The sequence below is a fragment of the Sebastes fasciatus genome, chromosome 13 (assembly GCF_043250625.1).
Source record: "Sebastes fasciatus isolate fSebFas1 chromosome 13, fSebFas1.pri, whole genome shotgun sequence".
NCBI classification, from domain to species: domain Eukaryota; kingdom Metazoa; phylum Chordata; class Actinopteri; order Perciformes; family Sebastidae; genus Sebastes; species Sebastes fasciatus.
This window is the reverse complement of record NC_133807.1, coordinates 11,035,589-11,266,796: the sequence shown is the minus strand read 5'-3', so window position 1 is coordinate 11,266,796 and position 231,208 is coordinate 11,035,589. Positions and strand designations below refer to the sequence as shown.

General features: G+C 38.5%; 7 protein-coding genes, 3 long non-coding RNA genes and 8 pseudogenes across 14 annotated transcripts in view; 17 read left to right on the top strand and 1 right to left on the bottom strand.

The window, feature by feature from the left end:
• LOC141780286 (interferon-induced very large GTPase 1-like) overlaps nt 1-12,740 on the top strand; it is a 16,410-nt gene extending 3,670 nt beyond the window's left edge. For 2 of the 4 annotated variants that reach the window (XM_074655442.1, XM_074655441.1), the window contains exons 2-6: nt 3,771-3,894; nt 7,204-7,238; nt 7,508-7,586; nt 7,737-7,774; nt 7,887-12,740. In XM_074655442.1, coding sequence (XP_074511543.1) covers nt 3,810-3,894; nt 7,204-7,238; nt 7,508-7,586; nt 7,737-7,774; nt 7,887-12,740 — 5,091 coding nt within the window. In that variant the 5' untranslated portion in view covers nt 3,771-3,809. Of the gene's footprint in view, nt 1-3,770; nt 3,919-7,203; nt 7,239-7,507; nt 7,612-7,736; nt 7,775-7,886 lie in introns of those variants that run through there. The other 2 variants (XM_074655443.1, XM_074655444.1) reach the window with 2 other exon arrangements.
• A 413-nt stretch (nt 12,741-13,153) lies between these two features.
• LOC141780288 (interferon-induced very large GTPase 1-like) lies at nt 13,154-15,113 on the top strand. The gene has a single exon (XM_074655445.1). The coding sequence runs from the start codon at nt 13,154-13,156 to the stop codon at nt 13,667-13,669; it is 516 nt and encodes a 171-aa protein (XP_074511546.1). The 3' UTR covers nt 13,670-15,113.
• A 2,765-nt stretch (nt 15,114-17,878) lies between these two features.
• On the top strand, nt 17,879-21,391 carry LOC141781526 (uncharacterized). Its single transcript, XM_074657349.1, has 2 exons — nt 17,879-17,975; nt 19,918-21,391. Exons 1-2 carry the CDS (start codon nt 17,879-17,881, stop codon nt 20,535-20,537), a joined length of 717 nt encoding a protein of 238 aa, XP_074513450.1. The 3' UTR covers nt 20,538-21,391.
• Nucleotides 21,392-33,077: 11,686 nt separating this feature from the next.
• On the top strand, nt 33,078-35,478 carry LOC141780285 (uncharacterized). The gene is made up of 4 exons (XR_012596606.1): nt 33,078-33,396; nt 33,569-33,606; nt 35,077-35,182; nt 35,438-35,478. It is a non-coding gene; the product is annotated as an uncharacterized LOC141780285 (long non-coding RNA).
• A 1,509-nt stretch (nt 35,479-36,987) lies between these two features.
• Nucleotides 36,988-43,400, top strand: LOC141780284 (interferon-induced very large GTPase 1-like). Its single transcript, XM_074655440.1, has one exon. It carries the CDS (start codon nt 37,047-37,049, stop codon nt 41,772-41,774), a length of 4,728 nt encoding a protein of 1,575 aa, XP_074511541.1. The 5' UTR covers nt 36,988-37,046; the 3' UTR covers nt 41,775-43,400.
• Nucleotides 43,401-48,862: 5,462 nt separating this feature from the next.
• Nucleotides 48,863-50,039, top strand: LOC141781525 (uncharacterized; annotated as a pseudogene).
• Nucleotides 50,040-55,369: 5,330 nt separating this feature from the next.
• LOC141781524 (interferon-induced very large GTPase 1-like) lies at nt 55,370-230,528 on the top strand. The gene is made up of 25 exons (XM_074657348.1): nt 55,370-58,010; nt 64,832-64,937; nt 65,209-65,249; nt 66,673-66,736; nt 93,219-93,250; nt 119,702-119,807; nt 120,079-120,119; nt 122,635-122,698; nt 122,873-122,910; nt 184,919-185,024; nt 185,297-185,331; nt 185,742-185,850; nt 185,978-186,109; nt 186,358-186,398; nt 186,752-186,863; nt 204,499-204,630; nt 204,878-204,918; nt 212,470-212,578; nt 212,706-212,837; nt 213,085-213,125; nt 222,108-222,216; nt 222,344-222,475; nt 222,723-222,757; nt 223,091-223,273; nt 224,225-230,528. The coding sequence occupies exons 1-25, from the start codon at nt 57,891-57,893 to the stop codon at nt 229,016-229,018; spliced, it is 6,855 nt and encodes a 2,284-aa protein (XP_074513449.1). The 5' UTR covers nt 55,370-57,890; the 3' UTR covers nt 229,019-230,528.
• On the top strand, nt 66,744-78,368 carry LOC141780277 (interferon-induced very large GTPase 1-like). 2 transcript variants are annotated; one of them, XM_074655436.1, is made up of 9 exons: nt 66,744-66,942; nt 68,450-68,555; nt 68,825-68,859; nt 69,270-69,378; nt 69,506-69,637; nt 69,886-69,926; nt 70,280-70,391; nt 70,566-70,603; nt 72,053-78,368. In XM_074655436.1, exons 5-9 carry the CDS (start codon nt 69,553-69,555, stop codon nt 76,925-76,927), a joined length of 5,151 nt encoding a protein of 1,716 aa, XP_074511537.1. In that variant the 5' UTR covers nt 66,744-66,942; nt 68,450-68,555; nt 68,825-68,859; nt 69,270-69,378; nt 69,506-69,552; the 3' UTR covers nt 76,928-78,368. The 2 variants fall into 2 exon arrangements, with proteins under 2 accessions (XP_074511537.1, XP_074511538.1); XM_074655437.1 differs by lacking the exons at nt 66,744-66,942; nt 68,450-68,555; nt 68,825-68,859 and having other exon boundaries at nt 68,985-69,378; nt 69,886-69,920.
• On the top strand, nt 90,356-92,570 carry LOC141780282 (uncharacterized). The gene is made up of 4 exons (XR_012596603.1): nt 90,356-90,463; nt 90,636-90,673; nt 92,141-92,246; nt 92,517-92,570. It is a non-coding gene; the product is annotated as an uncharacterized LOC141780282 (long non-coding RNA).
• Nucleotides 93,873-100,309, top strand: LOC141780280 (interferon-induced very large GTPase 1-like; annotated as a pseudogene).
• On the top strand, nt 113,577-119,403 carry LOC141781444 (interferon-induced very large GTPase 1-like; annotated as a pseudogene).
• On the top strand, nt 113,876-130,285 carry LOC141780281 (interferon-induced very large GTPase 1-like). The gene is made up of 5 exons (XM_074655439.1): nt 113,876-113,951; nt 114,102-114,139; nt 114,248-114,374; nt 115,975-116,240; nt 124,118-130,285. The coding sequence occupies exon 5, from the start codon at nt 124,153-124,155 to the stop codon at nt 128,593-128,595; it is 4,443 nt and encodes a 1,480-aa protein (XP_074511540.1). The 5' UTR covers nt 113,876-113,951; nt 114,102-114,139; nt 114,248-114,374; nt 115,975-116,240; nt 124,118-124,152; the 3' UTR covers nt 128,596-130,285.
• LOC141781441 (interferon-induced very large GTPase 1-like) lies at nt 132,654-183,594 on the top strand (annotated as a pseudogene).
• Nucleotides 133,543-140,837, top strand: LOC141781443 (interferon-induced very large GTPase 1-like; annotated as a pseudogene).
• On the top strand, nt 148,675-159,772 carry LOC141781442 (interferon-induced very large GTPase 1-like; annotated as a pseudogene).
• On the top strand, nt 182,652-184,923 carry LOC141781440 (interferon-induced very large GTPase 1-like; annotated as a pseudogene).
• On the top strand, nt 187,049-194,255 carry LOC141781439 (interferon-induced very large GTPase 1-like; annotated as a pseudogene).
• On the bottom strand, nt 211,585-212,113 carry LOC141780283 (uncharacterized). The gene is made up of 3 exons (XR_012596604.1): nt 211,953-212,113; nt 211,799-211,859; nt 211,585-211,709 (listed from the first exon to the last, which is right to left on the bottom strand). It is a non-coding gene; the product is annotated as an uncharacterized LOC141780283 (long non-coding RNA).
• Nucleotides 230,529-231,208: the final 680 nt, after the last annotated feature.

Genomic DNA, 231,208 nt, shown 5'->3' with positions numbered 1-231,208 from the left:
GTTAGGGGCGGGCCATGGGGGTCCAGGCCCGTCCAAAAAGGTCACTGTGCCCCCTCAGCTGAATTCTCCTGACAAAAAACTAAACTGAAATAACAGCTAAGCTATTAGTAAAATGAAGTCATTCAGTTTGGTAACGGAAGGACTTAACACTGCAATGCAAAATAAAACACAAAACAGTGATAGTTTTGCATTTAGGAAACAACTAGGACATGTACTTTGGCTTGATTACATTGTTTTCTATTGGAGTGTCCTAACTGGCTGCAAGCAACATGGTGCTGCACAGCGCGGCGTGACGTTTTGTCTGAACTTCTATGGGATACACGGTTCCTATTTTTTCAACCCATCTTTGAGGTGGTTACGTCTTCAGCTCCAGTCTGATCTGGAGCTCACAGCTGATATGTTCCTGGTTTGTTTACATGATGTAACAGAAGTGCAGTTTTAATGTATTCAGTGGACAGAGAGCGTCAGATGCTACGCGATGCAGCGCGATAGTCGGACGCTCGCATCCAGTTAGGACACGGTGTTAGTTTATAACCTGTTTTTGTGGACATAACAGCATGTCTATGCGTGCGTGCGCACCTGTGCGCTTAAGTGGCAGTATGTATACCAGGGGCGTGTCCAGACATTTTTGATAGGGGTGGCACCAGTGGGGCACTGACTTATGCAGTGGTGGCATGAAGTGTGAGCAGGAGCGCCTGCGCACAGACATATACACTCACGTATGCACGCACACACACACACACACACACACACACACACAAGAAAATACACACCCACACCCAGGTGTCGGCATAGCATTAATTTACCATTTTTGTCTCCACAACCCATATCTACTTCACTTACTAACACCGCAAGCAAGAATAGACCTACTAGTCACAACATTCAGGAAAAGGCAACATACAAATGTGATTGAAAACTACCATACTTTATTCTAACCTCAAAACAACCTTCCAAGGTATGATATACAGTACATACAAAAAAGACAATGCACTTTCTGTATAAAGTGCACTGTATAAAGTGCCAACAAAATTACAATAAATAAGCCTGTTTGGGCAAAACATTTACTTGACAAAACTTGACAAAACTTGTCACATGTGCCACAGTGTAGTAAGTTACTGTAGTATTCTCAGCAACAGAGAAACCTGAACTCCCAGGTATAAACAAAAGTCACATCCCTCCTCACATACCAGCAAATCTTGTTTTAACATTGTAAAGTGAACTGTTAAATAATGCCAAAATAATTAGTAAATTCCCAAAGTAGGTTACATACAAAAGAAAATCCTTATTCTAAAACAGTCACTTTATAAAGTGCCAACAAAATTAAAATAAATAAGACTCTTTGGGCAAAACTGTGCAAAACTTTACATGTGCAACAATGTAAATGGTTGGAGGTACAGACCGTGTAGAATATTTTATCAACAGATATAGCTGACCTTATCAGAGCTTATGTGTGCATAAAAAAAGCTTACATCACTTGTAACAAATCTTGTTTCAACACTGATTTGTTACAGTAATAATGCTACAAAATAACCTGTGACTCCAAAAGCCAACATAAGAAAACAATGCACATTCAAAAACACAGTCACTCTCCGCCTATAAAGTGCAAACATATTTAAAATACATACGCCTCTTTGAACAAATTATTTAACCAAACAAATTATAAACTTTACATGTGCTACAGTGTTGGTTACTCTAGTATTACCTAGTATTACCATTCAAGAGACCCAATCTGTTTTGACAGTTCCTTCCTTCCTTCCTCCCTTCTTCCTGTCCTTCTCTCTTTCTTTCCTACCTCTGTCCTTTCTCTGTTCTTCATTCCGTCCTTCCTCCCTCCCTTCTTCCTTCCTTGACCTGAGGAAAACAGGAGGGTTAAAACAGTGCAATTCGCCTGTTCTTGTGTTTGCTTGCAAACACTTTGATAAAATCATCCATGTTGAGTGCCCTCGCTCTTCTTGACTCAATACTTAGCAAACCTAAATGGCTTAGTCTGTTGTCTAGCATGGTTGTCCTCAAATGAGTTTTAATGAGCTTTAGAGCTGAAAAACTCCTCTGACTGACTGCTCTGCCTCTGCTCTGGCTCTATTTTGGATTTCTTTCTTTTGAAGAAATCCTTTATATTCTGATTTCTTTTCATACTGTAATAGTCCCATAATGCACGAAATTCTTATATGTTGTACAATAGATAATTGTGCATACACACGAATGAAAACGAAATGTAATTGATGTTACACGGGTCTAACATAACAATGTTACGTAGTACAGAATAGCTAAATGTTAGCTTTAGCATCGTTGACAGTCAAAACAGTGTTTGCTAATGAGATGAGATGATGACAGCCTTGTGCCAATTACAATAAAAAGAAATAAAACAAGACAGGGTAAATGTTTAGCTTATTACCGTTACAGCTTTTAACTACAGGCACAGTAAGTGTAGTAAAATGTAGGCTACTCACATCTTTCACGACGACGCTCCAGAGACGTGTTGCTTCGATAGACTGACTGTAGAAAAAAAGTTTGTTTCACCTGTAGGTTCACCTGCTCAAACTTCTTCTTCTTCGCGCCTTTTTTTTGCAGGCTACATACTACTTTAGCGCATCTCTGCCTCTCAGGTTTGAGAAGGAACTGCAACTTTAAACAAGAGTGCAGTTTACATTCAGTGCCGTGGCCCGCCTCTGACTGGGCATATAGCCAATCATATTTTAAGATATTGGGGTGGCACTTGGGGTGGCCAATCAGATTTCAGGGGTGGCCTGTGCCACCCAAGGCCACTCCCTGAACACGCCAGTGATGTATACACCTCTCTGTCAGTTTATTTATTTCATGAAACATGATAATGTTAAAGATACACTTAAAAAAAGGCAATATGAGGTGAAACAAATGCCCCCGCTGTCAAAGCTGATAGCCCGTCCGCCCCTAACACTCTGGCGCCGACCCTGATCATGACTGAGCTTTAGTTTAATTAACTTTATTTCCAAAATTAACACTTTTTTTTCTCGAAATGCATGACTTTATCCTAATTTTTACAACATTTTTCTCAAAATATTCTGACTTTATTGAAATTTCAAAGAACACAGATATGTGGGATATGATTTGAATGTGCAGAACGTTTTTGAACATGAGCAGAAATATTGCTTAAACACATATATGAACTGTTAAAGTCAAGGGGTTTATAAATTAATTAAAATTAATTTATCATTGATATGAATAGGCCACATGTAGGCTACATTTAAAGAGGTTACTTCCCAAAGAAGACATAAAAGAGGATGGAAGTGTAAATCATGCCTATGTGTTTGTGTTGACTCAAGTTGATCCACTGTACAGGAGAATAAATATTTTAAAGTAATACAGAATGCCTGAGAGCCTGACTGCATTATATTACATTATATTTTGAATTGTCACCTGGCGCCTGAATTTTGTGTTTTTACCGAAGTAAAGATAATTCCACAATTTATGGTAGAATGGGGTGTTGCAATGTTACTTGGTAAAGATATTATATTTCCCTCCATTAGTCATTTTCAAAAAAATACTTGTCATGTTTGCTCATCATGTAATTATATTTATGACAAAATATAAAGAAATTAATGCAGGAAAAAATGCAATATCTGCAACATTCCACCAGCAGCAAAATCATCAGGATGTTCCACAAAATGTTTTATGTGCAAGATTTAGTGCTTTTATTTATCCTCTCAAATAATTAGCTCAATCAGCGTGAATGGTAATGTGCCTTTGCAGTAATAGTGTATGTTGTATTTGTCTCAATAGTTTCGTCATAGGCCTACAGCACGACTCTGTAAAGATGAAGAGCAGATAAAATGGATGAAGACAACGATGACAACACAGCAGCAGGAGGAGGACTGTCTGTAACCAAGTCTGTACCATCTGCAGCCAATGACACAGGTAATATTTGAAACAAGAATTGATGTACAGTAACATTCATTTTATAGATTATGTTTCAGTTGAGTTTCAAACACTGAGGAAGTGTTAAAACATATCAAACTCATCATGTGAATGTGAGAATTAATTATATACTTTTATTTTGTCATTGAGTTTGTGTGAACTCCATATAACTTTGACAATGCTGCTTCATTGATTACTGCAGTGTTACATAGTGATGTCGTTCTCTGTTTATTTTGTTTCAGTGATACCTGAACTCACACTTGTGTTAATTGGTGACGCAAATTCTATTGAGATTGGATCAAAAAACATCTTAATTGACCATGACGAGCAAACAAATGTGGAACAGTTTTCAACCAAACTGTATGATTTGTGTGGTCGGCACATCTCTGTCATTAACATGCTTTGTCTACAAAACATTGATAAATTCCCATTGAATCAGGAAATCCATGCCTTTCTCTTACTGGTACCGCATGGTCTACATAGCAGCCATTACAGTTCAGGAGTGCAGTGGTTAGAAAAAGCTTTTGGGAAAGGATCACTTGCTTATGTAATGACAGTTGTGACTCATGAGTCAGATGAAACATGTGAAGGTGCATTGACCGACCTGAACGCCAACAGCAGTTTTGTTGAAAAAAGATATCACACATGTACGAAAAGTATGATGGATGAAAGAGAGATAATAGCTCTGCTGGAAAAAATAGACGTCATGGTCTCTGAAAATGGTCACCACGGCTACAGTGGAGTGATGTGTGGTGAAAATAGAGGGAAGAAAGAACACCTAGACCACAGATCCCCCAAAGAAGAGAGGATCAATACCTCAGTGTTTCAGCAAAATCAAACAAGTGAGGTTTTAATCTTTAATGTGTATTCACAGATTACACCTATGGAGGAACCTGACAAAATCTAGATTTAATAAATGACCGGATATTTAAATAATAATACAAAATAAATGTAGGCATTAATTAATTGATGAAATGTGACATAAATTGATATTTCTGTTATAATTTGCTTCTTTATTTATTTACCTTTGTATTAATCCCCCTATCTACTCTACTACTCTACTCTAAATTTTCCCTGTTATTTATTTATTTATTTTTAACTTTTAAATGTATTTATTTTTATCTTAACTTTATTTTTCAATGTATTTACTAATTATTAAATTGTATTTATTTATTGATTTGTGAATTATTTTCCCTTTGCATTTCCATCCCATTTATTTCCCCTGACTTATTTATTTATGTATTCTTTTCTTTCTACATTTCTTCATGCATTTCTTTTTTATTATGCAAATTAGGTGGCTGTCATTCAACGTGGGACATGGGGTCAACTTTTCACCTATTGGTTGATCGAGATGTCAGAGCATAAATTGACCATAGAGTGCTCCAGGGATGACGTATTTTTGTTGGCCAACCAGGAAGTTAGCATCGCCTTGGGTTCCCTTGACAAAAAGCCAATGGGATTTTCCCTTTGGGTTTTGGATTATTGCTGAAAATAAGCTGTGTGGCAAACACACATTTATAATACTTACATGTTTTGTTCTGTAAAATAATCTTCACAAATGAACACCACTTTTATGATTTTTGAAGTGTGAATGCAATCGCCAGGAGTAAAAAGCTAACGTTAGGCTATAAAGGAACTACAGCATGGTTGCATGAGCGCGAGTTTACACAACGAGGCTGTAAATCTGGACGAGTTGGCGTGATGACGTTTTGTAGTCTCATTTAGCCACTGCTGTTAGCAACCGCCTTTCCTAAGACACACAAAAAAACTGTACATTTTTAAAAAGAAAACCTTATTTCAGGCATCTTACTAAAAACCCATTAAAAAAAACCATTGACTTCCAGACGAGGGAACCAGAAGTGCTAAAATGCTAACTCATTTCCGGGTTTTAGGACTCATTCCTGTAGAACTCTATATGCTAGCTAGCTAACTAACGCTGTCTGCTCCAACTCCAGTCTTCATTCCTGCTGCTGCTCCGACTGCTATCCGTGTGCAAACGATAACTATCATATAATTGATCTATGCACTCTGACCCCATGACACATGTTGAATGAAAGCCCCCTCATTTGCATAATGAAGCAGAAATGCATATGAAATGTATAAAGAAAAGAAAAACAGAAATAAATAAGTTTGGAGGAATAAATATGAGGGAAAATGCAAAGGAAAAATCATGCAGAACTAAATAAATAAGTAAATACAAATATACATAAATGAATACATACAATTTAATAATGAATAAATACATCTAAAATAAAAGGATAAATGCAAAAATAAATAGATTTAAAAGTTGATAAAAATAAATAAATAATCAGGAAAATTAAATACAAGAGTAAATTAATACATTATTACAAAGTTAAATTAAAAAAGAAATATCAGTTTCTGTCACATTTGATCAATTAATGATTGTCTACATTTTTTTTTAAATATATTTTTGGTACATTTACTGGCATATTTATTTATTTATCGACTCATTTATTTACTTTTGATTTTGGCAGGTTCTAATGTGGACAGAACTTAAATTAGAAATACATCAAAGCTTTGATTTTGAATCTTTTAAAGCAAGCAGATATTTGAGCATGAGAGTATAGTAGTAATAATTGTTCTGAAACATAAAATACAATAGCTTTAGGTTAATAGGTTTTAATGCACACATCTTGATTCTCCAGTTGAATAAATAAAAATTAATCATTAATTTCCGGGGAAACAACTCTTTTTTTTTAAAGCCTATTTAGCGATCAATGTTGCTGAACAGGGTGGTTCCAAGGTTTGCTTACAGGATGTGAAAGATTGAATGAGACATCATTATGAAAACCAAGTCATCTTTTTTAACTTTACCTAAATGGTTTGGGGTGTCTTTATATTACCAACCGTGTCAGATTAATTCATTAGGTTATGAGGACCCTGTACAATTTATAGGCATCATCCTGCAACTGTCAAGTCTCTAATATCACAGTACAACCAAAATCACATCAAAATCAATCACATCACATAACTGACCAAAAATGTCTTTATAAAGTCATACAACCCAACGTGCAAAAAGACAAAAAAAATAAACACACACAATTTCTAGATTATTTTAATATTTTCTTTTTGCAGTAAAACTTCAATGTCTTTTTCTGACCTGAAGAGGGTGATATTATGTAAAATATTATGTTATTATGACAGATATTATGGAAAATCATTTGCAGAAATAAATGGAATTTAACACAGACACATTACAAATACAATGAAAGTAAGATGGTTAACTAATAGTGTTATTTCTAAACCTTGATCTTGTGCAATCTGCTTTTTTCTTGCATTAAGCTGCAGTAGAAGATATGGAGGTGGATGCAGCTGAAATCAAGGTAAGCTCAATAGGGATCATGGTTATAGAACAGCATGCGTTTTCTAAAACTACCCATATTTATTTGAAATTTGGAAATGAGCATATTGTTTTACCTTGCTTTTATATTTTTGTATTCCTTTATTGAATTGGTGCACCACTGTGTGTTACTGAGTGATGGTATATTTATCTTGTTGCTGTTTTTAGTTATTACTGAAATTATTCTTTATCTCAAATGCTCTAACCAGGTGAACTACTGTAAAGGTTATATAAAATCTCATATTTTCTTAGCAGGACTCAAAGAAGACTGGTGACAGCACGGGGAGAAAGTCTGAAATCAAGACTGTATCATCTGCAACCAAGAAGAAAGGTAACATTTTAAGGAATATTTTAATGTAAGATAACCCCAAACTGTCAAAAATAGAGCTAATTATAGCTTTTAACATTCAAAATAACTTGCAATGAACATTAGAAAAACATATTGGTTGATCTATCCCTCTGGTTCATTGCTGTCCTTCAGGTACCTTAGATATGGATACGAGTGGGAACATGGATAAGGTAAGAAACTCCAAATTTAATACACAAGATCTTAAAGACTATTTACTTTATATCCCATTGTGTGATATTATCATTTTCTACATACAGTACATATTTATTTACTTATTTACAGCAGTCAGCGGAGATTTCTGAAGAGATCAACAGGAAGAAACAATATCAAAGAGAAGCTGAAACACTGCTTGGCAGACTTCACCTTCAAGACAAACATCAACAGAAGTTGTCACCAGCAGATTTTCTTAAAGTAGGTCCACCTGTGAAACAGGACCATGACACATCTGAGAAAGATCTCGCTCTTACTTTTCTTCAGAGGTTGATGATGTTAGACTACACAGCCAGATATGTTTCTGTGAAACAAGACAGTCCTGAGGTGAGCAATTCAAATCCTGTTCCAGTGTTTGACACTGTTGACACAGACGACGATGACTTGGATGCTCTTTACAGCAACAGTGTAGACTTTGACAAATCAGAACAAACTTATGTCCATCCAATGGATGTTCAAATGGCAGTATTTCACTGCTCAGACAGCTTCTTTAAGCAGAACATGATTACAAAGCTATCACAATGTCAGTACGCCTTACCTTTGCTTGTTCCTGACCCTGTCACAATGGATATTGGCTGTCCTCTGTGGACATTCAGACAAATAAGAAAAACATGGAAGATAACTGAAATCAAAGACAATTCAAACATTGTCACCATGAAGAGTATGCCCATCTGCAAAGCTGAGACACCCATGGTGTCATTTTTCCGCCTGGGTTCACTATCTCTGTCTAAATCTCAGCTGATGAACTCTTTGATCAACGACCGTCACAACACCTTCTTCCACAGAAACTGCCCAGGTAGCACCAAGTCTCGACATCTGATGGATGGTGTGGCAGAGATTGCCTGGTACTGCCCTGCTGGAAAACCCAATGATGCCTTCAATGACTGCATTGCCTTCTGTAATCTTCATGGTGATGCTCTGTCGATTGAAAAACAGCGCCACATACTGACTGACAGATCTTCAGTCAATGTTGTTCTTGTACCAAGTCTGGAAAAAGATGATAAAAGTAATACAATTATCTCAGCCCTTTACAAGTCTCCAAAGCCTCTCATTATTCTCATTGCTGATAATGATTGTGGTGCTGTTCCGATCAAAGAGGGAAAATACAAAGTTGGTCTAAAGGACAGAAGCCATTCGGATGTTTCTGAAGAACTGAAAAAAATCATTGGAAACATTTTGTCTGGACCACATGCATCCTTCCAGCTTGAAACCATGGCTGAAGTCACTGGAATCAGAGTGGATGAAGAAGATGAAGCCTGTCAAAAAGGAAGATCTGCTGCTATGAAAGTAGTAAACTTGCTTCAGGGGATGGATGTTTCAAAGATCAAAGATACATTTCTCCCTTGTCAAGGCCAACTGTGGCATGAGTGGTGCAAAATAAACAAAGAACTGTATCACCTCAAAGGAAACATTGAGGAGGAGAAATGTGAAAAGCAACAAAAATTAAACCAAATACGACAAAAACAACACACTGCTTCCTGCAGTGAACCGATGAAGTTGTTCATTGAAAGCCTCTCATCTTTGCCATCAACAGACAAAGTCTATTTCTTGAAATGGACTCAGATCTTAATAGATGCCCTCTCCACAGACGATCTCTCTTCAATTCTCCGAAACTATGATGAAAAGTGGACTGAAGTCTTGGCTTTGAAGAAGAAGCATGACAAATCTGATCTGTTAAAGACAAAGCAAACTGAGCTTGATGAAATATCAACCAAACTACAGTCAGCAACTTTTGGCTTGGAGCACATCTTTAGAGAAATGGGACAGATCTATGAAGCCCATGAATCTCTGCAGAAACAAACAAAGATGGTACAGACTGACTGGTCTAAATACCCGGAGCTGGCTGCAGAGCTGATGATATCAGGACACCCAATGGAGCTGATGGATGGTGATGCAGGTCACGTACCTTTAACATGGATCTCTAGTCTTTTAGATGAAGTCATTAAGAAACTGGGCGACAAGAGGGTTTTTGTTTTGTCAGTTTTGGGTGTACAGAGCAGTGGAAAATCAACAATGCTGAATGCCATGTTTGGGTTACAGTTTGCAGTGAGTGCTGGCAGGTGCACCAAGGGGGCCTTCATGCAGCTAGTCAAAGTGTCAGAGGATATCAAGAAAGACTATCAGTTTGACTACATCCTAGTGGTGGACACAGAAGGACTGCGTGCTCTTGAGTTGGAAGGTAACGCCACTCTTCAGCACGACAATGAACTGGCAACATTTGTTGTTGGTCTGGGAAACATGACACTGATCAACATCTTTGGAGAGAATCCAGCTGAGATGCAAGATGTTCTGCAGATTGTTGTTCAGGCTGTCATGAGGATGAAGAAAATCAAACTTTCTCCAAGTTGTGTGTTCGTTCACCAGAATGTTACAGATATTGCAGCTGCAGAGAAAAACATGGATGGAAAGAGACGGCTGCAAGAAAAACTGGACCAGATGGCCTCACTAGCAGCCAAAGAGGAGGTTTGTGATGCTGAGTGTTTCAGTGACGTCATTGCATTTGATGTGCAGAAAGATGTGAAATACTTTGCCCAGCTATGGGAGGGAAGTCCACCTATGGCTCCTCCAAATCCAGGTTATAGTGAGAGCGTCCAAGAGCTGAAGACCATCATCCTCTCTAAAGCTTCCCGGTCTGCTGGGATTACTCTCTCACAGTTCAAAAGCAAAATCCAGGACCTGTGGAAAGCCCTGATGAACGAACAGTTTGTTTTCAGTTTCAAAAACACACTTGAAATTGCAGTATACAGAAAACTTGAGGTCCAGTATGGGAACTGGACCTGGGCCCTGAGGAGCAACATGTTGACCATTGAGAATGGGCTTCATACCCAAATTGAAAATGGAAAACTTGACAAAGTCGAGCCAAATTATCTTCATAAAGAAATGAACAAAACCTATGGAGAAATCGGAAAAAAAATGACAACATACTTTGATGATGACAGAGACAAAGAAATGTTGGTTCAGTGGCGAGGACAATTTGAAATCAAAATCAAGGAGTTTCATGATGAGCAAGTGAGAGCAGTTAAAAGAAAACTGGATGAAGTTATCCAGCAGAAGAACGCTTGTAAAAAGCTAGATGATAAGAAGACAGAGTTTGAAAACAAGCTGCTACAAAAGAGCAAAGAGCTCGCTCATCAGTTAAAGGACAAGGCAAAAGATGAAGAGGAACTTAAAAAGCACTTTGACTCTGTTTGGAGTGGCTTGGTTCGTGAACTAACTGCAGATACAAAACCAATTGAGGACATCAACTATGAAGAAGATCAGTCAACAATCCTTCAGGAGATTGGGTTTGAATGGCATCTCATAGCTGAATGTGAAAGCAGTGGCAGATTCAAAAAAATATCAGAGGTTGGAGATTACGCTCATTATGTATCTCTCAGCAAGCACCAAGATCTGAGTAACACAGAAGAAAAAGGTTTCCTTGACCTTGTTTCAGAAACCATGACAAAAGCAAAATATACCTTTAAGGGGTATTATCAGTCTGAAGAACAGCAACTGATCAGATCCTTCATTGATGGTGTTGAAAAACAGTCCCTTGATGCAATCAAGAGCAAACCTGTAGCTACAAGAGGCTACAAATCAACTTTCTTGCAGGAAGTGGCCAACCATGTGAAAGAAAAGGTGACTGAATTTGAATCAAAGAGGGAATATGCTCTGAAGAAGGAGTTTACAGTTGATCTCATACTGTATGTGTTTCACAGAGCAGGGAGATGGCTTTCAGAGTCCCACAAGAAATTCAAAGAGAACAACGATGCACTCGCTTATGTAGAAAGCAAGAACATGCAATATTACAACATTTTCAGCAGCTTCTGCAAAGGAAACTCGTCTGCTGTTGTGCTTGGAGAACTGATCTGTGAGAAACTGAAGAGTTCCTCTGTTGAGGCCGTCTGTAACAAGACTGCCATTGATCTCGCTGGAGAGATGAGGTGCAGTTTCCCAGCATTCAGTGGGAACAGGCTGAACTTGGAGAAACACATGTTGAAATTGCTCGCAGAGAAAGAGAACTTTGATGGTTTTATCACCTACATCCAACACCCAAGGAGACAAGCGGAGGAATTTATAAGAGATGAAGTACAGAAATATATCTACACAGACAACACAGATAAAGCCCAGAACATACTCCAGAAAAATGTTGAAGACATCAAAAATCTTGTGAGTCAAGCTTTATTTACTGCAACAGAGGAAGTCAAAAAGAAGAACAAGGAAGAAGGAAAAGAGGAAGGAATGCAGAAGGAAGAAGAAAAGAAAGAAGTAAAAAAAGGAGACCTGGACATGTGGATGGAGGAATTTTCCAGTTTGCTCAAAAATAAGCTAACATTCAACACCATCTGTTATGAAAACTTCAGTGACATAAACAGTTTTGACTTTCTCAAAGAAGAGATAGAGAAAGGTCTTGCATCCATCATAAAGGAGATGAGCAGCCTCTCATTGGATAAGATGAAGGAATTCAGGATGAAGCCTGATCAAATCCTCATTGATCAGCTGTGTAACTGCTGCTGGGTAGAGTGTCCATTCTGTGCAGCTGTTTGTACCAACACACTGGAAGATCACAGTCCTGATGACCACAGCGTACCTTTTCATCGATGTTATGCAGTCAAAGGTACATCCTGGAAAAATACAAAAGATCTGTGTGTTAATTTCTGCACAACATTAGTTACAAGTGATTACGTTTTTTACCTTGGTCATGAGTCAGAAAAGTCAATTCCCTTCAAACTGTACCGAACTGCTGGCCCACGTTATGCTAACTGGAGAATTACCCCTGATGAGTCCAAGCTGAAATATTGGACATGGTTTCTGTGTCGATTTAAGAAGCAACTGGAAGACCACTATGAGTCAAAATTCCAGGGCAGAGGAGAAATTCCCAGCGAGTGGAAAAAACACACTAAGGAAGAAGCTATTCAAAGTCTGGATAAAATGTACAATCTGTGAGTGAGCCAACACAACCACAACCCAGCTAATGGCTGATAGTTGTTTTCACGTGGTTATTCATTCATCAGATTCCTGTAAAACAACATTCACAGACTTTTGTTAATTTGATCATGGACAGGTGAATTTGTCTGAGTGATCCATGTGGACAGTCAATGAATCATTACAAACTACACGCGATTAGACAGGCACACAAAAATGTAACACTTCAAACAAGAGTGCACAAGAAAAATATCGACCTGGAGAATTTAGTCAGTCATAAAATCTTTAATATACTAATAATCATTTCAAGTGCATTGTTTAATGAGGATTTCTGTAAATGAAAATTGTTTCCATGAAGGTAAAGCAGAGAGAAAAACAGTTTTGACTTTCTTAAAGAAGAGATAGAGAAAGGTTTTGCATCCATCATAAAGAAGATGAGCAGCCTCACATTGGATAAGATGAAGGAATTCAGGATGAAGTCTGATCAAATCCTCATTGATCAGCTGTGTAACTGCTGCTGGGTAACATGTCCATTCTGTGTAGCTGTTTGTACCAACACACTGGAAGATCACAGTCCTGACAAACACAATGTCTCATTTCATCGACCTGCTGGGATCAATGGATGGCACACTAGAGGCACAGTGGAACTGGTCACCAATTTCTGCCCAACATCAGTTGCAAGTGATAGAAGTTTCTATCCGCGTCATGATTCACATGACACCATTCCTTATAAACTGTATCAAACTGCTGGAGAGGAGTATGCAACATGGGAGATTACTCCTGATGCATCTAAGCTGACATACTGGAAATGGTTTGTATGTCGATTTCAAAAGCAACTGGAAGACCATTATAAATTAAAATTCCATGGCGAAGGAGAAATTCCCAGTGAGTGGAGAGACCACAGTAAACAAGAAGCTATTGATAGTCTGGATGAAATGTACAACCTGTGAGTGAACCAGAAACAACCAAGCTCTACTCAAAGTGACAGAAGCCCAAAGTGTCTTTAACTGTTCAAAAGAAATCATTTTTGATTTGATTGAAGGAGTGCAACAATATCAATGATGAGGATGAATCCTTTCAAAAATGACTGAAACAGTACCTGTTTATAATTTAATCAATAGTATTTTAGTTATTTTATGTATAGAGAGATTGAGTTGCAGTAAAACATTAAGCAGTAATCATTCCTGAAAATGTCCTAAAGCAAAGGAGAACATGTGTAATTACAAATGACGTGTTAGTTAGCCATTAAAGGATGACTGTAAAAAGTACGAGACCGATCAGAATTCATCAAAGGTTTTTGTTTAATTAGAAATATTTGTATTGTTATTATTTTACAAGATGATTAAGATGCATGATTTTTTTTTTTTCTTAAATATTTAAAGGAACTTTTTTAAAAGAAGGAATGTAGAAGTTTCTAGGTTTTCAGATATTATGGAGACATTTTCATTCCTCTAAAAATGGGAAAGTTAGATATGATTTGACTTTTGTTTTTATGTTTTTACTTTTATGTGAAAATCTCATCAAACAGAAATGACATGAAACTGTAAGTTGTTTGCTTTTCTAAAAAAAAGTTGATCAAGGTGCAAAATGAGTTCTGAGAAGTATATTCTTCATTCATCCAAAGATGTGTATTTTTAATACAAGATGCATGAAATGTTCTTCTCACAGTTTAAAGAGCAAATAAAGATGTAGGATGTTAAGCTGAGGCATGTTGACAGACATGTACATAGTTTAATTCATTCAGAATAAGAAATGGCAGCCATAATTGGTTATAATTTTAATTTTCACTTTTCTTTTTCTATAATACAGATCTCATTAAAATGCATCATTACAGGCAACACAAGTTTTGTAGTTTTGATTAAAGTTGTGTATAAATATCTCTGTAATTGTATTTTTTGTAAACTATCTTTTGAAGGATTTTGAAATAATTTTTCAATAGATTAAGAATTAGTTATAAGGTGGTTGTCCTGTCATTGAATTAATGAAATGTTGATTATGAAAATGCATGAAACTTGTATTTGAGACTTGTTGAGTTACACGAGTAACTCCACTGTTGTGAACAATTGAAATTATGTAAAAAAGAAAGAATGAAAGAATTTTTTTTATTGTTAACCATTTAGATATTTGTTGTGCAACTCATCTGAAAAACATTTTTACACAAACATTTTCATCGTACTATTTTGTATGTTTTTTTTCTTCAATAATTTGATGAACAATGCTTTATCTTTATGAATTTCTTGGAGTATTCAGCAATTTTTATACTTATTACTTATATTATCTCTTTTTAAATGATCTTATTACAGTTACTTTTTACTACTGCCAATATTGGAATTGTTTTTGTTGTTTGATTTATTAGACTCTTGTCATTGCTACAGTATATTGATATTCATAATTACTAACAGAAATATCAGTCTTTATGGATATTTTCTTTTTCTGTAATAAATCAGTCAATGGAGTTCATGCCTCGTCTGTCATTAATGAGCATCATGAGAAGACCAGATTTTCTCTTGACCCAATCTCAAAATATGTCTAAGATCTGCCACATACTAAATCAAGTGCATTTTATTTATGTAACCCAAAATCACAAATAATGTTAATTTTGTCAAGTATTTTTAGATTTAGTCTTAGTCCTGTGATCAAAAGTTCATGTTAGTTTTATTCATAGTAAATTCATCCTTTTTTATTTTTAATTTCCTTTCACATTCACGTTCCAAATGTTGACCAATAGGAGCACAGAGGCTCCTCCATGCACGACTGTAAATATGGCTAAGCAAAAGAAGAATGATGCAGTTGGTGCTGCATGGGGGAACAATTGTTGTTTTCCTCCAAGTCACAAGGTTTAGGGGAAATAGAGCTCCTTTGTAAAACAAAGGAAGAAGATGGTAAGCTATGATTGGTCTGGAACCACTGGGGGTCAGGCCTATGTTCCCTCAGCACCTAGGAATTTTTTCCCATCCAAATTAGGCTCTATGTTCCCTCATCTCCATGTTCCCTCAGCATCATCCCTGGCCCATGTTAAAATCTGTCTATACCTTTTTGAGATATCGCGCTAACAATATCCGATAACAGACAGACAATCTCGCTAGTACTCGATGCCTTCAGTGGTTGGGTTGGTTAGGCTTAGGCATGAGGAGTGAGATCGGTAAGGGTTAGGGTAAGAATATCAGGGTAAGGGTAGGGGGTCTTTAGGGGGAGATAGAAGGTCAACAGTAGATGTCACATAGAAGTGGTTGTCATCATCTGAAAGCTAACTGAAGATTAATTTGAGATGCAGCTCAGCACTGTGTGTCAAGTTGTGCTAGTCATAAATCAGAAATAAACATGAATTAATTAATTGATTCAAATAAATTGTGAAAGTTTCTAAGGGCTTAGAACATTATGATAGAAGTATATGATGGCCTTTCCCATGCTCTGTTATGTCTCATAAATTGTTGCCACAATTTTGGGGATGCAAAAAAACTGAATGGGATTAGCATAATCATGGCATGTCTGTAAAGGGGAGACTCGTGGGTACCCATAGAATCAATTTTCCTTTCTTATGCAAAGCCCCCATTTTGTGATTCAGTAGTCATACGATTGAGAAGTGGATATACAGTGTAGGAAGATGATTATTCCAAATAATAGACATCAGCTGTAAATAGAAACAGAAGGAAGTTGATTTAGATCTTCAAATGATCTTAGACCAAGTATGCTCTGGTTCACCAAGTCCTCTGCATCTCCATTAATCTCAGACATTAATGTCAGTAATGGACTCACTCGTGACCCTCAAGAAATTAATCAGGCATTTTACATTTCACTTTATTCCTCTGAAGAAAGTCTTAACCCTGAAGATCTCCACGAGTTTTTAAAAAGTTTTCCTACACCTAAAGTCAGTGCTATTGATAAAGTGGAAATTTTTGACAGCCCAATTACATAAGAGGAGATCAACAAAGCAATCATAGGTATGCAGAGTGGATAAAGCCCCGGTAAGGACGGTTTTCCCATCAAATTCTATAAAAAGCTTTCTGTAAATGTAGAACGCCGTCTTTTAAGTTTGTATCATGAATCACTTGAGACTGGAATCCTTCCACAAACATTACGGGAAGCCCAGATCTTTTTATTACTTAAGAAAGAAAAAGATCCATATTGATGTAGTTCTTATCGACCAATTTCACTGTTAAGCGTGGATGTGAAGATTCTCGCCTCTTATTTAGAAACTGTACTGCCTGATATTATATCCTCTGACCAGAGTGGTATTATCAGAAATATATATATTTTTTTTAATGTAAGGTGCCTGTTCAAAATGATCAATCACCCTCCAGATTCTCCAGTTCCAGATGTACTCATTTCTATGGATGCGGAAAAAAGCCTTTGATAAGGTTCATGTATTTATTTCATATTCTTAAAAGATTTGGGTGTGGCAATACATTTATTTCTTGGATCAGGTTACTAAACACAGCGCCGGTTTCTTCAGTTTGTACTAATAGTACCTACTCTAAACAGTTTCATATACGTAGAGGGACAAGACAGGGTTGCCTGCTCTCTCCTCTTTTATTTGCAGTCACTATTGAGCCTTTCTCTCTAGCCCTTCAGTACAGTACACAGATGAGAGGCATTGTAAGAGAGGGACAAGAACAACATGAGTCGCTTTATGTGGCTTATTTACTTTTATATATATCTGATCCCTCTACCGCTCTACATCATGTTTTAGACATTCTGAATATATTTGACAAACTCTCTGGCTATAAACTAAATTTGCAGAAAAGCGAATTATTTCCGATCAATGAGGCAGCCCGTAAATATCCCTTTGCCTCACTTTCTCTAAAAATTACTCACCTACTTACTTACTAGACATTAATGTAACTGATACATGTTCTAATCTCTTTGCAGCTAACTGTCTTACTCTTATGGACCAGGTGAAGTGCAGTCTAAACCGCTGGAGGTCATTAGGCCTACCACTGTCAGTTGCAGGTCGTATTAATTACATACAGATGAATATCCTCCCGAAATGTATTAATCTATTCCATACTACTATTCCATTACATACTTATTATATCCCGATTTTCATCCTCAAATAATTTTAAAATAAATCAAAAAGAATTATTTCATCCTATAACTGGAACCATAAACTTCTTTGACTATCAATGAAAACACTCCAATATTAAAAAAAGGCAGGAGGGATGTCATCTCCAAACCTTTTGGTGTATTACTGGCTGCTAACAGAAGCCCAATTCTGCACCGGCTCTACGAGGACCCAGGAGCAGATACACTATCTTGGTAAACACTTGAGTCCCTTTCATGTATCAAAATCTGGTTACAGGTTAGACATCACTTTGGCTGGACTCTTTTCTCCTTAAAATCTCCAATTCATTCAAATCACTGATTTAAACCCTCTCTGCTGGACAACACCTTTGTTGACTGGCACAACATGGCCATTAAGTCATTTGCTGATCTCTATTCTGATGGAATGTTTTTTAATTTCGCGATCTCTGTGAAAAATTTAAATGATCTAAAAACAATTTCTTTCGCTACTTACAAATTTGAGAATTTGTGGACAAAATGCTCCTTCAGGTCCCTGCTGTACCCTCTGTGATTGTATTTTAGAGCACACTTCATCTTTTAAAGGCATAATTTCTACCATATGTAATAAGCCTATACAGAAGATACATTTCAGTCTTATGTCTTTTAAAGCTGACTGGGAAACATTTCAGATAGTCTTTAGCATTCTCCTTTATTCAGATTAGATCCTGATGGGCAGGTTGGCACCTTGCATGACTCAGCAAAATCACCTGTCTCGGTAGAACAGTTCCTTCATGCCCCCTGCTGGCTATTTTTGGTGTCTCGTCTCCTACACTTTCCCTCTCAAAGGCAGAGGCAGATTGTATTGCCTCCAGCTGTCCAGTGCTCCTCAAACTGACTAAACCACCCTTCTTTACTCCCCTTGTCTTACATCTCCTGTGGGATGTAAGAATCATTATTCAGACTACAGGAGAAGCTTGAAACTCCTGTAGTCTGAGCCCAGCTTAACCTTGTTATGAGTCTTTATTGAATACAATTTTAACTACCATTCCTTTATGTACACAAAGTTATTTTAAAACCATTTCCTTTCTTTTTGTTTTTGAAAAAACTATCATCAGGAGCAGGTTAAATTAAAACCGAAAGCTTGAGACTGAATCAATGTCTCTGTCCTTTTTTGGACTAACTTTGGTAAATACTTTATGCCTTTTTAAAAAAAAAAACATGAACTGTTGTTGCAGCTCTTGCTCTGCAAATAGCAAGTGTTCAGCGTTGACAGCAGTATGTGCTTGGCAGTGTTTGAGTAGAGTGACCTCTATTGGTCATTGTTGTTTTCCTCCAAGTCACAAGGTTTAGGGGAAATAGAGCTCTCTTGCTTTCACTTTCACACAAAGTAAGGCAGCTAAATCAGTAATCACAAAACTAATTATTACTGATGTAGCTGTCTTACTTTCACTTTTACTCTTGTCATCACTGATTGACAGTGGTGGAAGAAGTACTCCGATCTTTACCACAGCATAAAAATACTCAGTTACAAGTAAAAGTCCTGCATTCTAAATGTTACTTAAGTAAAAGTACAAAAGTATTAGCATCAAAATATACTTAAAGTACCGAAAGTAAAAGTCCTCATCATGCAGAATAATATATATTATATTATTGGATTGTATTTATTGATACTTTAATGTTGCAGCTGGTAAATGTGGAGCTACTTTATATACTTAATAATTACTCAATAATACATCAAAATGTATTAGTTGGTTTATTATTTGTATTGAGAATCTGAATCTTCATAGTATTTAATAAAATGTAATTGATACTGTCAAATAAGTGTAGTAGAGTAAAAAGTAAAATATTTGCTTCTGAGATGTAGTGGAGTAGAAGTATAAAGTAACATAAAATGGAAATACTCAAGTAAAGTACAAGTACTTCAAACTTGTACTTAAGTACACTACTTGAGTAAATGGCATTGACACCACTTCTGATTTCCATGTAATGTGCATGCAGAGTTTCTCAGCTCCATAGAGCAAATTCAATGACTTCACTCCAATATCCAACTATGCACTTAAACATTCTTTGTAACATACTTACATTGAGATTATTCTGGTTCAAGGTTAAGAATGTCTCTAGATGTTTTATTTATGTTGTTATTAGTTCAAATCATTTCAGTGACTTCAGTGTGTTTTCCTCTTCTGTCTGCTTGCAGGTCTGCAGTCAGGATTTGTCACTCTGCCCCGCCTCTCTCGCCTTGACAAACAGTTTCAGGATGGAGACGTCCGGAAAGGGTCTCTACCAGACAGCGGTGGCTTCATGCTGACACGTTCAGACTCCCTCACCTCGTTCACTGTAGACCTTGGCCCCTCCCTTATGACTGAGGTACTGAACTTGATTGACAACCCCAGCTGCCTCCAGATGTCCAATCACAGCCAGGCAGCAGGTGAGGAAGAAGAAGGAGAGGAAGAGGAAGAAGAGGACGACAGCTCACTAACAGAGACGACTTCACCCAACCCTTCCATGGGTAGTGGGTCATTCAGCAGGAACATGAACAACAGGGGGCGCTCTGGTAGCTCCAACTGGGCAGAGCAAGAGGAGGAGAGGAGGTCACTGAGGACGCCGGATGAGTGCACTGGGTCTCCTCTGAGAGCCGAGCCTGCGATTGAGGCAGAAAGGTTCCAGAGGGCAGCTGACGTGCTGTCTCGCCATTATGGTGGCGGGTCCTTTACACAGGGAAGGAGGATGAGCAACGACACCACCTCGCCTGCTTTTTCCCAAAGCCGCAAAACACCGTGTGCCTTTTCTGAAGAGGAGGAAGAGATCAAAGTCTAGATGCTGAAAGTCTTTCTGGAAAAAAAAGCAGTGACTTCATTGATCCAATAAAACCGCAGAAACCGTCCAGTGACCTGAGTTCTGGGTTCAAGCCAGAGAGGCTGAACAGTGTGATATTCTGTTGTTCCTCCACAGAAACATCCCTCCTCTTCTAACATGCAGCCACATGAGGGCGTCATTGACTAACTACCAGATCCCGTTCTGTATTCAGTTTCTGCAGGATGGATGCTTGATGCTGATCTTGACCCTGGATGATTTTATAGATTATTTAAACTACTCTAAAGATAGAAGTCATTGAGTGAGTTTAACACCACAAAATGGATTATTTTCAACACAAACTATTAATAATGACTTTTTAGTTTTAACAAAGATTTAAAAGTCAGTGAAATATATCCCACCTGCATTAATCATACTCACAACAGTTGACTGAATATACTGTATATACACTGTACATAATCACTCACTACATAATCATGATGTTCAACAGCAAAATACATTTTACATAAATACAGATGTTCAGGTTCAAAGGTCCGAGGCGTCAAGCTGAACCTGATATTTGATGAACAAAGATTTATAACCACCGTGATAATTGTGAATAAATGAACTGTAATCAGGAATAATGGTGTGATAAAACCAAGATAGTTGTACAATTACAGCTGATATTCCTCTGAAGTCTATGTGATCACTGCACCTGTAACATGTATATAGTACTGTTTATCAAGCTTTTATCAGTTTTTTTTTTTTTTTATTAAAAATGATATGGCTGATGTAATAAAGGCCTGCTCTGAAATGTCTGCTATTTTTTTTTTAAAGAAAAAAAAAGTTAAATCTACATTAAAGTCCCTCAAACAGCTGTTAAAGGGTAACTTTGGTGTTTTTCAACCTGGAACCTATTTTTCCATGTTTTTGTGTCAAAGTGACAAATGGGGACAATACATTTTTTCTTTCAAGTGCTGTAACTGACAGCCGCGAAACAAGTTATTAATGTAACGTTACGTCCACTAAAATTTATAAATTAAACTAACTAATTAATAAACTAAAGTGTCTGACAACATTATGGAAAGGACCCTGCAGAGAAATAAATCATTTTTCTCACCTTTCACTTGATCCGGTTTGTTTGTTATTGTGTTTCTAAGACCCACTCAAGGAGAAGACTCGTTGTGAAATTTGAATATCCGTATACTCTGGCTCAAATAAATACGGGCGGCAGCTTTTAGATAATACTAAGCTACGCTTTCTGCACTCCAACACAACAAACTCTGCCTGGCTGGCACTTGCGTTTCCACCATGGATGTATTCCACTATTTGTCACCTTGCCAGATGTCAGAACGAGACTTCTCCTTGACTCTTTCCATAATGTCAGACACTTATAATAACAATCAGAGCCTGTCATGGCAAAAACAAGCACTTTGAGTGGATGTAAATGACAATGCCAGCTTGCCCCAATAGAATCACATTGCAGCTTGTGAGCAGCTGCCATCTACAGCGCTCTTCCTCAATACTGGACCAATTTCAGAAATTTTTGTCCCTATAAGTCAGTTAGACACAAAAAACATGGGAAAACAGGGTTGAAAAATACCAAAGTTACTCTTTTAAATTGTGTAAATAGTCTACTTTGTTTTGGCATGAGACCATGTACAGTACCACTTGACTTGTGGGGGCACAGAAAGGTTAATTATCATTCAGGTGGTCATGAGGTAAGAAAGATTACTTTGTAACTAATAAGTAGAATGTATCATTTTAATTGGAGATGCAAAAAAAGATTAACTAAAGACAGTGAGCCAAGCAGTTTGTTGCGTATGGGGCTGCGTAGCCGCAGACTGGTCAGGGTGCCCATGCTGACCCGTGTCCACCGCCAAAAGCGCCTACAATGGGCACATGAGCATCAGAACTGGACCCCGGAGCAATTGAAGAAGGTGGCCTGGTCTGATGAATCACGTTTTCTTTTACATCACGTGGATGGATGGAGTTCGAGATTTTGACTTGGCCTCCAAATTCTCCAGATCTCAATCCAATCGAGCATCGTTGGGATGTGCTTGACAAACAAGTCCGATCCATAGAGGCCCCACCTCGCAACTTACAGGACTTAAAGGATCTACTACTGACGGCTGCCAGATACCACAGCATACCTTCAGAGGTCTAGTGAAGTCCATGCCTCCACGGGTCAGGGCTGTTTTGGCGGCAAAAGGGGGACCTACTCAATATTAGGCAGGTGGTCATAATGTTATAACTGATTGGTGTATATCTTAAAGGGACTATTTGTAACTTTGTACGCGCATAAATGTAGCGGGTCGTCACACATGCGCGCTCGCATATGCGCGTTCGCGTGTAGCCGCTGTACCCTCCTCCTTTGTCTGCTCGCCTTCACTCAGACAGCTCAGCTCGCTCCACCTCTAGACGTGAACGCGCGCTCACTCCACACTGCAGAAGAGTTAGTTTAGCTCTGAGAATATCTAGTGAATGTACAGGAGACGTTTGTGCAGAAATAACTGCTGCAGCTCCTCCAGACCAACAGAGGCTTTCAGTGTCTTGTGAAGTGACCGACCTGTGCAGAGAGTTACGTTGTCTTCTCGTTACCGACCGGGTGCCGGTGTCTCCTCTGCGGAGAGATCAGGGAGACATACTGCAGAGCCCCGCTGCTTCAGCCTGCTCTTAGGCAGGAAAAGCCAACACTAGGATCAGATCTAAATTATGTTCATGGAGAGACCTTCGTCTGGTCAGCTAACATTACTGCCAAGCAGCTGAAATATAGAGTGATATTGTGGTTTTAGCTGACGTGTGTCGCCTCACTGTTTTGAGTGATGCTCGTTCAGGTATATTTAGAGCGAGCAAGCGCGAGCCCGACGCTGACTTTCGTTGATTTCACGGCCACAGGTGTCGCTGTTAAGAAGCATTTCTGAAAGTTACAAATAGTCCCTTTAAAGGACAAATCATTTTCTACCTGGTATGAAAGAAAAAAAGGGGTTGTCAATTTTAACAATTATCCCTAATCGTTTTTCATATTTAGGTAGACTTATCCCTCTGCTAAACTATATCAAGTGAGACTCTTCCTTCAAACTGAATTTGATAATCTCTCTACAGTTATAGCTGAAGAGATGCTTTTGAAATCTAGACACGCTTGTTATGAGTATGGTGCCAAACCCAATATGCTCTGGTTCACCAAGTCCTCTGTATCTCCATTAATCTCAGAAATTAATGTCAGTAATGGACTCACTTGTGACCCTCAAGAAATAAATCAGGCATTTTACATTTCACTTTATTCCTCTGAAGAAAGTTTTAACCCTGAAGATCTCCATGGGTTTTTAAAAAAATGTTTCTGTACCTAAGGTCAGTGCTATTGATAAAGTGGAAATTTTGGACAGCCCAATACATAAGAGGAGATCAACAAAGCAATCATAGGTATGCAGAGTGGATAAAGCCTTGGTAAGGATGTTTTTCCCATCGAATTCTTTAAAAAGCTTTCTGTAAATGTAGAACGGCGTCTTTTAAGTTTGTACCATGAATCGCTTGAGACTGGAATCCTTCCACAAACATTGCGTGAAGCCCAGATCTCTTTATTACTTAAGAAAGAAAAAGATCCATATTGCTGTAGTTCTTATCGACCAATTTCACTCTTAAACGTGGATGTGAAGATTCTCGCCCTTCATTTAGAAGCTATACTGCCTAATATTATATATATAATATATTATATTATATTATATTATTGTCGAAGTGTCCTTGAGTGAGACACTAAACCCCAAGTTGCTCCCTGGGCGCTTTACAGCAGCTCACTGCTCCTAAATGCTTAGGATGGGTTAAATCCAGAGGTCAAATTTCATGTATGTAGCTGTATGTATATGACAAAATGTCATTAAGTTTAAGTTTAAAGTTTAAAGTATATCTTCTGACCAAACTGGTATTATCAAAAATATATTTTACAGTACAGTACTTGAGAAAATGACATGTACTTAGTTACATTCCATCACTGCTGATTTACATGTAATGTGCATGCAGAGTTTCTCAGCTCCATAGAGCTGTGAATAAACATACATTGTTAGAGAGGCTACTACATTTTGTTGTGTTCAGTGTTGACAGTTATTTCTGCTTTGACTGTTTCCACCATGAACCTATACACCACTTTCCCTGAAGTCACGTGGTTTCGGGTAAATCATGAGTTGAGGCAGTCTTACTTTCACTTTCACGTTTCTCATCACTGACTTACAAGTCATGTGCATGCGGAGCTCTCAGCTCCGTAACCCTATCACACCACATCAGATCTGTTAAGAGCAGGAGGGAGGGGTTTGTAAGAGGCAGACCCAGAATCAGGTCTCTATTGGGGACAGAATAACTTTCTGTCAAAGCAGCCTCATCCACACAGACCAGGCAGAGCTAAAGAGACACGGAACAAAAGGTGAGTTTAAACTATGTACTGTTTTGTGTCCATACTTAAAATCTGAGCATGTAGAGTTTTTATAACAACTTCAGTTTGATGTAGTGATATTTCTTGATAAGTCTTTGCTGCGTGTGGAAGACGTTTTTTTAAGAGTGCTTGCACACAAACACACACACACACACACACACACATACACCCCTAAAACCTTAAAACCTTAAAGGCAGGGTTGACGATATTATCCAGTATACACTATTTGTTATATTAGTTGAAATGGTCTTTACACCCTGACAACGATCCATTACTTATGAGCTCTGAAAAATGGACCGGAAAAGAGCTGTTTACCAATCACTGTCCTCTTGGAAAGAACCAATCAGATGCCTCCCTGCCTCCCTGCTCGTGCTCTACCCTTGGCGTGCACCAGCCTGAACTTAAAGCGCGTCGCCGCCACAAGTTGACTGGAGAATGGAAGAGAAAACTCATCCAAAAGCAGCACTGCCGCGGTTACTTGTCATGAGGTAGCGTTGTTGAGTTGAGGTCCTCTCTCCGCTCTGTGTCTGTGAAGCAGTTCCGATGCGGTGATGCTCGTGCATGTGTGTGTTGGGGCGTTGCCTTGGAAGGAGTCCCGAGGGGGGGGAGGAGGGGGGGGGGTTAGACGAGCTCCTGAGGCGATGCCACTTTCAAATGATGCTAGCTTTCCAACATCGTTGATCCTATCTTCAACTTTAAAACAAGTTTTAACCATCAAACTACTTCTTTGAAGTAGCCAGTGGGGACCGGGCAACATGTCCTCATAATATGAAAACCACTACACATAGACTTGTGTGTGTGTGTGTATATATATATTATTCATACATTTTACTGTATATAATATATATAATATATATAATATTATGACATAATTGTGTGTATGTATATTTATATATATATATATATATATATATATATATACATACACACATATACATACATATATAATATATATAAATATATGTGTATACTGTATATATATTATATATAAAAACATATAATATACTGTATATATTATATACATATATATATATATAATATGTGTGTATGTATGTATATATATATATACACACACACAATTAAGTCATAATATTACGAGAAAAAAAAGTTGTGATATTTCAAGAATAATAGAAAAGGTTGCTATAAATCATACGTGCATGTTTTATCATTTCCATAGGGTATTACAGTTACATAGACTTATTCAAAGTTTTGTTGTGTTCAGTGTTGACAGTTATTTCTGCTTTGACTGTTTCCACCATGAACCTATACACCACTTTCCCTGAAGTCACGTGGTTTCGGGTAAATCATGAGTTGAGGCAGTCTTACTTTCACTTTCACGTTTCTCATCACTGACTTACAAGTCATGTGCATGCGGAGCTCTCAGCTCCGTAACCCTATCACACCACATCAGATCTGTTAAGAGCAGGAGGGAGGGGTTTGTAAGAGGCAGACCCAGAATCAGGTCTCTATTGGGGACAGAATAACTTTCTGTCAAAGCAGCCTCATCCACACAGACCAGGCAGAGCTAAAGAGACACGGAACAAAAGGTGAGTTTAAACTATGTACTGTTTTGTGTCCATACTTAAAATCTGAGCATGTAGAGTTTTTATAACAACTTCAGTTTGATGTAGTGATATTTCTTGATAAGTCTTTGCTGCGTGTGGAAGACGTTTTTTTAAGAGTGCTTGCACACAAACACACACACACACACACACACACACACATACACCCCTAAAACCTTAAAACCTTAAAGGCAGGGTTGACGATATTATCCAGTATACACTATTTGTTATATTAGTTGAAATGGTCTTTACACCCTGACAACGATCCATTACTTATGAGCTCTGAAAAATGGACCGGAAAAGAGCTGTTTACCAATCACTGTCCTCTTGGAAAGAACCAATCAGATGCCTCCCTGCCTCCCTGCTCGTGCTCTACCCTTGGCGTGCACCAGCCTGAACTTAAAGCGCGTCGCCGCCACAAGTTGACTGGAGAATGGAAGAGAAAACTCATCCAAAAGCAGCACTGCCGCGGTTACTTGTCATGAGGTAGCGTTGTTGAGTTGAGGTCCTCTCTCCGCTCTGTGTCTGTGAAGCAGTTCCGATGCGGTGATGCTCGTGCATGTGTGTGTTGGGGCGTTGCCTTGGAAGGAGTCCCGAGGGGGGGGAGGAGGGGGGGGGGTTAGACGAGCTCCTGAGGCGATGCCACTTTCAAATGATGCTAGCTTTCCAACATCGTTGATCCTATCTTCAACTTTAAAACAAGTTTTAACCATCAAACTACTTCTTTGAAGTAGCCAGTGGGGACCGGGCAACATGTCCTCATAATATGAAAACCACTACACATAGACTTGTGTGTGTGTGTGTATATATATATTATTCATACATTTTACTGTATATAATATATATAATATATATAATATTATGACATAATTGTGTGTATGTATATTTATATATATATATATATATATATATATATATATATACATACACACATATACATACATATATAATATATATAAATATATGTGTATACTGTATATATATTATATATAAAAACATATAATATACTGTATATATTATATACATATATATATATATAATATGTGTGTATGTATGTATATATATATATACACACACACAATTAAGTCATAATATTACGAGAAAAAAAAGTTGTGATATTTCAAGAATAATAGAAAAGGTTGCTATAAATCATACGTGCATGTTTTATCATTTCCATAGGGTATTACAGTTACATAGACTTATTCAAAGTTTGGACTGCAGTGTGACGTCTTTCCTCTGACCTGCAGCTCTGTGTCGCTGTCTCTGCTTTCCCCTCCCTTATACACACACCTTTGCTCTGTTAGATTCTGGCGGCCTTTCACGTCATCATGACTGAGCTTTAGTTAAATTAACTTTATTTCTAAAATGATGACTTTTTTTTCTTGAAATTCATGACTTTATCCTCATTTTTACAACATTTTTCTCAAAATATTCTGACTTTATTCTCGAAATCTCAAAGAACACAGATATGTGGGATATAATTTGAATGTGCAGAACGTTTTTGAACATGAGCAGAAATATTGCTTAAACACATATATGAACTGATAAATTTCAGGGGGTTATAAATTAATTAAAATTAATTAATTAAAATTAATTTATCATTGATGTGAATAGGTGCCACATGTAGGCTACATTTAAAGAGGTTACTTCCCCCCAAAGAAGACATAAAAGAGGATGGAAGTGTAAATCATGCCTATGTGTGTGTGTTGACTCAAGTTGATCTTCTGTACAGGAGAATAAATATTTGAAAGTAATACAGAATGCCTGAGAGCCTGACTGCATTATATTACATTATATTTTGAATTGTCACCTGGCGCCTGAATTTTGTGTTTTTTGCCGAAGTAAAGATAATTCCACAATTTATGGTGGAATGGAGTGTTTCAGTGTAACTTGGTAAAGATAATACTATGATTTCCCTCCATTAGTCATTTTTAAAAAAATACTTGTCATGTTCGCTCATCATGTAATTATATTTATGACAAAATATAAAGAAATTAATGCAGGAAAAATTGCAATATCTGCAACATTCCACCAGCAGCAAAATCATCAGGATGTTCCACAAAATGTTTTATGTGCAAGATTTAGTGCTTTTATTTATCCTCTCAAATAATTAGCTCAATCAGCTTGAATGGTAATGTGCCTTTGCAGTAATAGTGTATGTTGTATTTGTCTTAATGGTTTCGTCATAGGCCTACAGCACGACTCTGTAAAGATGAAGAGCAGAAGACATTGATAAAGACAGCAATGGGAGGAGTACTGTCTGTAACCAAGTCTGTACCATCTGCAGCCAATGAGACAGGTAATATTTGAAACAAGAATTGATGTACAGTAATATTAATTTGATAGATTATGTTTCAGTTGAGTTTCAAACACTGAGGAAGTATTAAAACATATCAAACTCATCATGTGAATGTGAGAATTAATTATATACTTTTATTTTGTCATTGAGTTTGTGTGAACTCCGTATAACTTTGACAATGTTGCTTCATTGATTACTGCAGTGTTACATACTAATGTCGTTCTCTGTTTATTTTGTTTCAGTGATACCTGAACTCACACTTGTGTTAATTGGTGACGCAAATTCTATTGAGATTGGATCAAAAAACATCTTAATTGACCATGACGAGCAAACAAATGTGGAACAGTTTTCAACCAAACTGTATGATTTGTGTGGTCGGCACATTTCTGTCATTAACATGCTTGGTCTACAAAATATTGACAAATTCCCATTGAATCAGGAAATCCATGCCTTTCTCTTACTGGTACCGCATGGTCTACATAGCAGCCATTACAGTTCAGGAGTGCAGTGGTTAGAAAAAGCTTTTGGGAAAGAATTACTTGCTTATGTAATGACAGTTGTGACTCATGAGTCAGATGAAAAATGTGAAGGTGCATTGACAGACCTGAACGCCAACAGCAGTTTTGTTGAAAAAAGATATCACACATGTACAAAAAGTATGAAGGATGAAAGAGAGATAATGGCTCTGCTGGAAAAAATAGACGTCATGGTCTCTGAAAATGGTCACCACGGCTACAGTGGAGTGATGTGTGCTGAAAATAGAGGGAAGAAAGAACACCTGGACCACAAATCCCACAAAGAAGAGAGGATCGATACCTCAGTGTTTCAGCAAAATCAAACAAGTGAGGTTTTAATCTTTAATGTGTATTCACAGATTACAGCGATGGGGGGCGGAAATTGACAAAATCTAAATTAAGTAAATGACTGGATATTTAAATTAATAAATAAATATGTCATGAAATGTACCAAAAGTAACATCATTTAACTTAGTTTTAATCCCCCGATCTACTATTCTATTAATTTCTTCATACATTTCTTTATATATTTCTTTAAGCATTTCTGCTTCATTATGCAAATTAGGGGGTTTTCATTCAACGTGGGTCATGGGGTCAACTTTTCACCTATTGGTTGATCGAGATCACAGATCATAAATTGACCATAGAGTGCTCCAGGGATGACGTATTTGTGTTGGCCAACCAGGAAGTTAGCATCACCTTGGGTTCCCTTGACAAAAAGCCAATGGGATTTTTCCATTGGCTTTTGGATTATTGCAGAAAATAAGCTCTGCAGCAAACACACGTTTATAATACTTACACGTTTTATAAACGTTTGTAGTCTCATTTAGCCACTTTTTAGCAACCGCCTCAAATCCATGGGTGAGGTATTTATTGATGTATTTTATGTTGTAGAACAAAACGTTAAAATCTCTTGAGTTTGTGTAAACCACAGACCTTATTTCAGGCATCTTACTAAAAACCCATTAAAAGAAACCTTTTGACTTCCAGACGAGGGAACCAGAAGTGCTAAAATGCTGACTCATTTCCGGGTTTTAGGACTCATTCCTGTAGCACTCTATGTGCTAGCTAACTAACTAACTCTGTCTGCTCCAACTCCAGTCTTCATTCCTGCTGCTGCTCCGACCGCTACAGGTGTGCAAATCAAACAATAGCTAGCATATAATTGATCTATGCACTCTGACCCCATGACACACGTTGAATGACAGCCCCCTCATTTGCATAATGAAGTAGAAATATGCAAAATAAAGAAATGTATAAAGAAAAGAATACAGAAATATATAAGTTTGGAGGAATAAATATGGGGCAAAATGCAAAGGTAAAATCATGCAGAACTAAATAAAAAAATAAATACATAAATCAATACATACAATTTAATAATGAATAATTCACAGTTAAATTGATAAAGAAGCAAATTTAAACAAAAAAAAATTATTATGTCACATTTGATCAATTAATGAATTTCTACATTTATCTATTTATTTATGTTTTAGTACATTTAAAGGGACTGTTTGTAACTTTTTACAGGTATAAATCTACCGGGTCGGGTTCCCATGCGCGCTCTCGCATATGCGCGCTCGCGTGTGGCTACGCTTTTCAGACCGCTCCTCTGCCTGCACTGACACAACGAGCGCGTTCTCGTTCCACCTCACGTTCATGTGCGCACACTACACACTGCAGAAGAGTTAGTAGCTCTGAGAATATCTAGTGAATGTACAGTGGACGTTTGTGCAGAAATAAATGCTGCAGCTCCTCCAGACCAACAGAGGTTTTCCGTGTCTTGTGAAGTGACGGGGCTCTGCAGCAGGAAACATTATCGTCTCCGACTGGGTGCCGGTGTCTTCCCTGTTCCCTCCGGCCGCGGTCGGGAGGCTGAAGCAGGAAAAGCCAACACTAGGATCAGCACTGATTCATGGAAAGACCTTCGTCTGGTCAGCTAACATTACTGCCAAGCAGATGAAATATAGAGTGATATTGTGGTTTTAGTGGACGTGTGTCGCCTCACTGTTTTGAGCGATGCTCGTTCATGTCTATTTAGAGCGAGCAAGCGCGAGCCCGACGCTGAATTTCGTTGACTTAACGGCCACAGGTGTCGCTGTTAACAAGCATTTCTGAAAGTTACAAATAGTCCCTTTAATGGCATATTTATTTATTTATCGACTCATTTATTTACTTTTGATTTTGGCAGGTTCTGTCCTCCATATGCACCTATGCTGCTTCATAAAGATAATGTGGACAGAACTTAAATTAGAAATACATCAAAGCTTTGACTTTAATCTTTTAAAGCAGGCAGATATTTGAGCATGAGAGTATAGTAGTAATAATTGTTCTGAAACATAAAATACAATAGCTTTAGGTTAATAGGTTTTAATGCACAAATATTGATTCTCCAGTTGAATGAATTAAAATTAATCATTCATTTCTGGGGAAACAACTTTTTTTAATACCTATTTAGTGATCAATGTTGCTGAACAGGGTGGTTCCAAGGTTTGCTTACAGGTTGTGAAAGATTGAATGAGACATAATCTATTATGAAAACCAAGTGATCTTTTTTAACTTTACCTAAATGGTTTGGGGTGTCTTTATATTACCAATCATGTCAGATTAATTAATTAGGTTATGAGGACCCTGTACAATTTATAGGCATCATCCTGCAACTGTCAAATCTCTAATATCACAGTAGAACCAAAATCACATCACATAAGTTACACAACTAACCGTAAATGTATAGCCCAACGTGCAAAAAGAAAAAAAAACTAAACAAATAAAATTTCTAGATTATTTCAATATTTTCTTTTTACAGTAAAACTTCAATGTTTTTTTGCTGGCCTGAAGAGGGTGCTAGTGGGGTCAACTTTAGGGTGAAAGTAAGATGGTTAACTAATAGTGTTATTTCTAAACCTTGATCTTGTACAATCTGCTTTTTTCTTTCATTATGCTGCAGTAGAAGATATGGAGGTGGATGCAGCTGAAATCAAGGTATGCTCAATAGGGATCATGGTTATAGAACAGCATGCGTTTTCTAAAACTACCCATATTTATTTGAAATTTGGAAATGAGCATGTTGTTTCACCTTGTTTTTATATTGTTGTATTCCTTTATTGAATTGGTGCACCACTGTGTGTTACTGAGTGATGGTACGTTTATCTTGTTGCTGTTTTCAATTATTACTGAAAACATTCTTAATCTCAAATGCTCTAACCAGGTGAACTACTGTAACGGTTATATAAAATCTCATGTTTTCTTAGCAGGACTCACAGAAGACTGATGACAGCACAGGGGGACAGTCTGAAATCAAGTCTGTATCATCTGCAACCATGAAGAAAGGTAACATTTTAAGGAATATTTTAATGTAAGATAACCCCAAACTGTCAAAAATAGAGCTAATTATAGCTTTCAACATTCAAAAATGACTTGCAATGAACATTAGAAAAACATATTGGTTGATCTCTCCCTCTGGTTCTTTGCTGTCCTTCAGGTACCTTAGATATGGATACGAGTGGGAACATGGATAAGGTAAGAAACTCCAAATTCATAAGATCTTAAAGACTATTTACTTTATATCTCATTGTGTGACATTATCATTTTTTACATACAGTACATGTTTATTTACTTATTTACCGCAGTCAGTGGAGATTTCTGAAGAAATCAACAGGAATAAACAATATCAAAGAGAAGCTGAAACACTGCTTGGCAGACTTCACCTTCAAGACAAACAACAACAGAAGTTGTCACCAGCAGATTTTCTTATTCATTTAGGTCAAGTTTTGGCTGAAGATTGGAGCTGTTTGCATTGTCAGTTTAGACTTGAATAGAGTTTGACTCCATGAAACATCTGGTTGGACACATGGATGAGTTGAAATACTTGCAGATTGCTTTTATTTTGCCGTTGTTCTCTGAATTGGTCTACTATTGTGTGTTGTTGATCTTCTCTCATGGTTTGAACCTGATGTTAAATGAAATTATTTGTTTTCTTAGTGTGATCCAGTGAATGAACCTGATGATGTTGAACACTCAAAGAATGATGACAACAAAGGAGGAGAATCTGAAATCAAGCCTGTACAATCTGCAACCACTGAGAAAGGTAATGTTTTAATGAATACTACAATAACGGGAAAAAAATCAAAAATAGAGCTAATTCAGTTTATGACATTCAAAATTGCTTAAAGTTAACATTATTAATAGAAAAAAAATATTTTGGTTTACAAGTACATTGGTCTGACCCTCTTATAATAAAGTTCATTATTCTACTGCAGGTACCTTAGATATGGACACGAGTGGAAACAAGGATAAGGTAAGAAACTCCAAAGTTAATACGGGCATTACATTTTTATGACTAATTACTTTATATCCCATTGTGTGACATTATCATGTTCTACATACAATATGTTTATTTGAGGGCTGTCAAAGTTAACACAATAATAACACATTAACGCAACTTGTGATTTTTGGGTTGCAGCTAGAGTGAAAATACTGGCATCATATGAAACTAAAACCTAAGGAATCCATTGGTAGCAACCAATGTTGTAGTAGCTTGTCGTGAAGGAGGCTGAATAATGCTCCACCTTATGCTAAATTTTGATGAGGAGAAACTGGCATAGCCAGTATGTGAGAGATATGTGAATGAAAATGGGTTCTATGGGTACCCACAAGTCTCCCCTTTACAGACATGCCCACTTCATGATAATCAAATGCAGTTTGGGGCAAATCATAGTCAAGTCAGCACACTGACACACTGACAGCTGTTGTTGCCTGTTGGGCTTGATTTTGCCATGTTATGATTTGAGCACATTTTTTTATGCTAAATGCAGTACCTGTGAGGGCTTATGGACAATATTTGTCATTGTTTTGTGTAATTAATTGATTTTAAATAATATATATATATACTTACATTTGCATAAAGCAAAAGTCTTGTGAGTCAAGCTTTATTTTGCTGCAACAGAGAAAGTCGAAACCCAGAGAGGAGACCCAGACATGTGGGTAGAGGAATTTTCCAGTTTGTTAAAAGATAAGCTAACATTTGACACCATCTGTTGTCAAAACTTCAGTGACGTAAACAGTTTTGACCCTCTTAAAGAAGAGATAGAGAAAGGTCTTGAATGCGTCATAATGGAAGTAAGCAGACTCTCATTGGATAAAATGAAGGAATTCAGGATGAAGCCTGATCAAATCCTCATTGATCAGCTGTGCAACTGCTGCTGGGTAAAGTGTCCATTCTGTGCAGCTGTTTGTACCAACACACTGGAAGATCACAGTCCTGACAAACACAATGTCCCATTTCATCGACCTGCTGGGATCGATAGATGGCACACTAGAGACACAGTGGAACTGGTCACCAATTTCTGTACAACATTAGTTGCAAGTGATAGAAGTTTCTATCCGCATCATTATTCAGATAAGACCCTTCCTTATAAACTGTATCAAAGTGCGAGGGACAAGAATGCTTCATTGTTTCACCTTCATTAGTGATCACCATTAGAACAGCTTTTGTTTTTGACCTATGCCATCAAATTTGAAGTCTCACCTAAATAAAGAGTTCCAATCTTCAAAGCTGAAGTTGGGAACTCTGTATACTGTTTTACCTTGCTTTTATTTTTGCAGTACTCTGCTGTACTTGTACTCAATTGGTGCATCACTGTGTGACATTGATCTTGAGTGTTGTACGTTTATCTTGTTGCTGTTTTCTTGGCTTATACTACTGAAAACATTCTTAATCTCAAATGCTCTAACAAGGTGAACTTAATGAAATCCCCTGTTTTCTTAGTGTGATCCAGTGAGAGGACCTGGTGATGATGAACACTCAAAGAATGATGACAACACAGGAGGAGAGTCTGAAATCACGTCTGTATCATCTGCAAACAATGAGAAAGGTAACATTTTAATGAAAAAGAGCACATGTCCAACAACTCAGACTAGATCACTTTTTTGTTTGGAAGTCTGGATAACTTTGAATAAAAAGTTAAAATATTTTTGTAGACAAGATTCGTTTTGTGGAAAAGGGAACTTTGTGAATCTATACATCGTTTTTGCAGATAAATCCAGTTAATCTGAAATGCTAAACTGACCAAAACCAACATATTTTATGTTTGATCCTACAATCTGCTTGTTTTTACATTACCCTGCAGGAGACGAGCTGGAGGAGAGTGCAGCTGAAACAGAGGTAAAGGTGAGATATTTTGGTCCTCAGTAGTCATTGTCATACAGAAGCATTTCTTTTTTTATTGCTACCTATATTTTCTGAAGTTAAGTCAAATTTTAGCACTAACACCTGAACCTTCAGCTGAAGATTGGAGCTATTTGAATTGTTAGTTTAGACTTGAATAGAGTTTGACTCCATGAACCATCTGGTTGGACACATGGATGAGTTGAAAACAGTTGCAGCAGAGTTTAATTTCTTCTCACAAAAATATTACACTGCTTGCATTTAGTGCATACTGTTTACCATTGGTTTTATTTTGCCGTTGTTCTCTGAATTGGTTTACTATTGTGTGTTGTTGAATCTTCTCTCATGATTCAAACCTGATTAACTGATGTTAAATGAAATTATTTGTTTTCTTAGTGTGATCCAGTGAATGAACCTGGTGATTTTGAACACTCAAAGAATGATGACAACACAACAATAGGAGGAGAATCTGAAATCAAGCCTGTACAATCTGCAACCACTGAGAAAGGTAATGTTTTAATGAATACTACAATAACAGGAAAAAATCAAGAATAGAGCTAATTCAGTAGATGACATTCAAAATTGAACATTATTAATAGAAAGAAAAATATATTGGTTTACAAGTATATTGATCTCACCCTCTTATAATACAGTTCATTATTCTACTGCAGGTACCTTAGATACGAGTGGAAACATGGATAAGGTAAGAATCTCCAAATTTAATTCGGGCATGAGATTTTTATGACTAGTTAATTTATATCCCATTGTGTGACATTATCATGTTTTACATACAATATGTTTATTTTAGGGCTGTCAAAGTTAACGCAATAATAACGCATTAATGCAAATCCGTTTTAACGGCACTGAATTCATTAACGCAACTTGTGATTTTTGGGTTGCAGCTAGAGTGAAAATACTGGCATCATATGAAACTAGAACCTAAGGAATCCATTGGTACCAACCATGTTGTAGTAGCTTGTCGTGAAGGAGGCTGAATAATGCTCCAAACTTAGGCTAAATTTTGATGAGGAAAAACTGGCATAGCCAGTATGTGAGAGATATGTGAATGAAAATGGGTTCTATGGGTACCCACAAGTCTCCCCTTTACAGACATGCCCACTTTATGATAATCACATGCAGTTTGGGGCAAGTCATAGTCAAGACAGCACACTGACACACTGACAGCTGTTGTTACCTGTTGGGCTTGACTTTGCCATGTTATGATTTGAGCACATAATTCTATGCTAAATGCAGTACTTGTGAGGGTTTCTGGAAAATATTTGTCATTGTTTTGTGTTGTTAATTGATTCTAATAATAAATATATACATACATTTGCATAAAGCAAGCATATTTTCCCACTCCCATGTTAACAAGAGTATTAAATAATTGAAAAATCTCTCTTAACGTACATTTTGAACAGATAAATGTGCAATTAATTGCGATTAACTATGGAAAATCATGCAATTAATTGATTGACAGTCCTAAATGTTTATGTACTTATTTACAGCAGTCAGCGGAGATTTCTGAAGAGATCAACAGGGACAAACAATATCAAAGAGAAGCTGAAACAATGCTTGGCAGACTTCACCTTCAAGACAAACATCAACAGAAGTTGTCACCAGCAGATTTTCTTAAAGTAGGTCCACCTGTGAAACAGGACCATGACACATCTGAGAAAGATCTCGCTCTTACTTTTCTTCAGAGGTTGATGATGTTAGACTACAGAGCCAGATATATTCCTGTAAAACAAGACAGTCTTGAGGTGAGCCATTCAAATCCTGTTCCTGTGTTTGACACTGTTGACACAGACCACGATGACTTAGATGTTTTTTACAGCATCAGTGTAGGCTTTGACCAATCAGAACAAACTCATGTGCATCCAATGGATGTTCAAATGGCAATATTTCACTGCTCAGACAGCTTCTTTAAGCAGAACATGATTACAAAGCTATCACAATGTCAGTACGCCTTACCTTTGCTTGTTCCTGACCCAGTCACAATGGATATTGGCTGTCCTCTGTGGACATTCAGACAAATAAGAAAAACATGGAAGATAACTGAAATCAAAGACAATTCAAACATTGTCACCATGAAGAGTATGCCCATCTGCAAAGCTGAGACACCCATGGTGTCATTTCTCCGCCTGGGTTCACTATCTCTGTCTAAATCTCAGCTGATGAACTCTTTGATCAACGACCGTCACAACACCTTCTTCCACAGAAACTGCCCAGGTAGCACCAAGTCTCGACATCTGATGGATGGTGTGGCAGAGATTGCCTGGTACTGCCCTGCTGGAAAACCCACTGATGCCTTCACTGACTGCATTGCCTTCTGTAATCTTCATGGTGATGCTCTGTCGATTGAAAAACAGCGCAACATACTGACTGACAAATCTTCAGTCAATGTCGTTCTTGTTCCAACTCTGGAAAAAGGTGACAAAAGTACTGCAGTTATCTCAGCCCTTCTCAAGTCTTCTAAGCCTCTTATTTGTCTTATTGTTAATGACAATTGTGGTGCTGTTGAGATAAAAAGGGCAAAATACAAAATGGGTCTAAGGGACAGAAGCCAGTCAGATGTTTCGAAAGAACTGAAAAAAATCATTGGAAACATTTTATCCGGACCACATGCATCCTTCCAGCTTGAAACAATGGATGAGGTCTCTGGAATCAGAGTGGATGAAGATGATAAAGCCTGTCAAAAAGGAAAATCTGCTGCTATGAAAGTAGTGAACTTGCTTCAGGGGATGGATGTTTCAAAGATCAAAGATACATTTCTCCCTTGTCAAGGCCAACTGTGGCATGAGTGGTGCAAAATAAACAAAGAACAGTATCACCTGAAAGGAAACATTGAGAAGGAGAAATGTGAAAAGCAACAGAAATTAAACCAAATACGACAAAAACAACGCACTGCTTCCTGCAGTAAACCGATGAAGTTGTTCATTGAAAGCCTCTCATCTTTGCCATCAACAGACAAAGTCTATTTCCTGAAATGGACTCAGATCTTAATAGATGCCCTCTCCACAGACGATCTCTCTTCAATTCTCCAAAACTATGATGAAAAGTGGACTGAAGTCTTGGCTTTGAAGAAGAAGCATGACAAATCTGATCTCTTAAAGACAAAGCAAACTGAGCTTGATGAAATATCAACAAAACTACAGTCAGCAACTTTTGGCTTGGAGCACATCTTTAGAGAAATGGGACAGATCTATGAAGCCCATGCATCTCTGCAGAAACAAACAAAGAGGGTACAGACTGACTGGTCTAAATACCCGAAGCTGGCTGCAGAGCTGATGATATCAGGACACCCAATGGAGCTGATGGATGGTGATGCAGGTCACGTACCTTTAACATGGATCTCTAGTCTTTTAAATGAAGTCATTAAGAAACTGGGCAACAAGAGAGTTTTTGTTTTGTCAGTTTTGGGCGTACAGAGCAGTGGAAAATCAACAATGCTGAATGCCATGTTTGGGTTACAGTTTGCAGTGAGTGCTGGCAGGTGCACCAAGGGGGCCTTCATGCAGCTGGTCAAAGTGTCAAAGGAGATCAAGAAAGACTTTCAGTTTGACTACGTCCTAGTGGTGGACACGGAAGGACTGCGTGCTCTTGAGTTGGAAGGTAACACCACTCTTCACCACGACAATGAACTGGCAACATTTGTTGTTGGTCTGGGAAACATGACACTGATCAACATCTTTGGAGAGAATCCAGCTGAGATGCAAGATGTTCTGCAGATTGTTGTTCAGGCTTTCATGAGGATGAAGAAAATTAAACTTTCTCCAAGTTGTGTGTTCGTTCACCAGAATGTTACAGATATTGCAGCTGCAGAGAAAAACATGGATGGAAAGAGACGGCTGCAAGAAAAACTGGACAAGATGGCCTCACTAGCAGCCAAAGAGGAGGTTTGTGATGCTGAGTGTTTCAGTGACGTCATTGCATTTGATGTGCAGAAAGATGTGAAATACTTTGCCCAGCTATGGGAGGGAAGTCCACCTATGGCTCCTCCAAATCCAGGTTATAGTGAGAGTGTCCAAGAGCTGAAGACCATCATCCTCTCTAAAGCTTCACAGTCTGCTGGGATTACTCTCTCACAGTTCAAAAGCAAAATCCAGGACCTGTGGAAAGCCCTGATGAACGAACAGTTTGTTTTCAGCTTCAAAAACACACTTGAAATTGCAGTATACAGAAGACTTGAGGTCCAGTATGGGAACTGGATCTGGGCCCTGAGGAGCAACATGTTGACCATTGAGAATGGGCTTCATACCCAAATTGAAAATGGAAAACTTGACAAGGTCGAGCTCAATTATCTTCATAAAGAAATGAACAAAACCTATGGAGAAATCAGAAAAGCAATGACAACATACTTTGATGATGACAGAGACAAAGAAATGTTGGTTCAGTGGCGAGGACGATTTGAAAGCAAAATCAAGGAGTTTCATGATGAGCAAGTGAGAGCAGTTAAAAGAAGACTGGATGAAGTCATCCAGCAGAAGAACGCTTGTAAAAAGCTAGATGATAAGAAGACAGAGTTTGAGAACAAGCTGCTACAAAAGAGCAAAGAGCTCGCTCATCGGTTAAAGGACAAGGCAAAAGATGAAGAGGAACTTAAAAAGCACTTCAACTCTGTTTGGAGTGGCTTGGTTCGTGAACTAACTGCAGGTATAACACCTATTGAGGACATCAACTATGAAAAAGATCAGTCAATTATCCTTCAGGAGATTGGGTTTGAATGGTCTCTCATAGCTGAATGCGAAAGCAGTGGCAGATTCAAAAAAATATCAGAGGTTGGAGATTACGTTCATTATGTATCTCTCAGCAAGCACCAAGATCTGAGTAACACAGAAAAAGGTATCCTTGACCATTGTTCAGAAACCTGGACAAAAGCAAAATATACCTTCAAGGGGTATTTTCAGTATGAAGAACAGCAACTGATCAAATCCTTCATTGATGATGTTGAAAAACAGTCCCTTGATGCAATCAAGAGCAAACCTGTAGCTACAAGAGGCTACAAATCAACTTTCTTGCAGGAAGTGGCCAACCATGTGAAAGAAAAGGTGACAGAATTTGAATCAAAGAGGAAATATGCTCTGAAGAAGGAGTTTACAGTTGATCTCGTACTGTATGTGTTTCACAGAGCAGGGGGATGGCTTTCAGAGTCCCACAAGAAATTCAAAGAGAACAACGATGCACTCGCTTATGTAAAAAGCAAGAAAATGCAATATTACAACATTTTCAGAAGCTTCTGCAAAGGAAACTCGTCTGCTGTTGTGCTTGGAGAACTGATCTGTGAGAAACTGAAGAGTTCCACTGTTGAGGCCGTCTGTAACAAGACTGCCATTGATCTCGCTGGAGAGATGAGGTGCAGTTTCCCAGCATTCAGTGGGAACAGGCTGAACTTGGAGAAACACGTGTTGAAGTCGCTCGCAGAGAAAGAGGACTTTGATGGCTTTATCACCTACATTCGACACCCGAGGAGCCAAGTTGAGACTTTCATAAAGGAGGAAGTACAGAAATACATCTTCACAGACAGCACAGATAAAGCCCAGAACATACTCAAGAAAAATGTTGAAGACATCAAAAATCTTGTGAGTCAAGCTTTATTTACTGCAACAGAGAAAGTCAAAACTCAGAGAGGAGACCCAGACATGTGGATGGAGGAATTTTCCAGTTTGCTAAAAGATAAGCTAACATTCGACACCATCTGTTATGAAAACTTCAGTGACATAAACAATTTTGACTTTCTCAAAGAGGAGACAGAGAAAGGTCTTGAATCTATCATAAAGGAGATGAGCAGCCTCTCATCGGATAAGATGAAGGAATTCAGGATGAAGCCTGATCAAATCCTCATTGATCAGCTGTGTCTCTGCTGCTGGGTAACATGCCCATTCTGTGCAGCTGTTTGTACCAACACACTGGAAGATCACAGTCCTGACAAACACAATGTCCCATTTCATCGCCCTGCTGGGATCAAGGGATGGCACACTAGACGCACAGCGGAACTGGTCACTTCTTTCTGTACAACATCAGTTGCAAGTGATAGACGTTTCTATCCACATCATGATTCAGATGAGCGCATTCCTTATAAACTGTATCAAACTGCTGGAGAGAAGTATGCTACATGGGAGATTACTCCTGATGCATCTAAGCTGACATATTGGAAATGGTTTGTATGTCGATTTCAAAAGCAACTGGAAGACCATTATAAATTAAAATTCCAGGGCAGAGGAGAAATTCCCAGTGAGTGGAGAGACCACAAGAAAAAAGAAGCTATTGATAGTCTGGATGAAATGTGCAACCTGTGAGTGAACCAGAAACAACCAAGCTCTACTCAAAGTAACAGAAGCCCAAAGTGTCTTTAACTGTTCAAAAGAAATCATTTTTGATTTGATTGAAGGAGTGCAACAATATCAATGATGAGGATGAATCCTTTCAAAAATGACTGAAACAGTACCTGTTTATAATTTAATCAATAGTATTTTAATTATTTTATGTATAGAGAGATTGAGTTGCAGTAAAACATTAAGTAGTAATCATTCCTGAAAATGACCTAAAGCAAAGGAGAACATGTGTAATTACAAATTACGTGTTTGTTAGCCATTAAATGATGACTGTAAAAAGTATGAGACCGATCAGAATTCATCAACGGTTTTTGTTTAATTAGAAATATTTTTATTATGATTATTTTACAAGATGATTAAGATGCATGATTTTAGTTTTACGTGAATATTTAAAGGACATTCTTAAAAGAAGGAATGAAGCAGTCTCTAGGTTTTCAGATATTATGGAGACATTTTCATTCCTCTAAAAACGGGAATGTAAGATATGATTTGACTTTTGTTTTTACGTTTTTACTTTTATGTGAAAATCTCATCAAACAGAAATGACATGAAACTGTAAGTTGTTTGCTTTTCTAAAAAAAGTTGATCAAGGTGCAAAATGAGTTCTGAGAAGTATATTCTTCATTCATCCAAAGATGTGTATTTTTAATACAAGATGCATGAAATGTTCTTCTCACAGTTTAAAGAGCAAATAAAGATGTAGGATGTTAAGCTGAGGCATGTTGACAGATGTGTACATAGTTTAATTCATTCTAAATAAGAAATGGCAGCCATAATTGGTTGTAATTTAAATTTTCACTTTTTTTTTTATATAATACAGATCTCATTAAAATGCATCATAACAGGCAACACAAGTTTTGTAGTTTTGATTAAAGTTGTATATAAATATCTCTGTAATTGTATTTTTGTAAACTATCTTTTGAGGGGTTTTGAAAGAATTTTTCAATAGATTAAGAATTAGTTATAAGGTGGATGTCCTGACATTGAATTAATGAAGTGTTGATTATGAAAATGCATGAAACTTGTATTTGAGACGTGTTGAGTTACACGAAAAGGGAAAGAGTTGTGAGAAGTTGACATTATGTAAAAAAGAAAGAATGGACTTTTTTTTATTGTTAACCATTTAGCTATTTGTTGTGTAACTCATTTGAAAATCATTTTTACACAAACATTTTTATCGTACAATTTTGTATTTTTTTTTCTTCAATAATTTGATTAATGCTTTATCTTTCTGAATTTCTTGCCGTATTCAACAATTTTTATACTTATTACTTATATTATCTCTTTTTAAATGATCTTATTACAGTTACTTTTTACTACTGCCAATATTGGAATTGTTTTTGTTGTTTGATTTATTAGACTCTTGTCATTGCTACAGTATATTGATATTCATAATTACTAACAGGAATATCAGTCTTTATGGGAAAAAATGGGATATTTTCTTTTTCTGTAATAAATCAGTCAATGGAGTTTATGCCTCGTCTGTCATTAATGCGCATTATGAGAAGACCAGATTTTCTCTTGACCCAATCTCAAAATATGTCTAAGATCTGCCACATACTAAATCAAGTGCATTTTATTAACGTAACCCAAAATCACAAATAATGTTAATTTTGTCAAGTATTTTTAGATTTAGTCTTAGTCCTGTAATCAAAAGTTCATGTTAGTTTTATTCATAGTCAATTCATCCTTTTTTATTTTTAATATCCTTTCACATTCACGTTAATGTTGACCAATAGGAGCACAGAGGCTCCTCCATGCATGACTGTAAATATGGCTAAGCAAAAGAAGAATGATGCAGTTGGTGCTGCAAGGGGGAACATTTGTTGTTTTCCTCCAAGTCACAAGGTTTAGGGGAAATAGAGCTCCTTTGTAAAACAGAGGAAAGAAGATGGTAAGCTATGATTGGTCTGGAACCACTGGGGGTCAGGCCTATGTTCCCTCGTCACCTAGGAATTTTTTCCCATCCAAATTAGGCTCTAGATAGATTTAGATATCGCGCTAACAATATCTGATAACAGACAGACAATCTTGCTAGTACTCGATGCCTTCAGTGGTTGGGTTGGTTAGGCTTAGGCATGAGGAGTGAGATCGGTAAGGATTAGGGTAAGAATATCAGGGTAAGGGTAGGGGATCTTTAGGGGGAGATAGCAGGTCAACAGTAGATGTCACATAGAAGTGGTTGTCATCATCTGAAAGCTAACTGAAGATTAATTTGAGATGCAGCTCAGCACTGTGTGTCAAGTTGTGCTAGTCATAAATCAGAAATAAACATGAATTAATTAATTGATTCAAATAAATTATGAAAGTTTCTAAGGGCTTAGAACATTATGATAGAAGTATATGATGGCCTTTCCCATGCTCTGTTATGTCTCATAAGTTGTTGCCCCAATTTTTGGGGTTGCAAAAAAACTGAATGGGATTAGCATAATCATGGCATGTCTGTAAAGGGGAGACTCGTGGGTACCCATAGAATCCATTTTCCTTCAGATATCTAGAGGTCAGAGGTCAAGGGACCCCTTTGAAAATGGCCATGCCAGTTTTCCCTTGCCAAAATTTGAAGCTTTATTCAGCCTCCGTCCCGATAAGCTAGCATGACATGGTTGCACCAATGGATTCCTTATGTTTTTTTTATGTTTTCTTAAAAATTGTCTAAAATCACCACTGGTCACATCCATTGACGGGCACTGACATAGATTCTTGTAATTTCTTATGCAAAGCCCCCATATTGTGATTCAGTAATCATACGATTGAGAAGTGTATATACAATGTAGGAAGATGATTATTCCAAATAACAGACATCAGCTGTAAATAGAAACAGAAGGAAGTTGATTTAGATCTTCAAATGATCTTCGACCTTCCTTGTTAATAACATGAGAGAGTATGGATACGACCTTTTGACCAGGTGGGGAAAACCATGTATGTAAAAAAGGAACTGGATACAGCATTGGAGGTGGGGCCCTCACTCCTATGAAAGTTGCTCAGTGGCACATGAAAAATCTTATATCTTAAAGGACAAATCCTTTTCTATGCAGCTTATGAAAGAAAAAAAGGGGTTGTCAATTTTAACAATTATCACTAATCGTTTTTCATATTTAGGTAGACTTATCCCTCTGCTAAACCATATCAAGAGAGACTCTTCCTTCAAACTGAATATGATAATCTCTCTACAGTTAAAGCTGAAGAGATGCTTTTGAAATTTAGACATGCTTGTTATGAGTATGCTGACAAACCCAGTATGCTCTGGTTCACCAAGTCCTCTGCATCTCCATTAATCTCAGACATTAATGTCAGTAATGGACTCACTCGTGACCCTCAAGAAATAAATCAGGCATTTTACATTTCACTTTACTCCTCTGAAGAAAGTTTTAACCCTGAAGATCTCCACGAGTTTTTAAAAAGTGTTCCTACACCTAAAGTCAGTGCTATTGACAAAGTGGAAATTTTTGACAGCCCAATTACACGAGAGGAGATCAACAACGCAATCATAGGTATGCAGAGTGGATAAAGCCCCGGTAAAGACGGTTTTCCCATCAAATTCTATAAAAAGCTTTCTGTAAATGTAGAACGCCGTCTTTTAAGTTTGTATCATGAATCGCTTGAGACTGGAATCCTTCCACAAACATTACGGGAAGCCCAGATCTCTTTATTACTTAAGAAAGAAAAAGATCCATATTGATGTAGTTCTAATCGACCAATTTCACTGTTAAGCGTGGATGTGAAGATTCTTGCCTCTTATTTAGAAACTGTACTGCCTGATATTATATCCTCTGACCAGAGTGGTATTATCAGAAATATATATATATTTTTTTAATGTAAGGTGCCTGTTCAAAATGATCAATCACCCTCCAGATTCTCCAGTTCCAGATGTACTAATTTCTATGGATGCGGAAAAAAGCCTTTGATAAGGTTCATGTATTTATTTCATATTCTTAAAAGATTTGGGTTTGGCAATACATTTATTTCTTGGATCAGGTTACTAAACACAGCACCAGTTTCTTCAGTTTGTACTAATAGTACCTACTCTAAACAGTTTCATATACGTAGAGGGACAAGACAGGGTTGCCTGCTCTCTCCTCTTTTATTTCCAGTCACTATTGAGCCTTTCTCACTAGCCCTTCAGTACAGTACACAGATGAGAGGCATTGTAAGAGAGGGACAAGAACAACATGAGTCGCTTTATGTGGCTTATTTAGTTTTATATATATCTGACCCCTCTACTGCTCTACATCATGTTTTAGACATTCTGAATATATTTGACAAACTCTCTGGCTATAAACTAAATTTGCAGAAAAGTGAATTATTTCCGATCAATGAGGAAAATATCCCTTTGCCTCACTTTCTCTAAAAATTACTTACCTATTTACTTACTAGGCATTAATGTAACTAATACATGTTCTAATCTCTTTGCAGCTAACTGTCTTACTCTTATGGACCATGTGAAGTGCAGTCTAAACCGCTGGATGTCATTAGGCCTACCACTGTCAGTTGCAGGTCGTATTAATTCCATACAGATGAATATCCTCCTGAAATGTACTTATCTATTCCATACTACTATTCCATTACATACTTATTATATCCCGATTTTCATCCTCAAATAATTTTAAAATAAATCAAAAAGAATTATTTCATCCTTTAATTGGAACCATAAACTTCTTTGACTATCAATGAAAACACTCCAATATTAAAAAAAGGCAGGAGGGATGTCAGCTCCAAACCTTTTGGTGTATTACTGGCTGCTAACAGAAGCCCAATTCTGCCCCGGCTCTACGAGGACCCAGGAGCAGATACACTATCTTGGTACACACTTGAGTCCCTTTCATGTATCAAAATCTGGTTACAGGTTAGACATCACTTTGGCTGGACTCTTTTCTCCTTAAAATCTCCAATTCATTCAATTCACTGATTTAAACCCTCTCTGCTGGACAAAACCTTTGTTGACTGGCACAACATGGCCTTTAAGTCATTTGCTGATCTCCATTCCGATGGAATTTTTTTTAATTTCGCGATCTCTGTGAAAAATGTAAATGATCTAAAAACTATTTCTTTCGCTACTTACAAATTTGAGAATTTGTGCACAAAATGCTCCTTCAGGTCCCTGCTGTATCCTCTGTGATTGTATTTTAGAGCACACTTCATCTCTTAAAGGCATAATTTCTATCATATGTAATAAGCCTATACAGAAGATACATTTCAGTCTTATGTCTTTTAAAGCTGACTGGGAAACATTTCAGATAGTCTTTAGCATTCTCCTTTATTCAGATTAGATCCTGATGGGCAGGTTGGCACCTTGCATGTCAGCCTCTGCCATCAGTGTATGAATGTGTGTGTGTGAATGGGTGAATGCTGACATGTAGTGTAAAGCGCTTTGAGTGGTCGGAAGACTAGAAAGGAGCTTATAGGATACCATATTTTAGAAGGAGTCCACACTTATTCTATTTGCATCCAACAATGTTTTATGCAATATAAAATACTACACTGTAGTCACTGGGCAAATCAAAAACTGTCAAAAATGTTTCCTGAGGTGAGCTCTGCATGCAACCACTGCAAATCAACCCCAACCAGCCAGCCATGCTCACATGTTCTGGTGATGCAGCAAAATCTCCTGTCTCGGTAGAACAGTTCATTCATGCTGGCTATTTTTGGTGTCTCGTCTCCTACACTTTCCCTCTCAAAAGCAGAGGCAGATTGTATTGCCTCCAGCTGTCCAGTGCTCCTCAAACTGACTAAACCACCCTTCTTTACTCCCCTTGTCTTACATCTCCTGTGGGATGTAAGAATCATTATTCAGACTACAGGAGAAGCTTGAAACTCCTGTAGTCTGAGCCCAGCTTAACCTTGTTATTATGAGTCTTTATTGAATACAACTTTAACCACCATTTCTTTGTGTACACAAAGTTATTTTAAAACCATTTCCTTTCTTTTTGTTTATTTATATTTATTTGTTTATTTATTACAGTCATTATTTGTTGTTGTCTTTTTGTTTTTGAAAAAAACTATCATCAGGAGCAGGTTAAATTAAAACCGAAAACTTGAGACTGAATCAATGTCTCTGTCCTTTTTGGACTAACTTTGGTAAATACTTTATGCCTTTTTTAAAAAAAAAACATGAACTGTTGTTGCAGCTCTTGCTCTGCAAATAACAAGTGTTCAGTGTTGACAGCAGTATGTGCTTGGCAGTGTTTGAGTAGAGTGACCTCTAATGGTCATTGTTGTTTTCCTCCAAGTCACAAGGTTTAGGGAAAATAGAGCTCTCTTGCTTTCACTTTCACACAAAGTAAAGCAGCTAAATCAGTAATCACAAAACGAATTATACTGATGTAGCTGTCTTACTTTCACTTTTACTCTTGTCATCACTGATTGACAGTGGTGGAAGAAGTACTCCGATCTTTACCACAGCATAAAAATACTCAGTTACAGGTAAAAGTCCTGCATTCTAAATGTTACTTAAGTAAAAGTAAAAAAGTATTAGCATCAAAATATACTTAAAGTACCGAAAGTAAAAGTCCTCATCATGCAGAATAATATATATTATATTATTGGATTGTATTTATTGATACTTTAATGTTGCAGCTGGTAAATGTGGAGCTACTTTATATACTTAATAATTACTCAATAATACATCAAAAGGTATTAGTTGGTTTAATATTTGTATTGAGAATCTGAATCTTCATAGTATTTAATAAAATGTAATTAATACTGTCAAATAAGTGTAGTAGAGTAAAAAGTAAAATATTTGCTTCTGAGATGTAGTGGAGTAAAAGTATAGAGTTACATAAAATGGAAATACTCAAGTAAAGTACAAGTACTTCAAACTTGTACTTAAGTACACTACTTGAGTAAATGGCATTGACACCACTTCTGATTTCCATGTAATGTGCATGTAGAGTTTCTCAGCTCCATAGAGCAAATTCAGTGACTTCACTCCAATATCCAACTATGCACTTAAACATTCTTTGTAACATACTTACATTGAGATTATTCTGGTTCAAGGTCAAGAATGTCTCTAGATGTTTTATTTATGTTGTTATTAGTTCAGATCATTTCAGTGACTTCAGTGTGTTTTCCTCTTCTGTCTGTTTGCAGGTCTGCAGTCAGGATTTGTCACTCTGCCCCGCCTCTCTCGTCTTGACAGACAGTTTCAGGATGGAGACGTCCGGAAAGGGTCTCTACCAGACAGCGGTGGCTTCATGCTGACACGTTCAGACTCCCTCACCTCGTTCACTGTAGACCTTGGCCCCTCCCTTATACTGAGGTACTGAACTTGATTGACAACCCCAGCTGCCTCCAGATGTCCAATCACAGCCAGGCAGCAGGTGAGGAAGAAGAAGGAGAGGAAGAGGAAGAAGAGGACGACAGCTCACTAACAGAGACGCCTGTGCAGAGCCCTGGGGCGACTTCACCCAACCCTTCCATGGGTAGTGGGTCATTCAGCAGGAACATGAACAACAGGGGGCGCTCTGGTAGCTCCAACTGGGCAGAGCAAGAGGAGGAGAGGAGGTCACTGAGGACGCCGGATGAGTGCACTGGGTCTCCTCTGAGAGCCGAGCCTGCGATTGAGGCAGAAAGGTTCCAGAGGGCAGCTGACGTGCTGTCTCGCCATTACGGTGGCGGGTCCTTTACACAGGGAAGGAGGATGAGCAACGACACCACCTCGCCTGCTTTTTCCCAAAGCCGCAAAACACCGTGTGCCTTTTCTGAAGAGGAGGAAGAGATCAAAGTCTAGATGCTGAAAGTCTTTCAGAAAGAAAAGCAGTGACTTCATTGATCCAATAAAACCGCAGAAACCGTCCAGTGACCTGAGTTCTGGGTTCAAGCCAGAGAGGCTGAACAGTGTGATATTCTGTTGTTCCTCCACAGAAACATCCCTCCTCTTCTAACATGCAGCCACATGAGGGCGTCATTGACTAACTACCAGATCCCGTTCTGTATTCAGTTTCTGCAGGATGGATGCTTGATGCTGATCTTGACCCTGGATGATTTGATAGATTATTTAAACTTTTCTAAAGATAGAAGTCATTGAGTGAGTTTAACACCACAAAATGGATTATTTTCAACACAAACTATTAATAATGACTTTTTAGTTTTAACAAAGATTTAAAAGTCAGTGAAATATATCCCACCTGCATTAATCATACTCACAACAGTTGACTGAATATACTGTATATACACTGTACATAATCACTCACTACATAATCATGATGTTCAACAGCAAAATACATTTTACATAAATACAGATGTTCAGGTTCAAAGATCCGAGGCGTCAAGCTGAACCTGATATTTGATGAACAAAGATTTATAACCACCGTGATAATTATGAATAAATGAACTGTAATCAGGAATAATGGTGTGATAAAACCTAAGATAGTTGTACAATTACAGCTGATATTCCCCTGAAGGTTATGTGATCACTGCACCTGTAACATGTATATAGTACTGTTTATCAAGCTTTTATCAGTTTTTTTTTATCAAAAATGATATGGCTGATGTAATAAAGGCCTGCTCCGAAATGTCTGCTATTTTTTTTTTTTTAAAGTTAAATCTATATTAAAGTTCCTCAAACAACTGTTAAAGGGTAACTTTTGTGTTTTTCAACCTGGAACCTATTTTTCCATGTTTTTGTGTCAAAGTGACAAATGGGGACGAAAACTTTTTTTTTTTCAAACGCTGTAAAACTGTAGATGCTTTTGAAATCTAGACACGCTTGTTATGAGTATGGTGACAAACCCAGTATGCTCTGGTTCACCAAGTCCTCTGTATCTCCATTAATCTCAGACATTAATGTCAGTAATGGACTCACTCGTGACCCTCAAGAAATAAATCAGGCATTTTACGTTTCACTTTATTCCTCTGAAGAAAGTTTTAACCCTGAAGATCTCCATGGGTTTTTAAAAAATTGTTCCTGCACCTAAGGTCAGTGCTATTGATAAAGTGGAAATTTTGGACAGCCCAATACATAAGAGGAGATCAACAAAGCAATCATAGGTATGCAGAGTGGATAAAGCCTTGGTAAGGACGGTTTTCCCATCGAATTCTATAAAAAGCTTTCTGTAAATGTAGAACGGCGTCTTTTAAGTTTGTACCATGAATCGCTTGAGACTGGAATCCTTCCACAAACATTGCGTGAAGCCCAGATCTCTTTATTACTTAAGAAAGAAAAAGATCTATATTGCTGTATTCTTATCGACCAATTTCACTCTTAAACGTGGATGTGAAGATTCTCGCCCTTCATTTAGAAACTATACTGCCTGATATTATATATATATAATATATTATATTATATTATATTATATTATATTATTGTCGAAGTGTCCTTGAGTGAGACACTAAACCCCAAGTTGCTCCCTGGGTGCTTTACAGCAGCTCACTGCTCCTAAATGCTTAGGATGGGTTAAATCCAGAGGTCAAATTTCATGTATGTAGCTGTATGTACATGACCAAATGTCATAAAGTTTAAGTTTCAAGTTTAAAGTATATATAAATATAAATATATCTTCTGACCAAACTGGTATTATCAAAAATATATTTTACAGTACAGTACTTGAGAAAATGACATGTACTTAGTTACATTCCACCACTGCTGATTTACATGTAATGTGCATGCAGAGTTTCTCAGCTCCATAGAGCTGTGAATAAACATACATTGTTAGAGAGGCTACTACATTTTGTTGTGTTCAGTGTTGACAGTTATTTGTGCTTTGACTGTTTCCACCATGAACCTATACACCACTTTCCCTGAAGTCACGTGGTTTCGGGTAAATCATGAGTTGAGGCAGTCTTACTTTAACTTTCACGTTTGTCATCACTGATTTACAAGTCATGTGCATGCGGAGCTCTCAGCTCCGTAACCCTATCACACCACACCAGATGTTTTTAAGAGCAGGAAGGAGGGGTTTGTGAGGGGCAGACCCAGAATCAGTTCTCTGTTGGGGACAGGATAACTTTCTGTCAAAGCAGCCTCATCTACACAGACCAGGCAGAGCTAAAGAGACACGGAACAAAAGGTGAGTTTAAACTATGTACTGTTTTGTGTCCATACTTAAAATCTGAGCATGTAGAGTTTTTATAACAACTTCAGTTTGATATAGTGATATTTCTCAATAAGTCTTTGCTGCGTGTGGAAGACGTTTTTTTAAGAGTGCTTGCACACAAACACACACACACACACACACACACACACACACACACATACAAGCACCCCTAAAACCTTAAAACCTTAAAGTCAGTGTTGACGATGTTATCCAGTATACACTATTTGTTATATTAGTTGAAATGGTCTTTACACCCTGACAACGATCCATTACTTATGAGCTCTGAAAAATGGACCGGAAAAGAGCTGTTTACCAATCACTGTCCTCTTGGAAAGAACCAATCAGATGCCTCCCTGCTCGTACTTCAAGTTTACTGGAGATTGGGAGAGAAAACTCATCCAAAAGCAGCACTGCCGCGGTTACTTGTCATGAGGTAGCGTTGTTGAGTTGAGGTCCTCTCTCCGCTCTGTGTCTGTGAAGCAGTTCCGATGCGGTGATGCTCGTGCATGTGTGTGTGTTGGGGCGTTGCCTTGGAAGGAGCCCCGAGGGGAAGGGGGGGGGGGGGGGGTTAGACGGAGCTCCTGAGGCGATGCTACTTTCAAATGATGCTAGCTTTCCAACATCGTTGATCCTATCTTCAACTTTAAAACAAGTTTTAACCATCAAACTACTTCTTTGAAGTAGCCAGTGGGGACCGGGCAACATGTCCTCATAATATGAAAACCACTACACATAGACTTGTGTGTGTGTGTGTATATATATATTATTCATACATTTTACTGTATATATATATTTAATATATATAATATTATGACATAATTGTGTGTGTATATATATATACATACATACACACATATACATACATATATAATATATATAAATATATGTGTATACTGTATATATATATTATATATAAAAATATATATATAATATACTGTATATATTATATACATATATATATATAATATAAGTATGTATGTACATGTGTATGTATGTATATATATATACACACACACACAATTAAGTCATAATATTACGAGAAAAAAAAGTTGTGATATTTCAAGAATAATAGAAAAGGTTGCTATAAATCATACGTGCATGTTTTATCATTTCCATAGAGTATTACAGTTACATTGATTTGTACAAAGTTCACTGCAGTGTGACGTCTTTCCTCTGACCTGCAGCTCTGTGTCGCTGTCTCTGTTTCCCCCTCCCTTATACACACACCTTTGCTCTGTTAGATTCTGGCGGCCTTTCACGTCATCATGACTGAGCTTTAGTTAAATTAACTTTATTTCTAAAATGATGACTTTTTTTCTTTAAATTCATGACTTTATCCTCATTTTTACAACATTTTTCTCAAAATATTCTGACTTTATTCTCGAAATCTCAAAGAACACAGATATGTGGGATATAATTTGAATGTGCAGAACGTTTTTGAACATGAGCAGAAATATTGCTTAAACACATATATGAACTGTTAAAGTCCAGGGGTTTATAAATTAATTAAAATGAATTTATCATTGATGTGAATAGGTGCCACATGTAGGCTACATTTAAAGAGGTTACTTCCCCCAAAGAAGACATAAAAGAGGATGGAAGTGTAAATCATACCTATGTGTGTGTTGACTCAAGTTGATCTTCTGTACAGGAGAATAAATATTTGAAAGTAATACAGAATGCCTGAGAGCCTGACTGCATTATATTACATTATATTTTGAATTGTCACCTGCCGCCTGAATTTTGTGTTTTTTGCCGAAGTAAAGATAATTCCACAATTTATGGTGGAATGGGGTGTTTCAATGTTACTTGGTAAAGATAATACTATGATTTCCCTCCATTAGTCATTTTCAAAAAAATACTTGTCATGTTCGCTCATCATGTAATTATATTTATGACAAAATATAAAGAAATTAATGCAGGAAAAAATGCAATATCTGCAACATTCCACCAGCAGCAAAATCATCAGGATGTTCCACAAAATGTTTTATGTGCAAGATTTAGTGCTTTTATTTATCCTCTCAAATAATTAGCTCAATCAGCGTGAATGGTAATGTGCCTTTGCAGTAATAGTTTATGTTGTATTTGTCTCAATGGTTTCGTCATAGGCCTACAGCACGACTCTGTAAAGATGAAGAGCAGATAAAATGGATGAAGACAACGATGACAACACAGCAGCAGCAGGAGAACTGTCTGTAACCAAGTCTGTACCATCTGTAGCCAACGAGACAGGTAATATTTGAAACAAGAATTGATGTACAGTAACATTAATTTTATAGATTATGTTTCAGTTGAGTTTCAAACACTGAGGAAGTATTAAAACATATCAAACTCATCATGTGAATGTGAGAATTAATTATATACTTATATTTTGTCATTGAGTTTGTGTGAACTCCGTATAACTTTGACAATGCTGCTTCATTGATTACTGCAGTGTAACATACTAATGTCGTTCTCTGTTTATTTTGTTTCAGTGATACCTGAACTCACACTTGTGTTAATTGGTGATGCAAATTCTATTGAGATTGGATCAAAAAACATCTTAATTGACCATGACGAGCAAACAAATGTGGAACAGTTTTCAACCAAACTGTATGATTTGTGTGGTCGGCACATCTCTGTCATTAACATGCTTGGTCTACAAAATATCGACAAATTCCCATTGAATCAGGAAATCCATGCCTTTCTCTTACTGGTACCGCATGGTCTACATAGCAGCCATTACAGTTCAGGAGTGCAGTGGTTAGAAAAAGCTTTTGGGAAAGAATTACTTGCTTATGTAATGACAGTTGTGACTCATGAGTCAGATGAAACATGTGAAGGTGCATTGACAGACCTGTCAACCAACAGCAGTTTTGTTGAAAAAAGATATCACACATGTACAAAAAGTATGATGGATGAAAGAGAGATAATAGCTCTGCTGGAAAAAATAGACGTCATGGTCTCTGTAAATGGTCACCACGGCTACAGTGGAGTGATGTGTGGTAAAAATAGAGGGAAGAAAGAACACCTGGACCACAAATCCCACAAAGAAGAGAGGATCAATACCTCAGTGTTTCAGCAAAATCAAACAAGTGAGGTTTTAATCTTTAATGTGTATTCACAGATTACACCAATAGAGGGTGGAAATTGACAAAATCAAAATTAAGTAAATGACTGGATATGTAAATTGATAAATAAATATGTAATGAAATGTACCAAAAGTAACATCATTTAACTTAGTTTTAATCCCCCGATCTACTATTCTATTTAATTTTTCCCATTTATTTATTTATTTTTGATATATTTTTTTGTTTAACATCATTTCTTTATGTATTTACTAATTATTAAATTGTATTATTTATTTATTTATTTGTGCATGATTTTCCCTTTGCATTTCCCCCCATTTATACCCCCTGACTTATTTTTTGATGTATTCATTTCTTTATATATTTCTTTAAGCATTTCTGCTTCATTATGCAAATTAGGTGGTTTTCATTCAACGTGGGTCATGGGGTCAACTTTTCACCTATTGGTTGATCGAGAGCATAAATTGACTATAGAGTGCTCCAGGGATGACGTATTTTTGTTGGCCAACCAGGAAGTTAGCATCGCCTCGGGTTCCCTTGACAAAAAGCCAATGGGATTTTCCCATTGGCTTTTGGATTATTGCAGAAAATAAAGTCTGTGGCAAACACACATTTATAATACTTACACATTTTGTAACGTAAGATAATCTCCACAAATGAACACCACTTTTATGATTTTTGAAGAATGAATGCAATCGCCAGACGTAAAACGCTAACGTTAGGCTATAAATGAACTACAGCATGGTTGCATGAGCGCAAGTATACACAACAAGGCTATAAAGGTGGACGAGTTGGCGTGATGACATTTTGTAGTCTCATTTAGCCACTTTTTAGCAACCGCCTCAAATCCATGAGTGAGGTATTTATTGATGTATTTTATGTCGTAGAACAAAACGTTAAAATCTCTTTGAGTTTGTGTAAACCACAGACCTTATATCAGGCATCTTACTAAAAACCCATTAAAAGAAACCTTTTGACTTCCAGACGAGGGAACCAGAAGTGCTAAAATGCGAACTCATTTCCGGGTTTTAGGACTCATTCCTGTAGCACTCTATGTGCTAGCTAGCTAACTAACTAACTCTGTCTGCACCAACTCCAGTCTTCATTCCTGCTGCTGCTCCGACCGCTACAGGTGTGCAAATCAAACAATAGCTAGCATATAATTGATCCATGCACTCTGACCCCATGACACACGTTGAATGACAGCCTCCTCATTTGCATAATGAAGTAGAAATGAAGAATATGCAAAATAAATAAATGTATAAAGAAAAGAATACAGAAATATATAAGTTTGGAGGAATAAATATGGGGCAAAATGCAAAGGGAAAATCATGCAGAACTAAATAATAAAATAAATACATAAATCAATACATACAATTTAATAATGAATAATTCAATTTAAAGTAAAAGGATAAATGGAAAAATAAATGAATAATAGGGAAAATTAAATACAATATTAGAAAGGAGAATTAATACACAGTTAAATCGATAAAGAAGCAAATTTAAACAAAAAAAAATTATTCTGTCACATTTGATCAATTCATGAATTTCTACATTTATCTATTTATTTATGTTTTAGTACATTTAAAGGGACTGTTTGTAACTTTTTACAGGTATAAATCTACCGGGTCGGGATCCCATGCGCGCTCGCGTGTGGCTACGCTGTTCAGACCGCTCCTCTGCCTGCCTGCACTGACACAACGCGTTCTCGCTCCACCTCACGTTCATGCGCGCACACTACACACTGCAGAAGAGTTAGTAGCTCTGAGAATATCTAGTGAATGTACAGTGGACGTTTGTGGAGAAATAAATGCTGCAGCTCCTCCGGACCAACAGAGGTTTTCCGTGTCTTGTGAAGTGACGGGGCTCCGCAGCGAGAAACGTTATCGTCTCCGACCGGGTACCGGTGTCTCCCTCCGGCCGCGGTTGGGAGGCTGAGCCAGGAAAAGCCAACACTAGGATCAGCACTGATTCATGGAGACACCTTCGTCTGGTCAGCTAACATTACTGCCAAGCAGGTGAAATATAGAGTGATATTGTGGTTTTAGCTGACGTGTGTCGCCTCACTGTTTTGATCGATGCTCGTTCATGTCTATTTAGAGCGAGCAAGCGCGAGCCCGACGCTGCCTTTGTTGACTTAACGGCCACATGTGTCGCTATTAACAAGCATTTCTGAAAGTTACAAATAGTCCCTTTAATGGCATATTTATTTATTTATCGAGTCATTTATTTACTTTTGATTTTGGCAGGTTCTGTCCTCCATATGCACCTATACTGCTTCATAAAAATAAAATGGTCAGAACTTAAATTAGAAATACATCAAAGCTTTGACTTTTAATCTTTTAAAGCAGGCAGATATTTGAGCATGAGAGTATAGTAGTAATAATTGTTCTGAAACATAAAATACAATAGCTTTAGGTTAATAGGTTTTAATGCACAAATCTTGATTCTCCAGTTGAATAAATTAAAATTAATCATTCATTTCTGGGGAAACAACGCTTTTTTTAATACCTATTTAGTGATCAATGTTGCTGAACAGGGTGGTTCCAAGGTTTGCTTACAGGTTGTGAAAGATTGAATGAGACATAATCTATTATGAAAACCAAGTGATCTTTTTTAACTTTACCTAAATGGTTTGGGGTGTCTTTATATTACCAACCGTGTCAGATAAATCCATTAGGTTATGAGGACCCTGTACAATTTATAGGCATCATCCTGCAACTGTCAAGTCTCTAATATCACAGTACAACCAAAATCACATCACATAAGTTACATAACTAACCGGAAATGTATAGCCCAACGTGCAAAAAGAAAAAAAAACTAAACAATAAAATTTCTAGATTATTTCAATATTTTCTTTTTACAGTAAAACTTCAATGTTTTTTTTGCTGGCCTGAAGAGGGTGCTATTATGTCATTGCAACCCTGATAAAATAATCTGCAGAAATAAATGAAACTCAACACAGACAAATTGCTAATATAATGAAAGTAAGATGTAAAAAAGTAATAGTGTTATTTCTAAACCTTGATCTTGTGCAATCTGCTTTTTTCTTTCATTATGCTGCAGTAGAAGATATGGAGGTGGATGCAGCTGAAATCAAGGTATGCTCAATAGGGGAAGTCTTGGCTTCGAAGAAGAAGCATGACAAATCTGATCTGTTAAATACAAAGCAAACTGAGCTCGATGAAATATAAACAAAACTACAGTCAGCAACTTTTGGCTTGCAGCACATCTTTAGAGAAATGGGACGCATCTATGAAGCCCATGCATCTCTGACAAGAGAGTTTTTGTTTTGTCAGTTTTGGGCGTACAGAGCAGTGGAAAATCAACAATGCTGAATGCCATGTTTGGGTTACAGTTTGCAGTGAGTGCTGGCAGGTGCACCAAGGGGGCCTTCATGCAGCTGGTCAAAGTGTCAGAAGAGATCAAGAAAGACTCAGTTTGACTACGTCCTAGCGGTGGACACGGAAGGACTGTCAGTAACAACAAAAGGAATGACAACTTACTTTGATGATGACAGAGATGAAGAAATGTTGGTTCAGTGGCGAGGACGATTTGAAAGCAAAATCAAGGAGTTTCATGATGAGCAAGTGAGAGCAGTTAAAAGAAGACTGGATGAAGTTATCCAGCAGAAGAATGCTTGTAAAAAGCTAGATTATAAGAAGACAGAGTTTGAGAACAAGCTGCTACAAAAGAGCAAAGAGCTCGCTCATCGATTAAAGGACAAGGCAAAAGATGAAGAGGAACTTAAAAAGCACTTTGACTCTGTTTGGAGTGGCGGGGTTAGTGAACTAACTGCAGATACAAAACCTATTGAGGACATCAACTATGAAGAAGATCAGTCAACTATCTTTCAGGAGATTGGGTTTGAATGGTCTCTCATAGCTGAATGCGAAAGCAGTGGCTAATTCGAAAAAAAAATGTCAGAGGTTGGAGATTACATTCATTATGTATCTCTCAGCAAGCACAGAGATCTGTGTAAGATAGGCCAACATAAGGTTATAAGGTTAGTGAAGAACAGGATTGTTAGAGGTGTTAAGTTGTTAAGGTGAGATGCAGAGAGTGTCACCTAAAACAATGCGGACAGGTGTATGACTGGTTCTGTACAGTCATAATGTGGTGTCCTAAGCTAGTGTTGTGCGCTAGTGATCTCTAAACAAGATACTACCAAGGAGTTGGTCCAAATGTACTTGTAAAGTTGGACAGTGGTGTCTGAGTTGAGTTTTTGCTGTTGCTAACAAACTCAAGTTTTTCTTAGTAACTTCAAAAGAGGAAATGAAAATTAAGGCACCGTTATCTAGCGTCAGTCTCACTGTTAGCTAGGTGTAGCTAGTACCGTGGGAAGGTAACTCTGGATCTCTCGTGCTTAACTCGTGGCTCAGGGCTGTAACGCTCCAGGTAGCCAGAGGCAGAGAGGCACTCAGAGTAGCTATCACTGTCTGCTAGATTATGTCCATGTTCTGAATCTTGTTCAGAGTCTGAAATGTGGTCAGAGATGCTGTGGTCGTCGTCAGACCGGTCACGCCAATTCTGGGACAGAATTTCAGCGTATGGCTTTCTAACACTTCTGTTGTGTGAATGCCTATCTCTATGCAAATGGGGAGCATGGCAGTTACGCTCAGTGTCCTTATGCAACCTCTTGTGATCCCCGTTCGACCTGTTGTGAAGGTGGTCTTTTGAGGTGGCAGATCTGCTTGACACGTTAGTGTTTGAGCTGGTGGGCTCAGTTAATTTGCCCCCCCTTTTGGAAATGACCAGAGTTTCCCAAGCTATCTGTGTCATCTTCCTTATCTCACACAGTGAGGGGTTACCCTCATGCGTCCTGAGTACGACGTATGTGCGTACGCAGGGATGCAGATTCTGCAGAAACAAGGACTTGAAGGAGTTTTCTTCTAAGCCTGGCGCATTCTTACCTTGGAAGTATGCATGCCTTAAACGTTTGTAGTAATCTCTAGGATTCTCACTACGTGAATGTTTAATTTGAAGGGCTGCAAACATCGCTGAGGTCTCGTCAGCTGTGGAAGAGAATTCTTCTATCAGTGCATGACGAAGCTCACTATAGTCATTTCTGACACTGGGAGGTTGTGACTGTATAAACTTGTGCACAGCTTTAGAGCTGTTTTTCCACACAAGTTTAACTTTCTCCCTTTGGGTGGCGTGTGTTAAGTCAATTAGATTGTGATCTAATTTCTTAAAATAGTCATCAATGTGTTGATCACAGTTGTCTGGATCAAAACATTCAATGTCTTTGGCTAAAAACTCCAGCACTTCATGGCGGAGACCATGGGGGGTCCTTTCTGCTGAAGGCAAGACTAAATTAGCATTACAATGCACTGGTGCATCACATGCTAAAGTTCTCTCTGGCTGAGAAGCAGAGGCTGAACAGCTGTCATCACCCTTGTGACAGAGTGGAAAGGAGGCTGAGCAGGCTGAACTTTTGGAGGGAGGAGCACAGAGGAAAGTGTCATGTCTCTTTGGCTGAGAAGAACATGTGGCAGGATATCTTATTGAAGATAAACTACATGTGTCTTCACTGTCAGTTTCAGAACAATAGGAAGTCAGGTAGCTGTTTACTCTTTCTCTCAGTGGAGGTTGAGGAGCTGACTTCATTCCCAAGGACTTTGAGTCGGTTGGAAATCTTTCACTTCTGAGTGGAGAGGGAGTTAACCTCTCATCAAGTGAGGAGATTGAATCTGAGTAGCCAGAATCACAGTGACTGACAGACTGTGGTGGGGCGAGATGTTCTAATCTAAGCCCTAACAATTTTTCTTTGTGTTGACAAAGATCTAACTCTGCTGAATGCAGGTCTTCTAAGTAACGCATGGCTTTCTTATTAGCTGTCTGAACTTCATGGAGGAGATCAGCACTTTGTGTTCTTAGGCTATCTACCTCTTTTTCCAGGGCTGCTTTACTCTGAATGGCAAGACTGGTCTGCCTGTGAAAAATCAGAAGTAAGCATTTTAACAATGAATCTTTGGATGCGGTCTGCGCATCAAACCTGTCTGTGAGGAGCAATTCCATTTCTTTCCTGCACTCACTGAAACTCAACCTGCTGATGAGTTCAGGGCAGCCAGGGTTTAGGCTCTGTGCTAGGGAAGAAATAAAAAGCTCTACACAGGGGTTCTCCATTGTTAAACCTGGAATGGAGGGTGAAACTAAACAGGATGTCTAGCAGAAAACCAAACAATGTTGTTGGCTATGGTGTTGCGTTGGAAGACACCTTGTGGTGTAGCTTGGGAGGTACACGAGCCTAACAACAATGCACTGGCCTACACTATGGGGGGTAGCTCCCTGTGGAGGAGGGGACCAACTAGTGGCTCTAGTGGGCATCAACAAAAGGCGCCAGTAAAGTAAACAAAGGTTTACAAAATAAGTTTGCTTACACACAACATGCACTAACTGAGATGCAGGGCAGTTACAGTTGTGATCTTGTCTCTTAAAGGTGACTCAACCTGGAACATGTGGAAGTAACAGCTAGGTTGCAAACTTATATCACAGGGCTGGTAGCACACTGTGGCTCTTATCTTAACTCAGGCTGTGGAATGCTTGGCAGTTACACAGCCAGGTACAAGCCCTCTATGTTACACAGGGCCGGTGGCACGCTGTGTCATTAAAGGAACACTTAGATTAACAGCAAAATATGACGACTAGACCAGATTGCATTGAATACTTGGTATTCAAATGCTGAACCAAAATTCTTTCAAGGTCTACAGCGTAGGTCAACTTGAATTAGCGGCACAAGCAAATTATTAAAATTAACACTATAAAGGCTTAAACTTTAAAGTGTTAATACTCAAAATCTCTCAAATAAACAATTCCAACCACAATGTACTTGTTTAAAAGTACAGCTGGACTTCTACTCCTGTGGAAGACTAGTGGTGTAGAATGTAAACACTTTTGGTTTGTTTAGAAGTGGAATATGAAATTTTTGTTTTTGACCAAAAATGATGCTGAAAATTAATATTGCACAATTATGAACACTTGCCAACAAGAATAATATGCCTCACACGGGGCACCATTATGTAGGGATTCTACTGTAACAGGTTTTGGTTATTAGCAAGTTAATTAATAAATAATAATAGAATTATTAATATTAATAAAGATTATCAATAAACATCAATAATAAACGGGGCACCACCCTGGAATCAGGGACCAATGACCAAAACGTTAATATAGTCTCATTATATATGCTAAACTATCAATTTGGAACGTTGATTAATAATTAAATTAATAACTATAACCAAAATAGATAGTAAAGGTTGAAGGATATCGGAGTTCTTGACATAGCAGAGGTTGGCATTATTCACTCTTGTGCAACATTAAAGAGACCAGCATGTATATTCCACAAACATTTATTTACAAGATAATAAAGGTTTAAAACACAATATTAATCTAACTAAATAACTAAACTAAACAAACCAAACACAGTGTGTAAGCATGTGTATGTGTGTGTGTGTGTGTGTGTGTGTGTGTGTGTGTGTGTGTGAGAGAGAGAGAGAGAGAGAGAGAGAGAGGGGGGGGGGAGGCTTCTTGTCTCAGGTTGTCTGTATGGCCTACGGACAAAATGGCGAGCACTGTGAAACTACAAAGATGGCGGAATCAAAGATGGCCGCCAGCATATCACCACATGACCTCTTTGTTCTTCTGAGCACATGTGCTCAAGAAGGACAGAGAGGGGGGTGGGTGGGGTGATGTGGGGTTAAGATTATCTGAAGCTGTATGTTTGTGATTAACTAATTCACAGTTTCTGTATGTGATCTTAATGTGTGTTAGATATGCAGTGGGTTAGAAAAGATGGTTAGTTTGCATGCAAGACCTTGTCTATGTGAAGCATAAACTAAACACATCAGATGTGGCGACGCCACCTACCCAAATATCAAATACAGATGAATCACCACAGTCAAACTAAATGAATAACATTAAACCAAATCAATACAAGTACATTCTAGAAATCAACGTTGAACAGTCTTGCTCAGCCCTGTGCGATTGCTAACTAAGGTAAGCCCAGTACGTTACTGATCCATGGAAGAAAAGGGTTTGTGATTCCATGGGTTAAAGTTGTGGTTCCAAGTCAAAGAGGTCGTCTTTGGTTAGCTTGGTGCTAACTTCTTTGCGGTTGCTGCTTGAAGTTAGCTGGTGAAAAGGGCAGGCTCTCGCGTCTTCTGCCTTTTGGTTCCTTGTGTCTTATGACTGTTTCCTAACAGAACATAGAATCAGAGAGCAGAGCTGCTTCCGGTCTGGAGCGCAGCAGCTCACCTCTCGCAGGTCAAGAGAGATGAGGAGATGAGCAGAAAGAGGAGGAACGAAGACATTCCTCTGGTTTTGTTCTCGGTGATTTTCACACCTAGGTGTGAATGCTAGAGTAGCCAATGAGGACTGAGCTGAGTCCACAGTCAAGGATCATGTTACTGAGTTCATGAGGTCACTGTTTCTGCCACCCGAAATGGCAGGTCCCTACAAGATCCTTCATTGATGATGTTGAAAAACAGTCCCTTGATGCAATCAAGAGCAAACCTGTAGCTACAAGAGGCTACAAATCCACTTTCTTGCAGGAAGTGGCCAACCGTGAAAGAAAAGGTGACTCTGAATTTGAATCAAAGAGGGAATATGCTCTGAAGAAGGAGTTTACAGTTGATCTCATACTGTATGTGTTTCACAGAGCAGGGAGTTGGCTTTCAGAGTCCCACAAGAAATTCAAAGGGAACAACGATGCACTCACTTATGTAGAAAGCAAGAAAATGCAATATTATAACATTTTCAGAAGCTTCTGCAAAGGAAACTCGTCTGCTGTTGTGCTTGGAGAACTGATCTGTGAGAAACTGAAAAGTTCCACTGTTGAGGCCGTTTGTAACAAGACTGCCATTGATCTTGCTGGAGAGATGAAGTGCAGTTTCCCAGCATTCAGTGGGAACAGGCTGAACTTGGAGAAACACATGTTGGAGTCGCTCGCAGAGAAAGAGGACTTTGATGGTTTTATCACCTACATCCGACACCCAAGGAGACAAGTTGAGACGTTTATAAGAGAGGAAGTACAGAAATACATCTTCACAGACAACAAAGATGAAGCACGGAACATACTCAAGAAAAATAATGAAGACATCAAAAATCTTGTGAGTCAAGCTTTGTTTACTGCAACAGAGAAAGTCGAAACCCAGAGAGTAGACCTCGACATGTGGATGGAGGAATTTTCCAGTTTGCTAAAAGGTAAACTAAGACTCAACACCATCTGTTGTTAAAACTTCAGTGACGTAAACAGTTTCGACTTTCTTAAAGAAGAGATAGAGAAAGGTCTTGAATGCGTCATAATGGAAGTAAGCAGACTCTCATTGGATAAAATGGAGGAATTCATGATGATGCCTGATCAAATCCTCATTGATCAGCTCTGTAACTGCTGCTGGGTAACATGCCCATTCTGTGCAGCTGTTTGTACCAACACACTGGAAGATCACAGTCCTGACAAACACAACGTCCCATTTCATCGACCTGCTGGGATCGATGGATGGCACACTAGAGGCACAGTGGAACTGGTCACCAATTTCTGTACAACATCAGTTGCATGTGATAGATGTTTCTATCCGCATCATTATTCAGTATGCTTCATTGTTTCACCTTCATTAATGATCATCATTAGAACAACTTTTGTTTTCGACCTATATGTAAGTCATCACATTTGAAGTCTCACCTAAATAAAGACTTCCAATCTTCAAAGCTGAAGTTAGGAACTCTGTATACTGTTTTACCTTGCTTTTATTTTTGCAGTACTCTGCTGTACTTGTACTCAATTGGAGCATCACTGTGTGACATTGATCTTGAGTGTTGTACGTTTATCTTGTTGCTGTTTTCTTGGCTTATACTACTGAAAACATTCTTAATCTCAAATGCTCTAACAAGGTGAACTAAATGAAATCCCCTGTGTTCTTAGTGTGATCCAGTGAGAGGACCTGGTGATGATGAACACTCAAAGAATGATGACAACACAGGAGGAGAGTCTGAAATCACGTCTGTATCATCTGCGAACAATGAGAAAGGTAACATTTTAATGAAAAAGAACACAAGTCCAACATCTCAGACTAGATCACTTTTTTGTTTTACGGTCAGTTTCTGCAAAGTCTGGATAACTTTGAATAAAAAGTTAAAATATTTTTTGCAGACAAGATTCGTCTTTTGGAAAAGTGAACTTTGTGAATCTATACATCGTTTTTGCAGATAAATCCAGTTAATCTGAAATGCTAAACTGACCAAAACCAACTTATTTTATGTTTGATACTATTATCTGCTTGTTGTTACATTACCCTGCAGGAGACGAGCTGGAGGAGAGTGCAGCTGAAACAGAGGTAAAGGTGAGATATTTTGGTCCTCAGTAGTCATTGTCATACAGAAGCATTTCTTTTTTTTAATGCTACCTATTTTTTCTGAAGTTAAGTCAAGTTTTAGCACTAACACCTGAACCTTCAGCAGAAGATTGGAGCTGTTTGAATTGTTAGTTTAGACTTGAACAGAGTTTGACCCCATGAGCCATCTGGTTGGACACATGGATGAGTTGACAACAGTTGCAGCAGAGTTTAATTTCTTCTTACTAAACCACGAACCTGCTTGCATTTAGTTTGTACATATTGTTTTCTCTTCTATTTTTGGTTTTATTGTACTCTGAATTGGTGTACCACTGTGTATTTTTGATCATGTTCTTAATCACAATGGTTAGAACCTGGTTAACTAAATGTCATATAAAATCGCCCATTTTATTAGTGTGGTCCAGTGAATAGTGCCGAACACTCAGACAAGGATGACGAGAGAACAAGAGTGGGAGGAGAGTCTGAAATCAAATCTGTATTATCATCTGCAACCAATGAGAAAGGTAACATTTTAAAGATATTTTTCATTGTAACAGATATTTACAGTAAAATTATATTTCATATTCAATGGTGTCAATAAAATAGGGAACTAACTAACTGTGATATTTGTTGGCTTTGACCCTTCAACAGGAGAGGCTGATGGAGTTAAAGAGCTCAGCAATGAAAGCAGCAGTAACATGAGTGAGCGGTCCATGGAGGAGAGTGATGCAGAGAAGGACACAAGTTCATCATCTCAGACCGTTTCAACAGTTACCAAAGAACGTGAGAATTACATTTTCTTTTATTGTTGTATTACATTTCTGCAAAATCTGGATAATTATAATCAAAATAAAACACATATTATGTCTATTTGGTGTAGAGGACATACATCATGTTGAACAATGCACTTTTTAATATATACAAAGAAACTATGCAGATAAATCTTCTATACTTGGAATGGTTAACTGACCCGAAACCTTTTATTTAATTCTTGACTCTCCAATCTGCTTGTTGTTACATTACCCTGCAGGAGACGAGCTGGAGGACAGTGCAGCTGAAACGGAGGTAAAGTTGAGATATTGTAGACCTCAGTAGTCATTGTCATACAGCAGTGTCTTTTTTAATGATGCCTATTTTTCAGGTCAAGTTTTAGCTGAAGATTGGAGCTGTTTGCATTGTCAGTTTAGACTTGAATAGAGTTTGACTCCATGAACCATCTGGTTGGACACATGGATGAGTTGAAAATACTTGCATAAGAGTTTACTTTGTTCTCACTAAAATATTATACTGCTTGCATTTAGTGCATACTGTTTACCATTACTTTTATTCTGCTGTTGTTCTCTGAATTGGTCTACTTTCGTGTGTTGTTGAATCTTCTCTCATGATTCAAACCTGATTAACTGATGTCAAATGAAATGATTTGTTTTCTTAGTGTGATCAAGTGAATGAACCTGGAGATGAAATCAAGCCTGTACAATCTGCAACCACTGAAAAAGGTAATGTTTTAATGAATACTACAATAACAGGAAAACCTATCAAGAATAGAGCTAATTCAATTGATGACATTCAAAATTGCTTAAAGTTAACATTATTAATAGAAAGAAAAATGTATGGGTTTACAAGTACATTGATCTGACCCTCTTATAATACAGTTCATTATTCTACTGCCGGTACCTTAGATACGAGTGGAAACAAGGATAAGGTAAGAAACTCTAAATTTAATTCGGGCATGAGATTTTTATGACTAGTTACTTTATATCCCATTGTGTGACATTATCATGTTCTACATATAATACGTTTATTTTAGGGCTGTCAAAGTTAACGCGATAATAACGCATTAATGCAAAAAAAATTTAACACCAATAATTTCATTAACGCAACTTGTGATTTTTAGGTTGCAGCTAGAGTGAAAATACTGGCATCATATGAAACTAAAACATAAGGAATCCATTGGTACCAACCATGTCGTAGTGGCTTGTCGTGAAGGAGGCTGAATAATGCTCCAACTTAGGCTAAATTTTGATGAGGAAAAACTGGCATAGCCAGTATGTGAGAGATATGTGAATGAAAATGGGTTCTATGGGTACCCACAAGTCTCCCCTTTACAGACATGCCGACTTTATGATAATCACATGCAGTTTGGGGCAAATCATAGTCAAGTCAGCACACTGACACACTGACAGCTGTTGTTGCCTGTTGGGCTTGAATTTGCCAAGTTATGATTGGAGCACATTTTTTTATGCTAAATTCTGTACCTGTGAGGGTTTCTGGACAATATTTGTCATTGGTTTGTGCTGTTAATTAATTTCTAATAATATATATATTTATATTCATTTGCATAAAGCAAAAATCTTGTGAGTCAAGCTTTATTTACTGCAACAGAGAAGTCGAAACCCAGAGAGGAGACCCAGACATGTGGGTAGAGGAATTTTCCAGTTTGCTAAAAGATAAGCTAACATTCGACACCATCTGTTGTCAAAACTTCAGTGACGTAAACAGTTTTGACCCTCTTAAAGAAGAGATAGAGAAAGGTCTTGAATGCGTCATAATGGAAGTAAGCAGATTCTCATTGGATAAAATGGAGGAATTCAGGATGAAGCCTGATCAAATCCTCATTGATCAGCTGTGTAACTGCTGCTGGGTAAAGTGCCCATTCTGTGCAGCTGTTTGTACCAACACACTGGAAGATCACAGTCCTGACAAACACAATGTCCCATTTCATCGACCTGCTGGGATCAATGGATGGCACACTAGAGGCACAGTGGAACTGGTCACCTTTTTCTGTACAACATTAATTGCAAGTGATAGAAGTTTCTATCCGCATCATTATTCAGATAAGACCCTTCCTTATAAACTGTATCAAAGTGCTGGGGAAAAGTATGCTTCATTGTTTCACCTTCATTAGTGATCATCATTAGAACAGCTTTTGTTTTCGACCTATATGTAAGTCATCACATTTGAAGTCTCACCTAAATAAAGAGTTCCAATCTTCAAAGCTGAAGTTAGGAACTCTGTATACTGTTTTACCTTGCTTTTATTTTTGCAGTACTTTGCTGTACTTGTACTCAATTGGTGCATCACTGTGTGACATTGATCTTGAGTGTTGTACGTTTATCTTGTTGCTGTTTTCCTGGCTTATACTACTGAAAATGTTCTTAATCTCAAATGCTCTAACAAGGTGAACTAAATGAAATCCCCTGTTTCCTTAGTGTGATGCAGTGAATGGACCTGGTGATGATGAACACTCAAAGAATGATGACAACACAGGAGGAGAGTCTGAAATCACGTCTGTATCATCTGCAAACAATGAGAAAGGTAACATTTTAATGAAAAAGAACACAAGTCCAACAAATCAGACTAGATTACTTTTTTGTTTTACGGTCAGTTTCTGCAAAGTCTGGATAACTGAATAAAAAGTTAAAATATTTTTTGTGGACAAGATTCGTCTTGTGGAAAAGTGAACTTTGTGAATCTATACATCGTTTTTGCAGATAAATCGAGTTAATCTGAAATGCTAAACTGACCAAAACCAACTTATTTTATGTTTGATACTATTATCTGCTTGTTGTTACATTACCCTGCAGGAGACGAGCTGGAGGAGAGTGCAGCTGAAACAGAGGTAAAGGTGAGATATTTTGATCCTCAGTAGTCATTGTCATACAGAAGCATTTCTTTTTTTAATGCTACCTATTTTTTTCTGAAGTTATGTCAAAATTTAGCACTAACACCTGAACCTTCAGCTGAAGATTGGAGCTGTTTGAATTGTTAGTTCAAACTTGACAGAGTTTTACCCCATGAACCATCTGGTTGGACACATGGATGAGTTGAAAACAGTTTTAGCAGAGTTTAATTTCTTCTTACTAAATTACAAACTTGCTTGCTTTTAGTTTGTACATATTGTTTTCTCTTCTATTTTTGGTTTTGTTGTCTCTGTATTGGTGTACCACTGTGTATTTTTGATCATGTTCTTAATCACAATGGTTAGAACCTGGTTAACTAAATGTCATATAAAATTGCCTGTTTTATTAGTGTGGTCCAGTGAATAGTGCCGAACACTCAGACAAGGATGAAGACAACACAAGAGTGGGAGGAGAGTCTGAAATCAAATCTGTATTATTATCTGCAACCAATGAGAAAGGTACAATTTTAAAGATATTTTTCATTGTAACAGATATTTAAAGTAAAATTATATTTCATATTCAATGGTATCATTAAAATAGGGAACTAACTAACTGTGATATTTGTTGGCTTTGACCCTTTAACAGGAGAGGCTGATGGAGTTAAAGAGCTCAGCAATGAAAGCAGCAGTAGCATGAGTGAGCGGTCCATGGAGGAGAGTGATGCAGAGAAGGACACAAGTTCATCATCTCAGACCGTTTCAACAGTTACCAAAGAACGTGAGAATTACATTTTCTTTTATTGTTGTATTGCATTTCTGCAAAATCTTGATAATTATAATAAAAATAAAACACATATTATGTCTATTTGGTGTAGAGGACATACATCATGTTGAACAATGCACTTTTTAATATATACAAAGAAACTATGCAGATAAATCTTATAAACTGGGAATGGTTAACTGACCCGAAACCTTTTTATTTAATGCTTGATTCTACAATCTGCTTGTTGTTATTATACCCTGCAGGAGACGAGCTGGAAGAGAGTGCAGCTGAAACGGAGGTAAAGGTGAGATATTTTGGACCTCAGTAGTCATTGTAATACAGCAGTGTCTTTTTAAATGATGCCTATTTTTCAGGTCAAGTTTTAGCTGAAGATTGGAGCTGTTTGCATTGTCAGTTTAGACTTGAATAGAGTTTGACTCCATGAACCATCTGGTTGGACACATGGATGAGTTGAAAATACTTGCATAAGAGTTTACTTTGTTCTCACTAAAATATTACCCTGCTTGCATTTAGTGCATACTGTTTACCATTGCTTTTATTTTGCCTCTGAATTGGTCTACTATTGGGTGTTGTTGAACTTCTCTCATGGTTCGAACCTGATTAACTGATGTTAAATGAAATTATTTGTTTTCTTAGTGTGATCCAGTGAATGAACCTGGTGATGTTGAACACTCAAAGAATGATGACGACACAACAATAGGAGGAGAATCTGAAATCAAGCCTGTACAATCTGCAACCACTGAGAAAGGTAATGTTTTAATGAATACTACAATAACAGGAAAAAAAATCAAGAATAGAGCTAATTCAGGTTATGACATTCAAAATCACTTTCAGTGAACATTATTAATAGAAAGAAAAATATATTGGTTTACAAGTACATTGGTCTGACCCTCTTATAATACAGTTCATTATTCTACTGCAGGTACCTTAGATATGGATACGAGTGGAAACATGGATAAGGTGAGAAACTCTAAATTTTATTTTTGCATGAGATTTTTATGACTAGTTACTTTATATCCCATTGTGTGACATTATCATTTTCTATATACAATGCGTTTATTTTAGGCTGTCGAAGTTAAGTTTCAAGTTTCAAGTTTCAAGTCTATTTGTCATATGCATTTAAAAGTACAGTGTACAGTGAAATGCAATGAAATGCATTTTACCCTGGCTCTCTCTCAGCCCTTAAAATCTATAAATAGTACAGTTGATAAATACTACAATAAATAAGACAATACCTAAGAATAAAACGCGATAATAACGAGTTAACGCTAATTAATTTTAACGCAACAAATTTCGTTAACACATTAACACAACTGAGGGGAACAACTGAGGGGAAAAACTGGCATGGCCAGTATGTGAGGGATATGTGAATGAAAATGTGTTCTATGGGTACCCACGAGTCTCCCCTTTACAGACATGCCCACTTTATGCTAGTCACATGCCGTTTTGGGCAAGTCATAGTCAAGTCAGCACACTGACAGCTGTTGTTGAATGTTGAGTTTGCCATATTATAATTTGAGCATTTTTTTATGCTAAATGCAGTACCTGTGAGGGTTTCTGGACAATATTTGTCATAGTTTTATGTTGTTAATTGATTTCTAATAATGAATATATACATATATTAGCATATTTGCCCACTCCCATGTTAATAAGAGTATTAAATAATTGACAAATCTTCCTTAAAGGGACACTATGTAAGAATCAGAAATTGCTTGTTAACAGCGACACATGTGTCCTTTAAGTCAACGAAGGTCAGCGGCCTGTCCGCGCTTGTGCTCGCTCTTCATAGACATGAACGAACATCGGTCAAAACATTGAGGCGACACATGTCAGCTAAAACCACAATATCACTCTATATTTCAGCTGCTTGGCAGTAATGTTAGCTGACCAGACGAAGGTCTCTCCATGAATCGATGCTGATACTGTGTTGTCCTGCTTCAGACTCCCGTCTTCTGCAGTGTTTAGTGTGCGCGCATGCACGTGAGAGGTGGAGCGAGTGAGAACGAGCGCGGTGTGAGTGAAGGCAAGCAGGCAGGCAGAGGAGCAGAGCAGCATCAACTGGAGCAGGGTTACGGTCTCCCCTGTTTCTCTGGCCATGGTCGGAGGGCTGGAACAGGAAGAGATGACACTGTTTTGCAAGACGGGCTTCCCTAGATATAACTTTGCAGTTTTGGTGCTTCCGTGTAGTTTGTGTTGGAACAGCGTAGCCACACGCGAGCGCGCATGAGGCACCGACCCAGTTTGTATGTAAAAGAAGTTACAAACAGTATCTTTAAGGTACATTTTGAACAGATAAATGTGCGATTAATTTGCAATTAATTGCGATTAACTATGGAAAATCATGTGATTAATCAGGATTACATATTTTAATCGATTGACGGTCCTAAATGTTTATTTACTTATTTACAGCAGTCAGTGGAGATTTCTGAAGAGATCAACAGGAAGAAACAATATCAAAGAGAAGCTGAAACACTGCTTGGCAGACTTCACCTTCAAGACAAAGAACAACAGAAGTTGTCACCAGCAGATTTTCTTAAAGTAGGTCCACCTGTGAAACAGGACCATGACACATCTGAGAAAGAGCTCGCTCTTACTTTTCTTCAGAGGTTGATGATGTTAGACTACAGAGCCAGATATATTCCTGTAAAACAAGACAGACCTGAGGTGATCCATTCAAATCCTGTTCCAGTGTTTGACACTGTTGACACAGATGACGATGACTTGGAAGCTCTTTTTAACGCCAGTGTAGACTTTGATCAATCAAAACTCAATACTCATGTGCATCCAATGGATGTTCAAATGGCAGTATTTCACTGCTCAGACAGCTTCTTTAAGCAGAACATGATTACAAAGCTATCACAATGTCAGTACGCCTTACCTTTGCTTGTTCCTGACCCAGTCACAATGGATATTGGCTGTCCTCTGTGGACATTCAGACAAATAAGAAAAACATGGAAGATAACTGAAATCAAAGACAATTCAAACATTGTCAAAATGAAGAGTATGCCAATCTGCAAAGCTGAGACACCCATGGTGTCATTTCTCCGCCTGGGTTCACTATCTCTGTCTAAATCTCAGCTGATGAACTCTTTGATCAACGACCGTCACAACACCTTCTTCCACAGAAACTGCGCAGGTAGCACCAAGTCTCGACATCTGATGGATGGTGTGGCAGAGATTGCCTGGTACTGCCCTGATGGACAACCCAATGATGCCTTCACTGACTGCATTGCCTTCTGTAATCTTCATGGTGATGCTCTGTCGATTGAAAAACAGCGTGACATACTGACTGACAGATCTTCAGTCAATGTTGTTCTTGTACCAACTCTGGAAAGAGGTAAACAAAGTACTGCAGTTATCTCAGCCCTTCTCAAGGCTCCAAAGCCTCTCATTATTCTCATTGCTGATAATGATTGTGGTGCTGTTGAGACAAAAAGGGGAAAATACATAGTGGGTCTGAAGGACAGAAGCCATTCGGATGTTTCTGAAGAACTGAAAAAAATCATTGGAAACATTTTATCTGGACCACATGCATCCTTCCAGCTTGAAACCATGACTGAGGTCTCTGGAATCAGAGTAGATGAAGATGATGAAGCCTGTCAAAAAGGAAAATCTGCTGCTATGAAAGTAGTGAACTTGCTTCAGGGGATGGATGTTTCAAAGATCAAAGATACATTTCTCCCTTGTCAAGGCCAACTGTGGCATGAGTGGTGCAAAATAAACAAAGAACTGTATCACCTGAAAGGACACATTGAGAAGGAGAAATGTGAAAAGCAACAGAAATTAAACCAAATACGACAAAAACAACACACTGCTTCCTGTAGTGAACCGATGAAGTTGTTCATTGAAAGCCTCTCATCTTTGCCATCAACAGACAAAGTCTATTTCCTGAAATGGACTCAGATCTTAATAGATGCCCTCTCCACAGACGATCTCTCTTCAATTCTCCAAAACTATGATGAAAAGTGGACTGAAGTCTTGGCTTTGAAGAAGAAGCATGACAAATCTGATCTCTTAAAGACAAAGCAAACTGAGCTCGATGAAATATCAACCAAACTACAGTCAGCAACTTTTGGCTTGGAGCACATCTTTAGAGAAATGGGACAGATCTATGAAGCCCATGCATCTCTGCAGAAACAAACAAAGATGGTACAGACTGACTGGTCTAAATACCCAGAGCTTGCTGCAGAGCTGATGATATCAGGACACCCAATGGAGCTGATGGATGGTGATGCAGGTCACGTACCTTTAACATGGATCTCTAGTCTTTTAGATGAAGTCATCAAGAAACTGGGCGACAAGAGAGTTTTTGTTTTGTCAGTTTTGGGCGTACAGAGCAGTGGAAAATCAACAATGCTGAATGCCATGTTTGGGTTACAGTTTGCAGTGAGTGCTGGCAGGTGCACCAAGGGGGCCTTCATGCAGCTGGTCAAAGTGTCAGAGGAGATCAAGAAAGACTTTCAGTTTGACTATGTCCTAGTGGTGGACACGGAAGGACTGCGTGCTCTTGAGTTGGAAGGTAACGCCACTCTTCAACACGACAATGAACTGGCAACATTTGTTGTTGGTCTGGGAAACATGACACTGATCAACATCTTTGGAGAGAATCCAGCTGAGATGCAAGATGTTCTGCAGATTGTTGTTCAGGCTTTCATGAGGATGAAGAAAATCAAACTTTCTCCAAGTTGTGTGTTTGTTCACCAGAATGTTACAGATATTGCAGCTGCAGAGAAAAACATGGATGGAAAGAGACGGCTGCAAGAAAAATTGGACCAGATGGCCTCACTAGCAGCCAAAGAGGAGGTTTGTGATGCTGAGTGCTTCAGTGACGTCATTGCATTTGATGTGCAGAAAGATGTGAAATACTTTGCCCAGCTATGGGAGGGAAGTCCACCTATGGCTCCTCCAAATCCAGGTTATAGTGCGAGCGTCCAAGAGCTGAAGACCATCATCCTCTCTAAAGCTTCCCGATCTGCTGGGATTACTTTCTCACAGTTCAAAAGCAAAATCCAGGACCTGTGGAAAGCCCTGATGAACGAACAGTTTGTTTTCAGTTTCAAAAACACACTTGAAATTGCAGTGTACAGAAAACTTGAGATCCAGTATGGGAACTGGACCTGGGCCCTGAGGAGCAACATGTTGACCATTGAGATTGGGCTTCATACCCAAATTGAAAATGGAAAACTTGACAAAGTCGCGCTGAATTATCTCCATAAAGAAATGAACAAAACCTATGGAGAAATCACAAAAGCAATGACAACATACTTTGATGATGACAGAGACAAAGAAATGTTGGTTCAGTGGCGAGGACGATTCGAAAGCAAAATCAAGGAGTTTCATGATGAGCAAGTGAGAGCAGTTAAAAGAAGACTGGATGAAGTCATCCAGCAGAAGAATGCTTGTAAGAAGCTAGATGATAAGAAGACAGAGTTTGAGAACAAGCTGCTACAAAAGAGCAAAGAGCTCGCTCATCAGTTAAAGGACAAGGCAAAAGATGAAGAGGAACTTAAAAAGCACTTTGACTCTGTTTGGAGTGGCTTGGTTCATGAACTAACTGCAGATACAAAACCTATTGAGGACATCAACTATGAAGAAGATCAGTCAATTATCCTTCAGGAGATTGGGTTTGAATGGCCTCTCATAGCTGAATGTGAAAGCAGTGGCAGCTACAAAAAAATATCAGAGGTTGGAGATTACAGTTATTATGTATCTCTCACCAAGCACCAAGATGTCTTGGATACAAGCCAACAATCCAAAAATGATGAGAGGGAAAACACAAACACAAAAGGGAAAGGAAGTTATTCATGGTCAAACGCATGGGTGTCTTTCACAACAAAACTTAGATTTGGGTCAACACAACAAATTGAAAAACATACATCAAGGAGTTTGTTATCACATGAAGAACATCAACTGATCAGATCCTTCATTGATGATGTTGAAAAACAGTCCCTTGATGCAATTGAGAGCAAACCTGTAGCTACAAGAGGCTACAAATCAACTTTCTTGCAGGAAGTGGCCAACTATGTGAAAGAAAAGGTGACTGAATTTGAACCAGAGAGGAAATATGCTCTGAAGAAGGAGTTTACAGTTGATCTCATACTGTATGTGTTTCACAGAGCAGGGAGATGGCTTTCAGAGTCCCACAAGAAATTCAAAGGGAACAACGATGCACACACTTATGTAGAAAGCGAGAAAATGCAATATTACAACATTTTCAGAAGCTTCTGCAAAGGAAACTCGTCTGCTGTTGTGCTTGGAGAACTGATCTGTGAGAAACTGAAGGGTTCCTCTGTTGAGGCCGTCTGTAACAAGACTGCCATTGATCTCGCTGGAGAGATGAGGTGCAGTTTCCCAGCATTCAGTGGGAACAGGCTGAACTTGGAGAAACACGTGTTGAAGTCACTCACAGAGAAAGAGGAGTTTGATGGTTTTATCACCTACATCCAACACCCAAGGAGACAAGTTGAGACTTTCATAAAGGAGGAAGTACAGAAATACATCTTCACAGACAACAAAAATAAAGCCCAGAACATACTCAAGAAAAATGTTGAAGACATCAAAAATCTTGTGAGTCAAGCTTTATTTGATGCAACAGAGAAAGTCAAAACCCAGAGAGGAGACCTGGACATGTGGATGGAGGAATTTTCCAGTTTGCTAAAAGATAAGCTAACATTCAAAACCATCTGTTATGAAAACTTCAGTGACATAAACAGTTTTGACTTTCTTAAAGAAGAGATAGAGAAAGGTCTTGAATCCATCATAAAGAAGACGAGCAGTCTCTCATTGGATAAGATGAAGGAATTCAGGATGAAGCCTGATCAAATCCTCATTGATCAGCTGTGTAACTGCTGCTGGGTAACGTGCCCATTCTGTGCAGCTGTTTGTATCAACACACTGAAAGATCACAGTCCTGACAAACACAATGTCCCATTTCATCGACCTGCTGGGATCAAGGGATGGCACACTAGAGGCACAGTGGAACTGGTCACCTTTTTCTGTACAACATCAGTTGCAAGTGATGGAAGTTTCTATCCGCGTCATGATTCAAATAAGAGCATTCCTTATAAACTGTATCAAACTGCTGGAGAGGAGTATGCTACATGGGAGATTACTCCTGATGCATCTAAGCTGACATACTGGAAATGGTTTGTATGTCGATTTCAAAAGCAACTGGAAGACCATTATAAATTAAAATTCCAGGGCAGAGGAGAAATTCCCAGTGAGTGGAGAGACCACAGTAAACAGGAAGCTATTGATAGTCTGGATGAAATGTACAACCTGTGAGTGAACCAGAAACAACCAAGCTCTACTCAAAGTAACAGAAGCCCAAAGTGTCTTTAACTGTTCAAAAGAAATAATTTTTGATTTGATTGAAGGAGTGCAACAATATCAATGATGAGGATGAATCCTTTCAAAAATGACTGAAACAGTACCTGTTTATAATTTAATCAATAGTATTTTAATTATTTTATGTTTAGAGATTGAGTTGCAGTAAAACATTAAGCAGTAGCAAAGGAGAACATGTGTAATTACAAATGACGTGTTTGTTAGCCATTAAAGGACAACTGTAAAAAGTATGAGACCGAGAAGAATTCATCAAAGGTTTTTGTTTAATTAGAAATATTTGTTTCGTTATTATTTTACAAGATGATTAAGATGCATGATTTTATTTTACTTGAATATTTAAAGGAACATTTTTTTAAAAGAAGGAATGAAGAAGTTTCTAGGTTTTCCGATATTATGGAGACATTTTCATTCCTCTAAAAACGGGAATGTAAGATATGATTTGACTTTTGTTTTTAACTTTTTGTTTTATGCGAAAATCTCATCAAACAGAAATGACATGAAACTAAGTTGTTTACTTTTCTAAAAAAAAGTTGATCAAGGTGCAAAATGAGTTCTGAGAAGTATATTCTTCATTCATCCAAAGATGTGTATTTTTAATACAAGATGCATGAAATGTTCTTCTCACAGTTTAAAGAGCAAATAAAGATGTAGGATGTTAAGCTGAGGCATGTTGACAGACATGTACATAGTTTAATTCATTCAGAATAAGAAATGGCAGCCATAATTGGTTATAATTTTAATTTTCACTTTTTTTTCTATAATACAGATCTCATTAAAATGCATCATAACAGGCAACACACGTTTTGTAGTTTTGATTAAAGTTATGTATAAATATCTCTGTAATTGTATTTTTTGTAAACTATCTTTTGAAGGGTTTTGAAAGAATTTTTCAATAGATTAAGAATTAGTTATAAGGTTGATGTCCTGTCATTGAATTAATGAAGTGTTGATTATGAAAATGTATGAAACTTGTATTTGAGACTTGTTGAGTTAAACGAAAAGGGAAAGAGTTGTGGGAAGTTGACATTATGTATAAAAGAAAGAATGGATTTTTTTTATTATTGTTAACCATTTAGATATTTGTTGTGCAACTCATCTGAAAATCATTTTTACACAAACATTTTAATCGTACTATTTTGTATGCTTGTTTTTTTCAAGAATTTGATGAACAATGCTTTATCTTTCTGAATTTCTTTTTAAATGATCTTATTACAGTTACTTTTTACTACTGCCAGTATTGGAATTGTTTTTGTTGTTTGATTTATTAGACTCTTGTCATTGCTACAGTATATTGATATTCATAATTACTAACAGACATATCTGTCTTCATGGAAAAAAATGGGATATTTTCTTTTTCTGTAATAAATCAGTCAATGGAGTTCATGCCTCGTCTGTCATTAATGAGCATTATGAGAAGACCAGATTTTCTCTTGACCCAATCTCAAAATATGTCTAAGATCTGCCACATACTTAATCAAGTGCATTTAATTTATGTAACCCAAAATCACAAATAATGTTAATTTTGTCAAGTATTTTTAGATTTAGTCTTAGTCCTGTGATCAAAAGTTCATGTTAGTTTTATCCATAGTCAATTCATCCTTTTTATTTTTAATATCCTTTCACATTCACGTTCCAAATGTTGACCAATAGGAGCACAGAGGCTCCTCCATGCACGACTGTAAATATGGCTAAGCAAAAGAAGAATGATGCAGTTGGTGCTGCAAGGAGGAACAATATTTGTTTTCCTCCAAGTCACAAGGTTTAGGGGAAATAGAGCTCCTTTGTAAAACAAAGGAAGAAGATGGTAAGCTATGATTGGTCTGGAACCACTGGGGGTCAGGCCTATGTTCCCTCAGCACCTAGGAATTTTTTCCCATCCAAATTAGGCTCTATGTTCCCTCATCTCCATGTTCCCTCAGCATCATCCCTGGCCCATGTTAAAATCTGTCTATACCTTTTTGAGATATCGCGCTAACAATATCCGATAACAGACAGACAATCTTGCTAGTACTCGATGCCTTCAGTGGTTGGGTTGGTTAGGCTTAGGCATGAGGCGTGAGATCGGTAAGGGTTATGGTAAGAATATCAGGGTAAGCCAATCAGAAGCAGAGTAGGGCGGGTCATGTCTTTTCCATAGTAGGAAAAAATATTGTGACCTGCAAGGTCCGATGACGTCATTCTGCATAATAATTAACCATGTGCTTTTGTTTGTTGTATTTTCTGAGCAATGGGCCTTCGGAAAAATGGGTGTTTGATTTTGGGATAACGTGCAGTCCCTGACTATGAATAAGTGCCTCATACAACCCCAATTCAAAAGACCCAAACTATCCCTAAGAGAAAAAAATGCTAAAAATAATAATAATAATAATAATAATAATAATAATAATAATAATAATGATTAACGCTCAAACACCCACTTAGACCTGTTTTTGTCTTTTTTTAGGGGACATAGGGGATCTTTAGGGGGAGATAGCAGGTCAGCAGTAGATGTCACATAGAAGTGGTGTTCATCATCTGAAAGCTGGGAACCTGAAGATTAATTTGAGATGCAGTTCAGCACTGTGTGTCAAGTTGTTCTAGTCATAAATCAGAAATAAGCATAAATTAACTGACTAAATTGTGAAAGGTTCTAAGGGCTTAGAACATTGTGATAGAAGTTAGTATATGATGGCCATTCCCATGCTCTGTTATGTCTCATAAGTTGTTGCAGCAATTTTGGGGTTGCAAAAAAGCTGAATGGGATTAGCATAATCATGGCATGTCTGTAAAGGGGAGACTCGTGGGTACCCATAGAATCCATTTTCCTTCAGATATCTTGAGGTCAGAGGTTAAGGGCCCCTTTTGAAAATGGCCATGCCAGTTTTCCCTAGCCAAACTTTTGCTAAATTATTATTATAAAGTTATTATATTATTATATATTACACTATGTCAGTGTCTGTCAATGGCTGTGACCAGTGCTCAAGCATCCCTAAAAAGAAAACATAAAAAACAAAGGAATCCACTGGTGCAACCATGTCATGCTAGCTTGTCGGGACTGAGGCTAAATAATAATATAACATATAATATAGACCAGACATAGGCCCTATTCAGACCTGTTATTAACATGCATCTTCAGTGATCTGATCACAAGTGGACAGCTCTAAGTACAGGTGTGAACACACTCAAGACGCATTGAGATCGGATCCTTCAGACCGCATTCAGAAGTGGTCTGGGCCACATATGACCACATTCTTTTAGCAGTGTGTATGCGAATGCGTCCCTGGCCACATTAAGGACCGCTTACTAATCTGATGTCCAGCTGGGATCCGCGGGATCACTGCACCCCTCAGGTGAATAAACAGGCTGACACGGGCGCTTGTCAGCATGGAAACGGCCTCTGTGCTCTATAACCTGTCTGTACAAAATATACCTTGTTTATCGGATAGTCTGATAGTCTGTAATATCTACAGACTATCATACTGTCGGAGATGTGTAGGTATTTTTGTTCTGCTGCTTTGCATGGAGCTGATACCCGCCCGCCCGCCTGTTCTCTCTCCTCCCGGCTCTCTAGAGCGCTGTACCCCACTGTTGTCTGGCAAAAGCAGCGGTGCCGGCAGTGCAGAGGTCCCCGGGGACCGCCGGTACAATAACTTTTTATTTTGATGTTAATACAATGTACTAGAATTCATAAATATGTATATTACTACTGATATTCATGTAATATTACGTCACAACGGCTGCTTTCTTAGCCATGTGTTTATTACGTGTTTATTTGCATATGGAACGGGAAGTGAGATCGGATCACAAGTGACCACTGAAGACGCATGTGGAGACGCATTCTAATGCCAGGTGTGAACAAACGTACTTAAAGCTGTCCACTTGTGACATGTTAATACCAGGTCTGAACAGGGCCATAGTGCTGTTCTTATATTTATCAAAACAGGTAGCCCTGCTGGAGCTGACCGTTTCCTCGGAGGAGCGGATGGAAGAAGCAACTGAGAGGAAAGGCAGCAGGCGGGTGTGGCGTGCACGGTGTGTGCCAATAGAGGTGAGCTGTAGAGGCTTTGCAGCTCGGTCTCTCTGCAAAGCATACAGCCTGCTGGGCATCACAGATGCACGCCAGAGACAGGCCATCAAAAACACCACAGAGGCAGCTGAAAAGGCCTCTAGCTGTGGATCAAGAGGGGCGATCCGTGGGTACATGCTACTTTGACACAAGTCGGGACCTTATCAATCCCGGCTGGGTCGCATGGGTGAGGGTGTATGATGTTGAAATACCCAAAACACCCAATGATCCCAGGTTCCATCACTGACCATGTGTCTAAGTGCATCAGTAAATATATATTTAACTAAAGGACAATTAATTTCCTATGCATCTATGAAAGAATAAAAGGGATTGTCAATTTTAACAATTATCACTAATTTTAGGTAGATTTATCCCTCTGCAAAACTATATCAAGAGAGAGACACTTCCTTCAAACTGAATTTGAAAATCTCTCAACAGTTATAGCGAAGAGATGCTTTCGAAATCTAGACATGCTTGTTATGAGTATGGTGACAAACCCAGTAGGCTCCTGGTTCAAGTCCTCTGTATCTCCATTAATCTCAGAAATGAATGTCAGTAATGGACTCACTCGTGACCCTCAAGAAATAAATCAGGCATTTTACATTTCACTTTATTCCTCTGAAGAAAGTTTTAACCCTGAAGATCTCCATGGGATTTTAAAAAAATGTTCCTGCACCTAAGGTCAATGCCATTGACAAAGTGGAAATCTTGGACAGCCCAATACATAAGAGGAGATCAACAAAGCAATCATAGGTATGCAGAGTGGATAAAGCCTTGGTAAGGACGGTTTTCCCATCGAACTCCATAAAAAGCTTTCTGTAAATGTAGAACGGCGTCTTTTTAAGTTTGGACCATGAATTGCTTGAGACTGGAATCTTTCCACAAACATTGCGTGTGTCATGATATCACCTTGGCAGTCTAGTTTTCCTTGTGTTTCCTCTGTTTCCCTGCCCTTTTGTCTCCTGTGTGTTTTTCCCTGTTTGTCTAGTCTGTCAGTGTGTTGGGAGGTGTGGCCTTCCTCCTTCTCCTGGGCGGCACTGCTGGAGCAGCTGACAGCAATTAACCTACCATGACTCACACCTGCAGCATATCAACCCCGGTCTTCCTGCCAGTCATCGCCAGATCGTTCCGTCGCCCTCAGTGGTACAAGTCATATTCAGGCTCTCTTAGTATATTTGCTTCTTGACTTTGCTTATGCTCGTTTTTGGATTTTTGGACTCACCTTGCTTTGTTCTTTGTTCAGGTTTGTTCACCTGCCAGCTGTCTCTGCTTCCTGGTTCCAACCTGCCTGCTCACTCCTACACGCTGCTCCTCCTCGACCTGGATCCTTATCTTAGTTACTTACCTACCTGTTCACTCTCCGACACCATTCCTCCTCTCGGAGCTCAAGTGGATCATCTGTTTCTCTGGAAGGATTCCTGGACACCCCCTCGCCGTGCCTCCTGTTCCGTGAAATAAGTATTGACATTATTACTGCCACGCTTCGGACCTCCAGGAACCCCAGCCCTGTTCACAGTACCTTTTAATATTTGTGTAATAAATGATCTTTGTTACACCTTTAAAAGACTAGTGTTTGTGTCTGCATTTGAGTCCACGCTATTGTTGAACCAGAACAAAACAGCGTGAAGCCCAGATCTCTTTATTACTTAAGAAAGAAAAAGATCCATATTGCTGTAGTTCTTATCGTCCAATTTCACTCTTAAATGTGGATGTGAAGATTCTCTCCCTTCATTTAGAAACTATACTGCCTGATATTATATTATATTATATTATTGTCGAAGTGTCCTTGAGTGAGACACTAAACCCCAAGTTGCTCCCTGGGTGCTTTACAGTAGCTCACTGCTCCTAAATGCTTAGGATGGGTTAAATCCAGAGGTCAGATTTCATGTATGTAGCTGTATGTATATGACAAAATGTCATTAAGTTTAAGTTTAAAGTTTAAAGTACATCTTCTGACCAAACTGGTATTATCAAAAATATATTTTACAGTACAGTACTTGAGAAAATGACATGTACTTAGTTACATTCCACCACTGCTGATTTACATGTAATGTGCATGCAGAGTTCCTCAGCTCCATAGAGCTGTGAATAAACATACATTGTTAGAGAGGCTACTACATTTAGTTGTGTTCAGTGTTGACAGTTATTTGTGCTTTGACTGTTTCCACCATGAACCTATACACCACTTTCCCTGAAGTCACGTGGTTTCGGGTAAATCATGAGTTGAGGCAGTCTTACTTTCACTTGCACGTTTCTCATCACTGATTTACATGTCAGTTTCTCAGCTCCGTAGCCCTATCACACCACATCAGATGTGTTAAGAGCAGGTGGGAGGGGTTTGTGAAGGGCAGACCCAGAATCAGGTCTCTATACTGTATATATAGTGAGGACAGGAAGACTTTCTGTCAAAGCAGCCTCATCCACACAGACCAGGCAGAGCTAAAGAGACACGGAACAAAAGGTGAGTTTAAACTATGTACTGTTTTGTGTCCATACTTAAAATCTGAGCATGTAGAGTTTTTATAACAACTTCAGTTTGATATAGTGATATTTCTCGATAAGTCTTTGCTGCTCTGACTTGCTTCTTAAGAGTGCTTGCACACACACACGCATACACACACACGTGCACGCGCACAGGCACGCGCGCGCGCACACACACACACACACACATACACGCACCCCTAAAACCTTAAAACCTTAAAGGCAGGGTTGACGATGTTATCCAGTATACACTATTTGTTATATTAGTTGAAATGGTCTTTACACCCTGACAGCGATCCATTACTTATGAGCTCTGAAAAATGGACCGGAAAAGAGCTGTTTACCAATCACTGTCCTCTTGGAAAGAACCAATCAGATGCCTCCCTGCCTCCCTGCTCGTACTCTACCCTTGGCGTGCACCAGTCTGAACTCAAAGCGCGTCGCCGCCACAAGTTTACTGGAGAATGGAAGAGAAAACTCATCCAAAAGCAGCACTGCCGCGGTTACTTGTCATGAGGTGGCGTTGTTGAGTTGAGGTCCTCTCTCCGCTCTGTGTCTGTGAAGTAGTTCCGATGCGGCGCTGCTCGTGCATGTGTGTGTGTTGGGGCGTTGCCTTGGAAGGAGTCCCGAGGGAAGGGGGGGGGTTAGACGAGCTCCTGAGGCCATGTTACTTTCAAATGATGCTAGCTTTCCAACATCGTTGACCCTATCTTCAACTTTAAAACAAGTTTTAACCATCAAACTACTTCTTTGAAGTAGCCAGTGGGGACCGGGCAACATGTCCTCACAATATGAAAACCACTACACTTAGACTTGTGTGTGTGTGTATATATATATTATTCATACATTTTACTGTATATATATATATATATATATATATATATATATTATATATATATATATATATAATATATATAATATTATGACATATGTGTGTGTATATATATACATACATACACACATATACATACATATATAATATATATAAATATATGTGTATACTATATATATATATATTATATATAAAAATATATATATAATATACTGTATATATTATATACATACATATATATAATATAAATATGTATGTACATGTGTATGTATGTATATATATATATATACACACACAATTAAGTCATAATATTACGAGAAAAAAAAGTTTTGATATTTCAAGAATAATAGAAAAGGTTGCTATAAGTCATACGTGCATGTTTTATCATTTCCATAGAGTATTACAGTTATATTGACTTGTTCAAAGTTTGGACTGCAGCGTGACGTCTTTCCTCTGACCTGCAGCTCTGTGTCGCTGTCTCTGCTTCCCCCTCCCTTATACACACACCTTTGCTCTGTTAGATTCTGGCGGCCTTTCACGTCATCATGACTGAGCTTTAGTTAAATTAACTTTATTTCTAAAATGATGACTTTTTTTCTCGAAATGCATGACTTTATCCTCATTTTTACAACATTTTTCTCAAAATATTCTGACTTTATTCTCGAAATCTCAAAGAACACAGATATGTGGGATATAATTTGAATGTGCAGAACGTTTTTGAACATGAGCAGAAATATTGCTTAAACACATATAAGAACTGTTAAAGTCCAGGGGTTTATAAATTAATTAAAATTAATTAATTAAAATTAATTTGTCATTGATATGAATAGGTGCCACATGTAGGCTACATTTAAAGAGGTTACTTCCCCCCAAAGAAGACATAAAAGAGGATGGAAGTGTAAATCATACCTATGTGTGTGTTGACTGAAGTTGATCTACTGTACAGGAGAATAAATATTTGAAAGTAATACAGAATGCCTGAGAGCCTGACTGCATTATATTACATTATATTTTGAATTGTCACCTGGCGCCTGAATTTTGTGTTTTTTGCCGAAGTAAAGATAATTCCACAATTTATGGTGGAATGGGGTGTTTCAATGTTGCTTGGTAAAGATAATACTATGATTTCCCTCCATTAGTCATTTTCAAAAAAATACTTGTCATGTTCGCTCATCATGTAATTATATTTATGACAAAATATAAAGAAATTAATGCAGGAAAAGTTGCAATATCTGCAACATTCCACCAGCAGCAAAATCATCAGGATGTTCCACAAAATGTTTTATGTGCAAGATTTAGTGCTTTTATTTATCCTCTCAAATAATTAGCTCAATCAGCGTGAATGGTAATGTGCCTTTACAGTAATAGGTTATGTTGTATTTGTCTCAATAGTTTCGTCATAGGCCTACAGCACGACTCTGTAAAGATGAAGAGCAGATAAAATGGATGAAGACGATGACAACACAGCAGCAGGAGGAGGACTGTCTGTAACCAAGTCTGTACCATCTGCAGCCAATGAGACAGGTAATATTTGAAACAAGAATTGATGTACAGTAATATTAATTTGATAGATTATGTTTCAGTTGAGTTTCAAACACTGAGGAAGTATTAAAACATATCAAACTCATCATGTGAATGTGAGAATTAATTATATATTTTTATTTTGTCATTGAGTTTGTGTGACCTCCGTATAACTTTGACAATGCTGCTTCATTGATTACTGCAGTGTTACATACTAATGTCGTTCTCTGTTTATTTTGTTTCAGTGATACCTGAACTCACACTTGTGTTAATTGGTGACGCAAATTCTATTGAGATTGGATCAAAAAACATCTTAATTGACCATGACGAGCAAACAAATGTGGAACAGTTTTCAACCAAACTGTATGATTTGTGTGGTCGGCACATCTCTGTCATTAACATGCTTGGTCTACAAAATATCGACAAATTCCCATTGAATCAGGAAATCCATGCCTTTCTCTTACTGGTACCGCATGGTCTACATAGCAGCCATTACAGTTCAGGAGTGCAGTGGTTAGAAAAAGCTTTTGGGAAAGGATCACTTGCTTATGTAATGACAGTTGTGACTCATGAGTCAGATGAAACATGTGAAGGTGCATTGACCGACCTGAACGCCAACAGCAGTTTTGTTGAAAAAAGATATCACACATGTACAAAAAGTATGATGGATGAAAGAGAGATAATAGCTCTGCTGGAAAAAATAGACGTCATGGTCTCTGAAAATGGTCACCACGGCTACAGTGGAGTGATGTGTGCTGACAATAGAGGGAAGAAAGAACACCTGGACCACAAATCCCACAAAGAAGAGAGGATCAATACCTCAGTGTTTCAGCAAAATCAAACAAGTGAGGTTTTAATCTTTAATGTGTATTCACAGATTACAGCGATGGGGGGCGGAAATTGACAAAATCTAAATTAAGTAAATGACTGGATATTTAAATTAATAAATAAATATGTCATGAAATGTACCAAAAGTAACATCATTTAACTTAGTTTTAATCCCCCCGATCTACTCTTCTATTAATTTCTTCATACATTTCTTTATATATTTCTTTAAGCATTTCTGCTTCATTATGCAAATTAGGGGGTTTTCATTCAACGTGGGTCATGGGGTCAACTTTTCACCTATTGGTTGATCGAGATCACAGATCATAAATTGACCATAGAGTGCTCCAGGGATGACGTATTTGTGTTGGCCAACCAGGAAGTTAGCATCACCTTGGGTTCCCTTGACAAAAAGCCAATGGGATTTTTCCATTGGCTTTTGGATTATTGCAGAAAATAAGCTCTGCAGCAAACACACGTTTATAATACTTATACGTTTTATAAACGTTTGTAGTCTCATTTAGCCACTTTTTAGCAACCGCCTCAAATCCATGGGTGAGGTATTTATTGATGTATTTTATGTTGTAGAACAAAACGTTAAAATCTCTTGAGTTTGTGTAAACCACAGACCTTATTTCAGGCATCTTACTAAAAACCCATTAAAAGAAACCTTTTGACTTCCAGACGAGGGAACCAGAAGTGCTAAAATGCTGACTCATTTCCGGGTTTTAGGACTCATTCCTGTAGCACTCTATGTGCTAGCTAACTAACTAACGCTGTCTGCTCCAACTCCAGTCTTCATTCCTGCTGCTGCTCCGACCGCTACAGGTGTGCAAACAATAGCTAGCATATAATTGATCTATGCACTCTGACCCCATGACACATGTTGAATGACAGCCTCCTCATTTGCATAATGAAGTAGAAATATGCAAAATAAAGAAATGTATAAAGAAAAGAATACAGAAATATATAAGTTTGGAGGAATAAATATGGGGCAAAATGCAAAGGTAAAATCATGCAGAACTAAATAAAAAAATCAATACATAAATCAATACATACAATTTAATAATGAATAATTCACAGTTAAATTGATAAAGAAGCAAATTTAAACAAAAAAAAATTATTATGTCACATTTGATCAATTAATGAATTTCTACATTTATTTATTTATTTTTTAGTACATTTAAAGGGACTGTTTGTAACTTTTTACAGGTATAAATCTACCGGGTCGGGTTCCCATGCGCGCTCTCGCATATGCGCGCTCGCGTGTGGCTACGCTTTTCAGAACGCTCCTCTGCCTGCACTGACACAACGAGCGCGTTCTCGTTCCACCTCACGTTCATGTGCGCACACGACACACTGCAGAAGAGTTAGTAGCTCTGAGAATATCTAGTGAATGTACAGTGGACGTTTGTGCAGAAATAAATGCTGCAGCTCCTCCAGACCAACAGAGGTTTTCCGTGTCTTGTGAAGTGACGGGGCTCTGCAGCGGGAAACATTATCGTCTCCGACCGGGTGCCGGTGTCTTCCCTGTTCCCTCCGGCCGCGGTCGGGAGGCTGAAGCAGGAAAAGCCAACACTAGGATCAGCACTGATTCATGGAAAGACCTTCGTCTGGTCAGCTAACATTACTGCCAAGCAGGTGAAATATAGAGTGATATTGTGGTTTTAGTGGACGTGTGTCGCCTCACTGTTTTGAGCGATGGTCGTTCATGTCTATTTAGAGCGAGCAAGCGCGAGCCCGACGCTGAATTTCGTTGACTTAACGGCCACAGGTGTCGCTGTTAACAAGCATTTCTGAAAGTTACAAATAGTCCCTTTAATGGCATATTTATTTATTTATCGACTCATTTATTTACTTTTGATTTTGGCAGGTTCTGTCCTCCATATGCACCCATACGGCTTCATAAAGATAATGTGGACAGAACTTAAATTAGAAATACATCAAAGCTTTGACTTTAATCTTTTAAAGCAGGCAGATATTTGAGCGTGAGAGTATAGTAGTAATAATTGTTCTGAAACATAAAATACAATAGCTTTAGGTTAATAGGTTTTAATGCACAAATCTTGATTCTCCAGTTGAATGAATTAAAATTAATCATTCATTTCTGGGGAAACAACTTTTTTTAATACCTATTTAGTGATCAATGTTGCTGAACAGGGTGGTTCCAAGGTTTGCTTACAGGTTGTGAAAGATTGAATGAGACATAATCTATTATGAAAACCAAGTGATCTTTTTTAACTTTACCTAAATGGTTTGGGGTGTCTTTATATTACCAATCATGTCAGATTAATTAATTAGGTTATGAGGACCCTGTACAATTTATAGGCATCATCCTGCAACTGTCAAATCTCTAATATCACAGTAGAACCAAAATCACATCACATAAGTTACACAACTAACCGTAAATGTATAGCCCAACGTGCAAAAAGAAAAAAAAACTAAACAAATAAAATTTCTAGATTATTTCAATATTTTCTTTTTACAGTAAAACTTCAATGTTTTTTTGCTGGCCTGAAGAGGGTGCTAGTGGGGTCAACTTTAGGGTGAAAGTAAGATGGTTAACTAATAGTGTTATTTCTAAACCTTGATCTTGTACAATCTGCTTTTTTCTTTCATTATGCTGCAGTAGAAGATATGGAGGTGGATGCAGCTGAAATCAAGGTATGCTCAATAGGGATCATGGTTATAGAACAGCATGCGTTTTCTAAAACTACCCATATTTATTTGAAATTTGGAAATGAGCATGTTGTTTCACCTTGTTTTTATATTGTTGTATTCCTTTATTGAATTGGTGCACCACTGTGTGTTACTGAGTGATGGTACGTTTATCTTGTTGCTGTTTTCAATTATTACTGAAAACATTCTTAATCTCAAATGCTCTAACCAGGTGAACTGCTGTAACGGTTATATAAAATCTCATATTTTCTTAGCAGGACTCAAAGAAGACTGGTGACAGCACAGGGGGACAGTCTGAAATCAAGTCTGTATCATCTGCAACCAAGAAGAAAGGTAACATTTTAAGGAATATTTTAATGTAAGATAACCCCAAACTGTCAAAAATAGAGCTAATTATAGCTTTCAACATTCAAAAATGACTTGCAATGAACATTAGAAAAACATATTGGTTGATCTCTCCCTCTGGTTCTTTGCTGTCCTTCAGGTACCTTAGATATGGATACGAGTGTGAACATGGATAAGGTAAGAAACTCCAAATTCATAAGATCTTAAAGACTATTTACTTTATATCTCATTGTGTGACATTATCATTTTTTACATACAGTACATGTTTATTTACTTATTTACCGCAGTCAGTGGAGATTTCTGAAGAAATCAACAGGAATAAACAATATCAAAAAGAAGCTGAAACACTGCTTGGCAGACTTCACCTTCAAGACAAACAACAACAGAAGTTGTCACCAACAGATTTTCTTATTCATTTAGGTCAAGTTTTGGCTGAAGATTGGAGCTGTTTGCATTGTCAGTTTAGACTTGAATAGAGTTTGACTCCATGAAACATCTGGTTGGACACATGGATGAGTTGAAATACTTGCAGATTGCTTTTATTTTGCCGTTGTTCTCTGAATTGGTCTACTATTGTGTGTTGTTGATCTTCTCTCATGGTTTGAACCTGATGTTAAATGAAATTATTTGTTTTCTTAGTGTGATCCAGCGAATGAACCTGATGATGTTGAACACTCAAAGAATGATGACAACAAAGGAGGAGAATCTGAAATCAAGCCTGTACAATCTGCAACCACTGAGAAAGGTAATGTTTTAATGAATACTACAATAACGGGAAAAAAATCAAAAATAGAGCTAATTCAGTTGATGACATTCAAAATTGCTTAAAGTTAACATTATTAATAGAAAAAAAATATTTTGGTTTACAAGTACATTGGTCTGACCCTCTTATAATAAAGTTCATTATTCTACTGCAGGTACCTTAGATATGGACACGAGTGGAAACAAGGATAAGGTAAGAAACTCCAAAGTTAATACGGGCATTACATTTTTATGACTAGTTACTTTATATCCCATTGTGTGACATTATCATGTTCTACATACAATATGTTTATTTGAGGGCTGTCAAAGTTAACACAATAATAACACATTAACGCAACTTGTGATTTTTGGGTTGCAGCTAGAGTGAAAATACTGGCATCATATGAAACTAAAACATAAGGAATCCATTGGTACCAACCATGTCGTAGTAGCTTGTCGTGAAGGAGGCTGAATAATGCTCCACCTTATGCTAAATTTTGATGAGGAGAAACTGGCATAGCCAGTATGTGAGAGATATGTGAATGAAAATGGGTTCTATGGGTACCCACAAGCCTCCCCTTTACAGACATGCCCACTTTATGATAATCAAATGCAGTTTGGGGCAAATCATAGTCAAGTCAGCACACTGACACACTGACAGCTGTTGTTGCCTGTTGGGCTTGATTTTGCCATGTTATGATTTGAGCACATTTTTTTAAGCTAAATGCAGTACCTGTGAGGGTTTATGGACAATATTTGTCATTGTTTTGTGTAATTAATTGATTTTAAATAATATATATATATACTTACATTTGCATGAAGCAAAAGTCTTGTGAGTCAAGCTTTATTTTGCTGCAACAGAGAAAGTCGAAACCCAGAGAGGAGACCCAGACATGTGGGTGGAGGAATTTTCCAGTTTGCTAAAGATAAGCTAACATTAGACACCATCTGTTGTCAAAACTTCAGTGACGTAAACAGTTTTGACCCTCTTAAAGAAGAGATAGAGAAAGGTCTTGAATGCGTCATAATGGAAGTAAGCAGACTCTCATTGGATAAAATGAAGGAATTCAGGATGAAGCCTGATCAAATCCTCATTGATCAGCTGTGCAACTGCTGCTGGGTAAAGTGTCCATTCTGTGCAGCTGTTTGTACCAACACACTGGAAGATCACAGTCCTGACAAACACAACGTCCCATTTCATCGACCTGCTGGGATCGATAGATGGCACACTAGAGACACATTGGAACTGGTCACCAATTTCTGTACAACATTAGTTGCAAGTGATAGAAGTTTCTATCCTCATCATTATTCAGATAAGACCCTTCCTTATAAACTGTATCAAAGTGCGAGGGAGAAGAATGCTTCATTGTTTCACCTTCATTAGTGATCACCATTAGAACAGCTTTTGTTTTCGACCTATGTCATCAAATTTGAAGTCTCACCTAAATAAAGAGTTCCAATCTTCAAAGCTGAAGTTTGGAACTCTGAATACTGTTTTACCTTGCTTATATTTTTGCAGTACTCTGCTGTACTTGTACTCAATTGGTGCATCACTGTGTGACATTGATCTTGAGTGTTGTATGTTTATCTTGTTGCTGTTTTCTTGGCTTATACTACTGAAACATTCTTAATCTCAAATGCTCTAACAAGGTGAACTAAATGAAATCCCCTGTTTTCTTAGTGTGATCCAGTGAGAGGACCTGGTGATGATGAACACTCAAAGAATGATGACAACACAGGAGGAGAGTCTGAAATCACGTCTGTATCATCTGCAAACAATGAGAAAGGTAACATTTTAATGAAAAAGAACACAAGTCCAACAACTCAGACTAGATCACTTTTTAGTTTTACGGTCAGTTTCTGCAAAGTCTGGATAACTTTGAATAAAAAGTTAAAATATTTTTGTAGACAAGATTCGTCTTGTGGAAAAGTGAACTTTGTGAATCTATACATCGTTTTTGCAGATAAATCCAGTTAATCTGAAATGCTAAACTGACCAAAACCAACATATTTTATGTTTGATCCTACAATCTGCTTGTTGTTACATTACCCTGCAGGAGACGAGCTGGAGGAGAGTGCAGCTGAAACAGAGGTAAAGGTGAGATATTTTGGTCCTCAGTAGTCATTGTCATACAGAAGCATTTCTTTTTTTAATGCTACCTATTTTTTCTGAATTTATGTCAAATTTTAGCACTAACACCTGAACCTTCAGCTGAAGATTGGAGCTGTTTGAATTGTTAGTTTAGACTTGAATAGAGTTTGACTCCATGAACCATCTGGTTGGACACATGGATGAGTTGAAAATACTTGCAGAAGAGTTTAATTTCTTCTCACAAAAATATTACACTGCTTGCATTTAGTGCATACTGTTTACCATTGGTTTTATTTTGCTGTTGTTCTCTGAATTGGTTTACTATTGTGTGTTGTTGATCTTCTCTCATGGTTTGAACCTGATGTTAAATTAAATTATTTGCTTTCTTAGTGTGATCCAGTGAATGAACCTGGTGATGATGAACACTCAAAGAATGATGACAAAACAACAATAGGAGAAGAATCTGAAATCAAGCCTGTACAATCTGCAACCACTGAGAAAGGTAATCTTTTAATGAATACTACAATAACAGGAACAAAAATCAAGAATAGAGCTAATTCAATTGATGACATTCAAAATTGAACATTATTAATAGTAAGAAAAATATATTGGTTTACAAGTACATTGATCTGACCCTCTTATAATACAGTTCATTATTCTACTGCAGGTGCCTTAGATACGAGTGGAAACAAGGATAAGGTAAGAAACTCCAAATTTAATTCGGGCATTACATTTTTATGACTAGTTACTTTATATCCCATTTTGTGACATAATCATTTCTACATACAATACGTTTATTTTAGGGCTGTCAAAGTTAACGCGATAATGATGCGTCAGCGCAAATTCGTTTTAACGCCACTAATTTCATTAACGCAACTTGTTATTTTTAGGTTGCAGCTAGAGTGAAAATACTGACATCATATGAAACTAGAACCTAAGGAATCCATTGGTACCAACCATGTCGTAGTGGCTTGTCTTGAGGAGGCCAAATAACGCTCCAAACTTAGGCTGGTGAGGAAAAACTGGCATAGCCAGTATGTGAGAGATATGTGAATGAAAATGGGTTCTATGGGTACCCACAAGTCTCCCGTTTACAGACATGCCGACTTTATGATAATCACATGCAGTTTGCGGCAAGTCATAGTCAAGTCAGCGCACTGACACACTGACAGCTGTTGTTGCCTGTTGGGCTTGAATTTGCCATGTTATGATTTGAGCACATTTTTTTATGCTAAATGCAGTACCTGTGAGGGTTTTTGGACAATATTTGTCATTGTTTTATGTTGTCAATTGATTTCTAATAATATATTTACACATACATTTGCATAAAGCAGCATATTTGCCCACTCCCATGTTAATAAGAGTGTTAAATAATTGACAAATCTCCTTTTAAGGTATATTTTAAACAGATAAATGTGTGATTAATTTGCAATTAATTGCGATTAACTATGGAAAATCATGTGATTAATAGCGATTAAATATTTTAATCGATTGACAGTCCTAAATGTTTATTTACTTATTTACAGCAGTCAGTGGAGATTTCTGAAGAGATCAACAGGAAGAAACAATATCAAAGAGCACTGTTTGGCAGACTTCACCTTCAAGACAAACATCAACAGAAGTTGTCACCAGCAGATTTTCTTAAAGTAGGTCCACCTGTGAGACAGGACCATGACACATCTGAGAAAGAGCTCGCTCTTACTTTTCTTCAGAGGTTGATGATATTAGACTACAGAGCCAGATATATTCCTGTAAAACAAAACAGTCCTGAGGTGAGCCATTCAAAGCCTGTAGCAGAATTTGACACTGTTGACACAGATGACGATGACTTCAATGATTTTTACACCACCAGTGTAGACTTTGACAAATCAAAGCTCAAGACTCATGTGCATCCAATGGATGTTCAAATGGCAGTATTTCACTGCTCAGACAGCTTCTTTAAGCAGAATATGATTACAAAGCTATCACAATGTCAGTACGCCTTACCTTTGCTTGTTCCTGACCCAGTCACAATGGATATTGGCTGTCCTCTGTGGACATTCAGACAAATAAGAAAAACATGGAAGATAACTGAAATCAAAGACAATTCAAACATTGTCACCATGAAGAGTATGCCCATCTGCAAAGCTGAGACAGCCATGGTGTCATTTCTCCGCCTAGGTTCACTATCTCTGTCTAAATCTCAGCTGATGAACTCTTTGATCAACGACCGTCACAACACCTTCTTCCACAGAAACTGCCCAGGTAGCACCAAGTCTCGACATCTGATGGATGGTGTGGCAGAGATTGCCTGGTACTGCCCTGCTGGAAAACCCAATGATGCCTTCACTGACTGCATTGCCTTCTGTAATCTTCATGGTGATGCTCTGTCGATTGAAAAACAGCGTGACATATTGACTGACAAATCTTCAGTCAATGTTGTTCTTGTACCAACTCTGGAAAGAGGTAAACAAAGTACTAGAGTTATCTCAGCCCTTCTCAAGTCCCCAAAGCCTCTCATTATTCTCATTGCTGATAATGATTGTGGTGCCGTTGAGAAAAAAAAGGGAAAATACAAAGTGGGTCTAAAGGACAGAAGCCAGTCAGATGTTTCTGAAGAACTGAAAAAAATCATTGGAAACATTTTGTCTGGACCACATGCATCCTTCCAGCTTGAAACCATGGCTAAGGTCTCTGGAATCAGAGTGGATGAAGATGATGAAGCCTGTCAAAAAGGAAAATCTGCTGCTATGAAAGTAGTGAACTTGCTTCAGGGGATGGATGTTTCAAAGATCAAAGATAAATTTCTCCCTTGTCAAGGCCAGCTGTGGCATGAGTGGTGCAAAACAAACAAAGAACTGTATCACCTGAAAGGAAATATTGAGAAGGAGAAATGTGAAAAGCAACAAAAATTAAACCAAATACGACAAAAACAACACACTGCTTCCTGCAGTGAACCGATGAAGTTGTTCATTGAAAGCCTCTCATCTTTGCCATCAACAGACAAAGTCTATTTCCTGAAATGGACTCAGATCTTAATAGATGCCCTCTCCACAGACGATCTCTCTTCAATTCTCCAAAACTATGATGAAAAGTGGACTGAAGTCTTGGCTTTGAAGAAGAAGCATGACAAATCTGATCTGTTAAAAGGAAAGCAAATTGAGCTTGATGACATATCAACAAAACTACAGTCAGCAACTTTTGGCTTGGAGCACATCTTTAGAGAAATGGGACATATCTATGAAGCCCATGCATCTCTGCAGAAACAAACAAAGATGGTACAGACTGACTGGTCTAAATACCCGGAGCTGGCTGCAGAGCTGATGATATCAGGACACCCAATGGAGCTGATGGATGGTGATGCAGGTCATGTACCTTTAACATGGATCTCTAGTCTTTTAGATGAAGTCATCAAGAAACTGGGCGACAAGAGAGTTTTTGTTTTGTCAGTTTTGGGCGTACAGAGCAGTGGAAAATCAACAATGCTGAATGCCATGTTTGGGTTACAGTTTGCAGTGAGTGCTGGCAGGTGCACCAAGGGGGCCTTCATGCAGCTGGTCAAAGTGTCAGAGGAGATCAAGAAAGACTATCAGTTTGACTACATCCTAGTGGTGGACACGGAAGGACTGCGTGCTCTGGAGTTGGAAGGTAACGCCACTCTTCACCACGACAATGAACTGGCAACATTTGTTGTTGGTCTGGGAAACATGACACTGATCAACATCTTTGGAGAGAATCCAGCTGAGATGCAAGATGTTCTGCAGATTGTTGTTCAGGCTTTCATGAGGATGAAGAAAATCAAACTTTCTCCAAGTTGTGTGTTCGTTCACCAGAATGTTACAGATATTGCAGCTGCAGAGAAAAACATGGATGGAAAGAGACGGCTGCAAGAAAAACTGGACAAGATGGCCTCACTAGCAGCCAAAGAGGAGGTTTGTGATGCTGAGTGCTTCAGTGACGTCATTGCATTTGATGTGCAGAAAGATGTGAAATACTTTGCCCAGCTATGGGAGGGAAGTCCACCTATGGCTCCTCCAAATCCAGGTTATAGTGAGAGCGTCCAAGAGCTGAAGACCATCATCCTCTCTAAAGCTTCCCAGTCTGCTGGGATTACTCTCTCACAGTTCAAAAGCAAAATCCAGGACCTGTGGAAAGCCCTGATGAACGAACACTTTGTTTTCAGTTTCAAAAACACACTTGAAATTGCAGTGTACAGAAAACTTGAGGTCCAGTATTGGAACTGGACCTGGACCCTGAGGAGCAACATGTTGACCATTGAGAATGGGCTTCATACCCAAATTGAAAATGGAAAACTTGACAAAGTCGAGCTCAATTATCTTCATAAAGAAATGAACAAAACCTATGGAGAAATCACAAAAGCAATGACAACATACTTTGATGATGACAGAGACAAAGAAATGTTGGTTCAGTGGCGAGGACGATTCGAAAGCAAAATCAAGGAGTTTCATGATGAGCAAGTGGGAGCAGTTAAAAGAAGACTGGATGAAGTTATCCAGCAGAAGAATGCTTGTAAAAAGCTAGATGATAAGAAGACAGAGTTTGAGAACAAGCTGCTACAAAAGAGCAAAGAGCTCGCTCATCAGTTAAAGGACAAGGCAAAAGATGAAGAGGAACTTAAAAAGCACTTTGACTCTGTTTGGAGTGGCTTGGTTCGTGAACTAACTGCAGGTATAAAACCTATTGAGGACATCAACTATGAAGAAGATCAGTCAACTATCCTTCTGGAGATTGGGTTTGAATGGTCTCTCATAGATGAATGCAAAAGCAGTGGCAGATTCAAAAAAATATCAGAGGTTGGAGATTACGTTCATTATGTATCTCTCAGCAAGCACCAAGATCTGAGTAACACAGAAAAAGGTTTCCTTGACCATGTTTCAGAAACCTGGACAAAAGCAACATCAGCCGTGACAAAAGCAGCATATAAATTGACGGGGTATTTCCAGTTTGAAGAACAGCAACTGATCAGATCCTTCATTGATGATGTTGAAAAACAGTCCCTTGATGCAATCAAGAGCAAACCTGTAGCTACAAGAGGCTACAAATCAACTTTCTTGCAGGAAGTGGCCAACCAGGTGAAAGAAAAGGTGACTGAATTTGAATCAAAGAGGAAATATGCTCTGAAGAAGAAGTTTACAGTTGATGTCATACTGTATGTGTTTCACAGAGCAGAGGGATGGCTTACAGAGTCCCACAAGAAATTCAAAGGGAACAACGATGCACTCGCTTATGTAGAAAGCAAGAAAATGCAATATTACAACATTTTCAGAAGCTTCTGCGAAGGAAACTCGTCTGCTGTTGTGCTTGGAGAACTGATCTGTGAGAAACTGAAGAGTTCCACTATTGAGGCTGTCTGTAACAAGACTGCCATTGATCTCGCTGGAGAGATGAGGTGCAGTTTCCCAGCATTCAGTGGGAACAGGCTGAACTTGGAGAAACACGTGTTGAAGTCACTCGCAGAGAAAGAGGACTTTGATGGTTTTATCACCTACATCCGACACCCAAGGAGACAAGTTGAGACTTTCATAAAGGAGGAAGTACAGAAATAAATCTTCACAGACAACAAAGATAAAGCCCAGAACATACTAAAGAAAAATGTTGAAGACATCAAAAATCTTGTGAGTCAAGCTTTATTTACTGCAACAGAGAAAGTCAAAACCCAGAGAGGAGACCTGGACATGTGGGTGGAGGAATTTTCCAGTTTGCTAAAAGATAAGCTAACATTCGACCCCATCTGTTGTCAAAACTTCAGTGACATAAACAGTTTTGATTTTCTCAAAGAAGAGATAGAGAAAGGTCTTGTATCTGTCATTGAGGAGATGAGCAGCCTCTCATTGGATAAGATGAAGGAATTCAGGATGAAGCCTGATCAAATCCTCATTGATCAGCTGTGTAACTGCTGCTGGGTAAAGTGTCCATTCTGTGCAGCTGTTTGTATCAACACACTGGAAGATCACAGTCCTGACAAACACAATGTCCCATTTCATCGCCCCTCTGGGATCAATGGGATGAAAACTAGAGGCACAGTGGACCTGGTCATTGATTTCTGTACAACATTAGTTGCAAGTGATAGAAGTTTCTATCCTCATAGTGATTCAGATGAGAGCATTCCTTATAATCTGTATCAAACTGCTGGAGAGGAGTATGCTACATGGGAGATTACTCCTGATGCGTCAAAGCTGACATACTGGAAATGGTTTGTATTTCGATTTGAAGAACAACTGGAAGACCATTATAAATTAAAATTCCAGGGCAGAGGAGAAATTCCCAGTGAGTGGAGAGACCACGAGAAAAAAGAAGCTATTGATAGTCTGGATGAAATGTACAAAACCAACCAAGAAACAACCAAGCTCTACTCAAAGTAACAGAAGCCCAAAGTGTCTTTAACTGTTCAAAAGAAATCATTTTTGATTCGATTGAAGGAGTGCAACAATATCAATGATGAGGATGAATCCTTTCAAAAATAACTGAAACAGTACCTGTTTATAATTTAATCATAGTATTTTAGTTATTTTATGTATAGAGAGATTGAGTTGCAGTAAAACATTAAGTAGTAATCATTCCTGAAAATGTCCTAAAGCAAAGGAGAACATGTGTAATTACAAATGACGTGTTTGTTAGCCATTAAATGATGACCGATCAGAATTCATCATAGGTTTTTCTTTATTTAGAAATATTTTTTATCATTATTATTTTACAAGATGATTAAGATGCATGATTGTTTTTTTCCTTGAATATTTAAAGGAACTTTTTTAAAAGAAGGAATGAAGAAGTTTCTAGGTTTTCAGATATTATGGAGACATTTTCATTCCTCTAAAAACGGGAATGTAAGATATGATCTGACTTTTGTTTTTATGTTTTTACTTTTATGTGAAAATCTCATCAAACAGAAATGACATGAAACTGTAAGTTGTTTGCTTTTCTAAAAAAAAGTTGATCAAGATGCAAAATGAGTTCTGAGAAGTATATTCTTCAATCATCCAAAGATGTGTATTTTTAATACAAGATGCATGAAATGTTCTTCTCACAGTTTAAAGAGCAAATAAAGATGTAGGATGTTAAGCTGAGGCATGTTGACAGACGTGTACATAGTTTAATTCATTCAAAATAAGAAATGGCAGCCATAATTGGTTGTAATTTAAATTTTCACTTTTTTTTCTATAATACAGATCTCATTAAAATGCATCATAACAGTCAACACACGTTTTGATTAAAGTTGTGTATAAATATCTCTGTAATTGTATTTTTTGTAAACTATCTTTTGAGGGGTTTTGAAAGAATGTTTCAATAGATTAAGAATTAGTTATAAGGTGGATGTCCTGTCATTGAATTAATGAAGTGTTGATTATGAAAATGCATGAAACTTGTATTTGAGACTTGTTGAGTTACACGAAAAGGGAAAGAGTTGTGAGAAGTTGACATTATGTAAAAAAGAAAGAATGGATTTTTTTTTTAATTGTTAACCATTTAGATATTTGTTGTCCAACTCATCTGAAAATCATTTTTACACAAACATTTTAATCATACTATTTTGTATGTTTTTTTCTTCAAGAATTTGATGAACAATGCTTTATCTTTCTGAATTTCTTGGAGTATTCAACCATTTTTATACTTATTACTTATATTATCTCTTTTTAAATGATCTTATTACAGTTACTTTTTACTACTGCCAATATTGGAATTGTTTTTGTTGTTTGATTTATTAGACTCTTGTCATTGCTACAGTATATTGATATTCATAATTACTAACAGAAATATCTGTCTTTTTCTGTAATAAATCAGTCAATGGAGTTTATGCCTCGTCTGTCATTAATGAGCATTATGAGAAGACCAGATTTTCTCTTGACCCAATCTCAAAATATGTCTAAGATCTGCCACATACTAAATCAAGTGCATATTATTTACGTAACCCAAAATCACAAATAATGTTAATTTTGTTAGGTATTTTTAGATTTAGTCTTAGTCCTGTGATCAAAAGTTCATGTTAGTTTTATTCATAGTCAATTCATCCTTTTTATTCTTAATTTCCTTTCACATTCACGTTCCAAATGTTGACCAATAGGAGCACAGAGGCTCCTCCATGCACGACTGTAAATATGGCTAAGCAAAAGAAGAATGATGCAGTTGGTGCTGCAAGGAGGAACAATTGTTGTTTTCCTCCTAGTCACAAGGTTTAGAGGAAATAGAGCTTCTTTGTAAAACAAAGGAAGAAGATGGTAAGCTATGATTGGTCTGGAACCACTGGGGGTCAGGCCTATGTTCCCTCGTCACCTAGGAATTTTTTCCCATCCAAATTAGGCTCTAGATAGATTTAGATATCGCGCTAACAATATCTGATAACAGACAGACAATCTTGCTAGTAATCGATGCCTTCAGTGGTTGGGTTGGTTAGGCTTAGGCATGAGGAGTGAGATCGGTAAGGGTTAGGGTAAGAATATCAGGGTAAGGGTAGGTGGTCTTTAGGGGGAGATAGCAGGTCAGCAGTAGATGTCACATAAAAGTGGTTGTCATCATCTGAAAGCTAACTGAAGATTAATTTGAGATGCAGCTCAGCACAGTGTGTCAAGTTGTGCTAGTCATAAATCAGAAATAAACATGAATTAATTAATTGATTCAAATAAATTATGAAAGTTTCTAAGGGCTTAGAACATTATGATAGAAGTATATGATGGCCTTTCCCATGCTCTGTTGTGTCTCATAAGTTGTTGCCGCAATTTTGGGATGCAAAAAAACTGAATGGGATTAGCATAATCATGGCATGTCTGTAAAGGGGAGACTCGTGGGTACCCATAGAATCCATTTTCCTTCAGATATCTAGAGGTCAGAGGTCAAGGGACCCCTTTGAAAATGGCCATGCCAGTTTTCCCTTGCCAAAATTCAACCTTAATTTGCAGCTTTATTTAGCCTCCGTCCCGACAAGCTAGCATGACATCGTTGCACCAATGGATTCCTTATGTTTTTTTTAATGTTTTCTTAAAAATAGTCTAAAACCACCACTGGTTACATCCATTGACGGGCACTGACATAGATTCTTGTAATTTCTTATGCAAAGCCCCCATATTGTGATTCAGTAGTCATACGATTGAGAAGTGGATATAAAGTGTAGGAAGATGATTATTCCAAATAACAGACATCAGCTGTAAATAGAAACAGAAGGAAGTTGATTTAGATCTTCAAATGATCTTAGACCTTCCTTGTTAATAACACGAGAGAGTATGGATACAACCTTTTGACCAGGTGGGGAAAACCATGTATGTAAAAAAGGAACTGGATACAGCATTGGAGGTGGGGCCCTCACTCCTATGAAAGTTGCTCAGTGGCACATGAAAAATCTTATATCTTAAAGGACAAATCCTTTTCTATGCATCTTATGAAACAAAAAAAGGGGTTGCCAATTTTAACAGTTATCACTAATCGTTTTTCATATTTAGGTAGACTTATCCCTCTGCTAAACCATATCAAGTGAGACTCTTCCTTCAAACTGAATTTGATAATCTCTCTACAGTTAAAGCTGAAGAGATGCTTTTTAAATCTAGACACGCTTGTTATGAGTATGCTGACAAACCCAGTATGCTCTGGTTCACCAAGTCCTCTGTATCTCCATTAATCTCAGACATTAATGTCAGTAATGGACTTACTCGTGATCCTCAAGAAATAAATCAGGCATTTTACATTTCACTTTATTCCTCTGAAGAAAGTTTTAACCCTGAAGATCTCCATGGGTTTTTAAAAAGTGTTCCTACACCTAAAGTCAGTGCTATTGACAAAGTGGAAATTTTTGACAGCCCAATTACACGAGAGGAGATCAACAACGCAATCATGGGTATGCAGAGTGGATAAAGCCCCGGTAAAGACGGTTTTCCCATCAAATTCTATAAAAAGCTTTCTGTAAATGTAGAACGCCGTCTTTTAAGTTTGTATCATGAATCACTTGAGACTGGAATCCTTCCACAAACATTACGGGAAGCCCAGATCTCTTTATTACTTAAGAAAGAAAAAGATCCTATTGATGTAGTTCTAATCGACCAATTTCACTGTTAAGCGTGGATGTGAAGATTCTCGCCTCTTATTTAGAAACTGTACTGCCTGATATTATATCCTCTGACCAGAGTGGTATTATCAGAAATATATATATATTTTTTTAAATTAAGGTGCCTGTTCAAAATGATCAATCACCCTCCAGATTCTCCAGTTCCAGATGTACTAATTTCTATGGATGCGGAAAAAAGCCTTTGATAAGCTTCATGTATTTATTTCATATTCTTAAAAGATTTGGGTTTGGCAATACATTTATTTCTTGGATCAGGTTACTAAACACAGCACCGGTTTCTTCAGTTTGTACTAATAATACCTACTCTAAACAGTTTCATATACGCAGAGGGACAAGACAGGGTTGCCTGCTCTCTCCTCTTTTATTTGCAGTCACTATTGAGCCTTTCTCTCTAGCCCTTCAGTACAGTACACAGATGAGAGGCACTGTAAGAGAGGGACAAGAACAACGTGAGTCGCTTTATGTGGCTTATTTACTTTTATATATATCTGATCCCTCTACCGCTCTACATCATGTTTTAGACATTCTGAATATATTTGACAAACTCTCTGGCTATAAACTAAATTTGCAGAAAAGCGAATTATTTCCGATCAATGAGGCAGCGCTTAAATATCCCTTTGCCTCACTTCCTCTAAAAATTACTTAACTATTTACTTACTAGACATTAATGTAACTAATAAATGTTATAATCTCTTTGCAGCTAACTCTCTTACTCTTATGGACCAGGTGAAGTGCAGTCTAAACCGCTGGAGGTCATTAGGCCTACCACTGTCAGTTGCAGGTCGTATTAATTCCATACAGATGAATATCCTCCCGAAATGTATTAATCTATTCCATACTACTATTCCATTACATACTTATTATATCCCGATTTTCATCCTCAAATAATTTTAAAATAAATCAAAAATAATTATTTCATCCTATAACTGGAACCATAAACTTCTTTGACTATCAATGAAAACACTCCAATATTAAAAAAAGGCAGGAGGGATGTCATCTCCAAACCTTTCGGTGTATTACTGGCTGCTAACAGATGCCCAATTCTGCACCGGCTCTACGAGGACCCAGGAGCAGATACACTATCTTGGTACACACTTGAGTCCCTTTCATGTATCAAAATCTGGTTACAGGTTAGACATCACTTTGTCTGGACTCTTTTCTCCTTAAAATCTCCAATTCATTCAAATCACTGATTTAAACCCTCTCTGCTGGACAAAACCTTTGTTGACTGGCACAACATGGCCTTTAAGTCATTTGCTGATCTCCATTCTGATGGAATTTTTTTTTATTTTGCGATCTCTGTGAAAAATTTAAATGATCTAAAAACAATTTCTTTCGCTACTTACAAATTTGAGAATTTGTGCACAAAATGCTCCTTCAGGTCCCTGCTGTACCCTCTGTGATTGTATTTTAGAGCACACTTCATCATTTAAAGGCATAATTTCTATCATATGTAATATGCCTATACAGAAGATACATTTCAGTCGTATGCCTTTTAAAGCTGACTGGGAAACATTTCAGATAGTCTTTAGCATTGTACTTTATTCAGATTAGATCCTGATGGGCAGGTTGGTACTTTGCATGGCAGCCTCTGCCATCAGTGTATGAATGTGTGTGTGAATGGGTGAATGCTGACATGTAGTGTAAAGCGCTTTGAGTGGTCAGAAGACTAGAAAGGAGCTAAATGAATGCAAGTCTGTATACCATATTTTAGAAAGAGTCCACACTTATTCTATTTGCATCCAACAATGTTTTATGCAATATAAAACACTACACTGTAGTCACTGGACAAATCAAAAACTGTCAAAACTGTTTTTTGAGGTGAGCTCTGCATGCAACCGCTGCAAATCAACTGCAGCCAGCCAGTCATGCTCACATGTTCTGGTCATGCAGCAAATTCTCCTGTCTCGGTAGAACAGTTCATTCATTCCCCCTGCTGGCTATTTTTGGTGTCTCGTCTCCTACACTTTCCCTCTCAAAAGCAGAGGCAGATTGTATTGCCTCCAGCTGTCCAGTGCTCCTTAAACTGACCAACCACCCTTCTTTACTCCCCTTGTCTTACATCTCCTGTGGGATGTAAGAATCATTATTCAGACTACAGGAGAAGCTTGAAACTCCTGTAGTCTGAGCCCAGCTTAACCTTGTTATTATGAGTCTTTATTGAATACAACTTTAACTACCATTCCTTTATGTACACAAAGTTATTTTACAACCATTTCTGTTTTTTTTGTTTTTTTATATTTATTTTTATTTATTTGTTTATTTATTACAGTCATTATTTGTTGTGGTCTTTTTGTTTTTGAAAAAACTATCATCAGGAGCAGGTTAAATTAAAACCGAAAGCTTGAGACTGAATCAATGTCTCTGTCCTTTTTGGACTAACTTTGGTAAATACTTTATGCCTTTCTAAAAAAAAAAAAAAAACATGCATACACAAAGTTATTTTACAACCATTTCCATTTTTTAGTTTATTTATATTTATTTATATTTATCTATATGTATTTTTTTATTTATTATAGTCATTATTTGTTGTGGTCTTTTTGTTTTTGAAAAAACTATCATCAGGAGCAGTTTAATTTAAAACCGAAAACTTGAGACTGAATCAATGTCTCTGTCCTTTTTGGACTAACTTTGGTAAATACTTTATGCCTTTCTAAAAACAAACAAACATTAACTGTTGTTGCAGCTCTTGCTCTGCAAATAACAAGTGTTCAGTGTTGACAGCAGTATGTGCTTGGCAGTGTTTGAGTAGAGTGACCTTTAATGGTCATTGAATGTCCAAGTCACAAGGTTTAGGGGAAATAGAGCTCTCTTGCTTTCACTTTCACACAAAGTAAGGCAGCTAAATCAGTACTCACAAAACTAATTATAACTGATGTAGCTGTCTTACTTTCACTTTTACTCTTGTCATCACTGATTTACAAGTCATGTGCATACAGAGTTTCTCAGCTCCGTAACCCTATCACACCACATCAGATGTGTTAAGAGCATGAGGGAGGGGTTTGTGAGAGGCAGACCCAGAATCAGGTCTCTATATATAGAGTGAGGACAAAGCAGCCTCATCCACACAGACCAGGCAGAGCTCAAGAGACACGGAACAAAAGGTGAGTTTAAACTATGTACTGTTTTGTGTCCATACTTAAAATCTGAGCATGTACAGTTTTTATAACAACTTCAGTTTGATATAGTGATATTTCTCGATAGGTGTTTGCTACTCTGACTTGTGTGGAAGACTTTTATTTAAGAGTTCTTGCACAAACACATACACACACACACACACACACACACACACACACACATTTAAAACCCTTAAACAAACCTCATCCGTTTTTTGCACCTGTTACTGTTGTGAAAGCGTGTTAGACATTTAAGGTGATGCATAAAACGCTGTCTGAAACCCACTTTCAAATTTGTGAAAACTTTATTCTATCTGTGAAAATTAAAAAAAGGAGATGTCTGATTTTTTTTATTTTTATTTTTTTACATCTAGACCACATTGGACCAGGTCCAGATCAAAAACCACTACACTTAGACTTGTCAAATCTGGACGAGATTATCCCAGAGAGGCTAAATATTCTTTAATACACAGTTTCAGATTTGTGAAACCTTATTACATTTTTACCTGAGATATAAGCTCACTTAATTGTGTGTGTGTATATATATATATTATACATTTTATATATAAAATATTATGACATAATTGTGTGTGTATGTATATAAATATATATAAATATATGTGTGTGTGTGTACAGTGCATCCGGAAAGTATTCACAGCGCTTCACTTTTTCCACATTTTGTTATGTTACAGCCTTATTCCAAAATGGTTTAAATTCATTTTTTTCCTCAAAATTCTACACAAATTCTACACACAATACCCCATAATGACAAAGTGAAAAAAGTTTTTTTTTAGTTTTTGCAAATTTATTACAAATAAAAAACGAAAAAATCACATGTACATAAGTATTCACAGCCTTTGCCATGACACTCAAAATTGAGCTCAGGTGCATCCTGTTTCCAATGATCATCCTTGAGAGGTTTCTACAACTTGATTGGCGTCCACCTGTGGTAAATTCAGTTGACTGGACATGATTTGGAAAGGCACACACCTGTCTATATAAGGTCCCACAGTTGACAGTGCATGTCAGAGCACAAACCAAGCCATGAAGTCCAAGGAATTGTCTGTAGACCTCCGAGACAGGATTGTATCGAGGCACAGATCTGGGGAAGGGTACAGAAAAATTTCTGCAGCATTGAAGGTCCCAATGAGCACAGTGGCCTCCATCATCCGTAAATGGAAGAAGTTTGGAACCACCAGGACTCTTCCTAGAGCTGGCCACCCGGCCAAACTGAGCGATCGGGGGAGAAGGGCCTTAGTCAGGGAGCTGACCAAGAACCCGATGGTCACTCTGACAGAGCTCCAGCGTTGCTCTGTGAAGAGAGGAGAACCTTCCAGAAGGACAACCATCTCTGCAGCACTCCACCAATCAGGCCTGTATGGCAGAGTGGCCAGACGGAAGCCACTCCTCAGTAAAAGGCACATGACAGCCCGCCCGGAGTTTGCCAAAAGGCACCTGAAGGACTCTCAGACCATGAGAAACAAAATTCTCTGGTCTGATGAAACAAAGATTGAACTCTTTGGCCTGAAAGCCAAGCGTTATGTCTGGAGGAAACCAGGCACCGCTCATCACCTGGCCAATACCATCCCTACAGTGAAGCGTGGTGGTGGCAGCATCATGCTGTGGGGATGTTTTTCAGCGGCAGGAACTGGGAGACTAGTCAGGATCGAGGGAATGTACAGAGACATCCTTGATGAAAACCTGCTCCAGAGCGCTCAAGACCTCAGACTGTGCCGAAGGTTCATCTTCCAACAGGACAACGACCCTAAGCACACAGCCAGGATAACAAAGGAGTGGCTTCAGGACAACTCTGTGAATGTCCTTGAGTGGCCCAGCCAGAGCCCTGACTTGAACCCGATTGAACATCTCTGGAGAGATCTGAAAATGGCTGTGCACCGACGCTCCCCATCCAACCTGATGGAGCTTGAGAGGTCCTGCAAAGAAGAATGGGAGAAACTGCCCAAAAATAGGTGTGCCAAGCTTGTAGCATCATACTCAAAAAGACTTGAGGCTGTAATTGCTGCCAAAGGTGCTTCAACAAAGTATTGAGCAAAGGCTGTGAATACTTATGTACATGTTATATTTTCGTTCTTTATTTTTAATAAATTTGCAAACATTTTAAACAAACTTTTTTCACATTATCATTATGGGGTATTGTGTGTAGAATTTTGAGGAAAAAATGAATTGAATCCATTTTGGAATAAGGCTGTAACATAACAAAATGTGGAAAAAGTGAAGCGCTGTGAATACTTTCTGGATGCACTGTATATATATATGTATATATATATAGAGAGAGAGAGAGAGAATATATATATACATTTTATATATAGTCTATGTGTGTATGTATGTATACACACACAATTAAGTCATAATATTACAAGAAAAAAAAAGTTTTGATATTTTGGGAATAATGGAAAAGGTTGCTTCAAGTCAAACGTGCATGTTTTATCATTTCCTGAGAGTCCATAGGGTACTTAGAGTTATATAGACTTGTACAAAGTTCACTGCAGTGTGACGTCTTTCCTCTGACCTGCAGCTCTGTGTCGCTGTCTCTGCTTCCCCCTCCCTTATACACACACCTTTGCTCTGTTAGATTCTGGCGGCCTTTCACGTCATCATGACTAAGCTTTAGTTAAATTAACTTTATTTCCAAAATTATGACTTTTTTTCTCGAAATGCCATGACTTTATCCTCATTTTTACAACATTTTTCTCAAAATATTCTGACTTTATTGAAATCTCAAAGCTTAAAAAAATATTGCTTAAACACATATGAACTGTTAAAGTCCAGGGGTTTATAAATTAATTAAAATTATCATTTATCATTGATGTGAATAGGCCACATGTAGGCTACATTTAAAGAGGTTACTTCCCCCCAAAGAAGACATAAAAGAGGATGGAAGTGTAAATCATGCCTATGTGTATGTGTTGACTCAAGTTGATCTACTGTACAGGAGAATAACTATTTTAAAGTAATACAGAATGCCTGAGAGCCTGACTGCATTATATTCCATTATATTTTGAATTGTCACCTGGCACCTGAATTTTGTGTTTTTACCGAAGTAAAGATAACTCTACAATCTATGGTAGAATGGGGTGTTTCAGTGTTACTTGGTAAAGATATTATATTTCCCTCCATTAGTCATTTAAAAAAAAATACTTGTCATGTTCGCTCATCATGTAATTATATTTATGACAAAATATAAAGAAATTAATGCAGGAAAAGTTGCAATATCTGCAACATTCCACCAGCAGCAAAATCATCAGGATGTTCCACAAAATGTTTTATGTGCAAGATTTAGTGCTTTTATTTATCCTCTCAAATAATTAGCTCAATCAGCGTGAATGGTAATGTGCCTTTGCAGTAATAGTGTATGTTGTATTTGTCTCATTTGTTTCGTCATAGGCCTACAGCACGACTCTGTAAAGATGAAGAGCAGATAAAATGGATGAAGACAACGATGACAACACAGCAGTAGGAGGAGGACTGTCTGTAACCAAGTCTGTACTATCTGCAGCCAACGAGACAGGTAATATTTGAAACAAGAATTGATGTACAGTAACATTGATTTTATAGATTATGTTTCAGTTGAGTTTCAAACACTGAGGAAGTATTAAAACATATCAAACTCATCATGTGAATGTGAGAATGAATTATATACTTTTATTTTGTCATTGAGTTTGTGTGAACTCCGTATAACTTTGACAATGCTGCTTCATTGATTACTGCAGTGTTACATACTAATGTTGTTCTCTCTTTATTTTATTTCAGTGATACCTGAACTCACACTTGTGTTAATTGGTGACGCAAATTCTATTGAGATTGGATCAAAAAACATCTTAATTGACCATGACGAGCAAACAAATGTGGAACAGTTTTCAACCAAACTGTATGATTTGTGTGGTCGGCACATCTCTGTCATTAACATGCTTGGTCTACAAAATATTGACAAATTCCCATTGAATCAGGAAATCCATGCCTTTCTCTTACTGGTACCGCATGGTCTACATAGCAGCCATTACAGTTCAGGAGTGCAGTGGTTAGAAAAAGCTTTTGGGAAAGGATCACTTGCTTATGTAATGACAGTTGTGACTCATGAGTCAGATGAAAAATGTGAAGATGCATTGACAGACCTGAACGCCAACAGCAGTTTTGTTGAAAAAAGATATCACACATGTACAAAAAGTATGATGGATGAAAGAGAGATAATAGCTCTGCTGGAAAAAATAGACGTCATGGTCTCTGAAAATGGTCACCACGGCTACAGTGGAGTGATGTGTGCTGAAAATAGAGGGAAGAAAGAACACCTGGACCACAGATCCCCCAAAGAAGAGAGGATCAATACCTCAGTGTTTCAGCAAAATCAAACAAGTGAGGTTTTAATCTTTAATGTGTATTCACAAATTACACCAATAGAGGGCGGAAATTGACAAAATCAAAATTAAGTAAATGACTGGATATGTAAATTAATAAATAAATATGTCATTAAATGTACCAAAAGTAACATCATTTAATTTAGTTTTAATCCCCCCGATCTACTCTTCTATTTAATTTTTCCGATTTATTTATTTATTTTTTATTAACTTTTACATTTATTTATTTATTTTTGATATATTTTTTGTTTAAACTTCATTTTTTAATGTATTTATTAATTATTAAATTGTATTATTTATTTATTTATTTGTGCATGATTTTCCCTTTGCATTTCCCCCCATTTATACCCCCTGACTTATTTTTTTTATGTATTAATTTCTTCATACATTTCTTTATATATTTCTTTAAGCATTTCTGCTTCATTATGCAAATTAGGGGGTTTTCATTCAACGTGGGTCATGGGGTCAACTTTTCACCTATTGGTTGATCGAGATCAAAGAGCATAAATTGACTATGGAGTGCTCCAGAGGTGACGTATTTTTGTTGGCCAACCAGGAAGTTAGCATCGCCTCGGGTTCCCTTGACAAAAAGCCAATGGGATTTTTCCATTGGCTTTTGGATTATTGCAGAAAATAAGCTCTGCAGCAAACACACGTTTATAATACTTATACGTTTTATAAACGTTTGTAGTCTCATTTAGCCACTTTTTAGCAACCGCCTCAAATCCATGGGTGAGGTATTTATTGATGTATTTTATGTTGTAGAACAAAACGTTAAAATCTCTTGAGTTTGTGTAAACCACAGACCTTATTTCAGGCATCTTACTAAAAACCCATTGAACCTTTTGACTTCCAGACGAGGGAACCAGAAGTGCTAAAATGCTGACTGCATTTCCGGGTTTTAGGACTCATTCCTGTAGCACTCTATGTGCTAGCTAACTAACTAACTCTGTCTGCTCCAACTCCAGTCTTCATTCCTGCTGCTGCTCCGACCGCTACAGGTGTGCAAATCAAACGATAGCTAGCATATAATTGATCCATGCACTCTGACCCCATGACACACGTTGAATGACAGCCTCCTCATTTGCATAATGAAGTAGAAATGCAGAATATGCAAAATAAAGAAATGTATAAAGAAAAGAATACAGAAATATATAAGTTTGGAGGAATAAATATGGGGCAAAATGCAAAGGTAAAATCATGCAGAACTAAATAAAAAAATAAATACATAAATCAATACATACAATTTAATAATGAATAATTCACAGTTAAATTGATAAAGAAGCAAATTTAAACAAAAAAAAATTATTATGTCACATTTGATCAATTAATGAATTTCTACATTTATCTATTTATTTATGTTTTAGTACATTTAAAGGGACTGTTTGTAACTTTTTACAGGTATAAATCTACTGGGTCGGGTTCCCATGCGCGCTCGCGTGTGGCTACGCTTTTCAGACCGCTCGTCTGCCTGCCTGCACTGACACAACGAGCGCGTTCTCGTTCCACCTCACGTTCATGTGCGCACACTACACACTGCAGAAGAGTTAGTAGCTCTGAGAATATCTAGTGAATGTACAGTGGACGTTTGTGGAGAAATAAATGCTGCAGCTCCTCCAGACCAACAGAGGTTTTCCGTGTCTTGTGAAGTGACGGGGCTCTGCAGCGGGAAACGTTATCGTCTCCGACCGGGTGCCCGTGTCTCCCTCCGGCCGCGGTCGGGAGGCTGAAGCAGGAAAAGCCAACACTAGGATCAGCACTGATTCATGGAAAGACCTTCGTCTGGTCAGCTAACATTACTGCCAAGCAGGTGAAATATAGAGTGATATTGTGGTTTTAGTGGACGTGTGTCGCCTCACTGTTTTGAGCGATGCTCGTTCATGTCTATTTAGAGCGAGCAAGCGCGAGCCCGACACGGAATTTCGTTGACTTAATGGCCACATGTGTCGCTATTAACAAGCATTTCTGAAAGTTACAAATAGTCCCTTTAATGGCATATTTATTTATTTATCGACTCATTTATTTACTTTTGATTTTGGCAGGTTCTGTCCTCCATATGCACCCATACGGCTTCATAAAGATAATGTGGACAGAACTTAAATTAGAAATACATCAAAGCTTTGACTTTAATCTTTTAAAGCAGGCAGATATTTGAGCGTGAGAGTATAGTAGTAATAATTGTTCTGAAACATAAAATACAATAGCTTTAGGTTAATAGGTTTTAATGCACAAATCTTGATTCTCCAGCTGAATGAATTAAAATTAATCATTCATTTCTGGGGAAACTACTTTTTTTAATACCTATTTAGTGATCAATGTTGCTGAACAGGGTGGTTCCAAGGTTTGCTTACAGGTTGTGAAAGATTGAATGAGACATCATTATGAAAACCAAGTAATCTTTTTTAACTTTACCTAAATGGTTTGGGGTGTCTTTATATTACCAACCGTGTCAGATAAATCCATTAGGTTATGAGGACCCTATACAATTTATAGGCATCATCCTGCAACTGTCAAGTCTCTAATATCACAGTACAACCAAAATCACATCACATAAGTTACACAACTAACCGGAAATGTATAGCCCAACGTGCAAAAAGAAAAGAAAACTAAACAAATAAAATTTCTAGATTATTTCAATATTTTCTTTTTACAGTAAAACTTAAATGTTTTTTTGCTGGCCTGAAGAGGGTGCTAGTGGGGTCAACTTTAGGGTGAAAGTAAAATGGTAAAAGGGACTATTTGTAACTTTCAGAAATGCTTCTTAACAGCGACACCTGTGGCCGTGAAATCAACGAAAGTCAGCGTCGGGCTCGCGCTTGCTCGCTCTAAATATACCTGAACGAGCATCACTCAAAACAGTGAGGCGCCACACGTCAGCTAAAAGCACAATATCACTCTATATTTCAGCTGCTTGGCAGTAATGTTAGCTGACCAGACGAAGGTCTCTCCATGAACATGATTTAGATCTGATCCTAGTGTTGGCTTTTCCTGCCTAAGTGCAGGCTGAGGCAGCGGGGCTCTCCAGCGTGTCTTCCTGCTCTCTCCGCCCGCAGCCGGAGAGAGCAGGGAGACACCGGCACCCGGTCGGTAACGAGAAGACAACGTAAATCTCTGTAGAACTCCGTCATTTCACAAGACACGGAAAACCTCTGTTGGTCTGGAGGAGCTGCAGCAGTTATTTCTGCACAAACGTCCCCTGTACATTCACTAGATATTCTCAGAGCTAAACTTGCTCTTCTGCAGTGTGTAGTGAACGCGCGTTCACGTCTAGAGGTGGAGCGAGCTGAGCTGTCTGAGTGAAGGCGAGCAGGCAGAGGAGGAGGGTACAGCGGCTACACGCGAACGCGCATATGCGAGCGCGCATGTGACGACCCGCTACATTTATGCACGTACAAAGTTACAAATAGTCCCTTTAACTAATAGTGTTATTTCTAAACCTTGATCTTGTGCAATCTGCTTTTTTCTTTCATTATGCTGCAGTAGAAGATATGGAGGTGGATGCAGCTGAAATCAAGGTATGCTCAATAGGGATCATAGTTATAGAACAGCATGCATTTTCTAAAACTACCCATATTTATTTGAAATTTGGAAATGAGCATATTGTTTCACCTTGCTTTTATATTGTTGTATTCCTTTATTGAATTGGTGCACCACTGTGTATTACTGAGTGATGGTATATTTATCTTGTTGCTGTTTTCAGTTATTACTGAAAACATTCTTAATCTCAAATGCTCTAACCAGGTGAACTACTGTAAAGGTTATATAAAATCTCATGTTTTCTTAGCAGGACTCACAGAAGACTGGTGACAGCACAGGGGGAAAGTCTGAAATCAAGTCTGTATCATCTGCAACCAAGAAGAAAGGTAACATTTTAAGGAATATTTTAATGTAAGATAACCCCAAACTGTCAAAAATAGAGCTAATTATAGCTTTCAACATTCAGAATAACTTGCAATGAACATTAGAAAAACATATTGGTTGATCAGTCCCTCTGGTTTATTGCTGTCATTCAGGTATCTTAGATATGGATACGAGTGGGAACATGGATAAGGTAAGAAACTCCAAATTCATAAGATCTTAAAGACTATTTACTTTATATCCCATTGTGTGACATTATCATTTTTTACATACAGTACATGTTTATACGTATTTACCGCAGTCAGCGGAGATTTCTGAAGAGATCAACAGGAACAAACAATATCAAAGAGAAGCTGAAACACTGCTCGGCAGGCTTCACCTTCAAGACAAACATCAACAGAAGTTGTCACCAGCAGATTTTCTTAAAGGTCACCTATTATGCAAAATGCACTTTTTCATGTCTTTTAAACATCAATATCTGTCCCCAGTGTGTCTACAAGTCACCATAGTATCATAAAAGACCATCCTCTCTCTTTTTCTCCTGCTCCGTTTGTCCGGAAATGGGTGTAGAAAATCACTTCGCTTTTTTTCCTTCTCTTCTGACGTCATTAGAGAAATGCGAGCCATGTAAGGGTTTCCTGGTCGAATCAGAGAGAACCTTCAGTAGCTGACCCCGCCCCACAGCGCGTCACTGTCTCTCCTCCTCAACCGAACTTGAGCAAAGTAGCTCCTACTGTTAGTCTGCAAGAACCAGCAGAACAGGCTTCATGTACTCCCATCATCTAAATATAACATGTTCTTTCACAAAGGCTTTATGTAATTACACTGTTTAAACAGGTGATATTTATATATTATATATATTTGATGTCATGCATGTAGCAGATTACAGGTAGTAAATAGTGACTTGTAAGCAACACAACACATTTCTGTTTCACAGTCAAACTTTATTTGAGTTGACAGATGACAATATTAATTATTCACAGCATTTGTAATCATCAGTTATGTTGACATGGTACAGGAGAAAGTCTTCAGCCCTGGTAAACTATGATGAGCTAAGCTCCGGTGGTCTGTAGTCATGGTAACACAGAGACAGCTCCTACTCTAAATAATACCATTACTCTGATCTTCCATACATTTAGCAGGTGTCTTTTAGCAGAAATAATGAACTGACTACTGTTTCACATCTTCTATTTTCCACCCTGATGGTCGCTGTGTTTACACACCGTCACATAGCGGTAGCATGTAGCTAACCCGTTAGCATGTAGCTACATGCTAACGGGTTAGCTCTGTATCTCCCATCTGCTCACAGCTGTCTGCTCTCAGCTGTCTGCTCTCAGCTATCTGCTCTCGGCTGTCTGCTCACAGCTGTCTGCTCTCAGCTGTCTGCTCACAGCTGTCTGCTCTCAGCTGTCTGCTCACAGCTATCTGCTCTCCTCTGGGATGATTCTGTCGGTCATTTCTCACAGATGGATCTGTAAAGACAAACGTAAAACAGAGTGTATGTTTACGGTTTACAGAGTTGATGCATAAGGTAAACACTGAGCTAACTAACAGAGATATAAATAGCATATTTACCTGAGAGAAACCGTCAGGAAAACCTGGAGTCTGGACCGCAGATGTTGTTCATTTGTCGCCGATTTCTGATCAGATTCCTCCGGTAACGTGCGCTGGGTGAAGTTTCTGGTTTATAAACTTTAAAGTGGTTTATAAATGCTATTCTGGCTGCTTCTCCCTCTCCTTACTGTCAAAGCTGCACTCAGAGCTACAGGCAGCTCTCTCTCTCTATCGGTGATGCTGTGTTGTTGAGGACATTTGATTGACAGAAACGCTGACCAATCAGAGCAGAGTGGGAGGAGACAGGCTGTAAATCAGGATCTCTCAGACAGAGGCTAAATGCAGGCTGAGTGAGAGAGACACTATGAGAATTATAAAGGGTTTTTTGAACATTGCAGCATGGAAACATGTTCTAGTGCAACATTAAAATACATCTATTAACCTGGAAATGAGAATAATATGAGACCTTTAAAGTAGGTCCACCTGTGAAACAGGACCATGACACATCTGAGAAAGATCTCGCTCTTACTTTTCTTCAGAGGTTGATGATGTTAGACTACAGAGCCAGATATATTCCTGTAAAACAAGACAGTCCTGAGGTGAGCCATTCAAATCCTGTTCCAGTGTTTGATACTGTTGACACAGATGACGATGACTTGGATGCTCTTTTTAACGCCAGTGTAGAGTTTGACCAATCAAAACTCAAGACTCATGTGCATCCAATGGATGTTCAAATGGCAGTATTTCACTGCTCAGACAGCTTCTTTAAGCAGAACATGATTACAAAGCTATCACAATGTCAGTACGCCTTACCTTTGCTTGTTCCTGACCCAGTCACAATGGATATTGGCTGTCCTCTGTGGACATTCAGACAAATAAGAAAAAAAAAGAAGATAACTGAAATCAAAGACAATTCAAACATTGTCACCATGAAGAGTATGCCCATCTGCAAAGCTGAGACACCCATGGTGTCATTTCTCCGCCTGGGTTCACTATCTCTGTCTAAATCTCAGCTGATGAACTCTTTGATCAACGACCGTCACAACACCTTCTTCCACAGAAACTGCCCAGGTAGCACCAAGTCTCGACATCTGATGGATGGTGTGGCAGAGATTGCCTGGTACTGCCCTACTGGAAAACCCAATGATGCCTTCACTGACTGCATTGCCTTCTGTAATCTGCATGATGATGCTCTGTCGATTGAAAAACAGCGTGACATTTTGTTTGGACCACATGCATCCTTCCAGCTTGAAACCATGGCTGAGGTCTCTGGAATCAGAGTGGATGAAAATCATGAATTCTGTCGAAAAGGAAAATCTGCTGCTATGAAAGTAGTAAACTTGCTTCAGGGGATGGATGTTTCAAAGATCAAAGATACATTTCTCCCTTGTCAAGGCCAACTGTGGCATGAGTGGTGCAAAATAAACAAAGAACTGTATCACCTGAAAGGAAACATTGAGAAGGAGAAATGTGAAAAGCAACAAAAATTAAACCAAATAAGACAAAAACAACACACTGCTTCCTGCAGTGAACCGATGAAGTTGTTCATTGAAAGCCTCTCATCTTTGCCATCAACAGACAAAGTCTATTTCTTGAAATGGACTCAGATCTTAATAGATGCCCTCTCCACAGACGATCTCTCTTCAATTCTCCAAAACTATGATGAAAAGTGGACTGAAGTCTTGGCTTTGAAGAAGAAGCATGACAAATCTGATCTGTTAAATACAAAGCAAACTGAGCTCGATGAAATATCAACAAAACTACAGTCAGCAACTTTTCGCTTGGAGCACATCTTTAGAGAAATGGGACAGATCTATGAAGCCCATGCATCTCTGACAAGAGAGTTTTTGTTTTGTCAGTTTTGGGCGTACAGAGCAGTGGAAAATCAACAATGCTGAATGCCGTGTTTGGGTTACAGTTTGCAGTGAGTGCTGGCAGGTGCACCAAGGGGGCCTTCATGCAGCTGGTCAAAGTGTCAGAGGAGATCAAGGAAGACTTTAAGTTTGACTACGTCCTAGTGGTGGACACGGAAGGACTGTCAGTAACAACAAAAGCAATGATAACTTACTTTGATGATGACAGAGATGAATAAATGTTGGTTCAGTGGCGAGGACGATTCGAAAGCAAAATCAAGGAGTTTCATGATGAGCAAGTGAGAGCAGTTAAAAGAAGACTGGATGAAGTTATCCAGCAGAAGAACGCTTGTAAAAAGCTAGATGATAAGAAGACAGAGTTTGACAACAAGCTACTACAAAAGAGCAAAGAGCTCGCTCATCAGTTAAAGGACAAGGCAAAAGAAGAAGAGGAACTTAAAAAGCACTTCGACTCTGTTTGGAGTGACTGGGTAAGTGAACCAACTGCAGATACAAAACCTATTGAGGACATCAACTATGAAGAAGATCAGTCAACTATCCTTCAGGAGATTGGGTTTGAATGGTCTATCATAGCTGAATGTGAAAGCAGTATCAGATTCGAAAAATAAATGTCAGAGGTTGGAGATTACATTCATTATGTATCTCTCAGCAAGCACAGAGATCTGTGTAAGATAGGCCAACAATTTCAATATAATGAGGGGGACACAAGAGGACAGAGAATAAGAAACACTACTGCAAACAGAATCTTGGAATTTGTTTTAGAAAAGACTACAAAAACAGCAAAAATCATAAGTGGCATTTTCAGTATGAAGAACAGCAACTAATCAGATCCTTCATTGCTGATGTTGAAAAACACTCCCTTGATGCAATCGAGAGCAAACCTGTAGCTACAAGAGGCTACAAATCAACTTTCTTGCAGGAAGTGGCCAACCATGTGAAAGAAAAGGTGACTGAATTTGAATCAGAGAGGAAATATGCTCTGAAGAAGAAATTTACAGTTGATCTCGTACTGTATGTGTTTCACAGAGCAGGGAGTTGGCTTTCAGAGTCCAACAAGAAATTCAAAGTGAACAACGATGCACTCGCTTATGTAGAAAGCAAGAAAATGCAATATTACAACATTTTCAGAAGCTTCTGCAAAGGAAACTCATCTGCTGTTGTGCTTGGAGAACTGATCTGTGAGAAACTGAAGAGTTCCACTGTTGAAGCCGTCTGTAACAAGACTGCCATTGATCTCGCCGATGAGATGAGGTGCAGTTTCCCAGCATTCAGTGGGAACAGGCTGAACTTGGAGAAACACATGTTGAAGTCGCTCGCAGAGAAAGAGGACTTTGATGGGGTTATCACCTACATCCAACACCCAAGGAGACAAGTTGAGACTTTTATAAGAGAGGAAGTACAGAAATACATCTTCACAGACAACAAAGATAAAGCACGGAACATACTCAAGAAAAATAATGAAGACATCAAAAATCTTCTGAGTCAAGCTTTGTTTACTGCAACAGAGAAAGTCGAAACCCAGAGAGGAGACCTGGACATGTGGATGGAGGAATTTTCCAGTTTGCTAAAAGATAAGCTAACATTCAACACCATCTGTTGTGAAAACTTCAGTGACATAAACAGATTTGACTTTCTTAAAGAAGAGATAGAGAAAGGTCTTGAATGCGTCATAATGGAAGTAAGCAGACTCTCATTGGATAAAATGAAGGAATTCATGATGAAGCCTGATCAAATCCTCATTGATCAGCTGTGCAACTGCTGCTGGGTGAAGTGCCCATTCTGTGCAGCTGTTTGTACCAACACACTGGAAGATCACAGTCCTGACAAACACAATGTCCCATTTCATCGACCTGCTGGGATCGATGGATGGCACACTAGAGGCACATTGGAACTGGTCACCAATTTCTACACAACATTAGTTGCATGTGATAGATGTTTCTATCCTCATCATTATTCAGATAAGAGCCTTCCTTATAAATTGTATCAAAGTGCGAGGGAGAAGAATGCTTCATTGTTTCACCTTCATTAGTGATCATCATTAGAACAGCTTTTGTTTTCGACCTATGTCATCACATTTGAAGTCTCACCTAAATAAAGAGTTCCAATCTTCAAAGCTGAAGTTAGGATCTCTGTATACTGTTTTACCTTGCTTTTATTTTTGCAGTACTCTGCCGTACTTGTACTCAATTGGTGCATCACTGTGTGACATTGATCTTGAGTGTTGTACGTTTCTCTTGTTGCTGTTTTCCTGGCTTATACTACTGAAAACATTCTTAATCTCAAATGCTCTAACAAGGTGAACTAAATGAAATCCCCTGTTTCCTTAGTGTGATGCAGTGAATGGACCTGGTGATGATGAACACTCAAAGAATGATGACAACACAGGAGGAGAGTCTGAAATCCCATCTGTATCATCTGCAAACAATGAGAAAGGTAACATTTTAATGAAAAAGAGCACAAGTCCAACAACTCAGACTAGATTATTTTTTTGTTTTACGGTCAGTTTCTGCAAAGTCTGGATAACTTTGAATAAAAAGTTTAAATATTTTTTGTAGACAAGATTCGTCTTGTGGAAAAGTGAACTTTGAGAATCTATACATCGTTTTTGTAGATAAATCGAGTTAATCTGAGATGCTAAACTGACCAAAACCAATTTATTTTATGTTTGATCCTACAATCTGCTTGTTGTAACATTACCCTGCAGGAGACGAGCTGGAGGAGAGTGCAGCTGAAACAGAGGTAAAGGTGAGATATTTTGGTTCTCAGTAGTCATTGTCATACAGAAGCATTTCTTTTTTTTAATGCTACCTATTTTTTCTGAAGTTATGTCAAGTTTTAGCACTAACACCTGAACCTTCAGCTGAAGATTGGAGCTGTTTGAATTGTTAGTTTAGACTTGAACAGAGTTTGACTCAATGAAACATCTGGTTGGACACATGGATGAGTTGTAAGCAGTTGCAGCAGAGTTTAATTTCTTCTTACTAAACTACAAACCTGCTTACATTTAGTTTGTAGATATTGTTTTCTCTTCTATTTTTGGTTTTGTTGTCTCTGAATTGGTGTACCACTGTGTATTTTTTATCTTCGGGTTCATAATCACAATGGTTAGAACCTGGTTAACTAAATGTCATATAAAATTGCCCATTTTATTAGTGTGGTCCAGTGAAAAGTGCCGAACACTCAGACAAGGATGACGACAACACAAGAGTGGGAGGAGAGTCTGAAATCAGATCTGTATTATCATCTGCAACCAATGAGAAAGGTACCATTTTAAAGATATTTTCATTTTAACAGATATTTAAAGTAAAATTATATTTTATATTCAATGGTGTCAATAAAATAGGGAACTAACTAACTGTGATATTTGTTGGCTTTGACCCTTCAACAGGAGAGGATGATGGAGTTAAAGAGCTCAGCAATGAAAGCAGCAGTAACATGAGTGAGCGGTCCATGGAGGAGAGTGATGCAGAGAAGGACACAACTTCATCATCTCAGACCGTTTCAACAGTTACCAAAGAACGTGAGAATTACATTTTCTTTTATTGTTGTATTGCATTTCTGCAAAATCTGGATAATTATAATCAAAATAAAACACATATTATGTCTATTTGGTGTAGAGGACATACATCATGTTGAACAATGCACTTTTTAATATATACAAAGAAACTATGCAGATAAATCTTCTATACTTGGAATGGTTAATTGACCCGAAACTTTTTATTTTATGCTTGATCCTACAATCTGCTTGTTGTTACATGACCCTGCAGGAGACGAGCTGGAGGACAGTTCAGCTGAAACAGAGGTAAAGGTGAGATATTTTGGTCCTCAGTAGTCATTGTCATACAGCAGTGTCTTTTTTAATGATGCCTATTTTTTCTGAAGTTATGTCAAAATTTAGCACTAACACCTGAACCTTCAGCTGAAGATTGGAGCTGTTTGAATTGTTAGTTTAGACTTGAACAGAGTTTGACTCCATGAACCATCTGGTAGGACACATGGATGAGTTGAAAACAGTTGCAGCAGAGTTTAATTTCTTCTTACTAAACTACAAACCTGCTTGCATTTAGTTTGTACATATTGTTTTCTCTTTTATTTTTGGTTTCGTTGTCCCTGAATTGGTGTACCACTGTGTATTTTTGATCTTCAGGTTCTTAATCACAATGGTTAGAACCTGGTTAACTAAATGTCATAAAAAATTGTCTGTTTTATTAGTGTGGTCCAGTGAATAGTGCCGAACACTCAGACAAGGATGACGACAGCACAAGAGTGGGAGGAGAGTCTGAAATCAAATCTGTATTATCATCTGCAACCAATGAGAAAGGTACCATTTTAAAGATCATTTTCATTGTAACAGATATTTACAGTAAAATTATATTTCATATTCAATGGTGTCAATAAAATAGGGAACTAACTAAATGTGTTTTTTGTTGGCTTTGACCATTCAACAGGAGAGGCTGATGGAGTTAAAGAGCTCAGCAATGAAAGCAGCAGTAACATGAGTGAGCGGTCCATGGAGGAGAGTGATGCAGAGAAGGACACAAGTTCATCATCTCAGACCGTTTCAACAGTTACCAAAGAACGTGAGAATTACATTTTCATTCATTGTTGTATTGCATTTCTGCAAAATCTGGATAATTATAATAAAAATAAAACACATATTATGTCTATTTGGTGTAGAGGACATACATCATGTTGAACAATGCACTTTTTAATATATACAAAGAAACTTTGCAGATAAATATTATAAACTGGGAATGGTTAACTGACCCAAAACTTTGTATTTACTGTTTGATCCTACAATCTGCTTGTTGTTACATTACCCTTCAGGAGATGAGCTGGAGGAGAGTGCAGCTGAAACAGAGGTAAAGGTGACATATTTTGGTCCTCAGTAGTCATTGTCATACAGAAGCATACCTTTTTTTTAATGCTACCTATTTTTCGGAAGTTTTGTCAAAATTTAGCGCTAACACCTGAACCTTCAGCTGAAGATTGGAGCTGTTTGAATTGTCAGTTTAGACTTGAATAGAGTTTGACTCCATGAACCATCTGGTTGGACACATGGATGAGTTGAAAATACTTGCATAAGAGTTTACTTTGTTCTCACTAAAATATTATACTGCTTGCATTTAGTGCATACTGTTCACCATTGGTTTTATCTTGGCGTTGTTCTCTGAATTGGTCTACTATTGTGTGTTGTTGATCTTTTCTCATGGTTTGAACCTGATTAACTGATGTTAAATGAAATGATTTGTTTTCTTAGTGTGATCAAGTGAATGAACCCGGAGATGAAATCAAGCCTGTACAATCTGCTACCACTGAGAAAGGTAATGTTTTAATGAATACTACAATAACAGGAAAACCTATCAAGAATAGAGCTAATTCAGTTTATGACATTCAAAATTCTTTAAAATGAACATTATTAATAGAAAGAAAAATATATGGGTTTACAAGTACATTGGTCTGACCCTCTTATAATACAGTTCATTATTCTACTGCAGGTACCTTAGATATGGACACGAGTGGAAACAAGGATAAGGTGAGAAACTCCAAAGTTAATTCGGGCATGAGATTTTATGACTAGTTACTTTATATCCCATTGTGTGAATTTATCATTTTCTGCGTACAATACATTTACTTTAGGGCTGTCAAAGTTAACGTGACAATAACGCATTAACACAAATTTGTTTTAACGGCACTAATTTCATTAACGCAACTTGTGATTCTTAGGTTGCAGCTAGAGTGAAAATACTGGCATCATATGAAACTAGAACCTAAGGAATACCTTGGTACAACCATGTCGTAGTGGCTTGTCGTGAAGGAGGCTGAATAATGCTCCACCTTACGCTAAATTTTGATGAGGAAAAACTGGCATAGCCAGTATGTGAGAGATATGTGAATGAAAATGGGTTCTATGGGTACCCACAAGTCTCCCCTTTACAGACATGCCCACTTTATGATAATCACATGCAGTTTGGGGCAAATCATAGTCAAGTCAGCAAACTGACACACTGACAGCTGTTGTTACCTGTTGGGCTTGAATTTGCCATGTTATGATTTGAGCACATTTTTTTTAAGCTAAATGTTGTACCTGTGAGGGTTTCTGGACAATATTTGTCATTGTTTTGTGTTGTTAATTTATTTCTAATAATAAATATATACATACTTTTGCATAAAGCAGCATAGTTGCCCACTCCCATGTTAATAAGAGTGTTAAATAATTGACAAATCTGCTTTTAAGATATATTTGAAACAGATAAATGTGTGATTAATTTGCAATTAATTGTGATTAACTATGGAAAATTATGTGATTAATAGTGATTAAATATTTCAATCGATTTTCAGTCCTAAATGTTTATTTACTTATTTACAGCAGTCAGTGGAGATTTCTGAAGAGATCAACAGGAAGAAACAATATCAAAGAGAAGCTGAAACACTGCTTGGCAGACTTCACCTTCAAGACAAACAACAACAGAAGTTGTCACCAGCAGATTTTCTTCAAGTAGGTCCACCTGTGAAACAGGACCATGACACATCTGAGAAAGATCTCGCTCTTACTTTTCTTCAGAGGTTGATGATGTTAGACTACAGAGCCAGATATATTCCTGTAAAACAAGACAGTCCTGAGAAATTTGACACTGTTCACACAGACGAGGGTGACTTGGATGATTTTTACAGCACCAGTGTAGACTTTGATCAATCAGAACTCAAGACTCATGTGCATCCAATGGATGTTCAAATGGCAGTATTTCACTGCTCAGACAGCTTCTTTAAGCAAAACATGATTACAAAGCTATCACAATGTCAGTACGCCTTACCTTTGCTTGTTCCTGACCCAGTCACAATGGATATTGGCTGTCCTCTGTGGACATTCAGACAAATAAGAAAAACATGGAAGATAACTGAAATCAAAGACAATTCAAACATTGTCACCATGAAGAGTATGCCCATCTGCAAAGCTGAGACACCCATGGTGTCATTTCTCCGCCTGGGTTCACTATCTCTGTCTAAATCTCAGCTGATGAACTCTTTGATCAACGACCGTCACCACACCTTCTTCCACAGAAACTGCCCAGGTAGCACCAAGTCTCGACATCTGATGGATGGTGTGGCAGAGATTGCCTGGTACTGCCCTGCTGGAAAACCCACTGATGTTTTCACTGACTGCATTGCCTTCTGTAATCTTCATGGTGATGCTCTGTCGATTGAAAAACAGCGCAACATACTTACTGACAGATCTTCAGTCAATGTTGTTCTTGTACCAACTCTGGAAAGAGGTAAACAAATTACTGCAGTTATCTCAGCCCTTTACAAGTCTCCAAAGCCTCTCATTATTCTCATTGCTGATAATGATTGTGGTGCCGTTGAGAAAAAAAAGGGAAAATACAAAGTGGGTCTAAAGGACAGAAGCCATTCGGATGTTTCTGAAGAACTGAAAAAAATCATTGGAAAAAGTTTGTCTGGACCACATGCATCCTTCCAGCTTGAAACCATGGCTCAGGTCTCTGGAATCAGAGTGGATGAAGATGATGAAGCATGTCAAAAAGGAAAATCTGCTGCTATGAAAGTAGTGAACTTCCTTCAGGGGATGGATGTTTCAAAGATCAAAGATACATTTCTCCCTTGTCAAGGCCAGCTGTGGCATGAGTGGTGCGAAATAAACAAAGAACAGTATCACCTGAAAGGAAACATTGAGAAGGAGAAATGTGAAAAGCAACAGAAATTAAACCAAATACGACAAAAACAACACACTGCTTCCTGCAGTGAACCGATGAAGTTGTTCATTGAAAGCCTCTCATCTTTGCCATCAACAGACAAAGTCTATTTCCTGAAATGGACTCAGATCTTAATAGATGCCCTCTCCACAGACGATCTCTCTTCAATTCTCCGAAACTATGATGAAAAGTGGACTGAAGTCTTGGCTTTGAAGAAGAAGCATGACAAATCTGATCTGTTAAAAAGAAAGCAAACTGAGCTTGATGACATATCAACAAAACTACAGTCAGCAACTTTGGGCTTGGAGCACATCTTTAGAGAAATGGGACAGATCTATGAAGCCCATGAATCTCTGCAGAAACAAACAAAGATGGTACAGACTGACTGGTCTAAATACCCGGAGCTGGCTGCAGAGCTGATGATATCAGGACACCCAATGGAGCTGATGGATGGTGATGCAGGTCACGTACCTTTAACATGGATCTCTAGTCTTTTAGATGAAGTCACCAAGAAACTAGGCGACAAGAGAGTTTTTGTTCTGTCAGTTTTGGGCGTACAGAGCAGTGGAAAATCAACAATGCTGAATGCCATGTTTGGGTTACAGTTTGCAGTGAGTGCTGGCAGGTGCACCAAGGGGGCCTTCATGCAGCTAGTCAAAGTGCCAGAGGAGATCAAGGAAAAGTTTGAGTTTGACTACATCCTAGTGGTGGACACAGAAGGACTGCGTGCTCTGGAGTTGGAAGGTAACGCCACTCTTCACCACGACAATGAACTGGCAACATTTGTTGTTGGTCTGGGAAACATGACACTGATCAACATCTTTGGAGAGAATCCAGCTGAGATGCAAGATGTTCTGCAGATTGTTGTTCAGGCTTTCATGAGGATGAAGAAAATTAAACTTTCTCCAAGTTGTGTGTTCGTTCATCAGAATGTTACAGATATTGCAGCTGCAGAGAAAAACATGGATGGAAAGAGACGGCTGCAAGAAAAACTGGACAAGATGGCCTCACTAGCAGCCAAAGAGGAGGTTTGTGATGCTGAGTGCTTCAGTGATGTCATTGCATTTGATGTGCAGAAAGATGTGAAATACTTTGCCCAGCTATGGGAGGGAAGTCCACCTATGGCTCCTCCAAATCCAGGTTATAGTGAGAGCGTCCAAGAGCTGAAGACCATCATCCTCTCTAAAGCTTCACAGTCTGCTGGGATTACTCTCTCACAGTTCAAAAGCAAAATCCAGGACCTGTGGAAAGCCCTGATGAATGAACAGTTTGTTTTCAGTTTCAAAAACACACTTGAAATTGCAGTATACAGAAGACTTGAGATACAGTATGCAAACTGGACCTGGGATTTGAGGAGCAACATGTTGACCATTGAGAATGGGCTTCATACCCAAATTGAAAATGGAAAACTTGACAAGGTCGAGCTCAATTATCTCCATAAAGAAATGAGCAAAACCTATGGAGAAATCACAAAAGCAATGACAACATACTTTGATGATGACAGAGACAAAGAAATGTTGGTTCAGTGGCGAGGACGATTCGAAAGCAAAATCAAGGAGTTTCATGAAGAGCAAGTGAGAGCAGTTAAAAGAAGACTGGAGGAAGTCATCCAGCAGAAGAATGCTTGTAAAAAGCTGGATGATAAGAAGACAGAGTTTGAAAACAAGCTGCTACAAAAGAGCAAAGAGCTCGCTCATCAGTTAAAAGACAAGGCAAAAGATGAAGAGGAACTTAAAAAGCACTTTGACTCTATTTGGAGTGGCTTGGTTCATGAACTAACTGCAGGTATAACACCTATTGAGGACATCAACTATGAACAAGATCAGTCAACTATCCTTCAGGAGATTGGGTTTGAATGGCCTCTCATAGCTGAATGTGAAAGCAGTGGCAACTACAAAAAAATATCAGAGGTTGGAGATTATACTCATTATGTATCTCTCAGCAAGCACCAAGACGTCTTAGATACAAGCCAACAATCCAAAAATGATGAGAGGGAAAACACAAACCCAAAAGGGCAAGAAAGTTACTCATGGTCAAAAGCATGGGTGTCTTTCAAAACAAAACTTGGATTTGGGTCAACACAACAAATTGAAAAACATACATCAAGGAGTTTGTTATCACCTGAAGAACAGCAACTGATCAGATCCTTCATTGATGATGTTGAAAAACAGTCCCTTGATGCAATCAAGAGCAAACCTGTAGCTACAAGAGGCTACAAATCAACTTTCTTGCAGGAAGTGGCCAAACATGTGAAAGAAAAGGTGACAGAATTTGAATCAAAGAGGAAATATGCTCTGAAGAAGGAGTTTACAGTTGATCTCATACTGTATGTGTTTCACAGAGCAGGGAGATGGCTTTCAGAGTCCCACAAGAAATTCAAAGAGAACAACGATGCACTCGCTTATGTAGAAAGCAAGAAAATGCAATATTACAACATTTTCAGAAGCTTCTGCAAAGGAAACTCGTCTGCTGTTGTGCTTGGAGAACTGATCTGTGAGAAACTGAAAAGTTCCACTGTTGAAGCCATCTGTAACAAGACTGCCATTGATCTCGCTGGAGTGATGATGTGCAGTTTCCCAGCATTCAGTGAGAACAGGCTGAACTTGGAGAAACACGTGTTGAAGTCGCTCGCAGAGAAAGAGGACTTTAATGGTTTTATCACCTACATCCAACACCCAAGGAGACAAGTTGAGACTTTCATAAAGGAGGAAGTACAGAAATACATCTTCACAGAAAACAAAAATAAAGCCCAGAACATACTCAAGAAAAATGTTGAAGACATCAAAAATCTTGTGAGTCAAGCTTTATTTACTGCAACAGAGAAAGTCAAAACCCAGAGAGGAGACCTGAACATGTGGATGGAGGAATTTTCCAGTTTGCTAAAAGATAAGCTAACATTCAACACCATCTGTTGTGAAAACTTCAGTGACATAAACAGATTTGACTTTCTTAAAGAAGAGATAGAGAAAGGTCTTGAATCCATCATAAAGGAGATGAGCAGCCTCTCATTGGATAAGATGAAGGAATTCAGGATGAAGTCTGATCAAATCCTCATTGATCAGCTGTGTAACTGCTGCTGGGTAACATGTCCATTCTGTGCAGCTGTTTGTACCAACACACTGGAAGATCACAGTCCTGAAAAACACAATGTCCCATTTCATCGATGTTCTGCAGCCGATGGTACATCCTGGAAAAACACAAAAAATCTGTCTGTTGATTTCTGCACAACATTAGTTGCAAGTGATATAGAATTTTACCCTGATGATGAGTCAGAAAAGTCAATTCCCTTCAAACAGTACCAAACTGCTGGCCCACTTTATGCTAACTGGAGAATTACCCCTGATGAGTCTAAGCTGAAATATTGGACATGGTTTGTGTGTCGATTTGAGAAGCAACTGGAAGACCACTATGAGTTAAAATTCCAGGGTAGAGGAGAAATTCCCAGCGAGTGGAAAACACACACTAAGGAAGAAGCTATTCAAAGTCTGGATGAAATGTACAATCTGTGAGTGAGCCAACACAACCACAACCCAGCTAATGGCTGATAGTTGTTTTCACGTGGTTATTCATTCATCAGATTCCTGTAAAACAACATTCACAGACTTTTGTTAATTTTATCATGGACAGGTGAATTTGTCTGAGTGATCCATGTGGACAGTCAATGAATCATTACAAACTACACGCGATTAGACAGGCACACAAAAATTCAACACTTCAAACAAGAGTGCACAAGAAAAATATCGACCTGGAGAATTTAGTCAGTCATAAAATCTTGAATGCATTAATAATCATTTCAAGTGCATTGTTTAATGAGGATTTCTGTAAATGAAAATTATTTCCATGAAGGTAAAGCAGAGAGAAAAAGAGGACTGATTAAATTGTTGCATTTCTTATTAAATCACAATGTCGAATTAGAAGTTCTGAATTTCAATGAACATGGAAAGAGTTGTGAGAGGGTGAGAGACAAATGTTGTCAGAAATTATCAAGTTTTGAACTAATAACTAATGGAAGACGTATTTCTTTGTTAACCTGTATTATTTCTAAAAATCTAATCTGAAAATCGTGTCGAACAAGAATTGTATTTTTGCATGGTGCATGTCTTGTTTATGAATTGTGTTAAGATGTTCATGTGCTTGCAGCTGCTGAAACATAATGAAGCACAGTGTAAACAGCTTATAGTGATCATGGTTACAGCGATCAACCGCTTATATAGACTTTACTCCCATGATGCTTTGCCTCGCGGTAACCCGTCAGCTTTAGGCTGTCTACTTGAGGCTGGTGCTTTGTGCACATTAAAGACATGAAGGAAAAAGAAAGCAATTTTCTCTCAATAAAAAACATAGTCTCCACGAAGCTTAAATGACAAACCGCTGAAAATGAGCCAACGAAACTTGATGTTCCTCAGGCTACCTTGTGTAGTCTACTCAAACAACGGGAACACAGTCATGGCTGCCATAGATGGAGACAGAAAACAAATGCGCACGTAAGCATCTGTGGTTGGAGCCGCTTTTGAAACAGCTGAACTGTATTTTGAAACAGTCAATAAAATTCAGTAAATAGCGAAGCTCTCCATTTCATAATGTAATAAAGATACAAATGTCAATTAGATGGTAATCTGCATGAGAAATAAAGAAAAAAAACAGTTCTAATAATCATATTCTTATATTGATCAGTTTGACAGATGTGGCCACTTTAAGAGGTTTCCACTGTATATGCATAATGAAGTAAAACCTAAAAGTGATTGTTGTGATACTGTAATGATATCATGTAAGGATTAAAGTCTGGAGATTTAGGCTAGATGCTTCTATTAATAAGCATGTACCTGTTTGTAACAAAGAATGATATTCAAGTATAAGTTGCAATGTAACCAATGTAAATGTTTTTTGCTTGCCACGACGGTCTCTACATGTGAAATTGAATCATGTTAAAGAACATGTCAAACATAGCTAATGAAGGATGCTTTATGTTTCTGTATTATTTGAAGTGTTAAACTGTGTTATGTTAATCTCATTTCAATCAATCTGTTATTATAGCCACACAAGTGTGAGTTTTATTGTTTTTATTTAGAATCTCACTGATTCCTTACTATTACAATATCCATATGTGATGTAAACAACGTACTGTAAGTCGTTGAGAAGAAATCTGTTGAGGTTAATGTGTCATGTTATAATAAAAATAACATAATATCTAGTGAAAAACCAGGTTTCTTCATGTTTCTGAAATGAGTCTCAATTTACACCTTTAAACCTGCCATAGACCATAGGGCATTATGCCTTACACTGTAGTGTATTTTCTCATAATTAAGATTTTTTCATAGTATCATTAGATCCTATAAATCCAAAAACAGCAAAAAAAAAATCTGCTAACATGGGGAATCACCTTTGACTGTATGAATACAATATTATTCAATGATTATTGTAAAATATGGGAAATTTGAGAAAAGTACTTTTAAAACCTTTAAAGGACCAGTGTGTAAGATTTAGGGGGATCTATTGGCAGAAATGGAATATAATCATTATGTTTTTTTAAGTGTATAGTCACATGAAACTAAGAATCGTGATTTCGTTAGCTTCGAGTGAGCTCTTCATATCTACATAGGGAGCGGGTCCTCTTCACGGAGTCCGCCATGTTGCTCCGCTATGTTTCTACAGTAGCCCAGAATGGACGAACCAAACATTTGCTCTAGAGAGAGCCTTTCGCGATTTTACATTTAAGTAACATGCTGTATTTGGTGGCATGAATGCACCTGACGGCTACTTTAGGTTCTTTTACATGCTTAGAAAGGGAGTAGTGAGTGGAGGGGTATTCAGTTGGTTGCAGTCTGCAACCACACTGCTAGATGCCACTAACTCCTGCACACTGGCCTTTAAGACCTTTGCAGAACTATGACAGGTACCTGTGAGCAAGTTGGCTAAAGGAGAGGTTCTTCTCCTTCTCCTTCCTCTGTTTGACTGGTCAGACTAATCAGCAGCAGTGATCAATACAATATTGAACAATGATTATATTGCAAACATAATTATATTCTGCTTCAGTCACATTAACACAAACACACACAGCTACACCTTTAATATCTGGGGTAACTATTTCTAGAGTTAATAGATTAAAAAGTTGGGCAACCCTTGAATTTAAAGGCTGTTAATTACATAGTAATGTGAAGAAATTACTAGGAAATAAAGTAAAATCAGTAAAATCAATATAATGACCAGTTGTAGAATTACCTGAAATTGCTGTCACGTATTGGGTAATTACAGAGTAAAATTAAAGCAGAATAAAGAGGTTTGCTCTGTAATTATATGGGAATTAACACACTGTATTAGTAGAATTACCTGAAATTACTGTAAAGTATTAGGTAATTACAGTAACAACTTGTCATAATATTGATTTTACTTTACTGTTATTTCGTGGCAATTTCTTCAAATTACTACATAATTAAAGCAGCAGTGGGTAGAAATGGAGCAAATATTATTAAAAAAATATGTTTTAATAAAACGGTCACTATATCCTGACAGTAGTGCATGAGACAGATAATCTGGGGAAAAAAACATGTGCCTTTGTGTCCTCTGGTGCTCCTAATGGTATCTACAGGATTTCACAGACTGCTGCTCCGACTGCTGTCCGTGTGCAAACGATAACAATCATATAATTGATCTATGCACTCTGACCCCATGACACATGTTGAATGACAGCCCCCTCATTTGCATAATGAAGCAGAAATGCATATGAAATGTATAAAGAAAAGAAAAACAGAAATAAATAGGTTTGGAGGAATAAATATGAGGGAAAATGCAAAGGGAAAATCATGCAGAACTAAATAAATAAGTAAATACAAATATACATAAATTAATACATACAATTTAATAATGAATATATACATCTAAAATAAAAGGATAAATGCAAAAATAAATAGATAAAAATTAAATAAATAATCAGGAAAATTAAATACAAGAGTAGATAGGGGAATTAGTACAAAGTTAAATTAAAAAAGAAATATCAATTAATGTCACATTTTATCATTTTTTATATTTTTGGTACATTTAATGACATATTTATTTATCGACTCATTTATTTACTTTTGATTTTGGCAGGTTCTGTCCTCCATTTACACCTATACTGCTTCATAAAGATAATGTGGACAGAACTTAAATTAGAAATACATCAAAGCTTTGATTTTGAATCTTTTAAAGCAAGCAGATATTTGAGCATGAGAGTATAGTAGTAATAATTGTTCTGAAACATAAAAAACAATAACTTTAGGTTAATAGGTTTTAATGCACAAATCTTGATTCTCCAGTTGAATAAATAAAAATCAATCATTCATTTCTTTTTTTAATACTTATTTAGCGATCAATGTTGCTGAACAGGGTGGTTCCAAGGTTTGCTTACAGGATGTGAAAGATTAAATGAGACATCATTATGAAAACCAAGTCATCTTTTTTAACTTTACCTAAATGGTTTGGGGTGTCTTTATATTACCAATCATGTCAGATTAATTCATTAGGTTATGAGGACCCTGTACAATTTATAGGCATCATCCTGAAACTGTCAAGTCTCTAATATCACAGTACAACCAAAATCACATCAAAATCAATCACATCGCATAACTGACCAAAAATGTCTTTGTAAAGTCATACAACCCAACGTGCAAAAAGACAAGAAAAACTAAACAAACAAAATTTCTAGATTATTTTAATATTTTCTTTTTGCAGAACACTTCAATGTCTTTCTCTGAACTGAAGAGGGTGATATTATATCAATGATAAAATCATTTGCAGAAATAAATGGAATTTAACACAGACACATTACAAATATAATGAAAGTAAGATGGATAACTAATAGTGTTATTTCTAAACCTTGATCTTGTACAATCTGCTTTTTTCTTGCATTAAGCTGCAGTAGAAGATATGGAGGTGGATGCAGCTGAAATCAAGGTAAGCTCAATAGGGCTCATGGTTATAGAACAGCATGCGTTTTCTAAAACTACCCATATTTATTTGAAATTTGGAAATGAGCATATTGTTTCACCTTGCTTTTATATTTTTGTATTCCTTTATTGAATTGGTGCACCCCTGTGTGTTACTGAGTGATGGTATATTTATCTTTTTGCTGTTTTCAATTATTACTGAAATTATTCTTTATCTCAAATGCTCTAACCAGGTGAACTACTGTAAAGGTTATATAAAATCTCATGTTTTCTTAGCAGGACTCACAGAAGACTGGTGACAGCACGGGGGGAAAGTCTGAAATCAAGTCTGTATCATCTGCAACCAAGAAGAAAGGTAACATTTTAAGGAATATTTTAATGTAAGATAACCCCAAACTGTCAAAAATAGAGCTAATTATAGCTTTCAACATTCAAAATAACTTGCAATGAACATTAGAAAAACATATTGGTTGATCAGTCCCTCTGGTTCATTGCTGTCCTTCAGGTACCTTAGATATAGATACGAGTGGGAACATGGGTAAGGTAAGAAACTCCAAATTTAATACACAAGATCTTAAAGACTATTTACTTTATATCCCATTGTGTGATATTATCATTTTCTACATATAGTACATGTTCATTTACTTATTTACAGCAGTCAGCGGAGATTTCTGAAGAAATCAACAGGAACAAACAATATCAAAGAGAAGCTGAAACACTGCTTGGCAGACTTCACCTTCAAGACAAACATCAACAGAAGTTGTCACCAGCAGACTTTCTTAAAGTAGGTCCACCTGTGAAACAGGACCATGACACATCTGAGAAAGATCTCGCTCTTACTTTTCTTCAGAGGTTGATGATGTTAGACTACAGAGCCAGATATATTCCTGTAAAACAAGACAGTCCTGAGGTGAGCCATTCAAATCCTGCGCCAGTGTAGAGTTTGACCAATCAAAACTCAAGACTCATGTGCATCCAATGGATGTTCAAATGGCAGTATTTCACTGCTCAGACAGCTTCTTTAAGCAGAACATGATTACAAAGCTATCACAATGTCAGTACGCCTTACCTTTGCTTGTTCCTGACCCAGTCACAATGGATATTGGCTGTCCTCTGTGGACATTCAGACAAATAAGAAAAACATGGAAGATAACTGAAATCAAAGACAATTCAAACATTGTCACCATGAAGAGTATGCCCATCTGCAAAGCTGAGACACCCATGGTGTCATTTCTCTGCCTGGGTTCACTATCTCTGTCTAAATCTCAGCTGATGAACTCTTTGATCAACGACCATCACCACACCTTCTTCCACAGAAACTGCCCAGGTAGCACCAAGTCTCGACATCTGATGGATGGTGTGGCAGAGATTGCCTGGTACTGCCCTGCTGGAAAACCCAATGATGCCTTCACTGACTGCATTGCCTTCTGTAATCTTCATGGTGATGCTCTGTCAATTGAAAAACAGCGCAACATACTGACTGACAGATCTTCAGTCAATGTTGTTCTTGTACCAACTCTGGAAAGAGGTAAACAAAGTACTGCAGTTATCTCAGCCCTTCTCAGGTCTCCGAAGCCTCTCATTATTCTCATTGCTGATAACGATTGTGGTGCTGTTCTGATCAAAGAGGGAAAATACAAAGTGGGTCTGAAGGACAGAAGCCATTCGGATGTTTCTGAAGAACTGAAAAAAATCATTGGAAACATTTTGTCTGGACCACATGCATCCTTCCAGCTTGAAACCATGGCTGAGGTCTCTGGAATCAGAGTGGATGAAGATGATGAAGCCTGCCGAAAAGGAAAATCTGCTGCTATGAAAGTGGTGAACTTGCTTCAGGGGATGGATGTTTCAAAGATCAAAGATACATTTCTCCCTTGTCAAGGCCAACTGTGGCATGAGTGGTGCAAAATAAACAAAGAACTGTATCGCCTGAAAGGACACATTGAGAAGGAGAAATGTGAAAAGCATCAGAAATTAAACCAAATACGACAAAAACAACACACTGCTTCCTGCAGTGAACCGATGAAGTTGTTCATTGAAAGCCTCTCATCTTTGCCATCAACAGACAAAGTCTATTTCTTGAAATGGACTCAGATCTTAATAGATGCCCTCTCCACAGACGATCTCTCTTCAGTTCGCCAAAACATGAAACATGAAAAGTGGACTGAAGTCTTGGCTTTGAAGAAGAAGCATGACAAATCTGATGTGTTAAAAAAAAAGCAAACTGAGCTTGATGAAATATCAACAAAACTACAATCAGCAACTTTTGGCTTGGAGCACATCTTTAGAGAAATGGGACAGATCTATGAAGCCCATGCATCTCTGCAGAAACAAACAAAGATGGTACAGACTGACTGGTCTAAATACCCGGAGCTGGCTGCAGAGCTGATGATATCAGGACACCCAATGGAGCTGATGGATGGTGATGCAGGTCACGTTCCTTTAACATGGATCTCTAGTCTTTTAGATGAAGTCATCAAGAAACTGGGCGACAAGAGAGTTTTTGTTTTGTCAGTTTTGGGCGTACAGAGCAGTGGAAAATCAACAATGCTGAATGCCATGTTTGGGTTACAGTTTGCAGTGAGTGCTGGCAGGTGCACCAAGGGGGCCTTCATGCAGCTGGTCAAAGTGTCAGAGGAGATCAAGAAAAAGTTTCAGTTTGACTACATCCTAGTGGTGGACACGGAAGGACTGCGTGCTCTTGAGTTGGAAGGTAACGCCACTCTTCAGCACGACAATGAACTGGCAACATTTGTTGTTGGTCTGGGAAACATGACACTGATCAACATCTTTGGAGAAAATCCAGCTGAGATGCAAGATGTTCTGCAGATTGTTGTTCAGGCTTTCATGAGGATGAAGAACATCAAACTTTCTTCAAGTTGTGTGTTCGTTCACCAGAATGTTACAGATATTGCAGCTGCAGAGAAAAACATGGATGGAAAGAGACGGCTGCAAGAAAAACTGGACAAGATGGCCTCACTAGCAGCCAAAGAGGAGGTTTGTGATGCTGAGTGCTTCAGTGACGTCATTGCATTTGATGTGCAGAAAGATGTGAAATACTTTGCCCAGCTATGGGAGGGAAGTCCACCTATGGCTCCTCCAAATCCAGGTTATAGTGAGAGCGTCCAAGAGCTGAAGACCATCATCCTCTCTAAAGCTTCACAGTCTGCTGGGATTACTCTCTCACAGTTCAAAAGCAAAATCCAGGACCTGTGGAAAGCCCTGATGAACGAACAGTTTGTTTTCAGTTTCAAAAACACACTTGAAATTACAGTATATAGAAAACTTGAGATCCAGTATGCGAACTGGACCTGGGATCTGAGGAGCAACATGTTGACCATTGAGAATGGGCTTCATACCCAAATTGAAAATGGACTTGACAAAGTCGAGCTCAATCATCTCCATAAAGAAATGAACAAAACCTATGGAGAAATCACAAAAGCAATGACAACATACTTTGATGATGACAGAGACAAAGAAATGTTGGTTCAGTGGCGAGGACGATTCGAAAGCAAAATCAAGGAGTTTCAGGATGAGCAAGTGAGAGCAGTTAAAAGAAGACTGGATGAAGTTATCCAGCAGAAGAACGCTTGTAAAAAGCTAGATGATGAGAAGAAAGAGTTTGAGAACAAGCTGCTACAAAAGAGCAAAGAGCTCGCTCATCAGTTAAAGGACAAGGAAAAAGATGAAAAGGAACTTAAAAAGCACTTCAACTCTGTTTGGAGTGGCTTGGTTCGTGAACTAACTGCAGGCATAAAACCTATTGAGGACATCAACTATGAACAAGATCAGTCAATTATCCTTCAGGAGATTGGGTTTGAAAGGCCTCTCATAGCTGAATGTGAAAGCAGTGGCAGATTCAAAAAAATATCAGAGGTTGGAGATTACGTTCATTATGTATCTCTCAGCAAGCACCAAGATCTGAGTAACACAGAAAAAACTATCCTTGACCGCGTCTCAGAAACCGTGACAAAAGCAACATATACCTTTAAGGGGTATTTTCAGAATGAAGAACAGCAACTGATCAGATCCTTCATTGATGATGTTGAAAAACAGTCCCTTGATGCAATCAAGAGCAAACCTGTAGCTACAAGAGGCTACAAATCAACTTTCTTGCAGGAAGTGGCCAACCATGTGAAAGAAAAGGTGACTGAATTTGAATCAAAGGGGAAATATGCTCTGAAGAAGGAGTTTACAGTTGATCTCATACTGTATGTGTTTCACAGAGCAGGGAGTTGGCTTTCAGAGTCCCACAAGAAATTCAAAGAGAACAACGATGCACTCACTTATGTAGAAAGCAAGAAAATGCAATATTACAACATTTTCAGCAGCTTCTGCAAAGGAAACTCGTCTGCTGTTGTGCTTGGAGAACTGATCTGTGAGAAACTGAAGAGTTCCACTGTTAAAGCCGTCTGTAACAAGACTGCCATTGATCTCGCTGGAGTGATGATGTGCAGTTTCCCAGCATTCAGTGGGAACAGGCTGAACTTGGAGAAACACGTGTTGAAGTCGCTCGCAGAGAAAGAGGACTTTGATGGTTTTATCACCTACATTCGACACCCAAGGAGCCAAGCGGAGGAATTTATAAGAGATGAAGTACAGAAATATATCTACACAGACAACAAAGATAAAGCCCAGAACATACTCCAGAAAAATGTTGAAGACATCAAAAATCTTGTGAGTCAAGCTTTATTTACTGCAACAGAGGAAGTCAAAAAGAAGAACAAGGAAAAAGTAAAAGAGGAAGGAATGCAGAAGGAAGAAGAAAAGAAAGAAGTAAAAAAAGGAGACCTGGACATGTGGATGGAGGAATTTTCCAGTTTGCTCAAAAATAAGCTAACATTCGACACCATCTGTTATGAAAACTTCAGTGACATAAACAGATTTGACTTTCTCAAAGAAGAGATAGAGAAAGGTCTTGAATCCATCATAAAGGAGATGAGCAGCCTCTCATTGGATAAGATGAAGGAATTCAGGATGAAGCCTGATCAAATCCTCATTGATCAGCTGTGTAACTGCTGCTGGGTAGAGTGTCCATTCTGTGCAGCTGTTTGTACCAACACACTGGAAGATCACAGTCCTGTTGACCACAGCGTACCTTTTCATCGATGTTATGCAGTCAAAGGTACATCCTGGAAAAACACAAAAGATCTGTGTGTTGATTTCTGCACAACATTAGTTGCAAGTGATTAAGTTTTTTGCCTTGGTGATGAGTCAGAAAAGTCAATTCCCTTCAAACGGTACCGAACTGCTGGCCCACGTTTTGCTAACTGGAGAATTACCTATGATGAGTCCAAGCTGAAATATTGGACATGGTTTCTGTGTCGATTTAAGAAGCAACTGGAAGACCACTATGAGTCAAAATTCCAGGGCAGAGGAGAAATTCCCAGCGAGTGGAAAAAACACACTAAGGAAGAAGCTATTCAAAGTCTGGATAAAATGTACAATCTGTGAGTGAGCCAACACAACCACAACCCAGCTAATGGCTGATAGTTGTTTTCACGTGGTTATTCATTCATCAGATTCCTGTAAAACAATATTCAAAGACTTTTGTTAATTTGATCATGGACAGGTGAATTTGTCTGAGTGATCCATGTGGACAGTCAATGAATCATTACAAACTACACGCGATTAGACAGGCACACAAAAATGCAACACTTCAAACAAGAGTGCACAAGAAAAATATCGACCCCGGAGAATTTAGTCAGTCATAAAATCTATAATATATTAATAATCATTTCAAGTGCATTGTTTAATGAGGATTTCTGTGAATGAAAATTGTTGCCATGAAGGTACTTCAGTGACATAAACAGTTTTGACTTTCTTAAAGAAGAGATAGAGAAAGGTTTTGCATCCATCATAAAGAAGATGAGCAGCCTCTCATTGGATAAGATGAAGGAATTCAGGATGAAGTCTGATCAAATCCTCATTGATCTCTGTCCACTGTCTCTGCTGCTGGGTAACTTGTCCATTCTATGCAGCTGTTTGTATCAACACACTGGAAGATCACAGTCCTGACAAACACAATGTCCCATTTCATCGACCTGCTGGGATCAATGGATGGCACACTAGAGGCACAGTGGAACTGGTCACCAATTTCTGCCCAACATTAGTTGCAAGTGATAGAAGATTTCGTCCGCCTCATGATTCAGATGAGCGCATTCCTTATAAACTGTATCAAACTGCTGGAGAGAAGTATGCTACATGGCAGATTACTCCTGATGCGTCTAAGCTGACATACTGGAAATGGTTTGTATGTCGATTTCAAAAGCAACTGGAAGACCATTATAAATTAAAATTCCAGGGCAGAGGAGAAATTCCCAGTGAGTGGAGAGACCACAGTAAACAGGAAGCTATTGATAGTCTGGGTGAAATGTACAACCTGTGAGTGAATCAGAAACAACCAAGCTCTACTCAAAGTGACAGAAGCCCAAAGTGTCTTTAACTGTTCAAAAGAAATCATTTTTTGATTTGATTGAAGGAGTGCAACAATATCAGTGATGAGGATGAATCCTTTCAAAAATGACTGAAACAGTACCTGTTTATAATTTAATCATTTTATTTTAATTATTTGATGTATAGAAAGATTGAGTTGCAGTAAAACATTAAGTAGTAATCATTCCTGAAAATGACCTAAAGCAAAGGAGAACATGTGTAATTACAAACGACGTGTTTGTTAGCCATTTATTTTATTATTATTTTACAAGATGATTAAGATGCATGTTTTTTTGTTAACTTGAATATTTAAAGGAACTTTTTTAAAAGAAGGAATGAAGAAGTCTCTAGGTTTTCAGATATTATGGAGACATTTTCATTCCTCTAAAAACGGGAATGTAAGATATGATTTGACTTTTGTTTTTACGTTTTTACTTTTATGTGAAAATCTCATCAAACAGAAATGACATGAAACTGTAAGTTGTTTGCTTTTCTAAAAAAAAGTTGATCAAGGTGCAAAATGAGTTCTGAGAAATATATTCTTCATTCATCCAAAGATGTGTATTTTAAATACAAGATGCATGAAATGTTCTTCTCACAGTTTAAAGAGCAAATAAAGATGTAGGATGTTAAGCTGAGGCTTGTTGACAGACGTGTACATAGTTTAATTCATTCAAAATAAGAAATGGCAGCCATAATTGGTTGTAATTTTAATTTTCACTTTTTTTTCCTATAATACAGATCTCATTAAAATGCATCATAACAGGCAACACAAGTTTTATAGTTTTGATTAAAGTTGTATGTAAATATCTCTGTAATTGTATTTTTTGTAAACTATCTTTTGAGGGGTTTTGAAATAATTTTTCAATAGATTAAGAATTAGTTATAAGGTTGATGTCCTGACATTGAATTAATGAAGTGTTGATTATGAAAATGCATGAAACTTGTATTTGAGACGTGTTGAGTTACACGAAAAGGGAAAGAGTTGTGAGAAGTTGACATTATGTAAAAAAGACAGAATGGATTTTTTTTTATTGTTAACCATTTAGCTATTTGTTGTCCAACTCATCTGAAAATCATTTTTACAAAAAAATTTTCATCGTACTATTTTGTATGTTTTTTTCTTCAAGAATTTGATGAACAATGCTTTATCTTTCTGAATTTCTTGGAGTATTCAACAATTTTTATACTTATTACTTATATTATCTCTTTTTAAATTATCTTATTACAGTTACTTATTACTACTGCCAATATTGGAATTGTTTTTGTTATTTGATTTATTAGACTCTTGTCATTGCTACAGTATATTGATATTCATAATTACTAACAGAAATATCAGTCTTCATGGAAAAAAATGGGATATTTTCTTTTTCTGTAATAAATCAGTCAATGGAGTTTATGCCTCGTCTGTCATTAATGAGCATTATGAGAAGACCAGATTTTCTCTTGACCCAATCTCAAAATATGTCTAAGATCTGCCACATACTAAATCAAGTGCATTTTATTTATGTAACCCAAAATCACAAATAATGTTAATTTTGTCAAATATTTTTAGATTTAGTCTTAGTCCTGTGATCAAAAGTTCATGTTAGTTTTATTCATAGTCAATTCATCCTTTTTTGTTTTTAATATCCTTTCACATTCACGTTCCAAATGTTGACCAATAGGAGCACAGAGGCTCCTCCATGCACGACTGTAAATATGGCTAAGCAAAAGAAGAATGATGCTGTTGGTGCTGCAAGGGGGAACAATTGTTGTTTTCCTCCAAGTCACAAGGTTTAGGGGAAATAGAGCTCCTTTGTAAAACAAAGGAAGAAGATGGTAAGCTATGATTGGTCTGGAACCAATGGGGGTCAGGCCTATGTTCCCTCGTCACCTATGAATTTTTTCCCATCCAAATTAGGCTCTAGATAGATTTATATATAGCGCTAACAATATCTGATAACAGACAGACAATCTCGCTAGTACTCGATGCCTTCAGTGGTTAGGTTGGTTAGGCTTAGGCATGAGGAGTGAGATTGGTAAGGGTTAGGGTAAGAATATCAGGGTAAGCAGATCGATAAGCAGATAGATAGCAGGTCAGCAGTAGATGTCACATAAAAGTGGTTCTCATCATCTGAAAGCTAACTGAAGATTAATTTGAGATGCAGCTCAGCACTGTGTGTCAAGTTGAGCTAGTCATAAATCAGAAATAAACATGAATTAATGAATTGATTCAAATAAATTTTGAAAGTGACTAAGGGCTTAGAACATTATGATAAAACCTGAATGGGATTAGCATAATCATGGCATGTCTGTAAAGGGGAGACTCGTGGGTACCCATAGAATCCATTTTCCTTTAGATATCTTGAGGTCAGAGGTCAAGGGACCCCTTTGAAAATGGCCATGCCAGTTTTCCCTTGCCAAAATTCTGCCTAAATTTGCAGCGTTATTTAGCCTCCGTCCCGACAAGCTATATAAACTAAATTTGCAGAAAAGTGAATTATTTCCGATCAACGAGGCAGCGCGTAAATATCCCTTTGCCTCACTTCCTATAAAAATGACTCACCTATTTACTTACTAGGCATTAATGTAACTAATAAATGTTATAATCTCTTTGCAGCTAACTCTCTTACTCTTATGGACCAGGTGAAGTGCAGTCTAAACCGCTGGATGTCATTAGGTCTACCACTGTCAGTTGCAGGTCATATTAATTCCATACAGATGAATATCCTCCTGAAATGTACTTATCTATTCAGATTCAGATTCAGATTCAGACATTTTTATTGATCCCAAGAAGGGCAATTCATTTACAGCTTACCCATCATAAACACACGGACAACATCCAAAAGGTTATGTCAAGCACACATCAATAAAACTGACAAAGAGAGGTCAGTGAAGGACAGCAGATAAGTTAATACAATATAATAATAAAATGGATAAAAAGAGAAAACAAATAGATAATAGACATTGTTACATGATTTATCATAAAAGTCTCACATGAAATGACTACCGTCTGAGTTTAATAACCTGATAGCAGAAGGAAGAAAAGAGTTGAAGTAACGGTTAGTTCTCCTCAGAGGTGCTTGATAACGGCGGCCTGAAGGCATCAATGAGAAGTCGTGAGACAGAACATGAAGAGGTTGGCTGATAATATTCTTTGCCTTCTTTACCTCCTGATTCTCCCAGAGGGAACACAGGTCTCTTTGTTGGACTCCAGTAATCTTGGAGCAAACCTTAACAATGCTTTACAGGCTGTTCTTGTCCTTAATGGTTAAGCCACTGAACCAACAAATAAAAGAAAAGGTTAAAAGACTTTCGATAAAAGAACAATAAAAGTTACTTAAGATCCTCTCACTGACATTAAAAGAGTTCAGCTTCCTCAACAAAGACTTTCTGTTGACCTCGTTTGACGATAGACTCCGTATTAATATGAAGCCTAAGTTTACAATCAAACACAGTTCCAAGGTATTTATACGACTCCTCAATCTGAACATCTTCACCGTGTATGAGACTAACTCTGTGTTCAGTATTGTGTCTGAAGTCAATGATCATTTCCTTTGTTTTGGAAACATTGAGGTGAAGATAATTATCATCGCACCATTTAACAATCTCAGGTAATGCAGGACCATGATCAGACTCTGAGCCTTGAAGTAAAGATAAGAGGACAGTGTCATCAGAAAACTTAACAAGAAGCCTGTTCTCCTGAGAAGACCTGCAGCCGTCGGTGTACATGATAAATAGGAGGGGTGACAACACACCACCCTGAGGTGAACCTGTTTTTTTATACGGATATTTTGGACATTTGTCCATTCACGAAAACCTGCTGGACCTTCACAGTAAGAACATTTTGAATCAGCATGAGAAGCCGGTCTGGGAGATTAAAATAAGAGGCAAGTCTCTCAATCAAGATGTGAGGCTGCATTTTGTTAAAAGCAGAGGAAAAGTCTGCAAATAAAAGTCTTGCATGAGCTCCAGGTTTTTCTAGGAGCTTATACAGTGTCCAGTTTAAGACGTTTAGCGTCCTCCACGCCTTTGTCTGGCTGATAAGGAAATAGCAGGGGAACGAGTTTTCCATTAATAGAAGACACAATAATATCCTTTCAGTGTAAAATAAATGAAGCAGTATTATTTCATCCTTTAACTGGAACCGTAAGTCGCTTTGACTTTCAATGAAAACACTCCAATATTAAAAAAAAAGGCAGGAGGGATGTCATCTCCAAACCTTTTGGTGTATTACTGGCTGCTTACAGAAGACCAATTCTGCACCGGCTCTACGAGGACCCAGGAGCAGATACACTATCTTTGTACACACTTGAGTCCCTTTCATGTATCAAAATCTGGTTACAGGTTAGACATCACTTTGGCTGGACTCTTTTCTCCTTAAAATCTCCAATTCATTGAAATCCCTAAATTAAACCCTCTCTGCTGGACAAAACCTTTGTTGACTGGCACAACATGGCCTTTAAGTCATTTGCTGATCTCCATTCCGAAATTTTTTGTTTTATTTTGCGATCTCTGTGAAAAATTTAAATGATCTATAAACTATTTCTTTCGCTACTTACAAATTTGAGAATTCGTGCACAAAATGCTCCTTCAGGTCCCTGCTGTACCCTCTGTGATTGTATTTTAGAGCACAGTTCATCTCTTAAAGGCATAATTTCTATCATATGTAATGAGCCTATACAGAAGCTACATTTCAGTCTTATGTCTTTTAAAGCTGACTGGGAAACATTTCAGATAGTCTTTAGCATTCTCCTTTATTCAGATTAGATCCTGATGGGCAGGTTGGCACCTTGCATGTCAGCCTCTGCCATCAGTGTATGAATGTGTGTGTGAATGGGTGAATGCTGACATGTAGTGTAAAGCGCTTTGAGTGGTCGGAAGACTAGAAAGGAGCTAAATGAATGCAAGTCTGTATACCATATTTTAGAAAGAGTCCACACTTATTCTATTTGCATCCAGCAATGTTTTATTCAATATAAAATACTACACTGTAGTCACTGGACAAATCAAAAACTGTCAAAACTGTTTTTTGAGGTGAGCTCTGCATGCAACCACTGAAAATCAACCCCAGCCAGCCAGTATTGTATTGCCTCCAGCTGTCCAGTGCTCCTCAAACTGACTAAACCATCCTTCTTTACTCCCCTTGTCTTACATCTCCTGTGGGATGTAAGAATCATTATTCAGACTACAGGAGAAGCTTGAAACTCCTGTAGTCTGAGCCCAGCTTAACCTTGTTATTATGAGTCTTTATTGAATACAACTTTAACCACCATTTCTTTGTGTACACAAAGTTATTTTGCAACCATTTCTGTTTTTTTTGTTTATTTATATTTATTTATATTTTTTTATATATTTTTTTTTATTCATTAGAGTCATTATTTGTTGTTGTCTTTTTGTTTTTGAAAAAACTATCATCAGGAGCAGTTTAAATTAAAACATAAAACTTGAGACTGAATCAATGTCTCTGTCCTTTTTTGGACTAACTTTGGTAAATACTTTATGCCTTTCTAAAAAAAACAAAAACCTGAACAGTTGTTGCAGCTCTTGCTCTGCAAATAGCAAGTGTTCAGCGTTGACAGCAGTATGTGCTTGGCAGTGTTTGAGTAGAGTGACCTCTAATGGTCATTGTTGTTTTCCTCCAAGTCACAAGGTTTAGGGGAAATAGAGCTCTCTTGCTTTCACTTTCACACAAAGTAAGGCAGCTAAATCAGTAATCACAAAACTAATTATAACTGATGTAGCTGTCTTACTTTCACTTTTACTTTTGTCATCACTGATTGACAGTGGTGGAAGAAGTACTCCGATCTTTACCACAGCATAAAAATACTCAGTTACAAGTAAAAGTCCTGCATTCTAAATGTTACTTAAGTAAAAGTACAAAAGTATAAGCATCAAAATATACTTAAAGTACCGAAAGTAAAAGTCCTCATCATGCAGAATAATATATATTATATTATTGGATTGTATTTATTGATACTTTAATGTTGCAGCTGGTAAATGTGGAGCTACTTTATATACTTAATAATTACTCAATAATACATCAAAATGTATTAGTTGGTTTATTATTTGTATTGAGAATCTGAATCTTCGTAGTATTTAATAAAATGTAATTAATACTGTCAAATAAGTGTAGTAGAGTAAAAAGTAAAATATTTGCTTCTGAGATGTAGTGGAGTAAAAGTATAAAGTAACATAAAATGGAAATACTCAAGTAAAGTACAAGTACTTCAAACTTGTACTTAAGTACACTACTTGAGTAAATGGCATTGACACCACTTCTGATTTACATGTAATGTGCATGCAGAGTTTCTCAGCTCCATAGAGCTGTGAATAAAAATACATTGTTAGAGAGGCTACTACATTTAGTTGTGTTCAGTGTTGACAGTTGTTTGAGCTTTAACTGTTTCCACCATGAACCTATACACCGCTTTCCCTGAAGTCACGTGGTTTCGTGTAAATCCTGAGTTGAGGCAGTCTTAATTTCTTTTTCAAGTTTCTCGTCACTGATTTACAAGTCATGTGCATGCAGAGTTTCTCAGCTCCGTAACCCTATCACACCACATCAGATCTGTTAAGAGCAGGAGGGAGGGGTTTGTGAGAGGCAGACCCAGAATCAGGTCTCTATATATAGAGTGAGGACAAAGCAGCCTCATCCACACAGACCAGGCAGAGCTCAAGAGACACGGAACAAAAGGTGAGTTTAAACTATGTACTGTTTTGTGTCCATACTTAAAATCTGAGCATGTAGAGTTTTTATAACAACTTCAGTTTGATGTAGTGATATTTCTCAATAAGTGTTTGCTGCTCTGACTTGTGTGGAAAACTTTTATTTAAGAGTTCTTGCACACACACACACACACACACGCACACACACACGCACACACACACACACACACACACACACACACACACACACACACTTGAAACCCTAAAACAAACCTTGTCCGTTTTTTGCACCTGTTATTGTTGTGAAAGCGTGTTAGACATTTAAGGTGATGCATAGAACTCTGTCTGAAACCCACTTTCAAATTCGTGAAAACTTTATTCTATTTGTGGAAATAAAAAAAAAGGAGATTTCGATGCTTTTTTTGGTTTGTTTTTTTACATCTAGACCACATTGGACCAGGTCCAGATCAAAAACCGCTACACTTAGACTTGTCAAATCTGGACGAGATTATCCCAGAGAGGCTAAATATTCTTTAATACACAGTTTCAGATTTGTGAAAACTTATTACATTTTTACCTGAGATATAAGCTCACTTAATAAGTGTAAATATATATTTTAAATACATTATATATATAATATTATGACATAATTGTGTGTGTGTGTGTGTATGTATATAAATATATATATATATATATATATATAAATATATATATATATATATATACATATATACATACATATATATTATATATAAATATATATGTGTATGTGTATATATATATATATATATGTTATAAATACATGTATAAATGTATATATATAGAATATATACTGTATATACATTTTATATATTATATATATAATATATGTATGTCTATGTGTGTATGTATGTATACACACACACACACACACACACACAATTAAGTCATAATATTTCAAGAAAAGAAAAGTTGTGATATTTCGGGAATAATAGAAAAGGTTGCTTCAAGTCATACGGGCATGTTTTATCATTTCCTGAGAGTCCATAGGGTACTTAAAGTTATATAGACTTGTACAAAGTTCACTGCAGTGTGACGTCTTTCCTCTGACCTGCAGCTCTGTGTCGCTGTCTCTGCTTCCCCCTCCCTTATACACACACCTTTGCTCTGTTAGATTCTGGCGGCCTTTCACGTCATCATGACTGAGCTTTAGTTAAATTAACTTTATTTCTAAAATGATGACTTTTTTTCTTTAAATTCATGACTTTATCCTCATTTTTACAACATTTTTCTCAAAATATTCTGACTTTATTCTCGAAATCTCAAAGAACACAGATATGTGGGATATAATTTGAATGTGCAGAACGTTTTTGAACATGAGCAGAAATATTGCTTAAACACATATGAACTGTTAAAGTCCAGGGGTTTATTAATTAATTAAAATTAATTCATTAAAATTAATTTATCATTGATATGAATAGGTGCCACATGTAGGCTACATTTAAAGAGGTTACTTCCCCCAAAGAAGATATAAAAGAGGATGGAAGTGTAAATCATACCTATGTGTGTGTGTTGACTCAAGTTGATCTACTGTACAGGAGAATAAATATTTGAAAGTAATACAGAATAAAGAAATGAATGCAGGAAAAATTGCAATATCTGCAACATTCCACCAGCAGCAAAATCATCGGGATGTTCCACAAAATGTTTTATGTGCAAGATTTAGTGCTTTTATTTATCCTCTCAAATAATTAGCTCAATCAGCGTGAATGGTAATGTGCCTTTGCAGTAATAGTTTATGTTGTATTTGTCTCATTTGTTTCGTCATAGGCCTACAGCACGACTCTGTAAAGATGAAGAGCAGATAAAATGGATCAAGACAGCAGCAGGAGGAGGACTGTCTGTAACCAAGTCTGTACTATCAGCAGCCAACGAGACAGGTAATATTTGAAACAAGAATTGATGTACAGTAACATTAATTTTATAGATTATGTTTCAGTTGAGTTTCAAACACTGAGGAACTATTAAAACACATCAAACTCATCATGTGAATGTGACAATTAATTATATACTTTTATTTTGTCATTGAGTTTGTGTGAACTCCGTATAACTTTGACAATGCTGCTTCATTGATTACTGCAGTGTAACATAGGGATGTTGTTCTCTGTTTATTTTATTTTAGTGATACCTGAACTCACACTTGTGTTAATTGGTGACGCAAATTCTGTTGAGATTGGATCAAAAAACATCTTAATTGACCATGACGAGCAAACAAATGTGGAACAGTTTTCAACCAAACTGTATGATTTGTGTGGTCGGCACATCTCTGTCATTAACATGCTTGGTCTACAAAATATTGATAAATTCCCATTGAATCAGGAAATCCATGCCTTTCTCTTACTGGTACCGCATGGTCTACATAGCAGCCATTACAGTTCAGGAGTGCAGTGGTTAGAAAAAGCTTTTGGGAAAGAATTACTTGCTTATGTAATGACAGTTGTGACTCATGAGTCAGATGAAAAATGTGAAGGTGCATTGACCGACCTGAACGCCAACAGCAGTTTTGTTGAAAAAAGATATCACACATGTACAAAAAGTATGATGGATGAAAGAGAGATAATAGCTCTGCTGGAAAAAATAGACGTCGTGGTCTCTGAAAATGGTCACCACGGCTACAGTGGAGTGATGTGTGGTGAAAATAGAGGGAAGAAAGAACACCTGGACCACAGATCCCCCAAAGAAGAGAGGATCAATACCTCAGTGTTTCAGCAAAATCAAACAAGTGAGGTTTTAACCTTTAATGTGTATTCACAGATTACACCTATGGAGGAACCTGACAAAATCAAAATTTAATAAATGACCGGATATTTAAATAATAATAAAAAATAAATGTAGGCATTAATTAATTGATAAAATGTGACATAAATTGATATTTCTGTTATAATTTGCGTCTTTATTTATTTACCTTTGTATTAATACCCCTATCTACTCTACTACTACTCTACTCGAAATTTTCCATTTTATTTATTTATTTTTGTATTTTTTTAACTTTTAAATGTATTTATTTAAAAAAAAAAATTATCTGAACTTTATTTTTCAATGTATTTACTAATTATTAAATTAAATGTATTTATTTATTTGTGGATTATTTTCCCTTTTCATTTCCATCTCATTTATTTCCCCTGACTTATTTATTTATGTATTCTTTTCTTTCTACATTTCTTCATGCATTTCTTCTTTATTATGCAAATTAGGGGGCTGTAATTCAACGTAGGTCATGGGGTCAATTCTTCACCTATTGGTTGATCGAGATCACAGAGCATAAATTGACTATAGAGTGTTGCAGTGATGACGTATTTTTGTTGGCCAACCAGGAAGTTAGCATCGCCTTGGGTTCCCTTGACAAAAAGCCAATGGGATTTTTCCATTGGGTTTTGGATTATTGCTGAAAATAAGCTCTGTGGCAAACACACATTTATAATACTTACACGTTTTGTTCTGTAAGATAATCTTCACAAATGAACACCACTTTTATGATTTTTGAAGTGTGAATGCAATCGGTAGAAGTAAAAAGCTAACGTTAGGCTATAAATGAACTACAGCATGGTTTCATGACCATGAGTTTACACAACGAGGCTGTAAAGGCGGATGAGTTGGCGTGAAAATGTTTAGTAGTCTCATTTAGCCACTGTTGTTAGCAACCGCCTTTTCTAAGACACATAAAGGCTTCAAAATCCACGACCGGGGTATTTGTTGATGTATTTAATGTGGTAGAACAAAATGTAAAAAAAAAACTTATTTCAGGCATCTAATGAAAAACCCATTAAAAAAACACTGACTTCCAGACGAGGGAACCAGAAGTGCTAAAATGCTAACTCATTCCTGTAGCACTCTATGTGCTAGCTAACTAACTAACGCTGTCTGCTCCAAGTCCAGTCTTCATTCCTGCTGCTGCTCCGACCGCTACAGGTGTGCAAATCAAACGATAGCTAGCATATAATTGATCTATGCACTCTGACCCCATGACACACGTTGAATGACAGCCCCCTCATTTGCATAATGAAGTAGGATATGCAAAATAAAGAAATGTATAAAGAAAAGAATACAGAAATATATAAGTTTGGAGGAATAAATATAGGGGAAAATGCGAAGGGAAAATCATGCAGAACTAAATAAATAAATACATAAATCAATACATACAATTTAATAATGAATAATTCAATTTAAAGTAAAAGGATAAATGGAAAAATAAATAAATAATAGGGAAAATTAAATACAATAGTAAATTGGAGAATTAATACACAGTTAAATCGATAAAGAAGCAAATTATAAAAAATGTCACATTTTATCAATTAATGAATATCTACATTTATTTATTTTTTAGTACATTTAATGTCATATTTATTTATTTATCGAGTCATTTATTTACTTTTGATTTTGGCAGGTTCTGTCCTCCATTTACACCTATACTGCTTCATAAAGATAATGTGGACAGAACTTAAATTAGAAATACATCAAAGCTTTGATTTTGAATCTTTTAAAGCAAGCAGATATTTGAGCATGAGAGTATAGTAGTAATAATTGTTCTGAAACATAAAATACAATAGCTTTAGTTTAATAGGTTTTAATGCACACATCTTGATTCTCCAGTTGAATAAATGAAAGTAATCATTAATTTCTGGGGAAACAACTCTTTTTTTTTTTAATACCTATTTAGTGATCAATGTTGCTGAACAGGGTGGTTCCACGGTTTGCTTACAGGTTGTGAAAGATTGAATGAGACATGATCTATTATGAAAACCAAGTAATCTTTTTTAACTTTACCAAAATGGTTTGGGGTGTCTTTATCTTACCAATCGTGTCAGATAAATGTATTAGGTTATGAGGACCCTGTACAATTTATAGGCATCATCCTGCAACTGTCAAGTCTCTAATATCACAGTACAACCAAAATCACATCAAAATCAATCACATCACATAACTGACCAAAAATGTCTTTATAAAGTCATACAACCCTACGTGCAAAAAGAAAAAAAAAACTAAACCAACACAATTTCTAGATTATTTTAATATTTTCTTTTTGCAGTAAAACTTCAATGTCTTTTTCTGACCTGAAGAGGGTGATATTATGTAAAATATTATGTTATTATGACAGATATTATGTAAAATCATTTGCAGAAATAAATGGAATTTAACACAGACACATTGCAAATACAATGAAAGTAAGATGGTTAACTAATAGTGTTATTTCTAAGCCTTGATCTTGTGCAATCTGCTTTTTTCTTTCATTATGCTGCAGTAGAAGGTATGGAGGTGGATACAGCTGAAATCAAGGTAAGCTCAATAGGGATCATGGTTATAGAACAGCATGCGTTTTCTAAAACTACCCATATTTATTTGAAATTTGGAAATGAGCATATTATTTTACCTTGCTTTTATATTTTTGTATACCTTTATTGAATTGGTGCACCACTGCGTGTTACTGAGTGATGGTACATTTATTTTGTTGCTGTTTTCAGTTATTACTGAAAACATTCTTAATCTCAAATGCTCTAACCAGGTGAACTACTGTAAAGGTTATATAAAATCTCAAGTTTTCTTAGCAGGACTCACAGCATAGGGGGGAAGTCTGAAATCAAGTCTGTATAATCTGCAACCAAGAAGAAAGATAACATTTTAAGGAATATTTTAATGTAAGATAACCCCAAACTGTTGTAGGGGTTCTACTTTGGTAGGTTTTGGTTATTAGCAAAATAATTAATAAATAATAATATAATTATTAATATTAATAAAGATTATCAATAAACATCAATAATAAACGGGGCACCACCCTGGAATCAGGGACCAATGACCAAAACGTTAATATAGTCTCATTATATATGCTAAACTATCAATTTGGAACGTTGATTAATAATTAAATTAATAACTATAACCAAAATAGATAGTAAAGGTTGAAGGATATCGGAGTTCTTGACATAGCTGAGGTTGGCATTATTCACTCTTGTGCAACATTAAAGAGACCAGCATGTATATTCCACAAACATTTATTTACAAGATAATAAAGGTTCAAAACACAACATTAATCTAACTAAATAACTAAACTAAACAAACCAAACACAGTGTGTGTGTGTGTGTGTGTGTGTGTGTGTGTGTGTGTGTGTGTGTGGGTGTGTGTGTGTGTGAGAGAGAGAGAGAGAGAGGGGGGGGGGGGGAAACAAGATGGGTTCTTGTCTCAAAATGTCTGTATGGCCTACAAACAAAATGGCGAGCACTGTAAAACTACAAAGATGGCTGAATCAAAGATGGCGGAATCAAAGATGGCCGTCAGCATGTCATCACATGACCTCTTTGTTCTAGGACAGAGAGGGGGGTGATGTGGGGGTTAAGATTATCTGAAGCTGTATGTTTATGTTTAACTAATTCACAGTTTCTGTATGTGATCTTTATGTGTGTTAGATATGCAGTGGGTTAGAAAAGATGGTTAGTTTGCATGCAAGACCTTGTCTATGTGAAGCATAAACTAAACACATCAGATGTGGCGAAGCCAGTTACCCAAAAATCAAATACAGATAAATCAACACAGTCAAACTCAATGAATAACATTAAACCAAATCAATACAAGTACATTCTAGAAATCAAAGTTGGACAGTCTTGCTCAGCCCTGTGCGATTGCTAATGCTAAGGCCCAGTAGGTTACCAATCCATGGAAGAAAAGGGTTTGTGATTCCATGTGTTGAAGTTGTGGTTCCAAGTCAAAGAGGTCGTCTTTGCTGTTAGTTTGGTGCTAACTTCTTTGCTTGATAGCTTGAAGTTAGCTGGTGGAAAGGGCAGAGCACTCGCGTCGTCTGCCGTTTGGTTCCTTGGTTGCAATGGCTGTTTCCTAACAGGCCATTGATCAGAACCAGAACTGTTTTGCAAGTTCTGGACTTGAGAGCCGTTCACCTCAACCAGGTCAGCCTGGGTTGAGGAGATGAAGAGCAGAGAGAGCGCAGCAGCTCACCTCTCACACGTCAGGAGAGATGAGCAGATGAGAAGAAAGAGAAGGAACAAAGGACATTCCTCTGGTTTTGTTCTGTGTGAATTTCACACCTCAGGGTGAAATGTTACTGTAACCAATGAGGACTGAGCTGAGTCCTGTGGTCAAGGAGAGCATACCTCCAGGATTCTGGGAGACAGTTCACTGTGTCTGCCACCCAAAATGGCAGGTCCCTACACTGTCAAAAATAGAGCTAATTATAACTTTTAAGATTCAAAATAACTTGCAATGAACATTAGAAAAACATATTGGTTTATCTGTCCCTCTGGTTCATTGCTGTCTTTCAGGTAACTTAGATATGGATACGAGTGGTAACATGGATAAGGTAAGAAACTCCAAATTTAATTCACATTAAATTCAAAGACTATTTACTTTATATCCCATTGTATGACATTATCATTTTCTACATACAGTACATGTTTATTTACTTTTTCACAGCAGTCAGTGGAGATTTCTGAAGAGATCAACAGGAAGAAACAATATCAAAGAGCACTGTTTGGCAGACTTCACCTTCAAGACAAACAACAACAGAAGTTGTCACCAGCAGATTTTCTTAAAGTAGGTCCACCTGTGAGACAGGACCATGACACATCTGAGAAAGATCTCGCTCTTACTTTTCTTCAGAGGTTGATGATGTTAGACTACAGAGCCAGATATGTTTCTGTGAAACAAGACAGTCCTGAGGTGAGCCATTCAAATCCTGTTCCAGTGTTTGACACTGTTGACACAGATGACGATGACTTGGATGATTTTTACAGCACCAGTGTAGACTTTGACCAATCAAAACTCAAGACTCATGTGCATCCAATGGATGTTCAAATGGCAGTATTTCACTGCTCAGACAGCTTCTTTAAGCAGAACATGATTACAAAGCTATCACAATGTCAGTACGCCTTACCTTTGCTTGTTCCTGACCCAGTCACAATGGATATTGGCTGTCCTCTGTGGACATTCAGACAAATAAGAAAAACATGGAAGATATATGAAATTAAAGACAATTCAAACATTGTCACCATGAAGAGTATGCCCATCTGCAAAGCAGAGACACCCATGGTGTCATTTCTCCGCCTGGGTTCACTATCTCTGTCTAAATCTCAGCTGATGAACTCTTTGATCAACGACCGTCACAACACCTTCTTCCACAGAAACTGCCCAGGTAGCACCAAGTCTCGACATCTGATGGATGGTGTGGCAGAGATTGCCTGGTACTGCCCTGCTGGAAAACCCAATGATGCCTTCACTGACTGCATTGCCTTCTGTAATCTTCATGGTGATGCTCTGTCGATTGAAAAACAGCGTAACATACTGACTGACAGATCTTCAGTCAATGTTGTTCTTGTACCAACTCTGGAAAGAGGTAAACAAATTACTGCAGTTATCTCAGCCCTTCTCAAGTCTCCGAAGCCTCTCATTATTCTCATTGCTGATAATGATTGTGGTGCCGTTGAGAAAAAAAAGGGGAAATACAAAATGGGTCTAAAGGACAGAAGCCAGTCAGATGTTTCGAAAGAACTGAAAAAAGTCATTGGAAACATTTTGTCTGGACCACATGCATCCTTCCAGCTTGAAACCATGGCTGAGGTCTCTGGAATCAGAGTGGATGAAGATGATGAAGCCTGTCAAAAAGGAAAATCTGCTGCTTTGAAAGTAATGAACTTCCTTCAGGGGATGGATGTTTCAAAAATCAAAGATACATTTCTCCCTTGTCAAGGCCAGCTGTGGCATGAGTGGTGCAAAATAAACAAAGAACTGTATCACCTGAAAGGACACATTGAGAAGGAGAAATGTGAAAAGCAACAGAAATTAAACCAAATACGACAAAAACAACACACTGCTTCCTGCAGTAAACCGATGAAGTTGTTCATTGAAAGCCTCTCATCTTTGCCATCAACAGACAAAGTCTATTTCCTGAAATGGACTCAGATCTTAATAGATGCCCTCTCCACAGACGAACTCTCTTCAATTCTCCAAAACTATGATGAAAAGTGGACTGAAGTCTTGGCTTTGAAGAAGAAGCATGACAAATCTGATGTGTTAAAAAGAAAGCAAACTGAGCTTGATGAAATATCAACAAAACTACAGCCAGCAACTTTTGGCTTGGAGCACATCTTTAGAGAAATGGGACAGATCTATGAAGCCCATGCATCTCTGCAGAAACAAACAAAGATGGTACAGACTGACTGGTCTAAATACCCGGAGCTGGCTGCAGAGCTGATGATATCAGGACACCCAATGGAGCTGATGGATGGTGATGCAGGTCACGTACCTTTAACATGGATCTCTAGTCTTTTAGATGAAGTCATCAAGAAACTGGGCGACAAGAGAGTTTTTGTTTTGTCAGTTTTGGGCGTACAGAGCAGTGGAAAATCAACAATGCTGAATGCCATGTTTGGGTTACAGTTTGCAGTGACTGCTGGCAGGTGCACCAAGGGGGCCTTCATGCAGCTGGTCAAAGTGTCAGAGGAGATCAAGAAAGACTTTCAGTTTGACTACGTCCTAGTGGTGGACACGGAAGGACTGCGTGCTCTTGAGTTGGAAGGTAACGCCACTCTTCAGCACGACAATGAACTGGCAACATTTGTTGTTGGTCTGGGAAACATGACACTGATCAACATCTTTGGAGAGAATCCAGCTGAGATGCAAGATGTTCTGCAGATTGTTGTTCAGGCTTTCATGAGGATGAAGAAAATTAAACTTTCTCCAAGTTGTGTGTTCGTTCATCAGAATGTTACAGATATTGCAGCTGCAGAGAAAAACATGGATGGAAAGAGACGGCTGCAAGATAAACTGGACCAGATGGCCTCACTAGCAGCCAAAGAGGAGGTTTGTGATGCTGAGTGCTTCAGTGACGTCATTGCATTTGATGTGCAGAAAGATGTGAAATACTTTGCCCAGCTATGGGAGGGAAGTCCACCTATGGCTCCTCCAAATCCAGGTTATAGTGAGAGCGTCCAAGAGCTGAAGACCATCATCCTCTCTAAAGCTTCACAGTCTGCTGGGATTACTCTCTCACAGTTCAAAAGCAAAATCCAGGACCTGTGGAAAGCCCTGATGAACGAACAGTTTGTTTTCAGTTTCAAAAACACACTTGAAATTGCAGTATTCAGAAAGCTTGAGATCCAGTATGGGAACTGGACCTGGGCCCTGAGGAGCAACATGTTGACCATTGAGAATGGGCTTCATACCCAAATTGAAAATGGAAAACTTGACAAAGTCGAGCTCAATTATCTCCATAAAGAAATGAACAAAACCTATGGAGAAATCACAAAATCAATGACAACATTCTTTGATGATGACAGAGACAAAGAAATGTTGGTTCAGTGGCGAGGACGATTCGAAAGCAAAATCAAGGAGTTTCAGGATGAGCAAGTGAGAGCAGTTAAAAGAAGACTGGATGAAGTCATCCAGCAGAAGAACGCTTGTAAAAAGCTAGATGATAAGAAGACAGAGTTTGAGAACAAGCTGCTACAAAAGAGCAAAGAGCTCGCTCATCGGTTAAAGGACAAGGCAAAAGATGAAGAGGAACTTAAAAAGCACTTCAACTCTGTTTGGAGTGGCTTGGTTCATGAACTAACTGCAGGTATAAAACCTATTGAGGACATCAACTATGAACAAGATCAGTCATTTATCCTTCAGGAGATTGGGTTTGAATGGCCTCTCATAGCTGAATGCGAAAGCAGTGGCAGATTCAAAAAAATATCAGAGGTTGGAGATTACGTTCATTATGTATCTCTCAGCAAGCACCAAGATCTGAGTAACACAGAAAAAGGTTTCCTTAACCGTTATTCAGAAACCTGGACAAAAGCAGCATATACCTTTAAGGGGTATTTTCAGTATGAAGAACAGCAACTGATCAGATCCTTCATTGATGATGTTGAAAAACAGTCCCTTGATGCAATCAAGAGCAAACCTGTAGCTACAAGAGGCTACAAATCAACTTTCTTGCAGGAAGTGGCCAACCAGGTGAAAGAAAAGGTGACTGAATTTGAATCAAAGAGGAAATATGCTCTGAAGAAGGAGTTTACAGTTGATCTCGTACTGTATGTGTTTCACAGAGCAGGTAGATGGCTTTCAGAGTCCCACAAGAAATTCAAAGAGAACAACGATGCACTCGCTTATGTAGAAAGCAAGAAAATGCAGTATTACAACATTTTCAGAAGCTTCTGCAGAGGAAACTGAGTTTCTCTGTTGAGGCCGCCTGTAACAAGACTGCCATTGATCTCGCTGGAGAGATGAGGTGCAGTTTCCCAGCATTCAGTGGGAACAGGCTGAACTTGGAGAAACACGTGTTGAAGTCGCTCGCAGAGAAAGAGGACTTTGATGGTTTTATCGCCTACATCCAACACCCAAGGAGACAAGTTGAGACTTTTATAAAGGAGGAAGTACAGAAATATATCTTCACAGACAACAAAAATAAAGTCCAGAACATACTCAAGAAAAAAGTGGAAGACATCAAAAATCTTGTGAGTCAAGCTTTATTTACTGCAACAGAGAAAGTCAAAACCCAGAGAGGAGACCTGGACATGTGGATGGAGGAATTTTCCAGTTTGCTAAAAGATAAGCTAATATTCGACACCATCTGTTATGAAAACTTCAGTGACATAAACAGTTTTGACTTTCTTAAAAAAGAGATAGAGAAAGGTCTTGAATCCGTCATAAAGAAGATGAGCAGCCTCTCATTGGATAAGATGAAGGAATTCAGGATGAAGTCTGATGAAATCCTCATTGATCAGCTGTGTAACTGCTGCTGGGTAACATGTCCATTCTGTGCAGCTGTTTGTATCAACACACTGAAAGATCACAGTCCTGACAAACACAATGTCCCATTTCATCGACCTGCTGGGATCAAGGGATGGCACACTAGAGGCACAGTGAACCTGGTCACCTCTTTCTGTACAACATCAGTTGCAAGTGATAGATGTTTCCACCATCGTGATTCTGATAAGAGCATTCCTTATAAACTGTATCAAACTGCTGGAGAGAAGTATGCTACATGGCAGATTACTCCTGATGCATCTAAACTGACCTACTGGAAATGGTTTGTATGTCGATTTCAAAAGCAACTGGAAGACCATTATAAATTAAAATTCCAGGGCAGAGGAGAAATTCCCAGTGAGTGGAGAGACCACAGTAAACAGGAAGCTATTGATAGTCTGGATGAAATGTACAACCTGTGAGTGAACCAGAAACAACCAAGCTCTACTCAAAGTAACAGAAGCCCAAAGTGTCTTTAACTGTTCAAAAGAAATCATTTTTGATTTGATTGAAGGAGTGCAACAATATCAATGATGAGGATGAATCCTTTCAAAAATGACTGAAACAGTACCTGTTTATAATTTAATCAATAGTATTTTAGTTATTTTATGTATAGAGATTGAGTTGCAGTAAAACATTAAGTAGTAATCATTCCTGAAAATGTCCTAAAGCAAAGGAGAACATGTGTAATTACAAATTACGTGTTTGTTAGCCATTAAAGGATGACTGTAAAAAGTATGAGACCGATCAGAATTCATCAAAGGTTTTTCTTTAATTAGAAATATTTGTATTGTTATTATTTTACAAGATGATTAAGATGCATGATTCTTTTTTTCTTAAATATTGAAAGGAACTTTTTTAAAAGAAGGAATGAAGCAGTTTCTAGGTTTCAGATATTATGGAGACATTTTCATTCCTCTAAAAATGGGAATGTAAGATATGATTTGACTTTTGTTTTTATGTTTTTACTTTTATGTGAAAATCTCATCAAACAGAAATGACATGAAACTGTAAGTTGTTTGCTTTTCTAAAAAAAAGTTGATCAAGGTGCAAAATGAGTTCTGAGAAGTATATTCTTCATTCATCCAAAGATGTGTATTTTTAATACGAGATGCATGAAATGTTCTTCTCACAGTTTAAAGAGCAAATAAAGATGTAGGATGTTAAGCTGAGGCTTGTTGACAGACGTGTACATAGTTTAATTCTTTCAAAATAAGAAATGGCAGCCATAATTGGTTGTAATTTTAATTTTCACTTTTTTTTCTATAATACAGATCTCATTAAAATGCATCATAACAGGCAACACAAGTTTTATAGTTTTGATTAAAGTTGTATATAAATATCTCTGTAATTGTATGTTTTGTAAACTATCTTTTGAGGGGTTTTGAAAGAATTTTTCAATAGATTAAGAATTAGTTATAAGGTGGATGTCCTGACATTGAATTAATGAAATGTTGATTATGAAGATGCATGAAACTTGTATTTGAGACGTGTTGAGTTACACGAAAAGGGAAGGAGTTGTGAAAAGTTGACATTATGTAAAAAGGAAAGAATGGACTTTTTTTTATCGTTAACCATTTAGCTATTTGTTGTGCAACTCATCTGAAAATCATTTTTACACAAACATTTTCATCGTACTATTTTTTTTTTTTTTTCTTCAATAATTTCATGAACAATGCTTTATCTTTCTGAATTTCTTGGAGTATTCAACAATTTTTATACTTATTACTTATTACTTATATTATCTCTTTTTAAATGATCTTATTACAGTTACTTTTTACTACTGCCAATATTGGAATTGTTTTTGTTGTTTGATTTATTAGACTCTTGTCATTGCTACAGTATATTGATATTCATAATTACTAACAGGAATATCAGTCTTTATGGAAAAAAATGGGATATTTTCTTTTTCTGTAATAAATCAGTCAATGGAGTTCATGCCTCGTCTGTCATTAATGAGCATTATGAGAAGACCAGATTTTCTCTTGACCCAATCTCAAAATATGTCTAAGATCTGCCACATACTAAATCAAGTGCATTTTATTTATGTAACCCAAAATCACAAATAATGTTAATTTTGTCTAGTATTTTTAGATTTAGTCTTAGTCCTGTGATCAAAAGTTCATGTTAGTTTTATTCATAGTAAATTCATCCTTTTTTATTTTAATATCCTTTCACATTCACGTTCCAAATGTTGACCAATAGGAGCACAGAGGCTCCTCCATGCACGACTGTAAATATGGCTAAGCAAAAGAAGAATGATGCTGTTGGTGCTGCAAGGAGGAACAATATTTGTTTTCCTCCAAGTCACAAGGTTTAGGGGAAATAGAGCTCCTTTGTAAAACAAAGGAAAGAAGATGGTAAGCTATGATTGGTCTGGAACCACTGGGGGTCAGGCCTATGTTCCCTCAGCACCTAGGAATTTTTTCCCATCTAAATTAGGCTCTATGTTCCCTCATCTCCATGTTCCCTCAGCATCATCCCTGGCCCATGTTAAAACCTGTCTATACCTTTTTGAGATATCGCGCTAACAATATCCGATAACAGACAGACAATCTTGCTAGTACTCGATGCCTTCAGTGGTTGGGTTGGTTAGGCTTAGACATCAGGAGTGAGATCGGTAAGGGTTAGGGTAAGAATATCAGGGTAAGCCAATCAGAAGCAGAGTAGGGCGGGTCATGTCTTTTCCATAGTAGGAAAAAATATTGTGACCTGCAAGGTCCGATGACGTCATTCTGCATAATAATTAACCATGTGCTTTTTTTTGTTGTATTTTCTGAGCAATGGGGCTTTGGAAAAATGGGTGTTTGATTTTGGGATAACGTGCAGTCCCTGACTATGAATAAGTGCCTCATACAACCCCAATTCAAAAGACCCAAACTATCCCTAAGAGAAAAAAATGCTAAAAATAATAATAATAATAATAATAATAATAATAATAATAATAATAATAATAATAATGATTAACGCTCAAACACCCACTTAGACCTGTTTTTGTCTTTTTTTAGGGGACATAGGGGATCTTTAGGGGGAGATAGCAGGTCAGCAGTAGATGTCACATAGAAGTGGTGTTCATCATCTGAAACCTGGGAACCTGAAGATTAATTTGAGATGCAGTTCAGCACTGTGTGTCAAGTTGTTCTAGTCATAAATCAGAAATAAGCATAAATTAACTGACTAAATTGTGAAAGGTTCTAAGGGCTTAGAACATTGTGATAGAAGTTAGTATATGATGGCCATTCCCATGCTCTGTTATGTCTCATAAGTTGTTGCAGCAATTTTGGGGTTGCAAAAAAGCTGAATGGGATTAGCATAATCATGGCATGTCTGTAAAGGGGAGACTCGTGGGTACCCATAGAATCCATTTTCCTTCAGATATCTTGAGGTCAGAGGTTAAGGGCCCTTTTTGAAAATGGCCATGCCAGTTTTCCCTAGCCAAACTTTTGCTAAATTATTATTATAAAGTTATTATATTATTATATATTACACTATGTCAGTGTCTGTCAATGGCTGTGACCAGTGCTCAAGCATCCCCAAAAAGAAAACATAAAAAACAAAGGAATCCACTGGTGTAACCATGTCATGCTAGCTTGTCGGGACTGAGGCTAAATAATAATATAACATATAATATAGACCAGACATAGGCCCTATTCAGACCTGTTACTAACATGCATCTTCAGTGATCTGATCACAAGTGGACAGCTCTAAGTACAGGTGTGAACACACTCAAGACGCATTGAGATCGGATCCTTCAGACCGCATTCAGAAGTGGTCTGGGCCACATATGACCACATTCTTTTAGCAGTGTGTATGCGAATGCGTCCCTGGCCACATTAAGGACCGCTTACTAATCTGATGTCCAGCTGGGATCCTGCACTGATCACTGCACCCCTCAGGTGAATAAACAGGCTGACACGGGCGCTTGTCAGCATGGAAACGGCCTCTGTGCTCTATAACCTGTCTGTACAAAATATACCTTGTTTATCTGATAGTCTGATAGTCTGTAATATCTACAGACTATCATACTGTCGGAGATGTGTAGGTATTTTTGTTCTGCTGCCTTGCGCGAGCTGATACCCGCCCGCCCGCCTGTTCTCTCTCCTCCCGGCTCTCTAGAGCGCTGTACCCCGCTGTTGTCTGGCAAAAGCAGCGGTGCCGGCAGTGCAGAGGTCCCCGGGGACCGCCGGTACAATAACTTTTTATTTTGATGTTAATACAATGTACTAGAATTCATAAATATGTATATTACTACTGATATTCATGTAATATTACGTCACAGCGGCTGCTTTCTTAGCCATGTGTTTATTATGTGTTTATTTGCATATGGAACGGGAAGTGAGATCGGATCACAAGTGACCACTGAAGACGCATGTGGAGACGCATTCTAATGCCAGGTGTGAACAAATGTACTTAAAGCTGTCCACTTGTGATCCGATCACTGAGGACGCATGTTAATACCAGGTCTGAACAGGGCCATAGTGCTGTTCTTATATTTATCTAAACAGGTAGCCCTGCTGGAGCTGACCGTTTCCTCGGAGGAGCGGATGGAAGAAGCAACTGAGAGGAAAGGCAGCAGGCGGGTGTGGCGTGCACGGTGTGTGCCAATAGAGGTGAGCTGTAGAGGCTTCGCAGCTCGGTCTCTCTGCAAAGCATACAGCCTGCTGGGCATCACAGGTGCACGCCAGAGACAGGCCATCAAAAACACCACAGAGGCAGCTGAAAAGGCCTCTAGCTGTGGATCAAGAGGGGCGATCCGTGGGTACATGCTACTTTGACACAAGTCGGGACCTGATCAATCCCGGCTGGGTCGCCTGGGTGAGGGTGTATGATGTTGAAATACCCAAAACACCCAATGATCCCAGGTTCCATCACTGACCATGTGTCTAAGTGCATCAGCAAATATATATTTAACTAAAGGACAATTAATTTGCTATGCATCTATGAAAGAATAAAAGGGATTGTCAATTTTAACAATTATCACTAATTTTAGGTAGACTTATCCCTCTGCAAAACTATATCAAGAGAAAGACACTTCCTTCAAACTGAATTTGAAAATCTCTCAACAGTTATAGCTGAAGAGATGCTTTTGAAATCTAGACACGCTTGTTATGAGTATGGTGACAAACCCAGTATGCTCTGGTTCACCAAGTCCTCTGTATCTGGAGAAGGATTTGGAACTGTTGGATTTCTTCTCTCTGCCTGAGGGGCTTGGGAAGGGCCTGATTTTTTGGCCTTTTTACGCCCTGTAGCTGGCGCTGTGGGGGGATTAGGTGGAGCCGATGAGTCAAGATTTGGAGAAGGGGACTACTCACCCGGATTTCGGCTGAATACTTGCGTCGCCAGCTCTCGGAGCTGGGAAACAGGCAGACCTGAAGCAGGAACCATGCTGTGATCATGGAGCAGACTCGTAAGGGCTTCTGGATCGTTAGCTGGGGAGCCGCAGCGCATAGCCAGACGAGTGCTCCTTCGCCACCCGCCCGATGGTGTGGAAGCAGGCTCCGGTGGAACATTAGAGCCGAAGTCTGGCTCTTCCAGAAATGGATTGAGGTCGGAATCCGACATCGACTTGAGAACCAACAGCAGGAAGCTAATGTAAGATTAGATTTATTTTTGTAAAGACTTATTTTATACAGTATACATATTTTATTCTGCTCTTTAAATTAGATATGGAACTATATAATTTGGCGCACCTTACGTGCTTGTAAGGTGAGTGATGATTAAGATTGGCGGAGTGATATGAAGTAAGAAGTGATGTGCCACCTTTTAAGTTATCGGTGTTCAATTGTCCTACGGTTGAGTAGAGACATTAAAGTGGATCCTGTTGAACAGACCAAGCTCTCCCCGTGCTCTTGCTTTACCCACAGCCCTACAGTAGTTTAATTAAGTAATAAGTAAGTTTATAGTTAAGGTAGCGAGAAGCCTGCCTTACACTAACACAGGTAATGATGATTTTTCCCATTTGCATCAGTTTGTGCTGATGCTGACACTGAAAACAGCATAGAGGGGAACAGTTTTTAAACTTTTGACAGCAACAATGTGATTGGTTTAGGGAGATATGGCAAGATCTGATTGGTCACTGAAAAGAGAGATGCCCATAATCAGCTGACATAGTAATAGCCCATGAGAGAGAGACCCAGAATGAATGAGAATCAATGAGATTGCACCCCTAGTCTTCCTGACTGAATTTACGCATAAGCTTCATTTCATATTTGGGAAGACTTATCGCTCTGCAAAACTATATCAAGAGAGACTCTTCCTTCAAACTGAAATAATCTCTCTACAGTTAAAGCTGAAGAGATGCTTTTGAAAAATAGACACGCTTGTTATGAGTATGCTGACAAATCCAGTAGTCTCCTGGCTCATCAAGTCCTCTGCATCTCCATTAATCTCAGACATTAATGTCAGTAATGGACTCACTCGTGACCCTCAAGAAATAAATCAGGCATTTTACATTTCACTTTACTCCTCTGAAGAAAGTTTTAACCCTGAAGATCTCCACGAGTTTTAAAAAAAATGTTCCAACACCTAAAGTCAGTGCTATTGATAAAGTGGAAAGGTTAATATAGACAGCACCAGTTTCTTCAGTTTGTACTATTAATACCTACCCTAAGCAGTTCCATATAAGTAGAGGGACAAGACAGGGTTGCCTGCTCTCTCCTCTTTTATTTCCAGTCACTATTGAGCCTTTCTCACTAGCCCTTCAGTACAGTACACAGATGAGAGGCATGGTAAGAGAGGGACAAGAACAACATGAGTCGCTTTATGTGGCTTATTTACTTTTATATATATCTGATCCCTCTACCGCTCTACATCATGTTTTAGACATTCTGAATATATTTGACAAACTCTCTGGCTATAAACTAAATTTGCAGAAAAGCGAATTATTTCCGATCAATGAGGCAGCGCGTAAATATCTCTTTGCCTCACTTCCTCTAAAAATTACTTAACTATTTACTTACTAGGCATTAATGTAACTAATACATGTTCTAATCTCTTTGCAGCTAACTCTCTTACTCTTATGGACCAGGTGAAGTGCAGTCTAAACCGCTGGATGTCATTAGGTCTACCACTGTCAGTTGCAGGTCGTATTAATTCCATACAGATGAATTTCCTTCCTAAATTTACTTATCTATTCCATACTTTCCATACTACTATTCCATTACATACTTATTATATTCCGATTTTCATCCTCAAATCATTTTAAAATAAATTAAAAAGTATTATTTCATCCTTTAACTCGAACCGTAAGCCGCTTTGACTATCAATGAAAACACTCCAATATTCAAAAAAGGCAGGAGGGATGTCAGCTCCAAACCTTTTGGTGTATTGCTGGCTGCTAGCAGAAGCCCAATTCTGCACCGGCTCTACGAGGACCCAGGAGCAAATACACTATCTTAGAAGTATAAAGTTACATAAAATGGAAATACTCAAGTAAAGTACAAGTACTTCAAACTTGCACTTAAGTACACTACTTGAGTAAATGGCGTTGACACCACTGCTGATTTACATGTAATGTGCATGCAGAGTTTCTCAGCTCCATAGAGCTGTGAATAAACATACATTGTTAGAGAGGCTACAAAATGTTGTTGTGTTCAGTGTTGACAGTTGTTTGTGCTTTAACTGTTTCCTCCATGAATCTATTCACCACTTTCCCTGAAGTCACGTGGTTTCAGGTAAATCATGAGTTGAGGCAGTCTTACTTTCTTTTTCATGTTTCTTATCACTGATTTACATCAGTTATCAATGTTCTCTATATATAGAGTGAGGACAAAACAGCCTCATCCACACAAACCAGTCAGAGCTAAAGTGACACGGAACAAAAGGTTTGTTCAGTGTTGACAGTTGTTTGTGCTTTAACTGTTTCCACCATGAATCTATTCACCGCTCTCCCTGAAGTCACGTGGTTTCAGGTAAATCACGAGTTGAGGCAGTCTTACTTTCTTTTTCATGTTTCTTATCACTGATTTACAAGTCATGAGCATACAGAGTTTCTCAGCTCCGTAGAGCTGTGAATAAACATACATTGCTAGAGAGGCTACTACATTTAGTTGTGTTCAGTGTTGACAGTTGTTTGTGCTTTAACTGTTTCCTCCATGAATCTATTCACCGCTCTCCCTGAAGTCACGTGGTTTCAGGTAAATCATGAGTTGAGGCAGTCATACTTTCACTTTCACGTTTCTTATCACTGATTTACATCAGTTATCAGTGTTCTCTATATATAGAGTGAGGACAAAGCAGCCTCATCCACACATACCAGACAGAGCTAAAGTGACACGGAACAAAAGGTGTGTTCAGTGTTGACAGTTGTTTGTGCTTTAACTGTTTCCTCCATGAATCTATTCACCGCTTTCCCTGAAGTCACGTGGTTTCAGGTAAATCATGAGTTGAGGCCGTCTTACTTTTTTTCTCACGTTTCTTATCACTGATTTACAAGTCACGTGCATACAGAGTTTCTCAGCTCCATAGAGCTGTGAATAAACGTACATTGTTAGAGAGGCTACTACATTTTGGTGTGTTCAGTGTTGACACTTGTTTGTGCTTTAACTGTTTTTTCTTATCACTGATTTACAAGTCACGTGCATACAGAGTTTCACAGCTCCATAGAGCTGTGAATAAACGTACATTGCTAGAGAGGCTACTACATTTAGTTGTGTTCGGTGTTGACAGTTGTTTGTGCTTTAACATTTCCACCATGAACCTATACACCGATATCCCTGAAGTCACGTGGTTTCAGGTAAATCATGAGTTGAGGCAGTCTTATTTTCACTGTCACGTTTCTTATCACTGATTTACATCAGTTATCAGTGTTCTCTATATATAGAGTGAGGACAAAACAGCCCCATCCACACAAACCAGTCAGAGCTAAAGTGACACGGAACAAAAGGTGTGTTCAATGTTGACAGTTGTTTGTGCTTTAACTGTTTCCTCCATGAATCTATTCACCGCTCTCCCTGAAGTCACGTGGTTTCAGGTAAATCACGAGTTGAGGCAGTCTTACTTTCTTTTTCATGTTTCTTATCACTGATTTACAAGTCATGAGCATACAGAGTTTCTCAGCTCCATAGAGCTGTGAATAAACGTACATTGTTAGAGAGGCTACTACATTTTGGTGTGTTCAGTGTTGACACTTGTTTGTGCTTTAACTGTTTTTTCTTATCACTGATTTACAAGTCACGTGCATACAGAGTTTCTCAGCTCCATAGAGCTGTGAATAAACGTACATTGCTAGAGAGGCTACTACATTTAGTTGTGTTCAGTGTTGACAGTTGTTTGTGCTTTAACTGTTTCCACCATGAAACTATACACCGATATCCCTGAAGTCACGTGGTTTCGGGTAAATCATGAGTTGAGGCAGTCATACTTTCACTTTCACGTTTCTTATCACTGATTTACATCAGTTATCAGTGTTCTCTATATATAGAGTGAGGACAAAGCAGCCTCATCCACACATACCAGACAGAGCTAAAGTGACACGGAACAAAAGGTGTGTTCAGTGTTGACAGTTGTTTGTGCTTTAACTGTTTCCTCCATGAATCTATTCACCGCTCTCCCTGAAGTCACGTGGTTTCAGGTAAATCATGAGTTGAGGCCGTCTTACTTTTTTTCTCACGTTTCTTATCACTGATTTACAAGTCACGTGCATACAGAGTTTCTCAGCTCCATAGACCTGTGAATAAACGTACATTGTTAGAGAGGCTACTACATTTTGGTGTGTTCAGTGTTGACACTTGTTTGTGCTTTAACTGTTTTTTCTTATCACTGATTTACAAGTCACGTGCATACAGAGTTTCACAGCTCCATAGAGCTGTGAATAAACGTATATTGCTAGAGAGGCTACTACATTTAGTTGTGTTCGGTGTTGACAGTTGTTTGTGCTTTAACATTTCCACCATGAACCTATACACCGATATCCCTGAAGTCACGTGGTTTCGGGTAAATCATGAGTTGAGGCAGTCTTATTTTCACTGTCACGTTTCTTATCACTGATTTTCATCAGTTATCAGTGTTCTCTATATATAGAGTGAGGACAAAACAGCCCCATCCACACAAACCAGTCAGAGCTAAAGTGACACGGAACAAAAGGTGTGTTCAGTGTTGACAGTTGTTTGTGCTTTAACTGTTTCCACCATGAATCTATTCACCGCTCTCCCTGAAGTCACGTGGTTTCAGGTAAATCACGAGTTGAGGCAGTCTTACTTTCTTTTTCATGTTTCTTATCACTGATTTACAAGTCACGTGCATACAGAGTTTCTCAGCTCCGTAGAGCTGTGAATAAACATACATTGCTAGAGAGGCTACTACATTTAGTTGTGTTCAGTGTTGACAGTTGTTTGTGCTTTAACTGTTTCCACCATGAACCTATACACCGATATCCCTGAAGTCACGTGGTTTCAGGTAAATCATGAGTTGAGGCAGTCATACTTTCAATTTCACGTTTCTTATCACTGATTTACAAGTCATGAGCATGTAGAGTTTCTCAGCTCCATAGAGCTGTGAATAAACGTACATTGTTAGAGAGGTTACTACATTTTGTTGTGTTCAGTGTTGACAGTTGTTTGTGCTTTAGCATTTCCACCATGAATCTATACACCACTTTCCCTGAAGTCACGTGGTTTCAGGTAAATCATGAGTTGAGGCAGTCATACTTTCACTTTCACGTTTCTTATCACTGATTTACATCAGTTATCAGTGTTCTCTATATATAGAGTGAGGACAAAGCAGCCTCATCCACACAAACCAGTCAGAGCTAAAGAGACACGGAACAAAAGGTGTGTTCAGTGTTGACAGTTGTTTGTGCTTTAACTGTTTCCTCCATGAATCTATTCACCGCTCTCCCTGAAGTCACGTGGTTTCAGGTAAATCACGAGTTGAGGCAGTCGTACTTTCACTTTCACGTTTCTCATCACTGAGATCTAATCAGTTCTCTATAAATAGAGTGAGGACAAAAAAGAGGATGACATCCGTATCGACAATGAGGTAGAGCACAGACAAGAGACAGACATACCAAAAACATGACAAGGGGTACTCAAGGGCTTACTGGAAACAGGACCCAACAAAAAGAGAAGGCCACAACAACAGTATAAAACACTACTGAAATATCAGGACAGAAAAGACACAATAAAATGAGAAAAGGGATAAACTTCCATAAATAAATATGTGCAAAAACTGCTATGACTTATTTAAGTGAACTATTGCAGCTGGAACAAAACTGTTCCTGTAGCGCTTTGTTCTGCACTTTGGGACCCTAAACCTCCGACCAGATGGGAGAAGCTGGAATTCACCCGACAAAGGATGAGAGTCATCTTGTGAAATGTAGCTGGCTATCCGCTGTAACTGTCTGGCATACAGGGACTCTAGACTCAGCTGTGACTCGCCAATCAGCCGACTGGACCATTTAATAATCTGACTCAGCCTATTTTTGTCCTTCAGAGGCAGAGTACCAAACCATGACACTAGTGCAAAGGATAAAACAGACTCAATAAAAGCACGATAAAATAGCGTCATTATGTTTTTTTCAATGTGAAAGTGGGACAGCTTCCTCAAGCAGAACAGGCGCTGGTGCCCCTTCTTGCATACGGCTTCACAATTTGCCTCAAAGTTCAGTTTAGTGTCAATGATGGTCCCGAGATATTTGTATGACTGCACATGTTCGACAGTTTGACCCTTGATAATTGTGATTTCAGGTTTACAAGCATGTCTTCTGAAATCAATGACCACATCTTTGGTTTTAGAAATGTTTAGTTGCAGATGTGATTCTTCACACCATTTGACGAAGTCATCAACTACAGGGCCATGGCTGCTCTCATTGCCCTGAAGAAGACTGACAATAACAGAGTCATCCGCATACTTTAAAATAGTTCGATTTTTAAAAGTGCTCTGACACATATTAGTGTAAAGAATAAAAAGCAAGGGTGAGAGCACACACCCTTGTGGGGATCCAGTTGAAGAGCACACTTTGTTTGATAAAAACCCATTGACTCTGACTCTCTGTGTTCTGTTGGTTAAAAAGTCTAAAATCCAGCCCACAAGGTTGTTACTTAAGTTAAAATGTTCTAACAGCCTGTGGGTTAAAATGTGTGGTTGAATTGTGTTAAAAGCAGAGGAGAAGTCAATGAATAAAAGCCGGGCATGACACCCATTTCCCTCCAGGTGTTTAAAAAGCAGGTTAAGCAGAGTGAGTGTGGCATCCTCCACTCCTCTGTTAGGCCGATATGCAAACTGCAGCGGATTTTAGATGTAAAATGAGAACGTTTGTGACGACGCCGCCATTGTGAAATCTGGTGGAGGAACGCCAAGTTTCGGTCACATGACCGGAGCACAGCCAATAGGATCACTCTCTATGAAATGACCTGTGATTGGTCAAAGTCTCCCGTCACAGGGTCGATTTTCTAAAGCCTGAAACCAGAGCCATGAGGAGGAGCAGAAGTCTAGTTTTCTCTCAGCGCACTTGAATTACTATGCTGAAAGGTTATTATTGAATTTTTGCCCAATGATGCCAAAAATATACTGCCTACTGCCACTTTAAGTGTTTGCTGCTCTGACTTGTGTGGAACACGTTTTTTTAAGAGTGCTTACACACACACACACACAGACACCTAATACCCTAAAACAAACCTCATCTGTTTGTTGCACCTGTTACTGTTGTGAAAGCGTGTTAGACATTTAAGGTGATGCATAGAACTCTGCCTGAAACCCACTTTCAAATTTGTGAAAACTTTATTCTATCTGTGGAAAATGAAAAAAAGGAGATTTCACGGCTTTTTTTTTTACATCTAGACCACATTGGACCAGGTCTAGATTAAAAACCACTACACTTAGACTTGTCAAATCTGGACGAGATTATCCCAGAGAGGCTAAATATTCTTTAATACACAGTTTCAGATTTGTGAAACACTCACACAATATGACCTGAGACAGGTATAAATGTTTGAATACTTCTACAGTAAAAGTGTATATATATTGTGATGTCTTGAGAGGTCAGGAGCTTTTCTCTTTGAGCTTTAAAGGTGTGGGTGCAGGAAATGAAGACAGACAGGCTTTGCTTTCCAACTTAGATTCTGTGTATTCAGACTTCTCATAACAGGTCAACTTAATTCTTACGGTCAGCCGGTAAACGAAACAAAAACGTATTCTAACAAAACTCTCATTTAAGGTCTTCTCTGCAACACAACCAAAAGACCGGCTTCTCTCTCTGTGCACCTCAAACTTTTCCCTCTACTTCACCTACTCTGTTTCCCTCCCCCACAGCTCCCTCACTGGGGCAATCAGCTCACTCAATTCAGCTGGGCAGCAACCTTTGTCCTGACTGCCCTGCTGACTATGGGTTCTGTAGTCTTTGAGTGGACGCCATTATGGGTTGTAGTCCTTGCTGCAGCAACCTTAGCTGCATCTCATTTCAGCATTTTTCGCCTCCTCGACTCCTCGCTCCTCGATCCTCCGGCTGTGACCCGGAAATCGATCTCAGTCCTCCATCTTGAAGGACGTCCCAATTCATAAAATGCGCATCGAGGAGCGAGGATCGAGGAGCGAGGAGGCTTGCTGGAGGAGCTATGAGCGAGGATACACCAGTGCATCCTCCAGTGTTTCCTGCACGGAAGTTTATCACCGACCGACACGCCCCCTTATTGGATATCAGTTATTGATTGGACGCTGCGCCCGATCAGACTGATCAGATACATCAACATCACTAGAGTTTCATACCAGAGTGAAGACAGATCACAGATTAACAGTTTTATATTTGAGTTGTCTTCTGATTCACCGTCTAGTTATAATCTGTGTTAACTGTAGGTGTGAACAGCAGACGGACCATGTTGATGGTAAAGTGTTCCAGCAGCAGAAGGACCTGCAGTAGCTCTGCTTCACACACCGTCACTGAAGGAGTCTGACACTGAGAGGGGTTTATAAAAGCTGACAACGAACAGATTTAAAATAACTTTCTTCATTTATTAGAAAGAGTTTTCTTTTGATGATCTGTTATTTCACTCGTTCACTTTTATTAAGCATCCAGTTAAAGTCAGAGAGAGAAGGAGAGTCTGTCTTTTATACCTTTTACATAATTTATCCTCATTTCCATTCAGTCACATGTGAAGCTGATAATTCCTGAGCGTCGGGTTTGATATGAGTTATATCATTTCACTTTCCCCTCAAACATTCAGACTAATACATAACTTCTACTGTCAGAATATAAATTAATACAGACGATAATAATGAATAACTAATATAAAGATATTGTTACAGTAGAGATGGTTCCTGGTCCTCTAAGCAGGACTCAGTCCACAGTAGAAATACAGACTGCAGCTGTTATTCATGTGCAGGTGTTTGTTAAACAGGTAACAGGCTACAGAGAGGAAACACTGCTGCTCTGATAACTCTGTTTCTTTATTACTATTAGATCAGTTCAGACACAAACAGCTGTTGAAGCCAACTGACAGCTGATCCAGCTGTTATCAGCTGCTGCTGTCATCAGAAACGGACGTCGCTTCACGTGACGCTTCAGAGGAAACGACGTCTCATGTCTCTAAAAACATATTTACTCGTTTCCTCTCTCCTCGAGTCTTTTCCTCGCCTCCTCCGCTCGCATCTCCCGTGGGCGGGACTAAGACGCGAGTCGAGGAGTCGAGGAGCCGAGGAGTCGAGGAGTCAAGCCGTATAAAAGCACTAATGGGAAAGACCCCAGGAGGGAAAATGGGTACGTCCCAAAGCTCTTAATTTTCGTTTCCTCGCTCCTCGATCCTCGCTTGAACCGGAAGTTGTTCTGGTGCGCCATTTTGAAGACCGTCCCAAAGCCCTTATTTGTGAATCGAGGAGCGAGGATCGAGGATCGAGGAGGCTTGCCGGAGGAGCTATGAGCGAGGATACACCAGTATATCCTCCACGTAAGTCTTTTACCGACCGACACGCCCCCTTATTGGATATCAGTTACTGATTGGACGCTGCTGCTGACCGGACTGATCTGATAACTTTACCTCTCAACATCACTGGAGTTTCATACCGGAGTGAAAACAGATCACAGATTAAACGTTTTATAGTTTAGTTGTCTTCTGATTCACCATCTAGTTATAATCTGTGTTAATTGAAGCTATGAACAACAGCAGAAGGACCTCCAGTATCTCTCCTTCACACACCGTCAGTGAAGCAGCCTGACAGTCAGAGAGGTTTATAAAACCTGATGAACTGATTCAAAATAACTTTCTGCATTTTTTAGAAAGATTTGTCTTTTCATGATCTGTTATTTCCCCCGTTAACTTTTATTAATGAAACTATTTAAGTCAGGGAGAAAAGGAGAGTCTGTCTGTCAGCAACAAACACCTTTTACATCATTTATCCTCATTTCCATTCAGTCACATGAGCCTGATGATTCCTGAACGTCGGTTTGATATGAGTTACATCATTTACATTTTCCCTTTAGCCTATTAAATAATGTACAGTGTTCAAAAAACACCATAGTCATATTCTGGGTTATTAAATAATTAACTCACAATCAGAATATCAATAACTACAGACGCTAATAATGAATAAATAGTATAAAGACCACTTGTCTTTATTAGTATTAGTGCAGTTCAGACACAAACAGCTGTTAAAGCTGACTGACAGCTGATCCAGATGTGATCAGCTGCTGCTGTCATCAGAAACGGACGTCGCTTCACGTGACGCTTCAGAGGAAACGACTGTCTCATGTCGCTTAAATCGTATTTCCTCGTTTCCTCTCTCCTCGCATGGTTTCCTTGCGTCTCTCCATGCTTCCCTGGTGGGAGGGACTAAGACGCAAGGAAAAGACGCAAGTGAGGGAAACAGGGATGCAATTAAGAGCTTTGGGATGCAGCCTATATCTCCCCTCTGTGACACACCTTCTCATGACATCACTATATATATATATATATATATATATATATATATATATGTAGATCTACTGCACAGGAGAATACATATTTGAAAGTAATACATAATGCCACATATGCCTGAGAGCCTGACTGCATTATATTCCATTATATTTTGAATTGTGACCTGGCGCCTGAATTTTGTGTTTTTACCGAAGTAAAGATATTTCCACAATTTATGGTGGAATGGGGTGTTGCAATGTTACTTGGTAAAGATACTACTAAAATTGAAATTATATTTATGACTAAATATAAAGAAATTAATGCAGGAAAAATTGCAATATCTGCAACATTCCACCAGCAGCAAAATCATCAGGATGTTCCACAAAATGTTTTATGTGCAAGATTTAGTGCTTTTATTTATCTTCTCAAATAATTAGCTCAATCAGCTTGAATGGTAATGTGCCTTTGCAGTAATAGTGTATGTTGTATTTGTCTCAATGGTTTCGTCATAGGCCTACAGCACGACTCTGTAAAGATGAAGAGCAGAAAACATTGATAAAGACAGCAATGGGAGGAGTACTGTCTGTAACCAAGTCTGTACCATCTGCAGCCAATGAGACAGGTAATATTTGAAACAAGAATTGATGTACAGTAACATTGAATTTATAGATTATGTTTCAGTTGAGTTTCAAACACTGAGGAAGTATTAAATCAGATCAAACTAATCATGTGAATGTGAGAATTAATTATATACTTTTATTTTGTCATTGAGTTTGTGTGAACTCCGTATAACTTTGACAATGCTGCTTCATTGATTACTGCAGTGTAACATACTAATGTCGTTCTCTGTTTATTTTATTTCAGTGATACCTGAACTCACACTTGTGTTAATTGGTGACGCAAATTCTATTGAGATTGGATCAAAAAACATCTTAATTGACCATGACGGGCAAACAAATGTGGAACAGTTTTCAACCAAACTGTATGATTTGTGTGGTCGGCACATCTCTGTCATTAACATGCTTGGTCTACAAAATATTGACAAATTCCCACTGAATCAGGAAATCCATGCCTTTCTCTTACTGGTACCGCATGGTCTACATAGCAGCCATTACAGTTCAGGAGTGCAGTGGTTAGAAAAAGCTTTTGGGAAAGGATCACTTGCTTATGTAATGACAGTTGTGACTCATGAGTCAGATGAAAAATGTGAAGGTGCATTGACAGACCTGAACGCCAACAGCAGTTTTGTTGAAAAAAGATATAACTCATGTACAAAAAGTATGATGGATGAAAGAGAGATAATAGCTCTGCTTGAAAAAATAGACGTCATGGTCTCTGAAAATGGTCACCACGGCTACAGTGGAGTGATGTGTGCTGAAAATAGAGGGAAGAAAGAACACCTGGACCATAGATCCCCCAAAGAAGAGAGGATCGATACCTCAGTGTTTCAGCAAAATCAAACAAGTGAGGTTTTAATCTTTAATGTGTATTCACAGATTACAGCGATGGGGGGCGGAAAGTGACAAAATCAAAATTGAATAAATGACCGGATATTTAGATACATGTTTTTTTTTAAATGCCATTAAATGTACCAAAAGTAATATTACAAATAAATGTAGGCATTAATTAATTGATAAAATGCGATATAAATTGATATTTATGTTTTAATTTCCTTCTTTATTTATTTACATTTGTATTAATCCCCCTATCTACTCTTCTATTTAAATTTTCCCTTTTATTTATTTATTTTTAACTTTTAAATTGATTTATTTTTTATTTTAACTTTATTTTTTCAATGTATGTACTAATAATTAAATTGTATTTAGTTATTTATTTGTGGATTATTTTCCCTTTGCATTTCCCCCCATTTATTTCCCCTGACTTATTTATTTATGTATTCTTTTCTTTCTATATTTCTTCATGCATTTCTTCTATATTATGCAAATTAGGGGGCTGTCATTCAACGTGGGTCATGGCGTCAACTTTTCACCTATTGGTTGATCGAGATCAAAGAGCATAAATTGACTATAGAGTACTACAGGGATGACGTATTTTTGTCGGCCAACCAGGAAGTTAGCATTACCCTGGTTCCCTCGACAAAAAGCCAATGGGATATTTCCATTGGCTTTTGGATTATTGCAGAAAATAAGCTCTGTGGCAAACACACATTTAAAATACTTACACGTTTTGTTCTGTAAGATAATCTTCACAAATAAACACCGCTTGCAATCGGCAGAAGCAAAAAGGTAACGTTAGGCTATAAACGAACTACAGCATGGTTGCATGAGCGCGAGTTTACAAAACGAGGCTGTAATGGCGGACGAGTTTGCGTCAAGATGTTTAGTAGTCTCATTTAGCCACTGTTGTTAGAAACCGCCTTTTCTAAGATACATAAAGGCTTCAAAATCCACGACCGGGGTATTTGTTGATGTATTTAATGTTGTAGAACAAAATGTAAAAAAAAAAAAAAAACTTATTTCAGGCATCTAATGAAAAACCCGTTTAAAAAAACATTGACTTCCAGATGAGGGAACCAGAAGTGCTAAAATGCGAACTCATTTCCGGGTTTTAGGACTCATTCCTGTAGCACTTTATATGCTAGCTAGCTAACTAACTAACGCTGTCTGCTCCAACTCCAGTCTTCATTCCTGGCTTCGTCTGCTCCGACCGCTACAGGTCATGGATGTATTAAGAGAACTGGATACAGCGTTGGAGGCGGGGCCTCGTTCATTCCAATGAAAGTTGCTCAGTGGCGCATGAAGCCAAACTGGCTCGACGTCCTTCTGGAAAAGTACCCGGACCTTCCGGCAATCTTCCGCATCCATTGGGCCCATCGGACATGCGCAGTATAGCGTCCGCTCGGTCTGCTCGGTCCGCTCGGTCCTCTCTGTCTGCTCTGTCACATGACTCGGTCACGGGGTCCCAACGTCACGCCATCATCACGGCTTGCGCTGTCGTCACGGCTTGCGCTATCGTCACGGCCTTCGCTGTCGTCACATGAACGGAGGAAGGGAAATAACTGGATTCAGCTATTAGTGCGTTTTACAACTTTTAGGACCTAATGATCTAAATAAGGGCTATTCAAGTGTTTGTACTGGGGAGTTGATTTACCTCAAAAATAATTATCTGCTGAGTTACTGACGTCTCTTTCCCAATGTAAGTCTATGGGAAAAAGTATTTTTGGGCTCGATGACGTGACGGACACAGAAGTTGTAGTACCGCTGTTTGGCCACTACGAAAATTGGGATCAACGACAGGCGCTCTTCCTGGGGGCTTGCTACAGGTGTGCAGATCAAATGATAGATAGCATATAATTGATCTATGCACTCTGACCCCATGACACAGGTTGAATGACAGCCTCCTCATTTGCATAATGAAGCAGAAATGCATAAGAAATGTATAAAGAAAAGAATACAGAAATATCTAAGTTTGGAGGAATAAATATGAGGGAAAATGCAAAGGGAAAATCATGCAGAACTAATTAAATAAGTAAATACACAAATACATTAATGAATATACAATTTAATAATGAATAAATACATTAAAAATAAAAGAATAAATGCAAAAATAAATAAATAGATTTAAAAGTTGATAAAAATAAATAAATAATCTGGAAAATTTAATACAAGAGTAGATTAATACGTTTACAATTAATACAAAGTTAAATTAAAAAATAAATATCAGTTTATGTCACATTTGGTACATTTAATGGCATATTTATTTATTTATCGAGTCATTTATTTACTTTTGATTTTGGCAGGTTCTGTCCTCCATTTTCACCTATACTGATTCATAAAGATAATGTGGACAGAACTTAAATTAGAAATACATCAAAGCTTTGACTTTGAATCTTTTAAAGCAGGCAGATATTTGAGCGTGAGTGTATAGTAGTAATAATTGTTCTGAAACATAAAATGCAATAGGTTTAAGTTAAAGGTACTGTTTGTAACTTCTTACACTTACACTTTTATAAATCAGTGTGGGTCGGTGTCCCATGTGCGCTCGAGTGTGGCTACGCTGTTCCAACACAAACTACACGGAAGCACCAAAACTGCAAAGTTATATCTAGTAAAGCACGTTTTGCAAAACAGTGTCAACTAATACTGCTCGCGGCCAGAAGACACGGGGGAGACCGTAACCCTGGTCTCCAGGGCCGGAGCCTCTGCTCCTCTGCCTACTTGCCTTCACTCACACACCGCACTCGTTCTCGCTTTCTCGCTCCACCTCTCACGTGCATGCGCGCACACTACACATTGCAGAAGAGTTAGTTTAGCTCTGAGAATATCTAGTGAATGTACAGTGGACGTTTGTGCAGAAATAACTGCTGCAGCTCCTCCAGACCAAAAGAGGTTTCCCGTGTCGTTTCCAGCTGCTGAGTGAATAGACTGTGCACCGGAGCGAGTAACGTTATCGTCTCCGACCAAAACTCCAGTGTCTCCCCTGTTCCTTCTGAATACGGTCGAGAGGCTGAAGCAGGAAACACAGTATCAGCATTGATTCATGGAGAGACCTTCGTCTGGTCAGCTAACATTACTGCCAAGCAGGTGAAATATAGTGATATTGTGGTTTTAGCTGACGTGTGTCGCCTCACTGTGTTGATCAATGCTTGTTCATGTCTATGTAGAGCGAGCACAAACGCGAACGTGAGCACGAGCACAAGCGCGAGCGCGAGTAACAGGACGCTGACTTCGTTGACTTAACGGCCACAGGTGTCGCTGTTAACAAGCAATTTCTGATTCTTACATAGAGTCCCTTTGATAGGTTTGAATGCACAAATCTTGATTCCCCAGTTGAATAAATGAAAATCAATCATTCATTTCTGGGGAAACAACAATTATTTTTAATACCTATTTAGTGATCGATCTTGCTGAACAGGGTGGTTCCAAGTTTTGCTTACAGGATGTGAAAGATTGAATGAGACACAATCTATTATGAAAACCAAGTAATCTTTTTTTTAACTTTACCTAAATGGTTTGGGGTGTCTTTATATTACCAATCGTGTCAGATAAATGTATTAGGTTATGAGGACCCTATACAATTTATAGGCATCATCCTGCAACTGTGAAGTCTCTAATATCACAGTACAACCAAAATCACATCACATAAGTTACACAACTGGCCGAAAATGTCTTTTATAAAGTCATACAACCCAACATGCAAAAAGACAAAAAAAAACTAAACAAACAAAATTCCTAGATTATTTTAATATTTTCTTTTGTGGTAAAACTTGAAGAGGGTGATATTATGTCAATTCAACCCTGATAAAATCATCTGCAGAAATAAATGGAATTTAACACTGAAAAACTGCAAATATAATGAAAGTAAGATGGTTAACTAAAAGTGTTATTTCTAAACCTGGATCTTGTGCAATCTGCTTTTTTCTTTCATTATGCTGCAGTAGAAGAGATGGAGGTGGATGCAGCTGAAATCAAGGTATGCTCAATAGGGATCATAGTTATAGAACAGCATGCGTTTTCTAAAACTACCCATATTTATTTAAATTTGGAAATGAGCATATTGTTTTACCTTGCTTTTATATTTTTGTATTCCTTTATTGAATTGGTGCACCACTGTGTGTTACACCACGTTTATCTTGTTAATCTCAAATGCTCTAACCAGGTGAACTACTTTAAAGGATATATAAAATCTCATGTTTTCTTAGCAGGACTCACAGAAGCCTGATGACAGCACAGGGGGAAAGTCTGTATCATCTGCAACCAAGAAGAGAGGTAACATTTTAAGGAATATTTTAATGTAAGATAACCCCAAACTGTCAAAAATAGAGCTAATTATAGCTTTCAACATTCAAAATAACTTGCAATGAACATTAGAAAAACATATTGGTTGATCTGTCCCTCTGGTTTATTGCTGTCCTTCAGGTAACTTAGATATGGATACGAGTGGGAACATGGATAAGGTAAGAAACTCCAAATTGAGTTCACAAGATCTTAAAGACTATTTACTTTATATCCCATTGTGTGACATTATCATTTTCTAAATACAGTAGATGTTTATTACTTATTTACAGCAGTCAGCGGAGATTTCTGAAGAGATCAAAAGGAAGAAACAATATCAAAGAGAAGCTGAAACACTGCTTGGCAGACTTCACCTTCAAGACAAACATCAACAGAAGTTGTCACCAGCAGATTTTCTTAAAGTAGGTCCACCTGTGAAACAGGACCATGACACATCTGAGAAAGATCTCGCTCTTACTTTTCTTCAGAGGTTGATGATGTTAGACTACAGAACCAGATATATTCCTGTAAAACAAGACAGTCCTGAGGTGAGCCATTCAAATCCTGTTCCAGTGTTTGACACCGTTGACACAGATGACGATGACTTGGATGCTCTTTTTAACGCCAGTGTAGAGTTTGACCAATCAAAACTCAAGACTCATGTGCATCCAATGGATGTTCAAATGGCAGTATTTCACTGGTCAGACAGCTTCTTAAAGCAGAACATGATTACAAAGCTATCACAATGTCAGTACGCCTTACCTTTGCTTGTTCCTGACCCAGTCACAATGGATATTGGCTGTCCTCTGTGGACATTCAGACAAATAAGAAAAACATGGAAGATAACTGAAATCAAAGACAATTCAAACATTGTCACCATGAAGAGTATGCCCATCTGCAAAGCTGAGACAGCCATGGTGTCATTTCTCCGCCTGGGTTCACTATCTCTGTCTAAATCTCAGCTGATGAACTCTTTGATCAACGACCGTCACAACACCTTCTTCCACCGAAACTGCCCAGGTAGCACCAAGTCTCGACATCTGATGGATGGTGTGGCAGAGATTGCCTGGTACTGCCCTGCTGGGAAACCCAATGATGCCTTCACTGACTGCATTGCCTTCTGTAATCTTCATGGTGATGCTCTGTCGATTGAAAAACAGCGTGACATTTTGTTTGGACCACATGCATCCTTCCAGCTTGAAACAATAACTGAGGTCTCTGGAATCAGATTGGATGAAAATCATGAAGTCTGTCGAAAAGGAAAATCTGCTGCTATGAAAGTAGTAAACTTGCTTCAGGGGATGGATGTTTCAAAGATCAATGATACATTTCTGCCTTGTCAAGGCCAGCTGTGTCATGAGTGGTGCAAAATATACAAAGAACTGTTTCACCTGAAAGGACACATTGATAGGAAGAAATGTGAAAAGCAACAAAAATGTAACCAAATAAGACAAAAACAACACACTGCTTCCTGCAGTAAACCGATGAAGTTGTTCATTGAAAGCCTCTCATCTTTGCCATCAACAGACAAAGTCTATTTCCTGAAATGGACTCAGATCTTAATAGATGCCCTCTCCACAGACGATCTCTCTTCAATTCTACAAAACTATGATGAAAAGTGGACTGAAGTCTTGGCTTCGAAGAAGAAGCATGACAAATCTGATCTGTTAAAGACAAAGCAAACTGAGCTTGATGAAATATCAACAAAACTACAGTCAGCAACTTTTGGCTTGGAGCACATCTTTAGAGAAATGGGACGCATCTATGAAGCCCATGCATCTCTTACAAGAGAGTTTTTGTTTTGTCAGTTTTGGGCGTACAGAGCAGTGGAAAATCAACAATGCTGAATGCCATGTTTGGGTTACAGTTTGCAGTGAGTGCTGGCAGGTGCACCAAGGGGGCCTTCATGCAGCTGGTCAAAGTGTCAGAAGAGATCAAGAAAGACTTTCAGTTTGACTACGTCCTAGCGGTGGACACGGAAGGACTGTCAATAACAACAAAAGGAATGACAACTTACTTTGATGATGACAGAGATGAAGAAATGTTGGTTCAGTGGCGAGGACGATTTGAAAGCAAAATCAAGGAGTTTCATGATGAGCAAGTGAGAGCAGTTAAAAGAAGACTGGATGAAGTTATCCAGCAGAAGAATGCGTGTAAAAAGCTAGATTATAAGAAGACAGAGTTTGAGAACAAGCTGCTACAAAAGAGCAAAGAGCTCGCTCATCGGTTAAAGGACAAGGCAAAAGAAGAAGAGGAACTTAGAAAGCACTTCGACTCTGTTTGGAGTGGCGGGGTTAGTGAACTTACTGCAGATACAAAACCTATTGAGGACATCAACTATGAAGAAGATCAGTCAACTATCTTTCAGGAGATTGGGTTTGAATGGTCTCTCATAGCTGAATGTGAAAGCAGTGGCTAATTCGAAAAAAAAATGTCAGAGGTTGGAGATTACATTCATTATGTATCTCTCAGCAAGCACAGAGATCTGTGTAAGATAGGCCAACATTTCAATATAATGAGGGGGACACAAGAGGACAGAGAATAAGAAACACTACTGCAAACAGAATCTTGGAATTTGTTTCAGAAAAGACTACAAAAACAGCAAAAATCATAAGTGGCATTTTCAGTATGAAGAACAGCAACTGATCAGATTGTAGGGATTCTACTGTAACAGGTTTTGTTTATTAGCAAATTAATTAATAAATAATAATAGAATTATTAATATTAATAAATATTATCAATAAACATCAATAACCAAAACGTTAATATAGTCTCATTATATATGCTAAACTATCAATTTGGAACTTTGATTAATAATTAAATTAATAACTATAACCAAAATAGATAGTAAAGGTTGAAGGATATCGGAGTTCTTGACATAGCTGAGGTTGGCATTATTCACTCTTGTGCAACATTAAAGAGACCAGCATGTATATTCCACAAACATTTATTTACAAGATAATAAAGGTTTAAAACACAATATTAATCTAACTAAATAACTAAACTAAACAAACCAAACACAGTGTGTAAGCATGTGTATGTGTGTGTGTGTGTGTGTGTGTGTGTGTGTGAGAGAGAGAGAGAGAGAGAGAGAGGGGGGGGAGGCTTCTTGTCTCAGGTTGTCTGTATGGCCTACAGACAAAATGGCGAGCACTGTGAAACTACAAAGATGGCGGAATCAAAGATGGCCGCCAGCATATCACCACATGACCTCTTTGTTCTTCTGAGCACATGTGCTCAAGAAGGACAGAGAGTGGGGTGGAGGGGTGATGTGGGGTTAAGATTATCTGAAGCTGTATGTTTGTGATTAACTAATTCACAGTTTCTGTATGTGATCTTAATGTGTGTTAGATATGCAGTGGGTTAGAAAAGATGGTTAGTTTGCATGCAAGACCTTGTCTATGTGAAGCATAAACTAAACACATCAGATGTGGCGACGCCACCTACCCAAATATCAAATACAGATGAATCACCACAGTCAAACTCAATGAATAACATTAAACCAAATCAATACAAGTACATTCTAGAAATCAACGTTGAACAGTCTTGCTCAGCCCTGTGCGATTGCTAACTAAGGTAAGCCCAGTACGTTACCGATCCATGGAAGAAAAGGGTTTGTGATTCCATGGGTTAAAGTTGTGGTTCCAAGTCAAAGAGGTCGTCTTTGGTTAGCTTGGTGCTAACTTCTTTGCGGTTGCTGCTTGAAGTTAGCTGGTGAAAAGGACAGGCTCTCGCGTCTTCTGCCTTTTGGTTCCTTGTGTCTTATGACTGTTTCCTAACAGAACATAGAATCAGAGAGCAGAGCTGCTTCCGGTCTGGAGCGCAGCAGCTCACCTCTCGCAGGTCAGGAGAGATGAGGAGATGAGCAGAAAGAGGAGGAACGAAGACATTCCTCTGGTTTTGTTCTTGGTGATTTTCACACCTAGGTGTGAATGCTAGAGTAGCCAATGAGAACTGAGCTGAGTCCAGAGTCAAGGATCATGTTACTGAGTTCATGAGGTCACTGTTTCTGCCACCTGAAATGGCAGGTCCCTACAAGATCCTTCATTGATGATGTTGAAAAACAGTCCCTTGATGCAATCAAGAGCAAACCTGTAGCTACAAGAGGCTACAAATCCACTTTCTTGCAGGAAGTGGCCAACCGTGAAAGGAAAGGTGACTGAATTTGAATCAAAGAGGGAATATGCTCTGAAGAAGGAGTTTACAGTTGATCTCGTACTGTATGTGTTTCACAGAGCAGAGGGATGGCTTACAGAGTCCCACAAGAAATTCAAAGGGAACAACGATGCACTCGCTTATGTAGAAAGCAAGAAAATGCAATATTATAACATTTTCAGAAGCTTCTGCAAAGGAAACTCGTCTGCTGTTGTGCTTGGAGAACTGATCTGTGAGAAACTGAAAAGTTCCACTGTTGAGGCCGTCTGTAACAAGACTGCCATTGATCTCGCTGGAGAGATGAAGTGCAGTTTCCCAGCATTCAGTGGGAACAGGCTAAACTTGGAGAAACACATGTTGGAGTCGCTCGCAGAGAAAGAGAACTTTGATGGTTTTATCACCTACATCCGACACCCAAGGAGACAAGTTGAGACGTTTATAAGAGAGGAAGTACAGAAATACATCTTCACAGACAACAAAGATGAAGCACGGAACATACTCAAGAAAAATAATGAAGACATCAAAAATCTTGTGAGTCAAGCTTTGTTTACTGCAACAGAGAAAGTCGAAACCCAGAGAGGAGACCTCGACATGTGGATGGAGGAATTTTCTAGTTTGCTAAAAGGTAAACTAAGACTCAACACCATCTGTTGTTTAAACTTCAGTGACGTAAACAGTTTCGACTTTCTTAAAGAAGAGATAGAGAAAGGTCTTGAATGCGTCATAATGGAAGTAAGCAGACTCTCATTGGATAAAATGGAGGAATTCATGATGATGCCTGATCAAATCCTCATTGATCAGCTCTGTAACTGCTGCTGGGTAACATGCCCATTCTGTGCAGCTGTTTGTACCAACACACTGGAAGATCACAGTCCTGACAAACACAACGTCCCATTTCATCGACCTGCTGGGATCGATGGATGGCACACTAGAGGCACAGTGGAACTAGTCACCAATTTCTGTACAACATCAGTTGCATGTGATAGATGTTTCTATCCGCATCATTATTCAGTATGCTTCATTGTTTCACCTTCATTAATGATCATCATTAGAACAACTTTTGTTTTCGACCTATATGTAAGTCATCACATTTGAAGTCTCACCTAAATAAAGACTTCCAATCTTCAAAGCTGAAGTTAGGAACTCTGTATACTGTTTTACCTTGCTTTTATTTTTGCAGTACTCTGCTGTACTTGTACTCAATTGGAGCATCACTGTGTGACATTGATCTTGAGTGTTGTACGTTTATCTTGTTGCTGTTTTCTTGGCTTATACTACTGAAAACATTCTTAATCTCAAATGCTCTAACAAGGTGAACTAAATGAAATCCCCTGTGTTCTTAGTGTGATCCAGTGAGAGGACCTGGTGATGATGAACACTCAAAGAATGATGACAACACAGGAGGAGAGTCTGAAATCACGTCTGTATCATCTGCGAACAATGAGAAAGGTAACATTTTAATGAAAAAGAGCACAAGTCCAACATCTCAGACTAGATCACTTTTTTGTTTTACGGTCAGTTTCTGCAAAGTCTGGATAACTTTGAATAAAAAGTTAAAATATTTTTTGCAAACAAGATTCGTCTTTTGGAAAAGTGAACTTTGTGAATCTATACATCGTTTTTGCAGATAAATCCAGTTAATCTGAAATGCTAAACTGACCAAAACCAATTTTCTTTTATGTTTGATCCTACAATCTGCTTGTTGTTACATTACCCTGCAGGAGACGAGCTGGAGGAGAGTGCAGCTGAAACAGAGGTAAAGGTGAGATATTTTGGTCCTCAGTAGTCATTGTCATACAGAAGCATTTCTTTTTTTTAATGCTACCTATTTTTTCTGAAGTTATGTCAAAATTTAGCACTAACACCTGAACCTTCAGCTGAAGATTGGAGCTGTTTGAATTGTTAGTTCAAACTTGACAGAGTTTGACCCCATGAACCATCTGGTTGGACACATGGATGAGTTGAAAACAGTTTTAGCAGAGTTTAATTTCTTCTTACTAAATTACAAACTTGCTTGCTTTTAGTTTGTACATATTGTTTTCTCTTCTATTTTTGGTTTTGTTGTCTCTGTATTGGTGTACCACTGTGTATTTTTGATCATGTTCTTAATCACAATGGTTAGAACTTGGTTAACTAAATGTCATATAAAATTGCCTGTTTTATTAGTGTGATCCAGTGAATAGTGCCGAACTCTCAGACAAGGATGAAGACAACACAAGAGTGGGAGGAGAGTCTGAAATCAAATCTGTATTATCATCTGCAACCAATGAGAAAGGTACAATTTTAAAGATATTTTTCATTGTAACAGATATTTACAGTCAAATTATATTTCATATTCAATGGTATCATTAAAATAGGGAACTAACTAACTGTGATATTTGTTGGCTTTGACCCTTCAACAGGAGAGGCTGATGGAGTTAAAGAGCTCAGCAATGAAAGCAGCAGTAGCATGAGTGAGCGGTCCATGGAGGAGAGTGATGCAGAGAAGGACACAAGTTCATCATCTCAGACCGTTTCAACAGTTACCAAAGAACGTGAGAATTACATTTTCTTTTATTGTTGTATTGCATTTCTGCAAAATCTTGATAATTATAATAAAAATAAAACACATATTATGTATATTTGGTGTAGAGGACATACATCATGTTGAACAATGCACTTTTTAATATATACAAAGAAACTATGCAGATAAATCTTATAAACTGGGAATGGTTAACTGACCCGAAACCTTTTATTTAATGCTTGATTCTACAATCTGCTTTGTTGTTATTATACCCTGCAGGAGACGAGCTGGAGGACAGTGCAGCTGAAACGGAGGTAAAGGTGAGATATTTTGGACCTCAGTAGTCATTGTCATACAGCAGTGTCTTTTTTAATGATGCCTATTTTTCAGGTCAAGTTTTAGCTGAAGATTGGAGCTGTTTGCATTGTCAGTTTAGACTTGAATAGAGTTTGACTCCATGAACCATCTGGTTGGACACATGGATGAGTTGAAAATACTTGCATAAGAGTTTACTTTGTTCTCACTAAAATATTACCCTGCTTGCATTTAGTGCATACTGTTTACCATTGCTTTTATTTTGCCTCTGAATTGGTCTACTATTGGGTGTTGTTGAACTTCTCCCATGGTTCGAACCTGATTAACTGATGTTAAATGAAATAATTTGTTTTCTTAGTGTGATCCAGTGAATGAACCTGGTGATGTTGAACACTCAAAGAATGATGACGACACAACAATAGGAGGAGAATCTGAAATCAAGCCTGTACAATCTGCAACCACTGAGAAAGGTAATGTTTTAATGAATACTACAATAACAGGAAAAAAAATCAAGAATAGAGCTAATTCAGTTGATGACATTCAAAATCACTTACAGTGAACATTATTAATAGAAAGAAAAATATATTGGTTTACAAGTACATTGGTCTGACCCTCTTATAATACAGTTCATTATTCTACTGCAGGTACCTTAGATATGGATACGAGTGGAAACATGGATAAGGTGAGAAACTCTAAATTTTATTTTTGCATGAGATTTTTATGACTAGTTACTTTATATCCCATTGTGTGACATTATCATTTTCTATATACAATGCGTTTATTTTAGGGCTGTCGAAGTTAAGTTTCAAGTTTCAAGTTTCAAGTTTATTTGTCATATGCATTTAAAAGTACAGTGTACAGTGAAATGCAATGAAATGCATTTTACCCTGGCTCTCTCTCAGCCCTTAAAATCTATAAATAGTACAGTTGATAAATACTACAATAAATAAGACAATACATAAGAATAAAACGCGATAATAACGAGTTAACGCTAATTAATTTTAACGCAACAAATTTCTGAGGGGAACAACTGAGGGGGGAAACTGAGGGGAAAAACTGGCATGGCCAGTATGTGAGGGATATGTGAAAATGTGTTCTATGGGTACCCACGAGTCTCCCCTTTACAGACATGCCCACTTTATGCTAGTCTCATGCCGTTTTGGGCAAGTCATAGTCAAGTCAGCACACTGACAGCTGTTGTTGAATGTTGAGTTTGCCCTATTATAATTTGAGCATATTTTTTATGCTAAATGCAGTACCTGTGAGGGTTTCTGGACAATATTTGTCATAGTTTTATGTTGTTAATTGATTTCTAATAATGAATATATACATATATTAGCATATTTGCCCACTCCCATGTTAATAAGAGTATTAAATAATTGACAAATCTTCCTTAAAGGGACACTATGTAAGAATCAGAAATTGCTTGTTAACAGCGACACATGTGGCCTTTAAGTCAAAGAAGGTCAGCGTCCTGTCCGCGCTTGTGCTCGCTCTTCATAGACATGAACGAGCATCGGTCAAAACATTGAGGCGACACATGTCAGCTAAGACTACAATATCACTCTATATTTCAGCTGCTTGGCAGTAATGTTAGCTGACCAGACGAAGGTCTCTCCATGAATCGATGCTGATACTGTGTTGTCCTGCTTCAGACTCCCGTCTTCTGCAGTGTTTAGTGTGCGCGCATGCACGTGAGAGGTGGAGCGAGTGAGAACGAGCGCGGTGTGTGAGTGAAGGCAAGCAGGCAGGAAGAGGAGCAGAGCAGCATCAACTGGAGCAGGGTTACGGTCTCCCCTGTTTCTCTGGCCACGGTCAGGGGGCTGGAGCAGGAAGAGATGACACTGTTTTGCAAGACGGGCTTCCCTAGATATAACTTTGCGGTTTTGGTGCTTCCGTGTAGTTTGTGTTGGAACAGCGTAGCCACACGCGAGCGCGCATGAGACACTGACCCAGTTTGTACGTAAAATAAGTTACAAACAGTATCTTTAAGGTACATTTTGAACAGATAAATGTGCGATTAATTTGCAATTAATTGCGATTAACTATGGAAAATCATGTGATTAATCAGGATTAAATATTTTAATCGATTGACAGTCCTAAATGTTTATTTACTTATTTACAGCAGTCAGTGGAGATTTCTGAAGAGATCAACAAGAAGAAAAAATATCAAAGAGAAGTTGAAACACTGCTTGGCAGACTTCACCTTCAAGACAAAGAACAACAGAAGTTGTCACCAGCAGATTTTCTTAAAGTAGGTCCACCTGTGAAACAGGACCATGTCACATCTGAGAAAGAGCTCGCTCTTACTTTTCTTCAGAGGTTGATGATGTTAGACTACAGAGCCAGATATATTCCTGTAAAACAAGACAGACCTGAGGTGATCCATTCAAATCCTGTTCCAGTGTTTGACACTGTTGACACAGATGATGACTTGGAAGCTCTTTTTAACGCCAGTGTAGACTTTGATCAATCAAAACAGTCTCACGTGCATCCAATGGATGTTCAAATGGCAGTATTTCACTGCTCAGACAGCTTCTTTAAGCAAAACATGATTACAAAGCTATCACAATGTCAGTACGCCTTACCTTTGCTTGTTCCTGACCCAGTCACAATGGATATTGGCTGTCCTCTGTGGACATTCAGACAAATAAGAAAAACATGGAAGATAACTGAAATCAAAGACAATTCAAACATTGTCAAAATGAAGAGTATGCCAATCTGCAAAGCTGAGACACCCATGGTGTCATTTCTCCGCCTGGGTTCACTATCTCTGTCTAAATCTCAGCTGATGAACTCTTTGATCAACGACCGTCACAACACCTTCTTCCACAGAAACTGCGCAGGTAGCACCAAGTCTAGACACCTGATGGATGGTGTGGCAGAGATTGCCTGGTACTGCCCTGATGGACAACCCAATGATGCCTTCACTGACTGCATTGCCTTCTGTAATCTTCATGGTGATGCTCTGTCGATTGAAAAACAGGCTGACATACTGACTGACAAATCTTCAGTCAATGTTGTTCTTGTACCAACTCTGGAAAGAGGTAAACAAAGTACTACAGTTATCTCAGCCCTTCTCAAGTCTCCGAAGCCTCTCATTATTCTCATTGCTGATAATGATTGTGGTGCTGTTGAGACAAAAAGGGGAAAATACATAGTGGGTCTAAAGGACAGAAGCCATTCGGATGTTTCTGAAGAACTGAAAAAAATCATTGGAAACATTTTGTCTGGACCACATGCATCCTTCCAGCTTGAAACCATGGCTGAGGTCTCTGGAATCAGAGTAGATGAAGATGATGAAGCCTGTCAAAAAGGAAAATCTGCTGCTATGAAAGTAGTGAACTTGCTTCAGGGGATGGATGTTTCAAAGATCAAAGATACATTTCTCCCTTGTCAAGGCCAACTGTGGCATGAGTGGTGCAAAATAAACAAAGAACTGTATCACCTGAAAGGAAACATTGAGAAGGAGAAATGTGAAAAGCATCAGAAATTAAACCAAATACGACAAAAACAACACACTGCTTCCTGCAGTGAACCGATGAAGTTGTTCATTGAAAGCCTCTCATCTTTGCCATCAACAGACAAAGTCTATTTCCTGAAATGGACTCAGATCTTAATAGATGCCCTCTCCACAGACGATCTCTCTTCAATTCTCCAAAACTATGATGAAAAGTGGACTGAAGTCTTGGCTTTGAAGAAGAAGCATGACAAATCTGATCTGTTAAAGACAAAGCAAACTGAGCTTGATAAAATATCAACCAAACTACAGTCAGCAACTTTTGGCTTGGAGCACATCTTTAGAGAAATGGGACAGATCTATGAAGCCCATGCATCTCTGCAGAAACAAACAAAGATGGTACAGACTGACTGGTCTAAATACCCGGAGCTGGCTGCAGAGCTGATGATATCAGGACACCCAATGGAGCTGATGGATGGTGATGCAGGTCACGTACCTTTAACATGGATCTCTAGCCTTTTAGATGAAGTCATCAAGAAACTGGGCGACAAGAGAGTTTTTGTTTTGTCAGTTTTGGGTGTACAGAGCAGTGGAAAATCAACAATGCTGAATGCCATGTTTGGGTTACAGTTTGCAGTGAGTGCTGGCAGGTGCACCAAGGGGGCCTTCATGCAGCTGGTCAAAGTGTCAGAGGAGATCAAGGAAGACTTTCAGTTTGACTACGTCCTAGTGGTGGACACGGAAGGACTGCGTGCTCTTGAGTTGGAAGGTAACGCCACTCTTCAGCACGACAATGAACTGGCAACATTTGTTGTTGGTCTGGGAAACATGACACTGATCAACATCTTTGGAGAGAATCCAGCTGAGATGCAAGATGTTCTGCAGATTGTTGTTCAGGCTTTCATGAGGATGAAGAAAATTAAACTTTCTCCAAGTTGTGTGTTTGTTCATCAGAATGTTACAGATATTGCAGCTGCAGAGAAAAACATGGATGGAAAGAGACGGCTGCAAGAAAAATTGGACCAGATGGCCTCACTAGCAGCCAAAGAGGAGGTTTGTGATGCTGAGTGCTTCAGTGACGTCATTGCATTTGATGTGCAGAAAGATGTGAAATACTTTGCCCAGCTATGGGAGGGAAGTCCACCTATGGCTCCTCCAAATCCAGGTTATAGTGCGAGCGTCCAAGAGCTGAAGACCATCATCCTCTCTAAAGCTTCCCAGTCTGCTGGGATTACTCTCTCACATTTCAAAAGCAAAATCCAGGACCTGTGGAAAGCCCTGATGAACGAACAGTTTGTTTTCAGTTTAAAAAATACACTTGAAATTGCAGTGTACAAAAAACTTGAGGTCCAGTATGGGAACTGGACCTGGGCCCTGAGGAGCAACATGTTGACCATTGAGATTGGGCTTCATACCCAAATTGAAAATGGAAAACTTGACAAAGTCGAGCTCAATTATCTTCATAAAGAAATGAACAAAACCTATGGAGAAATCACAAAAGCAATGACAACATACTTTGATGATGACAGAGACAAAGAAATGTTGGTTCAGTGGCGAGGACGATTTGAAAGCAAAATCAAGGAGTTTCATGATGAGCAAGTGAGAGCAGTTAAAAGAAGACTGGATGAAGTTATCCAGCAGAAGAACGCTTGTAAAAAGCTAGATGATAAGAAGACAGAGTTTGAGAACAAGCTGCTACAAAAGAGCAAAGAGCTCGCTCATCAGTTAAAGAGACAAGAGGAACTTAAAAAGCACTTTGACTCTATTTGGAGTGGCTTGGTTCATGAACTAACTGCAGATACAAAACCTATTGAGGACATCAACTATGAAGAAGATCAGTCAATTATCCTTCAGGAGATTGGGTTTGAATGACCTCTCATAGCTGAATGTGAAAGCAGTGGCAGCTACAAAAAAATATCAGAGGTTGGAGATTACAGTTATTATGTATCTCTCACCAAGCACCAAGATGTCTTAGATACAAGCCAACAATCCAAAAATGATGAGAGGGAAAACACAAACACAAAAGGGAAAGGAAGTTATTCATGGTCAAAAGCATGGGTGTCTTTCACAACAAAACTTAGATTTGGGTCAACACAACAAATTGAAAAACATACATCAAGGAGTTTGTTATCACATGAAGAACATCAACTGATCAGATCCTTCATTGATGATGTTGAAAAACAGTCCCTTGATGCAATTGAGAGCAAACCTGTAGCTACAAGAGGCTACAAATCAACTTTCTTGCAGGAAGTGGCCAACCAGGTGAAAGAAAAGGTGACTGAATTTGAACCAGAGAGGAAATATGCTCTGAAGAAGGAGTTTACAGTTGATCTCATACTGTATGTGTTTCACAGAGCAGAGGGATGGCTTACAGAGTCCCACAAGAAATTCAAAGGGAACAACGATGCACTCGCTTATGTAGAAAGCAAGAAAATGCAATATTACAACATCTTCAGAAGCTTCTGCAAAGGAAACTCGTCTGCTGTTGTGCTTGGAGAACTGATCTGTGAGAAACTGAAGAGTTCCTCTGTTGAGGCCGTCTGTAACAAGACTGCCATTGATCTCGCTGGAGAGATGAGGTGTAGTTTCCCAGCATTCAGTGGGAACAGGCTGAACTTGGAGAAACACATGTTGAAGTCACTCACAGAGAAAGAGGAGTTTGATGGTTTTATCACCTACATCCAACACCCAAGGAGACAAGTTGAGACTTTCATAAAGGAGGAAGTACAGAAATACATCTTCACAGACAACAAAAATAAAGCCCAGAACATACTCAAGAAAAATGTTGAAGACATCAAAAATCTTGTGAGTCAAGCTTTATTTACTACAACAGAGAAAGTCAAAACCCAGAGAGGAGACCTGAACATGTGGGTCGAGAAATTTTCCAGTTTGCTAAAAGATAAGCTAACATTCAAAACCATCTGTTATGAAAACTTCAGTGACATAAACAGTTTTGACTTTCTTAAAGAAGAGATAGAGAAAGGTCTTGAATCCATCATAAAGAAGATGAGCAGCCTCTCATTGGATAAGATGAAGGAATTCAGGATGAAGCCTGATGAAATCCTCATTGATCAGCTGTGTAACTGCTGCTGGGTAAAGTGCCCATTCTGTGCAGCTGTTTGTATCAACACACTGGAAGATCACAGTCCTGACAAACACAATGTCCCATTTCATCGACCTGCTGGGATCAAGGGATGGCACACTGAAGGCACAGTGGAACTGTTCATTGATTTCTGTACAACATCAGTTGCAGGTGATGGAAGTTTCTATCCGCGTCATGATTCACATGACACCATTCCTTTTAAACTGTATCAAACTGCTGGAGAGGAGTATGCTACATGGGAGATTACTCCTGATGCATCTAAGCTGACATACTGGAAATGGTTTGTATGTCGATTTCAAAAGCAACTGGAAGACCATTATAAATTAAAATTCCAGGGCAGAGGAGAAATTCCCAGGCAGTGGAGAGACCACAGTAGACAGGAAGCTATTGATAGTCTGGATGAAATGTACAACCTGTGAGTGAACCAGAAACAACCAAGCTCTACTCAAAGTAACAGAAGCCCAAAGTGTCTTTAACTGTTCAAAAGAAATCATTTTTGATTTGATTGAAGGAGTGCAACAATATCAATGATGAGGATGAATCCTTTCAAAAATGACTGAAACAGTACCTGTTTATAATTTAATCAATAGTATTTTAATTATTTTATGTTTAGAGATTGAGTTGCAGTAAAACATTAAGTAGTAATCATTCCTGAAAATGTCCTAAAGCAAAGGAGAACATGTGTAATTACAAATGACGTGTTTGTTAGCCATTAAAGGACGACTGTAAAAAGTATGAGACCGATAAGAATTCATCAAAGGTTTTTGTTTAATTAGAAATATTTGTTTCGTTATTATTTTACAAGATGATTAAGATGCATGATTTTATTTTACTTGAATATTTAAAGGAACATTTTTTTAAAAGAAGGAATGAAGAAGTTTCTAGGTTTTCCGATATTATGGAGACATTTTCATTCCTCTAAAAACGGGAATGTAAGATATGATTTGACTTTTGTTTTTAACTTTTTGTTTTATGCGAAAATCTCATCAAACAGAAATGACATGAAACTAAGTTGTTTACTTTTCTAAAAAAAAGTTGATCAAGGTGCAAAATGAGTTCTGAGAAGTATATTCTTCATTCATCCAAAGATGTGTATTTTTAATACAAGATGCATGAAATGTTCTTCTCACAGTTTAAAGAGCAAATAAAGATGTAGGATGTTAAGCTGAGGCTTGTTGACGGACGTATACATAGTTTAATTTTATTCGAAATAAGAAATGGCAGCCATAATTGGTTTAATTTTAATTTTCACTTTTTTTTTCTATAATACAGATCTCATTAAAATGCATCATAACAGGCAACACAAGTTTTATAGTTTTGATTAAAGTTATGTATAAATATCTCTGTAATTGTATTTTTTGTAAACTATCTTTTGAAGGGTTTTGAAAGAATTTTTCAATAGATTAAGAATTAGTTATAAGGTTGATGTCCTGTCATTGAATTAATGAAGTGTTGATTATGAAAATGTATGAAACTTGTATTTGAGACTTGTTGAGTTAAACGAAAAGGGAAAGAGTTGTGGGAAGTTGACATTATGTATAAAAGAAAGAATGGATTTTTTTTATTATTGTTAACCATTTAGATATTTGTTGTCCAACTCATCTGAAAATCATTTTTACACAAACATTTTAATCGTACTATTTTGTATGTTTGTTTTTTTCAAGAATTTGATGAACAATGCTTTATCTTTCTGAATTTCTTGGAGTATTCAACAATTTTATTCTTATTACTTATATTATCTCTTTTTAAATGATCTTAATACAGTTACTTTTTACTACTGCCAATATTGGAATTGTTTTTGTTGTTTGATTTATTAGACTCTTGTCATTGCTACAGTATATTGATATTCATAATTACTAACAGGAATATCTGTCTTCATGGAAAAAAATGGGATATTTTCTTTTTCTGTAATAAATCAGTCAATGGAGTTTATGCCTCGTCTGTCATTAATGAGTATTATGAGAAGACCAGATTTTCTCTTGACCCAATCTCAAAATATGTCTAAGATCTGCCACATACTTAATCAAGTGCATTTAATTTATGTAACCCAAAATCACAAATAATGTTAATTTTGTCAAGTATTTTTAGATTTAGTCTTAGTCCTGTGACCAAAAGTTCATGTTAGTTTTATCCATAGTCAATTCATCCTTTTTATTTTTAATATCCTTTCACATTCACGTTCCAAATGTTGACCAATAGGAGCACAGAGGCTCCTCCATGCACGACTGTAAATATGGCTAAGCAAAAGAAGAATGATGCAGTTGGTGCTGCAAGGAGGAACAATATTTGTTTTCCTCCAAGTCACAAGGTTTAGGGGAAATAGAGCTCCTTTGTAAAACAAAGGAAGAAGATGGTAAGCTATGATTGGTCTGGAACCACTGGGGGTCAGACCTATGTTCCCTCAGCACCTATGAATTTTTTCCCATCCAAATTAGGCTCTATGTTCCCTCATCTCCATGTTCCCTCAGCATCATCCCTGGCCCATGTTAAAATCTGTCTATACCTTTTTGAGATATCGCGCTAACAATATCCGATAACAGACAGACAATCTTGCTAGTACTCGATGCCTTCAGTGGTTGGGTTGGTTAGGCTTAGGCATGAGGAGTGAGATCGGTAAGGGTTATGGTAAGAATATCAGGGTAAGCCAATCAGAAGCAGAGTAGGGCGGGTCATGTCTTTTCCATAGTAGGAAAAAATATTGTGACCTGCAAGGTCCGATGACGTCATTCTGCATAATAATTAACCATGTGCTTTTGTTTGTTGTATTTTCTGAGCAATGGGCCTTCGGAAAAATGGGTGTTTGATTTTGGGATAACGTGCAGTCCCTGACTATGAATAAGTGCCTCATACAACCCCAATTCAAAAGACCCAAACTATCCCTAAGAGAAAAAAATGCTAAAAATAATAATAATAATAATAATAATAATAATAATAATAATAATAATAATAATAATGATTAACGCTCAAAGACCCACTTAGACCTGTTTTTGTCTTTTTTTAGGGGACATAGAGGGTGTTTAGGGGGAGATAGCAGGTCAGCAGTAGATGTCACATAGAAGTGGTGTTCATCATCTGAAAGCTGGGAACCTGAAGATTAATTTGAGATGCAGTTCAGCACTGTGTGTCAAGTTGTTCTAGTCATAAATCAGAAATAAGCATAAATTAACTGACTAAATTGTGAAAGGTTCTAAGGGCTTAGAACATTGTGATAGAAGTTAGTATATGATGGCCATTCCCATGCTCTGTTATGTCTCATAAGTTGTTGCAGCAATTTTGGGGTTGCAAAAAAGCTGAATGGGATTAGCATAATCATGGCATGTCTGTAAAGGGGAGACTCGTGGGTACCCATAGAATCCATTTTCCTTCAGATATCTTGAGGTCAGAGGTTAAGGGCCCCTTTTGAGAATGGCCATGCCAGTTTTCCCTAGCCAAACTTTTGCTAAATTATTATTATAAAGTTATTATATTATTATATATTACACTATGTCAGTGTCTGTCAATGGCTGTGACCAGTGCTCAAGCATCCCTAAAAAGAAAACATAAAAAACAAAGGAATTCACTGGTGCAACCATGTCATGCTAGCTTGTCGGGACTGAGGCTAAATAATAATATAACATATAATATAGACCAGACATAGGCCCTATTCAGACCTGTTATTAACATGCATCTTCAGTGATCTGATCACAAGTGGACAGCTCTAAGTACAGGTGTGAACACACTCAAGACGCATTGAGATCGGATCCTTCAGACTGCATTCAGAAGTGGTCTGGGCCACATATGACCACATTCTTTTAGCAGTGTGTATGCGAATGCGTCCCTGGCCACATTAAGGACCGCTTACTAATCTGATGTCCAGCTGGGATCCGCGGGATCACTGCACCCCTCAGGTGAATAAACAGGCTGACACGGGCGCTTGTCAGCATGGAAACGGCCTCTGTGCTCTATAACCTGTCTGTACAAAATATACCTTGTTTATCTGATAGTCTGATAGTCTGTAATATCTACAGACTATCATACTGTCGGAGATGTGTAGGTATTTTTGTTCTGCTGCTTTGCATGGAGCTGATACCCGCCCGCCCGCCTGTTCTCTCTCCTCCCGGCTCTCTAGAGCGCTGTACCCCGCTGTTGTCTGGCAAAAGCAGCGGTGCCGGCAGTGCAGAGGTCCCCGGGGACCGCCGGTACAATAACTTTTTATTTTGATGTTAATACAATGTACTAGAATTCATAAATATGTATATTACTACTGATATTCATGTAATATTACGTCACAACGGCTGCTTTCTTAGCCATGTGTTTATTACGTGTTTATTTGCATATGGAACGGGAAGTGAGATCGGATCACAAGTGACCACTGAAGACGCATGTGGAGACGCATTCTAATGCCAGGTGTGAACAAATGTACTTAAAGCTGTCCACTTGTGATCCGATCACTGAGGACGCATGTTAATACCAGGTCTGAACAGGGCCATAGTGCTGTTCTTATATTTATCAAAACAGGTAGCCCTGCTGGAGCTGACCGTTTCCTCGGAGGAGCGGATGGAAGAAGCAACTGAGAGGAAAGGCAGCACGGTGTGGCGTGCACGGTGTGTGCCAATAGAGGTGAGCTGTAGAGGCTTTGCAGCTCGGTCTCTCTGCAAAGCATACAGCCTGCTGGGCATCACAGAGACTGGCCATCAAAAACACCACAGAGGCAGCTGAAAAGGCCTCTAGATGGCTGTGGATCAAGAGGGGCGATCCGTGGGTACATGCTACTTTGACACAAGTCGGGACCTTATCAATCCCGGCTGGGTCGCCTGGGTGAGGGTGTATGATGTTGAAATACCCAAAACACCCAATGATCCCAGGTTCCATCACTGACCATGTGTCTAAGTGCATCAGTAAATATATATTTAACTAAAGGACAATTAATTTCCTATGCATCTATGAAAGAATAAAAGGGATTGTCAATTTTAACAATTATCACTAATTTTAGGTAGACTTATCCCTCTGCAAAACTATATCAAGAGAGAGACACTTCGTTCAAACTGAATTTGAAAATCTCTCAACAGTTATAGCGAAGAGATGCTTTTGAAATCTAGACATGCTTGTTATGAGTATGGTGACAAACCCAGTAGGCTCCTTGTTCAAGTCCTCTGTATCTCCATTAATCTCAGACATTAATGTCAGTAATGGGTCACTCGTGACCCTCAAGAAATAAATCAGGCATTTTACATTTCACTTTATTCCTCTGAAGAAAGTTTTAACCCTGAAGATCTCCATGGGATTTTAAATTTTTTTTCCTGCACCTAAGGTCAGTGCTATTGATAAAGTGGAAATCTTGGACAGCCCAATACATAAGAGGAGATCAACAAAGCAATCATAGGTATGCAGAGTGGATAAAGCCCCGGTAAAGACGTTTTTCCCATCGAACTCCATAAAAAGCTTTCTGTAAATGTAGAACGGCGTCTTTTTAAGTTTGGACCATGAATCGCTTGAGACTGGAATCCTTCCACAAACATTGCGTGTGTCATGATATCACCTTGGCAGTCTAGTTTTCCTTGTGTTTCCTCTGTTTCCCTGCCCTTTTGTCTCCTGTGTGTTTTTCCCTGTTTGTCTAGTCTAGTCAGTGTGTTGGGAGGTGTGGCCTTCCTCCTTCTCCAATTAACCTACCATGACTCACACCTGCAGCATATCAACCCCAGTCTTCCTGCCAGTCATCGCCAGATCGTTCCGTCGCCCTCAGTGGTACAAGACATATTCAGGCTCTCTTAGTATATTTGCTTCTTGACTTTGCTTATGCTCGTTTTGGGATTTTTGGACTCACCTTGCTTTGTTCTTTGTTCAGGTTTGTTCACCTGCCAGCTGTCTCTGCTTCCTGGTTCCAACCTGCCTGCTCACTCCTACACGCTGCTCCTCCTCGACCTGGATCTTTACCTTAGTTACTTTCATACCTGTTCACTCTCCGACACCATTCCTCCTCTCGGAGCTCAAGTGGATTCATCTGTTTCTCTGGAAGGATTCCTGGACACCCCCTCGCCGTGCCTCCTGTTCCGTGAAATAAGTATTGACATTATTACTGCCACGCTTCGGACCTCCAGGAACCCCAGCCCTGTTCACAGTACCTTTTAATATTTGTGTAATAAATGATCTTTGTTACACCTTTAAAAGACTAGTGTTTGTGTCTGCATTTGAGTCCACGCTATTGTTGAACCAGAACAAAACAGCGTGAAGCCCAGATCTCTTTATTACTTAAGAAAGAAAAAGATCCATATTGCTGTAGTTCTTATCGACCAATTTCACTCTTAAATGTGGATGTGAAGATTCTCTCCCTTCATTTAGAAACTATACTGCCTGATATTACATTATATTATATTATTGTCGAAGTGTCCTTGAGTGAGACACTAAACCCCAAGTTGCTCCCTGGGCGCTTTACAGCAGCTCACTGCTCCTAAATGCTTAGGATGGGTTAAATCCAGAGGTCAAATTTCATGTATGTAGCTGTATGTATATGACAAAATGTCATTAAGTTTAAGTTTAAAGTTTAAAGTATATCTTCTGACCAAACTGGTATTATCAAAAATATATTTTACAGGGTTAGGGTTGACATGTACTTAGTTACATTCCACCACTGCTGATTTACATGTAATGTGCATGTAGAGTTTCTCAGCTCCATAGAGCTGTGAATAAACATACATTGTTAGAGAGGCTACTACATTTTGTTGTGTTCAGAGTTGACAGTTATTTGTGCTTTGACTGTTTCCACCATGAACCTATACACCACTTTCCCTGAAGTCACGTGGTTTCGGGGTAAATCATGAGTTGAGGCAGTCTTACTTTCACTTTCACGTTTGTCATCACTGATTTACATGTCAGTTTCTCAGCTCCGTAGCCCTATCACACCACATCAGATGTGTTAAGAGCAGGTGGGAGGGGTTTGTGAGAGGCAGACCCAGAATCAGTTCTCTATCCTGTATATATAGTGAGGACAGGAATACTTTCTGTCAAAGCAGCCTCATCCACACAGACCAGGCAGAGCTAAAGAGACACGGAACAAAAGGTGAGTTTAAACTATGTACTGTTTTGTGTCCATACTTAAAATCTGAGCATGTAGAGTTTTTATAACAACTTCATTTTGATGTAGTGATATTTCTTGATAAGTCTTTGCTGCGTGTGGAAGACGTTTTTTTAAGAGTGCTTGCACACAAACACACACACACACACACACACACACACACATACACCCCTAAAACCTTAAAACCTTAAAGGCAGGGTTGACGATATTATCCAGTATACACTATTTGTTATATTAGTTGAAATGGTCTTTACACCCTGACAACGATCCATTTCTTATGAGCTCTGAAAAAATGACCGAAAAAGAGCTGTTTACCAATCACTGTCCTCTTGGAAAGAACCAATCAGATGCCTCCCTGCCTCCCTGCTCGTGCTCTACCCTTGGCGTGCACCAGCCTGAACTTAAAGCGCGTCGCCGCCACAAGTTGACTGGAGAATGGAAGAGAAAACTCATCCAAAAGCAGCACTGCCGCGGTTACTTGTCATGAGGTAGCGTTGTTGAGTTGAGGTCCTCTCTCCGCTCTGTGTCTGTGAAGTAGTTCCGATGCGGTGATGCTCGTGCATGTGTGTGTGTTGGGGCGTTGCCTTGGAAGGAGCCCCGAGGGGAGGGAAGGGGGGGGGGGGTTTAGACGGAGCTCCTGAGGCGATGCTACTTTCAAATGATGCTAGCTTTCCAACATCGTTGACCCTATCTTTAACTTTAAAACAAGTTTTAACCATCAAACTACTTCTTTGAAGTAGCCAGTGGGGATCGGGCAACATGTCCTCACAATATGAAAACCACTACACATAGACTTGTGTGTGTGTGTATATATATATTATTCATACATTTTACTGTATATATATAATATATATATATATATATATATATATAATATATATAATATTATGACATATGTGTGTGTATATATATACATACATACACACATATACATACATATATAATATATATAAATATATGTGTATACTATATATATATATATTATATATAAAAATATATATATAATATACTGTATATATTATATACATACATATATATAATATAAATATGTATGTACATGTGTATGTATGTATATATATATATATACACACACAATTAAGTCATAATATTACGAGAAAAAAAAGTTTTGATATTTCAAGAATAATAGAAAAGGTTGCTATAAGTCATACGTGCATGTTTTATCATTTCCATAGAGTATTACAGTTATATTGACTTGTTCAAAGTTTGGACTGCAGCGTGACGTCTTTCCTCTGACCTGCAGCTCTGTGTCGCTGTCTCTGCTTCCCCCTCCCTTATACACACACCTTTGCTCTGTTAGATTCTGGCGGCCTTTCACGTCATCATGACTGAGCTTTAGTTAAATTAACTTTATTTCTAAAATGATGACTTTTTTTTCTTGTAATGCCATGACTTTATCCTCATTTTTACAACATTTTTCTCAAAATATTCTGACTTTATTCTCGAAATCTCAAAGAACACAGATATGTGGGATATAATTTGAATGTGCAGAACGTTTTTGAACATGAGCAGAAATATTGCTTAAACACATAAATGAACTGTTAAAGTCCAGGGGTTTATAAATTAATTAAAATTAATTAATTAAAATGAATTTGTCATTGATATGAATAGGCCACATGTAGGCTACATTTAAAGAGGTTACTTCCCCCAAAGAAGACATAAAAGAGGATGGAAGTGTAAATCATACCTATGTGTGTGTGTTGACTCAAGTTGATCTACTGTACAGGAGAATAAATATTTGAAAGTAATACAGAATGCCTGAGAGCCTGACTGCATTATATTACATTATATTTTGAATTGTCACCTGGCGTCTGAATTTTGTGTTTTTACCGAAGTGAAGATATTTCCACAATTTATGGTGGAATGGGGTGTTTCAATGTTACTTGGTAAAGATACTACTATGATTTCCCTCCATTAGTCATTTTCAAAAAAATACTTGTCATGTTCGCTCATCATGTAATTATATTTATGGCAAAATATAAAGAAATTAATGCAGGAAAAATTGCAATATCTGCAACATTCCACCAGCAGCAAAATCATCAGGATGTTCCACAAAATGTTTTATGTGCAAGATTTTGTGCTTTTATTTATCCTCTCAAATAATTAGCTCAATGAGCGTGAATGGTAATGTGCCTTTGCAGTAATAGTTTATGTTGTATTTGTCTCAATGGTTTCGTCATAAGCCTACAGCACGACTCTGTAAAGATGAAGAGCAGATAAAATGGATGAAGACAACGATGACAACACAGCAGCAGGAGGAGGACTGTCTGTAACCAAGTCTGTACTATCTGCAGCCAACGAGACAGGTAATATTTGAAACAAGAATTGATGTACAGTAACATTGATTTTATAGATTATGTTTCAGTTGAGTTTCAAACACTGAGGAAGTATTAAATCATATCAAACTCATCATGTGAATGTGAGAATTAATTATATACTTTTATTTTGTCATTGAATTTGTGTGAACTCCGTATAACATTGACAATGCTGCTTTATTGATTACTGCAGTGTTACATACTGATGTTGTTCTGTTTTTATTTTGTTTCAGGGATACCTGAACTCGCACTTGTGTTAATTGGTGGTTTTTTAATTTTCTATTTTTTTTATTGCAAGACACAAAACAATACATTAACACAACAAAAAGAGGACGACAAGAACAGTGAGTACATGCCAGTTTACACATTTCTGCCATAGGATGAGAGAACCAAGTGACGTGTGTGTGTGTGTGTGTGTGTGTGTGTGTGTGTGTGTGGTCTGTAGGGGGGATATATGGAGAGAGGAGAGAAAAAAAGTTAACAAAAAAATAAATAAATGAAATAATAAAATAAAAAATAAGTAGTTAACTAAGGCTATCTAAGGAAAAGCATAGGGAAGGAAATAGCTAAATAAATAAATGATAAATTATTTAATTCTAATAATAGCTAGAATAATAATAACAATTAGAGTAATAATAACAGTTATAACAATGATGGAGTCAAGGGGGGTGCAGCCCCGTCCATCGGCAGCGAGGCACAACGGGAGCACTGTCAGGGACCTCTGGAGCAGGTCAGCAGGGTCAGTCCGGCAGGGTCAACCAGGTTATTGTTTAATTTTGTACTTATTGATTTTAAATTGCATTTGTGCATATATTCATTTCCTATACATATACACACATACATTATTTTATTTGTATTTATTTATCTATTTATCTTATTTTTTATATTTTAATTTTTTGACTGATTGGCCCAGCTTTGGGCCGCCCCCAGACCCTTATAGGAGAGGGCTGGCCCATCATGGGCATGATCCCTTAAAAGAAAAACATCTCCCAGACCCAAGGTAGGGGGCCTGTTTATTGGGGATAGACAGTCATGTGATTTGGATGTGAAAAGGAGGAATAAGTTGACCCAGCCTTCCTTCCCCCTGCCGCCCGCTCCAGAGTGAACCGTCCTAGTACCCCGAGTGGAGACCCCGCCACCAGGGACCGGGCAGGGCACGACCTCGACAACCTCGACATCCTCATGTGTCACAACTGCTACCATTGTCCTTAGGGAATGATATTATTAAATACTGTCATTACCGTGATAGCACACACGTTTTGGTTTAGTGCACACATGAGGGAGATGCAACACCAGATAAACTACGTCACATCCTCACAGGTTGTCTATGGTTACGTACAGGCTAGGGATCGACCGATATGTTTTTTTCAGGACCGATGCCGATTATTAGCAGTCAAGGAGACCAATTACCGATATTTTGCAGTAAAAATTTAAATCTTGGTGTCAAAAATGGGACAACACAAAATTTCGTTGGAATGCCTTAAAGCATATGTTTAATTAAAAGAGAACTTTTCAATATTATCTTAAAATAAAAAGGCAGGGAGCTCCCAGCTTCTTATAAAGTTAAATGAAAATTTAAGTTTTATAGAAGTGTAAAAATAAATAAAACTAGCAAAACTTAAATTCAACTATTCAGCTCTGATAACTGTACATCATCTATGCCGTTCCTGTATGGATTAACACAGGCCGTATATGCAGTTCCATTACATTACATTTCACTGGGCATCTCTAACAGCAAGATGTGTCAGGTACTGGTTTCTATTTATTTATAAAGCCCATAACTTGCCATCATATATCACATTACATATTACTTATATCCTTACACTACTGAACTAATAGGTCAATATAAAACCATGTTAACCAACTCTTCTACTCTTTAATGTAACTGTTTTTAACTGTGTTCTGATTTTGTCTGTTTTCTTGTTAATAATTTTTGTGTGTGTGTATTTATTCAGTTTTAATTGTACTCTGGATATCATTGAAAATGAAGGCATGTCCTCAATGACTCCTCGAGATTTAAATAAAAATTAAATGAATGCATTACGTCTAAAGTCGCTAACAACAATATCCAGCACATCTCTACCAGAAACAGCCTATTGCCTATTGTGGATGTAAACTATTTTCAAACTCTTATGTGTTGGCTTTGGCCCTTCAACAGGAGAGGCTGATGGAGTTAAAGAGCTCAGCAATGAAAGCAGCAGTAACATGAGTGAGCGGTCCATGGAGGAGAGTGATGCAGAGAAGGACACAAGTTCATCATCTCAGACCGTTTCAACAGTTACCAAAGAACGTGAGAATTACATTTTCTTTTATTGTTGTATTGCATTTCTGCAAAATCTGGATAATTATAATCAAAATAAAACACATATTATGTCTATTTGGTGTAGAGGACATACATCATGTTGAACGATGCACTTTTTAATATATACAAAGAAACTTTGCAGATAAATCTTATAAACTGGGAATGGTTAACTGACCCGAAACTTTGTATTTACGGTTTGATCCTACAATCTGCATGCTGTTACATTACCCTTCAGGAGATGAGCTGGAGAAGAGTTCAGCTGAAACAGAGGTAAAGGTGAGATATTTTAGTCCTCAGTAGTCATTGTCATACAGAAGCATACTGAAGAAGCTATGTTGCTTGTGGTGGTGTTGGTTCATAAAACATCTGATGTGGTGCACATTTAAACACAGGATCCAGGGAGCCGTTCCAACAATTTATTAAAGTCAAGGTGTGAAGTTGGATGGCAGTTGGTGGATGATTTTTTCTATTAAGAAAAGACATTAACAGATGATATTATAAATCTTATAAATATAATACAGATTACAATTAATAAGTCAATTCATTTTAACTTACATCTTTATGCATCCACAATCTGGAATTTGCCTTTTCTCCTTCACATATTAAACTCAGGTATCTAACATAACACAAAACAATCTGTTAACTTTCAAACAATATATATCTCATTTCAACCAAATAAATTATAAAGGCACAAAAGCCACATTAAACTCACATCACTCTCTCTTTGTTCTGCCTGGAATTGTTTGGAGGGAAAAGGGAGGGTTCAGGCCTGAAGGGCAGACTTATATAACCTACGGGGGAGTGGTTTAGTCAAGTGTGCATTCTATACCATGCCTGCAGGTGGGTTAGGGACTTGTGATTTAACAGCCGCCCCTTCAAATGGTACATTTGAATTTAATAAACAAATCGCAAGTTATTCATTGGAGTCAGATTCAACTGGTGAGAGAATGACCAGTCGGGCAACTGGTCTGATAAATCTTTTCCCCTTCGTTGTGACCTCCACTTTTCGGGTCCTTCCATCGTGACTTGGGAGGATTTGTGACACTTTCCCTACAGGCCATAATCCTCTAGGTAGCTGGGGGTCCATTATCAATACTACTGTTCCTTCCTTCAGATTCTGGGTGTCCTTTTGCCATTTATTCCGTACCTGTAGGTTGGGAAGGTAGTTTCTGATGAAGGAGGACCAAAACCGATCAGCTAGTATTTGACTGTGCCTCCATCGTCTCCGTCCAAGCAAGTTGGTCTCTGCATAGACAGCCTGTGGCAGAGAAGCATCTCGCCGCCCCATGAGAAGGAGATTTGGGGTAATGGGGTCAGGGTCTGCTATGTCAGCAGATGCATATCCGATTGGTTTGGAATTTAGAATTCCTTCTATCTCCACTAGGACTGTGTTTAGGACTTCCTCAAAAACAGTTTGGCTTCCCACTGTAACCCTGAGAGCAGCTTTAATTGATCTGATTTCCCTTTCCCACATTCCCCCAAAATGAGGGGCATTTGGAGGGTTAAAGTGGAACTGTATTTGGGATTTACCTAGCTGTTCTCTCAGTTGTGGATTCATGGCTGCGAACACTTCTCTCAGCTCTCTGTCTCCTCCTTTGAAGTTGGTGCCACAGTCAGAAAGGAGCTCATACGGGCGTCCTCTACGTGCAATGAAACGCCTGAGGGACATAAGAAAACTGTCAGAATCAAGACTTTTTAACAGTTCTATATGGGAACATCTGGTGGTCATACACTTGAACAGTATTCCCCATCGTTTCTCTACCCGGCGCCCCAATTTAATGTTTAGGGGGCCAAAACAGTCTACTCCTGTAGACCAGAAAGGGGGTTTCCATAGCCTCAGCCTGGATGAAGGTAGGTCAGCCATTTTTGGATACACAGGTTTTGCCCGCCATTTTCGGCACTCAGTACATGCCCACTGATGTTTTTTGACAGCTTGTCTGCCCCGGAGGATCCAGTAAGCACGGCGTATTTCAGCAAATACCCTGTCAGGGCCTGGGTGAAGGAGTCGCTCGTCGTAATCTTTAATCAACAGTTTTATTAGAGGATGTTTAGGGTCAAGCACTATGGGATGGATGGTATCAGGTTCTAGGTCTTTACTTTGTCTCAGTCTGCCACCCACTCTTATAATTCCAATTGTTTCGTCAAACTCAGGAGAGAGAGGCAACAGACGACTATGTGGGGGAAGTTCTTTGCCCGATTTCAGTGCCTGAAATTCCTCTGGGAAACTTTCGGATTGGGCATGAGAGATTAGTGCAGTTTCTGCTTTGGTTCTTGTTTTGGTGATGGGATCAGGATTTGAATAACAGGTCGAGGTTTGCATCTTTTGGTAAGTGGCATTTATCAGGTCTGTCCAGGTGTTGTATTCCTTTGGATCAGGTAGGTCAAATGGTTTAGTGGGTTGTGTGAAGCCACAAAAAAGGGGTTTCCTCAACTCTGTGGGTAGCTCGGTAGCAGGAGCAGGACAGACGGGCCATTGACCAGGAGGAAGGTGGAGGAATGCAGGACCTCTATGCCATCGATGTGTGGTAGTTAAATCTTTGAGTGGCTTACCTCTGGTGATATCATCTGCAGAGTTCTGCTTTGTGTCCACATACCTCCATTCACTGGCTGAGGTTAGTTCGAGTATCTCCACGATTCTGTTGGCTACAAAGACCTTATACCTGCAGGATTCAGATAGGAGCCATGTTAGTACCACAGTGGAATCAGACCACAGAAAGGTTCTGTCAATGGGGACTGTCAGTTCAGCTTTGATTAGTTTACTCAGCTGTGCTCCAGTCAGGGCTGCAGATAGCTCCAAGCGGGGTATAGTCAGTTGCTTTAGAGGAGCTACACGTGATCTGGCCATTACAAATGAGACATTAGTCTCCCCCATCTGGTTTATGGTTTTCATGTATGCCACTGAACCATATGCTCTCTCTGAAGCATCACAGAAGATGTGTAGTTCTCTGTCTGTCACTTTGCAAGAAACATTAGGGTTGTTACCATCATACCACCTGGGGAAGGAGATGTGAACCAGGTTTGGGAGTTCACTCTCCCATCCATCCCACTGCTTGTTGTTCACCCAGAGCTGCTGGAGCAGAACTTTGGCTCTAGTGGTGAATGGGATGATGTATCCTAAGGGGTCATATTGTGAAGCCAGCACTTTATACACATTTCTCATGGTTAGAGTTTGGTAGGAGACGGGTCTGTGTCTATAGCCCAAGGTATCAGAGACACAATGCCAGCTGAGCCCTAGTGCACCCTCTACTGGATCTGTCCGGTTTTGATTCAGCCAGAGCTCAGCACTGTCTGACCTGGCAGCTGCTGGTAGGTGATCAACAACAGATGGAAAGTTACTTGCCCATTGCCTAATTTCAAATCCACCAGTTGACAACAGAGCCTTTATCTTGAGAAGAAGTTGTTTTGCTTCATTTGGGCAGGCGAGTGATCTCAGGCAATTATCTACATAGAATGACTCAAGAACAGTTTCAACCACATCCTCATTGTCCTTACTGTGATCCTGCATATGTTTCTGGACAGCATATGTTGCACAGCAGGGGCTACATGTTATGCCGAATGGGAGCACTTGCCATTCGTAGACAGTTGGTGTCTCTTTACGTTTCATGTCACGCCACAAGAACCTGAGAAGCGGTTTGTCCTCCGGTAATAGCTTTACTTGGTGGAACATTCCTTTAATATCTCCACTCATAGCAACTCTGTGTTGGCGGAAACGGAGCAGAACACCAAGTAGTGATGGGCCTAAAGTGGGGCCAGGAAGGAGTTGGTCATTGAGTACTTGGCCTTGATAGGTGAAGGAGCAGTTGAATACAACACAATGTTTGTCGTTGTGCTCCACTAAGTGATGGGGAATATACCATGATTCTTTTGACTCAGTAATTTGTTCTGCATTGAGTTTTGCAACATAACCAGCCTGATATAGTTTGCTGATCTCATTACTGTAGATGTCGGCTAATTCAGGATTCTTCTCAAGTCTGCGCTCGGTGTGGCGGAGATGGGGCATTACTGATTCAAATGGGGCATTAAGTTCAGGTGCACCTTTCTTTCTTAACAAAGGTGTTGCATAACGTGCAGTTCTATCTGTGTCCACTCGTATGGTCTTTGCACTCAGAAGGTCCATGGCCTCCTTATCTTGCTTTGATCTAGTGATCAACTTTTCATTTCTGAAGGGAAGGGTATCAACTTGCCACAATTGCTCCACATGGTGTTTCAGTTCAGCGTAGGGGTTAGCTTGTGATGTGAATAGACATTGGATAGAGTCTGGTAACTCACCAAGAGAAGTAGGTCCTTGTAATGCCCATCCAAGCCTTGTCCTCACTGCAGCTGGTGCTCCCTTTGGGCCATGTTGGACTCGCTCCATGGGTGTGATGAGGAATGGATTGTCTGATCCGATGAGGATGTGCGGCTGAACTTTAGAGAAGGGATTCAGTGGAAGACCATGTAGATGTGGATAGCGTTGCTTGAGTTTATCGACAGGGTAACTTTGTTCGACAAACATGATCATGTCGGAAGTGAAAGCACTGTCAATTGAAAATTTTCTTTCAGGGAATGAGGCAGCAGATAGTTTGAGGTTTACAGTTCTTCCTTCTAGTGTCTCTGTCTGCTGTCTTACGGTGCGCAGCTCAAGTCTTTCGGGCTCTCCATCCAAACCAAGATACTTAGCAGCACCTGGTAGCAACATTGTACGTTCAGAGCCATCATCTAAGATGGCATAGGTATCAAATGTCCTATTCTTGTTGTACAGTCTTACTTTGACTACTTTAAGTAGTACTTTTGGTGACGTACTCTGTGGGTTCATGTACAACACTCTAGATGCTGTTTGGGTTCTATTTACATCATGTAATATGCCTAGGTGCAGGCCATTACATTTGGGGCAAGGTTTTCTCAGAGTGCAATCTGTTGCTCTGTGAGTTCTACCACATCTCCAACATCTGTTTTGTTCCTTCAGCCATTTTGCCACTTTATCCGTGCTTAAATCCTTTAAGCTTTCACAGTTTGTCAGGTAATGGGAGGTCGACTGACAGTATACACATGGATACCTTGTTTGGGGTTGTGGCTGATGTCCTGATGCAGTGCGTCCATGTGAAGGCTTCCGATCTGCCCCGTGGAGAATGGTAGCTGACGGAAACTTGAATCCTTGATTTGTATCCTTCCTTTGAATTTGGGGGACACCGATTTGAAGGTTGTTGGCTTGTGCTACGACTGCTTGGCATTCCGCCTCTCCTTCAAGCCATGCAGAAAAGTCCACTAGGTTGTAGTGAGCATTGGGAGAGGCTGAACGGGCGTGTCTGGCAAAGTTAGAAATTAGCTCTACAGGGAGTTTACTCAACAATCGCTGAACATGTGAAGCACAGGCTAGCTCTGTTGCACCTTCTCCTGATCTTAGTGATTGTAGCATGCCCACTAATGACCTTACTCTAACTGCAAAGTTTTGAAACCCCTCAGCATCTCCACGGGCCAATTTAGGGAGATTTAATATGGTCTGTATCTCCTTTAAGGCCAGGTGATGTGGTTGTCCATACTGTCGCTCCAGCGCTGCCAGTGCCATGGTGAAAGGTTGTGGGGCATGGGCATAGGAGAGTGCAATATGGCGAGAAGGGGGGAGGCGTAGATGATCCAGCAGGATATGGAATTTGTACAGTTCGGGCTCTTCTGCTGGTAGTAGGTTCGTGAAAGCCATCTTCAACATTACAAACTCATGAGGGTCGTTATGGGTGAAATAAGGGAATGAGGGTCCCTCAATTCGTGATGGATACCTTGAACTCATAGTCTGCTGTACAGGAGCCACAGGTAAAGAGAAGCTTGGAATAAGGGGAACTCCAGTAGGCTGTGGGGCATATGAAACTGGAGCTTGCTGGGAAACAAAGTATTGGGGTTGAGGCTGCTGCACATGCTGCTGAGGTACATGCTGAAACTGGTATGAAGCTACATTACTTGGATGGTAAGCAGATGGCTGTAAACTGGCTGACGAAACTTGGGCTGTAGGAATAGGTGGGAGTTGTATTCCATACGATGGGAGCAAAGTCCCCTGGGCTGGTGGTGAATGACTGTGAGGGTCATAGCCTGCTGGAGCTGTGCTAACCCCCTGTGATGGTACTGGGTGGTATAGTTGATGAGAAGACACATAGGAGAAAGTAGCTGGTGGCATCCGTTCCGGTGGCACGTGGATAGGAATTTGAGGTGTTGGTAGAGGTACTGAAGGAGGCTGAATTGCAGGCATATGGATAGAAGTGATATAGGGGCCAGGCCCTGAAACTGGTAAGGCTGAGCTTACACTAGGTCTATAGGAGGAAAATACTGGATTAAATGGCACATGAGCTGATGAGGCTACAGGTAATGAGCCTGAGGGTTCCTGGGGTCGAAGCTCTGAACCATATCTGGTATAGGAGGCTGAAGCAGGTCTTTTATGCTCACATTCTACAAAGGCAGAGGGCTTATGAACATAAGGAAAAAGTGTTTGGGCAGACTGGGAAATTTTACCAGGATTCGTTGCAGGTACTAAACCAGCTAGGTTAGGTTCAGATCGGGTTTTATCACACTGAGCCTCTGTGTGAGTTTGCAGTGGCTGGTCACATTCATGTGAGTGTTGGGCTCCTTGGGACTGTATATCACCCTCTCCCTCTGAATCTCCCTCTGAATAAGACTGTTCATAATGCTCAACTCTTCCCATTAATTCATTAACCATACCCTTTAACTGTGCTACTTCCTGTCTTAATAAAACAGTCTCTGAAGTCTCTGAAACAGGTTCTGCACACTCTGTTAATTGTTGAGGGGGCTTGGCGTAGAGTTCAGTTTGGTAGTCTTGTAGATACCGTGGAGGCATCCTCTCCCGCTGTGGCCTTCCTCCCTGCTGTCTCTCCTGCTCGGGTGAAACGGCATGTGGATCCATTTCCCAACATAGATGTTTTATCCGGTTCGAAGGACCATGAAGAAGCTATGTTGCTTGTGGTGGTGTTGGTTCATAAAACATCTGATGTGGTGCACATTTAAACACAGGATCCAGGGAGCCGTTCCAACAATTTATTAAAGTCAAGGTGTGAAGTTGGATGGCAGTTGGTGGATGATTTTTTCTATTAAGAAAAGACATTAACAAATGATATTATAAATCTCATAAATATAATACAGATTACAATTAATAAGTCAATTCATTTTAACTTACATCTTTATGCATCCACAATCTGGAATTTGCCTTTTCTCCTTCACATATTAAACTCAGGTATCTAACATAACACAAAACAATCTGTTAACTTTCAAATATATATCTCATTTCAACCAAATAAATTATAAAGGCACAAAAGCCACATTAAACTCACATCACTCTCTCTTTGTTCTGCCTGGAATTGTTTGGAGGGAAAAGGGAGGGTTCAGGCCTGGAGGGCAGACTTATATAACCTACGGGGGAGTGGTTTAGTCAAGTGTGCATTCTATACCATGCCTGCAGGTGGGTTAGGGACTTGTGATTTAACACATACCTTTTTTTTAATGCTACCTATTTTTCTGAAGTTTTGTCAAAATTTAGCACTAACACCTGAACCTTCAGCTGAATATTGGAGCTGTTTAAATTGTTAGTTCAGACTTGAATAGAGTTTGACCCCATGAACCATCTGGTAGGACACATGGATGAGTTGAAAACAGTTGCAGCAGAGTTTAATTTCTTCTTACTAAACTACAAACCTGCTTGCGTTTAGTTTGTACATATATTTTTCTCTTCTATTTTTGGTTTTGTTGTCTCTGAATTGGTGTACCACTGTGTATTTTTGATCATGTTCTTAATCACAATGGTTAGAACCTAGTTAACTAAATGACATATAAAATTGCCTGTTTTATTAGTGTGGTCCAGTGAATAGTGCCGAACACTCGGACGAGGATGACGACAGCACAAGAGTGGGAGGAGAGTCTGAAATCAAATCTGTATTATCATCTGCAACCAATGAGAAAGGTACCATTTTAAAGATATTTTTCATTGTAACAGATATTTACAGTAAAATTATATTTCATATTCAATGGTATCAATAAAATAGGGAACTAACTAACTGTGATATTTGTTGGCTTTGACCCTTCAACAGGAGAGGCTGATGGAGTTAAAGAGCTCAGCAATGAAAGCAGCAGTAACATGAGTGAGCGGTCCATGGAGGAGAGTGATGCAGAGAAGGACACAAGTTCATCATCTCAGACCGTTTCAACAGTTACCAAAGAACGTGAGAATTACATTTTCTTTTATTGTTGTATTGCATTTCTGCAAAATCTGGATAATTATAATCAAAATAAAACACATATTATGTCTATTTGGTGTAGAGGAAATACATCATGTTGAACAATGCACTTTTTAATATATACAAAGAAACTTTGCAGATAAATCTTATAAACTGGGAATGGTTAACTGACCCGAAACTTTGTATTTACTGTTTGATCCTACAATCTGCTTGTTGTTACATTACCCTTCAGGAGACGAGCTGGAGGAGAGTTCAGCTGAAACAGAGGTAAAGGTGAGATATTTTGGTCCTCAGTAGTCATTGTCATACAAAAGCATACCTTTTTTTTAATGCTACCTATTTTTCGGAAGTTTTGTCAAAATTTAGCGCTAACACCTGAACCTTCAGCTGAAGATTGGAGCTGTTTGAATTGTTAGTTCAGACTTGAATAGAGTTTGACCCCATGAACCATCTGGTAGGACACATGGATGAGTTGAAAACAGTTGCAGCAGAGTTTAATTTCTTCTTACTAAACTACAAACCTGCTTGCGTTTAGTTTGTACATATATTTTTCTCTTCTATTTTTGGTTTTGTTGTCTCTGAATTGGTGTACCACTGTGTATTTTTCCCAACATATTTTTATTATTTTCAGAACAGAAGGCTCACAGCAATGTTATGTTCAACAGTTATTCTATACAGTCAGACCCCCCCACCTTCCTCCAAAACCAATAAATAAAAATAAATGAATTATAAAAATGGGTGAAAAGGGACATTTTACATAAAATAACAGTGGTTAAACTGACCGTAAAAATAAATATATATATATATATATATACATATATACACATACATACCTACATATACATACACATATACCTACCTACCCATACATAAAAATAAATACATTAAAAAAAAGAAAAAAGAAGACAATAAGAATAGCAGATAGTATCTCATAGAGTAAAGTATATTGTCCTCAGACTCTCATGAATGGTAAACGGTGATCCTAGAAATATATTTTATGTTTTACGTGGCACTAGGCATAATTTGCTTCCACCCTGAAGGGTATTGGCCTTTCAACAGAGTGTGTTTGAGCTCTGATGGTATATGGTCCAGGACAGGGTTCCAGATCTTAATAAATGAGCCCTCAACACCCCTAAGGACTGCACTCATCCTTTCATGTGGCAGTACGTTGAAGATCTCCCTGTACCAGAAAGTTACTGTGGGTGGAGTGTCTTTCACCCATTTTAGCAGGATGCATTTACGAGCAAGGAGTAGAAGTTTGTCCAGCAATTTGTACTGATTTCTCGAGAGAGAAACTACTTTAGAGGGCAAACCCAGTAAAAATAACCCTGGATCCTTTCTTATTGTAGTCTTAAAGATCCCGCTCAGTTCTCGGGCTACGTGATTCCAGTATCTAGCAATCCGATTGCACCCCCAAAAGTAATGGTAATGGGACCCAAGGTCTGTGTTACACTTACCGCAAATGGGAGAGATGGTTCGAGATATTTTGTGGAGGGTAACAGGGGCTATATGGAGCCTATGTAATATTTTATATTGAATCTCCGCAAGCCTGTTGCAAGTGAAGGTTGATTGCACCAGGTGCACTGCCTCCCGCCAGTCTTCCTCATTCTAGTCATTACCCAGGTCACCCTCCCATTTGCGTGATAATTTGGTCGTGTCATATTTATCCTGAGAGTAAAGTACAGAATAGAAACGGGATATTCCGTGCTTAAAACCCTTCTGCTCACGGATAAACTTTTCTGCCTCACTATAGATGGAAATGTCCTCTGTAGGCTTTACAAGTGTATTAACAAAATGCCTTAATTGTAAATATGCAAAAAAGTGATCTTTAGGGAGATTAAATTTGTCTTGAAGCTGCTGAAAGGACATCAAGGTATTAACCTCAAACACGTCCCCTATCACATGAATCCCTTTGTCACGCCATGAGTGGAATAAAGAAAGCCTCAAGCCTGGTAAAAATTCCTGATTATTACAGATGGGAGACAGCATGGATTTGACACCTCGTCTATCCATGTAATCGGAGATCTCCCGCCACACTTTAATAGAGTTGATAATTAAAGGGTTATTCTTAATGTTCATTTTAATTTTTTCCGGTCCACATGTCACCAAACTCCACAGGGACTCAGGGGAGCACGCCCAAGAGTCTACACAAGTTTCGAGCCTAAGATATGAGTGTAACCAAGTCCAAAGAGTACGAATGTGACAGGCCCAGTTGTAAAAGAGCATGTTGGGTACCGCTAAACCACCTTTTTCTTTGGGCACCTGCAGAGAACTAAACTTTTGTCTCGGCCTTTTACCGTGCCAAATAAATTTTGAAAAGGATCTCTCCAAGTCTTTGTTAACTTTTTTGGAGATGCGCAGTTTTTTATTTATTTAGCGAATGCAAAGTCCTTGAGCCATGCAGTTGCCTCCTGGTCTGCTGTATGGAGGGTGTCTAACCCTCCTTTTAGACTGTGGAGCGGGCAAGCTTCAATGATGTGTTCCATTGTTTGCACCTCTCCACAGGCACACAATGGGCTTGGGCTGCTGCCCCATTTGTGAAGGCTGGCCAAGCAGGGGCCATGTCCGGACCTGAATCTATTAAGAGTTGACCACTGTATCCTTGGCAGGTTGGTGCCAGGGACCTGTAGGGTGGGGTCTGACACCAGATGTTTGTTTGGGACATCCTTAGACTCCCATTCCTTTTCCCATGCTGATTGGGTGGTGAAGTCGGCTGGTGGGGTATTCTTCCATATTGGTCGTCTAGATGGAAGACGGGCAGTGGGTGGGTTGCAGATGTCTGCATGGATTGGTAGATGGGGAGAGTCTTCGACCTTTTGAAGCATCCTTTGAGTAGATGCTACTCGCCGGATATGTGGGGGGGTTATATTGGATAGGACAGGGAGCCAGGGGAGTGGTGTTGAACGAATAGTCCCGCTTATGATTCGCATGGTTGTGTTGAGCTGGGTGTCCACATGGTGTGTATGGGGTGACCTGGACCAAACAGGGGCACAGTATTCTGCTGCAGAGTAAGCAAGGGCCAGTGCCGAGGTGCGCAATGTGGGGGCTGCTGCCCCCCATTTTGAGCCAGCGAGCTTACAGAGCAGGTTGTTTCTAGTCTTCACCTTAGCTGCCATTCCTTTCAGGTGTTCCTTGAAGGATAGGGTCCTGTCAAGTGTCACTCCCAGGTAAGTTGGGTTGAGGGCGTGCTTCAGCTTAAGTCCGCTGAGTTGGATATTTAGCTCTGAAGCAGCTTTTGCGTTGTTGAGGTGGAATACACTGGAGACTGTTTTAGCGGGGCTTGGTTTTAGGCGCCAGGTTTTGCAGTACTGGTCCAGCTTTGCGAGGTCTTCCGTGAGCACCTGTTCCAGAGAGTCAAAGTCTGGTGCTTGGGTTGCCAGACAGATGTCATCAGCGTAGATGAATTTACGGGATTTAGTGGTGGGTAGGTCATTTGTGTAAAGGTTAAACAGGGTTGGGGCGAGGACTGACCCTTGTGGGAGCCCGTTTGACTGTTTTCTCCATGCACTCTTATTCTGTCCAAGGTGAACTCTGAACCTCCGGTTAGTTAGCAGAGTTTTAATTGTTGCTGTTGCCCAGGCAGGGAGTGCTTTTGTGAGTTTTAGCAGGAGGCCTTTGTGCCAAACAGTATCGTAGGCAGCTGTGAGGTCGAGGAATACTGTTCCTGTCTTCAGTTTGCGCTCGAAACCATTTTCGATGAAGGTGGTTAGGGCCAGTACTTGTTCTCCTGTGCTGCGGCCCTTGCGGAAACCGGCCTGGTCTACGCAAAGAATCTCTTCTACTCCTGGAGATATGCGTTGTAGTATAAGGCGTTCTAGGATTTTGAAAGGGACGCAGAGTAGAGAGATTGGGCGGTAGCTTGCTGGTAGTTTGTGGTCTTTACCAGGTTTTGGTATGGCAATTACTTTTGCTGACCGCCATTTCTTTGGGATTGAGTTTGACTGTATTATCCTGGTATAGAATTGGGTCAGCCAGGTTAGAGCTCGGGGGCCCAGATGTTTCATGAACTCTGGAGAGATGTTATCATATCCTGCTGCCTTTCCACATTTCAGGCCCTGCAGGACTTTCTCCAGTTCAGCGACCTCAAAAGGCTCAGGGTTGCTTTCCTCTCTGAGCTTTTTTCTGTGTGCCTTTAGCTCAGTTGTAATTGCTGCTTTTGCAATAGTCAGTAGGTGGGACGCAACTTGATTGGGTGTGACAGGTGGTCGGCTTTGGGTAGGTGGTTTCTGTGCAGCACCAAGGCGGCGGATGAGGCTCCAGCATTTTCTGCTAGAGCGGGTGAAATTCAGGTCTGCTACAGTCTCCTCCCATTTTTTCCGCCGAGCTGTAGATAGTGATTCAATGAGATGGTCTGCCATCTCGGGGTCCCCTGATGTTTTGTAGGCTTGTAGGAGGGCAGCACTTTCTCCGTCCAGGCATGGGACATAGAGGGGTCGGTAGCCTCGTGGAATTGCTGTGTGGGTAGCTTTGTAGATGGCGCTGCAAAAGCGATTGTATGCTTCATCTACAGTGATGGTTTGGAGTGGGATGGTGACGATACTCCGGTCCAGAGTTTCACTGAATTTCGTCCAGTTGGCTTTTCGGAAGTTCCAACGCATCTTCCTTGGGCTGTTTATGGCAACATTTGTAGAGGGTATAGAAGTCGAGGGAGTACGTTCATCTTTATCAGGCTAACACGACCAATAAGTGAAAGCGGAAGATCATGCCACCGAATCAGATCTTGTTTCACTGTATTAAGTACAGGGGCAAAGTTAAATTTCCATAAGTCGTGGTTATCTGGCGATATTTTTAGACCTAGGTACATGAAACCAGCAGTGGACCACTTGAAAGGGAAATTTACTAACATGCTGGTATCACTGAAGCTGCCCAGGGGCATAGCCTCGGATTTGCTAAAGTTTATCTTGTAGCCTGAGATATAGCTAAATTCGTTTATTATTGCTAGGATGGTGGGAACAGAAGTTTCAGGAGAGGTAAGGAATAAAAGGATGTCGTCAGCATATAACGCAATTTTGTGAGTGGTACCCTCGACAGCTATACCCCTCACATCTCCATGGCATCTAATGGCTTCTGCCAACGGCTCGAGAGCGATGGCGAAGAGCAGAGGGCTTAGAGGGCAGCCCTGGCGTGTGGACCTTTCCAAAGGGAAGGAGCCCGAGCGCAGACCATTAGTTATAATACAGGCCGTGGGGGAGTGGTAAATAGTTTGGATCCACTTAAGGAAATCCCCCCCCAAACCAAACCTCTCAAGGACGTCATATAGATAGTGCCACTCAACTCTATCGAACGCCTTTTCGGCATCTAAAGAAATGGCGAGGGCCTTCTTTTTAAAATGGTTAGTAAATTGGATAATATTCAACAGCCGTCTAATGTTTGTATGTGAGTAGCGCCCATGAACAAAACCCGTCTGGTCAGGATTAATAATACAGGGCAGAAGCAATTCTAACCTCCTAGCAAGTAGTTTAGTAAGCAACTTATTTTCTACCGGGATAAGGCTAATAGGCCTATAGGAGCCACATAGGTCGGGGGGTTTGCCCTTCTTCAGAATAAGGGAGATATTAGCTAGATTAAGAGTTGAGGGGAGGCAGCCATTTTCAAAAGAATCTCTATACATGTCTGTAAGAGGGCTTACTATGATATTCCCTAGTTTTTTATAAAATTCTGGGCAGTACCCATCAGGCCCTGCCGCCTTCCCTCCTTTAAGTACCCGAATAGTTTCCAGAACCTCCTCCTCTGTGATTGGTTTGCATAAGCCTTCCTTTTGGTCATCTGAGAGAGTTGGTAATTTTATTATGTCAAGGAATCTTCCCCATGTCTCCTCAGAGGTGAGACCATCTGATGAATATAGTTTCTGATAAAAAACCTTCATAATTTTATTTATTTCAGTAGATTTGTGACATCTAACTCCATTGGTGTCTTGGAGCGCCGATATTGAGGTTGAACCGCTCCCCCCCTTGGCCAGACGGGCCAGCAGGCGACCTGGTTTATTACCTGATTCATAGAGCCTATGTTTTGCAAAAAATATTGAAGACTCTGCATTCTTTGTTAACAGTTGATTTAAAGCAGAACGCGTAGCATCCAACTGTTCCCCAATGGACCTGAATGGAGAACTTTTAAATTCTCCCTCCAACTCCTTAATTTTCTTCTCCAACTCTAACTGGGTTTTGAGAGCCTTTTTCTTTTGTGCTGATGTGTAGGATATGATAGCCCCACGAAGGTAAGCCTTAGCCGCCTCCCACAAAGTAGTAGAACTCACTTCAGGTGATTTATTCTCAGCAAGGAATTGTTTAAGTTCTTTACTAAGGAAATCAACAAAGGGTGGGGTGCTTAATAAGGAAGGGCTCAGGCGCCAGTGTCTACAAGAGGGGTCTTTATACGGGGGACCAATGGTTACGCTGATAGGGGCGTGGTCAGATATAGTCTGATTTCCTATAATACAGTCTTTAATTCTATCTAAAAGTGTCCTGGAAGAAAGGAAAAAATCAATTCTAGAGAAGGACTGGTGAGGCTTAGAGAAGAAGGTATAGTCCCGGCCTGTTGGGTTAAGAACTCTCCATGCATCATTCAAGTCCAAGTCAGTACAAAATTCAGCCAGTTTAAGACTTTTGCGAGAAGGAATAGGCCTAGGAGGAGATTGATCGACAGTAGAGTCAGGGGTACAATTAAAGTCACCACCTATCAAAGTAAAGGAGGTAGAAAAGTCAGACATGTCTGCCAGAAGTTTGGGAAAAAAGGTAGATTCATATATATTGGGGGCGTAAATGCAACCCAGTAAAATGTGCTCTCCATAGATGTATCCGGAAATAAGCACGTAACGCCCTTCTTTATCGGTTACTGTTCTATCCAATGTAAAAGGAAGGCTGCGATGTAAGAGAATAGCCACACCTCGACTGTTGGATTTAAAGGAGGAATAAAAAACTTGCCCAACCCAATTTCTATGTAATTTAATATGTTCCAGATCGGACAGGTGGGTTTCCTGTAAGAAGGCGATGTGGCACTTCTCCTTTTTTAGTAAAGTAAGAATCTTTTGGCGCTTGACGACATGGTTTAAACCTTTAACATTTAGCGAGGTAATTTTGAGATCACTCATAAGTACAACCACTAACAAGGTAAATGGGTGGAAGCATATTTGCAAATGGGTTTACAAAACCCAAACTAAGATGAGAAGTCTGATAAGATCTAGTCTTACATGAGAGAGAGAACATCTTATTACATGAGAAAACTGAAAACAATGGAACAGGATAACAAAAAATAAAACACAAAACATTACCCTCAAAAACAAAGCCTGACAGCTGGAGCCTATCGAACACTTTCCCAAAGAAAACACAACAAAAATCACAAATGGTGAACACATTTGGGTGCGTGAAGCTGAGAAGTAACATTCCACCAAACCAGGAGAGAAATCTAGATCCCATAACTTACCCCTAAAGATCCAGATCAACTTCTGTCACCCTCCCGCCACCTACCACCTTGAAAAGTACAGTTGTCCAACAGTATAGGGCTATACTAATTATTACTCATTCCAGTGTTATACAAAAAAAAAAAAAAAAATCATTAGAGGCAACAACTTATTAGTGTGGCGATAAAAAAAAAAAAGATAAAGATAAAAGGTGGTGGGCGACTCAGCATTTTAAAGGTCTTAATTATGCAACTCAAAAAGAACAGGCAGTTGTCAAAAGGAGAGATTATGTATGGCAGAAACACCACATGAACTGAAAAAGACGTTATCAAGGGCCAAGATCATAATAAACTGAGGTCAGCCTTGACTTTATCCAGTCCATTAAATTATTCACAAACAAAAAAGAAATGCAATGACCGTTTTAAAACAAAGTATTGACCCCGTTATTTTCTCAAAACAGAATATAAATAACACGTGAGAGCTGGGTATATTATAAAGAGTGTCTATCTGCCAGAGCGTGCGCTCGGCTGTAGCCTACGGGACTATTTACGTGCGTAATTGTGTGCATGTGCGTAATACAGGGTTCTACAACCAGCTAATGTGAATGTGTGTGTGCGCTCATGGATGTATAGGAAACGTGTATAATGTTCGGGTGTATGAAGCTTAGAATATGTACAAGAGACAGCTGAGTCGCCCTAAACTAGTTCAAAATATTCCTTCATGTCCCCATCCCACAGAGAGCAGGAAAAGAGACGGAGTTGTACCTGACCAAGTTTTTCATTTGTCCCAGACCTTCACAAACTCCCAAGCCTTGCGTGGAGACTTGAAAGTGTAGTCCTGGTTGTTGTACGAAAAGCACAGGCTGGCTGGAAAGCGCATCTGGAAGCGTATCCCTCGCATGATGAGACGCTGGCAAACATCATTGAACTCCCGTCGGGTCTGCCTCACCTGGACCGAGAGGTCCTGGCGAATGTAGATTTGGTTTCCGTTGTACAGAAGCTTCTCTTTTTCCTTGACTGCAGCCATGACCCTCTGTTTGTCGCAGAAATTGTGCAGCTTGATGATCACCGGTCTTGTATACTTTTCCTTCTGAGGGCCGAGGGATCTGTGCGCTCTGTCGATTTTAATCGTCCCTCGTTTGGTTTGCAAACCCAGTAGTTTGGGGAGCCATGATTCGAAAAATGAAGTTGGTTGTTGTCCCTCCGTGCCTTCCTTCAGACCAATAATCCTGATGTTCTCCCTGCGGCTGCGGTTTTCGCTGTCCTCGGCTCGTTGTGAGAGAGTATTCACTTCCTTTTCTAGAGCCGTAATCTTGTTAGACAATGAAGTCACGAAGTCTTCAGCATCTGAGATACGTGATTCAGCCTCCATTAAGCGCTTGGTGTTGCCTTCGATACGGTTGTTAAATCCTTCCAGAGTCAGATGAAGTTCGGTAAACTTCTGATCCATTAAGGCGCTGATTTTCTGTGTGACATCCTGCGCAAGGAGAGTAGCCAAGCCCTCCTCCTCGCAGGTGGCGGCGCCATGCTGGCTAACGTTAGCTGTAGCGTCCATGCTAGTGGTCTGGAGTTTCTTCAGCTCTGAGCGAGTTCTAGCCACGGCATCACGTTGAACTTGGTTTGGATCAGAAGCGGACATGTTCATACATAGATAGCCACCTTTAGAAAGTCCAGCCTGGGTCAAAAAGTAACTTTAAATTGTAAATTGTATCTGGTGGTGACGGGAGGTCGGCAAAAAACGACTCCTCACGATGACCGCATCACGTGACCCCCACCACTGTGTATTTTTGATCATGTTCTTAATCACAATGGTTAGAACCTGGTTAACTAAATGACATATAAAATTGTCTGTTTTATTAGTGTGGTCCAGTGAATAGTGCCGAACACTCGGACGAGGATGACGACAGCACAAGAGTGGGAGGAGAGTCTGAAATCAAATCTGTATTATCATCTGCAACCAATGAGAAAGGTACCATTTTAAAGATCATTTTCATTGTAACAGATATTTACAGTAAAATTATATTTCATATTCAATGGTATCAATAAAATAGGGAACTAACTAACTGTGATATTTGTTGGCTTTGACCCTTCAACAGGAGAGGCTGACGGAGTTAAAGAGCTCAGCAATGAAAGCAGCAGTAACATGAGTGAGCGGTCCATGGAGGAGAGTGATGCAGAGAAGGACACAAGTTCATCATCTCAGACCGTTTCAACAGTTACCAAAGAACGTGAGAATTACATTTTCTTTTTTTGTTGTATTGCATTTCTGCAAAATCTGGATAATTATAATGAAAATAAAACACATATTATGTCTATTTGGTGTAGAGGACATACATCATGTTGAACAATGCACTTTTTCATATATACAAAGAAACTTTGCAGATAAATATTATAAACTGGGAATGGTTAACTGACCCGAAACTTTTTATTTACTGCTTGATCCTACAATCTGCATGCTGTTATATTACCCTTCAGGAGACGAGCTGGAGGAGATTGCAGCTGAAACAGAGGTAAAGGTGAGATATTGTAGACCTCAGTAGTCATTGTCATACAGCGGTGTCTTTTTAAATTATGCCTATCTTTCAGGTCAAGTTTTAGCTGAAGATTGGAGCTGTTTGTTTGCATTGTCAGTTTAGACTTGAATAGAGTTTAACTCCGTGAACCATCTGGTTGAACACATGGATGAGTTGAAAATAATTGCAGAAGAGTTTACTTTCTTCTTACTAAAATATTATTATTTTGGCGTTGTTCTCTGAATTGATCTACTATTGTGTGTTGTTGAATCTTCTCTCATGGTTCAAACCTGAGTAACTGATGTTAAATGAAATGATTTGTTTTCTTAGTGTGATCCAGTGAATGAACCTGATGATGTTGAACACTCAAAGAATGATGACAACAAAGGAGGAGAGTCTGAAATCAAGCCTGTACAATCTGCAACCACTGAGAAAGGTAATGTTTTAATGAATACTACAATAACACGAAAAAAATCAAGAATAGAGCTAATTCAGTTGATGACATTCAAAATTGCTTAAAACAAACATTATTTATAGTAAGAAAAATATATTGGTTTACAAGTACATTGGTCTGACCCTCTTATAATACAGTTCATTATTCTACTGCCGGTACCTTAGATACGAGTGGAAACATGGATAAGGTAAGAAACTCCTAATTTAATTTAGGCATTACATTTTTATGACTAGTTACTTTATATCCCATTGTGTGACATTATCATTTTCATACAATACGTTTATTTTAGGGCTGTCAAAGTTAACGCGATAATAATGCGTTAACGCAAATTTGTTTTAACGCCACTAATTTCATTAACGCAACTGATTTTTAGGTTGTAGCTAGAGTGAAAATACTGGCATCATATGAAACTAGAACCTAAGGAATACCTTGGTACAACCATGTTGTATTAGCTTGTCGTGAAGGAGGCCAAATAACGCTCCAAACTTAGGCTGGTGAGGAAAAACTGGCATGGCCAGTATGTGAGAGATATGTGAATGAAAATGGGTTCTATGGGTACCCACAAGTCTCCCATTTATAGACATGCCCACTTTACGATAATCACATGCAGTTTTGGGCAAGTCATAGTCAAGTCAGCACACTGACACACTGACAGCTGTTGTTGCCTGTTGGGCTTGAATTTGCCATGTTATGATTTGAGCACATATTTTTATGCTAATTGCTGTACCTCTGAGGGCTTATGGACAATATTTGTCATTGTTTTGTGTTGTTAATTGATTTCTAATAATAAATATATACATACATTTGCATAAAGCAATCATATTTGCCCACTCCCATGTTAATAAGAGTGTAAAATAAATGACAAATCTCCTTTTAGGATACATTTTGAACAAATAAATGTGCAATTAATTTGCAATTAATTGTGATTAACTATGGAAAATCATGTGATTAATCGTGATTAAATATTTCAATCGATTGTCAGTCCTAAATGTTTATTTACTTATTTACAGCAGTCAGTGGAGATTTCTGAAGAGATCAACAAGAAGAAACAATATCAAAGAGAAGCTGAAACACTGCTTGGCAGACTTCACCTTCAAGACAAACAACAACAGAAGTTGTCACCAGCAGATTTTCTTAAAGTAGGTCCACCTGTGAAACAGGACCATGACACATCTGAGAAAGATCTCGCTCTTACTTTTCTTCAGAGGTTGATGATGTTAGACTACAGAGCCAGATATATTCCTGTAAAACAAGACAGTCCTGAGGTGAGCCATTCAAATCCTGTTCCAGTGTTTGACACTGTTGACACAGATGACGATGACTTGGATGCTCTTTACAGCACCAGTGTAGAGTTTGACCAATCAAAACTCAAGACTCATGTGCATCCAATGGATGTTCAAATGGCAGTATTTCACTGCTCAGACAGCTTCTTTAAGCAGAACATGATTACAAAGCTATCACAATGTCAGTACGCCTTACCTTTGCTTGTTCCTGACCCAGTCACAATGGATATTGGCTGTCCTCTGTGGACATTCAGACAAATAAGAAAAACATGGAAGATATCTGAAATCAAAGACAATTCAAACATTGTCACCATGAAGAGTATGCCCATCTGCAAAGCTGAGACACCCATGGTGTCATTTCTCCGCCTGGGTTCACTATCTCTGTCTAAATCTCAGCTGATGAACTCTTTGATCAACGACCGTCACAACACCTTCTTCCACAGAAACTGCCCAGGTAGCACCAAGTCTCGACATCTGATGGATGGTGTGGCAGAGATTGCCTGGTACTGCCCTGCTGGAAAACCCAATGATGCCTTCACTGACTGCATTGCCTTCTGTAATCTTCATGGTGATGCTCTGTCCATTGAAAAACAGCGTGACATACTGACTGACAGATCTTCAGTCAATGTTGTTCTTGTTCCAACTCTCGAAAAAGATGATAAAGGTACTGCAGTTATCTCAGCCCTTTACAAGTCTCCGAAGCCTCTCATTATTCTCATTGCTGATAATGATTGTGGTGCTGTTGAGACAAAAAAGGGAAAATACAAAGTGGGTCTGAAGGACAGAAGCCATTCGGATGTTTCTGAAGAACTGAAAAAAATCATTGGAAACATTTTGTCTGGACCACATGCATCCTTCCAGCTTGAAACCATGGCTGAAGTCACTGGAATCAGAGTGGATGAAGATGATGAAGTCTGCCGAAAAGGAAAATCTGCTGCTATGAAAGTAGTAAACTTGCTTCAGGGGATGGATGTGTCAAAGATCAAAGATACATTTCTGCCTTGTCAAGGCCAACTGTGGCATGAGTGGTGCAAAATAAACAAAGAACTGTATCACCTGAAAGGACACATTGAGACGGAGAAATGTGAAAAGCGACATAAATTAAAGCAAATACGACAAAAACAACACACTGCTTCCGGCAGTAAACTGATGAAGTTGTTCATTAAAAGCCTCTCATCTTTGCCATCAACAGACAAAGTCTATTTCTTGAAATGGACTCAGATCTTAATAGATGCCCTCTCCACAGACGATCTCTCTTCAATTCTCCAAAACTATGATGAAAAGTGGACTGAAGTCTTGGCTTTGAAGAAGAAGCATGACAAATCTGATCTGTTAAAAAGAAAGCAAATTGAGCTTGATGAAATATCAACAAAACTACAGTCAGCAACTTTTGGCTTGGAGCACATCTTTAGAGAAATGGGACAGATCTATGAAGCCCATGCATCTCTGCAGAAACGAACAAAGAGGGTACAGACTGACTGGTCTAAATACCGGGAGCTGGCTGCAGAGTTGATGATATCAGGACACCCAATGGAGCTGATGGATGGTGATGCAGGTCATGTACCTTTAACATGGATCTCTAGACTTTTAGATGAAGTCATCAAGAAACTAGGCGACAAGAGAGTTTTTGTTTTGTCAGTTTTGGGCGTACAGAGCAGTGGAAAATCAACAATGCTGAATGCCATGTTTGGGTTACAGTTTGCAGTGAGTGCTGGCAGGTGCACCAAGGGGGCCTTCATGCAGCTGGTCAAAGTGTCAGAGGAGATCAAAGAAGACTTTCAGTTTGACTACATCCTAGTGGTGGACACGGAAGGACTGCGTGCTCTTGAGTTGGAAGGTAACGCCACTCTTCAGCACGACAATGAACTGGCAACATTTGTTGTTGGTCTGGGAAACATGACACTGATCAACATCTTTGGAGAGAATCCAGCTGAGATGCAAGATGTTCTGCAGATTGTTGTTCAGGCTTTCATGAGGATGAAGAAAATTAAACTTTCTCCAAGTTGTGTGTTCGTTCACCAGAATGTTACAGATATTGCAGCTGCAGAGAAAAACATGGATGGAAAGAGACGTCTGCAAGAAAAACTGGACAAGATGGCCTCACTAGCAGCCAAAGAGGAGGATTGTGATGCTGGGTGCTTCAGTGACGTCATTGCATTTGATGTGCAGAAAGATGTGAAATACTTTGCCCAGCTATGGGAGGGAAGTCCACCTATGGCTCCTCCAAATCCAGGTTATAGTGAGAGCGTCCAAGAGCTGAAGACCCTCATCCTCTCTAAAGCTTCCCAGTCTGCTGGGATTACTCTCTCACAGTTCAAAAGCAAAATCCAGGACCTGTGGAAAGCCCTGATGAACGAACACTTTGTTTTCAGTTTCAAAAACACACTTGAAATTGCAGTATACAGAAAACTTGAGATCCAGTATGGGAACTGGACCTGGGACCTGAGGAGCAACATGTTGACCATTGAGAATGGGCTTCATACCCAAATTGAAAATGGAAAACTTGACAAAGTCGAGCTCAATCATCTCCATAAAGAAATGAACAAAACCTATGGAGAAATCACAAAAGCAATGACAACATACTTTGATGATGACAGAGACAAAGAAATGTTGGTTCAGTGGCGAGGACGATTCGAAAGCAAAATCAAGGAGTTTCATGATGAGCAAGTGAGAGCAGTTAAAAGAAGACTGGATGAAGTTATCCAGCAGAAGAATGCTTGTAAAAAGCTAGATGATAAGAAGAAAGAGTTTGAGAACAAGCTGCTACAAAAGAGCAAAGAGCTCGCTCATCGGTTAAAGGACAAGGCAAAAGATGAAGAGGAACTTAAAAAGCACTTCAACTCTGTTTGGAGTGGCTTGGTTCATGAACTAACTGCAGGTATAAAACCTATTGAGGACATCAACTATGAAAAAGATCAGTCAACTATCCTTCAGGAGCTTGGGTTTGAATGGCCTCTCATAGCTGAATGTGAAAGCAGTGGCAGATTCAAAAAAATATCAGAGGTTGGAGATTACGTTCATTATGTATCTCTCACCAAGCACCAAGATCTGAGTAACACAGAAAAAGGTTTCTTTGACCGTGTTTCAGAAACCGTGACGAAAGCAAAATATACCTTTAAGGGGTATTTTCAGTCTGAAGAACAACAACTGATCAGATCCTTCATTGATGATGTTGAAAAACAGTCCCTTGATGAAATCAAGAGCAAACCTGTAGCTACAAGAGGCTACAAATCAACTTTCTTGCAGGAAGTGGCCAACCATGTGAAAGAAAAGGTGACAGAATTTGAATCAAAGAGGAAATATGCTCTGAAGAAGGAGTTTACAGTTGATCTCATACTGTATGTGTTTCACAGAGCAGGGGGATGGCTTTCAGAGTCCCACAAGAAATTCAAAGGGAACAACGATGCACTCGCTTATGTAGAAAGCAAGAAAATGCAATATTACAACATCTTCAGAAGCTTCTGCAAAGGAAACTCGTCTGCTGTTGTGCTTGGAGAACTGATCTGTGAGAAACTGAAGAGTTCCTCTGTTGAGGCCGTCTGTAACAAGACTGCCATTGATCTCGCTGGAGAGATGAGGTGCAGTTTCCCAGCATTCAGTGGGAACAGGCTGAACCTGGAGAAACACATGTTGAAGTCGCTCGCAGAGAAAGAGGAGTTTGATGGTTTTATCACCTACATCCAACACCCAAGGAGACAAGTTGAGACTTTCATAAAGGAGGAAGTACAGAAATACATCTTCACAGACAACAAAAATAAAGCCCAGAACATACTCAAGAAAAATGTTGAAGACATCAAAAATCTTGTGAGTCAAGCTTTATTTGATGCAACAGAGAAAGTCAAAACTCAGAGAGGAGACCTGGACATGTGGATGGAGGAATTTTCCAGTTTGCTAAAAGATAAGTTAACATTCAAAACCATCTGTTATGAAAACTTCAGTGACATAAACAGATTTGACTTTCTCAAAGAAGAGATAGAGAAAGGTCTTAAATCGGTCATAAAGAAGATGAGCTGCCTCTCATTGGATAAGATGAAGGAATTCAGGATGAAGCCTGATGAAATCCTCATTGATCAGCTGTGTAACTGCTGCTGGGTAAAGTGTCCATTCTGTGCAGCTGTTTGTATCAACACACTGGAAGATCACAGTCCTGACAAACACAATGTCCCATTTCATCGCCCTGCTGGGATCAAGGGATGGCACACTAGAGGCACAGCGGAACTGTTCATTGATTTCTGCACAACATCAGTTGCAAGTGATGGAAGTTTCTATCCGCGTCATGATTCACATGACACCATTCCTTTTAAACTGTATCAAACTGCTGGAGAGGAGTATGCTACATGGGAGATTACTCCTGATGCATCAAAGCTGACATACTGGAAATGGTTTGTATGTCTATTTGAAGAACAACTGGAAGACCATTATGGATTAAAATTCCAGGGCAGAGGGGAAATTCCCAGTGAGTGGAGAGACCACAGTAAACAGGAAGCTATTGATAGTCTGGATGAAATGTACAACCTGTGAGTGAACCAGAAACAACCAAGCTCTACTCAAAGTGACAGAAGCCCAAAGTGTCTTTAACTGTTCAAAAGAAATCATTTTTGATTTGATTGAAGGAGTGCAACAATATCAATGATGAGGATGAATCCTTTCAAAAATGACTGAAACAGTACCTGTTTATAATTTAATCAATAGTATTTTAATTATTTTATGTATAGAGAGATTGAGTTGCAGTAAAACATTAAGTAGTAATCATTCCTGAAAATGTCCTAAAGCAAAGGAGAACATGTGTAATTACAAATGACGTGTCTGTTAGCCATTAAACGATGACTGTAAAAAGTATGAGAACGATCAGAATTCATCAAAGGTTTTTGTTTAATTAGAAATATTCTTTTTATTATTATTTTACAAGATGATTAAGATGCATGATTGTTTTTTTCTTTGAATATTTAAAGGACATTTTTTAAAAGAAGGAATGAAGAAGTTTCTAGGTTTTCAGATATTATGGAGACATTTTCATTCCTCTAAAAACGGGAATGTAAGATATGATTTGACTTTTGTTTTTACGTTTATACTTTTATTTGAAAATCTCATCAAACAGAAATGACATGAAACTGTAAGTTCTTTGCTTTTCTAAAAAAAGTTGATCAAGATGCAAAATGAGTTGTGAGAAGTATATTCTTCATTAATCCAAAGATGTGTATTTTTAATACAAGATGCATGAAATGTTCTTCTCACAGTCTAAAGAGCAAATAAAGATGTAGGATGTTAAGCTGAGGCATGTTGACAGACGTGTACATAGTTTAATTCATTCAGAATAAGAAATGGCAGCCATAATTGGTTGTAATTTTAATTTTCACTTTTTTTTTCTATAATACAGATCTCATTAAAATGCATCATAACAGTCAACACAAGTTTTGTAGTTTTGATTAAAGTTGTATATAAATATCTCTGTAATGTATTTTTTGTAAACTATCTTTTGAAGGGTTTTGAAAGAATGTTTCAATAGATTAAGAATTAGTTATAAGGTGGATGTCCTGACATTGAATTAATGAAATGTTGATTATGAAGATGCATGAAACTTGTATTTGAGACTTGTTGAGTTACACGAGTAACTCCACTGTTGTGAAAAATTGACATTATGTAAAAAATGAAAGAATGGATTTTTTTTATTGTTAACCATTTAGATATTTGTTGTGCAACTCATCTGAAAATCATTTTTACACAAACATTTTCATCGTACTATTTTGTATGTTTTTTTTCTTCAATAATTTGATGAACAATGCTTTATCTTTCTGAATTTCTTGGCGTATTCAACAATTTTTATACTTATTACTTATATTATCTCTTTTTAAATGATCTTATTACAGTTACTTTTTACTACTGCCAATATTGGAATTGATTTTGTTGTTTGATTTATTAGACTCTTGTCATTGCTACAGTATATTGATATTCATAATTACTAACAGAAATATCTGTCTTTATTGAAAAAAATGGGATATTTTCTTTTTCTGTAATAAATCAGTCAATGGAGTTCATGCCTCGTCTGTCATTAATGAGCATTATGAGAAGACCAGATGTTCTCTTGACCCAATCTCAAAATATGTCTAAGATCTGCCACATACTAAATCAAGTGCATTTTATTTATGTAACCCAAAATCACAAATAATGTTAATTTTGTCAAGTATTTTTAGATTTAGTCTTAGTCCTGTGATCAAAAGTTCATGTTAGTTTTAGTCATAGTTAATTCATCCTTTTTATTCTTAATATCCTTTCACATTCATGTTCCAAATGTTGACCAATAGGAGCACAGAGGCTCCTCCATGCACGACTGTAAATATGGCTAAGCAAAAGAAGAATGATGCTGTTGGTGCTGCAAGGAGGAACAATTGTTGTTTTCCTCCAAGTCACAAGGTTTAGGGGAAATAGAGCTCCTTTGTAAAACAAAGGAAAGAAGATGGTAAGCTATGATTGGTCTGGAACCAATGAGGGTCAGACCTATGTTCCCTCAGCACCTATGAATTTTTTCCCATCCAAATTAGGCTCTATGTTTCCTCATCTCCATGTTCCCTCAGCATCATCCCTGGCCCATGTTAACACCTGTCTATACCTTTTTGAGATATCGCGCTAACAATATCCGATAACAGACAGAAAATCTCACTAGTACTCGATGCCTTCAGTGGTTGGGTTGGTTAGGCTTAGGCATGAGGAGTG

Excerpts from the sequence above, each read along its gene's own strand:
- LOC141780281 (XM_074655439.1), top strand. The coding sequence starts at position 124,153 with ATGATTACAAAGCTATCACAATGTCAGTACGCCTTACCTTTGCTTGTT.
- LOC141781526 (XM_074657349.1), top strand. The coding sequence starts at position 17,879 with ATGTCATCTCCAAACCTTTTGGTGTATTACTGGCTGCTAACAGAAGCC. Across the intron at positions 17,976-19,917 it reads GGAGCAGATACACTATCTTG|GTCTGCAGTCAGGATTTGTC; the intron begins GTAAACACTTGA and ends GTCTGCTTGCAG.
- LOC141781524 (XM_074657348.1), top strand. The coding sequence starts at position 57,891 with ATGAAAGTAAGATGTAAAAAAGTAATAGTGTTATTTCTAAACCTTGAT. Across the intron at positions 122,911-184,918 it reads CGAGTGGAAACAAGGATAAG|TGTGATCCAGTGAGAGGACC; the intron begins GTGAGAAACTCC and ends CTGTGTTCTTAG. Across the intron at positions 204,631-204,877 it reads TTCAACAGTTACCAAAGAAC|GAGATGAGCTGGAGAAGAGT; the intron begins GTGAGAATTACA and ends ATTACCCTTCAG.
- LOC141780277 (XM_074655436.1), top strand. The coding sequence starts at position 69,553 with ATGAGTGAGCGGTCCATGGAGGAGAGTGATGCAGAGAAGGACACAAGT. Across the intron at positions 69,638-69,885 it reads TTCAACAGTTACCAAAGAAC|GAGACGAGCTGGAAGAGAGT; the intron begins GTGAGAATTACA and ends TATACCCTGCAG. Across the intron at positions 69,927-70,279 it reads CAGCTGAAACGGAGGTAAAG|TGTGATCCAGTGAATGAACC; the intron begins GTGAGATATTTT and ends TTGTTTTCTTAG.
- LOC141780284 (XM_074655440.1), top strand. The coding sequence starts at position 37,047 with ATGCTTGGCAGACTTCACCTTCAAGACAAACATCAACAGAAGTTGTCA.
- LOC141780288 (XM_074655445.1), top strand. The coding sequence starts at position 13,154 with ATGAGCAGCCTCACATTGGATAAGATGAAGGAATTCAGGATGAAGTCT.